The 288,358-nt window shown below is 41.1% G+C and overlaps 3 protein-coding genes and 2 pseudogenes across 6 annotated transcripts; 3 read left to right on the forward strand and 2 right to left on the reverse strand.

Annotated features, from left to right (window-relative positions):
- The first annotated feature begins 2,184 nt into the window (after positions 1–2,184).
- CCDC6 (coiled-coil domain containing 6) lies at positions 2,185–107,689 on the forward strand. Its single transcript, XM_045841984.1, has 9 exons — positions 2,185–3,045; positions 52,602–52,751; positions 71,263–71,391; positions 86,538–86,641; positions 88,368–88,528; positions 93,576–93,732; positions 97,129–97,229; positions 105,133–105,257; positions 106,341–107,689. The coding sequence occupies exons 1-9, from the start codon at positions 2,731–2,733 to the stop codon at positions 106,533–106,535; spliced, it is 1,437 nt and encodes a 478-aa protein (XP_045697940.1). The 5' UTR covers positions 2,185–2,730; the 3' UTR covers positions 106,536–107,689.
- A 12,113-nt stretch (positions 107,690–119,802) lies between these two features.
- Positions 119,803–126,661, reverse strand: LOC123821185 (annotated as a pseudogene).
- MRLN (myoregulin) lies at positions 123,219–135,380 on the forward strand. The gene is made up of 3 exons (XM_045842356.1): positions 123,219–123,325; positions 133,626–133,735; positions 135,118–135,380. The coding sequence occupies exon 3, from the start codon at positions 135,138–135,140 to the stop codon at positions 135,276–135,278; it is 141 nt and encodes a 46-aa protein (XP_045698312.1). The 5' UTR covers positions 123,219–123,325; positions 133,626–133,735; positions 135,118–135,137; the 3' UTR covers positions 135,279–135,380.
- Positions 135,381–139,392: 4,012 nt separating this feature from the next.
- SLC16A9 (solute carrier family 16 member 9) lies at positions 139,393–217,330 on the forward strand. 4 transcript variants are annotated; one of them, XM_045842407.1, is made up of 7 exons: positions 149,719–150,040; positions 174,651–174,691; positions 179,815–180,041; positions 190,613–190,756; positions 208,971–209,066; positions 213,943–214,863; positions 215,251–217,330. In XM_045842407.1, the coding sequence occupies exons 3-7, from the start codon at positions 179,846–179,848 to the stop codon at positions 215,424–215,426; spliced, it is 1,533 nt and encodes a 510-aa protein (XP_045698363.1). In that variant the 5' UTR covers positions 149,719–150,040; positions 174,651–174,691; positions 179,815–179,845; the 3' UTR covers positions 215,427–217,330. The 4 variants fall into 4 exon arrangements, with proteins under 4 accessions (XP_045698364.1, XP_045698363.1, XP_045698362.1 ...); XM_045842408.1 differs by lacking the exons at positions 149,719–150,040; positions 174,651–174,691 and adding an exon at positions 139,393–139,524; XM_045842406.1 differs by lacking the exon at positions 174,651–174,691.
- A 33,711-nt stretch (positions 217,331–251,041) lies between these two features.
- LOC123821206 lies at positions 251,042–251,159 on the reverse strand (annotated as a pseudogene).
- Positions 251,160–288,358: the final 37,199 nt, after the last annotated feature.

The following is a 288,358-nucleotide window of genomic DNA, read 5'->3' on the forward strand; positions in this document are numbered from 1 at the left end:
TCCTCCAGACAGCACAAAGTACCATTTATTCTTCTGATTCATTTCCCCCAGAAAGCTAAGAAGGAGTTTTATAATGGTATTATTGGTTTTGTAACTAGTGTTTCCATTGTAATGCTATTACTGAACCAGTGTTGTGATAAATGGTCTGTTTATAAGAGGAATCACTTTTACAAGAAGTAGAAAATTAGACACGCTTCTGCTTTGCAATAACAATAAAAACCACAGTGAAAAAAATATTCTCCAGTTTATTCCCATCTATATCAGCAGGGAAGTTTTAGAACATAGCTTTCCCCCTAAAGTCTACTAAACAGGATTACTGCCTAAAAGCAACATGTCAAAATGTACTTTTTCTCCAAGTGCTGTTTAAGACCAATATATTCTTAAATTTACTGTAACGTGGGCCCTTTAAGAAAGCCAGGCCCTTTAAACCCCACCCCTCGGCTGACTTGAAGCAGTAGTCTGCCTTTCTGAGGGACTTGGTGATAAAGCTAAGACAGAGCCAAGTTTCCCCCCTCTGTGCTTGGAAGGAATGTTTCTGTTGCAATAAACTCTAAGAGTGGAAGCTTTAACATACTGTGGGTTAGGGGACAATAGAAACTTGTGAAGTATGGAAGCCAGACCTGCCTTTAAGATTCTATCGCGGTGCTGAATAAAGTGGAAAGAATGCTGTTAAATCTGTTTCCCCCTGTGGTGCTACTCCCCGCTGGCTTTACTCTTCCATTTCACCCAGCAAGTGAGTTTTCCAGAAGCCATTTCTAATGTAATGAGCTGCTTGTCTCATGTACCAGATCCCCAAAAGGAAAAGTTGGGGAGAGGAATAAGTTTCAGTGAACATAACACTGGATCACTTCTAACAGAACGATTACCTTGGCTATGCGAATCCGAGTACAGCCACACCCACGCCCCCCACCCCCACCCCGCTTCACACACACCAACGGTGACCGAGTTCAGAGGTTCTCTGGCACTAAAATAAAAAACAGGAGAAATTTGAGGGTTAATTGCGGTTGGCAGTTCTGAGCTGTCTGCTAGAAGCAGCCATCTTGGTAAAAGATGATGTCATTTGGAATGCTTGGAGTTTTAGTTTTTCCCGAGGTAGCAGTTTCCAATAGCCATTGAATAACAGTTTAATCATTAGATCAAATTTAGGTTTAAAGGTAATGAAGTAGTAGAAACAAAAATAATTCTTTTTCCCACCCCTTTATAATTTTTAACACATTATAAACTTTTCCAAAAGTTCAAAGGAATAGAAAAATTTTACTTTTTTTTTGTTGTATTTTTTGTTTCCATATGTTTGTTCTTCCCTTGACTAAACTTGGATAATAAAACTAGTCTGGTCAGTTCATTTTCCAATTTTTATACATAAGTGGAAGCTGTTCTGTGTCTACAGTGTGTTTAGAATCTTCTAACCTGCCAATTTCCTACAAGTCCTTCTTTGGGAGGGGAGAGAATAAAAGTTTTCATTTTAAATTTCTTATGCTTCAAAACTAGAACTCTGAATTAGGCTACATTAGCGTAATTGGTTTAATTTTTCATTTATTAAAGTTTTCTAGGAGTGGACAGGACTATAGTAAGGAAGGGTGATGGTTATGTTGTAGTCCTACCTAATCACCACTACTTGTAGATCATAATTCTATGTCTCCAGTTACTTCGGAAAACTGGCACTTAAAGAGATGTCTTTCAATCCACAAAAAGTGTCACCCTGTTTTTTTGTTTTTTGAATTAGATGTTAGCGTCTTAATCCTATTAGGACGTGTCCTGGTACTGTTTGCAAGATGTAAATAGAAAAAGAAAAAAAAAGTTGCACCTTGTTTAACAGTTGGGCCGAGTGGGGTTTATTAAATTATTAAGGGGAGTAAAGAAGGTGGCGTGTTCTTCTGCAAATCTTTGTTAACGAGGTTAACCTGTGGCTGGTGTTGTTTCGTCCCACCCCACTCCGCTCCTTGCAGGGGAACTTACTGTTCTCTTCTGGCTCTTCAACGCCTCCCTGTCAGGCTCACTAACAAAAAACTGAAAGGGCTGCGTGGATGTTTGAAACAGACAGAGGGAGACACGAGCACATACAGTCGGCGGAAGATGGGGCCAAGACTTGTCCAGGGCGGGCTGCCGGAACCCGGCTGACCTCTCCACGTGTCCCCAGCACCTGCAAGGCTAGTGGGGCATTGGTTTTCCTTTTCCCAGGGGCGGGCGCGAGCCCGGAAGAGGCTGGGCGGCCTTGGGTTTAAATTAGGGGACTCAGAGGCCCTCCCTCAGAACACGTGCGGCCAGCGAACAGCAGAAGTGGAGGTTAGCCTGGCTTTCTCGCAGCGGCCGCGAGTCCGTAGCCTGCTGGCGGAGGCCAGTAGGCGGGCCCGTGGCGGCGGCGAGCCGGTCCCGGAGCTTTCGGATAGCTTAGCTGGGCGGCCTACCAAGCGCGCCAGGCCAGCCGGAGCAAGCCTCAGTGCAATACTGCCCGAGCCCGGGCGGGGTCTCTGTTCTCTGGCAGAGGAGGTCCCTTGGCAGCGGGAAGCTCCCTCTCTTTCTCGCGCCGCGCTCCGAGTCTGCGCCCTGGTGCCAGGCGCCCAGCTCGGCGCTCCCCTGTGCTCGCCCCGCGCCCACTCATTCGCAGCCCAGCCTTCACCACCACCGCCGCGGCCGCCGCCACCACCACCGCCTCCGCCGCTGCCGCCACCGCCTCCGCCTCCGCCGTCGCCGTCTCCCTGCTCCTCCTCCTTACCCCAGCCCGCCGCGGCCATGGCGGACAGCGCCAGCGAGAGCGACACGGACGGGGCGGGGGGCAACAGCAGCAGCTCGGCCGCCATGCAGTCGTCCTGCTCGTCGACCTCGGGCGGTGGTGGCGGGAGCGGCGGTGGCGGTGGCGGCGGAGGTAGCGGTGGGAAATCGGGGGGCATTGTCATCTCGCCGTTCCGTCTGGAGGAGCTCACCAACCGCCTGGCCTCGCTGCAGCAGGAGAACAAGGTGCTGAAGATAGAGCTGGAAACCTACAAACTCAAGTGCAAGGCGCTGCAGGAGGAAAACCGCGACCTGCGCAAAGCCAGCGTGACCATCGTGAGTGTCCCCCCGGGGTTGCGCCGCAGCGCCGACCTCCGCCCGTCCCGGGAGAGGCTGTATCCAGACCCAGGCAGCCCCCGATCTCCCCGAGGTTCCCCGGGTCCCGCAGCGAGCTCACTCTCTCGCGACCTGACGGCCTCCACAGGGCCAGGGAGAGGGAGGTGCCCCTTGGGCCACTCGAGTCTGCCTTCTCTGGGGGTTCAGGCCCCTTGCGGAGTGTGGGAGAAGGCTGCTGGGGCAACCTACACACGCTTTCTTTTCACCTCTGGAGGGAAGGCCCCTCCCGGGCAAAGCTAGAGGCTGGCGTTGTGGCTGGGGGGGCGGGGTGGGACTTTTTCAGTACTAGCATGACTGAGGGGTGCGTCCAGGTTCTCGGTGCACTACCCTAGGGGAGAGGAAGGAAACTGGGGCCTGTTTCGGGGACCTGGCTTGGGGGGAAGGGGTGCGCAGCTAGGCTGGGCACTTCGATGGCTCTAGGACGGAGCTAACTGGATTGCCCAGGGAGGGGGCGGGAGTGAGTGGTCGGGAATCCGGGAAGTGGAGTTTTCTGGCCTGGATCGAGAGGGAGGGCGGGTACCGGAGTTGATGCTCCTACCTCTTTGGAAGTCCTTTCCTTGGTGGGGAGGGTAGGGGTGGGGGATGTAGGAGGCGTTGTACAGCTGGGAGAATGCAGCATCTTACCCTGGTCTGGGCAGAGTGAAGGCAGAAACCAGGGTGAAAGGTTAGCGACTTTAGCGACTCCTTTGCTGAGCAAGACGTACATACATGTGTTCGTTTCATTGGTGATGAAGTATCCGGGGGTATTCTGCCTTTGAGTCTAGGTACTTGACGGGAGGACAGGCTGTCTGTTCTGTTTCCACCTGGCTCCCGGAGGCTGCTCCGAAGAGCGTAATGTTCGTCGTGGCAGGCATCTAGAAAGATCACTATAGCTGTGATGAGGCGAAACATAACTGGAAAAAGTACACCGAGTGCTTTCACCTAACATCCCTGCCAGCTAGTCACATCATTAATATGCAGAATCCCCATGCAGACAACTCCATTCAGATCAAAACAGTTTCCCAGCCAGGAGCAGAGAAGAAAACGTTAAGAAATCGAAGGAATGAATTTCCATAGCTGCTGCACAATAGCTGATTAGATTGAACCTTCAGAATGGAGAAAGATATGAGTTTGGGGATGGGTCAAATATCACACTCTGGAAGTGAAGTGGGGCAAGTTTATGATGCCCCTGTGTCGTGAAAGTCTTCAGTGGTGGAGTGAGTGTGTATGTGTGAATGGGTGTGTTTGCTCCCCTAACGCTAGCTCACACATGGGAATTGGGTTGTCTGAATTTGCTAGGAAGCAGGTTTCCCCTAAAGTTTCAGTGTGATTGGCAGCCTAAATAGAAATTGATTGTAGAAAGACATTTTGTATGCTCAAATCCAGCCCTGGTGATTGGAATTAGAACTGTAAAGTCTTTGAAGTATGCCCCTTTGGTAGGATGGGGGATAAATTTCTAAAGGCAGCCACTTCCAAGCCTCCTTTGTAGCTTTCTTGGCCAAGAGAGATGTCTCTGCTGTTTGAGATGAGGGGGGAGCTGGCAGAAGCAGTTTACTTAAGGTTTGAGTTAGTAAATGAGAGGGTGAGTCGCTTGGAGAATGTGAACCACGGAAGGTAGTAAAACTTACATGAAACAGAATCTCTAGCCTCTCACATACAGTGAGCAATTCAGGCTGTTTTTATTTGTTTGGGAAGGAGAATGTAGAGTGGAGATACTATGAAAGGGTTATCTGTTTGACATTTGACCATGTTATAAGTAGGTCTGTAAGCTGTCCACAAACACATTGGTTTTGCAAGGACAAACATGTAAACATGTTCATTCCTGGTATATAAGATCAGAGGCCTTCTGAACACTTAGAGTGTGTGAGGTGGTGGCTTTATGTCTTAGCACTTACCCTTGGCTAAAACTGACACCCAACCAAATGTACTTTGTGAAATGTCCTTATGAGTAAAGTTTAAAAATTGTTTTAGATGACAGCTTACAAGTACCAGAAGCCTCTCAATTCTTCCTTAATCTCTGATGAATTCAGGGAGACAAATAAAAGTGCTTGTGGTTTACCTGTTCCCTAGTACTTGGCAGGTGTTAATAAGGCAAGTGCAGAGAAGAAGTTCCTTTAAGCTTTTGAAAATTTTGTTAACTGAACTATGACCAGAATGTGTGATTACGTGAAATGGGTCTGTGGATGTAAGGAGTCCCTTGAACAACACTGCGTTGTCATTTCTGTCAAGGTTAAGCTGTACAACCCCTGATGACACTAACTTAAACATAGCCCTTGCTAGTAGCTGCCTGGAAAATTTGTGACAAGGCCTAGATACTCAGTTCAGTGAAGGCCTTGTTAGATTTTTCACTATTGTTTTTCATTTGAAGCAAACATGGAGCCATAATATTATTACTTGCCTTCCTGGCTCTTATTAGTTCTTCTAGTTAATAATACTAATTGTCAAGTTCATGAGCACAAAAAGATGATTACGGGTGTCTTTTCCCTGAGCATGATCAGGAAGGTACATAGCTAATTAGCCATACCCTGGAGAAGAGAGAGGTGCCCTCTTTTTTTTTTTTTAATAGACTTGATGTTTTACAGCACTTTGGTGTTTCCAGCAAAATTGAATGGAAGGTACAGAGATTTCCCATGTACTCCCTGCCCTAACTCCCTTCCCCTATTATCAGTATCCCCCATTGGAGTAGTACATTTGTCATAACCAGTGAACCAACTCTGACATCGTAATCCCCTGAAGTCCATAGTTTACATTAGGGTTCAATCTTGCTGTTGCACATTCTATGAGTTTGAACAAAAGTGTAATGACATGTATCCACTAGAATCATACGGAGGAGACACAGTGCCCTAAAAATCCTCTGTGCTCTGCCTTTCCGTCCTTCCCTAACCCCTGGCAACTACTGACCTTTTTACGCTCTCCATAGTTTTGCCCTTTTAGAATGTCATAGAGTTAGAATCATACAGTATTATAGCCTTTTCAGAAGGGCTTCTTTCACTTAGTAATGGACATATAAGTTTCCATCATGTTTTTTATGGCTTAATAGCCTATTTTGTTTTAGCATGGAATAATATTCTGTTATCTGGATATTCTACAGTTTATCCATGTACTCACTGAAGGATGTGGCTGCTTTCAAGTATTGGCAATTATGAATAAAGCTGTAATAAACATCTGTGTTGATTTTTGTGTGGACAGGAGATTTCACCTCATTTGGGTAAACAGCAAGGAGCACAATTACTGGATTGTATGTAAGAGTATTTTGTTAAGAAACTGCCAAACTGTCTTTCTAAAGTGGCTGTAATAACAATATTTTACATTCCCACCAGCAACAAAACAGGTCCTGATGCTTCACATTTTTGCCAGTATTTGATATACTCAATGTTGTGAATTTTGACCACTGTAGCAGGTGTGTAGTGGTATCTCATTGTTGTGCCCTCTTTTTTTGAGCCAAGTTCAACGGCCAATAGAAGGTCATAACTAATGGTCATTTCTCTCTCTCGTACATAAGTGCTTATTCTGATCAGTCTACCTGCCCATTTAATACAGGACTGGTTTCTTGGGTCTGCGTTCTCAGCATTTAGAGGTAAACACCATCTGTGGGGAAGAGTCAGATGTATGAGACCTTTTGTCCCTCTCTGCAAGTGTATCTGGGAGTTAGAGCTTGCCCCTAGTGTTTTTTTTTTTTTTAAGAATTAGAGATGGAGTGGAGTGTTTCAAGTGCTTCTTCAATTTCTTCTAGCAAATCAGCAGTGGAACCAAGCTGCTGATTATAGATCACAAGTTCTTCTTTGCAGCAAAAAAATAAACAAAAAAGCATGCTCAGTCACCCTATTGAGTAGCTTGTAGATGTTGGGTTATATCTATCTGGTTTGTACTGTGGGTGAAAGTCGGAGGTAATCTAATTCAGCAGTCCCCAACCTTTTTGACAGCAGGGACTGGTTTCATGGAAGACAATTTCTTCACACATCATGGTTGGGGGGATGGTTTCAGGATGATTCAGCTGCATTACATTCAAGCCTCCTGCTCCTCAGCCCAGTTCCTAACAGGTCTGGACTGGTACCAGTTCGAGGCCCGGAGGCTGGAAACCCCTGGTCTAATTCATTGTTAGTGAGAGGTATTCAGGAGTGGTGGTCTCTGAGAAGGTGAGGAAATGTGATTGTGGGCAGTAAGTGGATGGCTTCAACGTTCTGGACTAGTTGCTGGTGTTCTCAGAGTACAGCCTTGGCCTCACATCTATCTAGCAGCCAATTCTCTAGGTGTGTGCTTTTCTAGTTAAGACCTTTAGCGTGTGTTTGGTTTGAAAATAAAAGCTATTATAAATCACTATTGAGTGTATATATACATTCGATTTTTATTTATTTTTAGAGAGGGGAAGGGAGAAAGAGAGGGAGAGAAACATTAGTGTGTGGTTTCCTCTCGCGTGCCCCCCACTGGGGGCCTGGCCTAAAACCCAGGCATGTGCTCTGACTGGGAATTGAACCAGCGACCCTTTGGCTCTCAGGCCGGCACTCAGTCCACTGAGCCACACCAGCAAGGGCACTGTTAAGTATCTTTCTAACTATAAAATTAGTCCTTCATCATAGAAGTTTATGGAAATACAGAAATACAAAGGCATTTGAAAGCTATAGTAGAAAAGCGTGTTGGTATGGCATGATTAGAAAAACCTGGCTATTTTGAACATTAACAGTGTAATGGTTTCATTAACCAATAAAAGCCACCATATGGTTAATGTTGTGGATTTTGTATTATTTATCCTGGAAGCCTAATATACCATTTTCCATTTTAAAGACTTCATTTTGGCAGACCCTCTGAAGATAGCAGATCAACATTGCCCTTGTAAAGAAGTATATTGTGTCTTTCTTTTTTCTTGTTTAAAAAAATCCTTAGATTTTCATGGAAACACTCAGCTTTAGACACAACGTTGAGAAAAGTACTACCTCGCCGTTAGCTCACCGTTAGGTCTAATTGTACACAAGTTCAGTCTTCCTAAAGAGGTTATTCTTAGATTTCTTTTGCAGTTCAAGTTCTTTACATTCCTAGGTTCCTTTTGTGTGTTTCATGTAATCTGTTTGTATATGATTGCGAAAAACACAAAACCTGAGTGGAGGTTGTAACAATCTTTCACAGTGTTCTCCTTATTTATTTTGCTGGGTCAGGGACTAGTTCAGAGAATCTCCAGTGTCTCGTTTGTGATGACTCTTGTTTAAAACCAGAGGACTGGTGTAAAGCAAAACTCCGAAGTGGTCACTGCCTGCTTTACGACTTCCAGGGGCTCCCCACTGCCCTCTGGATCAAGTAAACATCCTTGTGGTATACATTCCGGTATGATCTGGCCCCTGCTGGCTTCACAGACACACCCGTCAGATCGAAGTTCTCACTGGGCTGAGCTGCTAGTTGTGGGAATTAATTTTAGCAGGTTTCTCTGGCTCATCCAGGATATACCTCGTGTCCTTAACTGTTCTTCCCGGCTTCTCCCCTGGCACCCTTGCCTTTACCTTGGAAATCCAAGTAGACTGTGATTCTCCCCTTCCCGAGTGGATACTGGCACTGCCTCTTTGCCAGTCATCCGCTTGGTTTTGCACTCATTCATGTCCCACACGAGCAATCTATCACCCTGCCACTCCCATCACATAGGTCTGCCCCAGTGGATGTGTAAATTTTTCAGGGGAGAATGTAGAATTTGCCCAGTTCACTCCCATTCCTCAGTTCCTGGGTGCAGTAGAGTGTTTGGGTTGACTCCAGAGGCGTGGGATTTTTTTTTTTTTTTAAATTGGGATGAGCAATGCTGTCTCCTGACCTTGTGCTCCTAGAGTCACTCTCTTGCATGTGTCCTCAACAACAGCAAGCAAACACCATGTTCTTCATAGTTCGTTGAACAGACTGGATGGATGAATGGATACACTGTATACTTTGGGGGACAACTACAATCAGTGTGTGCCCCAAGCTCCTGCCTTCCAGCTGTCTGGGATGTTGTAGGCTACCTTGTAGCGTACACCTATATGTTCGTGATACATTTCACCTTTGAAAGGGGACAGTTTTCTTCAGGGTCACTTTACCAAGGGTCTTTGAGCAAGGCTTAGGGAAAGAAGTGGCTCTGTTAGAAGTGTTCAGATTTGCCACTTCAGTTTTGCTCACATTGACAAATCACTCTGGGCATTGCTTTTGACTTTCTTTAATGTTGAAATGCCCCACAGCTGCCTCTGGGGAACAACTGTGGACCATGGCAGGGAGGGTGTATCAATGCAAGGACCTGGAGCTTCTGCTGGGGAAGTGTCAGCAAGTAAGATTGGGACACCTGCTGAATCCTTGCATAGTAGATGGCCATGTGTGGCCTGCAGAGTGAAGTTTGGGAGTTTGCTATAGCATTGCACACAGTGTATATGGATTTTTTCTTTCTTTTTTCTTCTTCCTTAAGTCGTGTCTTGTGGAGATAATTGCATTTACATCTAGAAATACTAACCTGAGCTTTTTATACTACAGCTGGGAGGAGCAAAGAAGTAGCAATCATTTTCCTTGTTCCTTCCCTGGGTGCGGTGTTACTTTTTGTTTTCAATCACAATGCAGTTGCTTTTAGGTAGATTGCATTCTTGTTAAAGCTGGGGAAGTAAATGTTCCCAGGTTAGGTGTGTTCCTGCTTGGTGGTGATTGAAATTTTTTTTGACAGGGAAACGGATGCTTTGCAAAACATTTCTAGTCGTCAGAATTTGGTGTGGTGTTAACTTGCAGACTCTTCTCCCCCAGGGCTGTCAAGCCCCACAGGTGTGAACTTTATCCCAGTGTTCGCACCAGTAGATTGCAAACTCACTTTGTATAGGTGTTCTCTTCTAGGGGGAAGAATGCTTAAAAAAAGGGGGGGTGGTTAATAGTTTGATGGATGGTTATTTAGGTTTAATTTCACTGCATTCCTTATTATTGGCCCCTAGAACTGATGTGTGGGGTGTAGTTTAATGATTTCAATTTATTATAATACATGGTTAGTGCTGGGAAATTTTCTATGATTTCCCCCCTCCCTTTGCCTCCTCAGGAAGGCACAAAATGGTATGTGACAAATACAGCCTGAAATAGGCAGGGTTCAACCTACAAGTACTTGTGAAGGGCTGACTGTGTGCCAGATTCTCCGAAATATTCAGAAGGAATGTAAGGGCTTCTCCAGCAGCCTGCCAAGGATTGCACTTGACTTTCATTCAGCTTGGCCCTGGCTGGGTGCTATAGGGAATTCAGAGTAGAGGGAACGGGCCTGCCTTCTCCAGCATTTTCCAGCCCAGGGAGTCGTTAAGTACAGAGATAACCAACAGATAAGTGGAAGCGAGAAAGGGAGTTCAGGCATGCTCCTGTAGAGGTGCCCAGGGAGGGCCACTGTTACCTTCCACCTTTGAGAAGAATGATGTTCATCTGTTTTGCGAATACCTTTAAGGAAAACAATGTGTCCTATTCACTCAGTTTAATTAGCTGGTAGTTTATTTTGTAAGGCATAGATGGGGAGAGCTGTCACTCAGTTTGTGTCAAGGTGGCATGGGAGGCTTTGTTTTTTAATTTTTTGTTTGTTTTTAATTTTCCTTTTTATGTGATGATGATTGAAAAGAAATGCCATTGATATTTTAATGTTATGATTTACATATGCCTGTAGATCGAAATTATCTAGGTGGTTTTTCCTCTATTTCTGTTACATTCTGGGGCCCACCCACATTCCTTTGATAGAATATTATTGGATGCACTGAAATTTCCTTGTCTTCAGCCTGAACTCTGTGAAAGCAAAGACTTCTTATCTTAAAATTAGAGACATTAGTTTATGGGCAATTTAAAATGCCAGTTTTGTTTTCTTTTTTTTAAGCAGTGTTGATTGACAGGATAATCTTCCACGCATCTGTTCAGATCAAGTCATCCTTGGGTGCCAGGTGTGTGTCCAGAGTGATCTGGCTAATGCCCTCCAGGGCATCTTAGGGCACTTGGGATCAAATGAGGCCACTGGGTACTGAGGCGCAGGGTTGGGATATTCAGCCAGACAGAGGTCATAATTCAAAAAAGTTTTCCTTAGAAGGAAAGAGGAAAGTGAAAGAATGAAAGCAGCGTGGAGTTCCGGTGAGCTGTCGCTGGTTCCTAGAAACCTTGTGCCTGCTTCAAACACTGCGTGTGTTGCTTCCGTAAGTGAGCACAGTCTTTTGTGTTACCAGCTTTTTGAAACGGACTTAAAAGGCTAAAATAATCTTGGGACAAATTTATTTTCTATTTATTATAGAAAGAGCTTCTCAGTTCATGAAATTGTTTGCATGTAAGTGGTGATTTTTTTTTTCAATTGTCCTAATACACCAACTCAGATAATAACTTTTATTGGATTGAGGGTTTTTTTGTTGTTGCTTTTGGTTCTTCATTGGACAGGCCTTAATTTAGTTAAACAAAGACATTTGCTGAGAGTCAAAACATTGTGTCTCTGCTTCACTTTGTAGCTTCTGGTTATAGAAGCTACTAAAATTTGAGAGGGGAAGATCGGCTAGATGTTTTAATGCTTTTGCTAACCAAAGAGTACACTTTTAAGTATATATGCCATGAAGTTAGACGTTTGCACTCATTTAGGTTCAAATCACTACCTGATAAAGTGCCATGTCTTTTTGGAAAGTATATTAACTATTTCAAATCATTTTTGAAACTTGAATGCCTCTAGCTTCTTACCGAGAAGTACCTTAGATCCCAGAGAATAGGGCCAGTGACTTTTTTTTAGTGATTAAAAATTTGTGGTAAAATATGTACAAATAAAAGTTACCATTTTAACACGATGCAGCAGCACTGAGTGCATTCACAGTGCAGGGCAGCCGTGTCCATCTCCCCTTTTCCAGAACTTTTCCCTCATCCCAGACAGAACCTCTGTCTCGATTCAACATTAACTCATTTCCCCCCTCTTCCCAGCCCCTCATAACCCCTGTTCCTAGTAGGTTAATTTTTGTTTTTGTTTTTCAGAGGAAAAACTTACTCTGATCTACAGAAACAGCTGGCTGCTTTTCAATGCCCTGGTGTTGAAGTTACAAATTTGTACCTAAACACTTTTAATTAAAGTGCTGTTGATATGTTGCTCCCACCTAAATATTTTTTCTTTTCTTTTCGGCTGTCATACATCTGGTGTTTTCAACAAATGTGTACGGCACATCAGCCCTGAGTTTGGTGCCTTTCCTTTCCTTTTTTCCCCCCTCTAATTTGCATTTAGGGTAAACACCTAGAGGTGCAGAACCTTGGGAAGGAGTAATCCACAGTGGCAGCTGGTGCTCCAGGAAGGAGAAGGGCCTTTGCCCTGACACCAAATACTTGATGGGCGCTTCTTAAAAAAAAATGTGTTGTGAGCGTTTGATTCCCTTGATAGCATTTTGAATATTCCGTAATTTATGAACGTTTGAAGAAAAGCTTGAAGGAATGAATAACAATTCTTATTTACCAGCATCGCTCTACTTCCAAATTATTCCGGGTTGCTGTGTTCACAGCCAGTGTTTATCCAATGCCTACTGTGGGACGGGTACTATTGGGGGGGGTTTGCATATATCTTCTCACGTAACCCTCACCATCATTCTGTGTGATCAGTCTGATGTTAGCCATTAGCACAGACTTGCAAATTTAGGCCCAGAGAGGTTATATAACTTGTGGCTGGAATTTGGACCCAGGTCTGGCTTCAGAGCTTAAGCACAAGACTCCACAGCCTATGGGAGGGTGGGATAGAAATTAATTTATAGGCGGTTTTCCTTTTAGTTGTTTCTACACTGTTCAATTCCTTCAGTTACCGTAGTCAGGGCTGCCCCATTACCACAGCAAATTCTCAGGATGCCAGGCCCTGAGGAGCGTCGCCAAGGCCACAAACTCCCAGCCTCAGAAAAGAAACAGTGATGGACACGGTGCCTTCATTGCCTGGCGGGGGCAGCCTGTGCGCCCCTTGCTGGTGCTGCCCCGCTCCCTTGTGGGGCCTCGGTCTTTCTCTTCCATCTCCATACCCTGTCCGATGTACCCCAGGAGATTGCCACCTCTGCTTATAGCACTGCTGTCTGGGCTCCCATCCCAGTCTGGAGTCAGTCTCTTTGTAGTACTTACGTTAAAACCCCTATTTAAAAATAGTTCGACCAGCACAGTAATAGTGGATTTTTTCCAGCACACGAATCGATCACCTGCTGTATGCCAGGCAGAGTGCCATACTTAAGAACTGGGATGAGACTACATCTGGGGCGCTGGGACCATGATCAAGGAGGGCTCTTTCTCTCTCATGAGGTGAAGGATAATTTGAAGGTCGTGGCATTAGGAGGCATGCCTCCCTTACTCAGGAAGAACCTGAATTCGGGGAAAGAAATGAAACTGGGGAGGAGTTCGGGGCCATTATTAGTAACCAACCCTTTCTATTGTTCTTCAAAATGTATTTTACAATCAAAAACTATTCTTGATTATCCTGTCAGATGATGGCAGCAAAATACATTCTGGAAAGCCAAGAGGGGGCGATGGAGGCCACAAGCACCAAGCTCCGGAGACCTCAGGCTGGGGAGCTCTGCAGCCTGGCTTCTCAGGGCCTGCGTTTCTCTGGCACTTGCGGATGCCAGAGAAACACAAACCTGGGAACTCAGCCCATTTCCTAGGGCTTGGTGAGTCAGGGACAAACCGGCCTGTGTGGCCCTGTAAAAGTAATAGGACAGCAGGAGACAAACACATTCCCTAAAAGATCCATTTTTTTCCCTTGTAGGTTGGTTGCAGGGTTCTTTCCATTATTTCTTGAAAAAAGAGCCAATGTGTGCCTCTTCCCAGTTTTCTGGTTTTAGCACTGTGGGCAGCAGCCAATCAAAGCCTCCTTCTCTCTCCTGTGACTTTTGACCCTGTTTCGCAGGGGTGTGCTTTCTGGAGGGCAGACTTTGACGCCTGAGACACTGCTTAACTGCCGGTCTAAAGAAGAGAAACCAAAATGTGAATAGCTTTGACATTGGCTGACTTTGCAGGAGTGCCCTTACAGTCCCCAAATGACAGGACAGTCCCAGCTTGTTGGGGCAGGGGTGGGGGTGGGGAGGCAGGTTTGTTTGCAGGGACTCAAGTGACCTCTCTCTCTTGCCTCTGGATCTCTTTAGCAATAGAAATGGTAGCCTGGGGACTTTTTGAAGGTTGAAGGAACATGCTTTTCCATTAGGGGTATGTCGAGATTTTTGTTGTCCTGGTGTGAAGCCTTTTGGTATGATGAAAGGGGGCAGGAGAGACAGTTTGTGGAATTCAGGGACTCCGCTGGCATTGTCAGTACACAAGTTACACTGAGCGATCTTGAGCCAGGAATGCCCTTAGCTCTCCCACTCTCATCCTGCCCACCAGGGGTGGGGGTGGGTGCTAGCCAAGACTGCCAGGAAGGACTCCTTGGTTTCTCCCTGCCCCCCCTCCAAGGCTACTGTGAACGCCTTCCCTTTGAACTCTTTTTCAGGTAAGACAGGTTCGCACTAATGACTTTAATCCTTATTTGGTTGGTTCTGACTTGGCCCAGAGCCTTGCAGCTCTGGGTTATTGGTACCTGATGGGAGACGCAATCAGGTGATTGGAATTCACTTGTTAGTCCTCAAATGAAAACGAGTAGACTTTGATGCTTTTCATAAATCCAGTGCATTCTTTCTGTATTTCCCCAATTCCTGCGGAGTCCACTGCTCACCTCTTTTGTTTTTTGGGCTTTCAATTTTGTGTTGCGGATTAGCAGCCTCCTTTAGGCTGTGTGAATTATTCTTCCTTTCAATTTTACTCAACTACTTTCTGTTATTCCACCCTGGGGTCCTTTGAGAGAACTTGGTATAATGGAGAGATACTTGAAATCAGGTAGGGTTGCCAGATTTAGCAAATAAAAACAGGATGAGGAGCCATATTTAGATTTCAGATACAGTGAATAATTTTTTTAGTGTATGTATGTCCCAAATGTTGTATATGAAACACATGTACGATAAAATTACCCATTGTTTATCTGAGGTGCAAATTTAACTGGACATCCTGTATTTTATAAACACAAACCCATAGGATTAGAAAGTTCTCAGTTCTGCTCCTTCCTAGCTCCGTAATCATGGCAACTTACCTGACCCCTGAGCCACCACACCTCCTTTTCTATGAGGGGATCTTGATCCTACCTCCCAGGTTTTGAGGATAAATGATGTGACTTAGGAAAGCCCCCAGGACGCATTCAGCGTATCTTTCTTTTCCTGCTTTAGCCAATGATTCTGGATTTGCATCTTGATCATCTTCTTTCTCTTCCCTTCTCCTCCTTCGTGAAACCAGCCAAGTGCCCTCTCCTTAGTGTGGCTTTTTGGGGTATTCTCAGGATGTCACCTTCTCCTTATCCTCAAAGTGAGGGCAAAAAGCAACTCTCACTTTGCTTTCACTTTTTCTGTCCTTCCACCACCTACTTCCTTATTTCTTCTTCCCTGAAGGCCATCTTTGCCTGCATGTCTCAGGTGTCTCCCTTTATCGGGCCACGTGCTGCCAGCCCTCTTGTTTCATTTCTCTTTTCCTCTTGAGACTAAAATGGCTCAGGGAGAACAGGCCTTCTTGGTCGCTCGCTGTCTCTGGGGCCAGGCAACAAACATGCATCCTTTTGGGGTCTTGGTTTTCCCATTCCACCAAGAACACTTGTTCAGAATGCAGGGATTGCAAACTGGCAGCCGGCATTTGGCCCCAGGTGAGTGGTTTGGCTCCAGAGTTTGGGATGACCTTGGTTGGACAGAGAGTGTCTTAGGAAAGGCACAGACGCTCTGGTTTGTCTTGGGCATCACCTGTCCCTGTTGCCTTTCACCTCTGTGGCTGTCACATGCTTGCTTACTTCCTGCCCTGAGGGTGGTCAAGTTTGAGACCCCTGGAGCTGTGCTGCAGATAATGACTGATGAAGCCAATGTGCACAGTTTGATTTAGCTCTTGAAACAAAGCCACAGGGTACAATTATTGCAACTCTGCAGGCTGAGAGAACCAAGGTACAGAGATACTAACCTGCCAGGGTCATTTGGCTGGTAGGTGCTAGGTCCAGGATTTGGCCCCCAGGCTCCGGTGCCCCCTGCTTGACCCATTCATTGTGTTGTATATCTGTGACCACTTGTAGCTGTGAGGTCCTGTGAAATTCTTTGTAGGAATTCAGAGTATAGCACAGTTTGGTTGGTTGGTTGGTTTTTAGAATTTCTGGTCAAAGTCCTTGCCCTGTCATTTGGGCAATGGCTCTGAGTCTTGACTGGTGAACCTTTATAATCAATTTCCTCTCAAAAGACTTGTTCTGCTGCCCATAAACATGTCTCCAAGAGTTTTCTTTTCCTGTGACTTTTCTCTAACCTTTATACAGGTGATGAGGTTCCCTTGGTGTTCATTTAACTCAGCAGTTTTTGGACACCTCTCAGCACCCACTATGTGCTTGAGTTGCCTTTGTATGAGCAAGGCTGGGATGAATAATAAGGGATTGCCCCACCCTGGGCTAAGGGCACCCAGAGGCCAAAGAATACCTAGGCCTACTGGGAAGGAGCTCTGAGGCTGGTAGGAGAAACAGGTGAGATAGCAGTGACCACACCGTGGTTAGGGGAAGATGGTAAGTTGACCAGTCAGGGTTCACACAGGAAAATAGAAACCATGTGGAATGAGAGGGAGAGAACTTACTCCAGGGAACTGGTTATCCCAGTGGTGGAGTTGCTGAGAAAACAGCCCACTGGGAGGTGCTGTGAGGCAGCCAGGTGGTTTGAAACAGCAGGACACCACTCCCCCATGCCCTCTGGAGGCGAAGGGGCGAGGTGGTGTTGTCAGAGCCCAGGCGCAGGGGCCCCCCAGAGAAAGCTGGAACAATGGTGGGCCCCAAGACAGAAATGCTGCCCAAGGTGGAGCAGAGAGGGGAGAAACACCCTCCTTCTTCCCATGCTACAGACTCTTGCCAGTGCCTCTCATTGGCCAAATTTAGGTGGAACTTAGCTGACTTTTGGGACCTGGGAAGCGCAGCCTGCAGAGGTCACCTTATGTTGCAGAGCAAGGGAAGGTCTGTGGAGCGATCTTGGGCCAGGCAGACCCAGGACTGGCTCAGGAAGAAATGAAAAGGAAATGACTATGTTTGGCTTGGCGGTCATTGAACACTTCACAGATGACAGAACGTTGGAAGACTTGTAGGTTTTTATTCCCCCAAGAGGATGTGAGTGAAGGGCACGCCAGGAAGGAGCCGCCTGGACAAAGCTTGGAACAGCAGGCTCCACTTTCAGCATCGCATGCAGCTCTGAGCAACTGAACTGATAATGTGGGGTCTTCCCCGCCCCTCTTCGGCCTTAGAAGCCCCTTCTGCAGAGTATGTTCTCATGTGTCCATGTTGTCACTTACAGCTGACCTGAATTTTCTCATAGGAGAAAGCCAGGTGGGGAGCTCTGCACCCTGATCGCCTCTGTGTCGTACAACAGTGGTAAACAGCTCGGGGGCTTCGCCAGCCCCAGAAGGGAGTTTGCAGCCAGTGACAGTTACCTTTGGTGCCTGGGTCCCACTGCACCAGGACTCTGATGAGGATGCTCATGCACTGGGAGGAGGAAGAGCTGCTCACACTAGTGACTTAATGGCCTTGTCTCTGAGCCCCAAACGTCTAGCACTCGATCATGCTGTTAGAACATGTTTCTCACATTCCCCTGCTGTGAAATTGGGTTTTATAATGATAAAGGGTTTTGCAAACTTTTTATTATAGAAATTTTCATACATACACAAAAGTAAAGTAAATGTACAAACCACCAAGCTTCTCCAATTATCAACACATGCTTTGTCTTAAAGCCGTTTCATTCATAGCTTATTTTGCATCTCTGAGAAGGATTTTACAAGGCCCATACTATTATTACATCTAAAAAATAATATTTTCCCTGGTAAATTTGTGTTTGAAAGGTAAACAGCAAAGGCTTTTCTGGAATCAAATAGGTTGTCCTTGCTTCCCTCTGCTTTAAGCCTTTACCCCAGGCCCTGAGACTGCTGGCTCCTGATCTTAATCTCTCCTCTCCCCCCAGTGTGTCGCCAGCATGCTTTGGGACCTTTCACCTGCTGTCCTGCTTCTTGGTATCAGTCCCCCAGGCATCCCAGTCATGCTGGTCCTGCCCCCAGTACGGTATGCAGAGCGGCCTCCCACCCACATGATGCATAGCAACGTGAATCTCAGGTCGTCACTGCCTGCATGTGGGGCAAGAATCTTGGCTTTTGCAACTCAGCCTCAAAGAAATCTGAAGTGAGGAATCCTTTGATTTTAGCTGGGAAATATCTGATGAGCGCGATGCAGGAATTATGCCGTAAGAACATGGGCTGTTGTGTGAAACCACACAGGTCTGGAGAGCGCCAGACAAAAAGCTGTGGGTAGTATGTGCAAACAGATGTTCTCTGGACAGCCCCCCGCCCCACGCAAAAAAGCATGTTTGCCTAGAATCTCCAGCCCTGAAATTGTAGCTTGTGTAGCATCAGTACAGGATGGTTTCAGCATTTCACTTGAGTGTCACAGCAAGTGTCTGTCTGGGGTGGGTGGTGGGAGCCTTGCCTTACGGACAGGATCTGGGGCTCAGGTGAAATGCCGTGGAATTATTGGCCAGGGAACAGTGTGGGTAAATGGGGTAGGTGGGCTTGCAAGGTAGATGGCCTGACTCCCAGGCCTGGGCTACTTCCACTCTGTCAGCTCCTGGGCAAGGAAGCAGAAAAGGGGTCTCGTAGTTCAGCTCTTAGGAACAAAAGGGGACTGAGTTTGCTTTTGACCATAATTCATGAAGGAGATTGAGGTGAAAGGCAGCAAGTTTCCTTTTACCAGAAGTTCTTCAAATACTTGCTGGACTTGTAGGAGGTGGGTCAGTATAGGCGGGGAATGAAGCCTCAGTCGGGACGGGAGGGACGAGCCCTTCACTTAGATGAGTCAAGGAAGATAAAGGGGGACAGTCCTAGCTGCGGAAATTACCTCCAAGGACAGTCCAGCTGATTTTGCTCTCACTTGCCTGTGTCAGCTAGTGTTTAAGGTGGGCCACTGATTTGGGCGCTAGCGACAGTGGTTGTTTTTGAAGCCGTTGCTCTTTGTGGGTATCATTTGACCTCTGTCAGTGTCCTTTCACCTTTCAGTCTGTGGCTTTGAGGCTTTGCTGCCCATCAGAATCACCTGGAGAACTTCCAAAGTCTTGATACCTGGGGTCACACCTTCAGGATCTGAGGATAGGAGCCAGGCATTAGTATTTTTTTTTCTTTAGATTCTGAGGTAATTTTTAAATTGCTTTTGACTGAGCAACAAAGTTTGGGAGTTAGTGATCAACACATTTGTGAGTGCATAATATTTTTACCCGAGGCTTGAGAAAGTGCTGTGCTTTTTAAAAATGTTCTTTTTTCCCCCATTAGTAATTCTTCTGTAGCTTCACTGAGATATAATTGACATAAAAATAAGAAAACAAAGTAATACATAATGTTGCATAAGTTTAAGGTGTTCAGCCTGTTGATTTGATAGCCTTGTGTTTATGGCAGAATGAGTAGAGTGTTAGCAATGCCACCGTAACATGACCCAACACCTGCATCATGACACATAATTACCTATAGTGTTCTTTTATTTTTTTAATTGAATTTTTTGAGTAGGAAAAGTGTCTCATGCTATGGTTGCCTGTTCCCTTTTATGCAAAAGGTGTAGATAATTCTTTGTTCTGTGGGGATTGTTTTTTCTCTCTTGCTTAATTATATTTTGGAGATTTTTTCCTAATAGTACATTGATTACTTCTTCATTCTTTTTTCCAGTTGCAATGGTAAAGCATTGTGTGGCTGTCTCCAACCATTGGGCATCTGATTTGTTTTCAGCCTTTGGCTCACAGTGTTACAGTAACTTTGACCACTTCATATGTGGCTGAGTATGTATCTAAGGAGGTACACTGCATTGGCTAATACTCTCTTAAACCATTTCCTTATATTGACCCAGTCTCCATGTCAGTCTTGTGAGGTAGGCAGTATTGTGATCTTCGTTTTACAGATGAGGAAACTGAGGCTTGAAGAGGATTGGGTGATGTCCCCCAAATCATACCCCAGAGAGTGGCACAGCCAGAATTCACACCTGGGCAAGTTGACTCCAGAGGAGTTCTTTCACTTTGAAATACATATACCATATTTCTGGATAAATTCCTAAAAGAGATGCTGCTGGGTCAGATGTCCTATACACGTGTAATTTGAATAGATGTTCCTGAGTTGCCCTCCATAAAGCTTGTATGCATTTATGCTCCCACTAGCAGCATATGAACGAGAGAATGTGTGACCCCATATCAGGCTTTTGTCCACTTGGATTTTGCCAATCTGGTACTTGAAAAGTGGCATCTTGGTGTAGTCTTTGCATTTCTCTGGGGTGGGTGGGTAAGCATGTTTTTATATGTTTGTAAGAGCATTTGCATTTCCCTTCCTATAAATGCCTAGTTCATAGTCTTCCTCATTTGTCTGTTGGGATGTTGGTGTTTCTCTTATCCTTTCTCTCTTGTCCTTTTTTCTAATTTTGATTTGCAAAAAACTTTCCCACTTGTCACTTACCTTTTGACTTGGCTTTAGGTGTTTTTTAAGCCACAATTAAGTTTTTTAATGTTTTCTTAATGTCACTTATTATCTATAAGAAATATTGTTGTGATGTTATGGTAGTAAACTTTACACTGTATTTGCTCTTTTTTTAAAAAAAGATTTTATTTATTTTTAGAGAAGGAAGGGAGGGAGAAAGAGAGAGAGAGAGAGAAACATCAATGTGCGGTTGCTGGGGGTCATGGCCTGCAACCCAGGCATGTACCCTGAATGGGAATTGAACCTGCAACACTTTGGTTCATAGCCCGCGCTCAATCCACTGAGCTGTGCCAGCCAGGGCTTGTATTTGCTCTTTTTTCTTAAAAAAAAAATGTAGAACAGACTATTTGTGTTTTTGTTTAAATGATGTACAGAGCCTTTAAGAGAAATCAGAAGAAATCATAGAAGTAGTGATGTTTTTCTAAACTGAATAAACTACTTGATTTCATAGCTGAATATTAGACACACATCTCCTGGTATCTTTCTCCTCCCTCATCTTTCTCTACAGTTTTACTTTGTATTTTATATAAGATCTTGAATCAGGATAAATCTCCTGTGATGAATTCATCAATTACTGAATTGTTTGCATTTTGCTTACTATTATTGTAGCCTTTTCCTCTCTCCAGAACCTTCTTAAGTAAAGTTTAATTGGCATTATTTCTCTCTCCTGGTCAGTTTCCAACTCTGTTTATCTGGTGGTTTTATTTCACTCTACAGTATTTTCCATTTCCCCTGCTTAAAGATAGACTTAAAGCTCTGGACCTTAAATTTAATCTGCTTCTGTACTGACCCATTAGCCAGGCATCTTTGTTGACCTCACAGACATGTGAGGGTAGTCTGGGAGGTACTGTGCTAGGCTCTAGGGCACAGTTGTGCCTCTTGAAGCTTGTGTTTTAGCAGGATGGGGGTGGGGGGTGGATACCAAACAACTAATTTCAAGTTACAGAATTAAAGTTGTGAAAGGTACATCAAAAGATATGCAGATGGTTCTCAGAGGATATGATCGGGGGAACTGAACTAGTTTGGGACAGCCCGGGAGAGCTTCCCTGAGGTAACATGTGGGCTGAATAATGAATACAAGTTAACCATGCAGAAGTTTGGTAAGATCATGATCTGGGCTGAAGGAACAGACCATGCAAAAATCTTGAAAGCAACAGAAGCATGGTAAACTTGAGGAACTGAAAGACGAGTGTGGTCAGAGTATGATCTGGATGTGGCCTGAGGAAGGATCCAGAAGTAGGTGGGCCCGTTTAGACAGGGTTTATAGTCTGTGTTCTGATGCTAATTAGTTTGTGAATAAAACTTGAACCATTAGTAAAATATGTAATGTGTGCACTTGAAGGGAAGAGACCTTTTCTTTGGCTTTATCTCTTGCTGTCTTCAAATTTCTGAGCTGAGAATACCCTAAATGTCACTTATTGCTAGTCTTATGCTCTTTTTTTTTTTTTTTCTCCAAATGATAGACCAGGGAAATCAAATGACTTCAGTCTGGTAGCCTGTAGTAGGGGAAGAACTTGAAATTAGGTCTCCTGATTTGTAGACTGTTCTTCGTACTCTGCACCTCCTCTACCCTGAAAAAAATGTGCTCTGGCTAAAAAATTGAAAATTTTCCTCCCCCTGACTTATATGAGAGGTATACAGATTAAATCATTTAAGAATTTTGTTGAGTAACATTTATTAAAAATGCCACAAAAAAAGGAGTATCCATACTACAAGAGTATCTTGTAGAATGTGGGATGTGCTGAGGCCAGGACCGTGCTTCCAACCCTGTAGCTTCTGTACATACAGCCTTTAGTGTTTAGAACGTCTGATTCCGGGAGCCGTGCTGGCACACATACCTTTGAGGTTGGGACTAGGTTTTTGTTCCAGTGATCATGCTAGTCCACAACTTTCTTCAGATGAGTACATTTGGCCTGCCCAAATGACATCTTAATCCATTTCTTTTTAGGTTTTCATTGGGATGTATTTTTGCCAATAGTTTTCACGTTTTAAAATTCAAATGTGGCAAAAAGATACACTGTTCATTAAGCAAACCTCCTGACTTGGCTGGGGGATTGCAGAAGGAATGAAGATGGAGGGACTGTAGATATACAGTAAATTTACCCAAAATAGCCATCTCCCTTCCTGGCCTTAGTGGGATTTCTTGGCATTTTACTAATGCATTGAGGAGTCCTTCACCTGCCCCTGGAGTGAGTCAGAGCCCGAATACCTTCCCGTGGCAGAGCCTGCACACCTTTGTGTTTCATGTGAAATGTTTCCCATGTACGTTTCAGGTCTTGGCTGCTTAGGTCAGGGATGGAAAGGGAACCTGGAGGAAAGAGTGGGTTTGCTGGTGTTACCAGTGAGGTAGTAACAGTGAGGTGGGCCAGAGGAGAGGTCCAGGTGAGTAGGGAGGAACAATTGATATTAGAGGCTTGGATAGGCAGAGGTTGGATGTAGGAAAGTTCCCTCCTGGTGGATCGGCTGCTGAGGGTGGTGAGTGGAGGAGAAGCCGGTTATCCACGTGTGATGTGGTCTGCAGAGGGCACCAGGAGCCAGGCAGGCTTTGCCGACTTGTAAGGTAGAGAGCTCCTTCAGCGTGACCTGCCCGAGGCTGTCGCATCTCTTTGCGTGTTGGTGGGTTTAATCTGTAGATGAAGACAAGCAGGAATATCCCACTGGCATTTTCCCAGTATGTACTGTGTGTGCTTCCCCCCATTCCATTATTAAATATTACTAACTGCTCATCTCTTGTCCCCAGCACCGAGCCCTCTGTCTTTCACTTTGTGGAGATCCTCTGAGACTTGTATTTCACTAATGTGAAATGCTTAGGTTCTGTGTTAATACTGAAAACATAAGTGGTTTTGTATTTTTAGGAAAGGTAGGTTTAAACACTAAATAACTGGTGCATTTGGAATTGAAGCCATATAAAAGTGAAAGTTAAGTAAGTCTTATCCTTGACCCCAGTTTATCTTCATGGACATAACCGTTATTACTAGTTTCTTAGGCATTTTTAAAGTATTTTTCTGGGCGTATTTTATGCAGGTATGGTATGTCGATATTGTCCCTTTTAAAAAATGCACAGAATGGGAACACATTGTGCATGCTGTTCTGTGTCTTGGATTCTTCACTTAGTGTATCTCATGGGTTCGTCCCTATCGGTGGGTGTAGAGCTGCCTCATTCTTTCGAAGTGCCCCTGAAGTATCCCATGAAATGGGGTACTGTTTTTAACTCTTTCTCTGTTGGTCGTTTCTAGTCTTTTGCTTACTACAGCTAAAGTCTTTAAGAATTTTTAAAAACATAAATCTTAGCAATAGTTTGTGTTATCTATAGGATAAGTATCTAGGAGTACAATTATCAATTCGAGGAGTACGTGTTTTTAAATATTTTTGTTTATATTCACTTGGGCAGTATTGAGTTATTTTTTTTATTGTTTTCCTTCTCTTCATTTGTAATTTTTGTATTTTTGTTTTACAAAACCTGTTCTTTGTTTTGGCCATTTTTTTGTTCTTTGAATAGAAACATCTTTTATTCTTTGAATTTTGAAGGGAATGATTTTCCTTAGAAGTAACCCCCATGTTGCTTACATTTTTTTGCATTGTCCGCTCTGAAACTTAGCTTTCTTAGCATTGAAAACGCTGCTTTTGCTTGAATAACTTAGAAGTCAGTGAGAGGACAGAGATATATGACTTTTACTACCAAACTCTCATTTTAGTAAGACTCTGCAGATCTGGGGATATTGGGAGTGCTTTTGGAGTACCATTAAAGATCTCTTTCACTAGCATAGGTATCTTCAAGACACATAAATAAGTGGTAGTCTTTGTAAAATGCTAGAAAATGTTTGGAAACTTCTTCAATTTGGGGCTCTCTTTTGAGGTTTTTGAGTTCTGACAACATATTAAACTCTCTGGTGTAAGTCATGCGCAAAGTACAGATCCATTTTCTGAAAACAGGCTCTACCCTGATCACCCTCAGTTCATACGATCGGAATCTTGGCTCATGTTCTCAAACATATTCAGGGAGTTTAGAGGAAAAGTGTATTTCCTTACTCAGTACATAACCAGTCGTGTTCGTTCTAATTTATGTAAGTTGAGGTAATCAAAGGAACACAAGCTTTTAATATTATGGTTCAATTGGACAGGATCTATAATTTGAGTAACCTTACAATAAAACTTTCTAATCAGTTAGCTTTTTTTCTTATTGTTAACCTGTGCTTACTTGGGTTTAGTTAATAGAACAGGAAAGAGCAAAGAAAACGAAAGGTAAAGCCTGGATTTCTAAACACGCAGCCTTCAAGGGAGGAGATGGCCCCACGAAAGGCAGTAGCACTGCTTCTGTATCACTCCTGAGAGCTGGGCCATCTGCTATACCCGAGTGCATCTCAGTGTTTGACCCTTTCGTCTTTTACAAGGTATTGATGCCATCAGCTCACTTGGGAGTCACAAAAGGAGACTATTTCCCTTCCTAGTTTCCTGCTCCCCCGCCCACCCTGTTCCCAGTACCACATTTCATTCAGTGCTGTACTTCAGCCTCTTGCAGAACTGGTATGTTGTATGGTTTCTGCAGAGACACATACTGTTTAACTCACAACTAGGATTCCGAGGGCTGTTGCTAGTACAGAAAAATGGAGACGAGCGATCACGGTGGGCAGTGAACCCAGCTGATTAATTACCTTGAGATGACTCTTCAGAATCCCTATTACTCACTACTCTGGGGGTAACAACATATTCCTTTTCTTCCCTTTTTCCTACCAAGTTAAGTCTTTTTCATTTAAAATGTAGACCAGGGCTGTCCAACCTTTTGGTGTCTCTGGGCCACACTGGAAGAAAAAACGTTGTCTTGGGCCCCACGTTAAATACACAAACACTAACAAAAACTAATGAGCAAAAAAAAAAAAAGGCCTGTGCATAATTTTTGTGATATCCCCACCGCAGATTAGCAAAAAGTCCTCACATAATAACCCTAATTATGCAGCAGCCCTTTCGATAATCTTTTAAAATCGTTGAGTAGGTCCTAAATTTGTGATCACTAATGTAGAAAATGTACATATCTCAATGATAAAACAGTATACAACTTAGTAATAAAACTAAGTCATGTTTAAATAAATATATGCTTTGTGTTGGGCCGTGGGTTGGACACCCCTGACGTAGATGGGTCAGTGCAATGAACACCCTTCTGCTCTCACCTGAGTTCACCAGATTTTAGTGTCATACCTCTCCCTCCCTCCCTCCATCCCTCCCTCCTTCTTTCCTCTCTCTCCTGTCTATGTCTCTTCCTTTCTGCCCAGCCATCTGAAAGGAGGTTTCAGACATCAGGTCCCTTCATTCCTGAGTGGTCAGTGTGCATGCCCCAGGAACAGGGATGTGGGAACGAGAGTATTTGTGAGGCTGCCTTCCGCCCTATCACAGTGTCCCCTTTATGGGGCTCACAGAGGAAATTGTTTTCTTAGGTCTTAATACCAAGTAAAGCTCCTCAGTTTTAGGATAACAAAAGATGCTAGCCTGCTAGGACACTCAACTAAATTTTCAAAATGCATAGGACCTGTTGATGAGCATCTGTGTAACTCTTAGCTCCATTTGGTTCTTAGACTTTGCCCCCCTCTGACCGTTCATGCCTCCCCCCCTTTTAACATTTTATATATTTATGCAAAGAACAGTACCTTTTAGAATGAACCGGTATATAACAATTATCCCAAAGGGAATGTGAAATTGCAGTAGGCTTTCAGCTGGCCCCTTGGAGAGGAATGGGTCACAATTGTCTCATCTCACTCTGCCCCTTCTGGGACACCAAGAGAAAGCTGGTGGAATTTCCCCCACCTAAAGCCCCAGCACTTTGTTTTTTTTTTTTTTTTTTCTTTTGAATATGCTGCCTTGGCGTTCACCTTAAAAACGTTCTCATCTTGAGTCTTACAGGACATGCATGTCACACTCTGGTGCACACCCCTCTTTGGGAAGGGCCCACGCCTCACATTCTCTCAGGGAAAGCACTGCCCGCTGTGGCTTCCGCTACCAGAGCCCATGAATGACGTTGGTGGGACGTACATGGTCAGGTCTGTGAGAACAAAGTGAAGGCAGTGGAGAGGGCACTGACGGAATGGTACTGATGGTGCTGTGGGTGTTTCGAGGATGAAGACAAGTATTACGTGAAATGGCAGATGTTGTGGAGATGGCCAGAGCATGCGCAGCTGGAGGAATCTGGTGAGACTTGCAGGACGGGACTGCAGTATAGGCAGGTTGGCGAAGGAGGAGATACAGAGAGTGTGGGAGGGGAGGGGTCAGTCAGATGCTGATCTGCTGGGCACCGTCTGTTTGCATCCTGTCAGAGATGACCACCCTGCCCTGAGCTGGAGAGAGGAGACCCTGGGCACTCACGTCACCCTTAAACGACCCCTGTGAAGTATGTGGTCAGTCTCAGTTAAGATGGAAAATGAGGCTCAGAGAAATTACAACTGTTCTAAATGGTGGGCACGTCCTCTCCCCAGAGTCTCAGTTAAGTGGAGGCTGCTTGTTGAAACTGGAAAAGCTGGGGTTCGGGCTGCCTGTCACAGTCAGAACCACTAGGCAGAGACAGAGGGTTGAATCAGTACGGGTGCTTTGTTCAGATGGCTGGCAACCTGAAAAGATGGGGTTATGTACCCTAGCAGACCATCCTACATTCCATTTTAAACTCACCTTTTGTAAAGTAGAAGAGAAGAGTATAGGTAAGGGGTTTGGAATTCAAGGAAAATGTTAATCAGATAAAACCTGCAGCATTCTTTCCTCTGTTGCCCCATGATTCTGTACGTGTGTCCTGGGCCTTGGACATCTCACCCTGGAGCACAGTGGCTCAGATTCCATCTTGATTGCGTGCAGTCCTCCTGAGGCACAAAGGTGGGACTGTTTATGGTCTCCTGGAGTCAAGGTGGGTCATAGCTTCAGTTCCTGGAACAAGAGCTTTTTACGGGAATTCATTACTAAGCTTGTTAGCTATTACCTGCACTGAAATTTCCCAACTCTTGAATCCCCCATCACTGTGACAAGCTATTGGTTCATCCTCACCCCCCCCCCCCCCACTGTTGAAGACTTTTTTGAAGTGTACATGATATACACACAAGCTAAATATACAGCTGACAAATTTTCACAGAAAATTTTTCACAAGTACACAGAAGACACTTGTTTGACGTGTACCCAGTTCAAGAACCTGAACACTTTAATACCATGGACCCTGCTTTGCCCCCTCCAGTCATTGTCCTTCCACTGACCTGAGGTGGAGCCCTGTTTAACTGGAGTCATATAGTATGGACCCTTTAGTGTTTAACTTTTTCCCCCAACATTATCTCTGTGAGTCATTTATGTTGTTGATCTCCTCTCTCTCTCTTTTTTTTTTTTTTTTTTGACATTGGGTTTCAAGACCTTGAGTGTCTAGAAAAAACATTTGTACTATAGGGCTATAAAATCCCCTAATTGTATAGTTGGTATTTTCAAAACTTGTAAATTTGAAAAATGTAGTCTATAATACAGGTATCATGAACTATAGGAGAAAAAGCTATCTGTAGTTTCAGAGTCCTTGGGATAAAGGGTTCAATATATTACCAGGCAAATGCATTTTTTTTAAAGAACAGCGAAAGACAAAATACCATATGATTTCATTTATATGTGGAAGCCAGAGAACAAAATAAACTAACAAAGTGGAGAGAGACTCATGACTACAGACTGACTCACCCAGAGGGGCTGGGTGAGAAGGGTCAAGGGATTAAGCAAAGGAAGGAAAGATGGATGGACACAGACAACAGTGGGGTGATTGCTAGAGGAAAGGGGGCAAGGGGGATGTAGAAGGAGGTAAAGGATACATGGTGATGGAAGGGGGCTTGACTTGGGGTGGCGAACACACAATACAATATGCAGATGGTGTGTTGTAGAATTGCACACCTGAAACTTACATAATTTTATTAACCAATGTTACCCCAATACATTCAATAAAAATTAAATTAAAAAAAATAAAAGAATGGAGTGAAAATCTTGATGAATGCACAGTCTAGGCCAGACACATTTTGTTTTACAGACATAACTTGGCATTTATGCAGCATCTAGGAGCCTAAAAAGTTTGTTTGTAAATGAGGTTAAATTTGGTTTTTATCAAAGTGTAAATGTAGGTAAGTGGATTCTTAATGGGGAAAGAAAAGGAAATTTGCCCTATGAAATTTGTGCCCTTCAGCCAGGGACCACCAGGAACACACCTATCAGGGAACAATTTGAGTGTATTACTCACTGCAGGAGAGAGAGAAGATACTATGGGATTTGGGTTTTGGTTGGTAATTTGGGGAGGGGTTACAAAAGTAGTGGTACCCTCTAGATTGGGTGTTTTCAAAAAGTGAGGGCAGTTCTTTTGAGTATCTCAATAAATCTTACCTATGGAGAGGGCAGAACAGAGGCAGAGGAAAGCTATAATTGGTGAAGAAGCATCCGTCAGTCATTTTAGCCCGAAAGGGGGATGTTTGATGTTTTGTGGGTTTCCTCGGTGATCTTGTTTTGTCTCGTTTTGTCATGGTCCCAGAGTGACCTTGTTGGCTGTGGTTGTTCTATGAGATTGATTCTGTCCTAGAGGAGAACAGCCTGACCTGATGTGAGTGTCGCGTTGGTTTGTGATAATATTGAGGTTCAGCTGTGAGCCTTGGATCAGCTTGTGGATATCGGGCTGGTGCGATTTTTTTCTTAAGGAAAAGGCTTTTGTTTTTCATAAATCTACATTTTATAATAAAGGTGCTCTTAAAAGAGGATTGACCTTTAGTAGATATTTACTTATTTCTGAAGGTACTAGATAAGAGTTTGAACAGAAAGTATATTTAGGACATTACCCTTTAGATCTTGTTTTGAGGCTTCTTAGTGACTGGGGCTGCCCAGTGTGGACTGGTTTTTAGAGGTTTTAGGTAATCCTTGTGAAGTCACATGGGCCTTTGGCAATTGCTTAATCACACTTGACCCTTCTCTTCTTACCTGTTGAGTGAGGGTAATTAAAACAGTGACCCAAATTTCTTAATGGCCCCTTGTGACGTCATGGCTCGATCTCACAACCAGATGATGCCTGCTAATTTATACTGGACCCTCTTCCTGCAAGGATTCCAGGTGGCTGAGACCTGAGATGACGTGTCTTCCCCTGAGCACTCCAGGCATTTCTTTCCTTCCCCTTCCCTTCTTCCATGGCTTGGCCTAAATGGGCAGTCACCCTTGGAAAACAACTCCTAGCCCACAAAAAATTTTCTGAAAGGGAGCATCTTCAGTCTCAGAAAAATTCATCTAGGGATGCCCACGGAGCTACTGAAATACCTCATTGTGATTGCTTTTTAAAGCAGTGTTTGAGCAGAAGGCTTGCACTGTGGCGATTCAGTGTCCTCATTGGTTGTGAGGAAGTAGGGGCTTGTGGGCCACATCCAGGGGTACCTTAGGATCCTGACATGAGCTAGGAGCGGGCCTTGAGCAGCAAGCATACGCTCTTCTGATATTCTTGTCTAACAGAAGGTATTTAACCTTCTGATTTCTGGCACCTGTGCTTTGATACTGGCATGCTTGTAAATGTGGCCATATCTATGAGCTGCAGCTGTGTATGCATTCCCTTCTGGTTTCATGGAGCAGAATGTGGACCTGGCTGGTGAGAATGGGGAGTTTCACCTGGCAACATCCTGCCTGACAGTGTTCAAGAAAATAAGGCAAAAAAGATGGGGAGTGCTGGGGTCAATGGAAAAAGAGTGTCAAACCCATGCAAGTGGGTGGGGAAAAAAGAGAGGGGGGCAGCTGGAAAGTAGATAGTTTTGCTTTCAAGTAGTGTACTTTTTGTGTTTTGAGACCTTGTCTAATTTTATTTTTGTCTAAATATATGGCCATTTATCCCATTGAAATGCTTTGAAGTTTCATACCATCCAGATTTAGTTATGTATACTCTTCTGTGATCCCTTAATCTCTGTGTTCCTGTGTTAATAGCTATATTTTGGTTATTATGAGTTTATAGTAGGTTTTCACTGTGCCATATGCAAGTTCTGACATACTGTCTTCAAAATCATCATGACTGTTTAGACCGCCTCCCCCACACATGGCAAGTCTCTTAAACCCTATGGGGATTTTATGTTGGGGGAATTTCTCTCTTACAAATCTAGTTATTTAACTATTAGGGTTTATGTTTCCTCATTCTAATCCCGTAGTGAGGCTTCTAAAAATACTTTTCTTCATCTAGGAATTCAAGCTTGCCATCTTTTTTTCTTAGGTACCCTATTCTTGCCATTGTGAGTAGGATTTTTTTCATTTTACTTTCTCATATTTAGGAATGATTTTATTTCATGTTTTTAATGTTGCTTGGCTTCTGGTCACCTTGCTGAACTACAATTGTTGATTGATTCTCTGTATTTTTCAGGGGATGTCATCTGGAATGACAGATTTATGTCTCTCCTTTATAGCATCTTTCGATTACTATAGAATCAGATCATTTAACTTAACATGCTCAGCTACTTATACCTAGTAAACAGAGTACTAATGTAAACACTGTCAGCTCCTCTGCTCTCTTATTTCCTGGACGTTTGTAGGGTCCGGGGTCAGTGTCTCCTTTGCTCAGTTGGCTGCTGGTGTTTCCTTGTGCTCTTCTACTGGGGCATGTTTTTGTACTAGGGTTAGGGTCCCTAACCCTACCCCAACTGCATCACAAGCAAAGGAGAATTGGCTTTTTCCATTTCCCATTTACACGCTGACCTTGGGGGCTTATCCCAACATAAGAGGCGCCTCCACCATTTTCTGTGTTTGTTGCGTTAGCTAGGATGTTCTGTGCAGTGTTGAACAGGACTGATGATGGCCGGCATGCTTTCTCGCTCCCAGCTGTGACGGGAGTGCTTCTGGTGCTTCATTCTTAACCACGGGGTCCCATGGAAGCTTTTGGTAGAAGTTTGGACATAGAATGTTTGCTTTGTTTGTTTGTCATCGTGCATGAGCAGAGTTTGGCCACAAGCAGAGTTTGTTTTACATTTGTTGAGAAGATACTGAAAACATTTTAATGTAATGAAATATATGATAGATCATTTAATGTTGAACTGTCCACTTTTTCCTGCAATAAAGCCTACTAGATAATTTTTTAATATGTTCCTCTATTCATCTTCTCTAATATGAGTGATTTCTGTACATACATTAGATAAAAATACCTTTGGTTCTTTGGGGGGTTAGTTGCCTTGATTTGATTTATTTTAATTAACAAGTAGAGTTTACATAACATGACAGTTATCTTAAGCTTGGTGGGACTTGCCTGTGCAAAACATCTAGAGCTGCTATCCTTTCTATGTAGGAGATGCTTTTAAAAATGTCACAAGCTTTCACGATGGGAGAATAGTGATGGTAAGTAATATTTAGCTGGGCATGTCACACGTCAATGGTGATTTTTTTCCCCAGAAATACAGGTATGGCCCTGTGGCGTGCTGGCCTGTGAACCAAAAGGTCGCTAGTTTTGATTCCCAGTCAGGGCACATGCCTGGGTTGCGAGCCAGGTCCCCAGGTGGTGGCATGCAAGAGGCATCCAGTCGATATCTCTCTTGAACATTGATGTTTCTCTCCCTCTCTTTCTGCCTCTCTCCCCCTCTCTAAAAATAAATAAACAAAATCTAAAAAAAAAAGTGACAGGCATTTACACACATTCATGTCTGTCTGTCCATGTTGCTCACACACATACCTGGGAGTGAAATTGCTCCTTGAGGTTTTTTTTAGCAACCATTTTTTCAGGACTGCAGAATTTACTTTAGTATTTTTGTAGGAGTATATAGTACCAAATTATACCCAAATATCAATATTTGTGGCATAATATCAAACACATTCACTTAGGGTAGTAAACACACAATACAATATGCAGATAATATATTATTATAGAATTGTACAACTGAAACCTATATAATCTTATTAATGAGTAAATTCAATAAAAAGAAAAAACATTCATTATACCATGTGTCAGGCTTGGAATGATCAGAGCTTTTGGTTTGGTTAGTTTAACCCAGTCGAGTGCCTATGTAGTCCTTAAAACATCAAATTTGGGACAGGAGTTTCTGCCCTAACACAATATATATGTTCTTGAAAAACTTTGCATTCTGTAAAATCACACACCACACATATTAGGGCTTGAAGTTACCAGCCTTGTTGGGGCAGCCCATTCACTCACTCAAACTACGTGATGTTGTAACTGGAGAACTAACCTGACAGTTTTTGGCACCTGGGGAGATGCGGCTTGGACCTGTGTGTGGAGGAGTCTTCAGCAGATCAGCAACTTTCCAATATACTGGCAGTGCATGAGGGGCCTGCTGTGCACCCAACTCAGTCTAAAGGTCTGTGTCCTTGAAGTTCACCTGGACAAGGATCTTGGAACTTCTAGGCACTTTCGAACCTCCTTGTGTTCCTCTGCATGCTCTTCCTCACCCCTCAGAGTTTGCCTGTCCCAGGCCTTACCTGGTTCAGTCACTGAGGAGCCTGTCATAGTTGACCTAGATGAGAAATCTCTGCCAGATTTTAGACATTTTTTTCTGATGATAGATAACTTTTTATTGCAGAAACTTTGAAAAACATGTTTACTGTCCAGAGGCTGTGTCATCAGTGCTGTCCCTCAGAGTGACCTTTATTGCTCTGGCTTACGTGCTCCTAGTCATTTCTCATGCATCCAAAGGTTGGTGTGAATCTTTTCAACAAGCAAAATCTGGATCATATTGTGGCTCCCAGCGTGTTCTTTCCTATTGAAAATATATTACGACAGTTGTCACTTGTTCTTAATTAGGGCAGCATCATTATTCCATTGTCAGGGTCATTAACATTTATGCCAGTATTTCCTGTTTGTGCTGTAACAAATTACTATACGTCTAGTGGCTGAAAACACACATTTATTATCTTAGAGTTCTGTAGGTTAGAAGTCCAAGACAGGCCTCACTGGGCGAGAATCGAGGTGTTGGCAGGGCTGCCTTCTTTTCTGGAGGCTCCGGGGAGAATCTGTTTCCTCCCCTCATCCCTCTTCTAGAGGATGCCTGTATTCCTTGATCCGTGGTCCCTTATAATCCTTCCCAAGTGCATCACTCTGACCACCTCTCCGCCTCCTGTTTTCCATTGTAAAGGACCCCTGTGATGATAGCGGACCCACTCAGTTATCCCAGGATAATCTCCTTACTTCAGGGTCAGTTCATGAGCAACCTGAATTCCATTTCTTCCTTTAATATCCCTTTGCCATGTAAGTAATATATTTATAGGTTCTTCGATTTAGAACATGAATATCTTTTTTTGTGGGGAAGAGGGTGGCATTATTCTGCCTGCACTGGTCTCCTGTTGATGAATGGGTTGTTTGCATTTGTACAGATGGCAGCTCAGTGAGTGCCTTCATATGTCAGTCTCTGTCCATCTCTGACCAATTCAGGTACCACTTTCTGTGAATGGTATATTTCAAAGTGATCATTTTATATGTTTGACAAAAATTACTAAATTGCTGAAACTTCAGTCTCGGTTGTATGGGAGAATAGAAGGCAAGTTTAGTGCCAAAAAGAAATTTTCAGAGCTGGGAGGAGACTAATTTGTCCTTTTGTAGCGTTCCTGTTAGAGTGTAAGGTTTTGTCACTCATTATAGCTTTATTATATTCTCTGTGCCTTCTGGAATATGAAATACATGTTTACTGGTATATGTTTGCTAGATAAGTGAGTTCGGAAATGAGTAAATACACTTATTACCCACACACATGCATGTACACACATTTCACCATTAAACTCCTTTTACTCTGTTTCCTTTCCCTTATAAAATCTCAGTAGAAACTCTGTTTGAATTACTAAGCATGGTTAATTTTGCAGCGTTTTGACAGCTGTTTTGTGCATAAATGTAATCCTGCCTCAACATCATTGAAATGGGGGACACATTCTCATACAAAGCATTGCAGATGCTTTCCGTACTGTCTTCCTAACTTTAAAGGCTGTGTATGTGTCCTGTGTTCTCCCTCTCCTCCCCCCTTTTAAAATACAACAGTTTATTACAGAATCTTCACAAATTTATATACCAGTTGGTTGCCAGAAACAGTAGATGAAGCCCAGAGTTACTCTGAAATAGGCAAAATGAAATCCCACGTTAAAATGCAGGGCTGCAGCCTGTTGTCCCTGGGGCCAGATGTGTTTTGGAATTAAGGTGTTTTTTAGTGGTGGGGATGGCGGTGTAGTAGTTTCCTAGCCTGCCATAACAAAATACTATGCAAACTGGGTAACTTAAAACAACAGAATTTGTTCTCTCATGGTTTTGTGGGCTGGAAGTCTGAAATCAAGGGGTTGGCAGGGCCCTGTTCCCTCAGAAGCCTTTAGGGGGAGGCTCTTTCCTCCCATCTGCCAGCCCCGGGAGTTCAGGCGTCGTTCTCTGACGTGCAGCTGCAGCGATCGGCTCTGCCTCTGCAGTCACATGGCACCTCCTGTGCATCTGTTTTCCCTACTTACAAGGACAGTAGTGTTGGATGCAGTCCCACCCTAATGACCTTGTCTTAATTTGATTACATCTACAAAAACATTGTTTTCCAAATAAGGTCACAGTTGCAGGTACTTGGGGTTAGGGCATCAGCATACCTTTTTTTTTTTTTTCAAGCTGGGGCACAATTCAGTACATAATAGGATGGGGTATGGCAAGGTAATTTCTGAGCACATGCCTAGAACATGACATTTCTAATTGGCTGGAGCAGCAGTCCAGCAAAACATGCGGTCGCCCTGAGTGTGTTAATAACGCTGCAGACAGGCTTATTCATTTTAGATCAGGATTTGCCACCAAATACATGGTCTGGCCGGTGGGCTTTCTGCCAAATGGTTGCGGCTTTTGTTTTGCAGAGTCTTTTGGTTTTGGGAGCTGTGTTTAAAGGCTTGAGGGCCTGGGCTGTGGGCTCACCTTAACTCCTGACAGTGGATCAGTGAGCGTTCTTGGAAGTTCTGTCCGGGGAGGGTTACTACTCATGTACTGTCCAATGCTGTTATCCTCCTCTCTGCCCTCCCCCCCCCCCCTTTCTGGGAAGCTGTGCTCTTTGGATAACACAGACCCAGCTCTGGGCATCGAGGAGGTGTTTGACCACTATGTCCTTGTGTCCATCCAGAATAGAAACTATCCTGGAAGTTAAACCCTTGCTAGAAGTTAACCCTTGTCTTCCTCCTTCCTCACGGGAAAACAGAATCTCCCTGTATCAACAACCCCCAAATCACAAAGCCAGTCTTCTACTCGGACCAGAGCACTGTGGTTGGCTTCCACAGCAAGTCAGTGTGAGGCCAAACCCCTTGACGCCTTTGAATGAGCAAGCAGATGATGAGCGGGAAGTGCATTGGCTGCCACTTTCTCACTTACATCTGCACAGGAAACAGACACAGCTTGGTAGCTGTGAGTGTAGGTCGCGGTTTGCCTAAATCCCCATGTCTGAACTGCAAACGGAAACCCCAGGTTGAGGAACCTGCTGGAAGGGCCTCTGGCTGGTACAGTATCAGACGTAGTTTAAGCACGTTCGTTGTAACAGTTCTTACGGCAGAAAGGATTGGAAACGTCTGGAATGTCAGGGAGCCGGTTGGGGCACATCCGTGTTAGGATATTTGCGATATCAAAAAGGCTGGAGGAACATTTAATCACAGAGAAGACATTTAATAAGTAGGATGAAGGGATACAGTGTGCCTGTAATGTGAACAGTTTGATCACATGTGTTAGCATAGTCTAGCAGGAGTGGGTAACAGTGGTAGCAATGCTTTTCACAATGGACTTTTACAAATATACTTGGGAGTTTTCTACTCTTACGTAGCAATTTTTTTTAATTCACTTCCTCCCCTCTAAGTCCCTTGATCCAGAGGCCTATTACTTTTGGGGGAGAATTGTGTTCCCTTATACTTAATCATAGAACTATTCTCTTCTACTGCCAAGTGTCAACTGAGTTTGAGGAGTGATCCCTCCCCACCTCCCAGGGCAGGATGATGACTGGGAGGAGCAGGGAAGGGGGAGAGGTGGGTTCTGGTTCCCTCTTCCTTCCTAATCAGCCTCAGTGTCCTCAGGCCACAGTAGGTGTTCCAAGAATTCATCTTGAGGTTTGACTCCTTTTTTCTCCTGCTGTGTGTCATAAAGGACTTTAGATGATCTCATAGTTTTCAGAGGTCAACATTCAGGCTTAGGGAAGAAGGAAGCTCGCTGAGATGAATGAGAAGTTAAAATAACACCAGGGCCAGAGCGGAGGTCCCCTGATGACTAGTAGAGTGTCCTTTCATCTGCTTTGGGTGCTCCACCTGGACTGCCCGTGTGGACCTCGCCCCATGCCTTGGCCCGCCCAGTAGTTTATTTGTTTATTTATATACTTATTTTTTTAATGGGTATTAGGTGTGTCTGATGGAGTTTTGATACTGGGCTTTGGGAATCCCTTGCCAACAAGGCAGCCCCTCCCAGGTGCATGCATATGTACAATATGATAAGTGAATGCATGTTGTACATCCTTGTTAACTAAGTCCTTACTTACAGGAGCTGTGGTAGATTATGGGAAGGGACTGCTATTTCTGAATATGATGGATAGCCATTGGAGGACTTTCTTTGTCCTGCAGTTTCTTTGTATACTTGAATCCACATCCTCACTAGCCTGCTTACGGCAGACCTGCCCCATGGTCTCTTTGATATGTCTTTCTTTACCCTTGCCAGGCACAGAGGAGGGAGTGTTTGGAGAAAAGCTAAATGACCAGAGCTTGCTGTCGTCACACGGGAACAATACGCATGGCGTGTGGCCATCAGGAGCTCTGTAATCTCCTACTTGCAGCAGTGGCGGTAGAAGTAGCAAAAAGCGGCTCCTTGGCAGTTTGTAAAGATGGCCTGTCAGTCACCCAACACTACTCTGTTTGGGAAAGGAAATTACAGGGTATCTCCTCCCAAAGAAGAGCTGCTTTGTGATGCTTAGGCACTGCTCTGCGGGCACGAGTAATGCCGGCCCCAGTAAAAAGGGAGTGGGTTTTGGTTCTGGAGCACGGTGCTATATCCCCTGAGCCAGTGAAGGACATTGTTACTGGAGTGGTGGAGTAGGCCATAGGAAGACCGGCGGCTTTGGAGCCAGTCCAGGGTGGAGGCGTGACTTGTAGCCTTGGTACTTAGTAGCTTGGATCCTTGGGCAAGTTGCTTGACCTCTGTCTCACAGACCATTTCCCCATGCCTAATGTGGGGCTGAAATGTGTGCCATCAGTCTGTGGGTTAAATGAGATAATGTGTGGGAGAGCCTGCTACAGTTCTATAAATGCGATCAGTACTTAAGCATTGACCGCCATTGTCACTTACTGTAGGAGTGGAGTCCATAGAGTTAAATATCCATTTATAAATATGCAGACACCTATACATGTATACGTTTATATGTGCAGACACATGTAAGCGCATGCACATTTATAATAGAACATAAAATTTGTGTATTGGTGTGCCTTTATGCTCTGCATTATTCTGCAGGTTTCAGAGTGTGATGTACAAGCAATTTCTTCAGTGATTGTCATGGATAAAAAACTCAGCCTTTTTTCTTCTGTGTAGCGTAATCTCATTTTAAATCCCTTGACACTTCAGGCTATTTTCTGCAGCGAAGGCCAATTGCCAAATGTATGGATTAATGATGTTACTTTCCTTTAATTGTTAGGAGGATTACGTCCCCCTCCAGGGCAGGGATATTGTGTGTGGCATTCACTGCCATATCCAAACAGCGCTTGCCATAGAGGAGCTGCTCTGTTCCGTGTGTTGAATTAACTTTAAAAAACTTAATGACTGTAGTGGCCACTTCTGCTCGTCAGCTGTTCTGGCTGGGAACTTATTATTGGGGGAAAGCTGGTGGAGAATGCCTCCCAGGAGGAGTGTTGAAGCTCACCCCCGACGCTGTCAGCACTAGTGGGGACATGTATAGAAATACAGGACTCCTGGCAGAGGGAAGCTTCGAGTTAGGCACGTGGTGCATGGTGCCTGGCCAACATTTGATCTGGAATAATATTCATTTGTAATCAACATAACTTCCAGGGTAAAACTCACTGCCAGTGAGTTTAGTTTTTCCTCAAAATTTTTTTTGTCATTTTTTATTTCCTCAACAATTTCTCTGGCTTTTGAAATGTACCTTGTAGGAGGAAGAATGGGAGGAAGGGATTCCTATCTTTTTTTTTGTTTGTTTGTTTGTTTTTTTCTGTAGCTAGCCCTCCTTCCTTCCTGTTCCAGAGGTCATTTTTCCAGAGTGCCCCCTGTTGATTCTTCATAGAGTTCAACATCCTTACCTGACTCGCTCCTCCTTGTACTGGTGGCAACTGAGTAGTGGCCCTCATTTTTCCAAGCAGGTAGAGGGGTAGACATGTCATATGCCTATTCTCCAGGCCTCAGTCACTGCCCCATTGCTGGGTGTGGAAACTTCGGAGTGGCTGGGGATAGGTAGAGGCATACAGGGTGTGGCATTGGTGTTTTCTTCTGGAAAAAATGATAGAGACCTCAGTTTTAATAACACTTATTCCAGGAGCAGTGAGTAGCTTCCCCGTGGCTTCTGAACCAAGGTATGCCCAGGAGGTATAATTTCATCAGCGTGAAGACCATGGATTTAAGGTAATCAGTGATGTGGCTCACACAGAACACTGATGCAGTCACTTCTCCCTTAGCGTTTCTATCCACGGATCTCTGTCTAGTGTGTGGCACTTGTTCTTGCAAATGTCTGTGGCTTGAGACTATTATGCACAGATGTTTCTTTGTCTGATCTCTTTTTCTATATTGCTTATAAATCTGAGATTACCCTTCATGACCCTGCAGGAGCAGTGGCTGCGTTTGTGATTGGGAAAGTGGGTTGTGACTCTGCTGGGAGACACTCCGTGCTCTGGTGCTGTCAACAAGAGAGGAAATGAGTTTTAGCACTGTGAATTGTATTGTGTAAGATTAAAAAGAAAGAAAGCTTCTGACTGTACTTAGTTTGGTCAGTAACAAGGCAGATTGACCTCCTCCTGCTTACATCTGACCTGAAGTATGAACCATATTCTACCCTTGCTCCTCTCCCATGCTGATCAGTTACCGAGAAACCTTGAGAAGTTTTAGGAAATCTGTGCCTTCAAAAAAAAAAAAAAGAAAGAAAAAGGAAGAAGCTTTGAGAAAGGGAAGTATCGTGGTTGAGTGTGCTCCATTGAGAATTACAGGCACAGTATTTTACTACTCCTCCCATTCAGAGATAGATGGAGGCTGTTTGAATCTGTTTCCTGCCCTCTTGATCTTGCACAGTCTGGCTTAGCTGAACCTCGAGCTGATGTGGCCTCATTAGTGATCTCGGTAAAACAGGCAAGGAACTATACCCATCCATCCAAAGAATGATGACATTTTGGGATGGTTTGTTACATAGCGATAGATAACTGATAGAGTGGACTTCTTCTGGATGAAAACACTCAGGCAGGACTCTGACCGGTATGGCTCTGTTGGTTGGGTGTTGTCCCACAAAGTGAAGGGTCACTGGTTTGATTCCTGGTCAGTACTCATGCCCAGGATGTGGGTTTGATCCCTGGTTGGGGTGTGTGCAAAAGGCAACTGATTGATGTTTCTCTCATACCAGTGTTTCTTCCCTTCTCTTCCTCCCTTTCCCTCTCTCTAAAAAAAAAAATAATAATTAAAATCTTTAAAAAAATAATTAAATAAATAAAATATGGAGCTTTAAAAAAAAAGAACACAGTCAGGGGTCCTATTATGTCTTCCTAGTCTCAAAAACTCATCAGGATTAGGAAAAAAAGCCTTTCACATTTTAGTATAATTTAGATCAATCTGATTCCTTTCTTCTCAATGCCTGAATGACCACCCAGCTTCCTATCTGGAGAGGGAAAGAAGCCTGGAGGCTGATAATCAGAGACTGGAGACCAAAATCTGGGAAGACCTAGAGAAGAAGGGACCCCAGGTCAGAGACTGGGGGCATTATTTCAAGACCATTGAGGACCTGAGGACTCAGGTCTTTGCAAACTCTGTGGACAACACCCGCATCATTCCACAGATAGCCAATGCCCGTTTTGCTGCTGAAAACTTCAGAGCCCAGTGTGAGATGGAGCTGGCCGTGCGCCAGATTGTGGAGAATGACATCAGTGGGCTCTGAAAGGTCATTGATGACAACAATACCACTTGGCTGCAGCTGGAGACAGAGATCAAGGCTTTCAAGGAGGTAGTGCCCTTCATGAAGAAAAACCATAAGGAGGAAGTAAATGGCCTACGCAATCAGATTGCCAACTCTGGGTTGACTGTGGAGTTGGGTGCCCCTAACCTCAAGACCTCAACAAAATCATGGTAGACATCCGAGCCCAGTATGATGAGCTGGCTTGGAAGAACTGAGAGGAGCTAGACAAGTACTGGTCCCATCAGACTGAGGAGAGCACCCCAAGGTCACCTTTCAGAACACTGAGATAGGTGCTGCTGAGATGTCACTCATGGAGCTAGGATCTATGGTCCAGTCCTTGGAGACTGACCTGAACTCGATGAGGAACCTGAAGACCAGTTTGGAGAACAGCCTGAGGGAGGTAGAGACGTGTTGCACCATGCAGGTGGACAACTCAGTGGGCTGCTTCTGCACCTGGAGTCAGAGGTGGTCCAGACCTGGGAAGAGAGGTAGTGCTAGGCCCAGGAATATGAGTTCTGCTGAACATCAAGGTCAAGCTGGAAGCTGAGATTGCCACCTACTGCAGCCTACTGGAAGAAGGGGAGGTCTTCAGTCTTGTCGACGCCCTGGACAAGAGCCACTCCTTGCAAACCATCCAAAGGACCGTGACCCGCAGGATTGTGGACAGCAAAGTGGTATCTGAGGGCAACGACACCAAGGTTTTGAGGCATTAAAGGTGGCAGAAGTGGGGCCTCCCTTGGCAAGGCAGGAGGCCGATAAAAAGTTGGGAGTTCATCGAACATTAAAAAAAAGTATTTAATTTTTAAAAATACTATACCAGTTTACACATGTGTCTGCATTATATGAGACTTCTCACTGATCCATGTCAACATTTAGTATTATCAGACTTCTTAATTTTTACCAATCTTGGGTGTAGAAAATGGTAATTTTTTAAAAAAGATTTTATTCACTTTTAGAGAGAGGGGAAGGGAGGGAGAAAGAGAGGGAGAGAAACATCAATGTGTGTTTGCCTCTTATACCCATCCCCCACCCCCATTCCTGGCTGGGGACATGGCCTGCAACTCAAGCATGTGTCAAACTGGTGACCTTTGCTTTGCAGGTTGGTGCTCAATCCATTGAGCCACACTAGCCAGGGCGAAAATGGTGATCTTAATTTGCACCATTTTGATTACTTGTGAGATTGTTGATTATGAAATTTTTTAAGTTGCCATTTAAATCTTTGTTTTTCTAAAATTCCTGCTTATGTCATTTTTCTATTAGAGGTTATATTTTTTTATAGTAGTTGTTCATAAGGTCTGTCCCGAAGGTATCCAGCCATGTAATGTGAAAAATACAGATATTTATTGAAGAAGATACAAGATACAAGAAACATTGTATGTAGGACAGTGATACCTCAGTCCCCTTCAAAGTAGGCACCTTGGGACCTCACACAGTTCTCCCAGTTGCCATCATCTGCTTTGCCGTATTTTCCTGAATCTTGCTGATGGTCTGAAATCTCTTCCCTTTCAAAAATGATTTTACTCGTAGTTTTGGGAAAAGCCAGAAGTCACAGGGTGCCAAATCTGGGCTGTAGTGGGCTGAGTCACTCCAGGTGATTTGATGTTTCCCCAGAAAACTCTGCAAGAGATGCGTTGTATGAGTGGGTGCACGTTGTTGTGATGAAGCTGCCAATCACCAGTTTCCTGTAGCTGCGGCCTTCTGAATCATCTGAATAGTTTCCATGGAGGACTGTTCAAGCTTAATGCAAAATTTGATGCAGATTTATTGTTCTGCTCACTCAGTCATTTTGAATGCACAACCACACAGTGCACACGCTCACTCAACGGTGGCTACTGCCCCCAGTGAGTAGTACAGTGAAGTCGTCATTGTTCACACATATGCATTCCAGTCCAGTCTCCTTGGCTGCCAGGTTACATCGATATCATACAAACTGTTCTTGTTATATTAACAGTCGCTGGACTTTTTCAGGACTGACCTCATTATATTCTGACTACTAGCCATTGCTTTGTTACATGGTGTTTCCATCAGTTTACAATGGCCTTTTCACGAGGTTGGTCTTCTCTCTGGCTGCCTTCAAGGGTTTCTTTTTCTCTTTGATTTTTCAGCAGTTTGATTATGAGTATTTGGGGCATATATCTGTTTTCAGTTGGTATTCTGATTAAGGTTCTTTGAATTTTTGAATTTATTTTTATTAATTTTGGAAAATTCTTTTCCCTTTTCAAGTAATTCTATGTTGCTCTCTCTTCTAGGACTGCAGTTACACTATTAGATCTTTTGATACTGTTCTTTTAATGATCTGTCTCTTCCTGTCACTCTTTTTTAAATTTAAGTTTGGGTAATTTTTATTGGCTTATCTTTCCATTTAATGAGTCTTCACAAAGCTACACAAAGTCTACTGATTATCTCATTGAGGGAATTTTTCACATTTTTTTTTTTATTCCCAGAATTTCCCTTTAACTCATCCTCACTGAAGTTTCCATCTTCACTGAAATTCCCCATCTATTCATGCATGTTGTTCATCTTTTCTATGAAATCCTTTAACATTTTAATCATAGTTATTATAAAATAATGATCTAATAATCCTTACCATCTATATCATCTCTAAGTAAAATTTGTTGATTGCTGTCTCGAATGATAGGTTTTTCTGTTCACGCATTTTTATGATTGTTGTAATTTTCGACTGACTCCAGACACTATCTGTAGAAGACTGACAAATGAGCATGTTTCTCTTCTGTTAGGCCATTGCTGTGGGACTGAGCCAGTCTGATCAGTGCTAGAGCTGGGTTTGAATTTTGTCATTGGGATTATTTCTGACATTGTACCATAAGCTTTAAGTTCTTTGAGTGGTGGCTGCTTGCTGTTACTACCTTATACCTAGAGTGGAGCCAGGCTTTGCTTCACCTTTGCAGCTTTAAGCATTTCCTGAATGACTGGGCTACATCTTCATGTCCTTGCCCCTTCTTCACCATCAGAGCACTGTTGGTGGTTTCTCATTGCTAGGTTCCTCGTGGAGGGCGAGGGTGGTTCTCAGTTCTCTGGTCCCATCTTAGGAGGGTTTGTGAACCTGGACTATGGAGACACGGGGTGTTGTCGGCATTCTTCCTCTGTGGCCAGTCTCTGGCTTGAACCTGCCCTGGATCTTGGGCAGGAGAGCTTCCTTCCTGTTCCCTGGAGGCAATGGGTCTTTTTTTGCCCCAGTCCTGGAGAAGGGTTTCCTCTCTTGCTCCACACACAAACCTGTTTGGCTTCTACCCCGCCCGAAGCAGGGGCTCTGCCTGGCCCTGCAGGGGCTCTGCCTGGCCCTGCAGGGGCTCTGCCTGGCCCTGCAGCCTTGCTGTCTATCCCAGAGGCCCCTCCTCTTTTAAAACGCACAGTTCAGTAGTTTAAATAAAGTTAGGCAACCATCACTGCTCTTTAATTGCAGACCATTTGTATCACCCTGAAAAAGAAACCCCATGCCCTTGGATCGGTCAGTTCTCAGTTCCCTCTGTCTTCAGCCTTAATTAGCCACTAAACTCGTTTCTGTCCCATTGGATTTACCTATTTTCATATAAATGGAATCCTATAATAATGTGGCTGTTTTTGTCTAGTTCCTTATACTTAGTAAAAAGTTTTCAAGGGTTGTCCATGTTATACTAGCAGTACTTCATTCTTTTCTACAGTCATAAGAAATTTTGCTTATCTGTCCATCAATTGATGGTATTGGGTTGGTTCCTTTTCCTTTTTTGTGTGTGTGTGGCTGCTATAAATAATGCTACTGTGAATTCTTGTATACAAGTTTTGACAAGAAAGTAAGTTTTCAGTGTTCTTGGATATTGTATACTTAAGAGTGGATTCAGTCATTTGCTAACTCTAGGTTTAACTTGGAGAAGACTGCCAGGCTGTTTTGCAGAGTGGTTGCAGTGTTTTACATTCTTACCAGTGGTGTATGAGGCAGTAGCTATACTTTTATGATCAGTGTGGGAGGGCAAGTTTCTTCTTGATACTTTTTTTTCAGGAGTCTTGCCTCTTTTTGGCCTTTTTGTGCTTTAATGGGAATTTTAGAATCAGCTTAAGTTTGTCAAAACACTATTATTATTTTGATTAAACTGCGTTGAATTTATGGGCTGTCTGGGGAAGAATTGGCATTTTTACAGAAGTAAATTTTGTATATCTTCATGTATTTTTTTATTGTACGCCAGTAAAGACGTATGTTCTTCATGTAAATTTTTTATGTCTTTTTTTCTTTTTTTAAATCCACACCCTAGGACATGCCCATTGATTTTTAGAGAGAGGGGAGGGAAGGGGGAGAAACATCAGTGTGAGAGAGAAGCATTCATCGGCTGCCATTCTGCAGAGGCCCTCGCTGATGTCTCCTGGGAATTCACTCTCTGTTTGGGTTTATGTTGGAACTATGGGGTTTGCCTCTTTCTTGGAAGACAGTTTTCCTTGATATCCTAGTATAGTTTGCCAGTTGCATCCTTTTAGCATTTTGAGAATATTCTGCTCTCTCCTTCCCCTGGTGATATTGAGAAGTGATTATCAATCTGTTTGTTTCTTTGTGGATCATCTGTGTTTTTTCTTTTAGGGTGTTTTTAAGATTTTGTGTTAATGTACAGTTTGATTAAAATGTGTCTTTGAGCTTCTTATATCTATAGGTTGATGTCTTTCATTAATTTGGGGATATTTTCAGATTGTATATGTTTGTATAGATAAAGATCAGATATTCCCAGCTGTCATCTCTTCAAATATTCTCCCCCTCCTTTTCTTCTGCTATTCTGAGTCTTTAGTTCAATGTGTTAAATCTTTTCATTTCCTTTCCTATATCTATTGATATCTTTCACATTTTTCATCTTTTTGTTTCTTTGTCTACATTTTAGATTAGTTCTTAGGTCTTTCAATCAGTCCTTACTTTGTTACTCAGCTGCGCTGAATTTGCTGTTGAAATGCAAAATGAAAGATGGATTTAGGCATTTATTTCAAGAGGTTCTGTGTTCTTTTTCAAACCTGCCTGATCTATTTTAGTTCTGTGCTGCTCATTTACCACATTTTATTTCTTTGTACTGTTTTAGATAAAATTATTTTATAGTTTGTGAGACTTGGGATATCTGAAGCCTTTGCAGATTGTGAGGGTAGAGTAGTGATGGTGTGAGAGGAGTCCCAGATAGGTGGTTTCTGCTCACTTGGTCGTAGTGGTTTTGTGTCTGTGATGGAGGTTTTTTGTGCACAAGCTCAGCGTGGACCTGCCCCCTCTCCTGTGCTCGTCTTCTCCCCCCCGCCCCAAACAGACACACATTCAGCTTTGGCATTTCACTTGACCATTTGCTGCTGGACATCTTTTCACGACTACATACAAATCATATGTTTTCAGTGGTTCCACTATATTTTTTTCTATGGGTGTACCATACTTTTCTCCATTTCCTCTTTCAGTTAAAGGAATACTCCAGAAACGATTAGTGTTTTCCCATTAATCCTCCCATACATGCCCCCTCTCCAAGCCTTTCTGTATCTTCTGATACAGAAGATGCATACTCATGCAAGGCACTATAAGCTCTTTATGTGAATTATTTGAATTTATCTTCACAACTGATTCAGAGGGATGTGCCACTATTTTTCACTTTACAGAGGACAGAGCAATGGCCCAGAGAGAGCCTGTGGCTCCCCTGGGGTCACACAGCTGGAGGTGAGCATAGCCATCTGGTAGCAACATGACTCTAGAGCCTGGTGGTGTATAGAACCTCCCCCAACCCAGTGCTGTTCAAAGTGTCGCCCAGGAACTGGTACTCCCTTTGTCCTGGGCCACAAGGAGATAAATTCATAATCCAGTGTAAACATTTAGCAACTTCCCTAGCAATTCCTCATTGTTCTGTATCCAAGCATGTGACCAGTGGACTCATCTCGAATTGGGTGTGGACCAGTTTGGGTGGTGTTGAATTCAAGTGGTGAGGCGTGTATTCAGAGTTGTGTTCTAGTCGTGTGTAATGGGACATGCACAAGGTATTTTATGTGTTGGCCGATTGTACATCCGTGGTGAGGGCTGCTCTTTCACTGGTTTGAGAGGCACTGCAGCTCTATCAAACCTGGTAACTGTTATGGTCTGAGTTCTTGTCCTGGAAGTCACCCTTCGTTGCTGCTTTCTCTCTTTTCCTGCAGTCCTGTACAGATGGCTTAGGCATGTGTCTGGGGGCAGAATTGTACAGTTACAGGGCCTAATCAGGGTTCTCCTCTGATCCCTGTGTACTTGGTGACTTGCTGATAGTACTGGAATTTAATAAAAAATATATTCATTTGTTGACTACCAATTGCTTGAAATATAATAGTATGCAGTATGTGGAAGAAGCACAAAAGAATGCAGTGCTTTCTCTGAATAAATAAGAGAATCGTAATTCTCAGGCATATAATGGAAGTCATGTCCTAGTTCTTCCAACAGAAGAGTGAAAGCATCACCTGCCACCCTCCCCAGTCCCTGCAACACGGACACTGAAGTGTTAGTACAGGACAGTGGTCTGTGGTGTTAAACCCGTTGGGATGACCGATATTTGAGCTAATCCTGTAAGAGGTGCCAGCCATCAGTCATGAGTTCTGCTGAACTCCGAGCATCTCCCAGAAAAATCTGTAGTGCAGTGGTACTCAAATGACGGTGGAGAAAGAACAGGATTTTATTCAGTTGCCTGGCTTTGTGTTGGGTGGTTCCTGCCTTTTGTCATAATTTGGTGTTAGATACTATTTCAAACTGAGATGTTAAAATTATTAAAATGTGGACTGTAAATGACTAGTCAACAAAATGGTACATTTAAATAATCAGAATAATGCATTTAAATCTATTCCTAAATTCAATAACACATTTAAATATATCCCTAAATATATTTAAATATATCCCTAGATTAAATAATTTAAATAATAAATAGAGCCTGCCTGGATTCTTATGCATTAGAGCTTCAAGGTGTTGTATCTTAGTTTTATGATTTTTTGGGTATGAAAACAAGTTAGCAATCAACTTAAGAAATCTTTTAAAAAACAGATGCAATTTATCTTGGAAATCACTTGATTATCTGGTAGTCACTTGAACTTTCTTGATTATATTCTTTACCTATGGCTGCTATTGAATTGATTTTGCTTGTAATTCTTGCTTTGAAAAGTTACTTTTTTAAAGAAATTCTTGACAGATCATAAATTGCATCATCCTATGTAATTGTGGCCTTGGCCCTTGGATTTTTCTCCTCAGCAGTGAGTGCCATTGTTGAGAGTTTTTACATTCCCCTTTCTGCGCTGACCCTCTGTCTCCAAATGCCACTGATGAAAGACAGCAGCACCAAGCAGCCACCATGGGATCTGCTCTCCAGTTTGTGCCTTGGTCGTAATAGCAGTGGCTCAGAACAAACCGGGTTTCCTTATGGCAGGAAAGTATGCTCATTTGGGGGATGGTTGCCTAAGCAAGGGCTCACTCAGGGGAGCACAGTTTTCTTTAATCATTCTTTTGGTGTTTAGTTCTTCCAGTGGACTTGGTAAATTTCTCCTGTTTTCCCTCTGCTCCCCTCCCCAGTACTTTGTTGTTCCCCTTCCCCCTTTTTATATGGATTTTTGGTAGGATGGGGAAAAAATGATGGAGAGATGTTTTATACTCTAGTCCTTGCATTAGTAGATATGGAGAAATGACTGCTAGGTGAGGGGCAAAATGACAGATACCAAATAAGTGAATAAGATGATACCAAATTCACTGTATTTCTAAACATAACAACTAGAACCATGTTGTACGTGAATGTATAATCACAGATTTTTTTTATTTCCCCACAGAGTTTTCCAATCTTTCATCTACAGATATATGCATAACACTAGAAAAAGGTGTTTCCTCCTTCAAAAATTTCCTAATTTTTTAAATTTACATTTTCTTTTGGGTTATAGGTAAACCTTGAAATACAATTTTATTTAGTTTTTGAAATAAAGTTTTATTTTTAAATTGGGATATAGTTAGGTGTGCTGAGGTTTCTAAGCATTTCAGATAAAAAGGAGAATCCATTGCTACAGCTGATGAGAGTCCACGTGGTACATACAGCCTGTTTGGGGCACCTGCAGCAAGTGGCGTGTGGGGTTTGCTTCTTGCTCCTGGGGCACGGCGGGGGGTGGGGGTGACCTGGAAAGGTAATTTATTTTATGGCTTAAATAAAAAGGCCTGTTTTGCAGTTAGGGGAAGAAAAAGCCAGGACTAAGATTAAGATCAAAGTGGATACTTACTGCTTTTCTGTAAAGCACTGCTCATACTCTGATAATTAACTTTGTCAGTATGCCTTATGTAATCTTTTTTAAAACAATTTCCTCTGAGGCTGTAATTAGATACAGCCTCTTGTGTTTTGTCATCATTTATGTGTTAATTTCTAAAATGATCTGTGACCAATTGAGAAAAGGGTGAAGCAGGGCTTTTGTGTTTTGGGGACCTGGAATCCTGTCCTCCCCATGGACGGTTTTTCTCTGGATGTTTAGATGCTGTGGGAGGCAGAACAACAACCCCAGTGAGAACTACCAAGTAGCAAAAACTTAGCTAAGTCTTTTAGGCTCTGTTAACCCCCTTGTTGAGTTAGATTGGTTTATCCAGCTTGCATAGAACAATAGTTCCTCATGCTAGTCAGTGGGTCCTGAGAGTGACATTTTTTTAATTAATGAGCTTTGCCTAGGAATAAATGGCTGTCTGAAAGTGGTGGATGATTTTGTTTGCCAAGGCTTCCATCTCCCACGACTGTTGATTTGTCACTTACTCTGAGAGGAACTTCTAGAGCAGATGTAGCTCTCTTCCACATCTCCCTGCCCCCATCCTTTTAAATTTGCCACTTTGCCTGGTAATAAAGAACAAAAGTTCAAGTCAGCTTCAAGATCTAAATGGTTTATTGAATGACTCCTGAATTGGGCAGCAGCTGTCTAGTAAAGAAAAAGGTGCTGTGAGGAGTTGTGCAAAATGGAAGGTGTTTGTAGGCAGAAAGAGGGTGAAGCCAGGAAGTTGAACGAAAATGGATTATTTCAGGCAAGGTCAGCTCCCCTGAAGGCAGCGGGTTTTGTCAGGCAGAATACCTCACTAGCCCAGACCAGGAAAGTCCAGACTGATAATTTTAAAATTCCATTCCTGGGAGTGGTTGAAACTGCAGGTAGGTTAGGAAGTCAGTCTGGGTGGGGTTTACCTCGAGGGCTTTTTGGGTCTTTTTTTGTTTTTTAACACTGGGAAGAACTGCATAGGCAACCAGGTGTTGTGTGAAATATTGACCCAGTTAATTATCAGAACTCCTTTCTTTCTTGAGATATAATTCCTATACCCTTCTAAAATTCACCCCTTTAAAGTGTACAGTTCAGAGGGTTTTGGTGTACTCACAAAGTTGTGTAAACTCCAGCACTAATCCCCCCAATTTTCATCACCCTAAGAAGAAACTCTGTATCATTAGCAGTCATTCCCCATCCTCTCCTGCCCCCACCACTAATCTGCTTTCTATCAGATTATCTGTTTTATATAACACTGAAATCTGTTGTCCCTGTGACTTAATGGTTAGATGAAAGGGGAAGTGGGTGGAAGCTCCATGAACAAGCTCTTAGGGCCTAGCCTCTTATTTTCCACTCTTGCTTCTAGGGCCACCTAGGCCCCCGTGCATAGGGAAGGTGGTCAGGCAGCTGAGCCCGTGAGCCTGGTTCTCTCTTACTGCTTGTGATTAAATTTACCAGTCTAAAATATCGAATGTCTGGTAGTAACTTTCAAAAAGTTGAGTCTGACTTACTAATGAAATTGATTTATGGCAAATACTGTTTTGACTTCTAAATGAGGAATCACCGACAAAAGCATTACATGTCCTCTCTACCTTTTTGTTACGTAACTTTAGAATAGGCAGAATTTAAATCATATAGGACTTCGCCAGTCAAAATCAGAAAAACAGGTAGCTTGAACAGATTGTGGGCTTGGATATATGTGTCAGATATGCTTTGACTTCTTTGGATTGCTGCCCATCACACTGGTGTGAGATCTTGAAGTCTATGAGTTTTGAAGACAAATGGGGATTAATTTAAAGGGGGAGGGGAAGCACCAGTCCTCAGTAGTTTCCCGTGATTGTAGTGGACAGAACAGACATTGAGAAGCACTGACACAGTGATGTGTGTGAGAGAGCCACTAGGGACGTGGGGATTGCTCACTGGATGCTCTTGGCTGGTGATGCAGATTTATTACCTGTGATGTGTTCCTAATTGTTCAGCTCTCCTGGACTATCCCAAATAGTTTCTTAGAGAAATGGAGTGCGGGAGCTTCTCCCAAGATTTCCACTTTTTATGTAACTGTGTTTTTTGGTCTAAGTACTCGCTGTATGTGGCTCTTTTTTGTGGGATGGCATGGCAGGCAGTTCCAGGGACAGATGTGCCTCTTCTGGGCCTCTGTGATGGAGAGCAGGAACGATGGACCCCCAGAAACCGTGCCTGTTTAGGTGTGGGTGCCAGGGCATCTAGTGAATTTGTGCAGAAATCTAAAACACCGAAGTCACAAGTGGTTGTCAGACTTTTTACAATAAAAGGTGGTAATTGCTTAATGCAGGTGCCCTTTTGAGTCTTGCCCTCTGGCTCTCCTGTTATTCTAAGTGACAGGTGCTAGACCAGGCTTGGAATTGCTTTCCCTCCCTTGATTTGGCAGATAAAACAGGAATTCATTATTGGGGATTAATGCATCAAAATGTTGTGGTTTAAAAAGGGCTGTGAATACAGTTGGCTCCATTTGAAACAAGTACATTCTTTCTGAAAACATTAATTTGCTTCAAGGATGGTTGGTTTTTCTGTTTATTCTGTTCAAACATTCCATAGAAAAAGAGGATCTACAGAAGAATATTTTCAGATCCATTGAATTATGCCTGACCCTTGTTTAATCTCTTTTTAAAATCCAATAATGCCTGGCCCTGGGCAGGTGACTCAGTTGGTTAGAGCGTCCCAATATGCCAAGGTTGCTGGTTCTGTTTCTGGTCAGAGCATGTACAAGAAGCAATCGATGAATGTATAAATAAGTGGAACAACCAGTTGATGTTTCCCTTCCTCTCCCTCTTTCGTCCTTCTTTCCAGTCGTTAAAATCAATAAATAAAATTTTTTTAAAAAATCAGTAATGCCTGACCTTTCTCTCCCACACCTCTAAAAAATTCCCAGTAGGAAAATACGTAAAGTAAAAAAAAATGAAACTCCTTTTGTCCACCCTTAGTTTTTACCCCCTGGATTCCTACTACTTTGCAGAACTATTTTTCAGCTATTTGTTTATTTCCTTCCAGTAACTACTCAGTGAATATGTAAATAAAGCCATGTGTATTTGTAGTGCTTTTTAAGTGACATGTGCCAACCCTTTCAGTAGAGGTGACGTAATTTTACTTTTGGTGAGTTGAAATTTTTTGCCTAGATGTTTTAATTACAGTAAGTCCACAGTTAACGTTGTGGATAGGTTCTTGGAACTACCGCCTAACATCCTAATTGATAGAAACAAGAGTGAAATTCCTACGTATCTCATCAACATTATGATGAAATGATCTTGAAGAAAACGACATTATGTGAGGACCTGCTATATGAACTTTTGAGATAATAGTGACTTACAGAGGTGTGATTGATGCACATACCTCAGAGTGGGACTTATTTGCCATATGAGAAGGAATTTTCTCTATTCTGGCGATTGACTTGGGATTGCTTCTAAAACAAACTGCTAAAAACTGCTAAAACAATCTTTGTTAATTTCTTTGAAACACTGCTTTAAGAAGAGGGACCATACATAGTACAGGGCGGCCCTTGGGATAATAGGATTGCTGCCGAGTTCCTCTGTTTTGTGCTTCTTAGGTATGTTGGTTCACAGTTAAAAATAGAGCTCTAATTAAAATGGGTGTTCTCTCTGGAAATAAGAACTATATTTCAATTAGTAAATTTCCTGTTTCCTTAACATGTGGTCTTTTTTTGTTTGTTTGTTCCCTTTTAATTTTTTTTTTAAACAGCAAGCCAGGGCTGAGCAGGAAGAAGAATTCATCAGTAACACGTTATTCAAGAAAATTCAGGCATTGCAGAAGGAGAAAGAAACCCTTGCTGTAAATTATGAGAAGGAAGAAGAGTTCCTCACTAATGAGCTCTCCAGAAAATTGATGCAGGTAAACGGTCTTTTCTCCCCTCTCATCTTCTCTGCCTGTTGTCCTTTGTAGGGAAAAATGACTTTGACAGAGCATTTTGCTTGAAATATTTGCTGATGAGGTTGTAGCTCATGTTCTTTGGAGATTTGAAGGTATAGGGTGAAGATGGCAGCAGTGTGACACTCAAGGCTGCGACTCCACAGCTCGTCTGCTTAGGGAATGTAAGATGTTTTAGCCAGCGTTTCAGGGGATTCTGACAACCCGGAGGCCTTAGCCTGGGAGTGAATGCAGTGCGCAGTATTTTGGAAATAAAAGGATTAATGTGAGGTTTCTTTCTCCTTTTATATCGAATCTGTAATGAATGCATAAACAGTTTTGGCAGTCAGAAGTGGGTCTTTAGTACTAAAATAGGAGGATGTAAAGTAAGATATCCCTTTAGGGGGAAAAAAGAAAAGATATTCACAATCTGTGGTTAAAATTACACACAATCTGTTGTGTTCAAATGGCTGGCTAATATGTTGCTGAACAAATATCAGACATTTATTAAAACTTAACATTAATTTCCAATAGTATGTAAAAGACACCACACAATACATATAGGAAGGTTTGATTGTTTTAATTCAAAGGCTCGCTCCCCACCCCTCCCCCACCGAAAGCTTACTAGGGAAGTACAAAACTAAAATTTGTTTAGGGCGAACATTTTCTGGGTTACCTAGTATGGACTCAAGAATAAGTGGAATATTGAGATTTTACTATTTAACACAGCTTGTTCAAAACAGTGAGCAGAGGTAAAACTATTGCAGGAGGACCATTATGCGCACTTCGTCACAAGGCTGTGGAAGGTAGAAACACGCCCTTGTGTTTGCCATTCACTGGCGTCACGAACAATTTCCTTCCTTAATGTGGTTGACATATGTATCTTAGATTATAATAAGGATATTCGAGGCTTTAAAAAAAAAGCTTCCTAAATTATTTTTTTTCCCATGCAACATAGATTATCCTATAAGAAAAGACTGGAAACTTTGGTATAGAAACTTTAGTATTAAGACTATAGAGTGGCCTGGGCAACTTTTCCTCAACCTTTGTTTTATTCCCATTTTTCTACCTGGTTACTGAATAAAGATACCATTATAATCTTGCAGAAAAAATTGATTTGTATGGCAGCTGTCCAAATGTGAAGAATAGAGGTATCCAGGCATCTGTAGAGATTTAGGGCAGAATTTCTGCATGGACACTTTTTGTTTATTCATGTGCATTCTGATCTTAAGGAGAAAAATGAGGGAGAAGGTTAGTTTGGCCTTTGAGTATATCTCGCCTCGGCAGCATTAAATAACTTATTCTCCCTGTTGCTTCTAGAACTAAAGGGATACAATTATGGTTTTTTGTTCTGATTTGGTATGTAATCAGGTGCCCCAATTTTTAATATTGTAAGAAACTTTTTTTTCAACTTTAATGGTTGTTAATATTTGGACTATTTGACCAAAGTACATTATAAAGCTATCAAAACCTAGCCGGATCACAGTTCTTTTCTCTGTAAAGACTCATCCTCATTGTGAGTGCTTCTTTAGTGTATAGTTTATAATCAGCCTTTCGTTCACTTACCATGCCCCACCTGCTTTCCAAGGACATTAAAATAAGGTGCTAAGGAGGAGTGAAAACATTAAGAGTCATGTGTAACAGAATGAGGAGTTAGTTATAGTAATACACTTGACATAAAAAAGTTTGAACTTAAAGTTTAAGCTCTAGCATCCTATAAATCCATAACCTAGAGAAATATAGTGATTCTTTTTTTATAATTCATATGTCTAAAAAATAGTTTTACTTGGACAGAAGAAAAAGTTTTCATATATCAAAAACAAAATTTTTGGAGATGCATTGGATCTTTCTAAAGAAACTAATACATAAATTGAACAACACACTAAACTCTTTGCCAAAAGTAATACAAGGTTTGTCTGGTAAAAGTTCAGCCATTGTTACTATAACAAGAACAGTTTGTGTGATATCGATGTAACCTGGCAGCCAGGGAGAGTGGACTGGAATGTGCCTGTGTGAACAATGATGACTTCACTGTACTAGTCAGTGGGGCAGTAGACGCCATTGAGTGAGCATGTGTACTGTGTGGCAGTTGCATTCAAAACAACTGTGTGAATAGAGCAACTAATCTGCATCAAATTTTGCATTAAGCTTGAACATTCCTCTGCGGAAACTATTTGGATGATTCAGAAAGCTTTTGGGGACAATGCAGTGAGTGGAACGCAAATAAAAGTGTGTCACAAATGCTTCAAAGATGGCTGAGAATCTGTTGAAAGTGACCCATGTTCTGGAAGGCCTGCAACAGTCAGAACGCCTGAGAAAGTTGACCCTATATGGGCTCTAGTCAACAAAGATTGACAACTGATAGTGTGAGAACTAGAAGCTGATCTGGGGATTCCAAAAACTACTGCGTCCAGGATTTTGATGCAGAATCTTGGTATGAAATGTGTTGTGGCAAAATTCATTCTGTGGCTTCTGCTGCCATAGCAGAAGAAACACTGTGTTGCAGTTGCTAATGACTTGATTTGAACCACTACCGATGAACCAGATTTCTTCAAGTTCATAACCAGAGGTGAATGGTGGGTCTGTGGCTGTGATCTGAAAACGAAGACTCAGTCGTCCCAAGGGAAGTTGCCTGGTTCTCGACGCCCAAAGAAGGCATGACAAAGTCATAGCAAGATCAAGACCATGTTAACTGTATTTTTTGATTGAGAAGGTATTGTCCATCACGAGTCCATCCCTGCAGGGAAAACTCTGTGAGATCCCAAGGTGCCTGCTCTGAAGGGGAGTGAGGCATCCTTGTTCTGTGTACAATGTTTCTTGTATCTTGTGTCTTCAGTAAATGTCTATTTTTCATAGTATGCGGATGGATACTTTTTGGACAGTGTGCAGCTGCTCTTCTGTTTGCCCTCATTCAAAACAAAGGGTACAGTATGAAGGCGTGACTCTGTTGTTTAGGAAACTCTGGATGGGTCTATAGCTTGTTAGTGATCTAATTCATAGTACCTGGACAAATGAGTGGTCAGCATGTCTCTGAGAAAATATCTCATGAATCCTAGCTTGGTTCATAGGAGGTACATATATAGTAAAATAAACATAAAATGTTCCATTTCAATCATTTTTTGAAGTGTAATACAATGACATTAAATACATTCACACTGTTATGTAACCATCATACTATCCATCCCCAGAACTTTTTCAGACAAACTCGGTACACATTAATAACTCGTCATTTCCCACTGCTGGTTCTTAGACTTTCGAGTGGAGATGGTTGGCAGGGAGTGTGGTTTTGAGGTCTCTTTAGAGCTATGTCTGTTCTGTGGTATGATAGGTGATCTCTCACTTTAAACATCAGGTACCAATACCCAAGAAGCCCTCTTCTATTGTGGGCCAGTTGGAGAGATCTCAGATACTGCAGGGAAGAAAGGCTGAGGGCCTACGTAATCCGGACCCCAGGCTCCTCAGTGTGTATTTCCCTGATTCTGCCAGTCCTTCGTGGAAGACTCACATTTTCTGCCACCCGGTGTGGAAGGGCTGATCTCCATCTGGAAGACTTTTAGAGTAATTGGCACCAGTAGACTTTTTGAACTGTGTAATCACTTTAATCTGGCTCTCTAGGACGTTTGCTTCTGGAGAGGACTTTGTTGTGAAAAGCCTGCTAAGAGAAACCTACTGCAGGTGTCACTGATGGAAAAATGAGTGAATTGACCTGCTCACCGTGAAAGTGTTTAGCATTTTCCACCCAAAGTCCACTGAAGGAAGTTTATTGAACAGTTTTGGTTTTGTCATTATACTTTGGCTGTTGTCTCTCAGACTGATTGGACATTGCTTTTATGTGCATTTCAAAGGAATCCTTTGGGCCTGAGAACAAAATGAACTTATTGCTATGGAGGAGACACCGTCCTTCCCATTTGCTGAATGAGCTGCTATCTAACACCTTTATAAACTGAATCTAGTTTCTTCAAGTGAAATGAGAGGAGATCTCTTGGCCCTCCTGGAAGATCAAGTTTGGGAGACAGCTTATTAAACACCTCCAAATACATTAATGTGCACTGAAACACACACACACACACACACACACACACACACACACACACACACACAGATCATGCAGTGTTTTCTCCCTTGCTTTTGCAGCTATCTGATAAATAGGCACAAAGTTATATCTTCATTTTGTCAAAATCCTTATCTGAAAAATCTGTATCCTTCTGAGCTTCGACTGGGATTGATTATCTGACTAGTGAGAAATTGTCCGATGAAGAGCTTCCTTATAACTTTTTGGTAAACTCAGCATAAGCCTGATCAGAACTAAATTCCGCCCTGGAATGCCTTGAAGAGAGGTTGTAGTTTAATCATAATTTGTAATTAAAATTTATAAGAAATGCCGTGTGAGCAAACTCTCATCAGAATTTGATATATAACGTGCATGTTAAATAACAAAGTCTAATGAACAGTACAGTGAAGGTAGACAACCATGTTATGTTATAACCAAACTTGTGATGGGACTAGATCTTAGTGATTCCTCCCACAAAAAAAAGAAATGATAATTTTGTGATGTGATGGAGGTGCTAACTCTCACTACAATGGCAGTCATATTACAATATATAAATGTACCAAATCAATGTTGTACACTTTAAATTCATACAGTGCTATATGTCAAATATGTGTATTTTAAAAATCTGAATGGCTATTCTCCAATGTTAACTGTAATTATATTTGGCTACTGAACTTTTACAAGTTAGGTTAATTTTCTTGTGTCCTTTTCCTTCTAATTTTGTAAAAACAACATGAATTTCTTTCACAATTACAAAATGCACTAGTTTTCCCTTATCCACAAGAAATACATTCCAAGACCCCAGTGGGTGCCTGAAACTGCAGATAGTATTATGTATGTGGATATATACTATATATACTATGCTTTTTTTCTATACAGACATACCTTTTCACTTAAAGGAAGCATTTTACAGCTTCTCTTTGGCATGTCTGAATTGCCAGCATCACTACTCTTGTGCTCTGGGGCCATTATTAAGTAAAATAAGTGTTACTTGAACACGAGCACTGTGGTTTCGTGATAGTCAATTTGATAACCAAGATGGTACTAAGTGACTAATGGGTTGTGAGCCTATATAGTGTTGATACTCTGAACAAAGGGATGATTCATGTACCAGACAGGATGGAGCGGGATGGTGCAAGATTTCATCGCACTACTCAGAACGATATGCAGTTTAAAACTTAGAAATTGTTTATTTCTGGAATTTTCCTCTTAATATTTTTGGACTACAAATGACTTGTAGGTAACTAAAACTATGGAAAGCAAAATTGCAGAAAAAGGGGGACCACTTATCTTATTTTCTGAAGAGGATGTTTTAAATTCTGATGCTTGCTTTATACTTACCTTTTGAAACCTCCTTCTGTGTCCCTGCCTTTGAGAACTCAGAGTCCTGTATTACAGTTGCATCTGTTCATCATGAACAGCAATGCACTGAAGCTCCCTGCAGAGGCAGGCTCATCTGCAGGTGATAGAAGATTCTAGACTGCCCAAATTGTTCATAACTGGTGTACACAGAATGCTCTGATGATTAGCTTAACTGTCTTGTCATTCTTGATATGATTCACTCCACTGGCTTCAAACTTTAAAAAAAAAAATCATAATTCCCCTGGCTAACGGTTAACCACCATTTACCATTGCCAGCTGGAGGACCTGTCATTGCTGAGATGAATAATGGTTTTAGCAATTGTGAATTTTCTCACTTGCTTTTATGTAAGCCTGATACATCAGGTTCACTTCCTGCTCTTTGGGAAAAGAAACTGTTAATTGTTGCCTATAGTCTTCTGAACCATCCCACTGCCAAAAGTTAATGAATACTTTCCCCTTTTTTTTAATAACCCTGAAACAGGATTGAGATAAGAATAGTGAGTATTACATATATCTCTGATTCTTTTCAATCTAGCCTGACTTTGAAATTTCAAACCTTAAAATAATAAATAGGTTTGTAGTATTGTAATTTTGATTTGCATTTGAAATTAGATCTGGTCCTCAGAAAATGCCACTATAGCTGTAATAGAAATGATGATACTCATATCCTTTTTGGGGGAGGGCACATTCTTATCGATTATTGAAAGTACTTAAGAATAAAAGTTTTCTGGATCACTTGTTAAGTGGCATGGCTTATTCTTATTATTAGCTTGCTCCTTCAGGTTAGAATGACTCCTGGAATTAAAGTGGTTGAAGTTTCCTAGCATCTATGGAAAGATGATATACAGTGGAAAGGAAGGAAGTTGTGGGCAGAAACCACTGCTGAAGCTGCCTCTACTGAATGATCTATAGCTGAGCAGCAGTTCAGAGTGATATCATGCAATGCATTATTCTTTCATCTCTTAGCACAGGAATAAAACCTGGGAGGAAGAATTTTAGCAAACCTCCAAGTCTGCCCATTCACCTAAACAAAGGCTTACCAAATGTCATTTACCTTCTCCCTCTCCTCCCCTCAGTTCTGGAGTAGTTTCTCCTTCCAATACCATCTTAATGAATTCGGTCTTCTGGAGCAGGTGCTTCCCTAACCCCAGAAAGGCTGTGTCTCTGGGTAGCGGGCATGTGTCTGAATAAGAGGTGAGCAGAGACTGTTCTTCAAGCTGTTCTTCTCAAGCTTCTCAAGCATGTATACCTGCTTGAGGCCGGGTTTTTTCCCCTTCCAAGTTACCTAAGTCATTAAGATGGCAATGATGTGATTTTTGTTTGTGCAGGCAGTAAGCTCATGTCATAGAGATACAGATGTGTGTAATTTTGTTAATTTCAAGGGCACCTGGACTAAGGTTGCCATTGCATCCATTCAGATTAATTGGTTCTCCCAATGTCAGGGGAGGAGGGACTTGAAATATGTTCTTTATTAAGGTGTAGACCAGTGGACTGCTTGGCTTTTAGTTTTTCAGGGCTATTAGAGCTGGTCAGAAAAAAATGGTATCACCTAATAGCTTTATAGAACAGTTGGGGCAGAGATATATATATATATATGTGTGTGTGTGTGTGTGTGTGTGTGTTTCATTCCAAATTAGCTGACCCTTGGCTTTGTCTGTCCCTTGTTTCTTTTCATGGAACAGGAGCTTTTGCATTGCATTCATGATACATCTGCCATGAGCTCCTGGGATGTTTTTAATGCATTTTAAATTCTGCAGCCATTAAAGGGCAAACTAGAAACTGGAAATTTCCTGGTAGTTGCGTGCCAGAAATCTCTCAGTCCAGTGTAAGATGCATGATTAGAAAATACAGTAGCACTGATGCACTCCTTTAGTCTTAAGTCATCATTGAGTTTCTTTCAAAGTGTGTGTGTCTGTGTTGACGTTGCGGTTAGATTTGATGTACCATAAGGGCACAAGTAAGAGCTTAGAAGCTTCTTATGCTGACTTCCTGACAAAATGTGAGAAAATACAGGTAGAGAGAAATTAACAGTAAAAGTAAAATGGAAGTAAAAATAATTAGATGAAGGTGGATCTAAGAGGTTGATTTATTCACCAGAGTAGAGGTGGACATTTTATTTCTAGTTGAAAGGGTAAACCTTGGTTATCGAAGGATACTTTCGTATCAATCCCTGGAAACGCTTTTCAAATGCTTTTTAAAGCGTTGCAGTTATAAATGTTGCAGTGTTTTGCATTTTTGGTGTAGGGTCCTTTTTATTTTCAAACTATGAACTACAGCCAGCCCAGTAATTACCTTAAAATACAGTTATATCCTATGGTAATCTTAACCTTTCTTTTCCTTCTTTATTCATAAACTAGATAAGAAAGATAAGGCTTTTAACTTTAATTTCTAATAATGTCTCAGTTTAGAATGAATTGTGCTTTGGGCTAAGCACTCTCTACTAAAAGAAAGAAACAGCTAGTTTTTATGAAATAGATTTCTGGTGCAGCAGGCTGACTGCAGAGCCTGCAGGACTCTTTATCTTATTTGTGGAGTGTCCTTTTCTAACCTTCTTCCTAACCAGATTTCTTTAAAGGTACTGCTGCTTTAAGCAGCATCATAGTGGTGGAAATCCAGGAAACTCAGACTTAGCCCTTTTAGGTATTCTGAGTGGATGGGAAGTCGGATGTTCTCTCGGGGCTCAGAAGTGAGGGCTCAACTCCAGTCCTTGGTGTTGACAGTGCTGACAAGGAAATGACATTTAAAGGATAATTAATTTTCTGGAAGGACCTAGCTATTTCACTCCCTTGAAAAGTTATGTGTGTCTTCCTCTCTGGAAAATGACAGACTAGGTAATTCTGACAGACCTCATTAAAGATGAATAAAAGCTAAACAAAATGCTTTTAGATTTTTATTAAAAGCATCAAACAACAAGATAGGAAGAACCTATTGGGCTGAAATTCTGGAGCAGATGGGAAGTGAGAGAGAAGACCCCGTCATTAAGGGCAGCTTTTGTCCCAAGAGCACTTGCTGTTCATTAAGAAGCAGCTGAGAACTCGAGCTGTGCTTCTGGTAGTTGTGTGGGGCTGGTGTTACAGAAGTCAGATCTTGGGGCTGGCCAGAGGTGGAGACAGTGATGGATCACCTCCACTTCAAGCTGGATTTGTGAAGAGCCACACCTTCAGGATAAGAGCATACCAGTTTTGAATCATCTGGGCAAACTAGAGGACATGAAGCTTTGGTTTTGGATTAAGATAGATCCAAACTGGCAAAAGAGAATGGAACTTTCTGGAGGAAGATACCATCATCTTAGGCCATAAGTTTCTCCTTCAATTAAAATTTCAAATACATTGTCTAATACAATACAAAAGGAGAGCCAGGCAGGTGGAGATAGGAGATGTCATGAATGGCAAACCAACAGAAAGAACATAACAGAAGTGGACTCTACAGAGACTTTGGATACTGGATTTATCACACATTAACTACCATGCTCACTACATCCAAAGAAATAAGAGCCAAGCTTGAAATCTTTGTTAGGAAACTGGCAACATCACAGCTTTTCTTACAAACATTCAAAAGATAAAAGATAAGTGAATAACTTATTCATAAGTATATGGCAGTACATTTGAAGTTTTAGGTGAAATGGACAAAATTCTTAGAGAAACATAACTTTCTACAACTAAATGAGGAAGCATGAGTTTTCTAAACTATGAGAGAAACTGAGTCATTGATCAGCAGACTAAGAAAAAGACTTTCAGACTTAAATGGTTTCAATTAAGATTTGTACCAAGCATTCGAGAATGAAATAACTCCAATCTTCTGTAAACTCTAAAGTTTTAAAAAAGATGCTTTTCAACTTATTTTAAGGCTAACATAATCATAAGGTCAAACTTAAGTACAGTTCAAGAAAGGCAAGTTACAGGGAAATATCAGTCATGAGCAAAAATCTCAAATACAAAGAAAATAAATCCAATGGTATATTAAAAGGGTAACGCCGTAGAGCAGATTGCATTTATACAAGGACTGCAAGGTTGTTTTAACAATGGAAAATTAGTAAGTGTAATTTGCCACTTCAGAGTCAAAAGAAAAATGAGGTCACATTTATAGATGGAGAAAAGGGACTTTATAAAATAAAACAATTCATGATAGAATCATGGAGAACCAAGAACTGAACTGTATTAGTGTCTTCAAAAAGGCTACCAAACATTGTGTGTAATTGTGACAATTGAACAACTTTCTCTTTAAAATCAAGAACAAGACTACGATGCCTGCTGTATTTACTTCTGTTCATCATTGCTTTAGTATAGAATGGCAAGGAAAAAGGTATAAGGATTGAAAAGGGGTATTAAGACTGCCCCCCATTTATGATTGGGTAATAGGAAAATCTTAAAGAACCTCCAGGTAAATAATTGATTTTTTTCACATAAAAATGTATTTCTGTAGTTAACAATAACCAGTTGAATGTGAAAACTTAAAAGATAGCTTCAAACACCATGGGAATATATTAAGTGCTACAGAAAAAAAAATAGAACACTGTCAAGACAGGTAAGGGGCTGTTGAAATTTTAAGTTAGACAGTGAGGTAATAGCAGCAAAATCTTGGAGAAGAGGAAGCTAGTTGTGTGGACATCTGAGGGGAGAACAGTGAAGCCACAAAGAACGAGAAATTGCTAATGCTTTGAGGTAGCATTGTGCTCGCTGCATTGGAGGAGCAGCAGAGAGGCCAGTGTAGTTGAAGTGGAATCTTGTGGGTAGGGGAGTGGGAGATGAGATTGGGAGGTAATGGGTCTGGGGGTTCGATGGCCAGCGTGCAGATCACGTAGAGCCTTTCGAGTTCCGGTCAGGACTTTGGTTTTCAACTCTAAGATGGGGGCCATCAGGGGATTTTGAGCAAAGTAGAGAACTGATCTTGCTTTTTGACTGCTATGTTGAGAAGAGATTATAGAGTGGGGGTGGGGAGGGGGAAGCAAGGAGCTCTTTTAGATGATATTGTGTGATCCGCACCAAGAGATGGATAGATTGTTCTAGGATGGTGGTGGTGAAGATGGTGACCATCGACTTAGTGTGCATTTAAAGGAATATCCTATGGGATTTGAGGATGGATTAGAAATGGGTGTGAGCAAGACAGGATCAAGGAAAACTTAGAAATATTGGCTTCCATGACTGGAAGAATTACTTAAGATGGGAAAGACAGCAAGTGTAGAGCAGACTTGGAGTGAGAGGTCAGAAGTTTAGGTGAGCTATTTAGACATCCAAATGAAGATAAATAAGTAGCTGGACAGAGGTTCTCTCAACAGAGAAGCCCTGTCTAGAGAGATAAGTTTGGGAGTGTTGTCTAGGATGAGAACCACAAATGTATCATAAGAAGTCGTGTAAAGACAATGCAAGGACAAACCAGAGTGGGAGAAGATACTTCCAACATATATAACTACAAATCGGTAAGAAAAACAGACAACCCAGAAGAAAAATGGCAAGAGACTTCAACAAGTTGTTCACATAAATAGATAGCCAAATGGTCAGTAAACATGAAAAAGTATACAGCCCCATTAGTAATCAGGAAAGGGGGCACACAGCACAAGACTTGATGAGATAGATAATTCTCGTGCACCGCTCTCAGCATGGAAATGGCTACAGCCATTTTGAAAACACTTTGTTATTACCTAACGGGGTTGGAAATACTCACTGTCTATGAGCCAGCAGTTGCACTCCTGGATCTATTTTGTAATGTGTGTGTGTGTGCACCAGATGTGTAGAAGAATGTTTGCTGTGGCATTGTTCATAATAGTAAAAAACTAGAAACGACCCAAATGCCCATCATTCATAGAATAGAGAAATCATGATATATTCACCAACAGGATACTAATAAGGCAATAAAATACAAATCGCAATTAGACTCAATAACATGGGTGAATGAAATCACAAGTTCATTTAGCAGAAGGTAGAAAAAAAGTTACTGCTTAGAAATAAATAGTAAATATTTTAAGAAAAAAAGATGCAAGGAGTTAAATACCTTAGGAGTCAGTCGAGCGATTACTTCTGGTAGTCATGGGGCTGTAATCAGGAAAAGACAGTGAGGCTTTGGAGGAGCTGGCAGTGTCATATTCCGTGATATGGGTGTCAGTCACCTGAGGATACTGTACAAGTATGGTATTTATACTTGTCCAGTTTTTCTCCTTCTGAGGCTTAATCTAGGGGAAAACAGTCTATAGGAAATGGGGATATTATTTATCTAACCAGTAGATAAGGTGTTCTCTAGATCTCCGGAACAGAATTGAGTAAGTCCTGGTCACTGTCCTTCATAGAGCTTGCAGTCCTATGAAGGTGACTGAGGATGTGCTTTAGGGTGCACCTAGGTGCCCGAGGGTGGCAGCACACTTTTAGGTAAAAGGGCAAAGGCTTTGAAGCTAGAGACCTAGGTTCTAACCCCGCATCTACCCCTTAACAACCTTGTGACTTTGAGCAGTTTACCTTATCTCTCTAATCTGTGGTTTCATCCTTTGTAAAGTACAGACAGTGGTGTCTACCATAGAGTGTGGTGATTTAGTGTATTGATGTACACAAAGTGCTTGGCACAAAGGAACTGGTGCCTTGAAGTGTTAGCCACTTTCAGAAGTAACTAATAGAAAGAATGTAAACAACACAATGAACTAGGAATTAGAATGTGCACCCAGTACACTGTGTGCCTGTCAAGCTTAAGGAGGGGGAGTGTACCTTGTGTTAGGGTGTATGGGAAGGCACAGTGCCAGGTGTCTTTTGAGCTGTCTCCCCAGTTTCTGTAAGTTGGAGGGAGGAGAGATTCAGGGGCTCTAGGCAGAGGGTACAGTGTGTGTGGGGGGAGGGGGAAGGACGTGCACAGCAGCTTGAGTTAGAGGGGTTCAGTGTGACTAGGAAGCCCCTGGACCAGAGTAGTGCCCAGAGTGTTTGGCCAGCGTGGTGGGTTTCATTTTAAAATCTTGAAAGCTTTGCCTGTAACAGCAGTTGCCACCACTCCCTGTACTTAGAGTCATCTATTTTTTGTTTGCTAAATGCCTAGACCTTGAAGGCATTTGTTGTATTTACAAACCTTAGACTATCTCTTGGGCTGAGTGTGAAAATAGTGCAAGAAAAGCACAGGGAATTTGTAAAAGGACTAGATTTTGGAGGGACTTGAGCATCATGCTAATGAGTTCGGACTTGGTCTGCAAGTCATAGGGAGCTGTTGAAGAGTTTTGAACAGGGTGTTGGTGTTTGTCTGCTAGGATCACCTGAACTAGATCTGGGAAGATGTGTTAGGAGGCCATGACAGTGGCGCAGTGAAGAGGAATGAAAAGCTCCAACTAGCCTGGGGCATGAGCACAGAAAGAGAGGCTGTGTTTGACAGCTGTTATGGAGGCTGCCTTACTGCCGTTTGGTAACAATGAGAGGAGAGCTGTTGACTGAGGATACCAGCACCAGTAACAGCACGGGGAGGAGGTGGGAATTAGTGTGGGCCTGAGAGGCATTCAGTGGTGATGTTCTGGGTTTGAGGTGGGAGGCTGACTTTCTGCTTAGGCTGCTCAGTGGAGCTGTTGTGAAAGTTGGTTTTTGACTCAGTGTTGTGAGAGATAGTTTTAAAGATTCTTTTCAAAGCTCATGTTAATGATATGATGATTGTTGACAGTCCAATTGTTACCAGACAGAAAGTGGGGTTTGCTGCCAGCTGCCACCCATAGGTAAACTCTGGAGGCAGAGGTTTGGTGAAGAAGGAAAGAGGTCTTTTATTCAAAAGCTACACAATTTGGAAGAATGGCAGGCTTCTGCCTCAGAGCCTGTCCCCTCCAGAAAGCCCAGAGAAACAACCCCGCTACCCTCTGCCAGACCAGTCCAAGGCTGTGCCTGCAGTTCCTTCTCCCATTTAAAAATACCTTCCTTTGGGAACCACAGGTGGCTGCAGAATGACCATCTAGGTGGCTTAGCTTGTTCCTGGTTGCATTCAGCTTCAGGCTTCTCCCTAGAGACTACACATACAGCCTGCTCCACCATGCAGCCACTGCCACTTCCTACCTGTGCAGGGGCACAGGGCTGCCGCCAAAGGCTGTGGCTGGCTCTGCAGGTGCTCTGTCATGCCCAGTGCCCGCTGCCCAGTCACATGGCTTCCAGGGCCCACTGGCTCTACAAGTGTTCCAACCCCCCACATCCATACTGTGAATCCCAGAGGAAGAAGTTCAAGTCTCTGTCTTCCCTCTTTTTAAATTTCCCATTGGAGACTTCTGCACACTCCAAAAGGGTCTAGCTGCCCAGCCAATCCTGTCCTTTTCTCAGGCTAGATTGATAGGTCAGCACCTCCCCCTGCTGCCATGTTGACTTTTATGGTACAAGTGTCGCTGTGTCCTATGGTTTCCCCTGCAATCAGGAACCAGAAGGGGGTAGGAGGGCTATTCTCTTTGTTCATCACTCTCTAGCCTTGTGAAAACTGCACAGTGACTTTCTCCTGCCCTGTCTCTGCCAGAGGGCAGGGAATCTGTTGTTATGTGCTGTGCTAGCTCGATTACTGGGGCAACATGGTGCTGCTTTGCTGCCTCGGGCACTTTCTATGGCCCCTCCCTCACCCCCAGCATCCGGCCAGTCTGTCTGGCTAGGTCTGCCTGTATCATAATGACTTAATGCAGCTATTGTCTTATGGTGGCCTTTACTTGATCCAGTGCAGATGGTTGTGGGACTGTCCTTAGTACACAGAGAAATTAGTTGTTGACCAGTGAAAACAGAGGTAGTGGCATCTTGAGTTATTTTCTTTTTTCCTCTGTAATTTTTATTTTATTTTTAAATTCTTACCCAAACATACATTCATTGATTTGAGAGAGAGGGAAACATTGATGTGAGAGAGAAACATCAATCCTGTACATGCCCAGACAGGCATGTACCTAGGCCTGTAACCTAGGTATGTGCCCTGACTGTGAATTGACCCTGCAAACATTTTGATGCACGGGACAGTGCTCCAACCCACTGAGCTACCTGACCAGGGTTTGAGTTTATTTTCAAATTGCATTAAGAAAACTGGGTTCTGAGATGGGTGGCCAAGAAGGCTTGCCTTACTTGGCCTGGGCTGGATTGACAAGTCCAGACTTGAAAACACACCTTGCCCAGCCTGGGGTTTGGCGTACCTGCTGCATGCTGGCCTGCCTCAACAGCCAACCTGCTTGTGCACCTATGGTGCTTTTCTCAGGTGAACGATTTTCAGTGCTTCTACCTGCTAGAGAGAATTTTGCCCAGAATAAATGTAGTGAAGAGTTCTTGAATCTCCTATACAGGAGGACTGGATCACTGAAATGTCTCCAGAAAGCCTTTGTAAATTATAAGGTGACAATTATTGATAACTGAATAATGCTTATATCTAGCCTGTTTTAGATCAAATTATTGCTATGCTTGTATTTTTTAATGGGCTGGAAGTTTGCTTTGGGACTCCACATATAATCGAATACAGTGAGAAAATGTTCCAAGTTTTAGTACGTAAAACTTACAGATTCACAGTTATGTCTTTGCTTATGGCTTTTCAGTTATGTTAATATAGTTTTCATGCTGAAACCTAAGGAACAAATCTTTATATATATAATCCTAATTCCAGTGAAAATGTACTGTACTGCAGTGAATCATCTGTTATGTAATGTGATTTCAGTTTCATGGGGATTTCTTTTTTGTTAATGTTAACCTTATATTACACAAATAAGAGTATTCCATAATGTTTGAGATGTACTTTATAAAAAGGGTTTTATAGAAAATTCTGATTTTGGGGGGGGAAAAAAAACAGTCCACCTAAGTAAACATTTTGCTTTAAATACATTTAAGGCAAATACATAAGTTGTATTTCAAACACATTAATAGAATTTGCTTGGCTGTTCTTAGTTTGAATTAGTTTGTTCTAGTTCAGGATCTCTGACCTTCTTGGAATATTTAAAATTGCCCATAAAAGTATTAGACCTTTGATTAGAAATTTAAAATCATGCCTTGAATTTCATGCCCATATTGAAGATGCTACTCTGAGGTGAAACTGGACTGTATTTCTGATATAGTCTTGGGTCAGCCTGCACCAGCTTCCTTTTTGGGTTTTTGTTTGTACTCTGGACTGCAGCTTTAAAATAGTCAGGTGAATTCAGGGTAGTGTTTTAAGCCCCATGAGGCCAAATGGTTTGAATTTACATAGTATCTATTTAAAACTGTCAATTTCTGTTTTTTTCTCAGGCAAACTATAATGAAGCGAACTCTGTGGTTATTAATGTTACGAAGGCCCCTTCCCCTGCTCTTCTTCCTTCTCCTTGTTCAACTTAACTCTCATCTTAAGATTTTCTCTTTTTATTGCTGGATTCTTTGTTCTAAGGAAGAAGCGTATTTTCTGTCTCTAGTGTTCTGCTCAGAAACTTTATGCCCTGCTTCTACATTGCATGTCACCTGAGAGATGGCATAACACAGAAGATAGCAAAGCTGTTCGCTTCAGCTCTGTCTTTTGGGGAAGATGAAAACAATTTTTGGCAAACAGATCTCAGGATGGCTTGATATTTTCCAAATGGGTTAGTATAACCCAGGGACCTTACTTGAGTTCTGGTTATGACATCTTTACTGTCAAATTTTCCTTGGGGTATAGCTTCTGAGAGTTTTACTTCTTAAAATTGAGGGCTTTTATAGATTTTATTAATCAGATATTGATCGTACTGTACCATCTGTGTACATATGAATATTTTCTAGTAAGCCACCAAGAACCTTCTCTTTTCTCAGATTAATATTCTGTGACAAATGCTGCTTGGTGGGGAAGAGATTTTTCAATTTTAAATTGCATCCTTTATTGTGTTAATTTCCCTCAGGACGGAAGCCTAATGCTAAAAAAGGAGACGAAGTTCTTTCAAATAAAAATAGTACCAATTGAAAACATATTGGAAGAAAATATAGTTACTCCAAGAAAAGCTTTATGCAAATGACTTAAAGGTTATAAGACTAAAGTTCATTTTTCTAAAACCAGTAGCTACCATTTAAGCTTAGTGTTAATAAACTGCTTTAGGGTAAGGATAATGTCTGAACCATAGATTTTTATCTCCCATTGGCATAGCGTCTGCAGATAGACAACACATAAAAAATGTTTATAGAATAAAAATGTTAGTTGAAGATGTGCACATTTTGCTGTTTTTTCCCTCATTCAAGTCGTATTTTTTCCCATTTGGATCTTCTGTGTCTGAAATGCCAGGAATTCTTCTCTGTCCGTTCTTCTTAGTTCTTTTAATTACTGCTTGATCTTGCAGAACCCGAGTTTTAAAGAGCTAGCTAAAAATAGACTTGTCACTGTAAGCACCTCCTCACATCTGCTTTTTTTCTGGGTCCCTGCAAGGTTGACCAGCTTTTTTTTTTTTGGAGTTGCACATCAAAAACAGTTGGAGGAAAAACAGCATCTGTTTAGTCAACATTTCCAGTGTTAGAAGACAATGTTGGATTTTAAACTTTCTTTTTTTTAACCAAATGTGTGCTTTCAGAGCAGTGGAGATTGTCGAATGTGGGGAGGGGTAGGTATCGAGGTTGATTGGGTCCTGATGAGCTTCCTCTGTGGTCTTTTGCACCCTAGACAGTGTTCACAAAGAGGCACAGCATCCTCTGGGCCAGCCTGCATGGCTCATTATTTTATGTATTGAATTGTTGGGCTTTCCAATGCCGGAGGTACACGGGGCATTAGCGGGTGGAGAGTCCAGAGTCAACCCCTCTTAGGTTTGCCCAGATCCTAGTGGGAGAACGCAGGTTTGGGGTTCAGAGCAGGGTTTGGGTGCCAGTTTCTGCTGAGTTGCCCTCGTGCAGTAACCTGTTCTGTGACATAAAATGGGGCAGTCGTGCCTGCCTAATGCATGGTACACAGTGTCTGCCCGAAGAAATGGGCTGTGCTGCACTGGATGTGCTTTATTGTTTTTAATAGGCTTTATTTCATCTTTCCTTGGTTCTGAAAATACTAGACTCTGTGGGTATTGTTTCTTTCAGTCCCTACTGTGATCGGCAAAACTCCCCAGTTGAGACTATTGGAAACTGTGCATCCTTATTAATGAGAACCCCACCTGTTGTGTGCCCACTGGACTTTTGTTATTCCTTTTTGATTTCAAAGGTTGGAGTAAATTATTTTTTTTTGAATATTCTCTTCCAATGGCACCATAACCTTTTAAGTGCGTAAATAAGACGCTTTTCCCCTTGGTTTTTAGGGAAGACGGTAGGAGGTGTGATGTACAATCTCATTATAGAAAGATAATGAGTTGTACTTATTTTTGCCAAAGCATGCTTACTAGCACATTGGGAAATAGCATTCAGAATAATTAAGCATGTATGTTTTGTGATTGTAGCATCTCTTCCCACTCTACACACATTACCATGTTTTGCCGTTTATAATGCGCACTTTTTTGCCCATATATTTTAGGGAAAAATAAGAATGCATATTATAAATGGGAAGTGCTAATTCCATGTCTATATAAATTGTTTTATTTATGTTTATGTGTTAAAAGTGTAATAACTCTAGAAAGCAACAATGATCTCTGTGTGCAAAATAACCTGGAATATGATCATTGATTTTGTTTCTAAATATAAGTAAATAAAATAAATTAAATTAAAAAACTAAAATAATTTTTTCCTGAAAGTTTGGGCCAAAAACATGGGTGTGCATTATACACAGCAAAGTCACTATGTATAAACCTGAGAAAACTAATCCATTTAATAAAAACTGACAGTACAAAATTTCTTTTATAATTTACTTTTATTCCTATGGTTGTATGTTAAAAAATAAGTTTCCTTCCTTGCCTCATTTCCTAGCCTCCCAATTCCTCTCTACAGAGTTAATCACTTAATGTTCATAAGAACTGAAATCTGTTTTTAATCATGGTTTGATGCTCACACATATTTGCCCTGTCATTTCTTGGTCTTTGGCTGTGATCAAGTACCTGTGTGTGTGCGCAGTGTAACTGTTGGTTGTAAGTTAAGCGACCAGTGAGAAACAGGTTACTAGGAACACATATGAATGGATGTGCATAAACGAGTAACGTAACTTTTGCAATGATGTCTCTTACTCAGTGAAAGCAGCTTTTGAAGCCACTTTTAGTATCTTGATTTCCACAGCTGTGTCTTCTTTGCCTTCCAGTTGCAGCATGAGAAAGCTGAGTTAGAACAGCACCTCGAGCAGGAGCAGGAATTCCAGGTCAACAAACTGATGAAGAAAATTAAAAAACTGGAGAATGATACCATTTCTAAGCAGCTGACATTAGAGCAGGTAAGAATCTGAAGCTCTCTGCACATTTTTTTTCTCATTTAATCAACTGTTCTTTTAAGCTTTAAGATGCCCTGAGGAATATAAATGAAAAATACCTTTCAGCTCTTTGTTGCTGCAGCGGAGACTTCATTTCTGAAGTCAGCACTGAGGGTCTGTGTAGCACCTGCTCACTCTCTCACGCACTTTCTCTTTTTCTAACCGCAGTTAATAAACTTTCAGGAGATATGTTGTGTTGTACTGATTTATAGACAGGAAATGTTAGGTTCCTTTTTGCAAAGGGGGAAGAATGTGTTTTTAACCACAGGATAGTTTGTGTGAAAGTTCCTGAGACAGTGTGGCTGTGGAACTAAAACTTCTATTTCAAGAGTTCTTCAGAACAAACATTAGCATTTCTTATTTGTATTTATTAGCAACCTTTTATGAAACCTGTCTTCTCCTCACTAGATTTGTGGATTCAGATATGGAGTCAGAGACTTGGTTGCACCCCCAGTTCAACCACTAACTAGTTGTATAACCTTGAATTAACTTCTTTGGGCCCAAGTTTTCCGTTTATAGACAGAGAAAGACCAACTGAAATTAGGAGTGTAAGCTTAAACATGTACAAAGGGTAGCAAGTAACAGTGCATAATCCCTTTGTCTATTGCCCTCGGTAGACATTAGCATTTGGTCACAGTCCTTGCCTGTGGGCGTCTGGATAGGTCCTTGGACTCCGATGCACAGAAGTGTAGGCAGCTGTTATTGGTCCACCGAGGCTGGTGTGCCAGACAGAGTCACCTGTTATTTCCTGGCTTAGATCCGCTCTTACTGCTTTCCCCCCACTCTAGTGTCCTGAAATTTTACTTCCCCTGAGACACATAAGAGGCTGACCATGGTGTACTATTACCTGGTTTCCATGAAAGTTCAGTATGTTGATTAACATCTTCCAGCTCTTAACAATTTGGATCGCTATTGCCATTTTGATGATTTGGCTAACCCTTCCATGCTAAGTTGTCTGACTTATCCTGATGTTGGGATCTTTCTGTGTATCCATGCTGACAGGTTCTTAAATCACCCTCCCACTCCAGCCTCGTCATTATGCCTGAGAATGAGTGGTGATGGGAGTGCGAGGTTTGAGAAGAAGTCAGGATTTGTTTGAAACTTAGCTGATTTTTTGTGTTATTCTTGTACCTACTGGTATGGCAAAGGGAGGAATGTTAGTGGGTTTTCCAAGACTATGAATAATGGCCTTAAAATTTTTTTCTAGCCCTTTCAGATAAAAGAAAAAAAAGTTCCATTCCCAGGGGTTGACTATTTTATACATATTCAGAGTAATCTATTTTTACCATTTATCTTTAGAATTTGGGCACAATATCTAAATTTAGAAGGCTCCTCCTCCCTATAGAGTTTAAAAGCATTTTGTTCCGAAGTTCACCTGTTTAATTCCCAGGATAGGCAATAGCCAGTCAGTTCTGTTCAAGTTAAGACTTCGAGGAGTCCCGTTCAGGTATCTGATACACCAAGTACTTGTTAGTGGTACTTGTTAATAAAGACTTAACCAAGTGAAATTCTCCCAGTAGTTGGTATTGTGAGAACTTCACTTGGCCATGGCCTTCACAGTGATGGTGGTCAATAATGTAAACAGCTTCGCTCTTGTTCACAGGCTCCAAAGGAGATCTTGGGAATAGGGCTATAAGCCCCAGCATTTTGCTGTGACCACCAGGGGGAGGTAGAGGCCTAGTGTCAAAGAAACGCAGTCAGGCCCCTAAGAGGGTGGTTTGCCTGCAGCCCCTTAAGACTCTTTGGTGACCTCAGTAACTGAACCCCTTTAAAATGAGGTCCAAAGTGCACTTTCTTCCTGATTTAATAACTTAGTACATTTTTAGACTTATTTCAGATCTCAACAGTAAAGAAATGAATTTCCACAATGGAATATGTGCTTTGCTAAGCCCTGTAGAAGAAATAAACCTCAGATCCAGGATATCAAGTCCCTATTTTAATCAAGGTGGAGAAATTTAACATCTCTGTAAAACATTTTCCCCTGTGCTTTGGATAGGTTGAGGATGATTAAACAAATACTGGGAAATTTACTCCCTATTTTGTTTCGCTATAAGTAATTTTAGTCATTGTTTAAGGGAAATGTTTATTTTTTTCCTCCAGCAGAAATAAATCTCTTTTTGGTTTCCATGGAAGTTCTCTGACCTTCTCTGTGGTCATCACTTAGAATTATCACCTGTAATATATTATATACTCTATGTCATAGTCTATATTGTATTATGTATTCTATACTACAGATTATTATCTGAAGAGTAAAGGCATGCACTATACTATGCTTTATAATGTATGTGTAGGACATGCTTTGCTTTTCTGACAACATTATAAGCTATTTGAAGGCAATTTTTCCATGTGTCTCATGCCCTACCAACTGCCTTGTTGGAAGAAGTGTGGATTTGGACAGGTGACTGGAGAGTGGTCATTTGTCATTTGGAAGGCGGTTCAGTGCACCATTCAGGACCTGGGCACAGAACTTGGGCACAGAACTTGTAAGGAACCAGATGTGAACCTGTTTCCTCTGCTTAATATCTTGGTTCACTTTTTATTTCTTTTGATAACAGTTTTATTGAGCTATAATTCACATACCATACAAATCACCCATTTAAAATTGTATAATCCAGTGGTTTTAGCATATTCAGAGTTGTGTAACCATCACCACATGTCAATTTTACAACGTTTTCATCACCTCACAAAGGAACTGTGTGCCCTTCAGCCGTCAACCCCCACCTGCCTTAAGCAAGAACTACTCTACTTTCTGTCTCTACATATTTGCCCATTATGTCGATACTTTCCATAAATAGAATCATATAGTATGTGGTCCTTTGTGACTGGATTATTTCACTTAGCATAATGTTTTTATTCATGATGCAGCATGTGTATGTAGCATACTTCATTCTTTTCCTGGCCAAATAATGTTCCACTGAATGGATATACCACATTTTGTTTATCCATTCATCATTTGATGGAAATTTGGGTGGTTTCAATCATTTGGTTATGATGAATACTTGTGCTATGAACATTCATGTACAGTTTTTTGTGTGGACATCTGATTTCCATTTTTCTTGGGTGCATACCTAGGAGTGGAATTGCTGGGTTACATGGTAACTCTGTGTTTAACTCTTTTGCAGACATTGCCACACTTTCCCAGAGTGGCTGCACTACACTGATTATAGCCATCCTGGTGAATGTGAAGTTGTATCTCCTTGTGGTTTTATAGTTCTTGATGGCTGATGATGTTCAGCATCTTTTTAGGTGATGATTAGCCATTTGTATATCTTCTTTGGAAAAGTGTCTATTCAAGGTCTTTTTATTATTGAATTGTAGAAGTTCCTTATATATTCTAGATACGAGTGTCTTATCAAATATATCACTCATAAATATTTACTTAGATTTTTTTTTACTTTCTTGATAATGTGCTTTGAAGCAATTTTTAATTTTGGTGAAATCCAGTTTATCTCTTCTTTTTTTGCTTTTGCTGTCCTTAGACTTCATTGCCAAATTGAAGGTCATGAAGATTTATCCCTGTGTTTTCTCAGAGTTTTATACTTTTTACTTCTACATTTAGGTGTTTGATCCATTTTGAGTTAACTTTTGGGTATGGTGTGAGATAGAGGTCCAAATTCATTGTTTTCTCTGTGGCTCAGTCCCATTGTCCCAGTCAGTTCACTTTGCAGCCTCAGTTTCCTTTCTGATAAAATGGCTGTGTTAGCAAACTTATGTTGGATACAGTGAATGGGGGAGAGCGTAAGGTGACTCACATAAGGTCTGCTTTGTAAGCACTCAGCATGAGGTGATTGCCGCTATTAATTTTAAAATAATCCATCTTTTGAACCTAAGGGGTTGTACCTGCTGTAGAGATACTGAAAGGTCTTCTACCAGGGGTTTGAGTTGGCCATAATACGTTTTAAAGATACAGCTTGGATTACAATGGTTTTTAAGTGGGCCCCTGCCCATTATCTGTAAAGGAGAACTTAACAGTGTTTGAGACTTAATGATGTTTTTCTTGGCCTTTTTTTCAAAATAGGCCCCAGTCAGCTCACATGCCAGAAGGCCCCCATTGTAAGTTTCTCTCCCCAAAAGTCTGGCCTTTGCTTGCACAGTTAATCAGTCAGATAGCATTTATTGTCCCCTTGTATCTAGAATCTGGGATCTTTTCATTCTTCAAATAGGGAATGTTACAGCTTGTTCATCACCCAGGTCTCTGTGCTGTTAATGGTTCTGTCTGTCCTTGTTGGTGTTCTGCAGTATGTGAATTCACAGGATTTCGGATCTGGAAGGCTGTGTTGGGGGAAGACTGTCTTTGTCCCCAGACTATAGTGGAGACATGAGACAATGGGGAAATGATGAGGAAATCCAGAGGCAAGGCATGAGATCTCCTCCCAGGATTTGGGACAACAGCCTCCTGCTCACCTTTTCTCTCTGCCCAGAACTTGCTGCAGAGGAGGGCATGGTGTGGCTTGCTGCTTGGTGACCGGCCAAGGTGGCTTGTAAGTGGCGTAACCTACCTATATTGCTTTTTCAGAAATGGAAGCCCAGATGGAGAACAAGAGGCTTTCCTCAAGTTAACACAGCTAAGGAGTATTTTTTGTTTGTTTGTTTGTTTGTTTGTATTTTTAATTAGAAAAAGAGAGAAAGAGGGTGGGGAAGGGATAGAGAGCAAAAGAGCGAGAGATTTGTTGTTCCACTTATTTATTATTCATTGGTTGATTCTTGTATGTGCCCTGAGTGGGGTATTGAACCCGCAACCTCGGTGTATCGGGACAACGCTCTAACCAACTGAATCACCCAGCCAGGAGGAGTTCTTAATTATTTATTTTAGTTACCCTTTTGGCATTTATTTAGCATTCTGAATGGTTAACTCCAAAAGACAATTTATGGGATGATGTAAAAAATCACATTCAGAATAATGTGAGATTACAAGGTCTTTGCAGCACTAATAGTATTAGTCTAATAAACTGGATTAGTCTAGTCACCGTGACTTGAGTGTTGTTAGGGGCTCTTCAGCAAACACTGGTGGCCCTTATTGGAAGACTTTTGTTCAACAGGTCTTCAGCGTTAATCTCTAATTTGGTATTCACATCTTTTTAGGTAAGAACATTTAGAAATTGGAATATTCTCTGAGTCAAGAAATCTTGATCTGAGTGATTTCTGCCAACGAGGAAGGATTCTTTTCTTCTCTGGAGAAGGATAACTGGCATTAAAAGGCACACACTGGTTTATTTATTAAGTGAAGTTTGGCTTGGCAGATATGAGGGCCCTCTATGCACTTGGCTTACAGAATTGTCTTATGGGGAAGAAGAAAACAGCAGCCGTAAACAGGTGGACTGTGTACCTAACTGTGTATGTATTAGGTGATACAACAGAAAAATACTGGGATAAATTAGAGGAGCATTTGTCATGTCACGTAATTCAGCTGACACGTGATGGACAGGATTGCCTACCATGTACAAGACACCTTACCTTTCCCTGCAGTGGGTCCAGTGTCGTTTTCTCAGTCACTCCTGAAATTTGGGGTATGTTTTCCTGTTCAAGATGTCCTTTCCTCCTCAACCACAGAGGCCCACACACATCTAAAGGTTGGATTTAGAATTGGAATGGTAATTTCACTCATTACCATTCATTTGTACCAACAGTATTTTAGCCTGTTGTAGTTCAAGGACACTCTTCTCTAGGTTCAAATTTTCCGTCCATCTAGATAAGCTGAGTGGTGTCAGGAAAGCAGTTTGATTTCTGTTGGGAAACAGACACAATATCTAACCTGTAGGTTTGTTGGGGGCGTTAATCTTCCATTGTGCCTCCCTTACTCGCCATGCGTGCTGAAGTCTTTTCATCCCTCTGCTGCACTTGTTCCAGTGCGATGGCACAGCCAGAAATCAGTTGAAATGTAACCCAGTGCGCTGATGTTTTTGTTACTGTATATATGACTGGGACAAGTTTCATCAAACAACCTTACATGCTTTGCACTGATTTTCATTCAGCCCTATTTCGTTTTTAGCAAAATGTAGGTCACGACTGACTCAACTAATTTCACAATCCACTAATGGGTTGTGACCTGCAGTTTGAAAACATGCTCTGATGTGCCCAGTGCTTTCCTGCCCTAGATCTCCAGGGGTCTGTTTCCTTCACCTGGACCGCTTTCTCCCTCCCCGTCTCCATCCTTGTTCGTCTTACCTACGTGCCCACCCCCCACCCAGTCACTTAGGGTATCTGTGCTATGAAGTATTTCCAAGCCTTCAGTCCTTTTCTTGTAATGCTTGGCACATAAATAGTAATTAGCAAACAGTTAAATTGTTTCTTCCCTATAAATTCCCTGTAAGGTAAAGTCCCTGATGACTCACATCTAATCAGCTCTTCCAAAATTGTAGCTGCTGCTATTTATAATGAAAGTTTCTACCTAATGTCTATGGTAAATGACATTATATTGTTCTATATGGTAAGTGACATATTATATAAATGTCCAGGAAAATGTGCATGCATATTATCTGAGTCTTAAATAATATTGAGGCTCACCTTCCTTCACCTGGTTAGCTGTTTAATTTATGCATCTCCGTGTGCTCACATATCATCTGTGACCCTACTGCTTTGACATCCTTTACGTCCTTGCTGCAGTCAGTGCACTGAGATGGCACACACCCTATGTGAATTCAACACGCCTTTGCTATGTGCCTGGCATTTGCCACAAACTCTGCTAAGAAAGCCCGAACTCTGCTATGGAGCCTGAGTTCGGGAGGCCAGTGACCCTAGGGACACTGATAAGAGGTGGATGCTCTGTGCAGTCTTGTGTTGTGATGGAGAAGAGCAGCATTACTATTTTAGAAAAAAAGAACAAACTTTCATTTCACTTTCTAAAATGAAACAAGGAAACAGTATATTTTAGGTTGTATGAGGACAAAAGGGAAGTTTTAGGTTCCTGACTCTTAGAACAGTGGTTCTTAGTGAAGCATGTCTGCAGGACGTCTGGAAGTTAATCCATTCCAAGTACGGGCGAAACTGACAGCACCGCGGGTCTGTGTACAGTGCTGATGCTGTTTATTTTAGTAGCCAAAACAACTAACTCAGGTGAGGTACACAGGTAACTTCTGTGTCCTCGTGACTGAGACAGCTGAGAATTGAGTGGCTAGGGGTTCAGGTTCAGGTTTGCATCCTTGGTTGATTTCTTTTTTTGAGGTGGAACCAAATATTTCTTAAATTCACGGGCAGTGCGATCATACTGGGTTTCTGAGTATTTCATTCACGCTCACAGCTGCCCTTGAAGCCCCTGGCAGCGGGAGGACTCTGCCGCATCGCTCTGGGCAGCACCTGCTGGGTCTGTGTGCCTTTTTTCCCCCCAAGAACATCCATGTTCCTTGAGGGTTCACTTGCATGATGGAGCTAAAATTTAGTGACCACTGTGCTTACTTTGAAATTTGATTTCAAATACTGACCTCAACTATGGAAGTCTAGGAATCTGTATTACTAAGCATTTGCATTATAAAATTAATCCATTGCTTTTTAAAGAAAACTTGGAAAACATGTAAGTACAAAAATGATAAAACATAAGCTAGACTGCAGCTTCCCCAAACAACTATTTATAGTTTTTTCATTTCCCTTCTTTCTCCTCCTCCTCTTGTTTAACAATGATGTGTTATAATTTGCTGCCTTGCTTTTAATTTTTTTTTTGTAAAAAGTAATAACCTGTGTGTGCACATTCAGATGAGCTGCATGGGGGTACAGCCAGACATGATCATAGTAAACCCTGAAGTCCACTTTGTGGGAATTTGTAGCAAATTCTTGAGGATGTTTGGGCGATTTGAGAAGCTTGGGTGCAGGCATTCTACCTGCTGTTTGTTTGGAAAGGGGGAAGCCTTGGAGCACAGGTGAAAATTGAGTGGGATTTGGTGCCTTGGAAGTAGGCAAACTAAGGGCAATATGCAGTACTCTAAAGAAGCTTCAGCAGGCTTTCTTTCCAGTGGATTTACTTTGTGATCAGGGAGCTATCAGCATGTCTTGACGCCCACCAAGAGGTCCCGACTCCAGACCTATGAAAGTAGACACTGAGCTGTGCCAGAGACACAGATAAGTCTCCGTGGCAGAGATGTCACACTCATTTTCACCAGGGGCCACATCTACCTCGCCGTTGCCTTCAAAGGGCCAAATGTAATTTAATTTTAAGACTGTATAAATGTAACTACTCCTGAACAGCTAAGCAAGAGCTTGACGCTGCCGCTGGGTAGAAACAAGCTGCTTGGCCGGATAAAACAGGGCGGAGGGCCGGATTCATCCCTCAGGGCTTGTGTTTGCCGCCTGGGTTCTATAGGATGTGACCACAGCACCCCCTCCCAATCCCTGGGCTTCCTCCCCTAATCCCTGTTTCAATGATGGACAGAAACTCGCTGTGTTCCATCTTGTCCGACTCTATTTTGAAGTATCCGATACCACTTGCCACATGGATCAGTTTGTACAGACAGCGGTACATGATGGCAGGGAAAATATTCAAAATCTGTTTCCTGTGTAGAGAGGAAGCTCATCACCATCCAGCCGTGTACATGTCTGGTCTTGCACTGAGGATGGAGACCGCTGGCAAACTGAAGGGCCTTGGTGTGCTGCAGTTAGGGCAGCGAAGTCCAGAGACACTGTACAGAGACTTCCTATTTGCTTCCGAATTTTGAAATGTGTGAAGTCTGGTGCTTTATGACCAAAACAAGAATTCAGTTGGTGATTTAGAAGAGGCTGTCTCCCTTTGCTGAACCACAGCCAATAAGTGAATGGCTAAGTAAATCTAGCAAGTCTGTGTAAGGCAGTGGGTTGGATGTGGTAATGACTACAGAGAAGTGATTTCTTTTATCCAAGAATTTCCATTTTGGATAAAGCACATCAAGAAAAGTTTCCCTAATGTTACTTTCTTGAGGAAGTTTATTTTAGATCATGGACAGATGGTAGCCACTGACGTAATAGTGCATTGGCAACATACACTATGATAGGACTTCTTTCCCAAGGCCTCTTCCCCTGCACTCTTGAGGCAGCCGAAAGAATGTCCACCCAAGGACGTTGAAACCTGCTGTCCATCCACGTTAATTATTTGGTACTAGAGTCCCCTAGCAATGTAAACCTGGTATGCAAGTTTGTTTAGTATTGTGCTGATACCCACGTGATGAAAACGTAAGTCTATTAACTATAGAAGTCTGAGTAATTATGTGTATGTCTTTCATAAAGACCTTAGTTTCTCAGCATCACTGAACAGAAGCAAAATTCACTGAGCTTGTAAACTGTGACATGCATAGTGCCATTTTCCACACATTAAAGTTAATGGGATATTAATGCTGTCCTGAAGTTATGTCCATTTCAAAAAACTAATTTTTATAGGAACACAGTTTTTGAGAAGAAAAAGTTGCAAGCTTTGGTAAGAAGGTTAACTCTGGGCAATCTGGAAAATGCTCAGTCATCCAGATAGCTAAGCTTGTCACTACCATTTGTCCTTTGAGAGCTTATTCGCTCATTCTGTATTTTATGTATGTAAATTAACACCCTAAATTAAGGGATATATGAATTATATTAGGAAATAGTCATTTTTTAGAATTAGATTTTTTTATTTTGCTAAAAAATAAATTTCACTAAATCAGGTTGGGGCTGGAAAAGGTAGGAAGGTAAGTTATCACCAGTATTACTTTTATCCAAGGGACAACTCTGTTTATCCTGCTGTATGTGTAATGCTTTCTGATTTTTGCATGTTTACTTTTCTCTGTCAGTGTACTTCCGAGGTGCGCAGATGAATTTCTTTTCCACACGTGAACGTGGCCATCCTCCCGTTCCGTTTCCCTTCCTCTCCCCGGCAGGCTTCTGTCGGCCCTCTCTGTGATCAGCTTGATTAATCACATAGGTACTTCAGGGGCCCTGTGCTGTATGAACACCTGTCGTAACTCATCGGTAACACAAATTGGCCGCTTGATTTCTTCAGAAAATGTTTTTTTTCCAGAAGGTAAGGGGCAGATGTCTTCCCACCTAGGAGAATTGCCAGGGCTGAGTGAAATTCCACTGATTGCCTGAACAGGCGCCTACTGAGGCAGCGTTTAAGTTTGACTTGTCTCTGTTGCTTTAATTTGTGAAGGCTTTGCTGCAGAGCAAGGAGCAAGGACCATTGTACGTTGTTCTCAGCTCTTCATGTCAGTACACACGACACATTTCAATAGCTCCCTCATGAATCCTATTAGTCACTTCTCTATACGTATTGCAGGTCCTTGACTAACATCATTTCTCTATGACATTGATGAGATGCTGTAGGAACTTAACTCGTGTTCACATCTATTAGTCTAGGGTAAAATTGGTTTTGTCATACATTGTTCTGCATAAAGTCACACAACCAGTCGACAACATTAAGTGAGGACCACCTGTATATATAAAACCTTGATTAACTCAAATGTATTGGCAAAGTAGGACGGAATGGGGTAAGATCTTTTATTGTCTCTGCTACAAATAAAACTGTCGTAGCCCATTAGTGATGCTATAATGTACATCATAGACTGGTTTATAAAGAACAGAAACTTACTTCTCACAGTTTCGGAGTCCTGTAGTCTGAGATCAGGGTGCTAGCTTGATGAGGTTCTGGTGAGGGTCATCTTCAAGGCTGCAGCAAGCTGCAAAGTATCTCATGACTCTTAGAAAAGGTGCTGATCCCATGATGGGGCCCCACCCTCATGATATCAACAAAACCTAACTACCTTCCAAAAGCCCCAGCTCCAAACCATCAAACTAGGGATTAAGGCTCAGCATGTTAATTTTTGGGGGGTTGGGGCACAAACATTCAGTCCATTGAAAAAACTGTCTTTGTTTTTCTGACTTTGTTTAAATCATTTTCTGAATATTGTGCTTTTTATTTTCCCAGATGATTCTGTTATACCTCCACAGTCACCACTTTGACCATCTATGGTATTACATAATAAATTGATAGAAAATTGGGCTGAGCCACTAATGGCCTTCAGATACTACTGCCTGACCTGGGAGGTTTGGGGGAATTGTTGTGTTAATCCCCATTACCCGCTTGTTTTCTTGGGGTTTGCCTCTTTCTGTTAAAAAAAAAATCTACCCAACTCTAAGAATTTGGTTAATGTAGGACCTAGAGAGTACTCTGCAATTTCTTTTCTCAAACCTCAGTTACACCCTGTACCATCAGCATTCTAAGTGCTTTTTACTATACATCATAATAGACTTTGTGTCTGTGTTCAGTTTATCTGGTAGCCCCACCATGGGCTTTCCCCTCTCTCTATTGTCTTGGATTAGTTGTAATGAGCTGCCTTTTAGAAAACTTTTTTTTTCAGTTACAGTCAAAGTACAATATTATATTAGTTTCAGGTGTATGACATTGTGCTTATGAAGTGATCGCCCTGATGAGTGTGGTACCCATCTGACACTGTACACAGTTATTAAAGTATTATTGATTATATTCCTTGTGCTGTACTTTATATCCCCATGTTTTTTACAACTGGCACTTTGTACTTCTTAATCTCTTCCCCTTTTTCACTCATCCCTCCAAACCCAGAACTTGTTTTTTAAGTCAGATGTTTGGGGTTCAAAATATATTTTCTCATAGAAATGATGATTGTATGCTGGTTAAGACTAAAACTTTTCAAAGTAGATTGAAAAGATCCACTAAAACCTTTCAGAAGACTGTGGTTGAATGCAGTGGTTAGGCTAACGTTCTCATCAGTCCTTTTTGCCAGGTGTTCCTTTCCCTCACCTCTGCCTCCATCCCAGCGTCCTGGTTCCCTTCGAGTGGGAACGTGCTGCAGTGAGACAGAAGTCTGGTAGTGTCCGGGAGCCATTTCTCAGCTGCTTGCTATCTTCTGCTTTTTGGGTGGAGGTTGGTATCTGCCCATTGAGAAGACACAGGTAGGAAGGGCTGTTAATTCAAATGAGTCTATTATATTTGTATAACTAAGTTTATCTATTAAAGGAGTTCTCCATTTATTTTGGGAACAAAATGAGAACTCTTGGTCTGATATTAATTAACCTGTGATGAGAAGGAGAGCTACTGAAGAGAAGTAAAGAATTTGGCAGCCCGTTGAACTTAGTTACAAAGCAGCCTTTCACATGAATGTGTTCCACAAATTGGCTACATCCATTGGTGCTCGCAGAGTAAGTTGTCAGAAGGGGCTCAGGTTAGCCTGAGAATCAGATGTTTGGCGTTGGATGACAATGCCTGTTGCATGAACACTGAATTAAAAAGTGATCTGATATTATTAGGAAGGAAATAGGAGATAGTAATACAGATAGAGACCAACATAATGAAAGCAATGCATCATTGGGCTGATGTTCTGATTTAAGCATGCATTTCTGACTTACCCTGTAAATTTAACATATACTGCTAGATTTGAGGGTTGTTTGAGAGCAGGAAAGTGTAACAGGCACTGAAAAAGCTCCTTCTACCTGAATTGGCAGAACTGGTGTGGACGCTTTGGCTCCAAATGTGTAGGCTGTGGAATTAGTGAGCAGGGGGTGGATGGGCAACTGATAAAGAATTGAATGGGCAGTTAATCATAATCATAAATAATACCATGTTCTTTAATTCGCTGCCCCACAGTGTCTGTGAGGACTCCTCAGCAGTGCTGAAGAGTGGGAACTTTTGAAGTTGGAGAAACAAGATGGTAAACCCTGCTCTTCAGGAGCTAAACCGTGTGAGTTCCTCCAGCACTGCCAGCCTGTGTAATGAGACTCCCAAGTTGGAGTTGCTGAGCTGAGGCCTTCCATGTGGCCTGCTTCATGGAAATAAATTAGGAGAGCAAATTGGTACAGCAAACCCAGTGTCACCCCCAGGAAGCCTTGGTTTGCTGAAGTGGGAGGTGAATGGATAGCTGGCCCAAAAGAAGCTGAGATTCATGTACATTTCCAACTTGTTTGTCTGGCTCTCATCTGTTCCCTTATGCTCTCAGACTCATGAAGTTGCCCCCTACTCTGCTACTTCCAAGACTTGTCGGCAGATAGGCTCACAACCCATAGCATAATTCACCCCAAACCCTACGTTCCCTGAAGATGCCCTGTACTTGTTGGAAGGACGGGACCCAGCTCTTTTGGACACCATAGTGTCTGCGTTCCTCTCCTGGTGGTGTCACTTCGTTGCAGTCACGTCCACTCTCAGGCCAGTTGGTCATTTCTTCAGCTCTAAAAAGAGAGTGTGGGTTTAGATGATTGGTCTTGCTGCTTCTAGCTCTGAAAATTGGTGCCTGAGCTAGTTCAGACTGAAGACAGCTGCCATCTTGAGAACCATAGAGAATGATAGAAGGGGTAGTCTGGATAGCGGCCTCAGAAGTCAACTAGGCCAGCCACTCCTTTTACAGATGAGGATGTCGGGGCTCACCGAGGGTGAGGATCTGCCAGAACCACATGTCTAGTAGGTTATCCATAGGCAAAGACAGCTTGATCTTGCTTTTGATTTTCAGAGTTATTAGTTAGCATTATGCATGATTATACTCTAAAATGAAAAGTAATTGGGCATAAGTTTCTCTACTACAAGATGATGCCTTGCTTGAATTTTTTCTCGCTACAAAGTATGTGCTATAATGCTTTTAGTTAAACATAGGAACAGGGCCCTTAATGGGCAGATATGCCTTAGAATTTTGTTTGTTTAAAAAATGGCTGTGAATTATACTCAAAGCTTGGCCAAACATGTGGTCAGCACGGAGAATCACCAAGTTACGTAGGAGTTCTGCGAGGCTTTCTAGGTTTTTCCTCATGGCTTTAGGTAGGAGCCAGCATGCCTTAGCTGAGGAGCCAGCATGCCTTAGCCCACCCCCAACCTCACAGCACAGAATGCTTCTGACTTACTCTGAAATCGTGTTTCTTCCTCCCTCCTTCCCCAGGCCAAGAAAATATTTTAAAGCTGTATTCTTCGTTGACTCTGTGATCTGGGCTCATTTACTTGTTGAATGGCGTCTACTTTGGTTGCACTGAAAGGGTACATTTTGTACTCAGTGTTGGTCCCACTTCACTGCGTATACGGGGATCTGCGATCAGTGTGGAGCTGGCCTCTGCAACCTCCTAAGGGAACGGGAAATCTGCCACTTCGGCATTTTTGCAGCTGTGCGATCAAAAATAATTTGTTGACTCGATGACGGAAAAGGTGGATTGCTCCTGGTTGCAGGGACAGCATAAGGGCAGTAACATAGCCTTTCTCTCTTTTTAAAGAAAATCCCTGTTAAGATTATTTAACTTCTCAAATCTGTAGACACATACAAAAACTGGTATAACACATTCCCTCTTTATCATTGCACTGTCCCTCTTTATCCCTGTCACTGTGCAGTCTCTTTATCATTGCACTTCTGTCCCTCTCACTTGCCCTCTTTTTCTTCATATCCTTTCACTCTCTGCCAAGTATATAGTTTGTTTCATTTATTCTCTTGACACCATTAAAATGTAAGTTCCACAAAGGCAGAACTCTCTGACTTCTTGGTTTCCTGCTGCATCCTGTTAACCAGTGTCTGACATTGTTTTCCATATTTTCATATTTTTCGGTATTAATGGATGAAATTAATTTTTCCATTATTGCTTCTTTGTATGAACAGACTGCAGTTTGGGGTTCCCTCCACAACTGCATACCCTGCCCCAAATCAAATTTCCCTTCTTCCCTACCTCCGCAGAAGTAACCAGTATTGTGAATTCCGTGGTTATCATTTTGTGCCTACTTTTGTATTTTAGGACATATTGATATGCATCCATTGACCAATTTGTAGAATTGCCTTCAGGTGTTTAAGTTGTTTATATAAATGCTGATAAAGTCTTTTTGATTTAATGTTGAACTACATGCAGGACTTGGGGGCTCAGATAAACTCAGATAATTCCTGGTATGGCTGGGAAGCAGAGCTCCCCCACATCCTCTTTAAGGAAGACTTGCTGCGTGTCTTGAATCAGTGCTAACACAGGCAATGTACCGTACAGCAATTAAGATTTAGCATCCAAGAATGAACCTGTCTTGGTTTTCTCAATTAAAGTTTAAGAACTAGATGCACTTAATGTGTCTGTGCCAGAAAATTGGCTATTTCTTTGCAGTTTTCTCCATGTAAAGAGGTCTTAATGGTCCAATCAAGAAATCTAATTAACAAAGTTTAACTGGCCTACTATTCTCAGTAAAACTTTTTTTCTTCCTCTAGTTGAGACGAGAGAAGATTGACCTTGAAAATACTTTGGAACAAGAGCAAGAAGCACTAGTTAATCGTCTCTGGAAAAGAATGGATAAACTCGAAGCTGAAAAGCGGTTTGTTCAGTCTTGCTGTTCAGTGTGGGACGTGCGTGTGTGACTAGGGTACTATTCTGGGTGTGACCGAAGAATAGCAAAGAGACATTTAATTCTGTGGTTGATGCACCCCATTTAATTCTGTCAAATGAAAAAAATGCTAGAAGGCTTCTAACCTGTTTTCCTGTTGGTCACCTCTTCATACTTCCCTCACACAGTCCCAGTAGAATGTCTTTTCATTTGGTGTCAAAGGCTATGAAGAAACTGGTCAAGGTGCCATTGTTCACCTTGGCATTTCTCAAGGGATGGCTGTAGTTCTAATGTTTTTACCTTCTTCAACTGACTTCCCCGCTCCTTCTAAAGTGCACAACACATGTACTGTATACTGTTAACTATTACACATCACAAGCATGTACTTGGTTAGGAAGGCTGAGATTCTGATAGAATAATTATTATCTAATTGTTTTAAAACTTCTTATAAAGAAATACTTGTACCTATTTAAGGTTAGGGTTCTTTGCATTAAATGTATGCACATGGATCTGAAATGTCATTCAACAGCAAACATTTCTGGAACCCCTCTGTGCAAGATCCTGTTAGGTCCTTACTTCCAAGTGCTGCACACTTTGCGGGGGGCTGGAGCAGGGCTTGAAGAACGGCCAGGAGTTCTGTATGTGTGTGGGCACTGAAAAGGCATTTCCTGAAAATGCTTATTAATTTTTCACCAGGGTCTCTTGTGTGCTAAGCGAGCTCCTTTTGCCATAAGTATTGGATTTGGATGAACATTATAAATTATTTTGAGCTCATCTCAAGATCTGCAAAATAGAAACATACCACAGGCTGTAAGAAAAGTGAAGATTAGAGATATATCCACAGGGAAATACTCAAGCTATAGTTGAACCAACTGTGGTTTGCATTTTGCATCGGTACTAATAAATGGAATTAGGAAACATTTAACACTATTAATGTAGAGACCATTACAACTGTCTTCCTTCTATTGTGTCTTCCTTCGTAGAACACAATCAAGGTGTCATATATTGCAATTATTGGGTTGAGTAATGTGAAATTGACATCTGTAAGTCAAAAGTTGTTGAATATACATAAACATTTTGTGTGCTTCAAACTAATCATAATTGGTAGAGGGGGTGGCACTACCAATTATTGACCTGTAAATTTTTGTTTTGTTTTGTTTTGTTTTTAACTTTTTGCCTTAGCTATGACCAGCAGCAAAGGGCCTCTCATCTAGTTGGCCACGCCCTCAGGACTGGTTTTTCAGGAGGGAATTTTATAAGTTGAGTCTCCATGCTATGCCACCATCCACAGATTCATACTGTGCAGTAAATAAATTTCAACTGAAAGCATTGAGGGAAATTTCTCTAGTATCTCCATGTCCTCAACCAACATGTCAAATATCTCGTGAGCAGAAAACTGAATGCCTTCCATATGCCAGATACACTGTTTAGAAGCAAGTGCTAGTGATTTTTTCAGGAATGCATAATTACCAGTGGCTATTTAAAGGAAAAAAAGGAGGGTGGATCCTTCCGCTCTGTCCTGTGACCTGAATGCCAGGTAAGGGTGACCAGAAGTTGGTATAAAGTGGGCAGAGGAAATAAGCTACCCTGTGAATTCATACTGTAATTCATTCATTACAAGAGCTTTTAGAAAACAAATCCTACAGCTAGGATGTTGTTTTGTCTTTCAAAGGCAAACTGTTTCTCATTGTTGGATTTTTTTTTTTTTTTAATACAGAATTCTGCAGGAGAAATTAGACCAGCCAGTCTCGGCTCCCCCATCACCTAGAGACATCTCCATGGAGATCGACTCTCCAGAAAACATGATGCGCCACATCCGGTTTTTAAAGAATGAGGTAGAGCGGCTGAAGAAGCAGCTGAGAGCCGCACAGTTACAGCGTATGTAGTCTCTGGCTTCACTGGTCTTCCGTCTGCAGAATTAGTCCACTTACCAGAAGTATAGGGTTTTATTGACATTTGCTATTTAATTTGTACTAATCAAATTCAAACTGTACTTCATTATCAGTCCACATTTGTCTTGTCATCCTGGGATAGATTATTTTTAAAACTTACAGTATGGCCGGGCAACTAGTTTAAAATACTTCTAAGAAATAATTCAAAAAATTTCAGGAGGCTCTAAACTCACAGGAATTATTTTTAGTCTTCTTTCTTGCATTCATCTATGGGGTTGTGCTAACAAAATATTGCACGAGACCACAATGTATTTTGGGGGCATTAATGCAGAGATTTGAACCTTTATCGTCCTTACTGCTAAATTTTAGCTGTAGCTAACATTTGTTCATGGTACTTGAATAAATGCTTTTGGAATTTGTACTTATTATTTTGGAAAAGGTCAAGATGCTGAGTTGGAAGTGAAAGGAACTAGATTTCTGAGCACTCGCTGAGATCGTTGTGCATCTGCGTGGGTCTCGAACGTTATTTGCCTTTCGGCTGCTCAAACTAGTTTGTTTGAATAGATAATGTAGTGAACGGTATGCAGGGAAAAATAAGTCTCTGTCTCACCTCTGATCCCCAGCCACTCAATTCTCACAATTACACATTTTTTATATATTTTCCCTATATATGTGTGTATAAACTTTTTAAAATACAAATAATAGTACAATGAACATACTCTTTTTGCACTTTTCTGTTTTTTCTTACTGTATTTTACAGCTTTTTCCTTGCCAATATATAGAGTGGCCTTACTCCCTTTTTTAAAAGGCAGTGTCAGTATTTGATTATTTGGTCAGACCACACTTGGTTTAATGAGCCCCATTCCAACGGACCATTTTTGGTAGTGATTCTGTGACTACAATGCATGTCTGTGCACACATTTGATACCTGCTTAAGAACACTTTCAGGATAAATATTAGGAAGTGGATTTGCTGAGTCAAATGGGACATATATTTAAAGTTTCAGTAATTTTTATCTTTGCTTCCTTTTCTAAAATTCATTGTGATCTACTCTTGTCCAGTAATGCATCTGGGATGGTACATCAAGAGCCTTTACAGAATACAGTGTGCTGGTTTCCTATTGATGCTGTAACAAAAGACCACAAGCTTCATAGCTTAAAACAATACCAATGGATTATACAGTGATGGGCAAAAGTAGGTTTACAGTTGTGAGTACATGAAATAGAGTTTATTCCCGTTTTATTATTTAGTAAAATAATGAGTTGTTTCCACAAGAACAACTACAAGCCTACTTTTGCACATACCTGTATTGTACTTCTGGAGGTCTGAAGTTGAGAGGAGGTCTCTCCCTGGGCTAAAATCAAGGTGTCGCAGGAAAAGGCTCTAAGGGAGAATCTGTTCCTTTGCTGTTTCCAGCTTCCAGAGGACGCCTGTGTGCTTTGGCTCATGCCCCATCCTCACATTGGCATCACTTCCACCTCTGCTTTTGTGGTCACACCTCCTTTTCACTCAGACTCTTCTGCCTCCCCCTTGTAAGGCCCCTGTGGGTGCACTGGGCCCAGCCACATAATTCAGGCTAAGTTCCCATCTAAGATCTTTAATTTAATCACATCTGCAAAATTACCTTTTTTTTTTTAAGATTTTATTTATTTATTTTTAGAGAGGGAAGGGAGTGAGATAGAGAGAGAAACATCAATGTGCGGTTGCTGGGGGTTATGGCCTGTAACCCAGGCATGTACCCCGGCTGGGAATCGAACCTGGGACACCTTGGTTCCCAGCCCGCGCTCAATCCACTGAGCTACACCAGCCAGGGCTGCAAAATTACTTTCGTCACATGAGGTAACTTAGTCATAGGCTTTAGCAATTAGGATTTGGGAATCTTTGGGAGTCCTGTATTCTGTCTAACCCCATACAGGTTTCTAGCCTTACTCGAGGGGAAAAGCCTGGTCATCTATATGTCTGTTTGTTTTTTAACATAAGTAACTCTGATGTATACCTTGGGTTGAGAACCATGACATCTACCCCATGAAAACAAATGAAGGAGTTCTCGAATATCAGTTTTCTTAGGATTTTTTTTTTTCTTTTTTGGTTGAGATTTTGCTGTGCTGGGCAGACAGATGTCTTTTAACACCTTTCTTAATTCTTTCCAGTGCCATCAGTTTGCATTTTGTTTTGTTTTGTTTTGTTTGCTTTTTTCCCCTTTGGTCAACTTGCCTTATACTCCAGACAACATTTTTAGAAGAAATTTGGTGAGAATTTTTTATTCCCATTACTTCTTTCCTACCACTGTTTGGTCTTTGAAGAGACTACAGGTACCAACAGAGGCATCTCTCAGTGCTGTTTTGATTTTGTTAGGACAGAGAAAGCCGAACTAAACAGCAACAAGGGACACGTAGGTTCTCACAGTTGGTTCGGATTGGATTTAAAGAATGAGTTAATGACTTTTCCTCACCTACCTACCTCATCCTCATCCTCATCCTCCAAGTCCAACTGTAGCAGACCTGAAGCTCTCTCCCAATATTTCTCAACTCTGGTTGAACATTGGAATCCCTAGGGATTTTTTAATATACCAGTGGAGAGGCCTGATCCTCAGGTATTCTGGCTTAATTGATTTGGGTGGGGTGTGGTCACCGGTGTTTTCTAACCATAAACTTGAAAGGTAATGCAAAATGTATAGGCTACCATTGGATCATTTGGGCACCACCTCTTTGGACTCCGACGGGAAGTCACCCCTGGTTGATGCTGTCTTTGACTAAATACTGCAAGAGGGCTAAAGATAGGGGAAATGTGAGCTGTGGCCCCTCAGTCTTAGGAAGCTTCTGTATGAAAGAAGGTAAGTGTTGGCTCCTGGGAGTGAGTCTTGTCTCTGGAAATCAGGTGTGGGGATGCCAGCAGACGGTGGCCAGGGCGCGCCCTGGGTCAGTAGCGCAGAGCCTTCTCCATGCCTGCAGCTTCCCTGTTACTTGCTGAGGGGCTAGGGAGTCTTTACTCCCTAGCCCCTCACTCCCTTTACTCCCTACTCCCTCACTCCTGCTGACCAGCTTTCTTGTCTGTGGATGATTGCTTAAGGATTCCCCCTGTTGATTTCCACAGATGGGAAAGGACTGCCATTGTCTTTGAAAAACATTTCCTTTTAACTGGTTGTTCTTGGAGCCTCATGAATCCTCAGTTCTGCAAAACTTTCCTATTTATGGAAAAGAAGGCAACTTGCTCTGACACCCACTCTTCTGAGTCTAGAAACAATAAGTATTCTAAGGGGACAATCTGGTGCTTCCTGTAGAGCTAGTAAAAAATGCTGCACACTTGCATATTTGGGATCAAATAATGTAAATGTTTATATTAAAAGTGTGCTTTGTAAATATTTTCCCAGCATGCCTCCAATTAAAGAGATTTTTGCAACTGGATTAAACAGCAGGATTTTGGATATAGTGAAAATAACTGAGGAATTTAGTGTTTAGTGTACATACTAGAATTTAATAATGCTGGTATTTTTATTTGAATTTCTAGATAAGGATAATCAGGAGCTTTTATATATTCTGTAATGATGATATTTTGGAAATGATTAAATATTTATCATCAAAAGTCATTATTTGGCAAAACACCAGACTTTCATCAAGTTGTTTAAAACTGAAACTAATCGGGTGGGCATGGAGGAAACAGGGTCAGTTCGCGGGAGAGAAATGGCCGAGGTGGCATCCCGCTCCTTCTTTTCCATGGGCTGACAATATGGAGCAGTGACCCAGAGGACTCTCTCTTAGATGTGATCATGGCCGCTCTGAATGTGTAGCTGTTTTTCAGAATAGAGAAGTAGATATCACCTTTTTTTTTTTTTTTTTTTGAGATTTTACTTTTCCCAAATTCTTGGGCTAAGACAGGGAAAAGGAAGAAGCAGGAAGATGAGTAGATGCTGAGTTTTGCAAAAAGATTGTTTTGGTTACCTAGTAACAGATTCTGTCTGAGGTAAACCAGAAAAGGAGCCGGGAGGTCGTGTGATGCCGTTTAACAGCCTGGTTCTGGAGTGCGCCCGAGTCCTGCCCACAGTAACCTCGGGGAGCTCAGCAGAAGGCGTGCAGAGCCTGGTGAAGATGTCAGTTCTGCATGTCAGATTCCTGGATTCAGTCTGCACCGTGGGGCGAGAGAGCTCTGGCCTGGCAGACTGGTGCTGTAGTAGAGACCCTGACATACAGGGGTGGGCAAAAGTAGCTTCACAGTTGTAATGCAAATAAATAATGCAATACATAATAGTGCAAGGATAAACTGTCCTGCGTACTCCCAAATGTGAACCTGCCTTTGCCCACCCTGGTGTGGTGCAGCTCCTCAGAAGGGGTGTCTGTCATAATCAAGACACCATCCCGAGAGCCCGGGTGCGTGCAGGTCTTTACCTGCTCTCTGACTCAGAACGGCTGAATGTGAGTCACACACACACTAAACATTAGACTCACTTGAAGTATGAAAGTTGTTTACTCTGTCGATTTCTATTTTTAAAAATAAGAATTGTAACTGTTACCAAGCCTGTCCTAGTACATTGGTTCTCCGTGTGCCTCCATCATAGTGCACTAGCGTGCTAACCGGTGTGACAGGCTCCCATAGGTGACTTGCCACACTCTCTCTGGAGGTGAGCAGCAGCAGACATGTTGCCCAGAGGGGAGCCCATGAGCTGGATCTGTTTCCCTGACTGTGCCCCTTCCCCTTGAGCTCCAGCCACGCAGAGAGCTCTGGTAGCTGCTCAACCCAGACTTAGCTACAACTCCACCGTTTCTTCCTCCACACCAGGCACTTTCAAAGGCAAGTAAATAAGTGGCAGCGAAGATGCCTAAATTCCTAGTGCTGCTTTTTGTATGTTTTTCTGAATGCAGATTGTTGGTAAGCTTTGGTACTTTGGTGTAAACTTGAAACCCAGTGTGGGAGAGTGAGAACTCTGGTCTGGGCACAGCCCTTGTCTTCTATAGCACAGGAGCTGGACTGCCGTCTTCTTTGTTAAGGTCTGTGCATGGTTGCATGACACGGTTTCACCGACAACTCTGGCTTTTCAGACTCGGAGAAAATGGCGCAGTACCTGGAGGAGGAGCGTCACATGCGAGAGGAGAACCTGCGGCTGCAGAGGAAGCTGCAGAGGGAGATGGAGAGGAGGGAAGCCCTCTGCCGACAGCTCTCTGAGAGCGAGTCCAGCTTGGAGATGGATGACGAGAGGTGTGCATGTGTCTTATGATCCTTGTTTTTTGTGGGGTTTTTTTGTTTTCTTTTTAAAGGCTCTAAGAGGTCCCTCATGTCTTGTTAGATGGGGAGGAAATGGCTTCCTCACTTGTTTGTTGGATGCAGTGGTGTTCATCATCCCTGGTAGATGCTGAGAATGGGGTAAATGAAGAAGATGGACCATTTTCCTTAAACCCAAAAAGATGAAAAGAAGTTGCCTTTCCAAAATTATTCGGTGAGAGGAGAAGTGGAGGCAGGGTTATGTGTCAAGAAGCAGAGTTTGCATTTGTTGATGAATTTGTCTAATCCTGTGTTTAAAGTATGGGAGCACCTTAAGTCATAAGTACAGTTAAGCAAGCCATAATACAACCCAAGGGAATGGATATATACACACGGTTGAAAGAATCAACAGGAGACAGGAGGTTGTTGAAAGCCAGAGGCCTTGCCTTAATATACTTAGTAACTCTTGAGCCTTTCTGTAGCTACTTAAAAAATAATGCAATGCCTTTATCTGCTGAAGCCAAACATCAAACCCCCTGATTGTCTCATTGAGAAATGGGCTGAAATAAGAGCCGCCGTTGGGTTAATGAGAAGAAATGGTAGCAGCATCTCTCTCTCATCCAGACTGTCCTCTCCCTCCCCTCTTCCTCTCTCTCCCTGTTCCACCCTCAACAGTGTACTTGAGAGTAAGGTGATCGTTAGGATAAGCCACAGATTCGCAGTGGAGAAATTGTTTAGCTAGCAGAGAAACCTGGCTGTTGGGAAATTAGCCTGTGTCTGAACCACATCATTTCTGCAGGGGATTTCTCTGGTCTGGGTCAGGGGTGCCCTGGCCTTACATGGTGGGCATCTCTGTGTGGGAGGTGAGACTGAGCCTCCTCCAGAGCCCCTCCAACAGGACTGAGTAGCCAGTATCTGAGACCAGGGCTTGCTAATGGTGTGATGAGTTTTACAAGCTGTAGATGTCAAAAGCATGTTGCTGGAAAACATGTGGCCAATGTTACCACATCAGCACTCTTCTTATTTGTGTTACTGAGTAGATCCAGAGAGCTAACAAGACTTTTGATTAGTTTGTTGTGAACAGTGATACTATTTCAAGAAAAGTCTGAGATTTTTCTCTAACAAATGTCTGTAACTTTATAATTTAAAAAATTATGAAAACAATAATGGGTCATCCTATTTATAATATCTGTGTGCATACTTCTTTATTTGAAAAGAATGAAGAGTATTCTTAAAAGTTTATGCCATGAAACTATCACTCTTAACTCTGAAGTTCATTGATTCCTTTCTGACAGTGTCCCATTCTCTCTGAAATCCTTATCCTCTGAAAACCATTTGACAAAATACACCAGCTCGAGTACTGAATTTATTAACTATTTTATTAATGACCTTAAGACACAGAGCAGACCATCTGTTAACACACACCATACCCTGTACTTGATTTTGAGTCAGATGCACTCTGGAGTTTCTTCCAACTTTGGTGACAATACTAAAGCTACTTCAGGCTTCCAGATAAGTATTATTTCCTAGAACTGGTATTCACTGCAGAAGGTTTGCTTTATCTTTTGTAGGTCAGATTATCTCAGGTAGAGCACAGCTACTCAATAAAGACGCCTCCTCTCCCTGCCGGGGATGATGATGTCACATTTGGGAGAAAGAAAATAGTTGGATGTTTGAGACATTTACAAGTGAGTTTATTTCTTAAAAACCAAGAGGCGGTCCTAGCTGCTAGCAGGATGGTAGAATATAAGGAGTCCAGCCTGGCGCCACCATGGTGGCCACTCTAAATGGTACAGGTGAACCTAGTGGTGGGTGGCTAATTGAGGGATACATGTCAAATTCAGGAGCTTGGTTTTCTTTGCATCAAGTAAGCCAGCATAGAAATGACAGTGTTCCAGTCTCCCTCGTGAGCTGATTTGAGTATCAGGCCTGAGATCCTCCCCAGGCTCGGCCTGTGTCTTCCTTTGGCTGTCAGGCCTGTGGGGGATAGTGTGTTAGGGAGTCTTTCAAGCAGAAATTTCTTCTCATCAGTGTTTTTTTAAGTGTCTTTTTTTTATATATTCTTACATGTGACTCCTTGTTAAGGAAGGCTTGCCTTGTTAATGAGTGATATCCACTTCACGGGAATACATACCTTTAAGCTTTAAGTTGATTACATGAATCTCAGAGGGCTTCTTTGTATTGGGAACCGCCCTGCCTGGTTTCAGAAGCTGTAACCCCCGCCAAGGCTAAGGCTGAGAGAGCGACCTTGGACTGTTAGCCACTAAGGAGACAAAAGCTTATCTCCCTGGCAGGAGCACCGCTTCTGCTCCTTTTACTTCATCCATAACTGGCCCCCAATGCTTGGTCGGTTAGCCAATGATGGGTAAGATTCCCCAATCTTAGGGGAACGACCTAAGACAGGCACAATCACATGGGAGGCCCCCAAGGAAGGACTTTGTGGGGTACAGCAAAAGGAGGTGTTGGACCTTCGTCCCTTGGCTTTGACAAAGCCTGAGTCCTCATTCTGTCTGCAAGAAGCCTCCTAATCTCTTGGCAGCTTTACTTTCCCTGCTTGACTTAAGCCTGAAACAATGACAGAGGGTAGTGCAGCCCTGTACTGGAAAGGGCGGGTTCCCTAGGGCGATCAGGCCTAAGAAAGAATATGTAAAATCCTATGAAACCTGCTTTGTTTAGAATGCTCTCAATTAAATGATAAGGATCCAAGCAAGAAGTGAGTTTGTTCCTCAAAGTTTTATAGTTCTTTAGCTATCTGACCCTGACTCAGAATAGGCCTTCAGCAGTTCTTTGTTATCTGTTGTTTGATCCTTACTGCCTGGTAATGATTAATGAGCTTTACAGTATTCTTGTGCAAACAAGCCCAGTAAAAGCCAATTGAGGAAAAGGCTCTTGGCCCTTCTCCTTTGAGAGATCGGCCACCTTTCCTCCCCAAGCAGATCATGTCTTGGTAGACTGATTCTTATCAGTGGTAGCTGGGGGTTGGGGCCCTGTGGGCGGAGCCCCCCCACATCTTTGGGTTCCAGTTTCAAGTAACAAGTTAAATTTAGCCATTAAAATGTACATGTCTGTAATTCTTGGGACGTTGGAAGTGAACGTCTACATAGTGGTTGTGTGACGGAGTGGAGCCCGGTCCTGACTGCTGTGTGGTGCAGCTCTGTCACCAGGCCCCCCTCTGAGCTAGAACACCCGGATCCCCCAACCTGTAGCCCTGGGGAGAGAGGTTTGCTGAGCAGTGAGCAGCGAGAGTCCATTGTATACGTCTCCTAGCTACAGCATCACGCTGTACACGTTCAGGAGCCAGACCTCCAGATGTGAACCCCAAACATTTTCTCCTGGGAGGACCCTTAAGAACTATTGAAATGCAGGTGGTTCTGATCATCCTTCTCCTCTTAGGTGTTTTAACGAGATGTCTGCACAAGGATTAAGACCTCGCACTGTGTCCAGCCCGATCCCTTACACTCCTTCTCCAAGCTCAAGCAGGCCTATATCTCCTGGTGAGTACATGTTTTCGCTACTTCTGGGATTGATTTCTGCTACATTATTAGGCATCCCTTCTGGCATATAAAAATCTTGTAAGCAGAGAGGATGGTTATATGTTTTTGAGAAACATCAACAACAAATCACTATGTAAACTGAGTCTTAGTGTGTAATTTTTAAGCCTAAATGTTACAGTGCCAGCTGGTGTTTTTCTTCATTTTTTTAACCTAAATGGAATTTAACTACAAAAACCTTTTTTAAAAGACTGTCTTTGTGATTTTAAGTGGTGCTATATTGACAAAACCTTGGGGAGATTTTTAAGGTGGATCATAGCACATCCTTTTTGGGTTCTTTCCGTGTGTACCGCATGCAGTATCTCATTTTCATTCATGCAGAATTAATGCAGGCATTGTTCTTCCCATGTTAAAATTGAGGGAGCAGTGATTGGGAAGCTGCTGGTCACGTGGCCAGGAAGTGGCGAGTAGGGGCATGTTTTGTTGCAAAGTCTGTGTTCCTTCAAGCAAGAGCTACGTCCTGCTCTTTCCTGTGAGTTGTGAGTGGGACTCGGCCCTGGTAGCGGGGCCATGCAGGAAGGAGCTGGCTTTGCTTCTGCTTCTGGCTTTGCTCCTCAGAAGCCTCTCCCTCAAAGGCGTGCTTGTCTTCATCTGACCCTGAAAACTTTCTCCCTGGGTCTCTGGCTCCAGTACCAGCACAGCATGGAGCTCTCAGGCCAGGAGGGCAAGTAAATGATCCAGCAAGGAAGAAAGAGGAAGCAGTGGGGGGCGGGAGGTTGGCGAGTAGAGTGGAGGGAAGAAAGAAAAGGTAGCAGGCCAAAGATTGAGTCTTGTGACTGAAGGGAAGAGACTGATTTTCTTGTGCTTGGTGGTAAACAGATTTTAAACAGTTGTGGGGGGAAGCGTGTGTGGGGAGAGGAGAGTGGAGGAGTTTCCCAGCAGAATGAAGTGAAGTGACTTCTTGGAAGGGCAGCAGCAGTAGAGGTTTTGTGGTTTGGAAAGTAAAAGAACCTCATAGTGAGGTGACAGCTCATATTATCTGTTATAATAATTAGAAAATTAAAAATGGGAGATGCCTTTCAGGTTGGTAAAGGGGAAGCGCTGCAGGAAGGCAGGTGGCCAGGGATAAGGCGTCAGGTAGAAATGGCTTAGTTTTGTGAGTTTCGAATCCAGCCCAGCTCTGTGGTGCTGTGATTTTCTTTTCTTTTTTTAAAGAGGTGAAATCAAAAGAAAATTCTGCACAAAGCATGGGAGCGTTTTCCACTCAGGGCCAACACTCTGTCTCTGGCATCCAGCAGCACAGAGAGGAACAGTTTGCAAACCAACACGACTTTCTGTCTTGGATCTATGTCTTGGTCATCACCCCCTTGTTCTTGCCCAAAGGATGTTCCTGGAACTCTTTCCTCTACTTTCCAGTGGCCTTTGGTCTCTCTGAAAGCTTCGCTTCTTCGCCGCCTCTCACTTTTCCCCAAATAACACCTGGGTTTCATTACCATAGTAAAGGTCTTTTCTGCTTTCTGATTTATTGTCCTAAAAGGAAGACACGCATTAGGAAGAAACAAGGTGCAGGGAAGCCTTTAGAGTTGATGGGTGACTCTAATTCTTATTACATAGAGTTTAATGCTCTGTTTATTTAAGCCTAAGGAAATCTTTAGAAGCTTGTAATTTCCAGTTCATTAAATATAATGTTGTAGTCATTGGGGAAAAAAGGGCAGACGTTTGCTGGCAATATTAACTTTTATTGTAACCAATATTCTGTAGGAAGATCTTATTCCATTTTCATAATGTTGACTTTTGTCACACTCTGTCCCTGTAGTGTGGGGCCTGCGTGTGTGAGTAAGCTACTGGTATTTAGTTTTCCCTTAAACTACATAGTAACACCTAGATTTTTTTGCTTTCAGCCAGGCTAAGTGAGAACATTTGTATCCCATTTTAAGTCCTATAATATCATCAAAGTAAGTTTTGTCTCCTATTTGGCAGCAGAATTACTCCTATTCTAGTCCACTGTAGTCCTGTACACAGTGCATCAACAATACCTGAATTTTCAAGTGTGCTTTTTCCCTTTCATTTCTACTGGAAGAATTTTTGGAATAGTGCTGTTCCTATAGTTTTCATTTCCATTTTAAGCACTTGGGCTCTTCTCCCTTACCATTTGTCACTGGCAGTCTTGCACCTTCACCAACTTATGTTGAATCTTGTTTCACTATTTGAAAGGTAAATTTCCTAGGACTAAAGAAGGGTCTTCTTCTTGATTATATGTGGACTTGTTTATGTGGATAACCTATGGAGAGAGTATTACTTTTCAATAATTATTTTTCAGCTTGCTCATTACTTTATACAGCTTGAGGAGGCATTCCCAGTGAGCATATTTCGATGTGCCTACATCAGGGATGAGGAGTGATGATGTTTCCTAAAGGGTCTGCATCCCGCTCACACCACACACTCCTGCCACCCAAATCATGGTTGCGAATTCCACTCTCCAGTGAAAAGACCGAGGGCTTCCTGGAGAAAGGAGTGTTTCTAGGCCTGAGGCAGGGAATGTACAAGGTGAACCTGGAAAACCTGGTAATGCCAGAAAGTAAGGAGGTGCTCAGAAACAAAAAAAGGGGAGATCTCAGAGCAGCACAGGGACTCACCGCAAGAGCCCCCCAAGGTCCCAACAGGAACAAAGGGAACGGTAACATAGGCAGTGTAGTGCTAGATTATAAACCAAACATGAAACAAATGTCCATGAGTCCACGCCAATTAAAATAAATGACTGAATAAATGAGGAAGAAGAGATAAATCTCTCATGCAGAAGAATTTCAAATTATGTACACAGATTCTCTGCCATTGAGGAAATGGAAATAACTCCCCACTCTTCAAGTGTAGGCTGCATGTGGGGACCTCCTCCCAAAAATATGGCACACAAAGGGAGAATAAAAGAGTACCTTTACAATGGGCAAACTTGACAAAACCCTGAATCAGCCCAGATGATCAAGGTCTGCGTCGGCAGTGTGAAGTCATGTCATTGGTGTGTGCTTTTGATGTGATGTCATGAGAATGGCACTTGCTTCTGTGGTCTTGCTCCCCAGAACCCATGACCTCAGTCTAACCACGTGGTAAACTCAGACAGATCCCATTTAAGGGATAGTCTGCGTACAAAAGCCTGACCGTTACATGTTAGAATTCACAAGGTCATCAAAAACAAAGAAAACTGAGGGACTATCTCAGCCAAGAAGTGCCCATGGAGACGTGACAACTAAATTTAACATGGTTTTCTAACAGGGATCCTGGAACAGGTAAGGACAGGAGGTAAAAACCTCAGGAAATACAAGCTAAGTATGGACCTGAGTTGAGAATAATAGGTCAGTATTGGTTTATTCATTGAGACAAATATACCATATATTCACATATAAGATGTTAATAAGAGGGGAATCTGAATATAGTATATATAGGAACTCTCTCTACTACTGTTGCCACTTTCTTGTAAAACTAAAACTATTCTTAAACATTTTTTTTAAAGTCTACTGACGTTAGATGAGAGCAGCTAGTCATAGAAGATAGAACAAAGAAAAAACCTCCTGTCTAATCCTGAAACGACTATAATATTTAGAGGTCATGTATGGGAAGAAAACGTGGCAAAGAAGATTGAAAAGTGGAAGGAAAATTGGTATATGAGTCACTGAAGTTACAACAAAGCATTTCAGTGAGAAGGGAATGGTCCCCTCTGTCAGATATTGCTTCAAGGTCAAGTAAAATGATGAGTATTGGCAATTGCAGCTGGCAACACGGAGAGGCTGCTGACCTTAAAGAGAGCAGTCTTGATGAAGTGGTGGCGAGGGAGCCAGGTCAGGGAGAGTCCAGGAGGAAATCATGTCTAGATTGTATGAGTTTTTACGAAGTGTTTCCACATATGACTGGTGTAACTGAAAAAAACATTTCTGCCTTTTAGGTTGCTTATATATATTTTTTTCTTTAGCAGAAATATATCAGAAAATTGAGGTGGCCGTCAGAAGGGTATAAAGAAGCAGAAATAAAATCATCCAGAATCTTTTTATCTGAAGGCTGTGTTAATATTTTACTGTTTTCAAGTGGTTCCTATCCCTACCCATACTTCTTGTAATTTTCCTATAAGTTGGTTGATTGATTTTATATGGATTATACATTTTTGTATCTTGCTTCATTTTGCTTAGTGGGGTTTTTTTGGTCATAAATTGCTTTTAATTAATATCTTGAGCTTGTGGACAATGAAGTCCTAATCTTTTACTTTAGTTAATGTATTTCTTTTTTTTTTTTAATTCTAATAATCATTTAATTCTATTAGGCAAGAAGGAGTTTACAGGAAAAGGAATGGTTTCCAGATGAGGGATACTAAGTGTAATTCTCAACATTGAATTGAGAATGTCTGTAGAAGTTCTGGTAGGCATTTGGAAATAATATTGCAGTGCTCAAGAGTTACGTAGTTAATGCATTTCTGTATCAGAGCAAAGGAATTTACGCCAGCAATAGCTTCATAAAGCCATAGTATTTTATTTAAGTAGATTGGTTTTGGGGATTTGGCATTTTCAGGCCAGGTTGTTTTTTATTCTTAATTCTTTATTATATTCCTGGGCCAGAGGGTCAGATGCATGATGATTAGAACTTAAAGGAAAACAAAAATTAGTGAGACATTGTCTCTGGCCTCTATCAGCTTATAATCAAGGCCTGAGAAGTGGGGAAAAAATACAATAAAAAAGAAACTCTTAATTCAAGAGCAATTGTAATGAATTTTACATGTTTTATATTCCTTAAAAAGCTTAGTAGTTAAACTGTAGTACAACTAGTCCAGCAATACTACTGGAATACTACTCAGCAATAAAAAAAAAATTAACTTGATACATGCAATTAAAATTGACTTGATACATGGATTACAAAGACGTTAATGATGAATGAAAAAAGCTAATCTCCTATAGTTACATACCATATGATTTTATTTCTATAATAATCTCAATTTGACAGAATCATAGTGAAGGAGTGCAGATTAGTCCTTGCCAGGGTTCAGGGTTAGAGAGAAGGCGTGACTATTAAAGCAATTAACACGACAGAGTTTCTCGAATCTGTACATGTGATGAAACTGCATTGAGCTGTACACAAAAACAGATGACATCCAAATAGGCTGTACTGGAGTCCCTAGTATTAGAGCGATGCTGATCTCCTGGTTTCGCTAATGTGCTGTGGTTGTGGAAGATAACATTGGGGAATGCTGGGGGGAGGGTACACGGGAGTCCTGTAGTATTTCTGCAGCTTATTGTGAATTATAGACTACTTTAAAATAAGTTGTAATAAAAAATATACTAATTTTTAAAAAGGTTCAAACAACAGAAAGCAACCAGCTTAGAGAGCTTTTGGATGAGCCTCAAAGGAGACCTTAACAAGCTGGAACTTACTGAGCCTTTCTTTACTTGGTGCCAGGCCCTCTCTGAGCACTTTGTGGTATTAACTCATTTCATCCTCACAAAAACCTGTGAGGTCACTGAGATAATCTCATTTTACAACTGAAGGGTTAAAAGTCCACAGTCACTCAATGCCCAGTGGCAGAACTAGAGTCGGGGATAATATGGCGGTTGGCTATAGAGTGTGGACTCTCTGCCTCTTGAGAAAGGCCAAGTGAGGGCCTGATTGACAGGAGGGGGTGGGTAAGGAAGGAGTAAGTTCAGTTCTGTGGTGAGGGAAAGATATCCCAGGCTAGGGCGTAGTATGAACTCAGATGTGGACGTCAGAATCAAGATTGATAAGGTCTCTGTGGTTCTTAACACCTGCTGCCCTGGGACCCTGTTCCCCGTAGATTCTGACTCATTTGATTTGGCTTGGTCGAGGCTTTGAGATACACCGGGAGCCAAATGCATAGGCCTTTATAACATCCAGAAAAGAGAATTTTTCTTATAAATTTAGGGAGTCTTTCTTTGAAGATTCTTTTTAAACCTGAAGATTTTTGATTAGCAGTTTAACATAATAGTAATTAACCTTGTAATACTAGAAAGTAGGTAGATCTTACTTTCGTTATTATGAATTGAACCCTCTGAGCTTCTCTATCTGGGGATAAGGATCCACTTTCATAGCCTTTCTCTTAAATTTCATCACTTTCCTAAGAAATGGAATTAAGATTGTACTTGTGTTCCCCAAAGCTGTTCAGAGAAAACCTGTTCGGACCTCCACCCAGACCTGTCGAACAGTGTGGGGAGTCTGGGCATGTGTACTTCTAAAACACTTTGGAGACAGTTCTCACGTCTTAGATAAAGACTGTACAACACTGTAGCGCGCTGGTACTTGTTGCTTCCTTACATATAACTTTCTTTTGGGGAACTTGGGCATATGTAGAGCTTTTGTTTTCTTCATTGAATATCCTGGAGTGGCGAAGGCGCATGGTGATCTTTGCTTGCCGGAGGGCTGCAGACGCGTTCGTGCTCACCTTGGGCACGGTGGTTTTGTCTCGTCATCTCTTCCAGCAGGGCTGGCCTTGGTTTTTTCAGTTGGGATAAGAACATTGAACATGAGATCTACCCTTTGAACAATTTCTGACTGTAATACACAGCGCTGTACAGCACTTTTTCTGTAACTGAAACTTTGGCCCGTTGAACAATTCCCTGTCTCTTTCCACCCCCACCCCCTGGCACCCGGCCTCCTCCTGTCTGCTTCTGAGTTTGTTGTAGATAACTCGTATAAGTACTTGCTCTCTTGTGACTGGCTTCTGTAAGCACAATGTCTTCAAGGTCCATTATGTACTCTTTAAAAGGAATTTTCTTTTGAAAGACTGGATAATAGTTCACTGTATGTATATACCATGTTTTCTTCACGCACCTGTCGGTGGACATTTAGGTGGATTCTACCGTGTGGATGTTGCGGTGAGTATGGGGCTGCAGATTCCTTTTCAGTATGCTGATTTCACTTCTTTGCATAAATAACCGGAAGGAGGATTGCTGCATCATATGATAGTTCTATTTTTAATTTTTGAGGCACCTCCACACTGTTTTCCATAGTGGCTGCACCCGTTTACATTCCTGACGGCAGTGCACAGTGGTTCCGATTTCTCCACATTCCTTGCCAGCACTGACCTTTTTTTTCCTTTTTCTTTTTCTTTTTCTTTTTTTTAAATAATAGCCATCCTAACTGGTATGGGGTGCTGTCTCATTGTGGTTTTGATTTGCATTTTTCTCATGATTAGTGATGTTGAACATCTTTTGTATGTCATCTTTAAAGAAATGTCTTGAGTTCTTTGCCCATTTTTTAGTTGGGTTATTTATTTATTTGCTATTGAGTTGTAGGAGTTCCTTATGTAGTTTGGATAGTAATCCCATATCTGATATGTGGTTTGAAACTATTTTCCATCCCATAGGTTACCTTCTGTTGATTGTGCCCTTTGCTGAGCAGAATGTTTTTAGTTTGATGTCTGTTTCTGCTTTTGTGGCTGTCGTATCTGAGAAATCATTGCCAAGGAAATATCAGGAAGCTTTTCCCTGTGTTCTTCTTAGGAGTTTCAGTTTCATGTGTTACATTCAAGTGTTTAAGCCATTGAGTTCATTTCTGTGTTTGGTGTAAAGGAAGGTAGGTGTATATATAGCTTCATTCTTTTGCATGTGGATGTTCAGTTTTTCAAATACCAGGTGTTGAAGGGTCTGCCCTTTCCCCGTTGTGAATTCTCAGCAATTTTGCTGAAGATCATTTGACCATGCCTGCTCAGAATTACTTCTGGGTTCTCCTGTTCCAGGGCAGGAATTTTATATCCCTTGCCATCCAGGAAGCTATTCAGTGAGTTTACTGTGCTTTTCATCTCCTTTTATTTTTGTGGGTGACTGAGAACTTCTGAATTTTACAGCCTCCTAGGTGGTTGACCACATGAGATAATTTGAGTTTGAAATTATACTGACAAGTTGTTGTTGTATTTCAGGTCTATCATATGCAAGTCACACAGTTGGTTTCACCCCGCCGACCTCACTGACTAGAGCCGGAATGTCGTATTACAATTCCCCGGGTCTTCACGTGCAGCATATGGGAGCCTCTCACGGTATCACAGTAAGTATCTGTGAGGTGGAAGCAGCACTTTACTCCAGATGGTGGGAGCAACTGGTCCTCCTCAGGAGACCAGGACTGATGCACCTAGACACTCACCTTTCTCCCTCCCTCCCTCCCTCTCTCCCTCCCTCCCTCTCTCCCTCCCTCTCACCTTAAAAACTAGAGAGACTTCCTAACAGTTATATATCAAATTTTGGTGCTGACACTAAAATCCATCCCTGAAGCAAAATTTCAACTTCGCTGTCTTTGAAACATCGCCCTTGTGAAATGTAATTTGAACTTTGGCCAGTGCCTTGATTGAACTCTGGCCAGCTCCTTGCCATAACGAATTATTGTTAGTTGCCATAATGTCTAAAATATTTGTCTGCACCTTCACAGTTCACTGACCTTCAGTATTCTTCCTGAAATTAGCCTTATTCTAGTTTCACCCAGAACTTTTCACCCAGAACTTTTCTCCTGAAGTTAGAAGGAAATTTATGTGCATCTGATTCAAACCTTACTCAGGGAACTTTCTTTTTCTCTTCAGTACTGGTTATTTAGTCCATTGATAGAACAATTACAAGTGTAGTTAATAGGGGTTTTGAGAATAGGACAGCACTGAAGGATCCCAATAAGGGAATCTTTCAAAGAAGAAACTATTCTATAAAAGCATGTAAGATCCTTCTGCAGCTGTTCTGCTGGTTTGATGGGCTTTGTGTAAAAGCAAAAAATTGTTTGGTTGATCTTCAGCCTTCAGGATATTGAAAACTTTTTTTTAATGATAGAAAGAACTTGGGACAGATTTAAGGGGAGGTCGTGATGACTATGTTTTAATGTTAGGGCTGTCTCATTGAAGGGGCACAAGTCCAGTAGTTTGGTCAATGCAAGTTCCACAGTAATTTTGCTTTTTCATAGGTGTCGGTATAAACTTGACCTTGTTTAAGTTTTCATTACTAGTTTAGAAACCAGTAGGAATGGACAAGGAAACCGCTGCTTTCTCTTCATTGGTCAGTTTTTCACTGGCCTCAGCTCCAAGTCAGGGAGTGTTAGAAATGAGCCGTCTGTACCAAAACTGACCACCTGATATTCCTGTCCTTTCCGCAGAGGCCTTCACCACGGAGAAGCAACAGTCCTGACAAATTCAAACGCCCCACGCCGCCTCCGTCTCCCAACACACAGACACCAGTCCAGCCTCCTCCGCCTCCGCCTCCACCGCCCATGCAGCCCACAGTCCCCTCCGCAGCCACCACGCCGTCCGCCCCTCCACCACATTCGGTGCACCCCTCCTCCCAGCCTTAATGCATGTGCTTAGTCCGAATCTCATGTTGGGACTCATCCAGTGGAGCCGTCTACTCAATGCCAAAGGCTTCCTTCCCTGGCCTGTTTGGATCTGACTTATTTGCACTGAGGTTATCTAGGCTTCACTATGAATTGTGTTGTAAATGTTTGTCAGAAACGCAGCCAGTGTTGTGGGTTACAACACTAAACAGACGACTTTTTCCATCAGTGTTTTACTTGAATCGACCTGTATGTCCATTCCCTGGCTGGAACATTTGCTATTCAATATCTGGTAATTCAGCAGCAGTGTGCAGTTCTTTGCTTGGCCCCAGAGCTTCATTTTCCTGGCTTTTAGGTTTGTAAAATATAAAAGGATATCTTTTTTATATTTTTTCCATGAATTTGCAGAAAATCACTGAGCTGTTATTACCACCACCACCACCCCCATTATAATGGTGTTTACCAAACATCCCAATAATTTAGCACTACAATTCAGACTTTTGGAAAATCTAGCTTTCAGTGTAGAATGGAAAGTTAGATAGATCAGTGCCCAAGACAATATACTGTTTAATAGAGCTTTCTACAGATACACTTTTTATAGGTTATTTTCGGTATATATTAGCATCCATGCCTCTTGTAAAACAGATGGCCAAAAAGTGACAGATCACATGGCTGTACCTTTTCCACCTACATGGGATGGATAAGTATTGTATATTAAAGTGTGATTCTTCCTTTACCCTTCATGTTAATCTGCCCGAACTGGCCCCCGCTGACATGAATCCGTGAATGTCCTCCCACAGTGGTTGCGATGGCTGATTAGAATGTGTGATTTGATTTATGCTACAGAAGGCAATGCGACTATAACAAAAAACAGCTATTTCCCCTTTCCGTTCTTTGTGTTCCCCTGCAGTAGAGTTTGACAAATATTTTAAAGGTGCAAAATTATTAGAAGATATTATTTGAAATGAACATTATAGGACTATCTTGGCATAATGGCCACACAATGCTTTATTGCTTGGCAGAGGAGAGGCGTAGAGGAGAGTAGCACATTAGTATTGATGACTGCTTATTTTGTCCAGTGCAGTGTGTACAAAGAAGTATATTCTGAATACATTATTTCCATTCATTTAGCACAAATAAATTCTTTGGTTTCACTTTGAAGTGGAACACAGTGAGTCACTCTTTTCTTAATACTTGCAACATCTTTATTTTTGCTTTTCGGCAGTTACTGTTTTGTATTTTGGTAGTAAAGTGATTTTTACCACCTGTGTTTGCATATTTATATATGCTGTGGACGAAAATAACTTACTAGAGAATGTATATTTTATGATGAGAATGTGTATCTGTTGGATATAATCAGAGGACTGAAAGTTAATTTATCAGTAATTTTTAAGAGTCCATGTTTTGTGACAACCATCTCTAATAGCTAGCTCTTTATTGAACACACTCCTAAAAATAAGGAACCATGAATGACATTGTAGATATTTAATATTGTACAGTATAGAAACCTCCATTTTTGCCTTTGAATGCATATTTAAGAGTTACAGAAAGAAAAAAGTCTTGTTGGCTGATAGTGTTTGACTAGCATTTTAAGAACTCAAGAGTAAAAGCAACAATAGGATTTTTCACCTCTTCCTGCTTCCACCCCCCAAGCTGAGAACGTCACTCCTCAGTTGTTTGGAAGAAATCCTACGTCTCTATAAATTTTATTTATAATGTGTGTGTAATATACATAATCATAGTACAGTTCTCAAATAGGGGGAGAAGTTTGGCATATTACTGAGGCTTTAGATTTTTTACATGGTCAGACTGGGTCAGATCAAACCCAGGATTTCCCCAACAGCTCCCTGCCCGCCCACGCCCCCCCTCCTTCTCCACCCCCGGTACATTGCCATTCCGAGGCATCCTGAAAGCAGGCAAACAAAATTTGCCTTCATGGTACAGTTCTTGGTTTTTCTTCTCGGAGAAGTATGGTATATGTTTACAAGAGTCTTATACAAGTTCATAGATTTCAGTGCTGTTGGGTAGTGTCTTGCACTCAAACAAGAAAGTGCATAATGTAATGATCTTTCCTCTGCCTCCTCTCAATGTAGTTACCTCCTGAAAGCACAAATGTCAAAACATTGCCATATGGTGAATGACGAAGCACTTGGAGTGAGCAAACAGTTCCTGACAAATGCCTTTTAGAGACAAGGTTCTTGACATTCAGACTTCTGCCGAAACGTAGTGCTGGGTCCCCTGGGCGAGTCATTTCATTTTGAAGTAAAACACAGCCCCTTCAAGCAGCACCCTTCCTGCATAAATCTAGCTTCCTCTCCCTGCAGACGTCCAGAATTGATGGAACAAACACTACTGTTTTGAATTTATGCTGTTTCATGTCCTTTTAAAGTGTTTTATGACCCCATGTGGAACCTGTCACACTTGGGTAGTACCTGCAAAGGCAATTTTTTGGCAGCTGTTTAGCCATTGGGGACCCATCAGGTTCAGACCCCAAGCCCACAAGGGCAGGAGCTCCCTTCCTCATTGGGAAGCTGACTGACTTCAGCTGTTTCTCATGGGGGCTGGAAATGGTTACTGCCATTCCTCTTGCCCACTCGCCCAGAGTTACCTGGACAGACTCCCAGAGGCCTTTGTAAAATCAGTAGCTATCCCAAAGGCAGGCGGGAGCCAGTAGTAGCTTCAGCAGCTTCAGTTTGCTGTCTTGCTGACAGAGACCCTTGGCTACCACTGTGCTGCTAATAGGATAAGTACTTTGTTGCCAGATTACCATGCCTTTTACACAAAACCAAATTACCTAATACCTGACAGCTCTCTGGGCTCTGAACTGCTTTCTCTCAAAAGCGTGCTGGCATTGTAGACAGAATTCTAGAAATTTGGCAGGTGGTGCAAGTATTTAAGATTTCATTTACCTTGCCCCTTTGTTGATTGAAAGGAGTTTGAAATTCTGAGCTCCTGAGATACCACTACCGTGGAATGAATGTGTGACCAGAATGTGGCTTTGACCACCAGGTGCTGTTGTCCCTTTGCAATTGGCTTCTGATTTGACCAGAAATAATTGATAATGTGAATTTTTGTTAACTGTTCAGTTGTAGGGAAACAGAACACGTATCACCCTTTGTTAGGTAGAACACGGACTTGTCCCGCCCAAAGCCTTGCTCGTAGAGGGTGCCTGGTGAGATAGGAAAAAGCATAGTAAGTTGTGCTTCAAGAGCTTGATATGTTTATCTTAATCAGTACAGAAGAAATATATCTGTGTAACTTGGTCTTCTGTCTAGTACTTGTCTTGTAAGTAACCAACACTGAGAACTTTGTAGTGATGACTACCAAAGAAATCTAGTAAAACAACCTTTTATTTCCAAATTATTCAAGAGCCAGCCGTTGGCGCTGCTACGTGAGTTCCATGCTCAAGAGCCATTGTAAGAGATTAAGGGGTTTTTAGGTTTTTGTTTTGTTTCTAGTTTTTTTTTTCTCTTTATTTTATTTTTTTTTTTTGATAAAACATACACACACAGCTGTTAGCATGAAATGATGGGGAGCATTTTTGAGGATGCTCAGCCATTGTGGTTAGCTGCCAAGGCCTGGTTGCCTCTCATTAGGCGACTGGAGGAAGCCTGTGTTGGTGACAGCGTGGGTGCTGTGTGTGTGTGTGTGTGTGCGCGCGCATTCATGCCTTAACTCGGGTTACTGCTCAACTTCAGTTCCTGACTTAGTCTGCACCGTCATCTAGATTGTATTGTACATCTTGATCTGAACTTCACCTTGGCAAAAACAGAGTTGCAGGCACAACAGTTAAAGAATGCATTCCTCTGGAAGAGTATTTGGTCAGGTTCACCCTGAGGATTCTTTGGACTTTATTTGGAACTGAGCATGGAGAGCAAAAGTGAACTGTCAAACTGAAAGAGGTCAACAAGGAAGAGAGGAGAGCCCAGCGCTAGCATGTCCTTGCCTCTGCATATCCATGCGCACTGTGTGTTCATGATAGCTTGTCTACAGCTCGACTAGGCTGGAGTTCTGGTAATAGTGGCAATCTTGACATTCTTGGTCAGAGTTTAGAGAGATGTAAGATTTCCAATTAATGTCTTATATACTTTATGTTGATTAGTCTTTGATACATGTGCTGAATCAGAAACCTAAATAAAGATAATTTTTTAAAATGTAACTCTTGGCCCTTAAACCTTATTTCTTTCTGGTCTTTGAGTCGGAAAATGAACATGGTTTCCCAGTGGCTTCTCATAGATACCAATACTAAATACTAAAGGCTACCTTAGAGAAAGTGAACAAGAGGACACAAAGAGGGGCTGGTTACCTGGATATAATTAGTTTTTGAAGATTCATTGAGCTACATGCTTATGATTTGTCCATTGTTTTTTATCTGTGTTATATATCAATTTAAAACCCTAAACCCTAGGAGATTCGGATAAAGAAAATAAAGCCACTCTCAATTCCCAAAATGTTACTGTAAACAAGTATATATTTTTTTTTTCAGGCTTTAGGCATTATATTTGGTGTATCAACTTTTCTTAAAATTTTAAAGAAAGCCATCTGTATGGTTTCCTACAAAGTAGGAAGCATGGATTTCAAGTCAGTTCTAGGTTTGAGTACTAGTTTTTTCACTAGGCGAGTTACTTAACCTCTCTGGAACTCAAGCTCCTTACCTATGAAACAAGGACTTCCTGTAACGAGATAAAGGAGAAAATTCAGATGAAAGTCTTTAGTACAGTTCCTCCCACACAGTAAGACACAAGACAAGTCCCTTCCACACCCATTCACTTAGGAAGAAACTTAGAATGAGTATTTGGTGCGACTTTCACGCGTGTTTGGTGGGGCGGGGGTCGGCAGCTCATCAGTTGCATTTACTGAGGCCCCAGCAGTGAGTCCACATTCTGAGGGGGAGGGCACAGTACCTAGAGGATCCTGTCTGGGGAGCATGGTCTTCCAGAACCCAGTTGTGATGCCATTTTAGGAGCTCAAACTGTTTAAACCTGGGCCCCTTTTTATTTAAAAGCATTAAATAAATCTTGAGTCTTGACTCACTCTGGCTTGAACAAGATTCTGTGTTAACTGTTGGTTAATAGAATGAGTTTTTAATGGGGTTAGTCATGTAAATTGAAATGGCCAAAATTGTCAAAATGCCTCTCTACTCTTGGCAGCTAGATTTTAATTGTAACTTGATGAAAATGTTGACCAGGAAATTACCTAGGAAGTCTGAATTCAAATCTTGGTTTCCTCTGCCAGCCTCGGTTTTCTGATCTGTGTAATGGGATAGCCATTCTGATTTCAGGTAGCATTTGAAGAAAACAGGATTTATACAAAATGCAATAATAACAGGAAGGTAAAGTTTAAGCCACATGTGCCCTTTTTTCCTTTTAATACATTTTAGAGGCTGGGTGTTCACATGTTTCTTCTAAAATTGAAACAGTTGGCTTAGCTAGTTTTCATGTTTATGAGAGAGTCTAACTAAATCTGGGTTCTTGTTTTAACATAGGCTATTTAATTTTTTTTTTAATTGGACATGCAGTTATATTCAGTCACTAATGTCTAATTCATTCCCCAAACTTTGAAACATTCTCTTGAGAAATAGAGGAAGAAATACCATATGATCTCACCTTTAAGTGGAACATAATCAACAAAATGAACAAGCAAAATATAACCAGAGACATTGAAATTAAGAACAAACTGACAGTAACCAGAGGGGAGGTGGGAGGGGGTAATGGTGGGGTGGAGGGGGTAATGGTGGGGTGGAGGGGGAGAAGTGTTTTCAGGAACAACTATAAAGGACACATGGCCAAAACCAAGGTGGGGTGGGGTGGAATCAGGGGAGGGAGGTGGGGATGGCTGGGGTCAGGGGGAGAGGTGGGAAGACAAGGCAGACAACTGTACTTGAACAACAACAAAACAAAATAAATGAAAAGGGAGAGGAAATAATCACTGCATGGTCAGTTATGGTTTGTGTCTGATGTTTATGTAGACATGAGAAGTTTAATTTTTGTCCATTAAATCTTTCTGTTCTCTTACATATCACCCTATGCCCTACTAACAACAGTGCAACTTTCAAGATTACTAATTACTTGAAAAAGAGATCTTAGTAATTGATTTTTAAATTTCTCATTTTAAAAATAGAAAGACCCAGCCCAGAAGTGAAACAGGTGAAAGAATTAACAGTCGAGGTGATGAAAAGCTATTGTAAACATTGTCCATGTGTTCAAGAAGGCAGAGGGAAACGCAAGCATATAAAAGAAATGGAAAATACAAAAAAGACCAACTTCTAAAGGTGAAAAACACAATATCTCAAATTTAAAGCAACAAAAAACTTGCTTTAAGTCTTGTGGATTTAGCTGTGTGCTCTTTAAATGTTCCTGAAGGACTATAAACAGGCAACTCCTGAAATTCGAGCTAAGTCTGGTTGAGTAACTTTGTCCACATCTCCCCTGCTCCTGTGCCCTGGGGATAATAGTTCTGCCTGGATGGAACTCCTATTGGGAAATTATTAACCTCGGGAACGGAATCACTCCACCTATTAGTCACTTTAATGTCAGACACAAAGCCTCAAGGTGTAACGTAGTCAGGTAGAAAGTGTCCAGTGAGTTCAAGCCTGGTCTGAATCAGTTTTCTGAGCTTGTTCCTCACCTACAACATAGGAATGAGAATGGGGCCATTAGGACCCAATGAATGAACGAATTGTCATTAGGGTCCAATGAATATATTGTAAACTAAGTTACAGAGATTATTGGGTTCTTCTATTGCAACTTCTTAACTGTTTACAATATTCCATTCATTCTCCAAATACTTTTAAAACACAAATTATGCCAGCCATTGTGTACAATACTGGGAATGTATGTGGTGGAAGACAAGAAGACTACAGTTCCCTCTCCTTTGGCACTTATAAACTACAAGCATGGTCAGCATCGTCCCTGTGGAGACAGTGCAGCAGGACCCCTCAGCATTATAAGAGGGAAGGTCAGAGAAGACTCCAGAGAAACTGACCTTCAAGCAGATTGTTGTAGAGCAGGTGGGAATTAGGAGAAGAGTATTAGGGACAGAGGGAGCAGCATGTTCGAAACCTGGAGTAAGAGCATCCATCCAAGTGAGGACTGGGCTTCCTGCAAACAGACTGAGACAAGGACTTGGTGCAGGAAGCTTACTGAGAGACGTGATTCCGGAAAGAAGAATGAGAATGTGGAGAAAGTGAAACCAGTGAAAATTGGGTTAAACCAGTGAATCCAGTGAAAATGAGCTTGTTTGCATTGTGGGCAACTAAAGCGCAGTTCCGTGGGGTCTCCCCAGGGAGTAATTTAGAAGGGCACTCAGAATTGTCCCCACAGAGAACAGGGATGCTGGGCTTGGATCCACACCAGCTCTTTTATCTATTGGTGGAAGGTGCCCATGGGGAGAATGACCCCCACATTTAGATTTTCTGCATTGCACATGAGGCTTCCTTGATAGCCTTGTTGCGCGTGGGTCACCGGCCAGCAGTGACCACGGAACGCTGTGGATGGCTCGACAATAAACACGCGAGAAATAACAACATGCACAGAGACAAACTAGTTTCTGGGGGGAAGTAGGGACGAAATGGCCACCCCCCCTAGTGGGGAGCGCGCTGATTTACCGTCCATACCTGCTTTTATTAGGCTCATTTTGCATAATAATTCAGGTAAAGTACAGTACTCATTAGGGGGAAGTAAGGAACTATAGAAAACAAAGAACTCTGCCAGTCTATTGAGTTGGGGGGTCAAAGAGCTGTAAGACTGAGGAACAAACTAACTTCCTCCTAAGACCCTTCTCATTCAACTGAGAGCATTCTAAACAAAGAAGGTTTCACAGTAATTTACATGTTCTTTCTTAGGCCTGATCACCCCGGGAATCCGCACTTCTCAGTACCGAGCTGCACCACCCTGTCATTGTTTCAGGCTTAGGTGGAGCAAGGGAACTAAGGCAACCGAGAGATAAGGAGATTTTCTTCCAGACGCTGAGAACTCACGCTATGTCAAAGCCGAGGAGCGAGGGTCCATCACCTCCTTTTGCTGCAGCCCCCCAAGTCCTTCTTTTGGGGGGCCTCCCAAAGTGATCGTGCCTGGCTTAGGTCGTTCCCCCCTGGGGAATCCTACCCGTCTTTGGCTAACCGACCAAGCTTTTTGGGGGTTCAGTCATGAATAAAGCAGCAGAAGCAGCATTCCTGCCAGGGAGATAAGCTTTTGTCTCCTTGCTGGCTTACAGTTCCAAGAGCGTTCCCTTAGCTTTAGCTAGGCGGGGGTTTCAGCCTCTGATACCAGTCAGGGCAGTTCCCAACATAGCCTGAAGCAGCAAAGCCAAGAGCAGCCACCCCAAGTTCGATGAGGAATGCTGGCAGGGTACCTGAGCGTCTGGTGAAATCGGGTGTGCCACATCGCACCAGGTCTGCTACCAGTGGGTGGCCTGGGCGTTAAGTACTTCTCACCATTGTTGTTGTTTGGTAGGCCTGAAGTATTCATGAAAAAAAATTTTCCCCCCAAAGGTGGAAACAGATGTAGCATGTTTTCTTTTCTTTTTTTCCCTCCTCCAGCTTTATTGAGAACTAATTGACACATAACATTGTGTAGTTTAACCTGCACAAAGTAATGATCTGATACAAGTGTGTAGACGTACAATGATTACCACAATGAGCTTACTTAACACATCCGTCACCTCGCAGAATTGCAGTTGATGAACATTTGAAATAGTTTTTGATTAAAAATGGAGGCTTTTACTTTTTTAAAATTAATATTCTTAATTTCTCTGGAAAAATCAGATTGCAACAGGGCCTCACCCCTGCAAGCACGGTGGTCACCCTGCCCACCACATGAGTCATCAGAGTATAGTCCCTGTAGCCTCAGGAGTCTGCGAATCCCTAGCACAAGGTGTTTGCGGGATGAGGGAAGGGTGACACGGCTAGAGGTTGTGCATGTGCATGAGAAAGAGACGAGGGGAGGGCGAAAGCACTGAGAGGTGAGAATCTAATCCCCCTTTGGAGCCAGGCCTGCGTGGGAAGGTCCTAGCACAGGTCTAGCTCATAAGAAAGCACTACATTGATTCCCTGCATTAGATGAGAGATACCTGGAGGTTTGTTATACTAGTCTCTACTTCTGTGTGTTTATCATTTTCATAATAAATTTTCAGAAATGGAGAGGAGGGGATCAAGAAATTTTAAGAATGGAGAGGAAGGAGGGAGTCGTGGGAAAGAGTGATAGCGACACCTCTGCGGAAAGTCTGATCTGTGCAGGAAGGCGGCAGTGTTCTACGCACCATGCTCCAAAGGGGAAACACGGTGGAAAGCGGTTCTGATCTGAGCCTCAGATTATGGGTGTATGAGTTGTTGACTCAGGACAACTGGATCGGAGTGAACGATATCCTGGTGAATGAAATGGGAGGGTGTTCTCTATTCTGTGTGTCCCCATTTACACATTTCCGCAGATAATAGGACTGGCATGCTCGGAGCCTCCCTTTTGCTCGGAAAAGGCCACTGACTACAAGTGTCCCTTAGGGTTCCAATTTTTTAGTTGAGATGTAATATTGCTGTCATTACATTTTCGGTTGACCTTATGGAACTTTGGGACCAAAAGAGGTTTAGGGCGACCTCATGAGACCTAAAGAAGGTATATCAGTCATGAGGCTTCTAAAGAAATAACCTATACTTGAAAAAGTACAGAGTGAGACAATCCCCCACCATTAGTACACCTGAGTTTAAGAATGTGATTAGGACCCTGGCTAGTGTGGCTTAGTGGCTGGGGTACTGGCCTGAGAACCAAAGAGTTGCCAGTTCAATTCCCATTCAGGGCACATATGTGGGTTACGGGCCAAGCCCCTTCTTGGGAGCACACAAGAGGCAACCACACATTGATGTTTCTCTGCCTCTTTCTCCCTTCCCCTCTCCCTAAAAAGGAATGAATGAAATCTTAGAAAGAGAGAGAGAGAGAGAGAGAGAGAGGGAGAGAAAGAAAGAAAAAGAAAGAAAGAAAAAAGAAAGAAAGAAAGAAAGAAAGAAAAAGAAAGAAAGAAAAAAAGAAAGGAAGAAAGAAAGAAAGAAAGAAAGAGAAAGAAAGAGAAAGAAAGAAAGAGACTAGGGAGAGGAAATCATTGGGCTTTATTTTACTGACTTTTCATTCTCTCTGTGGAAATATGAGCTCCGCTTTTGGGTGCTTTTAAGTTGCTGGCCTTTTCTCGGTGGTGGTCATTCATGACTCACTGTACGTGCCTTCAGATTACACGACGCGCTCCCAGGCTGAGTAGCACGACTGTATGAAAGTTGAGGTGAGATGCAGCCTAAGGGGTCAGTCCTCGAAGGTCTGGCTGGCTCCAAGGTGTGATTAATGTCCCATTTGACTAATGTCAGACCTTTAAGTAGCTTCTAACTTGTGTGTCTCACTAGCAAGAATAATAATTTTATTATTTTTTTAAGAATAGTAATTAAAAAAATTTTTTAAATGGCCATAGGGGTGTCAGAGCCCATTTATGATACTCTGAACTCCATCTCTAAAAGGACCATCACGTATTTAATTTTGTCTATTAAACCAAATGGTTCAATAAAACTTTTTAAAAAATGTAGCATACAGGGAACCACTACCATTTTCTACTCTCTTCCTAACCTCTTACAATGATAAAATTTGTCAATTCGATATGGTAGAGTCTAGGACAATGACAGCTGAGCCATGGAACCACCAAAAGTTTGATTAGATTCTCCTGGCACCCAGATTTCCAACCATTTTCCCTTCCTAATCTGAGGAACCCCATCTTCAAATTCCATACTCCCATCTGAAAAGATGTCCCTGATTTCCTTGGTCATAAAGAAAATACGTCAGACGGGTTTGATTTACTGAGATGGGAATTGTAGTCACTTGGAGGGGAAAAGGAATGATTTCATTTGTAAAGCAATTAAAAACCAAGTGACTATTTTTTTATGACCTGCTCTCTGTGTGCCATAAATTGACGTTCAGCTCTTCACTCGTTAATCAAGTTTATTACCTGTCAGATAAAGTGCAGGTTATTCATATTATTGGCCCATTTTATGCATTGAGAGTTCCTCTAAAAGTAAGAGGAAAAAAAAACCCACATTTCAAATGCAGAGCCAGGTTTGACTTGAAATATCTATGAGTTTGCACCATGAGTTGCATTTTTATTTGTTTTTGCATGATAAATGGAATTATCTCTAAGCTTGTTTGATCAAGCCCATTTCTGTGTCTGAAGGAAAGGTTAGCCTGTATGTAGAGAGGATGCCACTACTCACTCATCTTGATCTCTCCAGGTTAACCAGCTTCTACCAGTTATACTTCTCCAATATGCACCCTCTTGTCGAATCTGGTTACAGGGAGACCAGGGTAAGCAGTTCATTTGATATTTAAAAGTCTGATTTAAAAAATATATTAAATGGCCACAAGGGTCAAAGCACATGTATGATACTCTGAACTCCATCCCTAAAAGGACCATCATGTATTTAATCTTGTCTATTAAACCAAAGGGTTCAATAGAAAAAATGTCCTTCATCAAAACATGCTTTTGTGTTAGTTCCTTATGTCTGTTTTCAGAGGGCAGGCGCAAGGATGAGCGCCGGGACCTACAGGCCTGACATCAGACACTGGTCTGACCCTGAGGTCCTTTGGAAAATCGCATAACCATTCAGAGTCTGTTCTCGCATCTTCCTCACGGAGTCGTGTGGAATACATGTGCTCCTACTTACAAAGTTCTTACAGCAGGGACTTTGAACGCAGGACAGGTTTGGGCCCTCAGTGTATGAGAGCTGTTATTTTAAATTCTTCTGTCCCGCGGCTTTACAGTTCCAAGACTGTTCTGATGATAGATACCAAGTTAGCTTGTCATATCTCTAAGATTTTCTTTCTCGTATTCACTTTCTGAAAATGCAGTTTTACAAAAAGACAATGGCATTCTTCAAAACTGACACTTATTTTTCTTGGCAGCAGTGATGTGTGAATGCTGTGTGTAAAAGATGTCAGATCACCTTTCAGAACTGTTCTGAGTTTTATTTAATTTCATTGGGAGTGCTGTACTTCTGTGCTTGTTCTTACCAAATCTCCACCTCGAAAACGTAAAACCCAGGCAGAACGCCCCGCCACCCGCCCGCACTCGGTCCCACAGCCCTCCCTGGACGGCCCCGGCATTGAAACCGGGCCAAAACGGAGCCGGATGGGACGGAGACACTGCGCAACGGCTTGATAACTGCTCTTTGTGACTTCTTCCATACTGTCCCCCACCGTGCCGGAGCCAGTCTCATCTCTTTAAAAATACTGGGTTGATTAAGAACAGGAAGTTCATTTCCGGATAACTAGTACCCCTAGTACCCGGGACTGCGGGGCAGTGCTTTGGGTGCCTGTTGTCGGTTACCTTCATTTGTTAGAGCCTTCCCGCAAGAAGCAAGTCCCCCTTCCTCAAACCACACCGCCTGGGACCCTGGGTATTCCGCTCAGTGACATCAGGAACAGCTCTCTCCCACTTGGGCAGTGTCTTTGAGGGATGTTTGGAGCCTGGAGTTCAAGGGCCACTTCCTTCCGCTGCCCTGAGGGCACTTGGAGGGGTGGAGAGCTTGTGAGAAGTGAATGTGTTGAGTCTTGAATTTTATTGTTTGAGGATTTGCTCGGTTTTTTTTTCTAGCTTCATGGACTCTTTCATGCAACACACATTTGTCAGGCCAGGTTCTACTTAAAACAAAACAAACAAAACAAACAAGAAACCCCAAAACAAAAAGCCTCAAACCAGTTTCTTGAAATCAAACTCGGGGAAAGATACATTTGAACAATGATTAAAATAAAAAAAAAGATAGCAAAAAAAACAGCTTGAATACATAATTTCATAGGGTATTTTTCATTTCATTTTTCCTTTAACATGTTGAAGCCAATGGCCTTTTTATTCATGCTCCCCACCAAGTATAGCCAAAGCAGAAACCCCAGGGGCCTGGACTCTGGGTTATACCCTCCAAGTTCCCTGCCCCAGGTGTGCGTCCTCAAGCCAGAAGCGCTTGATACTGTCAAGTGCTGCTGCTGTGTGATGATCCTCTGGGGAAGGCCAAAGAGATCAAGGACCCTGGCCCTGGACCCAAGCAGCAGCAGCAGAACTTCCCTCCTGCTGGGAGGGAGGAGGGGCCTGCCACCACCACCACGGAGGCCAGGAGCTTGGGAAACTCCATGCAATCTTGGGGCTGGAGAGAATTGAAAAAGGAGGGTGCAGCTGGGGGAAGGGGGTGTTTCTGAACACCTGTGAAGGCAGATGCAGTGGGAAAGAGGGGAAGTCTTGGGGATCTCAGAGAATGAGGCAGGCCCTTGGGCTCTTACCCTTGTGCACCTGGAGGCCAGCTTGCAAGTGGCCATCTGAACACCTGCCGCACCCTGTCCTTGGTCTTGGCTGAACACTCCAAGTAGCCAAAGGCACTGATCTGGCTCATCATGTCCTGGCCTTCCTTAGATGGAACGGGCTCTGGATTCATCTTGGCCAGCTCTCTTGTGTGCCGGTCTTGCCTCAGGTCCTTCCTTTGCCCATAAGGATGATGGGTAGGTTGGGGCCAAATTACTTCACCTTGTGAGTCCACTTCTCAGGAATGTTTCCCAGGCTGTCCATTACATCATTGTTGGGGTTGGAGAGAGGCTGGAGGTGATAGCAGTCCTCCTGTCCTGCTGTGTCCCCAGGGCCAGCTGCAACTGCTTACCGTCTGCTTCTGTGTCTGCGATGTAGTTCCCAGAGACAGTGGGGATGTAGTAGAGCTCTGGAGCTGGTCCTTGCTGAAGACAATGAGGAGGCAGGTCTTCCCACAGCCCCTTCCCCCTCCATCACCAGCTTCTTTAGGATCTCAGCTGTGGCCAGGGCTTCCTCTCAGCCTCCTCTAGTCGTGAGGATGGAGTGGGAGGCAGAGATTCTGTTTTTTATTTCATATACTCCGTGGCAGTGTGAGACTGCAACACTTTCGGAAAGTTAAACGTGAGAGATCTGCCTCTAGCAATAAAAATGGGAAGGAGAGGCAAAGTATTCAAGTTTGCATAAAACGCATAACATCAAAATGACTGGAATAAAAGGAATTTGCTAATGTGAATGGCTTGAGGTAAGAAACTTTCATTATTTTTGGTGTGGAAGGTCCTGGATGTTCAAAAGTCCCCCTCCCACCTCCTTCAGTGCCTGAATTTTCCTTGTTGGTCCTCTTTATGGGTTAGGAGCTGTCATGTGAAAGGCAGAAATTTTATCCCTGGGAAGGACCCGTTTCCCAGATTGCAGCGGGGTGTGTTAGAAAGTGCACAGACTGGGCACCTGGAGACAGTTTCAAGTCCCCCTTGCCCACTTGCTCACTCACTGTGGCCGTGCACTGGTACCTCAGCATCTCTTGGCATCAAGACTCTAGCTCTGTGCCCGATACATAGAAAGTGCTCACTGACTCTTTGTCCAGGCAGTCTCTTCCCACCCAATTCTAGATGAACACCAAATCTTGCCGATTGCACCTGCTAAATGCTGCTTACTCCTGCTCGTCCTCTCCACTCCTGCTTCAAGTCAGTGCAGTCCTTGTCACTCGTGGGCTGTTGTAGGAAATAGTTTCAGCTGCTTTTCTGGCCTCAGGATCTGCTCAGTAACCCCAAATCCACAAGCCTTTCTAAAGGAAAAGCTGGCCGCATTGCACCCCTGCTTAGAATAGAAACATGAGCCCCCATCTTGCCTATAGATGAAGCGTGCAACATAATAAAAATAGCAAGAACTTTTGTAGTTCTTACTTTTGTGCATTTACACATTCCCCACATGTTAACGTAATCATTGCAACAACTTAATGTGAGGGAGACTGTTATGATCTTCTGTTTCCAGGCGACAGAAGGAATGGCATTTGCAAGCTCAGAGCCAAGACGTGGTTGGTAGGTTTGGGGAAATTGTTGAGCATGTTCCTCTACCTATCTCTCCCACTTGGCTGAGTTCCTTAACGATGTCAAATCTACTCTGCCTGGCTCGAAGAGGTTTTAGTAGTCAGACTGGAACGCACACACTGGAATCTCTGGGCCCCATCTCTCCATCTGTGAAGGGCTGTGCTAGGAGAATGATTAAGTCCTTTGGACTTTCTGAGATTCTGTGCATCCCACAAGAAGTCAAGCAGAGACCCTCAGTCTGAGAATTGCCCGAGAGTCTTGGGAGGCTTGGCTGGGAGACACATCACTTGAGTGTCTGTTTCCTTTGTCGCATAGTATTCCCAAATAAGGCCCCATTCACAGGTTAAGGCAGGGTCAAGACTTGGACATATCTTTTTGGGAGACAAAATTCAACCCACAATAGCTGATAAGTGGTGAAGCCTCGGTTCTGCTCCACTCCCCAGCCATCTGCAGACCGGGGTGTCCATGCCCCAGGGCCCCAGTAGTGCTGAAAGGATGCTCATTTATTCTTAAATTTCATCTTTAAAAAGTTCTTTTTGTGTTATATGATGAACATAATATATTTACAATAGTTTGTGAATATGTTTTATAAAGATATGTGTATTCAGTGGATACTCAAAAATTTAAAACTGATCAGAGTAATAAAAGAATTGGGTTCTTTTCCTACTTTATACACTCTTATCCTTCTATTAAACAGGCGTATTATTTTTGGGGGGCCAAGGCAATTGCCTCAGCAGAACACCACTCCTCTGGGTGAGGTCTGGAAGGTGTTCCAGCCTCCCCACTCTCAGCAGTGAGTTGAAAAAGGGTTTAGTTTGAAAAAGGGCTAGTTTCCAGGCCTGAGGCAGAGACAGGCACCTAGAACCTTCAGAATGAGGACATTTCACAAGAATTTTTCCCTTCAAGTAATACCTTTACATATTTCAATAACTTTTGTCTTATCATCTGTTTTCCTTTAACACTTTACAGAGCCAGTGTTTAATATAGTTTAGGTCTAAAGACACACTCTTAATGGTCTGGACAATTTGACGGCAGTTGCCGGGGGCAGTTGTTCTACAGCTTCCCAAGATCTACCTCCCTGCCCCTCAAACACACACACACACACACACTCTTCCAGGGATTGCTTCGGGATCCCTGAGGGAGAGAGGTTGATGTGTTCACAGGTAAACAAATCTCAGAATATTGATAATGTACACTTGAAAATCCATTTTTTCAAAAAAAGCCTCACCCAAGGATGTTTATTGATCTTAGAGAAGAAGCAAGAGAGAGGGATGTGAGAGAGACACCCATGTGAGAGAGTAGCATTGACTGGTTTTTCCCCATATGCGTGCCAACCAGGGATCGAACCCTCAACCTATGTTCCTATGTGTGTGCCCTAACCAGGAATCAAACCTGCAACCTTTTGGTGTATGGGAGGATGCTCCAACCAACCGAGCCACCCAGCCAGGGTTTGAACATCCATTTGTTCATATATTGTAAAAACAGGGGAAGTCAATGTAAACAAGGGAAAAATGGATAAATTTGAGAAGATAGTCAGGTATCTACAAGAAAGCATTTCTCAGAAGAACAAAGGATGGTATAACATTAAATAAGTCATGTCGTGTTTCAAGGGAGTTAAACATAAGGATATTTTTGTTAGCTGATTGTTGAACTCTTAGAGTGTTTGATGTGGGACCTATTGATCGTGAAAGGGCTGAGGCCCTCCTGTGGGGTATTTGAGCTCCTGTGCGGGCCTAAGTATATTTTGGTCGTAATTTATCCCACCTGTGTCTGTCAGTTCCTTTCCATGGGCCTCCTCCTGTAATGGTCTGGCTCATGTTTCTTCATAAAGCTCTAGGCCAGTTATTAATAACAGCCCAGTGACTCCCCTGATCCATCTAGGAGCATATGGTGTTTTTCACAAAAGAGAGAGATCATCTCCTTGGCTTCGGACTTCGCTTACTGAACCGCTAAACAGTAAGTTTTGGGTTTTAAAAAATGTGGCATTTAGAATGTTGATGTAGGAGGAAAGTTTAGTATGACTGTTGTTTGTTTCTAATAGAGAGAGAATATAGTAAGTTAAAACTTAGATTCATAAAGCCTATTTCCCTTCCCTGCATTTCAGCATCTGTTCAATTTGTATAAGGCTGCTAATTTGATACATTAATGAATTAGCATTCTATTCTTCCCATTTCCTTCTGGCTTAATAAAGGCAGGAGGAGCAGCAAGGGATTAATGATGTCTAAATTACTTGAGCAAGCCTTGCGGCAGTGCCTGATGTTCTCATCTCCCCTGTTTCCTCTCCAAACAGAGGATTTCTGTGATTTCAAAGAGAAATTTCACTTATGGAAAGTATCGCAGGGGAGTGTTGGATAGGAGGTTTGGGTCCTGTCACTTTTCCATGCTCGAGATTTGGGGTAGAGAGGGTACCTGTCTTATTCCACAGATTCATTGCCTTCTTGTTATTTTAGGCAAAGGCTTTGTGTATGAAGCCTTTCTGTAAATGTTGCTTCTGAAAGTCCTGCAAACTAGGTCACTGTGTTTTCCGTCTGGAAAGGAGGACCCTGACGCCCAGAAAGGCTGGTGCCCAGCTCGGTCCCCGTGAACAGGGATGAAACCTAACACTCCAGCCCCTCTTCAGGACTTAAACTGATAAAGCTTTCTGCTTTGGTTACATATGTTCAGTGCCCTTGAGCAGGCACATTGGGCTTCTAGATAAAATGTATAAGGGAGGCATTATAGTGAACTGGAAGGAGGCAGATGCCCGCTTGGTACTGAGCCCTGACTTGGACCCCTCACAAATTGTGTGACCTTACACAAGTACTCAGTCTCTCTGAGCCTCAGGTTCCTTGTTTGTGAAATGAGAGTCGTCACCTGTTTTACAGGGCGGTGGGCTTTACCTATAACGTATGTAAGTGGCCAAGTATGGTAACATTGTTTAAGAAACCCCTCATTTGAATTTTTCCTGAATCTTCCTTTCTAAAACATTTTATTTTAGAGTTATAGTCGATGTACAATATTACATTCGTTTCAGAGGTACCACCCCATGATTAGACAATTATATAACTTATGAAGTGAGCACCCCAATAACTCCAGTACCTGAATCTTCTTAGTCATCTCTCATTTGTTTTCAACTTGAAACCTACAGGGTCCGGCAGAAGTCACGCCTGCTTGAGTGTGGTTGGTAGGGAAATAATATGGATGTGATAATTTACAGTTTTAATTTGAACATTTCACTGAAAATGTCATGTGGTGTGCTTGAGTGTGACATTGTTATGTTGCAGAATTACATGCTTATGATTTTGTAATAAAAAAGGGGCGTTATCTGTGCCAGACCCTGCCTAGAGCCTTCAATGTGGTACTTGATGGGAAACATTAATCTAAGCTGTTGAGACAATAATTGGCTTCTGCTGCTTTTAGTAACTGCATCCCCAGGATGTGTAGGTGTTATGAATGCTCAGGATGCGGGCTTGGAAGGGTGGTGTATGGTTAGTAGTTCAGAACGCAAGGCCACAGCTAAGATCAGTGATGGCGGGGAACCTCGCAAAACAATTTCAACGCATAAGCTGTTGTTTACCAAACTTACCTGCTCTGCCATAATCAGCATTCTAAATGTTTTCTTGTGGTTATGGTTACAAAGGACTGGCTTGCTGCCTTGCTAGATTTCGATTCTGTGTCTGCATGAGACAGAAAGGACGACTGTCTCAGACAACACCTGCTTCCCAAAGTGCCAATCACCCTGTCACTCAGCAGATAGGGTGAGATTTTTGTTTTCCTCTATAAGCTTTCATTTTGCAAACTTTTATGTAATTCTAAGTGTGTGCAAGACACAGTACTAAATTAGCAAGGGGTCCGTAAGCTCTAACGTAGAAGACATTTCACGATATGGGTCAGAGTGAACTTGTTCCGTGACACATGAGAAGCATAGACAAGAAACTGTGTTATGATACAGTAGCAGTCCACAGGACTATCATACTCCAAACTGAGCAAAAACAAGCAGTCTTTCCCTCGGAAGGCTGTGCATTCTTGGAAAAACGACTCTTTGGTTTACAGGGCTCCTTCTTGGGCTCACCTCCTAAGTGATGAGTCTGTGAGGCACAGGAGAACAGCACCAAAGGTCATAGCTCATCTTCCTGCAGCCCACATTTTTTTAAATTGAGCACCTATTTTGTTCCAGTCCCTGTGCTACATGCTGGAAATAATAATTCTTCCTAAAAGGAGGTCACAGACATTTATTTAACTGGAAGTTGTGTTCTCCAACCTAGCCACGTATCTTCTCAGTTAAATTTGACTCCAAATAACATTTAGCTGGTTTCTGATATCACACCGGTACCTCAGTGGAGAGCAAGCTGCCACCAATGAGTTTATGCAGAGGAGTGTATGTTGCAGTCCAAGAAGATATTTAAAAGGTTTTGGCAAATGCTTTTTAGAACTGAAACAGGTCTGGACATTTTCTGCTGTCCTCCACTCACCAACCCCAGACCTGCGATGCCACTTGTTTGGATGTATGAGTTCTGCAGATAAGAAACAAACACCCTTGGTCCCACTCCTCGTCGCACAGAAGGAGGAGGTTTGGGTGGCACTGCTGTGCTGGGGCTCCCTGTGGAAGCCTGGTAGGCCTGCGGCCCAGCCCGTGCTCTGGAAAACTTGTCGGGCCTTGTGAGAGTGCACTACAGCTGTCGTTCATAGAGAGGGGCAGGGAGCTTGGCAGGGAGAAGGCTGAAAACATTTTGATTATTTTGGTTCTGGAATATTTCTTCATGTTAAAGTGCCCCTAATTGAGTAATTTAGGTCTTCTTAGGGACAATGCCCAATCTCCTATTTGGGGCAGGAATGTGATAGTGGGGAATCTCAGCCTTCAGGAAACTTGGGAGTGAATGATTAAGAGGAGATGTTTGTTCATGTGTAGAAAAATAGTTCATTTTAGGGTCAAAATATTTACTTAAGACTTTTGAGGCATGGTCGTAGATGGCTTGGGAAAGCTAAGCCCAGACAGGTGTTGGCACAGAAGGAAAGGCCGGGAAGCAGAGCTGAGGACAAAGCAGCGGAGGGGTTCCACACAGGTCTGGGGCGCACGGCCCCTCTTGGGGAGCAGGTGTGCCTCTCGTCCTTCCCATCACTCACGTCTCTTAACTGTGCTTGGGCTGCAGGGAAGCAGCCATCTTTCTGCTTCTGCTGCCTCATCGTGCCAATCACTATTTTATCCAGTGTGGGCAGCTTGCTGGGCTCCTGTGTTACCTTTGTCCAGTCCTGAGACAGTGCAGTGGCGAAGGCTTTGGAGCCGAACAGACCTCTCTTCAAGTTTCTGGTCATCCCTGGTGTGTGTCGTGTTACTTAACCTCTCAGGAAATAGGAGTGTTAATAACTTACCTCATAAGGTTTTATGAGATTAAAATCAAAGCATGTATAGGCCCATCATCCAACTAAGGAAACAGAAGTGTAATAACTCACCTCATAAGGTTTTATGAGATTAAAATCAAACCACACTTAGGCCTTTCTTAACTGTAGTAATGAATACAACCCTTTCCACGCCCTTGAAGGCAGGTATTATTGTGGTTCCCCAGGTGAGGTAGCAGGTTGTGGTAAGTGCCTGGGCCAAGGCTACAGAGCTAATGCCAGCCAGGACCAGGATCTAAAACCAGCTCCATCTGGCCCCCAAATGTACATTCTCGCCCCACTCCACTGACCCTGTGTGACAGAGCATAAGTGTTTGTCTTCAGTCAAAGTCCACTTTGCCAAGTGCTGCACCCTGCGTGTCTGCCTGGCCACGTTCTGTGGCTTTCGCTTGCCACTTCCTTTATTCCAGACTTTCTGGTCCTACCTTAGCTTGAATCAAAGAAGCTGGGAGGTGATGAAGGTAGAATATCTCCAATAGCCGAGTCTTATGAAAGGCAGACTCTAATTTATCAGAGATTTTGAAAAATTGCCAAGGCGTTTATGATAGAAGAGCAACTGTGTGACCTCAGACAAGTTGCTGTACTTCTCTGGGCCTCACTGACCAAGTGAGAACTTGACAAAATCTCAAATGTCTCTTCCAGTGCCAGCATTTCTGTAACCTTCCACTGCCATTGTTTTTTCTTACCTGGAAACAGAAAAAATTCCTTGAAATCCCATTTTAATCAGTGAACAAGGCCCAACAATCATGTCTGGCAGTCATTTAAGTATAAAGCCATGTGCTGTTTATTATGGTTCTCATTCAAGCTTTCTCTCTTACAAAGCCCATATTGTTGATGAATTAATTTCTCAGATGTGCGTTAAATTTCCTTTCTCATATAACCGAGCTTTGGAAAAATCAAATGGAGCCTTAATTAGTTCAGAAAATGCAACTTGAACTCAAATTTCAGAAATTTACAGAACATACAAAATACATTTACTATTAAATATGCCCAGCTCTTCTTTAGCTTCCAAATAACTCAGATTTCAGGAGTTTCCATCTCCTGCCCTGCTAGACCAGCATCTGTTTCTGGAGCCTTAAGGGGACAAATCTCCATTATGTCATAGAAATGGTGACCCTCCCCACAGGACACTCCTATCCTGAAACCCGTAGGGCTGGTGCCAAATTTTTGTTGCTGCTTTCAACCAACTTGACTTGGTTTCCTAATTACAAGGGGAAAAAAAACTGGAAGTGAAAACACCAAGACATAATTACCATATAATTTCTCAAGTTTCTAAAAGATAATTTCATTGAACATAACATTAATGGGCAAGAGACATTTTTCCATGTGTAGACAAATTAAAAGTTCCCAACTCTGGGATTTGAGTTTTAAAATATTTGCTGGGAGAAGAAGACTTAATATACAGGGGTGAGCAGAAGTAGGTTAAATTACCAACTATCATTACCTAAAGGATAAATCATAAGTAAGGATACAAAATTATAACAATAAGAAGATAAATAATATAAATCAATAATACAAAAATAAATGAATAATACAAGAATAAATTCTTTTGCGTACTCACAACTGTAATCCTTTTGCCCACTGCTGTATCTGCTCTTCTTATTGTGATTGTCATTCTAAAAAAAAGAACTTTCAGTCTTCCAAGAAAGCTTCTGCTGTGCATGCCGTTATTGTGAGGCACTAGGATCCAGGATGGGTAAGGCCATCCCACTTTCTGGGAAGACAGCGACTCCCTAGGGGCTGGTACATGCAAACCACCATAACACAGTGCAGTGAGCTGCAGTACATTACAGACAAGTGAGCACTGAACTCTACCAGAGGAAGTCAGGATGGATCACAGAGGAGGTAACATTGGGTTTCAAAGGATAAGTAGAAATGTGACAGCTTTGCCTATTTAAGTGCTTAAAAAGAACCTGAAAAGAATGATTCATTCAAAGGGTGTCATCTAGGATGTAATAGGCTAAGTGATAATTCATAATAGTCATCCTCTCTGATTAGATGTTTACTTGCTAGGCGCAAGTATTAGCTCATTAAATTCTCATACTACCCTAGAAGTAGGTGCTATTGTCATCACCCCATTTAACAGACACGCTGAGGCACAGAGAGTTAATGTAACTTGTCCAAGTTCTTGTGGCAAGTGGCAGATCTGAGTCAAACCCCATCAGTCTAAATCCAGACCCATCTCTCAACCACTGTGTCCTGAAAGCACTCTTGCTATTTCTCCAGCCAGCTAATGCTGAGATCCAGGGGAGAAACTTGTCAGTCATAAGGTGATCAGTGGATAGATAATGAACTAATAATAAGCAAGAATAAAACTGCTGGTAGTAAAAGCTAATAAAAAATAGATTTAAAAACCACTTTCAGCTAATCTGGTTGCTAGAGAATGACCTCCTAGTGGTGGTTTGTGAAGGTTCCACTTACAAAGAGCAGATTGTTTTGATGTGAATAATTTAATGACTGCTGTTGTAAAGATATTCTGCTAACCTTGGGGTCCTCGGGCGCAGAGGGGAAGTGTGAGACTGTCCATCCCGCTGTTCATCCAGCAGTTCACTTTTGCAGAAAGGAGCCGGGACCAAAGAAAAAGAGTGGCCACTGATCATTACATGTGGGTATTTTCATTTCAGCACAGTCAGTTTCCATTGTAATACAGATCTTTTCACACATGACTTTCTAGGAGAACCTTTTATAAATCCATGCAGTTGAGGGTGTGGGGACTGGAGTCCCAGGTTAGTAGAACCTAGGCTCCAACATAAAGTGCTGAGTAGCCTGGGCAGCTGCTCCCTTTCCTGATCATACACAACATGGCCTGGCACATACTTGACCCTCAATAAAGCGTCATTTAAGTGACCTATTAAGCAAAAATGGACAGATTTCAATTATATCTCATTTTGGTAACATGTGTCTCAAGGCAACACTGTCAATATTATCCTGACCATTAGATATTGATGGAAACAAGAAGTAGGATTAGCACATTTTTGTCAAAAAAGAAAATATTTTTTGAAACGTGACTCATGTTTAAGAATATAAATTTGAATCCAATGAAAAGCGTTTTTCTTTTGATTGAAAAAGAGACTTTACAATTTTGTCTTGACCAAGAATCCATGCCTAATACATAAAACAAGAGAGTAGAAATTGAAAGAAAGAGAGAAAGGTGTGATGTCTTAGTAGAAATAATTAGTAGGAATGATTTTATATAATAGAGGGGTGTGGTTTTTTGGTGTGTTTGTTTGCATTGTTTTGTTTTTGCCTGGGCACCAAACCATTTCGTCAATGCACTAGTCTCAGCGGTCAGAGTTGATTGGAGATACCCTGTTTTTCATAAAAATATGTTTGTAAAGGTTTTAATCAAGAGCCTATAAGCTTCCTTGACTGGTGTGGCTCAGTTGGTTGAGTGTTGTCCCACAAAGCAAAGGTCGCTGGTTCGATTCCAGGTCAGGGCACATGCCTGCGTTGTGGGCTGGGTCCCTGGTTGGGGCATGTGTGAGAAGCAACTGACTGATGTCTCTCTCACACATCAATGTCAGTGATGTTTCTCTCCCTCTATTTCTTCCTCCTTTTCCTTCTATCTAAAAATAACTAAATAAAATCTTTTTAAAAAGATAAGAGCCTACAGGCTGATATTAGGCTGAAGAACAGACAATTCAATGAAGTTCAACTCCAGAGACCAAGGGTTACGCATGCTCTCCATTTGTCTGACTCACTTTGTGGGATCCCACTGTTCAACCATTCCATAAACAGTGAACAGGTCAGTTTGAGTTAGATCATTTGGAATCTTGATGGAAACAAAAGAAAAAATAAAGAGAAGTTTTAAAAACTTGGTAAGAGAATATTCATTCTGTTTCTAGTACAACATTCTATAAAATAATAAATTGATTCCCAGTGTCTTCTGGAAATAGGAGTGGGTAGAAGGTAGGTTGAGGCATACTAATGGGAGAGGGAAGTATTTTCAGTCATCTGAAATTTCAACAAGAAATATGTTTGGGCTGAAACAACTTATGATATGGTATTACAGAAATTGGAGGTGACATTATTTGAGCTATGGTTTTTGAATACTGCAATAAATGTTCTTGAGATAGTCACATTATGTATGTCTACTATACTTTCAAAAATGTCCTAACCCATTGAAATTTATTTGCCCGTATTTTTTGGATTGTAAGACACACATTCCCCCCTCCTCAAATTTGGGAGGAATAGTGGTTGTTCATGCTGCTGTTGAGTTCTGTTTATATTTACATTGGTGAAATATTATGTTATTTATGTTATTAAATATTTTACCACATTTTTTGCTTCAAAATTTTTTTCCTATTTTCCTCCTCTAAAACCTAGGTGTATCTTATGGTCCAAAAATACAGTATATTTTTGGTGCATGTTTTATCCAATAACAGTTTTTCCCTAAAAAATTGCTGTTGTTAAATAGTTTTCCCCTAAAAGAATATCCCAGCAATTCCAAATAAAAAACACTTGATTACTGAGCTTCTAGTTAATGTAAATCAAAGTACTGTGATACTCATAATTGTAACACACAGCAGAATTTGAATGTTTGTAATCTTGTGATGACACCAATTTGTGTCCCTCCGATGATTTAGATCTGCCAACACCTAATACCAAGGGGAAGAACCAAACAAGAATCACGCACATTCCTAGTTCTCATGAGCACTGAGATAAGAACGTGTTCTTTCACAAAAGCATGAATTTATTACAAAACACCAGGCTATAATCAGTTATTAAATGGTTATTTTGAAATAAAATCAGTATACATTACTTCTAAATTTATGGGGAGGAAGAGGACTAGTAGTTACAGGACCATTGTCTTTCATTTTCTAAAGTTATATAAGCAACATTCTTTTAAATGAAAATGTGAATAATGGAAAAAGCAAAAGAAAAAAATATCGCTCAAACTCGACCGTTATGACCACCTTTTACATTTGTAGGTATTTCTGTTTTCTTTTTTTAAAATATTTCAATTGTGAAGTCTAACATACAGAAAAGCACATGGAACTTAGTTTACAGTTCAACAAGAACTTAACTGTTTACAGTTAAGAAGTGATTGTCAGTGTAACCACATCTAGGATGAGACAGGAAACCTTGCCAGAAGCTCCTCATCTCCACCCCCCTTCCTCCTACTCTCACTTAAGTCACCACTCTCCCGAATTCATGGTAGCTGGTGCCTCGCTTTTCTTGATATATTTACCACTACACTGTTGCCACCTGGACATCCGCCACTAAACCGTGCACTTTTTAAATTAAACTTTTAATCATCACTCACATACAACAGTGTGTTTCAGGCCTGATTCAACCTTCACGTGCCTTATGAAGTGATCATCACAATAAATCTAGTAACTGTTCAGTTACCGCGCATAGTTATTACAATGATATGACTATATGCCTTATGCATTATGTCCCTATGACATATTTTATAACTGGAGTTTGTACTTTTTTCTTATTAATTTTCACTTGAGGATATGTTTATTGACTTGAGAGAGAAAGAGAGAGAGAGCAACTGCTTTCTATACATGCCCCAACTGGGGATCAGCCCACAACCTCCTTTTTGTGCGTGCTCCAACCAACTGAGCAACGTGGCCAGGGCGGAAGTTTGTGCTTTTTAATCCCCTTCCCCTTTTCTGCCCATCTCCCCACACTCCTCATCAGTTTGTTCTATGTATCTATTAGCTTGTTTCTTAAACTATGGGCTTTTAGATTTTGTTTCTCTACTTTACATGAATATACTTATACTGTGTGTTTTACATGTTGCTTTTAAAAAATTTAATATTGTGCTTGTAAAAATCAGCTCTGTTGTTTTTTTTGTAGAGCTGTAGCTTAATTTTCATTATTGTAAAAAATCCATCATATGAATATATCTTCTATCTATCTATCTATCATTTCTCTACTAATGAGCATTTGGGTTGAAGATAATACAGATAGCATTTGGATGTGTGTCCTGGGTGTGGATATGCATGCATTGCCTCAGGGTGTATACCTAAGATTGTAAAGGGTGCTCAGAGGTATTGATTTTATTCATCTTTAAATGTTTTCACAATTTTCTAAATAGTGCTTCTATTATTTTACAGTTATAATGATCATCATTTATTGGACAAAAAAATCTTTGTTTTGTAACTGAACTTTATAGCCTGGTCTCTTGTAATAAATTCACTCTTCTGTTTTCTAATTTGTTCATGAAAGTGATAAAAATCTTAAAACTTTTGAATTTATAAGAAACAATTTCATGAGTTGTAGTCTCTTCTGTAGACAGAAGTTTTATTTGTTGTCATGGTGGATATTGAAGCAAATACATTTAAAATAATTTTTAGGAAATTTTTATTGAGTTATATTTAACATGCAACATGTTAAGGTAAGTTTAAGGTGTATGACATTGATTTGATACATTTATATTACATGACTACCACATAAACATTCCCTAACACCTCTATCTGATCACATAATTATCATTTCTTCTAGAGTTGGGAACAACTAAAATCTAGTTTCTTAGCATGTTTAATGTTTATAATATTTTTTTCTATAATTGCTGTACTATATATTAGATCTCCAGAACTTATTTATTTACTAGTTATAAGTATTTACATTAAACATTTCTCCCATCCCCTCACCCCCAACAATAGTTGTTTTAAAAAGTGTCATAAACGTTTGCCCTGCTAGGAAAATCCTAGAATTCAGTTTAATTCTTCTGTTAAAGGTACAGTTTTTAGCCATATGGATTTGTGATGAAATGAAATTCGTGTCATATTTTCCAAAGTCCTCTTCAATATCTCCTTCCTGAGTTCTCTGAGAAGTAATTTTAGAGTTTCTCTATGTAGACTCCCTGTCCTTCGACTGTATACACTACCTCACTATCCAATAAAACCTTTTAATGTGCTTTGACCCAGGAACAAAAGTTGCTAAGAGACCACCTGTGCTGCATGTACTTTGTTCTAGCCAGGGCAGACAGAGAGAAAACCACAGAGCAGTCATCTGCCACAGCCTGGGATTAAGTTAGGTAAGAAATGGGTTTCTATTCTTCAATCCTTACCAATTGTCCAGTCTTTCCCTCACTTCCTATTTGAGCCTCTCTCTTACTGTCGCTGAAGAAAATTGAAGGTACCCCTCATAGCACAAAGGAAACACAATTTGGAGGCTGAGGTTCCAGGAGAGAGAGAAAGTCATTTTGTAAACCCATGTATTTATTCCCACCCCTTTTTCTGTAACATAGGCAAAAGGAGTTGTTGAATGTAAGGGATATTCTAGGTGTTTTCTTGCTGGCGATTGCTGTGTAATTTGGGGCACAAGTCCTTCCTTTAGGAATGGGGAAGGTTATTACAAAAATTAATTAAGATTGCTCCAAGTGGGATAAAATTATACTTGCATAGATCATATCTCTCTCTCTCCCTGTCTCCTCTCTTACAACTCAGCCTGCCTTTTTGGGTTTTGAGTGAAAATAGCACTACCCTAGTCTTGCCACTTTTTAAAAGTACTGATGTCCTTTATAAGTTGAATGTACATAAGGGGCTTGGATGTAAGTAAGAACTTGAAAACTGCTTAGTTGACCTTGCATTCCTGAAAAAGGAGTTCAGAATGGTTCTAAACTTTCTACCTGACTGACATTTAGTAAAATGTTCTGACAGTATGCTAAACCAACCACAGCTTAGTACTTTTATAAATTTCATTATACTTTTTAAAATTCCAGCTATTTTAATGCTGTTTAATTAACACTGCAATGTGGAAGAAATTGATTGATACCTTATTAAAGGACCAGAATATGAGAGAGAATCTTGAGGAAAAATCAAGAAAATTTAAAAAAACCTTTTGTTGTTTAATTTTTTAAGACTTAAAAATTTCTGCTTTTTTCCATGTTTTCAAATTTTCATTTCCTGATAATACTGTATGGTTTGGAAGAATGATAATTTCACTCATTCCATTATAAAATAATGTAAATTACTTAATATCTAAGACTTCATAAATACTGATAATACAAAAAGAGAAGAGTTATTCTGACAGTTCCTTGAGCTGTTTCTTTTCTTTAAAAAATTATTTTTCAATTATAGCTGACATACAATATTATATTAGTTTCGGTGTACAGCAGTGATTAGACATTTGCATACCTTACAAAGTGGTTGAACTGTTTCTTTTAGAAAGAAGGCAAGTTTGGCATATAAAAAAACCTATGACTATGACATAAAGTGGTCAAAATGAGTAGATAAAAATATTTTAATTCATTAGGAAATAAAACATTTTAGTTTATTGATTGGTAACACATATGTCGAGTGTTGCCTTAAAGATGTTTCTTCATCACTATTTCTTCACAGTGCAAATATTAGATTGAGTTAAACAATCAAAACTGTGTGTTCATTTGAGGATACTTCTCTCTTTTTTCCCTCCTAGGAAGCAGGAGCATTCTGGATATGACGTGTAAAAACTGGATATTAATTTCTACTACTACACCCACAAGTCTGGAAGATGAAATTGTGGGAAGACTTCTAAAAATTTTATTTGTTATCTTTGTTGACTTATTGTCAATTATATACGTTGTTGTAACTTCTTAGGAAGCTGACTTCCCTTATTTTGCAAGTACCTTTCATATTAAATGCCTGTGGATAAAAATTTGTTGTTTAATGTATTGAATGATTTTAATTTGGTGACATCTCCTATTATTCTAGAAACCAACAGAACATTACAATAAAAACAATATTGTGTATTATTTAGTACTTTATGGTTCAAAAAACATTTCCATAAGTTGAGGTATAATCCCCCCCCCCAATCTACACTATTGAGTCATAAAATTTTCTGATTTTTTAAAAAGATTTTATTTATTCATTTTAGAGAGATGGGAAGGGAGGGAGGAAAAAAGAGAGAGAAATATCAGTATGTGAGAGATAACACCAATTCATTGCCTTTCATATGCCCCAGAACGGGAACTGGGCCTGCAACCCAGGCATGTGCCAGACCAGGAATTAATCCTCTTATGTTTTGGTTCACTGGCCAGCACTTAATCCACTGAACCACACCAGCCAGAGCAAGTTTTCCGATTTTTAACATGATTGTTATTTGGTAAATTGACTAAAATTTGTAGGTGTAGTGTGAATGAAGTTGATTTTTTTTAAGGATCCATACCTAAGTGAAATTTTATATGGTTCTGTTTTTAACCCACACGGGTTAACATACAAGCATAATCTTTTCATACAATATACCAGTAATTTATACTTATTTTCTTATAAACACATTTACCTGTGTGTAGGTAGCAGTATGTCATTAGTGTAAGGCTCACAGTGATCCTAGGAGATAGGTGTTTGCTGCCCTTATTGTATAGATAAAGGAACTGAATTCTGGAAGAACTAGGCTAGCTTGAGGCCAAAACTAGGAAGTAGCATAACCAGATCTTGGGCCTTCTCAATCCACAATATCCTGTTGTCTCCAAAGGTAAATAATAAGACAAGTGTGTTTAAAAACCAATCTGCAGAGCTCAACTTTTTTCCCCTGTAATGTTTTATTCAAGGCCCTGTGGCTCTATCTTAGTACATCAGCCCCCCTTTTCCTGTGGGAGGGACGTCCCAAGACCCTGAGTGTGTGCCTGAAACCGCAGATGGTGCCGAACTCCACATATACTGTAGTTTGTAATACATACAAACATACTGTGATAAAGCATAACTTAGAAATTAGGCACAGTGAGTGATGAACACAATAACTAATAATAAAATAGAAATATTATAATAATATACTGTAATAAAAATTATGTGACTGTGGTCTCTCTCTCTCAAAATAGCTTATTGTAGTGCACCCACCTTTTCACTTAAAGAAAGCATTTTAGGTGAAAGCTTCTGTTTGGCATATTTGTATTGCCAACATTGTTGCCCTTGTTTATTTTGGAGCCATTATTAGGTAAAATGAGGGTCACTTGAACACAAGCACGGTGATGCCCCCCCGCAGTCAATCTGAGAACTGAGGCGGCTGCTAGTGACTAATGGGCAGGGAGCGCAGCCAGCGTGGATGTGCTGGGCAAGGGGTGATTCACGTCCCAGGCAGGGCCACCAGAGAGTTCCTCATGCTCTCTGGAGCAGCCTGCAATCTAAACCTGATGAATTCTTCTTCATTTTTAGGACTGTCAATTTGGTATTTTTGGACGATGGTAAGTAGACCCCTTGTAATTAAAACAGTAGAAAGGGAAACCATGGATAAGGGGAGACTGCAGTATTGCTCCTATTTATTTTCTTATTTCACATTTTAAAATATTTTATAATAAGATTGTTTACCCTTTTCTCATATCCATTTTTTTAAAAATTATTTATTTATTTATTCTTAGAGAAAGGGGAAGGAAGGGAGAAAGAGAGGGAGAGAAACATTGATTTTTGAGAGAAACATCAGTTGGTTGCTTCTTTCTCATGCCCAGCTGGGGACGGAACCCACAACCCAGGCACGTGCCCTGACAGGGAATTGAACCTGTGACCTTTCGTTTTGCAGAACAACACCCAACCAACTGAGCCACACTGGTCAGGGCCTCACATCCAGTTTGACAATGCATTCTTTTCCCCTGTTTTCTTGATTCCTCATTTTCTGACAGTGTTAAAATATAACAATTGAACTTCTGCTTTTTAAGCTCTTAAATAAACATTCTCTCTGTCCTTTAGACTTTTTGACTTTCTACATTGGATACACATGCTTCACAAAACTCTGGTCTCTTGCATGTGATGACCATCTCTGATTTTACCCAATCATTAAAACAAGTTTCATAAAAGACCCAACGGAGTGTGAAAAGAACTTGGGACCTTTGAGACTTACTACTTAACTATTACTTAACCTTTCAGTGGTTTTGCATATTTAACCTAAGCCAAGTAGAATCAAACTATTTGAGCATTTGCTGCAACAGAAAATCCAATTTTTTCTGCACTATGTTTTCAGACTTTTTTTTTTTCAATATACGGGCCATCTGCTCATGTGATGTATTTCTCCCCTATTCCCTCTATTTGGGATTTGTCAGAGCCTGTTATCAGGTTACTGAAAAGGGAGTGAAGTCACTCTGATCTTAAGGCAATTGCTTCTTTTTCCTGGGTGCTTCCAGGCAGCAGGCAAATGTGGTTAAAGTATCAACTCTGAAGACACACTGCCTGGGTCGAAATCTGGCTTCACCTCTTACAGTTTAATAATGCTATGTTTTTCCTTCCTTATCTACAAATAAGTGCTTATGTTATAGGTGTAGAGAGAGGATAAAATGAGACGATTTGTGTAAAGTGTTTAGCAGAGTTCTCGGCATTTGGAAAACCCGCACCCCATGCTGGATTGGTGTTATTGGCATCACCAGGTGGAGGCAGAGGTGATGTGGCTGTCTTCCAGCAGGGTGTTGGGGTGCCTCAGTCACCCTGCTTGTTCCACACTTCCCCGTTCCCTTAGAGTGACCTCACATTACCCCATCCAACTGGCCCCAGACGTGGCTCTATTGCACTGGACCCTGGCATCGTTCTGTGAGAAGTGCCTAAACTAGATGACCACGCAAAACTTCTTTGGTTTTGCTATTTTGAAACATGTTGATGACAACTAGATATCATCATCTGACTTGGGACAACAAAGGTTACTTGATAAACACCTTTTTTCAATAAATAACAAGAGTCTTAACATTCAAGTATTGTGGCTTTGTCATTGAAAATGGGTCACTTTTCTATAGTACATTTTACAGTGGACTACTAATCAGCTGTAAAAAAAGAAAGAAATCTTATACTCTGTGACAGCATGGATGGACCTAGGGAGCATTATGCTAAGTGAAATAAGCCAGTCAGAAAAAGGCTAGTCCCATATGATTTCTCTCATATATGGAACCTAATGAACAAAATAAACAGAATGGAAACAGACTGACAGCTGTCAGAAGGAGGGAGGTTGTGGGGCTGGGTAAAAAAGGTGAAGGGATTAAGAAAAAACAAAAGCCCTGGCTCAGTTGGTTGGAGCATCTTCCCATAAACCAGAGGGTCACGGGTTTGATTCCTGGTCAGAGCACATGCCAAGGTTGTGGGTTTGGTTTTTGGTTGGAGCATGTGTGAGAGGCAGCTGTTCAATCTTTCTCTCTCTCTCTCTCTCAGCTTCCCCTCTCTATAGAATCAATAAACATGTCCTTGGGTGAGGTTAAAAAAATAAAAATAAAGCAAGAAAGAAAATAGGTGGCTTTTCTTTCATTCTTCTAAAATATATGTTCCTTTCCTTTTTGTCAGGCTTGGTGCTGGGCACCCAGGTCAAAGTTGTGAACAAAACATAGCTCCCGTTCTTGTGGAGTTCATAGTCCAGTAGGGGGAAATGAATGAATACCCAAATGATTCAACTGCATTTGAGGAAGTTGTTGCAGGGGCATTCCTGGGGTGTTATGAGGGTATGGAGAAGAATATCCTATGAGTAGCAGCAATTCCTGTGAACCTGTTAGGCATGCAGAATCCTAGTTCTCCTGGACATACTGAATTCAGAAACTGCACTGCAATCAGATCCCCAGTGATTCCTATGCGGGCTGCAGTCTGGGCAGCACTTGTGGACGGGAGCCCACTGGACTAAGTGTTCCTACAGTCTGGCTACTGAACAGCTATGTGACCTCAGGGCAAGTTGCTTATTTAACTGCTCTGGGTCTCATACTCCTTCTGTGTTAAAACAAAATAGAACCAAGAAAAAAAATACACTGGCATCAATACTACTTGCTTTGGGTATCACCTTGAATACTAAATGAACTGGACTGAAACTTACATGAAGATGTGTAACAGGAAGGAATTGCATAAATCTAAGCCAACGTTATAAATATGAAGAAGACAGAAGCAGCTCTGTGAGGTAAGGGACCTGTGACTACCTTCAGTAGAGTTGGAAAAGGATTGTTTTCACAAACGGCGACAACATTCATGGCATGTCTGTATTACATGCAGCCTGGATTAGGTGACAATGTTTTTCGTTGGGTGGTTTTCTGTGGAGTTGTGTAGAACATAATGACCACATGCACTGTTACCCTCCATGATGAAACTGAACTAATGGTGTTTCTTAACTTTCCACTAGTAGATATGTATTATCTAGCCATGTCTGAATTCAGGTATCTACATGCTGTTAATTTCATAGTTTCTTGGTATCACCTTATGTGGCCTTGCAGCCTTCCTAGTTCTGTGGTTCCTTGAAGGGATTATTCTGAATTTGAGAAGAGCAGTCGGAAAATGCCTGCTAGAACATTTGTTATTTATAGATGGCAATATCTCATTGGAGTGCACCATGGTAAGTGCTTTGCATACATTACGTAATTTAATCTATACTAATAAATCTATGAGTTATTTCCATTTTACAAATGAGGTGGTGCAGGGTCAGAGGAATTAAGTAAAATGCTCAAGTTTACACAGGACATCCCAACTGTAGTGACCCAGTTAGGAAGTGAGAGAACCAAGACCCTCAACTCAAAACCGTCTGCCACTAGAGCCCTTCTACCCATTCGTTATTCTGCCTGACCGTATTGTATCAAGCCTGAGAAGTTCATTACCACTGGCTCCTCATTTGCAAGGCAAGAAATTTATACCACAATGAAACATCTTAATCCTACACTCAGGCATTTGATTAATAAAATAAAACCTAACTCTGGGGCATGATTGAGAAAAACTGCTTTGGCAGAAACTGGGGTCAAGGTTTGAGAGAAGGTCTTAAATGTGTGGTGTTATTGTGATCTGCAGGCCAAGTTGTTGTTCTGGGTTGCTCTCTACAACTGTTATTTGCTGACCTTACTGGGAGCAGTCCTACTAACTGAGCAAGCTGAGGGCAAGTTGCCATGTAGGCCATTCTGGGATCAGCAATGAGCCCAGACTTATTTATAAACCCACAGGAGAGGCCCCTGAGCTCATGCTGCCATCTGACTTGGGATCATGGTGAGGAAAGATCAGTGCAAGAGCACAGGAAGTCCTTGGTGGCCAACTGGGTGTCTAGTCTGAGCCATGTGCCCTTTCTGCCAGGAGCTAGCTACAGACTATTCTTTAGAGGGTCAGTATCCCTGGACTCCTATACAAGGTGTGATCTCCAGGTACAGAGTCTGACCTTTTAGATGTTATTTATGAACTTGATTATGACTTGTACTGTGGAGATCATTTGCTCAATAAATATTTATCATGCACTGACTGCCTATCTGGGAACGTGGTAGGCGCAGGGAAATACTGCAGTCCCTTGCCCTCATGGAGCTTGCTTTCTGATGGGTAAAGCAGACAAAAAACGAATAAACACGTAAGTCTTTCAGAAAGTGCTAGTGCCTTGGCATAAGTAAAACACAGAGATAAGGAGGGTGTCTATGGGGAAGAATCTTTTAGCTAGGAGGATCCAAGGAAAGTTTCCCGAGAAGATAAGATTGACACAGAAGCTTGACTGATGCGGATCCAGTGAGGTGGCGACCTGAGAGAAGAGTGAGGACTTCAGATGCAGGAAACAGCAGGTACCAAGGCCCTGAGGTAGGTAGAGCTCAGCAAAATATTAGGAAGTTCAGTGTGACTGCAACTTAGTAAACACGAGAGTTAACTTTTCAGGATTGATAAAAGTCAGCTTCTGTGTAACTTCTCTGACATTTGTCCCACAACCTGGGTGGTTGGGGAGACTTGGCCATGGCAGCACATGGAAAGGACATGAGGACTTCTGGTGCTCTGTGTCCTTTGTGCCAGCACACATCACAGCGTACATTAAACAGTGAACCCTCTCCACGGTTCTTCCAGGCTGAGCATGTTGGGCTCCTTTGTCACAACGTCAGGCAGTTCCATTACTCTACAAGTTAAATTAAAAATCTGTATTTTTAGGACAGCTTTTAAAAAAACCATAAGCAAAGCAAAAATGTTATTGCCTATAGCTTCTATAACCGCTTTATCGAGATATTTGTATACCATACAATTCATCTTTTTAGTGTGTGAAATTCAATTATTTTTAGTCTGTTGCTCAGACAATCAATTTTAGAACACTTCATCTTCCCAAAAAGAAACCCCATGTTCATGAGGGCTCATGAGCAGTTACTCCGCACTCTCCCCCAGCCTACCCTCCTTTAAAACCCTCACCTCTGCCATGCCTAGGCCACTCCTAATCTACTTTCTGTCTCTATAGATTTGCCTATTCTGGGCATTTCATATAAATAGAATTGTACAATATATAGTCAAACTTCAGTTCTCACATGCCTTAGTTCTCAAACAAATTGGTTCTCGACCAAGTTGTTCACAGAAAAAATGTCTTGGTTGTCTAACAAAACTTCGGTTCTCCACTCTCTACCCAGCAGCCCTTTGACACCTGTATGATCAGCCACGCGTCTCTCAGGTGACAAACAAAGGAGATTTAGTTTTTGAACAAACTGCTTCTCGAATAGTTTTCCACAGTGAATTAAGTGCGAGAACCGAGGCTCCACTGTAGAGCCTTTTGTCTTTGGCTTGTTTATGGCCCAATAATATTGTATTGTACAGATATACCACATTTTATTATCCATTCACCAGTTGGCAGACATTTGGATTGTTTCCACTTTCAACAATTCTGAATAATGCTGATATGAACACTCAGGTACATGTTTTTTTGTGTGTGACAACACATATTTTTAGTTATCCTGTGTATTTACCTGTGAATGGAATTATTGGGTCACATGGTAACTCGACTTTTAACCTTTTCAGGAACTGTAAATTATGTTACAAACTGGCTGTCCCATATCTACAGTTTTTGAAAGGTTCTCTCTTGATCTCTAGAGAAAAAGAACATTTTTGTGACCAGGATAATCCTCAGAATTTCAAATGTCAGTAGGTAGGTTAATAAATGAAGGTCTAAAGATAAAATTATTAATTTTGATTTGAATTTTAAAATCTTCATCTATTTTCTTTACATCTCCATGATATCTAGCAATCAAAGTCAATTATTTGGGTTCCTTATGACCCCATTTTATGTAAAAAAGTTAATTACATAAGAAATTCCTCACATTTCCTTCAAGTACCTTCAGGCAGATAAAAAAACACCCATGTTATCATGGGATACTTTTTCACTGATGGAGATTAGATTTATTCAATTAGTATTCACTCATTGGATACCTACTCTAAGCCATGCATATTTGAGGCACGGGGTATTTTCTTTGTTTTCCACTGTACGAGGTCACTTTGTCAGTTGTGTGGATAGAGGAGCACTGAAGAGTAAAAACGATTCTCATAGCTCCTTTCCATAAGCAGACCCTTTTTGCAGACTGAGTTTTTGGCCCTTGTTATTCATTAGCTGCATACTTCTCCTTATAAAATATACTATTTGGGCCACACTTAGTGAGTAAAATTTATTGCAAATTATAGTTTTCAGCATGACAGAACTTCCATTGGGTGTTTCTTTTTCCAGCCCACAGCAAAGTTTATTTCTTGATTTATTTCGTGGTATATTGTATCACTATTGGCTAAAGAACCCGTTGAAAAATAATCTTGACCAGCCAAAGAAAAGTTGAACTAATAGCCTGTCCAAGAATTACATTTAAGTCAGAATCCAACCATTCAGTTCACTAAGACTGTTGTTGACAAAAGATGGTCCCAAGTTGACACCGAGGAATTAAACTCAAGTCTTCTTGGTTGAAAGGCAAATTTTCAGGCTTGGTTGGTTGCTGGACTTTGTTGACTTCCTAGACTGGTTATCATACCTGCCTGCCACTACAGAAACTCTTCTTGAATGAATTTCAAAAACTCAGATGCAGGTCTTGACGAGACATCCTGAAAGGAAGTTATGTATGACAACCATTCACAACCATTGTAAATTTGTCAATAGATACAATTTTTCTCTTCTAACTATGTATAGGAGAGGGAGGATGGGAGTCCTAAGTAGGGTTCTTTGGTCTACTCGTGAAAACAAGTGCACATAGAGCACTGCGTGTTAGGCTGTCTTATCTGGTTTAATTCACTGAATCTGCACAACCACCATATGAGATTGGTATTATTGTCTCCCATTTTTACACATGAGGAACTAGACACAGAGATGATGAGGAACCTCATCAAGTTTACAAAGCTAATTGGTAAATTTGGCTTCAGGGCTGTGTGCTCTAATCCCCCTTTTCCTTTGCCTCAGTTTTTAAAAAATCCTCATCTGAGGATGTTTATTGATTTTAGAGAGAGAGGAAGGGAGATAGATAGAGAATAGACAGATGGATAGACAGATAGATAAACATGTGAGAGAGAAACATGGATCAGTTTGCCTCTCATATGTGCCCTGACCAGGAATCAAACCCAAAACCTTTTGCTATATGGGATGACACTCCAACTAGCTGAGTCACCTGGCCAGGACTCCCTTTGCCTGTTATCATTCAACATTTGGAATTTCTGTTTCTTCATCTGAAAATTAGAAGTTAAATGCTACGTTGAGGGTGAGGTTGTTCAACACCTGCTAATCTCCAATGCCTGTTCTGGTTCAAAAACAGATTCAAATTCAGCAATCTCAAAAGAAGCATTTATGACGATGTGAGGCTAAAGGAAATTATCGAGGCACAAACTATCCTGGGAATGTTCAAACACCCAGAAGCAGCCTGTTTGAACTTCCAGGTATTTCTGGATGACCAGGTTCAATGGAAGAAAATGACCATAATTATCATTGTACATGCTGTTGAGAATTAAGTGAGCTTTCATTTGGTGGCTACCACAGTTCAAGTATTTGTACTGTGGGTCATACAACTCTAGATTTAGAAATATAATGATTTTTCTCTAAGCGCAGAGTGATGGATCTAGTTGCAGATAATAGAGCTGTTGGCATGGCTCTCTCTGAGCCAGCGGTACAACTGGTGTTTGATTGATATTTGCTTGTTGCTGCAAGAGGACGTGGCCTCTTCCTTCTAAGATTTACTTAACAACAATCAACCAAGGTTCCTCATGCTTAGGTCAGGCCTATTTCCAGTGAAGCTTCAGCATTTACTTTACAGGCACCACTACTCACGATACTGGTAATGAATAGGTTTCCCACTTTTTCTTCCTGTTGTGTATGTTCACCCATGTATGATCGTATTCAAATCACAGATGAGAAAACTTGAGGCTGACAAAATAATTTGGTACCATTTCTACCTGCAGAACTATCTTGGAGACAATATTTTAGGTTTAGGGTGTTTTAAATATTTTTATGTTTTCTCAGAATGATCAGATATACTATTTGAAATTAAGTCTATCCTAGAGGATCCTGCAGTGTGAGGCAACCTTCCCTAATTTCCAGCAATTCTTTATAAGCTCTTATGGGAGAGCTGGAAGTCATACTAAAACTTGCTTTTTACTAACCCCATACCCATCGATTTTGTGGCACTTCTTAAGCTCTCAAATCGGTCCTTTACCTTTTAATAGTTTATAGGTTTTACAGTTTTACAATTTTTTGCTCCAACTATTAAGTCAACCTTCTGACTCCTATCCCTCCCAGTCCATTCTCCAGTGTGGATTGTAAAAGTGAGCATTTTGAAACACAAATCCAACTGTGTCACTCCACTGTCAGAATCCTTCAGTGATTCCTCTTGGCTTCCTGGCTAAAGCCTTCACGTGGAGGCAAGAACTCTCATGGTCTAACCCATTGTGAAGGACATTTACTGTGTTCTGACAATCTGCATCCCAGTTTGCTTTCAGAGAATAACCTCTCCCCAGTGAGTGCTCTCCAAGTGTCTCCTGTCTGTCTCCAACTGAGAGATGGTTATATTGCCCAAGTCAGGCCAGTCACACTCTTCCTTTTGGGACTTTGAATCTTGAATAAAATTCATTTATCCTGTTATTTGATTCTACCTACACCAATTTCAGTCTGTGTTCAAATTCCTACGGAACATGCTTGACTTTACATTTTCCCCTCAAGGGTGCATTTTTTTCTTTATAACTTTTAATTTCATGAGTTAGCAACCATTTTTCTGAATCATACCCAACAAAACATGGCTGCAGCATGTTCAGTACATCTAATTTGATTAGTGATCATAGACAAAAAACATTTACTTGCTCAACCATGGGACCAAGTATTTGGACTGTCCACAGATTCTGGACTCTACAGACTCTGCGCATAAAATACAGATCACGCGGTTTCTCCTTCATCATGTAAGGCAAGTGAAGAATTCAATGATATGGTGCAGCAAAAATAAACCACTGCCAGTTTGAACATGCACTCATTCATTTGCTCATTTGGTCACTCACTGTGCTCTAGGGAACAGTGACGGACAGGACGGACCTGGCACCTTCTCTCAGGAGTTTATAGTTTCTTTGGGAAAACATGCATGAACACATTACAGGTGTTGTGAGTCCTGCACAAGGAAACATACTGGGTACATACTGGAAACTGGTATACATGAAGGTGTAGGTTGGTTTCGGCTGTGGCCTTGAAACTGTAATGCAAATTAGAAAGATGTGAACTGGAATGTTTATGTATGTGTATGCAAACATACAGGACATGCATATTCTATCAATTCTACATTTCTGATTTCACTTTCATGAGAAGAAAGAGTGGTGATTCAGAGCATGGTTCTCTGTAGTCTGGATGCCTGAATTTGAACTTCAGCCTACTCCTCATTAACGGTGTGATTGGGGGTAAATTATTTAATTTCTCTCTAGTTTATTTTCATCATCAGCAAAACACCAATAAAAACAGCACCTAATTCTTAGGTTTATTGTGAGCCTTACATGAGTTAGTATGTGTGAAATGTCTGTCCTCAGTGTTAGCTCTTACCAGTCTGGAATCATTTTTCTAAGGTAAAGTGGGAAGGGCACAGCTGGACCCAGGCCTGAATCCTACTCTGTCACTTAATGATTGACTCAGCAAGTAGTTCAATGTCTCTGCACTCCCATTTCCTCATGTATAAAATGGAGCAACACTAAACCACATGAAGTTGCTTCGAGGGGTAAGTGAAATAGCATAGTTCTTGGTGATTACTGGGTGCTCAAAAAATAGTGTTTATCCCTCTCCCCCCTTCTCTTAAAATTAAAATCATTTGAGCCAAATATTACAATGAAAATAAAAGTAAGAAAAGATGGAACAATATTCTGGAGAACTTCAAGTAAAAATATGATATGGCATGTAATAACAACAAAGGTTATTTTTAATATTTGAAAAATTGTCTTTTCAACAAAAGCTCTACAAAAAAGCTCTACTTCTATTATTTTCTGATCTCTTATCTGTTAGAGTGTGAATGAATGAAATGGAATTAACAGAATGATTTTAGATTGCTAATCTAACTACTATAAAAACTCTAAATTCTATTTCCCTTGCTTATTTTTATTTCAAAGTGCAGTGCATATACAGCTATGCTGTCATTCATAAACAGGGGAAAGAAAATGTGTACAAAGAAAAGAAACATCCTGGTATAGTAAGTCAGGGAGGAAAGCCTGGTCAGCCAGGCAGGTGCTGGACCATCAACTCAGGTGCTGTGCAAAATGTCCCGCCCTCTTCTGACCAACTCATGCCTTCCTCTGCCCTCTGTTTCTGCTGAGACGAGGACAACAGAACAATTTCAGGCTTATCTTTCTACCCCATTCACTAAAAGATTGAGGCAACAAGTTGTCCAAGAAGGGGAGAACTTTGACTACTTCACAAATCACAAACTTCTTAATAAATGCTTCATAATAACATAAGGTAAAGAAGGAACTCCTTTGTTTTCTCTTTAAATATTTTCCCTCAGGTTAATTTCTTCCCAAGGGAGGTTCGTGTAAATCAGGGTCATTTAAATGACCTGCCTTTCCCTCTCATTTCATCCTGTTGAAAGTACATCGAGTTCTGGGCTCAAGAGAGACACAAAGGGCAGGGGCTACACAGAGCTGAAAAACCCTCACCTTGCAAGCAGACTTGCATCTTCATGTCACTGGGGGTGGGGCAAAAACTCTGGGGGGTAGGGAGATGGTTTCAATCCTGTCTCTGCCAGCCTGCTCTGCCCCCACTCCACCCTGGAGGGTAATCAGGAGCAGATCCCTAGCGTGTCTGGTTCAAATTCCATTCATAGGTAAAGCATCGGGGATTAGATTTCTGAGTTCTCTTGCATGTCTAAATGCTCTGCTGAGGTATGACTGAACAATGAACCTTCACAAGGGGTTGGGGGCAATATTCACATTCCAGCCTGGCAGGAATTCCCTAAACCAATGGCCCCAGAGCCAGCTTCCATGCACCATAAGTTCTCTAGGCTTCTCCCTGCCCACTTCATGCATTACATTGAATCTGGACTCCCAGACAATTGAGTTTTTGACCCCTGAGATCCAGTCTTACACTCAAGTTGGTCCATACTATGTACAGATAAAACCCTTTTCAGTTTTTAGTTAATAGGCATGGACTGGCCTGGGCAGATGTGGAGGGCTGATCATATATTCTCTTTAAAAGAAATCTGGGGACATTTGGTGGGGATGAGCACAGGCACGTGGCAACTGCAGAAGCCAATTGGTGAACACAAATATTTTCAAGCAGGGTTTCCTCATTCGCCCCACCCCTCAATATAACTTCATACATGTTGATTGCTCTGGTGGTTAGGGTGTATTTGGATCAAGAAAAAACTTTCTAAAATATCTTTTATTGGAACACATAGAGAAAAGGAAAAAATGGCCAATGCACAGGTCAATGCATTATTACAGTGGACACACTTGATCGCGTAACCACGCTCCTTGAGTAACCATTATGGTAAAAACGGAACATCATGAGAGGAGGCCCTTATGGTGCGCCTTCTCCTAAATAAAGTTTTTGTGTTGAAAGCGTCCCTTTTCCATTTTTCTTTCCAGAAACTATTCTTGGAACCACCTCCCTCTTATTATTACTGTTACTTAATCTTTTCCCCTAATCTTTCTTCTTCTTAGGGCAAAACAAAGTATCAGCTAACATTGGCCATTCTCTTCCTCATAATCTGAAAGTCAGCAAATTGGGTAGAAAGGAATGGTGTGGGACAAAGTGACAGACTGACAGACTGCTGTTTTCATATCCGCAGGAAAATTTGACATGTGTGGCTGGGGGCCACAGGTTTTTTGTTTGTTTGCCTGTGTTTTGAACTCTTGTCTCACAGGCAAGAAGAGAAAACGGAGGCTCAGGAAGGTCAGACAGCCTAATCTGGACTTCAGAAACCAACCCTTTGCAAGCTGTAGGATTTTTGTCCAAATCAAAACCAGAGCGTTCAGTGTATAAAGGAATTCTCTTCCCGGTGATGGATGGCCCCAGCCCCCTTTGAAAAGCTAGTAGAAGGTATGGTGCCCCTTCCCAGAAATCCCTACACACACAGGAAACAAAATGTGCATATTCCGTTGGAGGTTTCCCACACCAGGTGAGCCCCTGTCCTCAGTCGGCTTCAGGGACTCTCTGTGGGGATACAGCACACATCCACCACAGCGCCCATGCCCTGTACCTTTCAGCCGAAGATATGAGTGCATTGTCAGTGCCGTCCACCTGCAGGGCAGACAGAACGTCCTCAGATGCAACCTTTCTCTCCCAGCACGCTGCGTGCACTACGGGGGCGCCCTCCTTTCCTCGGAGCTGTCACAAAGGACAGCACTTGGCATCCTCATTCCTCACTGCCCAGGGGCACCAACTCCAAAGAGTTCTGGTGCCCGTTTCTCTGGGATCACTGCCAGTGGGGGTATACAGCTCTGGCCAGAAAGACACCCAGCGGCCCCAGGAGCCTGGGAGACCAGGGGCGACTCTCATTCATCTATAGACCTTGCCTCCCCGCAAATGGGCACCGGTCCTTGGAGGGACGGCGCGAGCACACGGTGTGCAGCAGGGGCTCAGCGACGCCAGGGCACGCTCGTGTACGCACGGAGAGGGCGCCTGGTCGGTGGTGCCAAGCTCTGCCGCCTTGGTGGCTCCCGGCCCGGGCCAGGGCCCTGGCGGTGCCCTTCCTCCGCCTGGCCGGCTTGGCCCTGCAAGGCTCCGGGCAGCGGGAGCAGGAGCAGCGCCCCTACTGCCCGCTTTTCCGCCTCCATCTCCTCCACCTCCTCCTCCTTTCGCTCAGCAACCCGCGCATTCATAACCGGTTCAGACTGGCCAGGGTGCCCCGCAAAGAAGAGAGGAGTGTGTGGAGGTGGGGTGGGGTGGGGAGGGGGGAACATAGGGAATAACTTTCCGGGGAGGAGGAGAAAGAGAAGGTGGAGCCCGGAGGAGGGGGCTGGCTCCCTCCCTGCAAGTGGCCGCCGCCACAGCGGAGGAGCTCGGCGCGGGCAGAGGGTGGTGGGTACTGCGACAGCGCGTAGCGGGACCGATTGCTCAATACTCCCTCAGGGGCCGGGGCCGGGGCTGGGGCCGGGCCCCCGGATAAATAGCCGCCCGGCAGGCCCGGAGCTACAGGGAACAGAGGCGGCCAAGGTCTCCACTGCACTACCTGTCCGGCCCACCCGGGCAACGTGTCCTGTGCTGCGCCCCGGAGTCCGGTACACAGGTAAGGAGCTGGAGCGCGCGGGGAGGGTCCCGAGGGTCGGCAGCCGCCCGTGCTGTCTAGCCTCCCCGAGACTAGAAGTAATTCCTCCGACTCTGAGTAGGAGGGGGAGGCGTCAGCGACGCTGTCACCGGCAGCCGAAAAGCTTGGAACCGGTTTCTTGTTTGGGGTGTGTGCTGGGGCCTGAGAGTGTACTCGGTGCGCTCGCGCCTACCCCTTGACAGCCCTCTTTTTTTGGTGGGGTGCGTTACCGCAGTGGGCAAGTTTCCCCAGCAATCTGAGGACGGCATTTTAAACGGAATCGGAAGAGAGACCGAGAGAGAAATGGGGTCCTGGAGGAGGACGGTGTCCTCGGATTGGGTTCACAGTGGAGATCTGTCCCGGGACTCCAGATGTAGTATCTGGGGCTGCTGGTGGTGCTGCAGAGGGTGTGGGGGCGGGTATGACTCAGGTGGGCCCCTATTTCCCCGAGGGCATGGAGGCCTCCAAGCGCCTTGGTTGGGGGTTGGTGCTCACAGGTGCCCCAAGGAGGGTCGGCGTTGGGACGCCAGGGATTCTCAGGGGCTGTGAGGAAAGCGGTGCTGGGGGCGGGCGCATATTGCACCACCGCGCCAAGTTCAGCACCACCAGGTCGGCCCTGGCGAGAGCAGAAGCCCAGCCTCCGTGATGCCAGGGAAGACATTGGCACCTGGGCCTGTCGGACAGAGTGGGAACCTGGGAGGACTTGGTGCTGATCCGGTCCATCTGTGGCTCGCCCTTGGTAACAACCTGCTCTGGCTTCAGCAGCGCTCAGAGCTTTGGAAACAACTGAGAATCATTTAAAAGTTGGTCATCAAAAAACAAATCAACACTTTTTAGGATGCCAGGTCTAACCCAGCACAGGTCGATCCATCTCAGAAACTTAGGCAAGATTCACACTAAATATATTATTTACATAGTAAGTTACTTAATATAACATTTTTTGACCACTTTCTTTTGTCACAGTTAGTTTGGGTGTGTTTTATTTTTTAAATCTTGAATTAACCTGGACAGTAGTTCCAACTGTAGGTAGATATACACCTCCCACCCCAGAGTAGTCAGATGTTCCACCAAATTCTGTTAATTTGGTGTATGTCTTAACAGTTTCTTAGAGTTGGGTTGGCTTCAGCCGTGGGAAATTGTTCTGGATGGTTCGGTTCAGGCAGAGGACCGAGGAAGCTAGACAAGATTCTAAAGTGAAACCACCGATTATTCATTATAGGGTTACATCTCCTTTTAAATAGCACGTGAATGCAAGTAACAGGGTTAAGTGCCCATGTCACTGCCAAAATGTCTGTTGTTTTTTTTTTAAGGCCCCAAGAGGTGGAAATTACGTAACAAAATAGTTTAACCTACAATTTTGTGACAACTCAGACTTTTAGCACCACTGACTGCCTAAAAACATCTTTCTCTGTTTCTTATGTGAGTAGGCAAGTGGTGTGACAAGGACCCTTCATATCAATAAGATGAACATAGGGAAGGACAAAAAATCAGGACCCTAGGAAATCTCTTCTGACTTCTGACTCCTGACTACGACTTTGGAAAGAGGGTGCTGATGGTGTGCATTGTTCGGTGTCTGGAACTGCAGACACACAGTGTCACACAGCAGATCATGGCGCGTTGGGGTTAGATCTGACCATGAACCCCAAGCTACAGGATGACAATTAGATAGATGTGGTCAGATTTGCAAGCATTATTTCCTAACTACTCAGTCTTTTAAACCCCCCAGCTTTTGTAGTCTTTTTTTTAAGTGAGGTGTTTCTTGAACTTAATTCACAGAATGCAGTTGAGTATAGAACGACAGTGGGAAAGTGCAAAAGAAAGGGTCTTGCTTATACAACTATAGCTTTACAAGAATCTCCTGGTGACTTTAATTAAACATTAGAAGAATGTATACCTTTTGATCTAGTTGGCCTTCTCTTTGGGAGGTTCTTTGTAAACATCAAAGTATTCCTTGTAGATTATGAGACTGAACTATAACTTAAAACTGAATTCCTGGGAAAAGTATGTGGTCCCTGCCTTCAAGAAGTTTAGCCGGCGGGGAAACAGAGGCCTGTTTACAGATACCTTCAATACCCGACAATGTGATTGGCGTCATATGGCGGAGATATCAACCGTATGATCTTAAATGGCAGAGAAAAGGAGTTCACTTAAGGTTAAGAACTGAGAAAAGTTTTGTGCTGGGTGTCACATTTGAGCTGGGACTTGAGGAAGGAAAGGATTTTCTCAACGGAATGTCCTGCTGGAACAAGGGTGCAGAGGTATGGCAATCTGGTGTGTTCACAGGTAGAAGAGCAGTTAGAATGGCTGGAGCCTGGAATTTAAGGTGATAGGCTGAGAAGTAGGATGAGACTAGATTATGGAGAACATGACAAGCCATGCTAAGAAATTAAAATGTCATTGAACATTATTATTATATTTGAACCAATAATGTTAGCCTTCTTAACTGTAGTTTATACCTTGGAGTTTAATTTTGTGAGCTTCCCTCTAAAAGAAGTAAATGAATAAAATGTCAGTGATATTTGGTTCCTATACATGTTACTGAAGCATGTTCCAAATACCCTTCAGTTTTTTTGAAGTGCTCAGGCCAAATCTGACTTGTAGAACCAATAGTGTGGTGAAATCAGTTTTCCAGAAAAAATAACTTATTATTTAAATCTAATTTTTATTTAAGTCTAGTTGCCCCCCCCCAAAAAAAAGATCTGCAATTTTACGGTATAATAACTCTTAGTTTGATTAAAACTTTGGATAGGCAAATACCTCTACTTTCCCAGACCAATATGCAGAGTAAAGCCACCTTCTATTTTTTGTTTCAATTGCTGGTAATAATAATAATAATAATTAACATGTTTATTAAACATGATATGTCAAGTGAGCCAACACATCTTATTTTATCTATGGAGGCATAACTTTTATCTTAGACTGAGAATTTTAATAAGGTTACTCAGGTAAGTAAATGATGGGACCAGGATTTGAATGCAAGAAATCAGTCTTGAGAGCCTGTCCTTTGGATAACTGGGCTACCACATAACAAGGGTTAGGACAACTATCGTTAACAGAAGTTAGAAATTGGGCCTGCTACCTATAAGAGGAGTGTTTCTCTATGTTTTTCGTTGTATCCTCATTCCTGTCATCCTGACTATTTTATTTATTTTAAAAAATTGAGATATAATTGACATATAACATTGTATTACTTTCAGTTATACAACACGATGATATATGTATACATTGTGAAATGCCTACAAAAATAAGTTCAGTTAATATCCACCACTGCATGCAGTTACAATCTTTTTTTATGAGAACTTTTAAGATCTGTTCTCTTAGCAACTTTCACGTATATAATACAGTATGTTAACTATAGTCATCATGCTGTACCTTACACAATATTCTGATTATTTTTACTTTCCATAATTTCATATCGAAATGTGCTAACACATCTTCGAACTACTATATATGGTCTTGTACGTTTATGATCCACTGAAAAGATACTCTTAAGTGCTCAGCAAAGATGGGATATGGGATAAGAAAAATACTAACAAATGTGGCAGCATTGAATCCAAAACTGGACCTGCCAGATTCTCTGGAAGAGTATGAATTTTACATATTCTTCTCATTATTCAGTAAACCCCCAAATTGCACTAGATCTTTTTGTATTTTGCATCCCATATATGTTGCCATGTGTTCTGATTTTTATTCTGAAAGTGGTATCACAAATACACTAGTTTATACATGACATACTAAAGTGTGTGTTCTCACACTGATTGGATTCCACATTATCATGTACAAACTATGAAGATCATACTACGCAAAAGATCACACCAGTTCAGAGAGCATTATCATAGATTTCTTCACCAGAACACTACTGCAGTTTGGGCCTGGCTCTGCGGGGTGTGGGTTGTGCAGAGCAGAGACAAGGTGCAGCAGAGCCTGGCAGTATAGGGAGCATTAATAAGAGTTTGGGGTATAGGGAGGTTTTTGTTACACCAGTCAACCAGTAGTAACTAAATGTCTGGCCCTCGTTTTGCCTATCCTACACTCTGTTAAATCTCTAGATGTTTTCATCTATTTTCAGGCTCTGAGGGATTTACAAATTCTGCCATTTTCTCTTCTGAACCGAAGAGCAGGACATGGGAAGAGGTGACTATTTGCTGGATTGGTTAGGAAGAGATCTTGTTACGGTCTCCCCGGGCATGACGGACATGACGTCTGTAAACCTCAGTTTCCTCACGCAGATAAGGAAATTGAGGGGTTGGTAAGATCCGGGGCAGCAAGTTCTCAAGTTTACCCATTGGGGACAGGCATCATAAGCCAGCGTAGCAGACTGGGGTGGGAGGATGTCAGAAGAGCACAGGGGAGACTCTAAATGCAGGTCGATCTTGGTCCCGCGTGAGGGAGCCTTTGGGGAGCGGATGGAGCTGGAGAGAACAGGCCCATTCAGTGAGGACCAGGGTTACTCAGTTCTAGATGATTTTTCCTAAGACTGAGGGCCCCATATATCGCCAGATCTTCTCATTTTTCAAGAGAATCTGGAAATTTATATTTTTGTATAAAATCTCCCAGTTTTAAAACATTGGAAATTCATTCAAAGTTGCGAACAATTAAATTAAAGTAAATTAAATTAAAATTAAAACTGGGTGACAAAACACCTCTAGAGGTCTAGAAGTCAAATTTGGCCTGAGTACTGCCAATTTTCTAGATGCTTTCCAAGTTTCCTTTTGGTTCAGACTTTCATGATCTTACCCTTGATCCATTTTATCTCTAACCCATTTCTTCCCCTTTACTAAGACATATTTCAGTGCTCACCAGATTTACCTTGTCATAACTTTAGAGGAGCTCTTTGCCACGTGCTGGGCAATGCACGATGAATCTGTAAAGCCTTTAAGCTCAAAGGATGCCTTTGATGGCCATGCTGTTGACATAATTCAGAGCCCCCTGCAGTTAATTGCTTGTGTTAATTATCCCTTTTAGGGACAATTAGTATGATTTGATTCCAAGACCCAGAGTTATTTCTCTAAACATTTTCCTTCCTGCTCTTCCTTTTCACCCCAATGTGAGACAATAACTGCGTTGGGGAATTGATCCTGGTTTCCACTTGGACAAGGTGTATTTATAGGCTTGACTCATGGTGCTAAGACAAAGTAATCTTCATCATCTTAACCCTGGCAAGATTTCACTACCTAGTCTGTCTCTCTTCTTAAACATAGAGCTATGGCAGGATGTCCTTGAATTGCAACTAGGTGAATAAGATAAGGATTGGTTTTTATGAGTCATGTTAGTACAGCAGTTTAGTTTTTTAAAGCATATTTATATGGTTCCAAAAATAATAATGAAAACAAAAGTAATAAATTTCCATATGATTCCAATCTCAAATTATTTTTAATAATTCTAGCTCCTAAGAGAACTGTGCAGTCAAATTCTTTAATACCTTTTTTTAAACTGGAAGTTTTGGATTTGACTGGCTAAGATATGTTCTTTTCTTTACATCAATGAGCTATTTTACAGACATGTGGGCCTGACTCTATCTGAAAAGCTCAGGGCAGACATTTACAATTGGAAAGAAGCACTGAGTTAATAAAACAAGAGCGATGTTCAGAGAAACCACACACCTAACTGGGACTGATGGACTGTGCGAGGACAAACAGAAGCTTCTGAATGACCGTTCTGAGCCACAGTTTGTTTGTGTCCTGGCTCCAGTGATGAATCAACCCCCTCTTGCACTTCAGAGAGTGTGTTAACTATCACTGGATATTTAACATTTAAAACCACTTCAAAAAGAATCAGGTCATTATTTGACCAAATTATCTGACATACTATCTAATGTTATATTGGTAAAAAAGTGAGATTCAAAACATCACCCATGTATTTTGCTAGCCCTTCAGATTCAATGACGAATTCAGGCTGTAAGTTCCAAGGAGTCAGGGATGTCGATCAATTTAACCAAAAACTGCAAAGCAAACAAAAGCTTTATTTGGGGGCCTTTCTTGGAGTTGCAATTCTGTAAACACAGATTTAAGTAGAAACCCAGCTGTGTTCTGAGGTGGAAAGAAAGGGACAGAGTTTCTAAAGGCAAAAAAAGGGGGGCTTTCCCAAAGGATTACACAAGTGGCTTCGAAAGAGCTGTGATTGGTGCTGGCAAGCTGACTTACAGTATGGTATATATGATTAATTCCTTGTGTCTATGGCTAGGTGAAAAAAAAAATATATATTTAGATAGAGAGTTCAGTAGTACAGAGCCAGTTCCAGGAACTGTATTGGGATGTAGCCATTTGGTTTTTCCCAGTTCAAAAGTTCAGTTTCACATGGAAGGAGTGCATTAGCTCATCTTCCTGAAGGCTTCCCAGATCCATTTTATTTTTTATTTTTTTAATTGTATTTTAATAAATTACCATTTATCCCCCTTATACCTCTCTCCCACCTGCAATTACCACAGTGTTGTCCATGTCCATGAGTCCTTTTTCTTTTTTGCTCAATCGCTACACCCCCTAACACTGCCCACCACCGACTTGTCCGCCTACACTCTGAGTTTATCTCTATTTTGCTTGTTAGTTCAGTTTGTTCATTAGATTCCACATGTGAGTGAGATTATGTGGTATTTGTCTTTCTCTGACTGGCTTGTTTCATCAGCATAATGTTCTCTAGGTCTATCCATACTGTTGCAAATGGTAAAATTTTCTCCTTTTTTACTGCTAAGTAGTATTCCATTGTGTAAATGTCCCATAGTTGTTTTATCCACTCATCTACTAATGGATATTTGTGCTGCTTCCAAATCTTGGTGATTGCAAATAACACTACAGTTAACACAGGGGTGCTTATAGTCTTTTGAATTGGTGTTTCAAGTTTCTTCAGATGAATTTCCAGAAGTGACATTGCTGGGTCATAAGGCAGTTCCATTTTAAATTTTTTGAGTTATCTCCATTCTGCTTTCCACAGTGGCTCCACCAGCCTGCATTCCCACCAACTCTGCAAATCATCACCACTTGACTTATTGATGATGACCATTCTGACCAGTGTGAGGTGATATCTCATTGTGGTTTTAATTTGCATTTCTCTGATGATTAGTGACACTGAACATATCTTCACATGTCTGTTGGCCATCTGTATGTCCTCTTTGGAGAACTGTCGATTCAGTGTGTATTTTGATGCTGACTTTTATAAGTTCTTTATAAATTTTGGATATCAACCCCTTATCAGATGTATCAGCGAATATGTTCTCCCATTTTGTGGATTGTCTTTTTATTTTGTTAATGGTTGCCTTTTCTGTGCAAAAAAAAATTTTAGTTTGATGTAGTCCATTTGTTTATGTTTTGTTTTGTTTCCCTGGCCTGAGGAGGTATATCAGAAAAAATACTGCCATGAACAACGTGCGAGATTTTACTGCCTATGTTTTCTTCCAGGATTTTTATGGTCTTGGATCTAACATTTAAGTCTTTAATTCATTTTGAACTTATTCTTGTGTGTGGCTTAAGAAGGTAGTCCAGTTTCATTTTTCTGCATGTATCTGTCCAATTTTCCTAACACCATTTATTGAATAAACTGTCTTTAGCCTATTGTATGTGCTTGCTTCCTCTATCAAATATTGACTGTAAGGGTGTGGGTTTATTTCTCCACTCTCTATTCTGTTCCATTGATTTATGTGTCTGTTTTTATGCCAGCACCATTTCGTTCTGATGACCGTGGCCTTATAGTATAATTTGATATTAGGTAGCGTGATGGCTCCAACTTTGTTCTTCTTTCTCAAGATCACTGTTGCTATTCTAGGGCGTTTGTGGTTCCATAAACATTTTTGATATATTTGTTCTAGTTCTATGAAATATGTCATTAGTACCTTGATAGGAATTGCACTAACTCTATCGATTGCTTTGGGTAGTATGGACTTTTTAATGGTATTAATTCTTTCTGTCCATGAATACGGTATATGCTTCCACTTATTTGTATCTTCTTCAGTTTCTTTCTTCAGTGTCTTATAGTTTTCCAAGTATAGTTCTTTTATATCCTTTGTTAGGTTTAGTCCTAGGTTTTATGTTTTTTTTTTTTTAATTTTAATCATTGTTCAAGTACAGTTTTCTCCCTTTTACTTCCATTCCAGCTCACCCACCCAACCCTCTCCACCACCCGGTATTTTTTTTTGTTGTTGTTGAAGCAATTATGAATGGGATTGTTTTCTTAATTTTTCTTTCTGGTAGTTTGTTATTGGCATATAAAAATGCAACTGATTTCTGGATACTAATTTTGTATCCTGCTATTTTACCGAATTCATTTGTCAGTTCTAGTAGTTACTTGGTGCAATATTTAGGGTTCTGTATGTACAGTATCATGTCATAAACAAATAAAGAGAGTTTACTTCTTCATTTCCAATTTGGATGCTTTTTGTTTCTTCTTTTTGTCTGATTGCTGTGGCTAGGACTTCCAGTACTATGTTGAATAAAAGGGATGAAAGCAGACATCCCTTTCTTTTTCCCAGTCTTAAGGGGAACACTTGCAGTTTTTGCCTGTTGACTATGATACTGGCAGGGGGTTTATCATATATAGCCTTTATAATGTTTAGGTGTGTTCCCTCTGTTCCCACTTTCCTGAGATTTTTTATAAATGAGTGCTGGATTTTATAAAACGCATCTGTTGATATGATCATGGGGTTTTATCCTTCATTTTTTCATGTGGTGAATCACATTTATTGATTTGTGAATGTTTGTACCAACCTTGCATTCCCAGAATAAATCCCATTTTATCATGCTGTATGGGCTTTTTGATGTATGGCTTTATTTGGTTTGCTAATATTTTCTTGAAGATTTTAGTATCTATGTTCATCAGGGAGATTGGCCTATAATTTTCTTTTTTTGTGGTGTCTTTATGTAGTCTTGGAAATAGGGTGATGCTGGCCTTATAAAATGAGCCTGGGAGCCTTCCCTCTTCTGGAATTTTTTGAAACAATTTGAGAAGGAGAGGTGTTAGTTCTTCTCAGAATCTTGGATAAAATTCACCTGTGAAGCCATCAGGTCCAGGGCTTTTGTTTGTTGGGAGTTTTTTAAATTCTTGTTTCAATTTCACTAGGTATAATTTGTCTATTCAGATTCTATGATTCTTCCTGATTTAGTTTTGGAACATTATGTATTTCTAGGAATTTATCCATTTCATCCAGGCTGTCCAGTTTGTTGGCATATAGTTGTTTGTAATATTTTCTTATAATCCTTTGTATTTCTTTGGTGTCAGCGTTCCTCTTTCATTTCTGATTTTATTTATTTGAGCCCTCTCCATTTTTTTCTTGAAGAGTCTGGTTAAGGGTTTGTCAATCTCCTTTATCTTTTCAAACAACCAGCTCTTGGATTCATTGATCTTATATATCATTTTTTTTTAAGATTCTGTTTTATTTATTTCTGCTCTGATCTTTATTATTTCCTTTCTTTTACTCACTTTGGGCTTTGTTTGTTGTTATTTTTCAAGTTCCCTTAAGTTTAAAGTCAGATTGTTTATTTGAACTTTTTCTTGTTTCTTGAGATTGACCTGTAATGCTATAAATTTCCCCCTTAGGACTGCTATTCCACCCCACAGATTTTGGGTTTTTGCATCCTCATTTTCATTTGTTTCAAGTTATTTTTTTATTTCTTCCTACATCTCATTATTGACCCATTCATTGCTTAATAACATGTTATTTAGCTTCTATGTCTTTGTGTGTTTTTTTTAGTTTACTTATTATGATTGATTTCTAGTTTCATAGCATTGTGGTCAGAGAAGATGCTTGATATGATTTCAATCTTCTTAAATTTATTGAGACTTATTTTGTGTCTTAACCTGTGCTCTGTCCAAGGAAGTTTTCCATGTGCACTTGAAAAGTATGTATGTTCTGGCCCCCACTGGTGTAGCTCAGTGTGTTGGATATTGTCCACAGACCAAAAGATCACCAGTTTGATTTCTGGTCAGGGCACATACCTGGGTTGTAACCCCAGGAGGGTTGGGGGCATTCAAGAGGCAATTAATCCATGTTTCTCTAGCACGTCAATGTTTCTCTCCCTCTTCAAAAATACTGAACCTAAAAAACAAAAACAAACAAACAAAAAAACCTAAGCAAACAAGTAGAACAGGAACAGAATCACAGAAATGGAGATCACATGGAGGATTATCAGTCGGGAGGGAGAGGAGGGAGAATGCGGGAAAATGGTAAAGGGAATAAGAAGCATAGTTGGTAGGCACAAAATAGACAGGGGAAGGTTAAGAATAGTATAGGAAATGGAGATGCCAAAGAACTTATATGTATGACTCGTGGACATGAACTAAGGTGGGGGGTGCTGGAGGGAGATGGTGCAGGGCAGAGGGGGATAAAGTGGAGAAAAAAATGGGACAACTGTAATAGCATAATCAATAAAAAATATACTTAAAAATAGATAAAATTCATTACTAAAAAGAATGTATATTCTTCTGCTTTGTGGGAAAATGCTCTGAAGATATCAATTAAATCCATTTGATGTAGTGTGTCATTTAACACTGCTGTTTCCTTGTCAATTTTCTGTCTGGAAGATCTATCCATTGAAGTCAGTGGGGTGTTAAAATACCCTATTATGACTGTATTTTTGTCGATCTCTCCTTTTATGTCCACCACTATTTGCTTTACATATGTAGGTGCTCCTCTGTTGGGTGTATAAATGTCCTTTTGTTGATCACTTTATCATTATGTGATATAATTCTTTGTCTCTTTGTCTCTTACTATAGCCTTGGTTTTAAAGTCTATTTTGTCAGATGTAAGTATTGCTACCCCAGCTTATTTTTCCTTTCCATTTGCATGAAATATCTTTTTCCATCCCTTTAGTTTTAGTCTGTGTTTATCTTTTGTTCTGAGGTGGGTCTCTTGGAAGCAGCATATATATTGGTCTTATTTTCTTATTCATTCAGCTACCCTATGTTTTTTGATTGGAGCATTTAAGCCATTTACACTTAATGTGATTATTGGTAGATACATATTTATTGCCATTTTATTTTTTAACTATTTTCCTCTGCTTTTTCTTCTCTGCCTCTTCCCCCTTCTTCTTCCTCTTCTTCCTCTCCTTCTCTCTACCTCTCCCTTTCCTCCTCCTCTTCCTTCCTTCCTTCTTTCCTTCCTTCCTTTTCTTTTTCTCCTCCTCCTTCTCCTCCTCCTCCTTCTTCTCTTTCTTCTCATTCTTCTTCAAGCAAGCACTTTAGTTTTTGTTGCAATGCTGGTTTGGTGGTAACAAAATCCTTTAGCATGTTCTTATCTGGGAAGCTCTTTATTTCTCCTTCAATTTTAAATGATAGCCTTTCTGGGTAGAGTAGCCTTGGTGGTAGGTTACCACCTTATTTTTCATCGCCTTGGATATTCATGCCAATCCCTTCTGGCCTGAAATATTTCTGTTGAGAAACCTAATGACAGTCTAATGGGAGCTCCCTTGTAGGCAACTAACTGCTTTTCTCTTGTGGCTTTTAAGATTCTTTCCTTGTCTTTTAGCGTTGGCATTTTAATTATGATGTATCTTGGTGTGGGCCTCCTTGGGTCTATCTTGTTTGGAACTCTCTGTCCTTCTGAATTTGAGTTTTTCTTTTCCTTCACCATGTTAGGGAAGTTTGTGGTCATTATTTTTTCAAATAGGTTCTCTATCCCTTGCTCCCTTTCTTCTCTTACTTGTATTCCTATGATATGGATGTTGTTACACTTTATGTTGTCCCAAAGTTTTCTTAAACTCTCCTTAGTTTTTAAAATTCTTTTTTATTTTTGCAGCTCTGCTCAGGTGTTTTTTTTCTATCTTGTCCTCCAAATCACTGATTTGATCCTCTGCTTCATTTAACTTACTGTTTATTCCTTCCAGTGTATTATTTATTTCAGATATTGCATTCCTTATTTCTAACTGATCATTTTTTTATGGTTTCTATGTGTTTTTTAATGCTGTTGAGTATTCTTATAATGATTACTCTAAATTTTCTATCAGATAAACTGCTTGTCTCTATTTCCTTTAGTTCTTCTTCTGGACAATTCTCTTGTTCCTTCATTTGGGGCCTGTTTCTTTGTCTTCCCATTTTGGCTGCCTCTTTGTGTCTGTTTCTATGTATTGGACTCTGGTACAGGCCTATGTAAGACTCTCCTGTGACTGGTCCTGGGCAACATGTTTGGCATTATTAGTGACCCACAGCTTGTGGTTTCCTCTGCTTGGCCTGTTTGTGTGCAGAAAGAACCAAGGTGTGCACATAGGCTGGCTTTTACCAGCACTGGGCCTAGAGGAGGGTCAGCCAAAGTGTGAGAGCTCACAGAGATCTGCCTTTGCCTGCGGGCTTGGTGTTAGGCTTAATCACTGAATAACCTCCAGCTGTGATCCTCAGCAGCCAGGCTTAAGCTCCACAGGGTGGGGTGAGAGAGATTCCTGTGGGTGCGGCTATTGCTTCTTCCCAGTCTAATGCTTCCTAGAGAGGAGTGCTGTGCTCAAGATATACTTTTGCAGTATAGGGAATGACTCAGCACAGGCATCCAGGTGGCTGATCTTTCAGCTCTCTCCCCAGAGCCACCAACCCCGGACTCTTCTCACGTGTCTCTAGTCTGCTCTGCTCTTTCTCTACTGGAGCCCAGGGTAAGTTTCTATAAATGAAATTTTGTGCATTGGCCTTTTAAGAGGCTCTCAGCATCTCTAGATGTCTGTCACTGGTGGACAGAAACCCTACTGCTTTTCACTGCTGTATGTTACTTGAGTTCTTTTCCTGGTTCTGGTGCTCTAGGCTGGAGAGCCCAGCTTGGGGTGTAGACCCCACACTTCTCATGGGGAACCCTCCAAACCACTGGAATATCTCACCAGAACTTCAGCTGTGTCCCATGGGAGCATAGCTGACTCTCTCGCATCTCTGTACTTCCTAACAGTCTCATTGTGGTGGTGTGGTTTCTTCGGTAAGTCCTTGGTTATAAGGATTTTCGCCAGCTTGTGTTCAGTTGGTTATTCAGGGTGATTTTTCTATAATTTAGTTATAATTCCAGTTTGGTCCTGGGAGGAGGTTAGTGTAACTTCCAACTACTCCACCTCCATCTTGGATTTCTCTTCACATCCACATAGATTGCTCTCTCGACAATATAAATACTCATTTTGCTGTTTTTCCTTCACATTTTCCTCTTTTGATCTAGATTTTTTTTCTTAAAAAGCATTGATGATCAACCATGAGGAAATATTATTGGACCATCATTGAAAAGCAGCATTGATCTCTCATCAAGGAAGGTTCATTCCTGGTGTGTCACGCCCCACACAGGAGGGAGAGCAGTTCCCGGAGTGTACAGGGGTCTCGTTTGGGCAGCATGGAGGCTTATTATAGCACAGCTAAGTCTCATGTTCCTCAGATAAAAGTTCTTTGTAGAGGTGGCCTCAGTTGGATTTATTTGTTGTAACATCTCTGGGCATTCGTTTACCTTATTCTGGTAGTGGCTGTTGTTGTTTGATGCACCTGGTAAGACACCTAAATAGTGTAATCACAAAAACCAATATGAAATCACAAAATAGTGTAATCACAAAAACCAATAGTCTGTAAAATAGAGAAGGCCAAGTCCCTATTTTTGTGGGCAGCCATCTAAATAAGTCTGACCAATCCCAATTTATAGCATAATGTTTTTTCTGTTCAAGGATTTTAACATTTTATTTTAGAATTTCAAGCTATTGTTTCACTTTACCTGATTTGTTGACATAGAAACAAGATTTATCTCCCATTAGGGCACAAGTACCACATTGTTGGGTGGCTAAAACAACTAGAGCCCCATAGTTCTGCTGTACCACTTCACCCAGATTGTCAGGTGCTCTTTATTGTTCTTCAGAATCATCTGGAGTAGTGTTCAATGCTGTGCCACACAAATAAAAAGATTTCTGATAGACTTTTTAAATTCAGCTACTCCATACCAAGGGAAGAAAGCTCTAGCAAGGGCATAAAGCCTCAGTCTATTATGGGGTCTTGGGTGGAGAGAGGACCAAAAAGACCATACCCAAACTCCTAATTCTATTTGGTTCATGTTGACTGAAGTTTATAGACAAAAGAGCATAGATTAGGGATAATGGTAGAGGATGGCAGAGGCTTTCTGGTGACCGCATCAGGTATTAGCATAAAAATACCACACCTGCCTCGCCATCCAGTTGGTAAGGCAACTGTATTTGGGTCCCACATAAGAGGAAACGACTAGTGCTTTCAAGTGAGGGTGTGTAATTAGGTCCTTCAACCCAAACTTGAGGGAAGTATTAAGTCCTATTTCTGAGGCAGAGACTTCACCTCCGCCATGTGTTGGATGACCAAACCCATGCAGAAGACATTGAAGTCATCATGTGATTTATCATAAGAGTGATTAAAAGAGCACCTGAGGACTCTATATACTTGAGTCAGGATTGAAAGATTAGCATTTGATTGTTTCTAGTCTTCAGGCTGAGATTCCCTAAGTGATAGATTTCATTTGTTTTCCACTAAGCACCAGACTTTTGATCTAGTCCCCAAGTAGTATTCCAGAGTAGAAGGATGTCTACTTTCCAGGATTGAGTGGTATTTCTTCTGGAATTTCCCCACATCAGGGAGATGTTGTAAGAGGTAACATTGTAGTCACTTACAGCCCATTGAGGTGTGAATTAATGGTTATTTGGATAATAGAGAAGAGTATAGTTACACAGACTTAAAGGGACAAAATCCAAGATTCTGCCTGAGCCATTTATATCTTCAAAGCAGATAGACAAGTTATCTGAGTCCAGGTTATATTTATGAGTAATCCCTTGTGGCTTGGGGGGCCATATGGATAAAAGGTCATGTATTTCATCAACACTTTTTTTTGAGATTTGAGAAGAAAAAATGACTTTAAATCTAGTGTTACATCAAGATAGGTTGTGTAAGCTTTCAAGACTTAAGAACCAGCCACTAACTCTAATTCATCATAAGTATGATTAGCTCATGTATGTATATCCAAGAGTCAGTTAAGTTGGCCCTGTTGGATAACTGTTGAAGAGCAAATAGGTAGTCATGTAGTAAGCAGACATAAGAATCTGAGTATGATCATCTTGAAAATAGACTAAAGATCTAGGAAAATGAAGAATGTTTTCTTAAGTGTTTTGTTCATACAAAAATTAAATTATAATAGCAATATAATCAGTAAGTAAAACAAATTTGGTCAAAAGGAAGATCAAATATAGGGGTTGCTGGTTGGCATCATGTATGACTAACCTGGTCCAGGGTTTTGGGAGAACTGTTTGCATCAGGTGCTGTCTGCCTCAATCCTAGAATGAAAATTCTAGTGGTGGTCTTGTGTTGTTTAGAGATTTCAGATTTTTCTCCAGTAGGCTTGTTACAGAACACAACAAGGGGGGCCTGGGACAATATACTATTATTGAAAGAAGGCCCCGGGTCCGTTATGTCCACCGCCAGAGGAAAGATATCTCTCAATGCTAGAGATTCGTGAAAAGGAAAGGAAATGTTTATTTAATGCTATACTAACTTAAAGTAGTGACCTAATGTCTTTATCAAAAATCCTAAATTCCCTTAAAACACCCACAAACAGACACAGTCCTTCCTTCCTTCCCCCTTTGCCCAGTCCAGAGTACCGTATCTCAGGAAAGGAAATAGAAGTCCATGGCTCCGGCAGTCTTCTGGTTCTTCCCAGTTAATACTCCATCTCGACTGGGAGACCTCCCTGGGTTCCCGGCACCCTCCACTGAGTCGCCGGGATCTCTGCTAAAACCAGGTGGTGGTTCCCCTTCTAAAGCTGTGGGGGTCCCCACTCTGTTCAGGCCACATGGTTCTCCCTCTCAATGGCCGAGGTCCTCCCCATTCTGCTAAAGCCGCATGGTTCTCCCCCTCTCAGGGCTGCACATGGCTCTCCTTCCCAAGGCTGCGCATGGCTCTCCTTCTCAGGGCTGCACATGGTTCTCCTCTCTCAGGGCTGCGCCATGGTTCACCTCCTCAGGGCTGAGCATGGCTCTCCTTCCTAAAGCAGCATGGTTCTCCCTCAATGGCTGAAGTCCTCCCTATTCTGCTAAAGCCACATGGTTCTCTCCTCCTGAGGGCTGTGCATGGCTCTCCTTCTCAAGGCAGCATGGTTCTCCTTCCTAAAGCACCACGGTTCTCTCTCTCAATGGCTGCCAAGTCTGGGTTTTAAATCCCTGCGGCCAATCTTCCTCTGCAGTCTCATTTCCGACTCCTCCCACACTCGGCTTCACATGCCAGAATTCATATCCTTCCAGCTTTACTGGCTGCCATCATGAGTCTGGGCAGGTGTGGCCCCGTGTCCTGGAGCCAATCTTCTCCGAGCTCCCACGCAGGCGCTGTAGCTTGGGGGATCTGCCCCCAGTCACATCTTGGTGGGGAAGTTACTTCCATTCCCCTGGCTCAGAAATGATCACAGCTATTTAACATATCTAAGCGACCAGCCAAGGCTATAGATATGTTAAATGACCACACCAGAGGGTAGCTGCAAGGCTGTTGCTATGCAAAACAGCTCTCAATGGCCCTGCTCCATTTGTCCTTTCCCCCAACCCACACCCTGGGTGGGGGGATGGAGACATCTTAAAATCTCCTGGACACCTTAAGTTCCGGACCCCATTTCAAATGCCCATTTGGTGTCCCCCCTATTGGCTGCACCCTGTAACAGGCTGAGATGACCACTCAAGTGTAGGTGTCCTTTTTAAATGACAAACATTAATCCATAAGTCAATACCCTTCAGTTTAGCAGCACTAAGGTTAGCAAGACATAATATGGCCCTTTCCTTCATGAAGAGAAAAGTGTTTTCAATAGACACAGTCTCCTGACTGGGGATCATGATGTTGTGGATCTTTGTCTCCAAGGAGCACACTACGGAAAGATTGCCTTACAAGCTATGAGTTAGTTTTAAGGGCCCCTGTGAGTTCTTCATAGTAAATCGAGAGTGCTCTTTTCAGCAGTTCAAATTCTTGATCAAATCTCATGGGTCTGCCAGTAATAATTTATAGAGGAGGCAGTCTGTGTTTGCCAGCGGGGCTAGATCTTAGGTTGAACAATACCAAAGGAAGAGCCTTAGGCCAAGGCAGACTGAAAAACTGTAAGTTTTGTCAGTAGAGTCTGATTGCCCTGTTAGTCCATTCTGTAAGACCAGAGGATAGGGGATGATAGCACAATTTATCAAATCAGTCAGGTTTTACAGATTGTATAATTTGTCCTGTGAAATGAGTTCCCTGGTCACTATGGAGCTCTGAGGTGATTCCCCAAGTAGGGAAGTTCTTCTCTTGGGGTATTTTACCCACTGCTGGTGCTTTGGCTCTGTGGAATGGGAATACTTCCACCCATTGGGAAAAAAACCCCAACAAATCACTACTCACACAGATGTGTGTGCTTGAGGAGATAAGTAAGTAAAGTCCATTTGCAGGACCTCAAAGGGCCCTAAAAGCAGGGGAAATGCCTCATTGAGGTATGGGTTTTTCCAGGTTGTACAGATTTGGCAATTTTACTATACTTGGGAAGCTACCTTTGGAGATGGCTCCCAGTAGTACAGTTTTTGCCATAAAACTGTTTTTGTTAGTGTTTTAGTGAGCTAAACCATGCTCCCTGAGCCCAGAAGATTTTCAGTGTAGTGAAGAAAAAAGAAGAAAGACAAATAAGTGACTAATTAGAATGTATGCCAAAATGAAATAAAAAGAGAAGGTATAAGTAGCACATAGAGGAAGCAGTGATTAATGCTGATTCTAAATATATGTTGACTAGGATTGTTTAGTGTTTTTTGTGCTGCAAGAACATTAAAAGACTTTTATGAAATCAATAGAAATGTCTTTGGAAAAGACTTCAAAGAATAGAGGTTAAAGGAGATTTAAAGACCATAATACTCTATGTGTTATTTTCAAAGGAATATCAGAGTAATATTATTATTATTTCAATATCATTTTGTTCAGCTATAAGCCCCTGAATGATGTGAGCAAGTTCAGTCATACTAAAGAATACCCATTTAAGAAGTTTTAAGGTTAATCAAGGAGTATTCATTATAAGAAATTTACTGGAAAGTCAATTTTCCAGAGTAAAAGAATGTGAGCATAGGGACACTTATGGACCTGCATTAAATGGTAACTCCTAGGATTAAATGGAGAGAGCCTTAAATAGAACCTAGCAAAGAGCCTGTAGACACTGGGGTAGAATGAGGCATTAATGTTTATCTGATAAAGTTTGATGTATTTTAGAAAGATACCATTTGAAAGGTACTATTCTTAATCTCTGTTTAGGGAATTCCTCGGAAAGGATGGTACTATTAATGGGATTTAAGGACATTTGAAATATTTGGCATAGCCATGATTGAAGTGGGTGAAAAGATCAATTTAAATAAGTAAAAGCAGTCAAGTCTTTCATTTTATGCTTCTACACTTGGATGTGCAATGATTTAAGATCGTCTGTAGTGCTGTACCTCAGTCCTTTTGCTCAATCACCACGCAGTGAAGTCACCTTGAGCCCTTAAACCACTCGGCCTCAACCCCGGAGATCCTGTTTTCAGTGTCAAGGGTGGGCCCAGGTGGAGATCATTTTAACCTCCAAAGGAGATTGTACAGTGCAGCCAGGTGAGAAATCCCCTGCAGGTCTTAGTGTATGCTTTGATGATTAGAAACACATCATCATCTTGAGTGACTATGGCTCCTGTGGAGACATAGCCCTAAAGTGTTCGGAAAGGAAGAGCTTAGGAGTCTTCTGAATAAGGAAGAGGTCTCCTTGAACTGGAGACAGAGTAGAAAACTGGGGTGTGAAGACTGTAAAGACAAACTTGACTTCATGCAGTGTGTATGAGACAAAGTAGCTGATTTTAAAAAGTCGCTTGTAGCCCTTGTCAGCTGTGATAATTAATTCTTACCTCCAGTCTACCAACAAATACCTGAATAACTGCAGAGTGGTGTGTGGGGAAAGGGTGCTAGTAAGCCAGATGGCTTCCGGAGTTGACCCGAAAGGAAGGAAGGAAATAAAAGGAAGAAAGAAATTGAAAGAAAGGAAATGAAGGCCAACCTTGTTTGGACCTCAGTGCCTCTTTGTTTTGTCTTCTGTTGGTTCTTGGTGACCTGTGGCCCCAGGTGACCCAAAAGCAGTCTGTCTTTGTCACTGTGGTTGTTGCTCACTGAGACTTCCCTCTTTCCATTCACTGGCTTTGTCTTACTGTCAGGAAATTATCCAGGATGCTGATAAATGCCATTTCCATATCCCTCTTTCTTTCGGAGGGAGGAATTGGGTAAAAATGGTGTGTATGCATGCGCGTGTACACTCTTGTGGCAGGAAGCAGGGGAGGCATGGATGTTCTGGTTAGATGTATTTATAGGGATAGTACTTTCTACATAAAGATTAAAAGGAAATTTTCATAACGATCAATTATATTTAAAAGGATAAAAATGATGATTTATCTTGAGATTACTGTATGCCAGGCACTGTGCTAAGTGCTTTACATAAACTAACCTACTTACTCATCACAATAGCCTGGTGAGGTAAGTACTGTCATTCCCCCAGTTCATAGATGAAGAAAGTGAGGCACAGTGATATTTGAGTGACTTGGTGAAGGTCACATTCTTGGCTACTGTTAGAGCTGGGACATGTACTTGGGTTATTTAGAACCCAAGCCCATGCTCCTATTATGCTAAATTTTCTAGAATATATGTCTTAACATATTTATGGAAATAAATGTCTGTGTATGTACTTGATGAAACTGAAGCTATTGACACAACAAAAAAAATGTGGAAATTGTTCTAACTCTTCTTTGGAACTACATGATGCTATTTCCAAAAGATCCCAGCTTCTGCCCCACTAATTTCCTACAAACCAAGAGCTTGTTTTGCTAATTTGAACAAATTAATAGGTGAGTCCATCATCATATTGAAAGCTTTATTATAATTATCACCATCATCATCAACATCCTCATCATCATTAGAATCTTCTCAGAGTTTTATCTGCCTCCTCCATGCCACTCTCCTGGGGACCACAGCGATTGGCTGGGCATGTGGCTGGGACCCCGGGGGACTAGTTTGGCATTGGCTGCCTGGAGATTCTGGGAGCTGCTTCTCCCATCTTCACCTGCACTGCTGTACAGCAGAGGGTGGCACTGTGGTTGGTTGAGTGGCTCTTTATAGACAGTGTGCCCAGGCTTGGCCATTGGGAAAATGGGAAAGAGACAGGAAAGACTTTTCTCTCTTCTGGCTGGCAATGGTGTGTCCTTGTTCTGGGGCCACAAGGAAGGAACTGAGCTCATTCTCTAGCCACATCAGCTAGAAATTTTGGGGATTTGCCACATCAAAGTACGTGTGGAGTTAATAGCATTGCCACCACTGCTGGGAACAGACCCAAACATCACAAGCGAAGAGGGAGCAGACAACTACTCATTCCTTTGTCCTCCCTCTGCACTCCTTGTGCTTGGGAAAATAATCCATGCCCTCCTGAGAAGGTCCAATTATTCTGCTCCCTTGTTTTGTAAAAGCTTAATTTTTTGGAGAGAGATGCTTACTTTTTTATCACCTTCCAATTCACTTAGGTGCGTTAGCATGTTAGAAGTTTTTTCTTTTTGAGCCGTTTGATACTTTCTTATGCCACTTTCTTCTATTTTTATTTAAAAAACCTTAAAAATCCACAAATAAGTGGATGCAATCATTTTAAAATTTTTATCATAGACAGTGATCCCTTTCTGTGTTTTCCCAGACATTTTATAGAAAGTCAGGAAAATAACTTTTGCCATGGTCATCACTCCTATAAGAATTTTTGCTTTTGTTTCTATTTGCAACCTGGATTTTTGGGGTCAGATAAGCTTTGTCCTTGACAATGTAGATGACAGAGTAGGGCTAAACAAATCAGCCAGGTGCTGGCTGATGCATTGGGGGTGGGTGGGCTGAAAGCAGACCCCCACCCCTTGCCCCCACTTTACTCCCAGCTGTCTCTTATCCTCTTCCTTCCCTCACTATGTCCTTCCCCCACTGGGATGGGAGATTTGATGTTTGGTCAGGAGTTGTTCTATCCTGTAGGGCAGTGAGTCTCAGCCCTGGCTGCACGTTAGAATGACAGGAAGAGTGAGCCTCCAGCCCAGAGATGTTTGGGCATGGGACCTGGCAGCAGGGATGTTTAAAAACTCCCAGATGATTCCGTGTGATCAGGGTTGAGAACCACCATGGCTGGGCAGTGTTTTTTCACAGCACATCTGTAGACAGTGTGGGTCAGAATCACAGGATGACTTTCTAGAGATGCAAGTCCTGAGAATCCTAACACAGTCCAGAGGTATCCAACCTGTGGCCCAGGGTGGCTGTGAATGTGGCCCAACACAAAATTGTAAGTTTAATTAAACCTTTATGAGATTTTTTGTGATTACATGTCACAGTGTATTTAATGTGTGGCCCAAGACAACTCTTCTTCCATTATGGCCACAGATACTAAAAGGTTGGACCACCTGGTAGGCCTCGAGTCCGAAACTTGAAAACAAATCTTACTAATAAACATCTCTTTTGAATTCAGATCTTGGTTTAAATGTTCTAAGTATTAAGAAATAACTAAAGATTAAAAAGATTTATAAATGTTTCAGTAACTGGTTACTGTAGATCTCTGGTGTGACTAGCTAGTAACTACTCCTTAGAAAGTGGCTTTCAAGTTACCAGAAATCCCATATGGTTGTTAAAGTAATTGTTAACCTTTACTGACATTTTTACTGTTGTGGTAGTCACTGATCTTTACAATTTAAATTCACCATTTCCCATTTTATAGATGAGACTTCTGGAGCTCAGGGTCATTAAGTAATTGTCTCAAAACCACATGGTGAGTAGCACAGGCTGGATCGGAACTCAGATATGCATCTAGTAACAAAGCTCATGATCTTAACCATTACTTGGTGCCTACCATTTGAGAACCAGATATAAAAAAAGTCCCCTCTTCCTCTCTACTCCATCTTTATGGTCAAACTAAGAGGAATAAAGGAACGCTATTAAGCTTGTTCTCTATCATTTTCCTTACATCCTTCTGTATGTACATAAGGCAGCCTAAGGTCACTGATGTTTGCATTAGAAACCCTGAAATTATGTTCTGTTTTCATTTCCTAGATTCTCCTCTTATTATGTGCCCCTTAACATATTAACTACCTCCCTTTTGCTTGTCTCCCATTAAATGAAATACATAATAATTAGTTTATATATGAAGTCTGAGCTTCAGTATATATTAAGTATATTTGTTTACCTATATTTTATTAGAATTCCCAAAGAATTACTTATCTTTGTTTTTATGAGATGTTTGTGAGATTCCCAGAGAATTTTTCCTCAATTCCCAGAATCCCTTCACCCAAACCGCAGTGGCGGGAAACCAGTGCTGGATGTTTGAAGGGGCAAAGGTCACATCAGGGAAAGATCGGTACGGATAGAGATGAAACTGCTTCCGGCAGAACAGGTGTGGTGTTTAGTTTATGAAGCTTGTTACCTGTATTGGAGTCAGAACCAAAACATGATTTTCTGTAGCTTTCGAGTGTATTTTATTTTAACAGCTTCATTGGAACAATAAAAATTCACATGATAAAGTTCACCCATTTAATGTATTACACTTAAGTGGGTTTTATTCAATAGTTGTGTAAACTGCACTGCAGTCTACTTTAAAGCATTTAAAATAATTTAAAAACATGTTCATTACCCCCAAAAGAAACTCGGTCCCCTTTAGCAGTCATTCCCCATCCCAGCTATTCAGGCAGCCTGTTCCCTCCCACAGCTGCGCACGAGGGTTTTCGCCGTCCTGGCCCAGGGAGTAGAGCCTTCCGCACAGTAAGGGGGGCATTAATGTAACGGAGGGCAGGTCAGGACCCCCAGGGATGTAGACCTGTGACACACCTCACAGATGACCAGATGAAGGCAAAATCAACCTGGTATCAACCATTTTTTTTCTCCTAACATGTAGTCACAGGATCCTGGGCTCCTTATTAAAATAAAGAGCTTCAGCACCGGGTAATTTGGTAGTGATTCAAATTCAAATACAGATTTGCTGTTTTTAACTCCTTCCATAATTCCAGTGAAAGATGTAACTTTTATGAGATGTTTGTAGATACCATTCAAAAGAATGCTTATTGTTGGTGGAACAAAGGCAAGACAATTGTCAACTACAAATAGGATCAAACAATTGTAAACCATCTGAATGTGCCCAAACAGTATCATGCATATGAATGCCTTTCAGCAACAGAAAGCTTCTGTGTCAACATTGAATGTTCATAAATGTCAAATATTCAATTCTGACATCCCGTATCTGGGGGAATAGAAATTATCAGCTAGCGTAGAGTTGAGGAAATAACAAAGGACTGGCATCATTTGAACAGAACTAAATGCAGTCTAAGGCTTTGGAGCTTAAAAGCTTTGCACCACAACAGGAAAGATTTCATCAGCAGTCCTTTTCATTTTCTGAAGGAAATGTCTTGGAAAATGCTTAATTCTCCTTGTCCTTTACCAACACATTGTAGCTTTAGGAGTTATGCAATCTTTTATAGTAATGATCATCAAATTTTGTTGAATAATACTATCTTATTATGGTTATTTTTATTTTATGCCCTCTTTTCTTTAAGGGAGGTTTATAATATGTGGAACATATTTATTTTTTAAGTTGAAGGTAATACACTTAGATCATAAGTTAACATTTTGTGATATCCCATCAGACCCTATAGTGTGTGCTATAAGATTGCCCCTAAATTACAATGGTCTCTTGAAATAGTTTCTGGTTTTGAGTTTTACAAGATAGCTTGTCATACAGAGTCCAGGTTTGTTGATTCTCTGGTTAAAAGATTCCAAATTCTCAAAGAGTGTACTAGAACATACTACAATGTATGTGTTTCCTAGAAGCAAATGAGTAAGAACCTCAACTTTTGAATAACTAATGGCCCACTAGTCCAAATAAAACAATACCTTTGGAACTTACATAACTTGTTGCTTTGGGTTTGTTTTTTTTTTTTTAAGGAAAAAAATCTGGCACTTAGATAATATAAATGGATTATTAATGCTTGATTTATTACATAACTGCAAATTCTATTTGGAGATTAAAAATAAAGGCTTCTTGAGACACTTTCTTGTCCTTAAGTTTCAACTGAGAGTGCCATCTTTCTCTTCCTGTTTTCCTGTCTGAGTCCTGTGGAACCAGCCCTCTCCATTTTCCACTAAATCTGTCAGCCCTGTCCTCACTCCACACCCTTGTTCATGTTGTCTGCCTGCCAGAGCTACCCTGCTGTGAGTCTCTCCATTGTTCTTTAGCACTAACCTGCTTCATGAGGCCTCCCACTCCTGCTCCTGACTTGATTACTTTCATTTCCTTCTGATTCTTAAACTTTTAATATTAATCCACCTCTTTGGTGCTCAACCACATACCCTCTTATGCACATATTGTACCTTCCTAACTGGGTTATTACCCTATTTCCCTCTAGGGCAAATTCTTCTGATGTCCCTTGATATCTAGTGCAATATAATGTAAATTGTAAGTGATCAAAACCTTTTTTAAAATTTGCTTTTAGATTTGATTTATTTATTTTTGAGAGGGGAATTGAGGGAGAAAGAGAGGGAGAGAAACATCACTGTGTGGTTGCCTTTCATGTCCCCCCCCGCCACACTGGGGACCCGGCCCATAACCCAGGCATGTGCCCTAGGCTGGGAGTCAAACCAGCAACCCTTTGGTTCACAGGTCGGCACTCAATCCACAGAGCCACACCAGCCAGGAAAATTGTAAGTGATCGAAAAACTTTTTGAATGAACTTTACTTTCATAATGTTATATTTCTATAAACACTAGGATACAGTGTTATATTTCTATAAACACTAGGATAAACTAGTGGGTTAGTAGAAATTTTAGTTAACTTAGAGTTCTTATTTAAAAGAATACCAGCAAAGATATTTTGTACTGGGTCATAAGATGAAGAAGGGAGGCTTATAAGATGAAATTTTTAGGAAAAAAAGATATGACATATCTACATTTCCCATATTTTGAGGTCATAGACTGTACTCAGGAACTTAATTTTTGGCCCAAGTTAACTTTTTGGGACCAAGTGGGGTATGGCTAGGTAAAATTACCAACTTGAAATTACTGCATACTCACCATTTGTTTATTCTATTGCACATAAAAACAATGAATGCCAGCTAAATTAACAAAATAATTTACTGAGTTAGTTGATAGAATGAAATGTAATGTTGGAGAAACCAGGTTTGGGTGTCCCTTGGGGACTCAAGGTAGAAGGACTGACAGAAGGTCTCTTCAATGCAAGACTGTTGAGATCAATAAACTCCAGATAGTTTTCTTTCATTATATACAGCATTTCATTCAAGATTCAGGGTCCTGGGAGAGAGTTCCTACTGGCCTTGCTTGGGTCAGGTACCACTCTGCAGGTCAAGATCAGTGAACTTGATTAATAGTCCCACTGGCTGTTTACCCATAAAGAAGACCCCAATCCCCCAAAGGAAACTGGGTGCCACTACAAAAGGGGGGAAATGAAAACTAGTCTGTTTGTGAAGTCACCTTACAGAATATAGAATATCAGAGAAATAGCAAATGAGAGATACCTAAGGAAGAGATAAAACTACAGGAGAAAGGTCTTACCCTGACAGAAAACAATAAATCACAAAATGGTATTTTCCATCATGTTCTGTGGATGCTATACGTGTCTCAAACTGTGAAACAAGTAAATGTCAGAAGCTGTTAGCCAACACTTTATAAAAACTTGTCTTTCTAGTCAGAGTTGATACACGTGAGAGCTTTGTATTTCAAAGGTTTGTTCTCCCAACTATTTACTGTGAGAAGAATTTCTCTGGCTCCTGTCCTATGTGTTAAAATGTCATCTAAGGCAAGGCAAGGAAGGGCTCTTTGGTGCATAAAGGCATTTCTGTCTATTTAAGTCTGAAAACTGGGAAGGAAGATACCCCTCTTCACCCTTTCACTCTACCCCCTCCAGAAAATACTGGCATTTTCATGATTCTGGTGTTTTGGCCAATCTAAATGAATACAGTTGCTAATGTGCTATAACTTGAAGATTTAAATAAAGGAGAATCTTATATGCATTTTAAAAAATCCTCACCTGAGGATATGTTTATTGATTTTAGAGAGAGGGGAAGAGGGGGAGGAGAGAGAAGCATCCATGTGAGAGAGAAACATCAATCAGTTGCCTCCCATATGTGCCTGGACTGGGGATCGAACCTGCAACCTTTTGGTGTACGGGACGATGCTCCAACCAACCGAACCACCCAGCCAGGGCTCATATGCATACACACACACACATATTTAACACAACCTTTTAGTCTCATTAGATGTTTGGCTATTGCTATCACATATTATCTAGTTTAAGGAATTAAGGCTCTTATTTTCTTTAAAAAAGATTCTGAACAAAAATTGCAAAGTATTAAATTATCATGAGAGGGACCAGAATTCTATTGTTTGTTTTATGGTACAGTGAGTACTCAAGGGGGTAAACTGGAGAAGGGGCATATGTGATGACTCCCAAGGATTTTAGTATTTGGAAGTTTGGAGCATCCTGTCTGCTGACACCATTGTGTGGTCTGAGAGACTGCATTACACTCCTGAAGTGTTGTGCACAAATTGTAACATCTTTCAGTTTTCAGTTATTTGATATTAAAATATTAACTATTAAAATATCAAATATCCAGTTACTAAATATTCAAGTTATTTTGACAAAGGCCTGTGGCAAGCGGAGACATGATTTTTGCCCAGGGCTCTGAAAGTCAAAGTGAGGGTATTTACTGCCGCTTAGGTAAATTGATGGGTGTAACGAGGACTCTTTTCGGGTAGCCAAATGTCTTACCATCTAATTAAGGATGTGCATGAATGACATTCCTAATGTCTTTACCTATTATCTGATGAGACCACAGCCAAGGCAGTAGCTTGGCAAAATCTTTAGTGAGGATGACTCTGCTGGATGTACTTATAAACCAGGTTAGTGTGAAGAGACAGCAGAATGTAGATTAAGTAGGGGACCCTGTTGGGAGCAGGGAGGTCAGGCCTTAGGCCTCCAAATACATTGCCACATATACTGTTGCAGAACTTAGGGGAAAAATAAACATTTTCAAATTTAAAAAAAATATTATTTTGATACCAAAACCTAGTAAAAATTAAAAATAAAAGTAAACATGTCACTTATGAATTTAAAAATCCCCCCAAGTAGACTGATATAATCAAAATAGTGCATTAGCCAAGAAAGATTTACTCCAGTAATTCAAGGATAGTTTAATAGTAGAAAATACATATTTTATTAGGTTAAAAGTTATAAGGAGAAAATCATAATCATCTCTCTGAGTACTGGAAATGCATTTGATAAAATGTCATAAGCATTCTTTGTATCAATCAAAAAATAGAAAAATATGAATGGTCTCTTAACTTTGTGAAATAAATTTATCTAAGCCTCAGAGGCAGCATGAAGACATCTGAGGGCATTCCCACTGAAGTTAGGAAATAAACAAAGATGTACATTTATTATTTGACTTTATTCTGAGTGTCCTATTCAATTCAAGGACAAAAGGACACTAGGAGTATAAAAGTTCAAAATAAGGGTAAAACTATCAGTTTATAGATGAATTATATAACTATATTTTATTGTATGTTGTATATACCTAAGAGAATTATCCAAAGATCTATTGCAAATAAGAGAATTTGTAAGTTAATGGGATACAAAATTGACATACAGACATCAACAGACAAATCAAAGAAATAATCTCAGTTATAATGTTAGCCAAAAGGATAAAATATCTAGAGATAAAGTAAAAAGATCTGTTGGGGAAAACTTTAAAAACTGAGAACACAAAAATAGACTTGAACAAATGGAAAAGAGCACCATGTTCTTGGATAGACTCAACATCATAAAAGGGTTCATTTTCCTTAAATTAACACATAATTTAATTGTCATTATGAAAACACCATCAGATTTTTTTAGAGCCAAACTGATTTTGAAATTTGTATAAGAAAGTAAATAAATAAGAAGAGCTCAGAAAATACCAAAAAGCATTGCAGTGATGGAGAGGAGAGAAGGAAACTTATCCCACTAGAACACAATATATTTAAAAGACTTTTTAAAAAGACTTTATAATTAAACTAATATGGTAATGGTGAGTGAATAGATAAATAAATGGAACAGAATAGAAAATCCAGAAATGCACCCACATGTACCCAAAAACTAGATAGGAATTACAAATGGCATTTCAGAGAATGCTAAAAAATGCACATTAAGACTATAATGAAATACACTTTTAAAGCCAACAAATTGACAAAAATCCAAAATTTTCACAACACACCCAAACTTGCTGGGGATAATATAAATTGATTCAATCACTTGAAGCCAATTTGCTAATGCTAATTACAGTTACAAATGTACACACCCTTTGACTCAGAGGTTCCTTTTTGGGGGTTTTACCTAACAGATATGCATACATGCAAAGAGTGGCAGGAATATATAAGGTTATTTACTGCAGCATTGTTTTTCATTGTTAGCCACAGGGAACTGGTTAAAGAATTCAGAGAAAGCCTGTACTGGAACACAATGCAGGGGAAAGAAAAAAAATAAGGAAGGTCACTATGCATTGATGTGAAGGGTCTTTAAGGTATTTGTCAAATCAAAAACTTAAAAAAAAAGATATTTGTGAAGTAAAAATAAGCAAGGCATACAGGTATGTATAACATGCTACTTTGTGTAAAATAATAGAAGTCCATATTTGAGTTACTTGTGGGTAAATAATCTCTAGAAGGATGTAAAAGGAACAAGGGGCGTGGAAAAGATGGGAATTAGGCAGGAAATAGATGAAAACTCTATACCTTTGTTGTTTTTTTACTTTTGAACCACGTTATTTTTTTCCCTATTAAGTCAATAAACAAGGGTATAGTCATATGTGATATACTCTGTGTGTGTAGTATATATATATAGAGAGAGAGAGAGGGAGAGAGAGTATATGCTATACGCACACACAAAGAATAAGGATGCTCTCTAGTTTTGATGGAGAAAAATCTCTAAGGGTTTTAAGTGACTAAAACAAGGTATGGAATACAATGTACAATGTTCTGCTTTTTGTCAAAAAAGAGGGAAATCTAAGGTGATTTGCTTGATTTTGCTTGTATATGCACAAAGAAGCTCAGGAAGGATACTCAAGTTGGTGAACATCGTGATGTGCCCCCAGTTCCCCTCCAGACACCCTTCAAAAAATGAAAGATTCCTTGCCTTAGCTGCTGAGAGGGCTGCTGGCAGATGGCCTTCAGCTGACAACCCCTACGGAGACTGATGGACTCCTTTGAGGAGAGCCACCTCATCGAAGGCCACGCTGGCCCCTTTCCTGGGTGGTCCCTACCGAGGGAATGATCAACACGGGCCAACCCCCAAGTTGGGCAACTTTGAATGGTCATCCTCGTTTTAGAGAGTCCCTTCCTTCATGTCGCATGGCAGCTTACCTTCTTCTGCTGTCCATTCCCTTTCATAGGAAGAGAACACTCCCAATAAACTTTCCTGCTAAGAGTTTGCTTCCTGCGGAACCCGAAGTGTAACAAGAAACCAAAATCAGTGATTTGAGTGGCTGGATAAGGTTGGAATGTGATGAATGGGAACAAACTTGGAAAGGAGACTTTTCACTCCATGCCTTTTTCTAATTAAAAAAATTTTTTTGAGCCATGTAGCTATATTCTGTATTTAATTCATAAATAAAAAATTAAAACTAACTTAATATGCCAATGATATTGTATGCCTTTCCACATGTATTTTTCAAAAATGTCTTTTATGTTTTAATTTAGAAGATTTTTTTAATCTAAAATACTGTGCCCTGCCACACTCTAAACATGCTTTTCTTTTCTGTTTGTTTTTGTTTAAGACCCTCAGAGAAGCACCTTGATCTCCTCACAATGGAAATTAGGAAGTCACCTGACGGCGGATGGGGCTGGGTGATTGTGGTTGTCTCCTTCTTCACTCAGTTTCTGTGTTATGGATCCCCAGTAGCAGTTGGGGTCTTGTACATAGAATGGCTGGATGCCTTTGGTGAAGGAAAAGGAAAAACAGCCTGGGTTGGATCCCTCGCAAGCGGAGTTGGCTTGCTTGCAAGTAAGTGGATAAATTTATTCTTCTCCTCACTCATTAGTCATTTGGTTATATTTGTTGTATCCTCAGACTGTGCAAAGCATAGTAGGCTATTTGTCTTTAAAGCATAACACATATTCTTTTGCCTTCGTTGAGATTATAGAGCCACTCTCTCACGGTCATAAATTGAAAATACAGAAATTGCATAAGATATTCATTCATTCATTTTTTTATCTATTTATTTGCTATTATGTGCAGGGCGGTGTGCTAGATGCTGAATATGAAAAGATGGACAGCAAACACATCATTCCTGGCCTTAAGAGGCTCACAGTCTAGTGAGAGACATACTTTCATGAGTGAGAACGATACAGGGAAAAGAGAATAGTGACTCAACTATGTCCAATGAATGCTGTGACCCAAGGACCAAATGATAAGCAGCAGTCCTGTAAGAAATTCTTACATGGTTCATAATTACGTCTCTCCACTTCAGATCAAATCATATGTCCTACATTTGTGTTACCTTTACAAGAAAATTTTACATGGCAAAGGGTAATCCCTTCTCACAATGATGATGCTATTAAGGACTTTAATATAGTGTTATTTATAAGATATATGTGATGTGTTTTGTGTGACCTTCATATAATGTCTCTAAAAGTAATACATTTGACAAATGTTTCCATCATATACAATGGTAATTCCTATCATCTTTACAGAGAACAGCAGTGAGGTTTTCATTTTCATTTTAAGACTTAAAATCATATGACACTTCAATTTCTGGTGTAATAGTTTCAACTCTGCGGTAATATTTAGTGGTTATCACTGTAACTTTGTTGGCACAATTTACAGGTGTGCTTCAGTGGTGATCTAGGTTCGGTCATTGGCCTAGGGGGTCTCTCTCTTCCTCTGTGCTTTGAACTTAATGTGATTTGTTGTGCAAATCACAATCTCTATTCTTAGGGAGAAAGTAAGGACATTGAATGTGGAGATTTGTAAGGTGCTTTTCAGCTCTAAAATAATTTCATGAAAAAAATGAATTAGCCATTCCTTTTTAAAAATGTTGTCTTTCCTGAATCCTTAAGGGGACTTCTTAAAACAAACAAAACAAAACAAAACAAAACAAAACAAAACAAGTTACTTCCAGTTGATGCTTTACCACTGTGAATGTGCATGATCTCACCTGAAAGGGTTTTTCAAAATGTGAATTGTTTGTAAACTGCAAGGTACAAGTGGATGATCATTGATATGCTAATAAAGGAGGTTGAAAGTATTGATTTTGAGAAAATGATCTAATGTGAAGGGGAGATAATTTTTTTAATGTTCTCCAGTTGGTCATCATTTCTATTAGCAAATAAGTTAAACAGAAATGTAACTACGCTGATGGTCAGAGCAGAGGCTGAGACTCCGAAAACTGAATTGCAGTTCTATACTTTAAGTTCACTCTGTCCCAAAGACCAAGAGTCCCCTTTCTTGTAGGTAAAATCAGCTGCATAAGATTGGCCACAGTGCAAAAAAGGAAAAGAAAAGCAGGACCCCTTGTTAAAAAAAATTTCAAAATTCAAGACAGCAACAGAACAGGTAGTTCATCGAGTGTGTGGCCCTGTTAAGGGCTCAGCCCTGCGCAGTTGCCTAGATCACAGCCTTGTGAAGCCAGCCCTGCCTGAGGTTAGATGGAGAGAGCATCCTGCTGAAGTTCAGGGGAGACAACAAGTACTGGGAGGTGTGGGGAGAACTGGTCTTAAGTCAAAGATGAAGTCAGGTCCTGGCTGTACCACTATTTAGCTCAGAGAACTTGTGCAAATCATTTAACTTTCATGTCATCAGCTAGATGACGATGCACTTGGACCAGCTAATGTCTAAGAAGATGAGCATAGAATAGGGAGACCAAAGGGTTCAAGAACAAGGAAATGGTGAGAAATGGAGAGCTACCACTTATATATGTGTGTGCCCTTGGTTGGTGTCCACCCAGCAGATGTGGTGTTGGCTTCCCTTGGTTCTTCATAGCATAAATTAAAGGAAAAACCCTGAAAACCATGGTCATGTAGTATTAGTAAGAGGTGTCTACAAGAGTGTGAATCACATTAACCCTTTACTTTGTTGAAAGCTTTGTTCTACAGAGAAACAAACAGATCAATGCCTTGGAAATGGGAAAAGTCTATCTTGTGTTGGTGACTTAGTTGTCAGTGGTTGTTAACCAGAGGGATAGTTAGAGTCATCTGTAGAAAAATTTTAGCATATAGCCACTTGGATTTGACCCTCGGGCATTGTGTGTCAGTCAGTCTATGATGGGGCCCAGATATGGGAATTTTTTAAAATCCCCAGAAATGATTTCAGTTGGTTTCAGCTCCCTCTATTTAGATTTTAATATTTGCTTTTTGATAATTCCTTGTTGCATGATTTCCTTAGACTTCTTTATAAAGGGAATTACTGTATGTTTCCGCTTGTGTGTGGCACTGTTTATACCATGTAAATCATAGAAAATAAATGGTGCCCAACAGTCCTTTTTCTGGTGGCGCTCTGCTGAAAAATGCATGTAAATGGACATCTTTGCATCTTTTTTTGATAAAATATAATGTATACATGTGTGTATACATATATGTCCATATGTATACATCTTTTTGATAAAAGATGAGCCTTACATATATGTGTAAATATATACAGTTGCTCTTAAACTCAGATGTATGTGTGCATTATTTGAGCTTGTCTGAAAAACCAATTTGCTACCCATCCATGAGTGGTGTGGCAATGAGGATGGGCCCAGGAGTCTTCTTTTAACTAGTTCCCCAGGTGATTCTAATGCAAGCAGGTCAAATCATGTCTGAGAAAAATGAGTTATTTTCTTAACTCAGCTTTGTCCCGGGAAGGCATGATAGCTGCCATCTTTGACTGGTTCTGTGATGTGACTTATGGAACTTTGTAATTGAGCAAGGCACAGCAGAATAATTACAACTGACAAGCAACATCCAAATTCTGTTTTTCCTGTACTTGCCCCTTATACTCACTAAGTGCCCCTTGTGTGCCTGGCTCCATCCAGCCAATTTCACTTTCTCGATCTTCATTGGTCCTGAAAACAGTGCACTGAGATGGGGATTATTATCCTCGAGGGTTAGTGACCTGCCCAATGGGAAGCCCATTCTCTAAGAGGAAGTGGCACCTGAGTTCTACTTTTTCTAACCTGTTAAGCCTGTTTCTTCATCTTTAAATTGGAGATCATTAAAGTACTTACCTTACATGATTATTACATAGAACAGTTGAGATGCTACTTGGCACCTGGTAAGTGCTCAGCCAACATTGGTTATTAGAGGATTGGAATCACTCACAAATAAAAGTACTTTCCTAAGCAGTGCTAAAGAATCTACAAATGAAAGGGTCCCTTCAGGATGAAAGACAAAGGCATTTCTAGGGGAGTGGGCAGGAGGGAGAGCTGGAACTTTGTCCAGATTGTGTCTAAATATATGGAATTTAAAGGCCCAACACTTGTCTCTGACAAACCTAGATTTGGACTGTAGCTCAAAGTAGGCATATTAAAACTCTGAAAGGACATGTAGTTCTTAACTTTATGTTCTTCATAATCTTAATTCCTTCTCTTTGAAACTTGAGTAATTAAGGAGAATATACTTCTTCCTCTGGCCTAAATTGTTGGTGCAGATGATCTTTGGGATGCATAAAGCTGGGTATCAAGCAGCCTACCTTTCTGGGGTTTACATCGAGAACAAGCTCACTGTCATTATATCCACCCATATACAGTCTCCTCTCCCCTGTGCTAGGGATGCTACAATAAAAGGCATCATCTGCTTTTTAAGGGATTTGTAGTCTCAGGGTAGAGACAGAAAAAATAGTCACTGATGATTTGAGACATCCCAAATACCAAGGAGAATTCCAAGGACAAGACAATTTTGGGGGTTTTGTAGAGATAGGTGGGACACGTGGGAGGATGGGCTGTGTGAGGTGGATAGTCGTGGAGAAGGCAGGCCATGCAGATTCCTTGTCTGCAAAGGCTTGGACTCTGCACTGCAGATGGCACATTCTGGTGGAGGCAATTTGTTTGGAGAAGCAGAGATTGTGATTGTTGGGAGGTGTGATGGTCAGCGTCAATGTGGCTAGGCAAAGTTCCCAGTTATTCGAACACTAATGTAGGTGTTGCTGTGAAGGTATTTTGTAGGTGTGGTCAAACTCCATAATCAGCTGACTTTAAGAAATGCCAGTTATCCTACATAATCTGGGTGGACCCAATTTAATCTGTAGAAAGGACATAAAAGAAGAGATGAGCTTTTCCAGAAGAAGAAATTCTGCCTGTGGGCTGTAACTTCAGCCTGTACCAATGAGTTCTGATCTGCCTTTGCTCATATCTTGCACTGTGGATATTGTACTTGCCTAGCTGGATCCCACAATTGCATAAACCAGTTCCTTGTAATAAACCTCTTAATAGATATATGTCTTCTTCTGGTTCTGTTTCTCTTTCTCTGGCTGAAACCTGAATGATACAGAAGGAATGAAAGGTAACTGAACTAGTTCAAGAAGGGTGGGACCGTTTTTCAGACAGCAGAGTTGATGAAACTTCAGGGAGCTCTTTTGTTTCTCCAAAGGCCCTCAAACTACTGAGTCAGTAAATCTATCCCTAGGTTAATCTCGTGAGTCAGTATGGCCAGCAGGCTTGCTGAATGAGCTGTGAGTGCTTGCAGAGCTGGGTATGATCATATCTTTATGATTTTACACACAAGCACTGTTACCTCTTCCAAGCAGGACTGAAATTCTGCCCCCTACAAGGGTTCTGTTCCAGTGGCCAGTTCACTGTGTGTTAGGAAGTTCCAGGATTGGTGAGAAGTATGGCAGGTTTCAGTTAAGCTTTTGTCCATCTCTATAGAATGTTGCCAAATCAACCAACAAGCAAGGCAGACAATACTACACATGGAATCAAGGATTTGAGTGGACGAGGCTCATTAGTGCCTTTCTCTTCCTCAGGGAGATGATGGATTTAAAATTTCTGGTCTCAGGGAGGAAGGATTGAGGAACCTGCTCTCTTGTTTGGCTCCCTGCACTATAGGTGAAGGGGTAGGACTCTCGTGGGCCCACTCTACCCTGCTGGGAAATCCTTGTTCCGTTGGAGTCACACAACCTGGTTACTGCTGTGTTTTATTTTTCACCCTACCATCAGCCTACTTACGGCTTCAGTGCAGCAGGCCTGGCCATACTACCACTTTTGGGACTCTGAAGCTTTTTGGAAGACAGAAGGGCATAGAAATTAATTTACTCCACAAAGGGAATCATTACTTCCCAAAGCTGTCTAATGATCATCACAGATTGGAAAACCACATTAGGTTTATATTCCCTCCATTAGACTATATTTTCACCCCTTTTGTGGACATAATCCTATTTCATGGCCCAGTTCAAGGCTCAGTTCCTTCGTGCATGGGGATCTCCCTTTTCTGAAATCCAAAAACACACACTCTGGACCTTTCTTTTGGTGTTTATTGCCCATGTCATTAGGTTTTGATATTTGTTTGTTTTGCTTTCTGGTTTAAATCCTGGATTAGACAAAGGATCTCAGGCTTTCCTGTGGTGTTCCAGCATATTAATAACAAACAATCAGAAGAATAAATGAAGAAAACAATCCCATTTACAACTGTGTCAAAGAGAATAAATTACCTAGAAATAAATTTAACCAAGGGTAGAAAAGACCTCTACTCTGAAAACTATAAGACATTGAAGAAAGAAATTGAAGATGAAACAGATAAATGAAAGAATATACCATGCTCATGGATAGAAAGAGTTAATATTGTTGAAAAGACCATACGACCCAAAGCAATTTAAAGACTTAATGCACTTCCTATCAAACTATCAATGTCATTCTTTTCAGAACTAGAACAAATAATCTTAAAATTTATATGGAACCACACAAGATGTGGAATAGCCAAAGCCATCTTGAGAAAGAAGAACAAAGTTGGTGCTATCATGCTCCCTGATCTTAAACTATACTGCAAAGTTATAACAGTCAAAATAGTATGGTACTGGCATAAAAACGGGCACATTGATCAATGGAAGAGAATAGAGAGCCCAGAAATAAACCTTTGCTTATATAGTCAACTAACCTATGACAAAGGTGGTAAAAATATAAACTGGAGTAATGACAGTCTCTTCAACAAGTGGTGTTGGGAAACCTGGACAGGTACATGCAAAACAATAACAACAACAACACTAAAAACAAAAAACAGCACCATTTTCTTATGTCATATACAAAAATAAACTCAAAATGGGTTAAAGACTTAAATGTAAGGCTTGAAAGGATAAAACTCTTAGAAGAAAATAGGAAGCAAACTACCTAACTGATCTCTTTGGAAATGTCCCCTGGAGCAAGGGAAACAAAAGAAGAAAATAAACAAATGGGACTACATCAAACTAAAAAGCCTATATACAGTAAAGGAAACCTTCCTGATTGGGAGGATATATTCATTAGTAATACATATCTGATAAGTCATTGGTATGCAAAATATATAATAAACTCATACAACTCAATAACAAAAAAGTAAACAATCTGACAAAAAATGGGCAGAGAACATGAAAAGAAATTTCTCCAAAGAGAACATACAGATGGCCAACAGACATATGAAAAGATGCTCAAAATTACTAATCATCAGAGACATGCTAATCAAAACCACAATGGAATACCACCTCACACCAGTCAGAAAGACTATTATCAAGAAGTCAACAAATAACGTGTGTTAGAGAGGATATAGAGAAAAGGGAACACTTGTGCACTGCTGCTCAGACTGAAAACTGGTGCAGACCCTGTGGAAAACAGTACGGAGATTCCTCAAAAACTAAAAGGCGATATGTCATGCTACCTAGAAATTCCACATTAGGGTATTTATCCAAGGAAAATGGGAACAGTAATTCAAAAAGATATATGCACCCCTCTGTTGATTACAACATTATTTATAATAGCCAAGATATGGAAGCAACCCGGAAGTCCATTTATAGATGAATAGATAAAGAAGATGTGATAGATACATGTAATGGAATATTATGCAGCGATGAAGAAGGAAAAAATTTTGCCATTTGTGACAACATGGATGGACCTAGAGCATATATGAGAAGAGAAATAAGTCAAAGACAAATACCATATAGTTTCACTTACATGTGGAATCTAAAAACAAAACAAAACAAAATAAATAAACAAAACAAGAAGAGCCTTGTAGGAACAAAGCCCAAAGGGATGGTTACCAGAAGGGAGTGGGTGGGAGAATGGGTGAAAAGGGGAAGGGGAATATAGTCAAGAATATTGTGATAAGTTTACACAGTAGCAGATGATTACTAGGCTTAGTGAGGCAATCATATTTTAAGGTTTCAAAATGTTGAATTACTGTACTGTACACTTGAAGCTAATATAACCAATATAAAATTATATACCAACTACACCTAAATAATAATAAATTTAAAAAACGATGTTAGCTTTTCTCTAAGTAAGCAGCAGGTGGCAGTGTGAAAATAGAGAATTTTTTAAAAAGCAGTTTCAATTTGCTGTTTTCATCTGTCAGAGAATTTCTACTCACTTTTTCCTGAAGCTTAACTTTTTTCAAAGATTCATGTAACAGCCAAAAATGCTTTAAGAATTTATTTGATAATTGATAGTAAATTATGTATTTTATAAAACAGTGGGTTTGGTTGTACATGCTATAGAAATTATTACCCTTCATCCCCACCGCCAACTTCCCAAACTCTAGATTTCCTTGTGGAGTTAATACGCATGAAGGAGCATAGATTTGAAGTCTTACTTTTGGGATGAGGCTGGAAACTTTTCAAGTGTGCCAGTGATAATCTCTGTGTTCTAATTCCATTGTGCTGGTTAAACACTGACTCTTGATGCCAATGCAATTTGGTAAACAACAGAGAAGGGTCTTGCCTTTATGGTGTCAGACAACCAGTTAGGGTATTTGAATCTTAAAATCATTTCTATCTTTGAAGTATCTAATTATTTCTCACTGGGTATACAGACAGCTAAACTATTGGAAAAGTTTGGTATTTCAAATATATTTTTCCTTTAAAACACTGGCATGGAATATTCCCATTTGCCATATAAATATATCAGTGTACTCTTCTGTACCAACTCACACTAGAGAGGACCTGAAATGCAGGGGCCAGTTCATGACCATCCAGGAATGTAAGAGCCACAGGCACTGAGAGCGATCTCCGTGATCATAACCTGCTCTTAAATGTGCTCTTACGTGATTCTCTGGTACAATAGGTGCCCCCTATCCACGGTGGACATGTTCCAAGACTCCCACTGGATGCCTGAAACAGCAGACAGCATCAAACCCTATTTATATTATCTTTTTCTATGCATGCATAACTATAATAAAGTTTAGTTTACAAATTAGGCACATTAAAAGATAACAACAACTAATAAAATAGAGCAATTATAACAGTATACTGTAAGAATAGTTACATGGACAGCTTTGGGGTCATTATTACAAAAGCAGGGTCACTTGAACACAAGAACTACGACACTGAGTAAGCCGTTTGATAATGGAGATGGCTCCTAAGTGCCTAATGTGTGTGCTCACGGAGAGAATGCACCACGGAAGCCCTGGACAAAGGGTTGGTCCAGATCCTCAGCGGGACAGAGCAGGGTGGCAAGAGATTTCATTACGTTACTCAGAATGGCATACAATTTAAAATACATAAATTGTTTATTTCTGGAATTTTCCATTTAATGTTTTCAGGCCACAGTCTGAGGGTGACCGAAACTGTGGGAAGGGAAACTGTGGAGGAGGGTGACTGCTGTAATGGGCAAGAACGCTGGGCTCGGGGTCATTGCGTGCTGGCTCTGCCACTTACAGTGAGACTGTGGGCACATTGCATCATTTCTGCATTTGAGGTTTCTTAAAACATTTTTCAAATTGAAGTAAAAAGAAAAAATATACATAGAAGAGTATATATTATCATGAGAGTATATAGCCCAATGAAATGTTCACAAACTGAATACGCCCATGAAATGAGCACATCTGAGCAGGGTCCTGGAAGTTGGGCCGTCTTCCTTTCTGGTTATAACTCCTCACCTCCTACCAAACATAACCACATTCCTGACCTCCAGCCGTAGATTGATATTGTCTTTTGGGGAGTACTTTTTATAATGATAATTACATGATGTGTACTTTTTTGTGCTTCGAGTTCTTCACTCCACAATGTTTGTGAGATACATCTGTATTGCTCTGTGTGGTTGTCATTGCTGTACAATAAGCCATACCAAATTTACTTATACATTCCACTGCTGAGGAACACCTAGGTTTCTCGGTTTTGGTTACTATGAATAGTTCTGCTATGAGCATTTTGTATGTAACTTTTGACATAGGTATTTCTATGGGATGCATCCATTGGTTTTTATTTGGTGTATACATAGAAGTGGGACTTCTGGGTTATACAGTGTGCCGTGTTCAGCTTTAGGAGATAAATGCCAGCAGTTTGTAAGAGTTCTCATTGCTCCACATCCTTGCTATCACTATTGTCTGTTGTTAGCCATCTGGTGAGTGTGGTGATTGTGCTTTTCAAAAATTAAAGATAATAATGTGTACCTTATTGTTGAAAGGTTTTTGTCAAATCAATTAAGTTTTACTTTTCTTTGGTTCCAAATCCTGAGCTCTTTCTTCTACACTAGACTTGGACAACTTCTCTGAGGTTTAGTTTCCTTCCATGTAAATGAGACTATTGGGCTGAATAACCCTTAATATTACTTCTAATATGCTAAGACATCTACCTGGACAAATAGGGAGCTTTTCCATTTAGCTCCACCTGCCAGAATATTCTTTAAGATGAGAATAACTACCTCACCTCCACCTCTTACCTCTATAGGGTTGCTATTGTTTATATTCAGTCAATCAACACATCTGCTTTCATCACCAACAGTGTAACTGGCGTTGTGCTGAAAAGGAGCTCTGGATAGGAAGCATGCATGGGACAGGCAGGAGACAAAAGTCCTCAGAATATGAGGGTTGAGACAATGGGCTCAAGAGTCAGACTAACTGGGATTTTACTCTGCGCTTGTTCTGGTGGCTGCTGCTGCTGCCACTCACATCACGGAAGAACGAGCGCTGATTGGGCAGTGACTTGTGCTTGGCCTTGCGACCAGCTTCACATCTGTGTTCTCACTGGTCTTCACAGTAACACTAGGGGGGCTGCTGTTATTCATTCAATTTTCAGATGAAGAGACTGAGGCACGGAGATCAAATCAGTTGCCTGAGACCAAAGAGCCAGAAAGGAGTAGAGCTCAAGTTTGAAGAGTCTGACTCCGGAACCCCCATTTCTTAACTATGTGATCTTACCATCCTGAAATCTTAATTTCCTTAACACACACACACAAAAATGAGGATAACAATAGTATCGACCTCTCAGGGTTGCAGTAAGGTTAAAACCAGACGAGGCTGTTTATGTGAAGTACTCACAGTGTCTAGCCCTTAGTAAATGCACAGGAGATGTTCGTTACTATTTTAGTGTTGTTACTTTCAGATGGAGGGAATCATTTTAAGCTTATGATGAGATGAGTAATACGATTGTGAAAAGGAGATTGCTGTTAAATAAGTGAAGACTTACTTTATTTTTTTTAGGTCCCATCTGCAGCCTCTGTGTCTCGTCTTTCGGAGCCAGACCTGTGACGATCTTCAGTGGCTTCATGGTGGCCGGAGGCCTCATGTTGAGCAGTTTTGCCCCTAATATCTACTTTCTGTTTTTTTCCTATGGCATCATTGTAGGTAAGAAACCTGATCGCCGTAACTTTTCTCAGCTTCAGGAGTTAATGCTAGTTTTAGCAATGTGAGCTTCATTACTTAGTTAGCAGAAGTCTAGTGAAGATGTTCAGTCACAATTTACTTCCAGCGGCCACTTCACCAAAAATTGTTGCCTTGGCAAACTGTCTGCCAGGGCATCAAAATATTTAAAAGGAGAAATGTGTTTTAACAGTGCACGCAATGTTTTCTTTCCAGGTGCAGGAGGTTTTTCATTTCAGTACCTGTCTGTAAAGTACACAAAAGGGCGAAAGGACAGGGAGAGTATTCCACTTGGGTGTGACTGACATCTGTCACTTCTCACTGACTTAGGAAGTAGTCCCTTTCATATGGGTCGGTTAGGCAGGGCCTGTTCAACTTCGTGTGTTCTAAACATCCTGCTGCTTTACGCCCTCTGTCGCCAGGACCCTGGTCACAAAGTCACAGCAGAAGTAAGAAGTAGATTGTAAAGCAGGTCATTTTTTTTTTTTTTAAAGTAAGGCAAGATTTAAGAAAACTGAGTGGTGGGATACGATGACTATCTTGGTTAAAGGAGAAGGAAAAGTGGAGTGCTTAGGGCTTGCGGGTTTTTTGTGGGGGAGGGGCAATGGGGATATGCTTTTGTGTTGCACTCTAGTAATCATATCCGCTGTTCCACGTCACCAGACTCAGTGTTTGCAGGAGCTGCTGGTGGGGGATTTGAAAAGGACTCCAGCTTTGAAGTTTTTTCTTGTCGTTTGAAAGAACCCAGTTTGTTGAATACTAATATTCCTCTCTTTCACTTGCGACTATTTCCCCAATAATAAATAATAGGAAAAATAGTAGCTAATGTTCACTGGGTACTTACTGTGTGCCAGAGTCTGTGCTAAGTGCTTTATCTGATCTCATTTAAACTTCACAAAACCTGTTTTACAGAGAGGGAGGGTGAAGCTCAGTGAAATGAAATGACCCACTAAAGCAACTCAGGGAAGACATGCGGGGTTGGATCCACTCAGTCTGACACCACATTCTGACTGTTTTAACTTTCTGTAATTGTTTTTAGTGCCTTTAGAACTCAAAGTTTATTTTAAATTTTACTACATGCCCCAATACTACTCAGATAATAATCTAAGTAAGTAGGTCACTTCTTAGTTCTTTGAGAGCATATAGTATATATTTAACATTTTATATTCCCTATAGAATTTAATGCAGTTTTGAACCTATAGCTATAAATATATTGAATAATCATTTTGTATTCTTATCTAAAATAATTAAAAATGTAGATATCTGTATTTATGCATGGATGGTATTATTCCTTTCCGAACATAGGACAAAAGGACAAATTATTTCTTTTAGGATAAAATTCCTTTTACGTTTATTCTTTTTATATGCAAAATCAAACCATTATGTCATTGGTGTGATTTGGGTATTTTCACCAAACTCTGGACCAACCATTTAAAATTTCACAGGGATTTACCCCTTCTCATGTTTTCTAGAGAAAGCCTTTGTGAGTACATATCCCAAGTTCTCATTGACCTAAAAACTAACAAAAAGTGAGTGATAGCATCACATTTGCATTACCTAGAGATAAAAATGAAAAGAAAATTTTAAAAAGAAAAATATTAACTGGTAGTGTCTAAGATTTATATACATTTGATTGTATTGGAAGAATATCTAAGGATATTTAGAAAGCAAAGTAAATACAAAATTAACTCACTCCCAAAATTAAATGTCAAAATTCCTGTACTAATGGAGAGAGCTTTACAAACTTATGAAATATGAAATAGATTTTGATTTGGCTCATGTTAGTGGAAACTTTCAATAGCTAACCCTGTTCTCCCTCTCCATGAATACATGGTCTTCAGTTAACTAGATACTGGTCTTGATTTACTCTTTTGGCTGCTGGTGGTAGTGATGATGGGTTTAAAGAGCTTCCACTTGGCTCTTCCCAACATAGTAACTCTTACTCTGCTGTCCAAGGAACAATATGTAGGGGGTTATGCTAACTAACATGTATGTGCACCCCAATTAAATACCAGCGACTGGGAGAAATAACTGTTGGGTGGGTCTGTAGACTCAGCAGACCCACTGTAAGGCAGACCTGGACCATGATCCCCCATTAATGACCTGGGCACCCCCTATATGACCCCACTATAAAGGAAGACAATGCAAATGCTTCAGGTTCCTAGTTAACAATGTCAGCTTGTATCTAGTGTCCAACAATGTTTAAAATACATACCGATTACCCCAGTGTACTATTACCTAAATACTGCTGTGGTTCCCTTTGGGTAAAAATTCAGGGTATAATTATTTACTTGTCATAGTGTTTGTTGCAATGTCCTTCCTCCTGGAATCCCAGCCTTCCCTACAGTCAGTGGATTCTGGGTCACTCTCCAGGTCTGGAGAATATATTATTACTCTGATTTGGCAATAATTTTGAATTCATGCAACTAGAAAGAAATTGTCAGCTCATGGAGAGACCAATGGGCTTTGGGTCAGGATGTGTAGGTTCTGTGAGCTTGAGCAAGCACCTTGATTTCCACAAATGACTGTCCCCTCATCTGTGAAGGCAGATTTAGCATCTATCCCATATAGGTCCTGTGGGGACTACATGAAGTCAAGCAAAATATAGATAAACATAAAATAGAAATTTGAACTGTATGTCAAGTAATAAAAAAACTCACTCTGGTAATTATTGGGGCCCAATGAGGTATTCCTTGCTGATTATTAATACTCATTCCATGGTTGACATCTTCATGGTTTTATTTCAACAGTTAGGCTTATAATCTAGGGCTCATAGATATTTGTGGGATAAATAAATGGAATAATGATGAATAATGACACTTCCATTCTGTCACCATTTGAAATACAGTACCCAATTGAAAAGGAAGTGACAGGAAATTATTACAGTCTAAACTCATTCTCCTTCCTATATTATGAGTTCTTTAGGAAAAAAAAAAACAAGAAAGATTCAGTCTAATGAGAACATTCATTGAGCACCACCTCTGTGCAGAATTGTATTCTAAGCATTTCCCTTTGTCAGGAATGAATTAAATGGGGCTTGTAAGATAGACAGAATGTCATAGGGAAGGAGCAAGCACTAGCAGGCAGACCATGTGGGTTAATGTTATTAGATCCACTTACCAGCTCTGTGATTCCAGACAAGTTACTTATCTTGTTTTCTCATTTTTAAAACTCAACAAATAATAGCATCTGACCTATAGGGTTTTATGGATTGATGAGATAATGCAATAAATGTCAGCTAACCTAGCCATTTTTATTAGTTGTGTGACTTTGGAAACGTATTTAATTTCTCTGGCTTCTATTTTTATTTTTTTAAAAATGGAGCTAATATAAGTTCAGAGATATTGTGACTATTCTCAAAATAATGGATATAGGGAAGCATGCAGAGGTATTGAATGCGTATTTGTTCTCTTCTCCCTACATTTTTTCTGACCTCTTAGTTTAAGACCAGAGCAGCAGTTTTTTCCTACTAAAGAAGCTCTATTGAATCAGAAATATTTATCTAACAAATTAAAGTATATAGAAAAATAAAGCTATATATTATATTTCATTATGATATAAAAGTCAAAAGAATACTGAAGTGTGTTAATTGGCATACTTTTGTTTTGCCATTTAATTGATATTTTAAGAAATAACATCTTGAACATATGATGTTATCTTGTTCAGTTTTTGTAGCTAAAATAAATGGCAGCTTGCCAGTCTTTTAAGTGACTATAAACCATGGTTCCAAACTTGGTAATTCAGGCTCCTGTTTTCTCAATAACATTTCTAATCAGAGAAAGAAAGTGTGGTGGAAACTGGGGTTGAGGTGGGAAGAGGAGGTACAGAAAATGTGCCCTTAATGAATTGCTTAAGCTCCTTCCCAATAATTTCTCTTTGCTTTTCTGAAAAGCACGATTCAAAAACAATTTCTTTCATTCTCTTCCTTCATAACATAGTACTGTTTCCTTAATACTGTCTTCTTGATTTTTGGAAAAATTTAATTTTCTTTTCCTTCCTTTTCTTGGTAACAGCTGCATAAGCCATTGAACTTGGGGAAGGTAAAGCCACACTTGTGATGATTGTCCTACTCTAGTAGAAGAATGAGATAAAGTTCTTTCCTATATATTTACTGTAGCAATTAAAGTTTTATAGGCCTTTTTTCTGTTTTTTAATGGTTATATCATTAAAGATAGTCTTTTTTCTCTCATGGATGCTCACTTAATAATAAGAAACTATGATTTTCTAATTAGTCTCAAGCTATATCTATATAATGCTATCATACTTGGGTAAAAGTGAAAAAATATACAATTATAATGGCTATATTTTAGCACTTTATTATATTCCAGATACAGATACTAGATCTTTTACATTTTTATCTCATGTTTTTTATAATTATCTTATTTTAAAGATAAGGAAACTAAGAATTAGAGAGTTTAAGTAAACTAAAATTCCAAAAGTCACACAATAAGTGAAAGATTTAGGACTTGAATCTATGCCTGTGCTCTTAACCAGTCAATGTCATGTTCAGGGTACTGAGGCTAAGTATATGAAGTTTAGAGCCATGTCTATCAAAAAAAAACAAAAAGCCAAAAAATAGCCTTGGAGTTTCTACCTTTCCATGCACATGTTTTAGGCCAGTTGACACAGCCACCAGCCTGCAGTGTCTGTGGCATTACAGATGAGATAAAATAAATTCACACGGACTACTGAGTCCTGTGGAGGAAAAGGGATGGCTTGTGACTTCTCTCAAGGGGAGAGTGCCCCACCCTCGCCTTGAGAGGCTTTTATTGGATTCAATTTGCATAGGAATGCAAGGTGTATACGTAGAGCTCATTAATCATCATCAGGCAGTAAGCATCAAACAATAGATAACATACAAAGAACTCTGAGGGCCTATTTTGAGTCAGGGTCAGATAGCTAAAGGCCATAAAATTTTGGGGAACAAATTTACTTCCTGCCTGGACCATAATTATTTAATTGAGAGCATTCTAAACAAAGCAGGTTTCACAGGATTTTATATATTCTTTCTTAGGCCTGATCACCCTAGGGAACCCGCCCTTTCCAGCACAGGGCTGTACCCACCACAGGCATTGTTTCAGGCTTAAGGTATTGTTTCAGGCTTAAGGTATTGTTTCAGGCTTAAGTCAGGCAGGGGAAGTAAGGCAGCCAAGAGATTAGGAGACTTCTCAAAGACAGAATGAGGACTCAGGCCATGTCAAAGCCAAGGGGTGAGGGTCCATCACCCCTTTTCTGTAGCCCCCATGTCCTTCCCTGTGGCCTCCCCATGATCATGCTTGTCTTAGGTTGTCCTTCCCTTAAGGACTCTTACGCATCATTGGCTAACTGATCAAGCATTGGGGACCAGGCAGGGTGAATAAAAGGAGCAGAGGTGGTGCCCCTGCCAGGGAGATAAGCTTTGTCTCCTTAGTGGCTTTTGGTCTGAAGGTCACTCACTCAGCCTTAGCCATGGGGGGCTTACAGCTCCTGAAACCAGGCAGAGCAATTCCCAACAGCCAGTAGTATCACAGTAACCACACTTAGCTACCCTACATTTGGTTACTGTAACCTTATTTATCTTTTTCAACATCCTAAGTTGCATTCTTACAATTTCATTTCCAGGATTAGATATTTCTAGAATATTATTTGCAATTGCTCATCCTAACCTTTGAACAGGAATATAAACCTGACTCAGATATTCAAAGAGGTTTTTGAAATGCTTGTTTCAGAATATACAGAAAATTCTTCCAAATGACCAAGAGACAGGTCCTCTTGCTATAGTGACCACCTGTCCCAGTTTTCCCAGGACTAAGGGCTTTTCCTGGATGTGAGGCCTCTAGTTGTCAAACTAGGAAATTCCTGGGCAAATCTGAATGAGTGGCTCCCCTCCCTGCCACATAGCATCTGTATGCTGTAGCTCCACCCTTATTGCTTCTTAAGATGGCCATATTACAATGATTTTTCCAACCAGTGTGCCGCAAGAATTTTTAAAACATGCAATACCTGACTATTGAGTCAGGGGTACTGACCTCTTTTCCCTTAGATTGTCAAAAAAAAATTATAACAACCAACACAATAATAGCTGTCTGATATAAATGAGTCAAAATGATACCTTTTTTTTGGTCAGATTGCCAAGAAATATAAATATATTTGGTGTGCTGCAGAATTTTAGTAATTAGTTTATGTGTGCCATGAGATGAAAAATACTGAAAATCACCACCATATTTGAATGCACTGTTATGAAAATATTTTATTTTCATAAAAATAATATTACAGGGAGAAATTTTTATACTATAAATGCAGGGGCTCAATAGATGTCTGTTCAGTTATACACAAAAATATATATAATGACAGGATACTTAAAAATAATTCATGACACTTCAAAATGTGTACATAATTTCAAGTGTTTTATTGCTCTTCCCTGAAAAAAATTTCATCTGCACGATTTTATTTATATGCTAGTCCTTAGAGGTGCTTGCTTTATATATTCTGATTAAGAAGCATTTTATAATATTACAGAATTTTATTTCTTCTTTTATGTCCTCTAATTGAGTTATGTCTTCGTATAACTCTCTTATTACTTGAATTGATTCAGATGTTTTTGAGTTTATAGATAAGGATTGAGAAAAATAAGCAAATGTGACTGTTTAGTGTGATTTGCCCAAAGCACCATTTTATAATGCATAGCAGTTTTAAATGAGTTATATATTATTTTAAACCATATAATTCTAATACTGTATTTCTAATGATGCTATCCTGCTATATGAATTACTGTGAAATAAAAATACATTTAATATTTTATTTTTATTTTTTTAATATATTTTATTGATTATGCTGTTACAGTTGTCCCATTTCCCCCTTCACTCCCCTCCACCCTGTACCCCCTCTCCCACCCACATTCCCCCCCCCTTTAGTTCATGTCCATGTGTCATACTTATGAGTTCTTTAGCTTCTACATTTCCCGTACTATTCTTGCCCTCCCCCTATCTATTTTCAACCTACATTCTATGCTACTTATTCTCTGTACCTTTCCCCCTCTCTCCTCCTCCCACGCCCCTGTTGCTAACCCTCCATGTGACCTCCATTTCTGTGGTTCTGTTCCTGTTCTAGTTGTTTGCTTAGTTTCTTTTGGTTTTGCTTTAGGTGTGGTTGTTAATAATTGTGAGTTTGCTGTCCTTCTACTATACATGTTTTTTCTTTATCTTCTTTTCTTAGATAAGTCCCTTTAGCATTTCATAAAATAAGGGCTTGGTGATGATGAACTCCTTTAACTTGACCTTATCTGAGAAGCACTTTATCTGCCCTTCCATTCTAAATGAGAGCTTTGCTGGACAGAGCAATCTGGGATGTAGGTCCTTGTCTTTCATGACTTGGAATATTTCTTTCCAGCCCCTTCTTGCCTGTAAGGTCTCTTTGGAGAAATCAGCTGACAGTCTGATGGGAACTCCTTTGTAGGTTACTGTCCCCTTATCTCTTGCTGCTTCTAGGATTCTCTCCTTCATTTTTACCTTGGCTAATGTAATTATGATGTGCCTTGGTGTGTTTCTTCTTGGGTCCAACTTCTTTGGGGCTCTCTGAGTTTCCTGGATTTTTTGGAAGACTATTTCCTTTGCCAGATTAGGAAAGTTCTCCTTTATTATTTGTTCAAATATGTGCTCAATCTGTTGCTTCACCCCTTCCCCTTCTGGTACCCCTATAATTCGGATGTTGGAATGTTTAAAGGTGTCCTGGATGCTCTTAAGCTTCTCCTCACTTTTTTTGAATTCTTATTTCTTCATGCTTTCCTGCTTGGTTGATTCTATCTTCCTTCTGGTCCACTGTATTGTTTTGAGACCCAGTTTCCTTCCCTTCACTATTGGCTCTCCTCTGTGTATCTTCCTTCATCTCTTTTATGGTAACCTGCATCTTTTCATCTAATTTGTGCCCAAAATCAACCAATTCCATGAGCTTTCTGATCACCAGTGTTTTGAACTGTGCAGCTGATAGATTGGCTATCTCTTAGTCACTCAACAGGATGAGTCCTGGGGGACTGATCTGTTCTTCTGTTGGAAACATGTCTCTCCCTGTCTCTCCTTTTTTTTTCCCCCGGTCTGGTCGCTCTTGCAACGGTGGGGGGCAGAGCCTTAGGTGTTCACCAGGGCTGGGCACCCCAGTCGCTAGATTGTGACATTATATGTGGGGGCAGGGGCAGGGGCAGGGGCGGGAGGGAACAATGGTAGTAGTTCTGTTCTCCTGGGATCTCAGTCCCTTCTCTGGGATCCTGGGCTGCGAGCTCTGCCCTGGTCCACAATCGCCGCCTCACTGGGTCTGCCAGCCGCAGCTTGCGTACTCAGGGACCACCGTTGCATTCTTGCATGCCCCAGATGGCCAAGTTCGTGCCAAGTTTTCCCCGACCTCCACACACTGCCAACCCACGCCCACCGGGTTCATCCTCACGGCCCCTTCTACCAGTCTGGATGAACAGGTCTACTTCAACTTCTTGGCTGACCGACTTCCATTCAGATAAATTCTCTATCAGTTCTGGGTGTTATTCTAGCTGTAAATTGTTGTTGTTCTAATCTTGGTTGTGCGTGGAGGTATGGTGCATCCATCTATTCCTCTATCTTGCTGGAATGACATTTAATATTTTTAAGCTAACATTTAATTTTTGGTCTAAGTAAAAAAACACCCAGCATACTTTAATTGGAAAACAGACAAAATATTATAAAATATATATACACATACATGAATATATATAGTGTGTGCATTTGTTATATGTTAGAAAAAATGTGACATGTAGAAATGAGGAAGAAAATGTAAGAAAGGGTGACAGTGTAAAAATAGATAGAAATGATTGAAATTAACCAGTGTGGCTTAATATGGGGGACCCAAATGAGATTTATGAGGAAAGGTAGTATAGTAATTTTTGTCAGGAGGTTCATTGAATAGACATTTTAAAACATAATTTTCAATTACAGTTGACATACAATATTATATTAGTTTCAGGTACACAGCATAGTGATTAGATATTCAAATAACTTGTGGAGAGATCACCCCAATAAATCCATTACCCCAATAAATCCACTACCCATCCACACATAGTTATTACAATATTGTTAAGTATATTCCCTATGCTGTACTTTACATCCTCACAACTGTTTTGTAATCACCAATTTGTACTTCCTAATTGCTTCCCCTTTTCAACCATCCCCCCAACTCTCCTGACATCTGGCAGCCATCAAAATGTTCTCTGTATCTATGTTTACTCTGTATTGTTTGTTCATTTATTTTGTGTTTTTTAGATTTCACATATACATGAAGTCATATGGCATTTGCCTTTCTCTATCTGATTTATTTCACTCAATATAATATCCTTTAGGTCCACCTATGTTGTTGCGAATGGCAAGATTTCATCCTTTTTTATGGCCGAGTAATAGTCCATTGAATATGTGTACCATCCCTTTTGTATCCATTAATTTATCAGTGGATACTTACTTGGGTTCCATATCTTGGCTGTTGTAAATAATGCTACAATGAACACAGGAATGGAGATATCTTTCTGAATTAGTGTTTTCGGTCTCTTCAGATAAATCTCTAGAAGTTGAATTGCTGAGTCCTTTGTTTTCTTGTTACAGCCTTTGTTTGAAAGTCCATTTTATTGGATATCAGTATTGCTATCCCATCTTCTTGTTTTTGTTTTCGTTTGCATGACATATCTTTTTTCATTCCTTCACTTCCAGTTCGTGTGTATCTTTTGTTCTGAGGTTAGTCTCTTGTATAGAGCATATATTGGGTCTTGTTTTCTTATCCATTCATCTGTCCTATGTCTTTTGATTAGAGCATTTAATCCATTTACAATTAAAGTAATTATTTCTAGGTACATACTGCTTGCTATTTCATTCTTTATAATTATGTTCCTCTTCTTTTTTTCTTTCTTCTTAAAAAGTCCCTGTAACATTTCTTATAATACTGCTTTGGTAATGAACTCTTTGAGCTTTTTCTTGTCTGGGAAACTCTTTATTTCTCCTTCAATTTTAGCCTTGCTGGATAGAGTACTCTTGTTGTATTTCCTTGCTTTTCATCACTTTGAATGCAGTGGTACCTTGGTACTCATTGTTAATTCTTTCCGGAACTTGTGACGAGAGCCAGACTGAAGAGTACCAAACAATGAAGCATTATTTCTTGTGGGGTGGTGTCAGACTCACCAGTTCTAGCAAATGCAACAAGTCCCAAGCAAGTGCCAAGGGCTGAAACTTTTTTTTCTCATCAAAATGCGATGACTGTAGGGTTTGATGAGTTCCAAGGCCAATGAGTACTGAGGTATGACTGTATTTTGTGCCAGCCCCTTCTGACCTGTAAAGTTTCTGTTGAGAACTCCACTGACAGTATTATGAGAGCTCGCTTGCTGGTAACTAACTGCTTTTCTCTTGTAGCTTTTAAGATTTTCTCTTTGTCTTTAATCTTTGGCATTTTAATTATGATGTGTCTTTGTGTGGGCCTCTTTGGGTTCATTTTGTTTGGGACTTTCTGGGCTTCCCGGACTTGTATATGTTATTTCCTTTATCAGGTTAAGGAGCTTTTCCATCATTTTATTTTCAAATAGGTTTTTGGTTTCTTGGTCTTTCTCTTTTCCTTCTGGTACCCCTATGATGTGAGTGTTGGTGTTGGCTTAATGTTGTCCCAGAGGCCCCTTAAGCTATCCTTATTTTTTTGGATTCTATTTCCCTTTTTTTTTCTTCTGATTAGGTGTTTTCTGCTTCCTTATCTAAATCACTGATTTGATTCTACTGTTGATTCCTTCTAATATATTCTTCATTTCAATTATTGTACTTTTCATTTTTGAATGGTTCTTTTTATGTTTTCCATCTTATTATTTCTATACTAATGTTTCCTATCTCTTTGTTGGTGTTCTCACTAAGATCATTGAGCATTCTTGTCACCAGTGTTTTGAACTCTGCATCTGGTATATTGCTTGTCTCCATTTTGTTTAGTTCTTTTTCTGATGATCTGACCTCTTCCTTCATTTGGGCCATGTTTCTTTGTCTCCTCATTTTGGCTGCCTCCCTATGTTTGTTTCTATGAATTAGGTAGAGCTGCTATCTCCGGCCTTGCTAGAGTTGCCTTGTATAATAGGAGGCCTGTGTGGCCTGATGGTGCAGTCTCCCTGGTCACCTGAGCCAGGTACTCCAGGAATGTCCCTTGTATGGGTCATGTGGGTCCTCCTGTTGTAGTTGAGCCTTCATTACTGTTGGCATGTCGATGGGATGGATTGACCCTCAAACTGATTGACTGTGAGGACTGACTGTGACTACAGTGGAGGAGCAGTTGTCTAGGGGCTGACCCTATGGAGCAGGATTTGTTTTAGTGGGGCTCTGGTGCCTAATGAGTCTGCCCTTTAAGTGTGTCATTTGTGGAGGGGGTTGAGTGGTACTCTGGTGTGGTCTGAAGTCAGCCACTAGATGTGTTGGTTGTAGAACCTCATGGGAGGTGCGGGTCAAGTTCAGCCTGTGCCCTGCCTGGGGTCACTTGGTTTGAGCTATAGAGTGATTTGCAAATGGTTGCCACTTGTGCTGGGCTTGGAAGTGCCTGGGAGAAGCCAAGCTACAACCTGAGGCCAGCTGCTGGTAGACCTGGGCTTGGGGCAACTTAATAAGAGATATACAGCACACAGAGGCCAGATGCTGCTTGCTCAGGGTTTGTGAATCTGTGAGAGATTTTAGAATAGTCCACAGCATGCACTGAGACTGGCCATTTGTATAGAAAAGCCATTGGAAATGGCTTATGTGCCCCAAAGTAGAGTGGGTCATGGTCTTATGGAATATCAGGGCAGAGCAAACAGTGTTAGCCATGTTGATGGAGACTCAGATATGGCGCCTGCACTTGGAAGGCTCAGCCAAAGGACAGTGTCTTCTGCTAGCACTCCTGTCTGGGAGAAAAATTCCTCTCCAGCCCTTGCCTTGAAGACAGACAATTCAATTCCTCCTTATATTTCCCTGGCTCCTTTCTAGATGTTGTTCCAGCAGTGGAGCTCTGATCAAGTGAGTCCATTAGCAGGTAAATCCCTGTGTGAGCCCTTTAAGAGAAACACCTGGGACTCTAGAAGCCCTTTGTCTCACTCGGCCAAAATCCCTGCTGGTTTTCACAGCTGGATGTTGTGGGGGCACCTCTTCTTGGCACTGGAACCCTGGGCTGGAGAGCCAGGTAGGGGGCTGGGACTCATCACTCCTCAGGGGGGACCTCTGTATCCAAGATATTTCTCCTGATTTTTAACCACCACACACGAGTGTGGGACAGCCTGCTCCTCATCTCCACTCCCTATACCAGTCTTCACATGGCTCCTTCTCTGTGCTCTTAGTTATAGGACTTAAGTTTAGCTAGGCTTCGGCAGTTCTCGCTGATGGTTGTCTTGTAGCTGTAATTTTGATGTTGTCTTGGGAGGAGGTGAGTACAGTGTTTACCTACTTCGCCATATTCAACAGACTTTGTTTTTCAGTTTTTAAGAAATATATGTATATTTTTCTGTATATAACCATATAAATACAGAATATGCAAAAATCAGCCTCCTTATAAATTTTAAAAACTTGTCATGGACACTTTTCTATTTAGTGAATATACTTCTACAACATAATTTTTTGACAACTGCAATAGACATTTTTTAAAAACCTTCCCTCCAAGCCAGGCTCAGCCTTGGAGCCAGGATACTCAGGTGAGTAAGACACAGCCTGTCCTCCAGTAGCTCTTTGTCTAGTTAGGAGGATAGACTTGTAAATACATAACTTGTGACACAGTAAAAAAAATGCAATAATAAAATGAAACCCAGGTTCAGTGCTGGTGTAGTATGTATGTGTAGGGGAGAGGGGACACTGAAGAGGTTTTGTGCAAGAATTTATGCTTGAGTTGAGTCTTGGAAGGGTGGTAGGATGTGGTCAGGTGAACACGGGTTGGAAGGGGAGTGAGAGTGGTGGGACAAGGATATCCCAAGGGTTGAAAGGCTCACAGCCATGAACTAGAATGCCGTCTTTTCATGGATGTTTATTTACGGGATGCACAAGTGATATGGGAAGCTGCATACATGTCACAGCATGGTTGTAACAGAGGCTGGTGATAAAGTGTTTTGCGTGGACTCTACTGTGGGAGTGAGACGTGAGAATTGTCTGACAGTAGTTTAGAAGGGAGAGTAGTAGGAGAGGTGCCAGAGGCTGCGACAGAGACCGAGGGGCTACAGTTCAGATCAGAAAAGATGAGGAGGTGAACTGAGGCAGGGGCATGCAGAAAGGCAGGGGTGTGGTGATAACATAAGCAGTGGGTGTCATAAACAGCTTGCTGTCTGGGTGGATGTGACGAGATAAGGGACAAAAGGGCCTTTGAAGTTGTGGTTTCACCCCGAGGTGTGTGAAATGGAACATGAGGTGTGGAAAGGAAATGTTAAAAGATGTAAATATATTTAGTTTTTACCTATTTAAGTAAAGGCAGACAATTATATTTTACTAATGATTGGGCTTTGAAACGTTAGCAGTTCAGATATTTAGTTTTAAAACTAGTATGCTTGTATTGGAGGTTGGTGCTCAGAACTTTTTTTTTCCTGGTAGGAGTCTAATAAAAATGACTGGGGACCAGGGAATGCTTTAAGAAAGTGGTTTTCAAATTTTTTAGTTTTGGGTCCCTTTATACTCTTTTATTTAGGACCCCAAGGAACTTTTGATTATGTAGATTGTACTTATTGGCACTTATCCTGTTAAAATTTACTGTCTTAAAAGTTGAGGAGAGTAAAAATATTTGTTTAATAATTAATTTAAAGATAATAACAAACCCAGTACATGTTAACATAACTAACATACTTATTATGAGAAAAACTATTTTCCATAACAAAACAAAATTAAGTGAGAAGAGCAACAATAAAGACATTTTTGCAAATATCTTTAATGTCTGGTTTCATAGAAAACTCCTACATTCTCTTCTCTGTTCTACACTCAATCTGTTGCAATATGTTTTTCTGACTGGAGCGTATGAAGAAAATTTGGTCTCATACAAAGATATAGTTGGAAAATGGAGGAGTTTTTAACAGCCTTTTTAGGTAATTGTAGATATTCTTCTTTGTCACTCAGTAAAGACCAGTTTTCCAAAGGCTTATTGCAGTTTTGACCCTGATACTGCATCAGTGAACTTTTGTGTTCTGCTATATTAAATCCATTTGTTTATTCTGTACTTTGAATAGCTCTGCATTCAAACCTGATTTTGTCACCTCATGAATTGGTTATTTGAAAAATATTAGTTCACTGAGTTATGCAAGAATTTTAAAATTTTGACACATTTTCATTATACAATATCAAAAAAAATTTTTTTGTTAGCATCATTGATGGGCTCATCAAAATATTTTTGTGTGTTGGAAAGCTGTCACACTCATGGCGATGGATACAAATGTCCCAAATTCTTATTTTTGCTGGAAAACTGTCAGTTGATTCCCTTGGTAATTTGTTTTCAAGGAACATCTGCCCAATACTCCAGTCTGAGTAACCGCGGTTTGTCACATATTCTTTCAAATACAAACGGGGTTACGTGAACAAAAGGGGCTGTTTTAGCTGACGACTAAAACAATTGCATACGTGCTTTTCCTTGCAACAGTTGTGTGTGGTAATTCAGATGATGCATTTTTGAAAGTTTTGCTTGTTTATACTGTGAGCGTGTGGGGGGTTAAGCATATAGGGTATAAAGTTTGGTACAGATCCCATGATTTGTGCTAAGGCCCTTCTGATTTTACTCACTGCCTCTTATGCACCATCAACATGAGTGTGAACACAATGGGGAAAAAACAACAACAGAGAGCATCTTCGTGTTATTATGAGAACAGTTTTGACTTTAAAGGCCGCCGGACAGATCCTGGGGCCTCTGGAGACTTCTCATGAGTGGGTACTGATTTAAGGTCCTTCTCATTCCACCCTCTGCTTGTTGAAAAGTTTCAAGAAAAGGCATTTCAAATTTATGCTACATTAAAAAAAAGTGAAACAATCTTATCTGAAACCCATGGACTTAAAATAATTTTTTACATTTACTCTCCTTTTAGTCTAAAATTAAACATTGCTGTTTCAACTTTTCTATACTGGCATTTAGTAAGTGGATATGTCTTTTTTTTTCTGTGTCTCAAAATGCCTAAAATTTGTAAGAGCCCTGACAACCAAATCACAGGAAAGTAAATTCATTCCTCCTCCAAAGGATTTCTGATGTAAAGTCTTAGTTGTTGCTACCACCGACCGGCAGTGACCGAGAAACGCTGTGGATGGCTCGTCAATACACAAGAAAAACATACACAGAGACAAGCAGGTCCTGTGGGGAAGTAGGAGCGAATGGCCACTGTTTCTAGTGGGGAGCTCGCCGTTCCTTCCCGAGAGGCTTTTTATTGGTTTCGTTTGCATAAGAATTCAGGTAAAGCTCATTACTCATTGCCAGGAAGTAAGGATCAAACAATAGATAACAAGGAAGTCTGAGGGCCTATTTTGAGTCAGGGTCAAAGAGTTGTAAAAAACTTTAAGGAACAAACTTACTTCTTCCCTGGACCCTTATCATTCAACTGAGAGCATTCTAAACAAAGCAGGTTTCACAGGATTTTAAATATTCTTTCTTGGGCCTGATCACCTGGGGAACCCGCCTTTTCCAGCACAGGGCTGCACCACCCTCTGTCATTGTTTCAGGCTTAGGTGGAGCAAGGGAACTAAGGCAACCAAGAGATAAGGAGATTTTCTCGCAGACAATGAGGACTCAGGCTTTGTCAAAGCCTTGGGGTGAGGATCCATCACCCCCTTTTGCTGTAGCCCCCAAAGTCCTTTCTTGGGGGCCTCCCATGTGATCATGCCTGTCTTAGATCATTCCCCCCTTGGGGAATCTTACCCATCATTGGCTAATCGACCAAGTATTGGGGGCCAGTTATGGATGAAGTACCAGAAGCAGTGCTTCTGCCAGGGAGATAAGCTTTTGTCTCCTTGCTGGCTTATGGTCCAAGGTCATCCCTCAGCCTTAGCCTTGGCAGGGGTTACAGCTTCTGATACCAGGCAGGGTGGTTCCCAACACTTAGTAAAAACAGTGACTCTTTTCTGACTTCACAAAATTGATTTTTCAGAAACAAGTCTTATTTCACATCTGAAAGTGTTCTATGTGTAGTAATGATAACTGTATAAATCAATCCAACTCCTGTTTTAGTTAATGGCATAGTATTTCTTCCTTTAGCTCATACAAATGGGTGCTTTATTTTAAAAGATTTATTTAAGTGTAATTGTTTTAATCCATCTCATTTCTTTAAGAATTTTTATGCAATCAAAGATGATCATCTGCATCCTGGGTTACTTTAAGATCTAATTTCCTAGAACGTTTATGCAGTATATTTGGTAAGCCCATGTATTCTGTCTAATTATAGTCCAGGTAGCGATTAAAGGTAATAAAAGTGATCTTAATAACTCATCTAATAGGCCATGGTTAAAATTCAGTTTTTTAAATGTAGCTTGTGTTGTTTATAGAGTGATTCTGAAGAACAGGTGATGCTACAGAAGAAAAGCAAAAAATTGTGAGTTAGAAGCCAGAGGAAAATGTTATGGCAAACAAACTAGGGTTATCAGGTGCTGAATAAGGATGAAAAACTTAGGCTAACAAGTCAAGAGCCTTGGAGCCCCAGCCCTTGAGGCTCAGTTGGCTGGCGTGTCATCCTGTGTAACAAAAGATTGCGGGTTCAATTCCTGGTCAGGACATATGCTGGTTGTGGGTTTGGTTGCAGTCAGGGCACATAGAGAGGCAACCAATGGATGTTCCTCTCCCTTTCTCTTTCCCTCCTTTCTTCTCTCTCTAAAGTCCATAAGCATGTCCTCAGGTGAGGCCCTTGGGGTTCAAGAAGGGGAACTTTAAATTCACAGAAAAGTAGAGAATAATATAGCAAACAACTCTATGCTTTCCATTTAAACAGTTGTTAATATTTTATTGTATTTGTTTCCCCTTTTTTGTGAAGATATTTTAAATTAAAAACATCATGACATTTTATCATACTTAGCAATAAGGTAATATCGTCATAAGAATGGCCAGTCTGTTAGAAGCACTTACATGAGCCACACTGAGGACGTGCCTAGAAGTAGGGTCACAATAGATTGAAAAAATGCTCCTGAGAATGGGCAGTTTCAGGGTTTTTTCTGTTTGTTTTTAAATGCATTTAGAATCAAAGGAGGGGACATAAGGAACATTACATAAAGTCCATTTCTGGTAGATTAAGGAAGTGGGAGAAATAAGTCAGGGAAATTTCCAAGACTGTAAAAAAAATGGAGAGAAGAATACTTCTTTTACATTGGAGGGTACAGGATAGTTAACGTTTAACAGTTACAGTAGATAGGGATAGTACACAAGAAATAATCATGCGCTCCCTTGAGGGGGTTATGCACCGGTTGAGGGGTCTGAAAAAGAGGATTACACTTGCATTTCAAAGGTGTGTTAATGTATATGCACAACAACAATGGACTAGGCTTCCTTAAGGAAAAGATAAACCTTTTACTAAAGGAGTTATAGGTCTGGGGTGTGACTACTTACCATGACCTGCCCAAAGAGAAATTTATGATCAGATCACCATGTGAGGTCACTTTCGGTCACCGAGCATGTCAGATTTATTACATAGCGCCCCTTTTTTGTTCACAGTGGTTTGCAGCACTACAAGATAAAGCTTTACAAGTACACATTTCGCTGTGGTGTGTTAATCTGAGGACAACTGAGGACCTGCCTTAGGGTCTTTGTTTTGCCAACTGAGGTGTGCAAGCTAAGAGCTCTAGCAAAGTAGGTTGGGATGATGAAAGGGATTTTAAACATTGTTTAGAGGCCTTGGAGAAGGAAAAACAGAGCTAAGGATGAGAACTGGGAAGAGAGACATATCAAATAGGTACTTTTGATTAAAGTTTGCTATTTGGTGTGTGGTTTAACTGTTTTCTCTCTCCATAAAGTCTTAATTTAAATTTGCATTCTTCACTTATACTTTATAAATTGGATTATTTTTTCCAACTTGACTCTGACCTTTGGGTATGTGTAGAAAGAAAAATGAGCCTGCATAAGTGTTTCTCTTGGAGCTGAGCACTACTGTTGAAGGGAGCTAGGAACCCATGTTCTGAAGAGTGTTAGTCAGTCAGTAACAGAATGTTCTATTGGAATCATTCCTCTTTTCCTTTTTTTTTGCATTGAAATAATATAGTCTATCTTAATTCATGTAATGTCTCCTTATGTTTAGGTCTCGGATGTGGTTTATTGTACACTGCAACAGTGACCATCACATGCCAGTATTTTGACAGCCGCCGAGGCCTTGCACTTGGCCTGATTTCAACAGGTACACTTTCAAAATAAGTACAGCATTGTTACTATACAGCCTTCTAATCAAAGTTAAAAGTTACCAAACACAAATATGTTTAAACAACCACTCCCCAGCTACCAGTCAGGTGGCAAAATGTTTTTACTCTCGCCCTATAAGGAAATTTCAGTTTCCACTGTAAATATGGTGTAGCTTTCAGAAAAGCCTAAGATACACATATGAAAAATCTGGGGCATTAGATTTCCCGTATGTTGAAGTAAGAAACATCCAAACCTGTAGAGAATTTTTATATGACTTTATTTAAGCCAAACTGATAACATATGCTGGGAAGTTCCTTTTTTTGCAGCTTCTTTTATGCATTTGAAGTTTTTAAGCTTCTTTTATGCATTTAAATTAAGGAAGATTACAAGAGGTGAGGGAAAAAGCAGTGTAGAGATTGGATCACAGGATAGTTAATCAAGATTATGTGCCTTTTGGAGAGTGATTATTTCAAAGAGTGATTATTTCAAAGTGATTATTTCTTAGATGCACAAAAGCAATGGACAGGGCTTGCTTGAAGCAAAAATAAGCTTTTTACTTGAAAGAAATATTCCTGGGTGGACTGCCCACCATAACCTGTCCAGTTAGGAATTTATGATCAGATCACCCTGTGAGGTTACTCTCCATAGAACCCTTTTTCATCGTCCATAAATATAATATAGGAAAAGAAAGCTTATGGGCCCAGTAAATTGAGAGTCACATGCTGGCGAAAATCGTGCCGAAAGAAGTGGAGAGCACATATGTAAAGGCCTTTATCCCTGAGGAAGAGGGAGACATGGAAGGGAAGTGGAGACCCCTGAGGCCCCTGTCACAAAGACTGATGCTGATAGCTCTCAGCCTCCATTTATTGTGAAATTTACAATTTCCACAAAAAAGTGGAGAGGACCGATTTATGAATACATATCACTGACCTGTGTGCACATCCAAAAGACGGGTTGTTTACTCTTGCTATTCTTTAATCATCAAGAGGTGATCACTGGTTGGGGGGAATGTAAATATAAAATTTCTGGACCCTCTCTGATATTTTAAAGTGGTATTTTACTTTTCAGATGGATTTTTTTTTTCTAAGCAGTTTAGCAAACTTATCAAAAATTTTGTAGCCAGTATTTTATGAATTTGCTTGGGAGATAAAGCTGCCAAATTTACTCAAAGGTGTATGTTTACCTGTTTATGGGTGAGTGTGCCTGGGAAGCCAGGCTTTCAGATAAGCCAAATAACGTTAGTAGTACGTCTGACAACAGGATCCAAATCAATGCTTTGCTCCTGACGCTAACCAGTGGCTACACAGCAATTCCAGATCTATTTGCCTCTAGCTGGGTATTTACCCAATGTGATTCGAAGAAGCATTGTCAGTTAAGAAGTGTAGGTCATGGTCTAGGAAGAGATGGGGTCAGCCTCTGAAGACATGGCTAAGGCAGAAATGGGAGAAGAAGTGGAAAAAACAAGACAGAGAACCCAGAGCAGTTGGAATGTAGTTTCGAGAACTTGGAGTAGGAGGGTAGGTATGGCAGCTTAAAGAACAGCAGGTCTTACCTATACTATCCATTTCCTGCACAGGCACTGTGATGTAGTAATAAGCACAGACCCTGGAGCCAGACCTGCTTTGAATCCTGCCTGTGTCATCCACTGGCTGTCTGGTGATAGTGAATTAGTTAACTTTTTTGTTAATTGTTAAGCCTCAGTTTTCTGAACTGTAAAATGGGAATAAGATAGTCCTTATTACATTGGGTTACTGGGAATATTGAAGGAGTTATTGTGTAAGGCACATGTCAAGGGCTCTAAAAGTGTTAGCCATTGTAGTTATGACCTAGATTTCCCTGCATGTCCAGGTTTATTTGTGCTGAAGACTTTGAAAGTTGTATGCTGTTCCTGCTTTTCACTCTGTCTGGGGAAGAAAGCCTGTGGGCTTGGGACATGGCACGCTGAATCTAAACTGGAGCTACTATAGACAGTCAAGATTTGGCAGAATTAAGGAGTTTTCAGTTTCAACTCACAGGGAATTAGGTGAAGCAAAGTTAGGGAGAAGCAGGAATCCACTGTCTTAGTCCGTTCAGGTTGCTATGACAAAGCACCAAGACTGGGTGGGTGACTTATAAACAATAGAAATGTATTTCATAGTTCTGCAGGCTGGCAAGTCCAAGAACAAAGCACCCACAAGTTCGGTGAGGGCCCACTTTCTGACACCTAGATGGCTGTCATTTCACTGTGTCCTCACAAGGCTTCAGAAGGGGAGAGGAAGCTCTCTGGGGTCCATTTTATAAGGCATTAATCCCATTCACGAGGGCTCTGCCATCGTGACCTCATCACCTCTGAAAGGCCACACCTCCTAACACCATCTCCTTGGGGGCTCAGTTTCAGCATATAAATAAGGGGAACACAAGCATCCAGTCTATAGCATCCAACCTCAGTGAAAAGAGATAACAAGCAAAATAAAATTACAGTGGAATTTTTTTAATTGAAAAGAAACCAATAGTGCAAATACTTGAAATATTGTGACCTTGTTAAAAGAAAGGAACATGGGCATGAAATGAAGGATCTGGGGACTGGGTCTTGCTCTGTGGTGAACAGGGGTCCGTAGACAAATGTCTATGGGCCCCGTCTGCTCTGCTGCCTGTTTTTGGACAGCTCACAAGCTAAGAATGATTTTTTGCTTTTCTGTATAGTTTTAAAAAAATCAAAAGAAGACTATTTTATGGCATGGGAAAATTATATGAAATTCAGATTTCAGTGCTCATAAATAAAGTTGCATTGGAACATAACCATGCTCACTCCTTTACAAACCTTCACTGGCTGCCTTATGCTTCAAGGGCAGAGTTGAGCATTTGCAACAGAGGTTGTATGACCCGCTATGGCTTAAATATTCACTCTCTGGGCCTTATAGACAGAGATTATTGACCCCTGGTATGAACAGTTAATCAAAGCATGAGCATGTCTTTTACTATCTCAGCTTCTCTGAGCATCTATTAACATTTTCCCACTTTGATAATATATAACTTAGATGTGCATGAAAGCATAATCCATCCTTTACTTCACTTTACCCTTTACAATGATGATTTTTAAATTAGAGTTTCCTTTTTGAAAATTAAAAAGTACAGTTTTCAGTTTACACTGTTCCACAAGAAAGCTCTGAGCTACTCTTTATTGCCCTGAAAGAATTCCTGCATCTTTCTAAGCTCCGGCTGTGTTTTTGTGGGAGGCTGAGGAAACTAGTGTTTCCTATGTAATTTGATTGTGTACTTAGTACATCATAGATATTCAATAAATTTCAGTTGGTTGATTTAATATGTCTTTCTTATATTTTATGATGTTGAGAGCTACACTTAGTGGGTGGATAATGGAGAAGTTGCTTATTTTTCTCAATTTGAGGTCAAACTATAGAACTTGCAAAATGACAGTAGTATTCCTAAGTATCTAATGGTATGGCACTTTTTTAGACTCTGTACAAAGGAATTGTGTTAGACAAAAATGTCAATTAACAGTGAGCAGATGTTAATGCAGTGCAGAAGCACATGACGTAGTGCTATTTTCCATTCTTTTAGTTTATTTTCTGAAGTGCTTTGAACTTCTGAAGTATGTGCCACTTTTAAAAAGATAAGGGGAGGATTAAATTTATCTACTTACTATTTTTCAGTGTTAGCCAAGAAGATACTTACTATCTTACTAGCCACAAAAAGGTATTATTTTAGCCACCATTACATTAACACGTGCTATTAGTGAACATTTCATGCAAATAATTTGGGAGGGATTATTAAAAAGTTAATTTTTAAAATGTTAAAATGTGGTCCACAAAGAAAAATGTGTTCTTCCAAGTCTAAGGCAAAGTCACTCGGTTCTTTGTGGGAATTTTTGATCAGATAGGTTTTTGCTGCAAACATGGCGTCTTCTTGGGGTTCTGAAGTAATTTGGCACAGATCATTTTAAAAGTGTGATCAACCTATTTATCTATTTTTAACCAATGTAATTATTTCTCTCCTGCTTTTTCGTGTGACATTTTCAATGATATTAAAATTTAAAATACTCAGTTTTCAAAAAGTTGAAATTAGAATTACATGAAAATACTTCAGATTGATTGGACTGATGTAACATGCCATTCCTGTGTGTTTAGGGTGATCTATGCAAAATGAAAAAAAAAAAACCCAAAACCCTGAAGAATTTATAGCATTTCGAGGATGTGCAAACCAGGCATATTCTGTGATTTAAATACCCCATCAAATTCCACTTTACTCTTATTCTGTTCATAGTTTAGTAATGTGAATTATTTGTTCTGGCGATTCAGCAATGGATTTGAACTATCATACCATTGCAAATATCCCCTAAAAATTAAAATATATTTTTTATTTCAAAACTAAAATATATTTGCCTTTCCAAAGGGAATAAACATATTATGTGCATGGGACCTGCACATAATAAGTGCAAAAAAGTTAGTTGTGTAAGGTGTTTGTTGAGGACATGTGCTCCAGGATTGAATGTGAGTCCTCCTTAACACCATTTACAGCTTTGTGTCCTCTGGAAAAATTTTCAGCCTTTCTAGCCCCAGGTCACTTCATGTGTAGGTTGGGAATAATTATAGGACCTACACAGTATGATAATTCTAGGGATTAAACAAGATCATGCAATACAAAGTGCTTAACACTGTCTGAACTACGAGTGCTAATTCTTAAAATAAATATTCTATCAGTATTACTGTGATTGTTGCTATTGTCATCACCTTTAACATCCTCGCTGTGACTTTCATGTGAAGGCATGTGTGAGTGCCAGTGTCAAAAAGAAACTGAGCTGTGATACTGGAAATCCTTGTCTTGAGAGTCCCAGATTATGAGAGATGAAGACTGAACAGTTTCCATTTCCTTTTTAGGTTCAAGCGTTGGACTTTTTATATATGCTGCTCTGCAGAGGCTGCTGATTGAGTCCTATGGACTGGATGGGTGCCTGCTGATTGTGGGTGCTTTAGCTTTAAATATATTAGCCTGTGGCAGTCTGATGAGACCCCTCCAGTCCTCTGATTGCCCTTTGCCTGAAAAAACAGCTCTAGAAAATGTACCAGATAGATGCTCCACTTACAGCGAAAAAGAAAAGAACCTAGAAGAGAACATCAGCATTCTTGAAAAGAGCTCCAGTAGTGAGGAGACACGCAAGAGCCCTTTAGCCATTGATGACTGGAAACAGGAAAGCCTGCTTCACAAACACCCGACAACGATGGCACACCACACGAGAGAGACTGAGACGTACAAAAAGAAAGTTGCAGAACAGACATATTTTTGCAAACAGCTTGCCAAGAGGAAGTGGCAATTATATAAAAACTACTGTGGAGAAACTGTGGCTCTTTTTAAAAACAAAGTATTTTCAGCCCTCTTCATCGCTATCTTTCTTTTTGACATCGGAGGGTTTCCACCTTCATTACTCATGGAAGATGTAGCAAGAAGTTCAAATGTGAAAGAAGAGGAGTTTATCGTGCCTCTCATTTCCATTATTGGCATTATGACAGCCGTCGGTAAACTCCTTTTGGGGATACTGGCTGACTTCAAGTGGATTAACACCTTGTATCTTTACGTAGCCACCCTGATAGTCATGGGCCTGGCCTTGTGTGCTATTCCATTTGCCAAAACTTATGTTACCTTAGCATTACTTTCTGGGATCCTAGGGTTTCTTACTGGTAATTGGTCCATTTTCCCCTATGTGACCACGAAGACTGTGGGAATTGAAAAATTAGCCCACGCCTATGGGATACTAATGTTCTTTGCTGGACTTGGAAATAGCCTTGGACCACCAATCGTTGGTAAGATATTTATCCTAGTCAACCGTCTCACTGCTCTTCTTTGTCACTTCTCCAGATATAGAAATTCAGGTTATAATAATAGCACAGATTTGCACAAAATAAATCTGCATGGTAATGGTTTATTCAGAATCATTTTGCTATAGTTTAAAAGCCAATATTCTTGCCCAGGGATTTGTGTCTATTCTTTACTTGAGAGAAACCCCAAATTCCTGCTTCTTGTGCAAATTTTTGAGAAATTCTCCTTTTCCAATTCCCCATAGGCCACCATGCAAGTGGATGGAATATATATTCTAATACTAAGTGCATATAAAATTGATGAGATTAGAGCAAGGGCTTCATATCCATATGATTTTTATAAAACTCACTGTTTTCTTACTCTCTTTCCAGGTTGGTTTTATGACTGGACACACACCTATGACATTGCATTTTATTTTAGTGGCTTCTGCGTCCTGCTGGGAGGTTTTATTCTGCTGCTGGCATCCTTGCCCCCCTGGGAAACATGCAACAGGCAACTCCCCAAGCCAGCTCCAACCTTTCTGTACAAAGTCGCCTCGCATGTTTAGAGGAACATTGGAAGGCAGTGCAAGACTGGTTTTCATAGCGAAATTTCACCATGGCTGGTTCTGAATGAATTTAAAACAAAAACATATCCTATTCTCTATGTATCCTCTTTCTCCTGCATTTTTTTCTTTTTTTCTTTTCCCAACAAGTGGGACTATTTTGTTATGCTATTATTCATGAGCTCTTGACATGGTAAAAATTTTGGCCAGCCTCAGAGAACCTCCTCTGTGTAAAGAAATAATTTCTCTGAAGGCTTCATTAGTTCCATTGCAAGGCACCCCAAGGGGACTCCTCTGTTTCAAAACTGCAGGTGGCATGGTGAGTTGTGTGTGATGGCCATTAGGGATGAGCACTCTCTTGTCTAAGTTAGACCAGCTAGGAAATAGAAGACATTGAGCCAGGCAAGAAATGAAAGTACTGACTAAAACAGCCTTAAGAATTGCATTGGAGCAAACTGATCATTTTAAAAAAAAAGCTATTTTAAATTATAGTCACCAGTTCCATCATTCTATTGACCTTGGTGAAGCAACCACAGGTTTGGTGCCCGTGGAGCATCATGTGTTTGCTGAGATGCAGGCGATCTCCAAACAGAAGGGGAGTCGCTGTAGCCTTTCTTCACAGTTGGCCGCTATAACCTCGCTCACTTTTGTCTGTCAGCATCTATTCAAGCTGATGTTTCCCAGGAAGTGCTGATTTTACCTGTTTCCAAATTGGAAATGCATATTTAAACCATTCCGTTCTGGCAAATGGGAAACATCCATTTGCTTCGGGCACAGTGGGGATGAATTGCAAGTCCTGCCTCTCTTCTCCACCTATCTGCTACCATCACATTTTACCACTATCGCATTTTAATTCAAGGGCAGAACTACAAAGTGCGTGTGTGTGTGTGTGTGTGTGTGTGTGTGTGTGTGTGTGTGAGTGAGAGAGAGAGAGAGAGAGAGAGATGTTCAGAGCCTGTGTGGGACATAGGAAGGGGAAAGGACAATAAGAAGTTGATACCTTGATCCAACTTCATTCTTTCTTAAGAAAAATTTGGAAGAAAATCAATGTTTAATAAATTAACATTTTTCTAAAGAAATGTTTAAAAAACTTTTGTATGCATCAGAATCCTCTATAGATCCTTTTAAAAACATGCCACTCTTAGAAACTTTAATTTTGTAGTTCTAGGCTGTCGGCCAAAGATCTGTATTTTTCACGGACTCTTAAAGAGATTGTGATAACACAGCCTGGGCTGAGACTGTTATAAAACTGGCACAACATTTATTCTCTTAATTAAAAAACAAACAAGAAGCCATTGAGGTGATGGGTTTTTATAAATAGGCAGGTTTGGTTTTTAAAATAAGAGGCACTCTTCCCATTGTGCCAAAATTATTTTTTCATTTTTGAAATATGTAAGATTATTTCATACTTCTATGTTGCCTTTCTTCTAAGGCACCTGAAGCACTTTATAAAACCGAATCCCCACAACTCCTCATGGAGGTGGGTAAACAGTGCTTTTCTATGCAGTAAACCTGGAGTAAGGGCAGTTTCAGGACTGAGTCCGTCCTACTGGATAAGGAAATAGCAGGGCTCCGAAGTGCCTTGGACTGCTGCCCTCCACTCAGACTTCGGGAAACTTTTCTGTACCTCATTTTTTAGTCACTGTCAAAGGTGGTGGATAAAATTAGTGACATTAAACAAATAAAACTAAATGTTTCTTGTGTTGAGAGTTCCTTTTGCCAATATTATGCTCAGAAAATCCAATAACCTGATAAAGTTTAACTTTTATGAATTCCCCTTGTTCATCAATGTTGATAATTGTCCAAATGTGTCTGTGTGTATTAAGGTCATCCGATGTGTGCATTATTCATTGTCTGGGGAATGAATTTTAAGGAACAATAAAATATTTTTTGTTTGTTTTTCATCAGTTTGGTTGCTTTTTCTCTTCTTAGCCAGTCTCCCCCCCACCCCCAAATTACATAAAGTAACACTTTGCTCAAACGTAAAACATAATTTACCTGCTGTCTACTTTAGTCTCCAGAATTTGATGATTGGACAATAGTATTGACTTAGCAAAGTCAATTTTCTAAATTATTTTAACTGTTGTCTTCCGAAAAGCTATTGTATCAGCCCTGCAGAATTCTTTTGAAGAAGAGAGGACAGATTTCAAGATCCTTCATGGTCTTGTCAGTCAGTAATACAACATTGTTTAGCCGTACTCAGCCCTGTGAGATGGGGAGTATGGTGGTCATTTTATGTTTCAAAATGTAATTGTCATGGTTTAGACAACATATTTAAGTCAATTCCAAAAGCAGAATGAAAAGGGTTTGCTTTCTACCATGGCTAGGATATGGGTCCTTGCTGGGAGGGTTGTATAGAGATGTCATGTTTACATAAATATTTATAACTTGCCCATTTCTTAAGATTCAGTCTTTTAAAAACACACTTAATAATGAAATTACATTGATTAGAATACAATCTTTGTTTTGTGACTCAAAAAGTGTTTCTGGACATTGCAAATGCGTTGGGCTGAGCTGGGGAAAGGTGTAAACTGAGACAGTTTACTAGAGACCCTCTTCCCTGACTTGAATGCTGCCTCACTTCTCTTCTCAGCCTCTCTCTCTCTCTTCTCCCAGGAGTCAGTTGTTGATCTAATTTCTGTAGGGTGACCGTGCCATCAGAGGATAAGGTTCAGACACCAACTTTTAAAGGTCTCAGGAGGAACAATACCCAAAACCCAGCAGTTCCAGCCCTGGGAGGTCATGACCAAATGGTATGTCAGTCCTTTTCCTGGCTGGAAAGTCCCGTGACCTCAGAGAGCCTTCAGCTCTGAATATCTTAAGTCAGGACATCCCAGGAAATAAAGGAGAACTCTAATTTTAAGAAAGAGTGTCTCATTTTTTCTTTTACTTAGAACAAGTATTATATTGAACATGTAAAATACACAGTATACATTAGCAGTGCCAGATGATTTCTCCTTCATAGATAGCAATCTTGGGGTATTTTGCTCTACAGTCAGTTGTGTCTGAAGGATGCCAGTTAATAAGATGCCTCTTTAAATAATGAGTTGAACCACCAGTGGGTAAAATGATCAGAAATCTATGAATGCAAAGCTACTATTCGGAGATGCAGTATGTGTACTTGTTCAGGGTGTGATTCCTGGGTTCAGCCTTAACCCACTTGGGTGATCGTGAGCAAATTATTTAGTCTGTCAAAGCCTCAGTGTCTTCACTTGCCAAGCATGTTACAGGGCCATTGTGGGAATTATATAAGCTAATCAATATAAATGCCTGCCACATGCTCAGTAAGTATTGGCTATTATAATCTTTGCTATTCTTCTTTAGTGTATGTCTCCCCAGTACCCAAGGGAGGTGTCAAGTGTTCCCCGGCACGGGTGGGGGCAAATGTTTACCCTGAAGGGCTTCATTCAGAAGAGGAGTGAGGAGCTTTCTATTATCCCTACCCGGTATAACTGCCACAGCTCTAGCCCTCTCCCAGTCAGGTTCATGTCAAAATCTTTTATACCTAAGGATTCACGACTCAGCACTTTTTTTTTCTGGAATTGCCATTCAGAAGCTGTGACACAAAACAACACTCACAAGCTGTTCTTCCACAAATCAAATAGAATCTCCTTTGTAAAGTGAATTGCTATGGGAATTTGAACTTCTGTTTTTTCCCCCCCGAGCTTCGAGGGAGGCAGACCTGAAGTTGGGCAGAAAACAAAATGCTCCCATGTGTTTACTGAGCACTAATTAGTATCAGCTCGGGGCCCTTACCTCACTGCCTTCCCAGCAGGCCTTTGAGGTTTGCTCTTGAGGGAGTGTAATTCCTCGCCAGGTCTTTTGGGATTCTATTCCTAGCAGGTCGTGACATAAGTTCCTTTTTCCTACATGCATTCCTTGTCCTAAAGAGTCATTTACTTTTATTCTCTCTCCTTGCAAAGATTTAAAAATATGTATGTGTATATATTTTGAAGTTTAATCAGTTTTTTCCGAGTGATAGACTAAAACCCTTGGTTAACAATGGTCAAGGTGCCGTCCTGCTGTAGGTCACCTAGAAACTATGTAGCCACGGAGATACTGCTGTTTTCTTCCAGGCAAAGTTCCTAATGTGATAAGGCAAGTTGTAATTTCTCCAGCGTGGATCTGAAGCTCTTGAATATCCACAGTTCTAATAGGGAGTTTCTAAAGGTAGCCCAAAAGCCACTGGGACCTTAGCAACAAAGCAGACCAAATAAAACTGGTAAAGTCAACCTCTAAAAGATGATGGGTCAGTATCAGCACTCATTTGCATACAGTCTCTAAGGCTGCTGAGAGGGTCCCTTTTTGAGAACTGCTGGGCAGGGTACCCTCCTGAAGGAAAGGCATCTGCCTGAACGTCAAGTGTGAACGAGGGCTCAGTGGAAGAATCATTTGAGGCTAATGAGAGTGCCACACTACACAATGGAGAGAACCGTAAAGTGTTGGTTTGTCTGATTAAAATAGGTAATATATGGGACCTTCCTCTGCCCAAGACTGAAAACAACTGTATCTTCAAGGACATTTTAGCAGTCACCAGCTGAGGGGCATAAGCAGAGATGAGAGCTGTGTCTGTGCCTTGTTCTCAAAGCCGTGAGAATTAGGATACAGCAAGGAAAGGGGGCAAAAGAAGCATCAAGGAACCCTAGAAGCCAGTTCTGGTGGAACTGGGAATAGATGTCCCAAAGAAACCTGAGAGAGAGAGGGGGAGAGAGATCTTCATGGCAACAGCTATGAAATATCTCAGGAAGACCTTGTTTCAGGACCTGAAACATCCCAGTCTTTCCAGAAAGACCTGAAAATTGTAACTCTCAGGCATGTTTTAGGCAAGAGGAAGCCTCCATTCAGCTGGGCTTCTTTAGGAAGTTCAAGGTAGACTCTCTCTGAGGGTTACTGGCTTTGCCTTAGGGGACGTTGCCTATCCCATCGTCCTCTGGGGATCTTTGAGAAGGGTATGGACTTTGTAATAGGGAAGACAGTAGTTTAGTGTCTAGTTAGCTAGGAACAGAGGAAAGATCCCTCCTCTCCAGGAATATACAGTCTAGTGCGGGGTAGATGGAGATAGGAATGCAATAGGGACAGTGCTGTAAATGGAGGTGGACTGCAAGCTATAGGGACTAGAGAAGAAAGAAAGTGGGCCTAAAACTCTCTTAACAAGCCTTTAGCTTATAGGAGAGAGCCAAACTGAGGCTGAAATAATGAGTAGGAGTTTCATCTCACTTGACCAGTAGGACTCATTATGGGTAAAGGGAGGATAATGGATAAGTAGTGGCAAGAGATGGAAGGACTTCATATGCTGTGATCAGGAGTTTAAGTATAGTATTGAGAATCCATGCAAGAAAGTTTTTGTGTTACTACTGAAGTAAAATTAAGTGTGAAGTTGAGGACTTTTGGTAAATGTATATAACATGTAATTACCATCCCAACCAACATTTCTATCACCCTAGAAATTTTCCTTAGATTTCCCTCCACTCAATCCACATCCCCCAAGGGTAAATAACTTTTAATTTCTGTCACCAAGTATTAATTTTTCCTGCTCATGAACTTCATATAAATGGAATCATTTAGGATCTACTCTTTTGTGTCTGACTTCATTGGCTTAACATGTTTTTGAGACTAAGCCATGTTAAATTTGCCAGATAAAATATACGATGCCCATTTAAATTTGAACTTCAGATAAACAAATACTAATTACTAGTAAAAGTATGTTCCATGAAATATTTGTATTTTTACTTGATAAATCTGGCAAGCCATTTAATCTATATTGTTGCATTTTTAGTAGTCCATTTAAAAAATGCTAAATAGTACTTTACTGTATGAATGTACCACAATTTGACATTTTTTCTCCCAGTAATGAATATTTAGGTTGTTTCTGGTTATGAATGAAGCTGCTGTGAAAATTTTATACAAGTCTTTTTGTGATTATATATTTTTATTTCTTTTGGGACAAATACCTAGAAGCAGAACCGCTGGGTTGAAAAGTAGAAATGAATTTTTTTATTAAGACAAACTCTAAGTCTTTCATTTTACACTCCATGGAAGAATTCTGAGCTGAGGAGCAATGTGGTCAAATTTGCATTTTCAAAATATCCCTCTGGCAGTAACATCATGGAAACGGAGGGGGCAGGGTGAGGACAGAGGCAGAGAGGCTGTAAAAGGCCATTTTAAAGTCCAGTGAAGATATCAGATACTTGAATTGTGGCAGAGGAGACAATGATAGAGAAATTTGGGAGGCTGACTCAATAGGCTTCTTAATGCATTATCAGTGAGAGGTAAAGGAAAAGGGGAAGTCTGCACATATGGCTCTCCCGACAGGTCCTTGCTGAGAAGTGGTAGGGATGGTGTCTGCTTTGTGACTAAGCTATGTTTAGTACGGTGTCGGAGCACGCTAGGCTGCAAATCAATTTTTTTTCCTGACTCTTAGGGCCCATGCCTCTGAGAAAAACCTCTTTCCTAGTAGAAGCACCTGGGAGTCTGGGAAATCTCAAGTTCTTTGCATTCAGATGGGCAAGCCATTCCCTCCACACTCTGTGTGCTCCACTGTTTTCTCTTCAGTCACTTGAGATCATGGATCTGTGCCTTCCCTTCTTCTCCTCACAGCAGGTGACACCTGCAGATTTGGGAAGCATTTTTCGGGCTTTAGCACCACCTTGTGGTTTAGGGGGGAAGTCCGGAAGCAGGCTGCATCCATCTTGGAATCACGGAGCATAATTAAGGGCCTTGAAAGGCCATCTGGCTTTTGCTATCTCCTTCAGTCTGAGAGGAAATGAGATTTGTTACTGAATATGAAACCTCTCCTACAGGCTCAACTGCCTACAGAGAGATCAGGCGGCGTAGTGGGTCCAATTTGAACTAAGCAGAGAGTCATGCAGAAACACAGACCCAGGCGGCTGCAGTTCTATTGTTTAAATTGAATTGTGTCCACATTTCACAGATGACTTGGCTCAGCCAGTGAGCCTGGCGTGTACATCTGCTATTACTGTAAAATGTTGAGCTAATGTTTTCAGTTGCTCCAAGCTACGAATTAGCTCCCAGCCATCAATGACATACCCTGGAAACTGTTCACTGCATGGGTCTGCCACCCAATCTGCAGCTGAATTTCACCGACAGCCATGCTGGTCTGGCCAGCGTAGGTCGCCAATAAATGGCATCAGAAAAATGAGTAGGTAGGACAGAGCCTGTACTGGTATCCACCACCTCATGTGCTTCCTGTCACCCATACTCCTTAATCCTGTTGTCATTTACCTCTGCTGGGACAGTGTGTAAGTTCACACTTTCCTTACTGGTCCAGAGAGGCTGATTGATTGGCTCGTGGTCACAGTGTTAGTCACTGGTAGAACCTTATTGGCTAACTTGTCATTCATAGCGATTGCTTCATCGCACAGATGTACTATTCACAATGAGTCAGAATTTGGCAGAGATTTGCTTGTGCTGAGAGTGATGAGTGGCGTCGACATCCTGAGTGTCCCAGTCGCTCGATGTCAGCACATTAAGTTGATTGTGCTAATCACGTGACAATGCGTAAACATATCAAATCATCACCTTTTAGATCTTCTATATACACAATTTCTATTTGTCAGCTCTATTTCAATAAAGCTGGGGAGAAAGGACCCAAGGGGACTTGTTTAACTATTGTCACCAGTTTCAATCCAAGTTCTACCCTTCATTAGATGTGTAGCTTGGACATAACGTCTGTTGGTGATATTTCTGTGCCTCAGTTTCCTGTTTTGATTCAATGAATTAATACATATAAAGGCCTTAAACAGGGGCTAGGACCTGTTCAGGACTCACTGATGATGACAATCAGGGCTGGGACTAAGTGAGGGTGCACAGTGACCCTGAACAGGAGTGCCTCACTGGCCTCATGCTAACCCTGGCCCTGATGACAATGACGATGATGAAAGTAACACTTACATGGCATTTGTCTTAGTTAGTTTGGGCTGTGAAGACAAAGTACCATAGACTGGATGGATTATAAACAGAAATTCTTTTCTCATGCTGCTGGAGGCTGGAAGTCTGAGATCAGGATGCTGAAATGGTTGGTTCCAGTGAGGACCATCTGGTTTGCGAATGGCTGTCTTCTCATTGTATGCTGTCACATCAGAGAGCAGAGAGGGAGGTTTACCTGAGAGGAAGTTTTAACAGGGACTCCGGGGGAGAGAAACAGTGCAAGAGACTTATGTAGGTAGACAGGCTTGGAATGGAGAGGAGAGAGAGGGAGCAAGAAAGGGGTAGACTGCAGGGCCCTGGACAGGGCCTCCCTGACTCATGGCTTTTGGCAAAGCACAGCTTTGCTGACCCTTTATGTCCGACACAAGTGAACTGGGGGCCACGTGACAATGAGCGGAGCTCCTTCCTTGTCAGGAAATGTACATCTGCTGAGAGGATTCTAACTATTTATTCCAACAAGGGCCAGGGACAATGATTAACTAGCTGGGTAAAGCAGTTTAAGCCCTCTCCACTCCACCCCCCAAATTAATCATGGCCTGTGTTGTTGTTTCTTCCCCCTTTGTTAGGGTCATAAGGCACATGCAATTCCAAATTCTAAGTGAGAACAGGCACAGCAACTGACTTGGAAGGCTCCTGGATTAGAGACCATGCTGTGGGGTCCTGCCAGCTCCCGGCCTCACTGTTCAAATGTTTGCTAAGGCTCTTGGGCTACTCTACCAGTCACATCTGTGTCTGTGAAAGGGGCTTAAGTGGCACAAGAGAAACCTCAGAAATAAACATTGCTTCCTGCCAGGTGACCTCTGCACACATACTTCCTGTGCGAATCTCTCCTTTGGGTCAAGGCATTGGAAATCCTTAAAAGTACAGTTCTACTAAGGGAGTGATTCAAGTTCTTATCTGCCTCTTTGACCTTAGCATAGAAGTACACATTATATGAATTTTGTGGAAGGTGAGTTTTGATGCAGGTAAGTAGTATATTCCAGGAAGGGAAATGTCAAAATGTAACATTGCAGAGGGAAGGAACATTCCTTCTCATGCTTACACCATCCCCCGTGTGTGTGTGTGTGACATATAACACACACACACACACACACACACACACACACACAACACAGGCATAGAAAAGATGAAGAGTCTACAAGTGGGAAGCACAACCACACAGGCTGCATACCCTGAAGACTGAGTGAATTTGCCTAGCATCTATCTGGCTTGGGCGACCAGGCAGCCACCAGGCTCTTCTGTTGGCCCTTGCAGGCACGAGGGAATGTTTAGTGCTGAAATGCTATTCCCAGAGCTGGATCCTAAGGGCACTATCAAATCTCGATGGGGGGGAAGACTTGGAGCCAACATGGGCCAATAAGTTACAGGCCCCACCATTGGAATGCAAGACCCAAGGCATGCCCAGAGCTGAGCATCGCAGAGCTGCCTGTCCTCAGGGAGCTGGGCAGGACTTGGGGGTGGGGGGAGCAGTCTCTGAGTCTCTTTGAATTCCAGGGTCTAGAAACAAACCAGAAGAACTAAGGGATTGAAACTCTTGTCCTCATAGGAGACACAAAGAATGGGGTTCAAACTCCTGTTCTTTGCTTTCCTAAGTGTATGACTTAGGATGCTTAGATAATATTTACTCCCTCATGTAACAGGAGGTTGAGATCCTGGGCAGTTCCAAGGCTGGTGAAGTATTTCCATTAATTCCATCAGGTATTTTGTTCTCTTTATCCTTTGCTCCGCCATCATCAGTATGTTGGCTTGGGTCCTCAGAAATATTGTCATATTATCTTATGATAGAAGTTGGATGTCATAATTTCAGGCATCCCACTCCCACACAATTACAACTAAAGACAAAAAAAAGTTGGGGAGAGGTGGTTTCTTCTAATGTACACCTTTTTGTAAGGAAGGGAACTCTCAGAAGCCCCTCGAGACTTCTCTCTGAGAACCGCTGGCCGGGGTGAGTCACATGCCCGTGCCCTAGCTGCCACATTTTCAGCCTCTAGAGTGAGATGTGAGCTCTGCCGGCAGAGGACAATGCAGTCAGACAGGCAGTCAAGCATCTGAAACTCAGGGTGAGAACATCAATTTCTCTGTCCTCAGTGTCTTCATTCGTAAATGGGTGTTTCAGAATTATGGTCTGCTGTAGACCGAATGTTTGTGCTTCTCCCGCTCCCCCAATTCATTCGTTGAAACTTAATATCCAGTGTGATGGGATGAGAAGGTGGAGCCTTTGGGCCACTGCTCCGCCCTCATGAATGGGATTAGTTATCCTATGAAGGGGCTCTGGAGAGCTCCTTTACCCCTTCTGCCACGTGAGGACACAATGAAATGATGGCCACCCATGAACCACAAAGTGAACCTCACTAGACACCTTGCTCTTGAACTTTTCCACCTCCAGAACTGTGAGAAATACACTCTCTGATACTCACTCTGTGGTATTCTCTTACAGCAGCCTGAGCTAAGACATGGTCCTAGCAGAATGCCCGATACGCTAGATGAGCTCAGTGAGGCTGTTGCTCCACCTTCAGTATCCATAGCTCAAGAATTTCAGGAGCCTATTGTCCCAATAGTCATGTGGGTTTGGGTCGTGAGGACAAATGATGGAGGTAAGTGAATTTGACTTAGGTAGAGGTGACCTCTTCTGAATAGGCTTTAGAGAAGAGCATGATAGGGTAGTAATAAGGAAGAAGGAGCAGGAGGGGGTAAATTCCACAAGAAAGAAAGATGGCTGAGAATTTTTCCTACTGATATGAGCAAAGCACTTCAGAATGTGCCTATTCCTAAAACCTATTTCACGATCCCTCTTAAAAAGCTGAGGACCCTATCCTAGCCGCATTTCCATCAGTGCCAGTTCAAACAGTATTGTGGTAAAACAGAGGCAGCAGACACCAGTCCTGGCCAATGTGACCTGGTTGACAGCCCCCTTGCTGAGCAGAGGAGGCGTATGTGGATTGCCTGGACATTCATACGCAGCCATCCTGGCAAGAAGGTTACAGAGACCATGGACAAGGCACCCTGAGAATCCACAGAAGGCCAGGACAGTTGTGATGCTCAAAGGGGGATGGGCAATTCATATTCAAACAAAGGAAAAATAGGAAAATACTGTTTGGGAAACCACAATGGAAGCACTACTTTAGGCAGGCATGACTAAGTTGTGTTAAAACCGCTAGATGGGTGGTTGAAGGACAATGGGACATTCCCATAGCACCAACGTGATACCACATGGACAAAGATGCAAGTGCAAGGTGAACACTTTGCAGCACAGTGTGCCAGCATATTGCCAGTGCTGCACTGATCCAGGGCTCAGGGGTCACATGTCAGTGGTGCTACGATGGTGCTTCCGATGAGATGCAGCTTGAAGCCACCACACCTTTAGATTGAACTGCTGTTGTACAAGAACAGCAGATCGACACTGCAAGAAAGCAACAAAGACAAACCCAGAAGGTGGGGAGTTCTCCTGGACATTTGCAGCCACATAGTTCACAAGTCAGGGGGCACTGAATTAGGGTAAAAGAAGCTGAAGGGAAAGAATTAAAAGATGCAATGCCATCATTGTCCTGGACTGGATATTGGTTTCAGCAAACCAGCTGAAGATATTTTGAAGTCAATTGGGAAAATATGGATATTGTCTGAATATTAGTTGAAATATAATGTAGTAGATATCATTGATTCAAAAAACTAAATGTTAAGCACACACATATATGTACACACGTTTACAGAAAATGACTGAGAATGACACGCACTAAGGTGTTAACAGTGGTGATCTATGCACGGTAAGAGTTTCACTTGTTTGTATTTTATTTTACTTTTACAATGCATATGCCCCATTTCTATAATAATAGCTTATTTTTAAAAGGTTGTTTTGAAAGTTATTAAACCAATCATGCAAACAAGGGAGAGGATGGAAAACACAAGTGTTTAATTCTCAATTTTGCTGAAATCTGGCTTGATCTAGAAAAAATACCCATGATGAATAGCTGTATTGTTTGTTCTCACTCTCCATTTCATCTCGGGAGCAATTGTTAAAGCAGCTGGAAGCGGCTTTCTCCAATATTTCCTGTCTGCCACGCAACTGTAATCCATCCGGCCACTTCCACCCCGCAAAGGCATTTTCTCAGCAGGGCCCCTGGAACATATTTGAAAGCCTAAGAACTTCCAGTATGAGTATAATAAATGCTTTGGCTTTTTAATTGTTGGAATGCACAGCCTCTCCCCACCCCTGGCCCTGAAAAGCTGAGACTCTGAGTCAGGAAGTGACTGCTCAGGGACAGAGCTAGCCAGAGGACAGGAACACAGGTTTTCTGAATTTCTTTCTTCTGATAAATTAATTCACTCATCAGATTTTTATTGATCCTCTATTCTAGCTGGGTACTGAGGGGAGTGAAGTGATGCAGGCACTTGTTCCTGCCCGTAATCCTGACCCTCTCTCAGAGGGGTGCGTCGTTTCTCAGGAATGCCTTCCCCTGGGCTCAAAAGACCCTTGTCTTTTTGGTAATGAACTAAACATCCAACTGTGCTTATATGAATTTTCACATGATAGATGAGAGATTCTTAGTTCAACATTAAAGTTCAATTACAGGAGCAAAGTGTACCTCCTTACTGGGAAAGTCAGTAATCCAATGGTTATATGTGGGGAAATAAAAGAGAAACTTCTATGCATAATAAGGGCTTCTGTCTAAAACACACTGTATCCTGGCGAAAGTGTTCTTTACCACATTCTCTGACATGCAAATAGCCCTCTTAAGGGATTTAGGGACTCACTCTCTCATGGATTAATCATTTTGCTAGTATTTCTTACATGAGTATTGAGGGAGAAGCCACAATTCAGGTGCCACTGAAATAAGAAAGGCTGGGCTCAGCATTTACCTTTTAATCCTTCCTATTTTCTGTGGCAGGAGACTCGCATCCCTCCCACCCCCCTCCCTGAGGGACAGTGCAGGACACAGAAAGAAATTGTTCCAATAAACAGTATTGATTGTTTCAGCAGCACAGGCAGGGCCTGAATCCTTGTTCCTGCTTTCCTCTGGAACTCCGTATTGTAAAGCACTGTAAAAGTACATTCCATATTGCCCAAAATATAAGACAAATATCCACGAGTCCATATTAATAAGAGTAAATGACTGGATAAATTAACAAATGGGAGAAGAGGCAAATTCCTTGTGCAGAAGGATTCCAAGTAATTTATGTAGATATTCCACCCTCGATGAAGCTTAAAACCCTATTTCTTAACTGTGGGCTACACAGAGTGACTTCCTCCCTACGAGTACAGTGTGCAAAGGGGGAGGGCAGAAAGAGGACTGTACAATGGAGAATTTGGCAAATGCTACTGTTTTAGCCAGTTGATCAAGGTCAACATCAATAGCTATATAGCATGTTAGTAATATACACCCTTGCTGCAATGTGACGAAAATGTTACTCTACCTCTATGATCTTCCTCACCCCCAAAACCTATATATAGCCCTAGTCAAATCATAAGGAAAACATCAGACAAACCCCAACTGTGAGACCTCCTACAATACACCTGATCAATACTCCAAAACTGTCACGGCATTCGACAACAAAGAAACTCAGAAACTGTCGGAGCCAAGAGGGGCCTAAAGAGATACAAATACTAAATGTAATGGGGTATTCTGCATGAGACTATGGAACAGAAAAAGGACATCGAGTAAAAACTAAGTCTAAATGCATTAGTGACTTAAGTTAATGGTAATAAAGTATCAGGATTGGTTTATTAATTGCCACAAATATAATTGTCCTAATGTTAGGTGTTAATAAAGGAACCTGTGTGTGGGGTGGGTATATGAGAACTCTGTATTATCATTTCAATTTTTAAAAGACATTTAAAACTATTCTAAAAAACAAACTGTATTTTAAAACATGCATTCTTTGCCAAGGAGTTGGGGGGGGATCTTGCATTGAACCTTAGGGGTGAGCCCTGAGGGCAGCTGTTCTGTCAGAGACACTAAACACTGAGGTGGCCGTGAAACGTGGTATATGACAATTCTGTCACTTCGGGGGCTATTTCTTTAGAAGATTAGCTTTGTCAGATTACATAATCTAAATAGTGCATATGAAAACAGCATAACTTATTTTTAAATAGCATTTTTTTCTGATTACAAAGGTAATATACATTGTCTTAGAAAATTTTTAAAAATCTAAAACAGCTCAAAGAAGAAACACTCAAAGCCATGTCAAACACAGAAGTCTCTGTGCACATGACATTGAAGATGCCTGACAGGGAGCTGCGTCTCTTCCACGGGCGTTTCCAGCTGAAGGAGCTGGTACCCGCGCCTTTCCTCACAGGTCAGGGCCCACAGGGTGGCCTGCAGCCTCCACTGTGTGAGATGGTCACCATGTCCTCTGTCCTCCTGCTGTCCCTGACACATCCCTAGAGTCAGCGGGAGAATTGCCAGTGAGATTATCTGTAGTTAATTTTACTCCAGATCTGAGAAGCTCTGGTATTAATAGCATGATTGGTATTTTCCCTTTCAAGCAAGTAGAATATGTGAAAATTACAGTACATAGATTATTATCACATATTGTACTAAAGCCTTGCACTATATATATATACATATACATATGCACACACATATATATATACACACATATATATACACACACACATACTACTTCTTCATTCAAGGTTACTGTGGGGATAGTGTTATACATGTGAAAGGAGGTTTTAAGAGTTCAGTACAAAGTATGCATGTCTTTTTCTATTTTTTACGATCTATACCAGGTGCCAGCAAAATTTTTCTATAAAGACAAGATAGTAAATATTTTTGGCTTTGTGAGTCGTGGTCTTTTTTACAACTACTCAACTTTGTAGCGTGAAATTAGTCATAGACAATACAAACAGATGTGGCAGTATTCCAATAAAGTTTATTGATTAAAAACAGGTGGTGGGGCCCTGGCCGGGGGCTCAGTCGGCTGGGGCCTTGTCCTGTGCACCAAAATGTTGCCGTTTCAATCCCTAGTCAAAGCATGCACAAGAGTGGCGGGTCAGTGCTTACTTCTCACACTGATATTTCTCTCTCTCTCCCTACTTGAATGAGGACAAACAAACAGGTGGTGGGCCAGAGAGATTTGGCCATAGGGCCATAATTTGCCTCGGCCTGATGGATATATTTAAGGCCTGTTCTAGCCGATCATACTATTCTGGACAAATTGGCGTCGGCAGCTTTGATGTATGGAGTGAGGCCGGAGGCCGTGCACAGGCTCAGAAGTGGTATCAGAAGTGGGGGAGGGTGGGAAACCTCGTCACCAAGGTACCTCTGCAGGTGCACAGTGCAGAGCCTCCAAGACTGCCCTCTCAGAGGATGTGCTGGTAGTGGGGCGAGGCGGCAGGGGCACAGCCCTTTCTAATCCCCCCCACTGTCTCCATGCTCTCAATTTTCTTTCTGGAGCTCCAGCCCACTGTGGACCCTTGAACATCCCCCTTTTCTCACAGTACCTGTGAGGCACACCTGGGAGTCAGAAGAAGGCTTTGCCGAAGGCCAGTGGATGACAACGGGAAACAGACCCCAAGGTGCCGTGAATCTGGTCCCTGCAGCATGTGTGATGGGTGGTTTGCTGCTTGTATTTCTGCACAGTTTAAACTGGGAGGTGGGGGTGGGGCTCCAGAAAAAAAGAGAGAAATCCAAGAAACTATTTTCTTTGCATTGTCACCTAGTTCCTCACCTGCTTTTATATGTTTCCATGATCTTGGTTATGTTAATCGCTTTAATGTTACTTATCTTGGTTAATGTTTAATCACTTGGTTATGTTAATCACATAAGTTAACTGAAAAAAACCTTGACCCGTATTTCCACATGTGATTCTCTACTGAAACATAATGAAAAACTTCTGTTTTTCCTAAAACTTTTTAATTGTATTTTTTCATTATCATTTAATCCTCTTATACCCCCCACCGCCTGCAACCCTGTTCTGGTTTTTAGAACACGTGATGGGTGATGAAAGTCAATTCTTTACCATACTGTGGAACAGGAGAGAACGTGGGGCAAGCGAAATGAACCACCATGACCACACCAAAGTCAGTCTTCCTCCAAAGAAGCTGATGTTATGTGTATGGTGGGATTGGAAGGGAGTCCTCTATTATGACCTCCTTCAGGAAAGCCAAACAATTAATTTGAACAAGTACTGCTCCCAGTTAGACCACCTGAGAGCAGCACTTGATGAAGCGTGTCCAGAAGTAGCCAACAGAAACATATAATCTCCCATCAGGGTAAAGCAAGACCACACAGTTCTTTGATGACCAGGCAAAAACTGCCAGCTGGGAAGTTCTGCTCCATCTGCCATGTTCACCAGACATTACACCTTTGGATTTCTGTTTATTTTGGTCTTTACAAAGCTCTCTTAATGGAAAAAATTTCAATTCCCTGAAAGACTACAAAAAGCACCTGGAACAGTTCTTTGCTCAAAAAGATAAAAAGTTTGGGAAGATGGAATTATGAAGTTGCCTGAAAGATGGCAGAAGGTAGTGTAACAAAATGGTGAATACTTTAATAAAGTTATTGGTCAAAATAAAAAGTGTCTTTTTACTTTAAAACCAAATGAACTTTTTGGCCAACCCAATATTTATTTATTTTTTATTTACTTGTACTTTTACAGGCAAAAAATAGTGTTAACTATTTGTTACTTACTGTTTGACAAGAATCCACTAGTCTCTGAAGTAAGTTCTTTTTCTTTGTCCTGGCAGCTTCATAGTTTTAGACCTGTTCCCAGAGAATGCACACACACACAAAAGAAAAAAAAGAAAAAACATGTATACCCTCTAGACCCTACATGGTGACTTACAGGTCTGATTCACTTTATGATGGTAGCTTTAAGTGTTGCCTACTTATACAGCCTTGTACAATCTTACTTTGCTCTGTTTTGATATTTAAAATTCATTTCAAATAACACTTTGTATCTACCACCTCTTATAAGTTTCAAGTACTATTTGCCCAAATTTAAAGCTTTTCTTACCTTAAAAAATATTTGCTGCAAACTATTTTAATCAAAACCTTCTCTTGGAACAATAATCCAAAAAGATTTCTACCAGATTCTGTTTTATTGCAGATATTTTCTTGGAATGGCCATATCTTTTTCCAAAGTTTCTTTAAAGCCTCTCTGATTTAAAAGCATAAATAAAATGTATTGGGAGAGTAAATCCCCCCAACCACCACATACTAATATTGTAACTCAACATTCGAGAGAGAAAAAATATAGTTTCATTCGGATATGTATTAGAATGGGAACACAGCAACATATCTGTAAGATAAAGTCACAGTTTGGCATTTTTAAAGTTCATAACCTTTCTGTCCAAGTACAAACCAAAGGTAGGGAAAAGCTCTGACATAATGTCAACAGGCAGCTCCTCGGCTATTTTAACCATGACTGCCCTCTTGTGGACAGGTAGGGTTAGATCACTGCACACAGCTAGCTAACGCTCCTCTAACGACGTAGTCCTTTGGAATAACTGAGTTTTATTTTGGCCGAAGAGCGAGCGAGTTATTGGGAAAAGTCTGCTCTACTGGAATATCAACCATTTCGCTTTGCGCTACAACGTGTACGTTCGTAAGGGAGGTAGTCTGCTGGGAGATTTGAAAGGTTTGGGCTTAAGGACATTTTGCTATTTGAACAGATGTCTAAAGATTTTTTAAAATATATTTGAGGTGTTGCATCTATTTTTTTAATAAATGTTGGATTGTGGTATATGAGTTCAGGAAAAGAAATATGAGAAAAATTGCTCTTTCCTATTTTAAGTTAAATAAGATACATTAAGAGCACTCAGTAAGCAGGGACATTCCAAATACTGATGTTTTAAAGAAAATTCTATTTGTATTGTATTATTATTAATTACTAAAGATAAAACTTGGGCTAGGCTAGAAAGAGGCAAAACTGGACTTACATTGTGGGGCTCCTAAGTACCACGACGAGATCATTCTACTGTTGACATGTGAGGCATGAAAACCAGAGTTGTGGTTGGAGATCACGTATGCTTTACTTTTATTGCTGGATCTCATTGTTCTATTTATTTTAAAATAGTACCCAACCTTGGTATAAAACTGTAAATAACCTCCTCATTTATTATTTTGTGAAGATAAAACTGCATTTCAATCAACATAAGTAAACATAAACATTGCTATATATTTCATGGTTCAATTCTACCATATGTAAAAACATTTTAAAATCTGTTTTGATATAGCCTGGCCAGTGTGGCTCAGTTGGTTGGAGCATTATCTTGTAGACAAAGGGTTGTGGGTTCAATTCCTGGTCTAGGCACATGCCTAGGTTGTTTGGTCCCCTGTCTGGGTGCATATGGGAAGCAACCAATCTATCTTTTGCATCTGTTTCTCTCTCTCCCTTCCTCTCTTTCAAAAGTCAACGAAAAAATGTCCTTGGATGAGGGGAAAAATATGACGTAACTGTAGATTGACTTCTGCTTGTAACAACGATTACAGAAAGATTTATATACTTTTCACCCAGCTTCTCCCAGTGGTAACACTCATATCATTACAGTACAATGCCACAAACCAGGAAATTAACATTGATACAATCCATTGACCTTATTTAGACCTCAACAGTTTTACCTGCGCTTGTGTGTGTACTGTGTGTGGATTTAGTTCAATGCATTTTTCCATGTGTGGAATAGTGGGACTACGACTGCAGTTAAGGTACAGAACAGTTCCATCACAAGGAACCCCTGTGCTACCTTTAAATAATCACTGCCACTTCCCACTCAGCCCTACTTCCCAACTCAAGGCAACCACGAATCTGTTCCTCATCTCTATAATTCACTCACTTCAAGCATGCTGTCTAAATGGACTCCTACAGTGTACAAACTTTTGAGATTTTTTTTCACTCAGTATGATTCCCTTGAGATCCATTCAGATTGTTACATGTATCAATAGCTTCTTCCTTCTTCTTGCTGAGTATTATTCCACCATATGGATGTACCAGGGCTTGTTTAACCCGTTGGATTGCTTCCAGTTTTTGTATAAACACACATTTTCATTACTCTGGGATAAATGCTCAAGAGTAATTACTGGATCACATGGGAAGTGCATATTTATTTTTGTAAGAAACTGCCACACTCCTTCCCAGAGTGGCTGTACCACTTTACATTCCCACTAGTAATGTATGAGTGATCCAGTTTCTCCACATTCTTCCCAGGTTTTTCCTCTCATGAATCATGTTCTTGGTGTCTTGCTTTATTTTTTTTCCCCTATCTGTGTTTTGAGGAATGCGTATTTATAGCCGGAAGGGAAGTCTGAGTAGAGCTGTGTTGCAAGTGTCCTACGTCTTCAGGCTTTCAGACACCTACCTACTCTTGTTGGGTGAACTTGGAGCGTTTGCTGTACAGGTGGCTGAGCAGTGCAGGGGGTATCTGGAGTCCTGGTGAGTACAAACTGTGTTTATTACGACACTTTTCTCCTTGTTCTCAGAATTTATGTTCTTTCTCAGGCTCTTTAGTGGTCCTGGTTTTGGGAATTTCACATGTGCTTTAAGCTATGAGCTTAGAAGATATACAAAGTCTGTTTTATTTTATCTCAGTGAGTTTCTATAGCACAGAGGAAAGGGGCATGTATAAAATTACAAGGCAGCCATGCCCAAACTTGAATCTTTCAAGCCGTCTGAACTCAGCATGCTTCCATTTTCTCACCAGTAAAATGGGGATAGCAATCTTGACTACTTCATAAAGTGGCCAGGAGAATAGGAAATAATGCACGCAAAATTCTGTCCAGAGGGTCTGGGATACAGGTGTGCTAAACAAAGATCACTCGTTAAGGTCTTATCCTTTCCTTTCTGTATGTATTCACCCTCACATTACTTCCACCCAACGTGAGAATTTCAGAGTTCCATAGCTGCTCCCACTCTCTTATCCGGGTTTTTTAGAAGAACATGGTGGTCTGAAGGAGAAAGTACTGGAGGTTTTTGGCCCCCTGGAGGGCATGGAAGCATCAGGAGGGCTCTAATGAATTCTCTGAGTTCTGGACCTACTCCCCCTTCCCTATTATACAGCAACAACCCTATCTACTATAATTATCAGAGACAATGGTTTCTAGTAAGGTAGGACTCCTTTCTTTACCCGTCCACAATGAGAGATTTTGGTGGAACCCTTACTGTTTTCTCTAGTTGAAACGTTCCCCTCACTAGAGGCCCACCCACAGTCTTGTTCCCCAGCCAAAAGCAACGTGGCAGTTTTACCTGGGGTTAGGATATCATCTTCATTATGTATCTGAGAGCTGAGAAAATGACCCACCAAGAGACAGGCTTGGGCCAGTTCTCCATTCACCATCTCGGCTCTGCTTCACTCCCTCCACCCTAACAGGGGGTCCTGTAGCCATTTGCTCAGACTTCTACCAAACGGCCCTCAGGTGATCTGGCCATTCTTGTGTCCTCTGTGTGTAAGGATAGGGGTTGACGGCTCTAGGCGCTTTTGCAGTGGGATTTTGGGAACTCTTTTATACATACTTGCTCTGGTTTTGCAGGTAAAATGTTTTCAGTGGCTTCAGTGGATTGGCCTTGGATCGGAGAGCTGATTCTGGTCCAGAAATGAGGCCTGAGTTGGGGTATTCATCAGTTCCTGTCAGTTGTTGGTTGAAGGCTGTCCCGGGAGCGTTAATTCTCAGGCATTTCTGGTCTGTCCAGGGGGTCAGAGAAGGCCCCTAGGCAAAGAGCAGCAGCACCGGCTCTGGGGATTTGGGCAGACATGCCCGGAATGGTGAACACAGAGGGATCCTTGGGTGTAGTGCACCAACCACATTGTTGACAGACCCACTCATCTAGAAAAATTGGATATCACCCACTGGTATCAGTGAACCTTTGGATTTCTGTTGTCATTTTTTTAATTTGACAATCTAGGGGGAAATAGGTCAGTTCCCCTGACTAAACAGACGGGTACTGCATGTTTTAAAACTTCTTGTGGCACACCAGCATCAGAACATCCCCACAAGGTAGGTAATATTTGAGTATCATTATGATTTTATCAAAAAGAAGGATGAATAATAAAAAATTAACATGTTCAAGGTGACATCGTGGATTTTAGAAGCACAGCTGGGTCTCTCGATTCTGATTAGTATTAGTACTCTTATACTCACTAAAGCACTCTTTATCTCACTTCATTTGGCATCTCAGATTACATTGGTAAGCTCATCCTCCAGTCTGCTTTCTCTGGGGGACGGAGAATGACAGCCTATCTATCACCCACTTCGCTTTAGAATGAAATGTGACTTTTATGTAACCACGGTAATATATGCATGCTATAAAAATGCCTCGGCGTCTGAAAACGCTACACATAAATTGGGAAATGAAGACTGATGTGCTACTGAAAGGTTATAATTTTCAACTCTCAGCATGAGTCAGGCACCATGCTCCTTTGTAATGGGGCTGACGGTTCTCCAGGATTAAGCAGAAGCACAACAGAACTCATCTCACACATTATAAATGTTATAAATATCTCACCCCCTCACCAATGGGCATACAGCTTGGGAGTTTTTGTTGGAGGGGTGAACCCAAAAGCCATGTCGCTCGACAGAAACATCTTCCTGTTAATTTTGGTCATATACAATTTTTCTTACTGAAATTTTCCTTTCAGGAATATTTTACATTAAATAACCTGTAACATACTTCTAATTATACTCCCACATAGAATACTGGAAGATTTGTGTAATAGAAATGTCAAACTTTTATTTTCAGTATCCAGAGTAGTTTTAGCAAAAGGTACCAAATAGGTACACATATCAGGGAGAAATATATGTGTAAATAAAAAATTGATTTTTCAGGTGCTTTGTCTACTCTGTCCTTTACAGTAGTCCCCCTTTATCCATGGTTGCGCTCTTTGCTGTTTCAGTTACCTGGAATCTACCATGGTCCAAAAATACTAAAAGGTAAAGTCCAAAAATAATCCATACCGTTTAAATTTTTAGCCATTCTGAGCTGCACGACGAACTCTCTCCCGGTTCGGAAGAGGACACCCATTACCCCGTTGTCCGTCGTCTGTACGCTGGAGCCGCCCCCTGTCCATCCTTCTCCGCTAGCCCTCTTGGTTATCAGATCAACCGCGGCAGTGTCACAGCGCCCTCAGTGCCTGCAGCGCTTGTGTTCCAGTAAGTCCGATTTTTTTTTTAAAAACACGCGTCATTTATTTACTTATATTTAAAGAAGGGGGAGGGTGGGAGGACGAGAGGTACAAACATTTGAGGTAAGAAACATCCTCTTGCACGCACCCGCTGTGACTGGGGACCTGGCTGGCCACCCAGGTATGTGCCTGAACTGGGGATGGAACCTTTCGCTTTGCGGTACAACGCCCAGCCCACCGAGCCACGCTGCTCAGGGTCGGGTAAGCCTGATTTTATTTAATGTTGGCCCCAAAGCTCAAGAGTAGTGATACTGGCGATTCAAACATGCCAAAGAGAAACTGTCAAGTGCTTCCTTTTAGTGAAGGGGGAAGTTCGTTACTTAATAAGGAAAGAAAAAAAAATGTACACTGAGGTTGGTAACATCTACGGCCAGGACGGATCTTCTGTCTGTGAAATTGTGAAGAAGGAAAAGAAATTTTTCCTCGTTTTGCAGCTGCACCCCAAACTGTAAAAGTTACAGCTATGAGTACAGTATGAGGGCTTAGTTAAGATTAAAAAAAGGCATTCCATGCTTTTGGTGGAAGGCATGACATCATCACAGCGGGATGATCCTTCCTGACCTATTTTCAGAAGGTCAGCAGTGGCCTAACTCCACATCGGGAAGCCTGAGTCATTCACCTCACTCCATCTCACCGCACACGCACTGGATCCTCTCTCGACATCACCAGAAGAAGGGGCAGTGCAGACAATAACGCATTTTGAGTGAGAGAGACCATGTTTACATAACTTCTATTATAGTGTATTGTTATAGTTGTTCTATTTTATGATTGTTGTTAATCCTTACTGTGCCAAATTTATAAATAAAACTTTATCATAAGTATGGATGTGTAAGAAAAACATAGTGTATCTATATAGGGTTTGGTACTGTGTGAGGTTTCAGGCATGCCCTGGGGGTCTTGGAGTGTACCCCTGCTGGTAAGGGTGAACTACTGAACTTACAGATGATAGATTGGGACTAAATGCATATAGTCATTAAACTCCCAGAGAATTTCTTCAGGTGCTCAATCCAGACCATTTTATGTATCTTTGCTCCAAGTCTTTGCTTTTTGTTCAGACAGCGAGTGAAATGTCTTCTTCCCTCTTTATCCCCGGGACACACACAGCTGAAGTTACTCGAAGGAAGAGAAGTGTGTTCGACTTCTTTTGTCACCTCCCAGCCAGCCACATCCCTTAGCCCTAGTGGTAGAATGGATTCGGTTTTCTATTTTTCTTTGGATATTTAAATTACTTGGAGTTTGTAGAATCCACTTTCCTCTTTTATTTTATGAGAATGGAGATTATAATTATGCTTTCCTTCCCTCCGATTCCTCAAAGATTACCAAAAGCAGTTTCTCTGTGATCCCTGCCCTTGTTCTTTGTCTGGCTTGAAATTCACTTAGAACAACTGGGCCCCCCTTTACACCCTCCTTGTCCATCTGTGGCTTCAGTTCCCTCTCAACAATATTGGTTTCACCTTTCCCAGTGTGACAACAATGCTTTTAGGCAGAGCAGACAGAAGTAAAATAGGAGCCAAGTGAACACATTTGTTCTTGTGTTATATTAGTATTAAATCTTTGCCTCTAGAGATGTAATACAGTGCACATCAAAACCAAAAAGAAAGCAAGCAACAAAAAATTAAGAAAAAAAATAAAAACATCATGATGAACATTGTCTCCCCCGCCAAACCCAATACCTCGAAGAAAAAAATCATCATTAGCTAATTTAAATATTCACTTTATTTGGAGTCTCATCTTCTGATATAATAGATATAGCTCTTAATAAGCAACCCATAAATTGTACATTTTTAGACTTCCCATTTTACTGAAGAGTACTATACCATCTTTATTTTTAAATGTTTTCAAGCCCTGTCACTGACCCATTTCTTTTGAATAACGATTGGTGAATTGAAATTGTAAAGGATTAGAGCTTTATAATTTCAGCTGTGGGCTTTGGAATCCAAAAGACTGTATCTTACTCATCCAAACACTATATGACCTTCAGTAATCAGATCAATGCCTTTGAACTTCACCATCTTTTGCCGTGTGTAAGATGCACCCATGTTTTGTGCACATTATACACGGGATTATCATGCCCATTGTTACACCCCTGGTATGTAATCAATGGCCCATGTATAATGTGCATCCTTATTTTTCCCTCAAAAATTTGGGCAAAAGTGCACATTATACACAGCAAAATATGGGTAGTTTGTGCCTCTGTAAATGAGCTGTTGGGATTAAACGAAATAACATGTGAAAGCCTGAGGAGGGCGACAGACAGATGACAGGACATTTTTAAAGTTTCCTTTTCCCTCTCCTTTGAATGAATTGTGCCATCACAACTCATTCAAAGCAATAAATTTTGAAGCATTATAGAAAGCTAATTTTTACAGATCTTTATAAAATTAAGGCAAATTCACTAATCAGGCTTCTGAATACTTAAGTAAAAACATATCAGGGCTCCAAACTCTTAAGATGTATTTCACAATCATTTCCTAACAAGATTAATTTTCCAAAGTTTACAATTTACAATGACTGACAACAATGCTGTACAATTTGTCAGAGAGCATTTTAATCAATATGCACTCTTTCTTATAACCAATTCATGCATCAAAGACTCAGATAATTAAAGAGTAGTTCAATGGCCAGGTCGACACAAACTAACATGCTTTGTCCTGTGAAATGTTCTCAGATGGTGGTGAATACAGATTGGTTCTCAACTCCATTATTCTTTTAAGTCAGGCTGCAGGGAACATTTTTTTTTCAATTATTTACTGTTTTACTTTCATTATTGAATAAGAAGTGTCCATGTACTTAACACAAAATGAGGCTTCTTCAGAGAACTGAGTGGAAAACTAGATTAAAATGACTAAAATCTACATTTTAGTAATATAGGGAGGACGCTGGTACTGGTGGAAAAAGCAAGCCACTCGAATGATAGTGGTGCCACTGAGCCTCAGGCAGTAACAGCTGAGAGCAAGGACAAGAACACAGTCGAAATCCAGCCTCTGACTCTCATCTCAGATTTCTCTGAGTTCTCACACTTTTCTCTTACCATGAACCAGCGTTCTCCAAATGGCAAAATGTGAGCTGGTCGCTCCTTGATTTGTATCCTACTGCTTTATCCAGCAGGGAAGGAACAGGAGTACTTTAATCTCCTTGAGATCCAATACTCTTCGGGAAGGTGGTCGTGGGCCCTGCTCCGGTCAGGTGCCCACTCCCGGACCAATCAACGGTGGAGAGGGAATGGGGGCTGGTGAACGTATCGTTGTTCCTATGAAAGTGATTTGGGTAGAGAGGGAGGCAGGTGGGTAGTCACTGCATAGAAAAAGCAATAGGTGTCTTTATGACTGGGTTCTGCTGTTTTCCCCATGTTCTTCTTGCACTTTTACCACTGTGAATGCTGCACCAATATCCTTCATCCGTGGGCTTTTGCTTATACTGATTTTTCCTCCCGAAATACCATTCTCCCTCTCTTCTAGTTACTCCTACTTCCTCTGTCATTTCCAACTTGAATATCCTGTCCACAAGAAATCCTTCCCTGACTTTAAAGTCTAGGCTTCGATCTAATGAGTGCTAGGAGATCCAATTATAGCCTAAACTTCTCCCACCAAGAAAAATATAATATTATATTGTCTTATATTTATATCATAAATATATGCAAGCTATACAATAATAAGGGTAGAGAATTCATTTGTATTATCTGTGGCTGTGTCTTTAGCACGTGTACTGACATTTGGCAGGAGTTATTGGTTCAATAAACATGTTTCAATAAACAATTGTTGAATAAGTGAATTGAATAAGTGAAGGCATAAACAAAAGAACAGGGAAAGAGCACATTTTAAGAGCTGTGGCAGCCTGGAGAAGACAGTAGTAATGGTAAGCTACATAGAGAGTTTGAGAGTTTCTTGAATAATCCTTATAGCCAATTTAAAACTCTTGCTATTATATTTGGCACTGTGCCCAAAATGTGACATACATTTTTTCACTTGATCTCTATGGGTTTAATGTGCAATGGCTCTACTCTAAATACACAGACTAGCTGGATTTAAAACTCAATATCTGACTCCAATACCTGTGTTCTTAACCATTACCCTGTGTTGATTCCATCGTCAGCAGCTCCCAGATTGAAAAAAGAATAGCCTGCCTAGATCTTCCATCCCTTAAAGCCTGTTTACAACTTATTTCTCAGGAAGGAAGGAAATCTTCCTCATGCCGGTAATAGATTGGCCTTGTAGGCTTTTGGCAACTGAACAAATGGGTAAATTCTTATTCTTCCTGGTAATGAATGAAAGTGTGAAAAATAAAATTAGCAATTATAGTTTAACCAGGAGAGAAAGAAGAGTTGTTAACTAATTAATCATTTGCTGATGAGTGTTGTAACTCAGTAAGTTTAAACTATGTAGAATAAAAAAATCTAAATTTGATAATTATTTTCATTCTCTAGTTTTGTTACAAGCATTAAGTAAAATTTTCCAGAATCTAGTGAATTATTAGTATGGAATGTTTCTTAATTTAGAAACGATGCCATAATTGCCTAAGTTTTTTCATTTGTTCCATTCTCAGAGTTCGTGTTTGCATATAACACACTTGCAAGTGACAATTATCAGAAATTCTTCCAATTCTATTTTTGGTTTATTCTGATGGCAAATTTGTCTTTGGTAGCTTCTCTAGAAGGCAAGTTTTTAAAAAATATTTTCTCTTGTTCTTTATTTTCATTCTATATTATGGAATTCAAAACACTTGTGTGATTGCCCTGGCTGGTATAACTCAGTGAATTGAGCATGGGCCTGCGAACCAAAGGGTCACCAGTTCAATTCCCAGTCAGGGCGCATACCCGGGCTCTGGGCCGGGTCCCCAGTAAGGGACATGTAAGAGGCAACCACACATTGTTGTTTCTCTCCCTCTCTTTCTCCTTTCTTTCCCCTCTGTCTAAAAATAAATAAATAAAATCATTAAAAAACCCCAAAACACATGTGTGACAAATGAAAATTTAGCCTGCCATTCCAAGGGCCTTTTCTTGTTTGGTAGTGGGTAAAGCCAGCTGTGGAATAAAGTAAACTGATGATCCTGTCATTCAGAGTGACATGCCATTGTGTGAAGACCAAGGCTAAAGATAGGCGTGTGACAGTGACTCCCATTTATGCATTAATATTTTTAACAGTGATCACATTTTAATCTTGTAATTATGAGTCAAGGATTTTTTAATTTACTAGAACTAATTTTTGATGAAATTGCAACAAGCACATTGGCCTCTTTGATTAATCAGAGTTTGTTCATGTCATTGCTAAGCATGTGAAAAAGTCATGTTTATCTTTGTTCTTGTCCTGTCTCACAAATAAATTCATAAACTTCAAGACAAAAAGACTCGTCCCTTCCACTGCTTTTACACCGTGTCTAACAGCGGTGCCCCAGCAGTGCTTCAGCACCCAAAGGGTGCTTGATGACTGTGTGTAATCGACACTTCTCCCTTTGGGTATGGCTCTCTTTGCAGAAATAATGTAGGGGTTTCCATGTCATGCTCTAAGTGTAACACTAATCCACATGTCTTCGGAAGCTGCCGGTGGCTTAGAATAGATTCCATATGACTTGGCAGTCATTTCTTTCATTTCTCTTTTTTCTTTACCTCCCACAACTGGTCCATTAGCAAGTATGGTTAGCTCTGTCTTTAACATGGGTCTCAACTCTTTCCACTTCCTTCCAACCTGTGGTATTAAACTAGATTAGGGATCTTTTTAGTTTTATGTGCAAGCCATTTTAATTGTATCCCATGATCTAGTTTTGCCTCCCTCCATCACGCCCCCCAAGCCTCTCCTTTCATTTCTCACACAGCAGAAAGAGAATGTAAGTCAGCTTGCATAAGCTCAGTGAGCATAAACCACTTTAAGCTTATTCCACCTTGGAGCCTTTGCACTTGTTACTTCTTCTGCTTAGAAATTCTTCCACCTTCTTTGGGTGGCTCATATTGTCATACAGTTCTAGCTCAAAATCGCTTTAAAAATTGTATTAATTATTTGCTAGCTTCTCTCTTTGTATGTATAGTCATATATATCATACACTATTCTTTCTATTTTGGGTGCCTGTTTTGTGATAATCTTCCCTGATAATCTAGGTGGTATTTATCTTAGTATATAGCATTAGGGATTTGTTTTAAACCCAGCCATTTTTGACTGTGTATTAATGTAAACTTTCTATCACAATCTAGACTTCTTCTTTCCCTTCTGTTCCCTGTATCACACACAGTCTCAGCCTGTGACTTTTGCTTAGCTTGGGACCATCCCTGCAAATCTTTACCCCCTTTTCCACCAACCTAACTCACTTTCATTTTCTATTAATTTATTTATACAAATATAAATTTTAAAGATTTTATTTATTTATTTTAGACAGAGAGGAAGGGAGGGAGAAAGAGAGGGAAAGAAACATCAATGTGTGGTTGCCTCTTGAGTGCCCCCTCCTGGGGACCTGGCCTGGCCAGTAACCCAGGCATGTGCCCTGATTGGGAATCAAACCAGCAACCCTTTGGTTCACAAGGTGGCGCTCAATCCACTGAGCCACATGCCATACCAGCCAGGGCTATTTATACAAATATTTATTGAGGACCTAATGTATTCCAGGCACTGTTTTTTGTGCTAGGGACACAGCAGAGAGTATAACAAAGTTCCTACTCTCATGGATTATAGTCTACGGATTGATACATGAGATGTTCAATGGTGAAAGCTGGGCGCATGGACAGGGAATCATGTCGGTGAGTGTGCTGTGACCGTTCAAGGCCGGGCAGGTTCATGGTTTTCATGTGGACAGAAAAATATTCACAGAGCCATTGGGATGTCTGGCATGCCTTTATTTACAGGTAGGCAAGCCATGCGTGCTGCAAGCTGTGTGTCTATCTGCATGTCTCTGGGTAGCACATGTCATGGCCCTTGGTCCCCAGCGTGGCACCCATCATGGCACCTGTCCCCTTTCATGTCTCCCATCATCTTCCCAGCAGGGAGTCTACCTGTTTAAGTACCAGAGGGGAACAAAGCTGGAAAACCGCCAGAACATTATATAACATAACATAACATAACATAACATAACATAACATAACATAACATAATTCTGTGCATTCGAGCCCATTTCATGTTATGGGAACAGTTGATCAGACCCAGTCTCAAGGCTATGAGAACCTTAGTTATCAGACCCCTGCAAGGCTATGGGAACACTGCTCCCCTTAACTACCCAGACTGGGTGAGGAAGCCAGACTTCCACTTACCTTACATTGAGTGAGTCATTGTTTTTAAATAGTGTGGTCAGGGAGATTTAAGCAAAGACCTGAAAGAGGTAAAAGAGTGACCTATGAGGATAGCTGGAGAAATTTCCCTGGCAGAGGGCATAGCAAGGTCCAAGAACCTGAGACTGGAGGGTGCTTGGAGGATCCAAGGAATAACAAACAAGGAGGCCAGTGTGGCTGGAGCTCAGCCAGGGATGGGGACTAGAGAGAAACAGGTCAGTGAGATCAGATGGTGTCATGTGAAGACTTAGGTTGATGAGACACCAGTGGGGACCTTTGAACAAAAGATTTCCATGATCCTATGGATATTTAATGAGTTCTCCTGGTTGCTGTGTGGAGAAAAGATTGGAGGGTGCCAGGAGTAGGAAGAGGTGGCTATCAGAAAGTTTTAGAAGAAATCCTGGCAGGAGATGGTTGTGTTGGTGAGAACTGATCAGATTATCAATATGTTATAAATATAGAGACAAGACTTCCTTTTGGACATGGGGACCGAGAGAAGGAGAGGAACCAAGGTTGACTCCAGGGTTCCGGCCTAAGCAATACTTGAAGAATGTATTTACCAAGATGGAGAAGACTGGGACAGGGCTGCAGGTTTGACGTGGCTGTCAGGTGCCAGAGGATAATAACAGTCAGTTCTGAATTGAGTCGCACCTGGATATCTGAGTCTAGATTTCTGGAGAAAACTGAGGCCTGGAGATACAAATTTGAGAACTGTTGTACCATGGATGGTATTTGAGGTCATAGGATTGGATGAACTCACCAAAGACTGGCTGTAGATAAAGGAGGGGAAAAGGGGAGCTAGAAGGAGAGGAGAAGGGAGAGAAGCTTTCCATGGGCATAAAGTCCTTAAAACAACAACAACAACAACAACAACAAAACTTAGGTTCAGTCTTACTTCCTTTTTAAAACTTTCCTCATTACTTAACCTATATTTATCTTTATATTCTTTGGTTTTTCTACCCCATTTGAAACTATGCAATGGAATTTAGCATTCAATCACATCCTGTAGTAATTTGTAGGAATAGTCTTGGGTGGCTACTGTTTATGGGCCAGCTGCCATGCTGGGCACTGGCAACACAGTGGTGAACTGCATAGATGTGGGGCCTCTCCAGAGGAACTTTTGTCTCAGTGGAGTAACAATAGTGTTATCACAGTAACCGGAGTGCCATAGTGTGAAGTCTATACGTAGAGTACTCATATAGTGATATACTACATGTGTGTAGCATATACTGGTAGAGAATCACTGATTGCTAAACAAGTCCATATCTCTCCTTCCTCTTTCTGGGTATTTCCTAAGTGGTGTTAAATCTGAAAAATGGGAAATAGGTAAACATATCATTACTTTGATTTTTGAAAAAGATTTTGTTTATTTATTTTTAGGGAGAGGGGAAGGGAAGGAGAAAGAGAGGGGGAGATGTATGGTTGCCTCTTGAGCGCCCCCCACTGGGGACCTGGCCCACAATCCAGGCATGTGCCCTGACTAGGAACTTGCTTCGCAGGCTGGTACTCAATTCACTGAGCCAAACCAGCCAGGGCAAAACATATAATTACTTTGATTACTCAAGAAAATATTATAAAAATATATAAATAAATGTTTTGAAATTTGATCGGAACACTGCATATTTAATTAGTGCATGGCATGAGTTTTGTTGTAATGTCAAGTGGCATCTGTTAAAAATGAATGATTCTCCACGATGCTGTAAAAAATATTGGTGAATAGAAACCTCATTTAAAATGAAGTAGGTAGGCCGGAAGGTAGTGCTCTCATGCCCTACATTGACCTGACAACAGAGAGAACTCTTCATCAGAGCCCTCCTAACTTCTGCTTCCCCTCTGTGAGGGTGTTCTCTCCTTTGTTTTAGCGGACTTAGGTGTGGTTTGCCATGACTGCATGTTCCTGATTGCAGTTCTTTGTGGTTCTGGAATAATCCCATTTTGCTGGAGAAATATCTGGCTGCCTTTTGTTTTAAGATCAACAATGCGACTGTAGCCTGACTAATTCTCTATGGCTTTCCCTCATATTTCTCCATACAAAGAGTGCTGCCCTTACCCCATGGGAAGAGCCTACCTGGTCATGCCACCCCAAAGCAGTGTGTTCTTGATTTCTTACCCCTCTTCTCTGCCTTTCTGCTCCACGGCAGAGCAGCTGTGCTCTCAGGCTGACCTCCCTGCCCATTCCCAGCCCCAGTCCTCTGGTGAGTAGGCACACGGAGTGAGTGGTCATTGCCAGCTGTGGAGGAGAGGGCAGCACAGACCCTCCCAGGCCTCCTGAGCCCCAGTTTCTTGGGGTTGGGCTTAGGACTGAGAAAAGAAGAGAGTGCTTACTTCATCACTAACTAAGAGAAAACAACAAACCTTTCTAAAATTCCTTACAGAGACAAACCATAACAGTAGTCACATTTATCCTACTGCAGCTTCAACACTAAAGATCAGTGATTATAGAAAACTGTGCCTGTTATTTCTGCAGCCTGATAAAAATCACCTCAAAGAATTTCAAAGTAAATTATTTCCAGCCCATATCCCCAGACTCCCTGACACCAGGGGGCACAATGACCCAACTTTATCTTCCCTGTGCATTCCTTTGATTTCATGCACAATGGTTCATCATTGAACAGTGTGCACCCCAACTGAAACTTGTAACACAGCAGGTGTACTTTCTGCTTATGCCTCTGCCTATATAAGTGCTCACTTTTCTGAAGTTGGGGAGCACTGTTTCAAGGGTTCTTGAAGCTTTGCTCTCAGGCTATAGTCCTCAGATAGGCCCAGGTAAAAATCTTGCTAATATTTTCAGAGATTCACATTCTTTCCATTGATGAAACACACAAAAAAATACACCAAGGGAGGAAAGCAAAGTCAAAGAAAATTTATTTGAGAATGTAAGATCAGAGAGAAAAAAATGAAGTCTTTCAACATAGTTTCTTTATTATTTTACTGTCATGGTAGAAAGATCAGTGGGAAGTTGCAGATAATTCTAGAAGCACATAGAGGGCCACTATGGGTTTCTTATTTCTTTTTTGGTGGCATCTATATCAGTCCTTTATTTTATATTCCCACCGGCCACCCCTAGAGTCTGTGTCTGCCTTACTTAATCGGGGACCATCTCATGCTGCACAAGCCCACTGGAAATCTTCCTGAATGCACTGTGTCTAAATCCTACACCCACTTCAGAAGTTTACCTTGAGGGCGTCCTCTCTGAATTCTGACCTCTGAGCCTATGCCCACTTTACCTCTTCTTTCTGGCATTCCTTTGCCGTCCCAGCCTATCTGCTGTTACACTGTAACCATCCTGGGCTGGGGTCTGGCTGCCTGGGTAGGTGTTGGCCAAAAGAATACTCCAAATTGATTTTGTTAGTAGGAACGTTATTGCAAGCCAGCAAGCAAGGAGTGCACTGGGGATTGTTCCTAAAACAGTGCCTCCCCGAGACAAAAGGCCACCTGGTATCATGGTGCTCGTCGCTCATGATAAAACACACTGAGATATGTTTGGGGTGAGCATGCAGAGTAAGGGGACAGCTATACGTACATTACGTGTACAGAAAGTGGTAAGTCCTGCCTTGGGTGCGGATTTTAGCATTACATGAGAGTATAGTGAGAAAAAATCACACCAAGGCCACTGAAGGATCCTTTGGTCAGTTCTAACGGGTTGAGGGCAGTTTCTAGCAGTTCCTCATCTTTACCTTCTGGTCTTGAAGGAAAACATCTCAGGCAAAAACTCTTAGAGTTCCATACATCAAAGAAGCATAGCAAATGTTTCACTAATTTCTAGGCTCTCTCCCAGTCCTTAACCCTTCTGTACTGACTAGGTAGGCTACAATACATTTAGTCTTAAGTGAATTCTACTCTGTGTTATTTTTCTCTCTATTGCAGTTCCTTCAGAGCAGGGGAGGACTCAGGCTTCCCTGTATTCCTGGCAGCTAGTGTCCTATATGCTCAACGCACTTTGTTGATGCTGATGGTAATGATGTTGGCTGAAAATTGGGTGATTCTCTAGGCTCTCCTTATAATTAGATTCTTAATTAATTTTAGGTCCATCACATCAATGAATAAAACCTAAATTTCTCCCTGCTTCAGAGAGCAGAGCTGTCATCAGGAAGAGTAACTCCCAAAGAAATTCTAGGTTTCTTCTCCTGTTCCCTCATGCTAGTCGGAACCATAGCCAGGATTTTGAGGAAAGGCATGAGCAGTACAAGGAACCTGCTGACAAGTTACTGTTTACTACCATATGCTGCCAGCAGCTGATTAAGGATTAGATATATATTTTTAAAGTTTCCTCAAGAATTCCAGATCCTTCCTTTCCCTCAGCTGCAGAAGGACACTAGGTTTAATTTGCCACTGTCCTCCATTGCTCCCTGATTCACAAGGATACATGCAAGACGGTAGGTGGCAGGGACTGATTTTTGCAAGTCATCAAAGGCATGTTATTAAAAGTTAATGTATTTCCCTAGCCAGGTTTGGGACTAATGTAGCAATAAATTGAATGAAGATGGCTCAGACTGCTTAAATAATGAGAAATAAGCTAATGTGGAACTAGAGAACCTTCTGGTTTTCCAAGGAGAAGGGCAGGAATTGAGCATAAGAATCCAAGAGATGAAGAAATGCTGCCTTTTTAGTTAGGCTCTTCCAAAGTGCATCTCTCCTGCATACAGTCCCACTGCTGTGTCTGGGCATGGGGCTCAGTGTGGTCATGCTAAAGCTGATATTGCTGGGCACCTATGGGAGTTCGTGATGGTGGAGAGAAAGTTCCTGCTTCCTGTTGCTTCAAGATGAAGAAGGCGGGCTTTAAGACAGCGTTTGAATCTCAGTCCTATCGCTTATTGATTTTGGTAAGTTGTCAAATCACTACGTCTCACGTTTCTCCTTTTGGGGCTGATAACAGCACCCCATTAGAGTTGTCAGAATTAAATGAAGTCATAGCTGGAGAATGCTTAAGAGTGCCTAAAGTATAGTATATTCACAATAAATAGTAGCTATTTTTACTATTACTGTTAAAAATTTTAATTAACTTTATTCTGAGTTGGTGAAAACATTCAAGATTCTATATTTCTTCCTTCTTTTCATCTCTCTGTTCTTCTCTCCCACTTCCTCTTCTCTTTAGGCCTTTATAATTCTACTGGTTTTCCTAGAGAAATAGGACATGTTGCAGGGTTTATGGTTTGTTTGTTTTTTTTTTTGTGATGGTTGAATGTAAGTAATAAATAAATGAATGGTAATAATGTTGCATGATATAATAGGATGATCTAAAATTTCATTTCAAAAGACCCAGGGCAACCATTACACGGATCTTCTGACCACAAGAAGAAAACAGACTTCCCTTGTCTGGACCTCAAACTGCCCCTCTGTGAGATGAAAGGTTCAGCCAGATAACATGTAACAGGGCTTCAAATGTGTCAGTATTTCCCCCTCACTAGGAATGGGTCAGATGCAGCAATACAATGTACTGAACTGGCTCTGTCTTAATGAGGCACTGCTTTATGAATGTCCTTGGATCTCAAAAGGGATGGGAAAGGGGAGGCCCTTCCCTAGGGAGTTTTCAGGTGAGGCTGGGTCTGGACCTGTGGAGGAGCAGGTGTAATTAATAGTTGGTGGTGAGCTGCTGGTAGTGAAGCCTTCTAGAGAGCACATGGCCAGTCAGCAAATCAGAAGACAGCTGATCTGAGGTCTGAAAGGCTTGGGGCCTCCTCACGGGGGTGGGCAGATGGAACGTACCAAGGCAGGTGAGTAGTGAGGCAAGAACAAGGAGTTTTTTGGAGTAGACTGGGGGGAGGTCACGGAACACCTACAGCTAGCTGGTTAATGTGTCCATAGAATAAGCAAATTGGGTCAAGCCAGTTGTTGTCTAAGCTGAATGATCCCTGCAGTCATCTGAGAGAAGCAACAAGGTGGAGAGGGTAAAGTATTATTATTTTTTTTTTTGTCATGTGGGGAGGGTCTGCATCCTGGTTGGACTGCTTACTAACTTTGCAAATGGGGAAGCGGTTTTTACTGCTCTGGCCTGTTTCCTGACTTGTACAGTGAGAATCTGAGTGTAGACTTTCAGGGCTGTTGTGGAGGCTAGAGGCAATGTGTGCATGGTAATGTGCTAAAAAAGTGGAAGCAATTATTAGTAACTTCCTCATTTTTTCAGGTAAGAAAACCAATATTAAGGAAGGTAGATGGCTGAGCTATTAGTTTGTGAACTACATCAGTATTTCTCCAAGTATAATGTGCACAGAAGTCGCCCGGATAGCTTGTTGTAAGTGCAGGTCTGGGTGAGGCCTAAAACTGTATCTCTAAGGAGCTCCCAGGTGAGTCTGTGCTGCTAGTTCATGGATCAAAGTTTGAGTAGCAAGAACCTCCTGACAATGTGGTGAGATTTAACAAAGTCGTGTAGATATTAAACTGATGAGAACAGATACTACACTTGATCTTAGCCAAAAGGCCGAGAAGCAATCACAACAAACTCATGTAGAAAAGTGCTTAGCAAATAGTCGGACACATGGTATATCTTCAATAAGTTGTAGCTACTAACATTATCGATGTATTCCAACTACACACTAGTGCTCTCTTCATTTAATCTCTAGAAGCACTCCTGAAAAAAAAAGGGGGGGCCTCTAACCAAGTTGTTGTAGAGCTGTGCCCTTGTGAATACGGTGGGGAGGGAATGAGGAGACTCACAAGCAGGGTCCCCAGGCTATTCCCAGATTTCACTTATCCAGGGAGTGGTTATTTAGTGGGTCTGTCCCTAGCACCTCCAGCTGCTAAGAGCAAGCCAAGGGTAGGCTCCCACTGCTGTTAGAGACTCCTTCCTGCAGGTGGCCTCTGAGACACCAAGGAAGAGCACTACCTGCTGAGGGAAAGCCAGCACTCCTATTGGCTCTCCAGGAAAGCAACTTGTTGTCCAGAAAAGTGCAGACACTTCTCTGTGGGCCCAACAAGCACAGATTTTTTAAAGTTTTATGATGACATTCCAGCGTTTACAAGGATATTACGTTTTTAAATTTTATTTTTCAATTACAGGTTATAGTCAGTATTTTTTTGGTATCAGATTCAGAGGCATGGCACAGTGGTTAAATAATCACGTATTTTACAAAGTGGTCTCCCTGACATTTGCAGTATGCCTCTGGACCCATGCCCAGTCATCACCATAGTGACTGTGTTCCCTCGGCTGCACTTCACATCCCCGTGACTGCTTTGTAACCACCACTTCATACTCTTCAATCCCTTCACCTTCCACCCAGACCTCAGCCTCCTTCCCCTCTGGCAACCATCAGTCTATACACCTTTTGTCAGTTTTGTTTGCTCATTTATTTTGTTCTTTAGATTCCACATATAATGAAATCAAATGATACTTGTCCTTTCTCTGACTGACTGACTTCACTGTGCATAATACCCTCTAGCTCCACCCATACTGTCACAAATGGTAAGATTTCATTCTTTTTTATAGCAAAGTAATATTCCGTTGTATATATGTATCACCACTTTTTTATCCACTTGTCTATTGATGGACACTTGGTTGCTTCCATATCTTGGCTGTTGTATTGGGTTGGCCAAAAAGTCCATTACACTTTTTTTTCCCCATAAAATAAAAGAGACATTTTTCATTTTCATCAATAACTTTATTGATTTGGGTATTTTGAATATGTTGGCTGTCTCCTGCTATTGCCTTCTAGTGGGTAGGGGTGCTACTAAGACACCCCCAATGCATAAGATAGCCCCAGAGCAAAGAATTATTTGGCCAAAATGTCAATAGTACCAAGAAACTTTGCAAACCATTTCTGACACATTCCATTAGTCCTGGCATCTTTTCCATACACTGCACAAATTTTTTTTTTTGTATTTCAGTTGTGTTTTTACCTATCTTGAAATAATAACATCTAATACACGGAAAATGTTATCTTCTTTAATGTTAAAGTGGCTACACAAAAATTCACCAATGTTGATTTTTTTTAAATGCATGCTGATATGACAGTTGTCACAATACAATCTAATAAAATTGTTTTGAGTAAAGTTAAAGACTACTAAGCACTACTAGAACCATCTTATGGAAAAAACATAATGGACTTTTTGGCCGATAAATAATACTGCATATAGGGGCGAGTGGTGTTTACCAGATTAATACAGATTCAAACCCAGTGCCAGTGCTGAGACTGAGGCCTCAGCAAAATTCTCAGCAAATCAAGGCCCACTGCTACCTGCCTGGTGCCTGTGGACCTTTGTGGTAGGATGTGATCTCAGGGAGTGATTTGAGTGAGGCCAACAGAGTTCATCAGACCAAGATTTAGCCATGTGAAGGGACAGCTCTACGTAGGAACAGTAGCACCATTTAGGCATAAATGGGGAAAATGTCCTCTGCTCCAGAGCCACACAACTCAATATCTCCCTCCTTGAGAGCCTTCCAAGAGAGCCTGCACTGAGACTCTCAAGCTGTACACAGCCAGCGAACTCCTCTGCAGGGCCCAAGCTCAGCAAATCAGGGACACCTGGAGTGGAGAAGGTGGGGCTAGTGGATCTCCATCAGGTAAGGTCAAGCTTGCATGGGGGTGTGGGGCAAGCCTCCTCCCCAGAGCCATACAACTTGGTCCTTGACATCTCCTGAGTTTACTCTTATAAGCCCTGGAAAAAAGTCTGCACCATGGATCCAGGCTGCTGACTCTTCTACAGGGTGTAAGGGAGTCAGGAGGGTGGGGCTAGTGCATTCCTCCAGGCTGATATTGTATGGAGGGGAGTGCTGCCCCAGAAAGATGGCATCTGTGTGTAGAGTGGGAGAGGGATCCAGGACAAGGACCCTGGCAGCTGTCCCTTCAGCTCCCTCCCCAGAGCCACACAACCTAGCCTGTTCTCATAGGACTCCATTCCACTCTAGTCTGCCCTCCCTCTGCTAGAGCTCAGGGTGGATGGCTATAAAGGGGATTCAGTACACTGGCCCTTGGAGAGGGTATCTGGGTTTCTAGCAGTCCCTCCCTGGCAGACAGAATCCCCGCTGATTTTCACAGCCAGATGTTATGTGGGCTCCTCTTCCTGGCTCTGGGTCTCCAAGCTGGGAGGAATCTGGAGTGGGGTTGGGATCCCTTGCTCCCCAGGGAAACCTTTGCAGCCGAGATATTCCTCCAGATTCTTAGCTGCTGCACGTGGGTGTGGAGCCAGTGCTTTTCATGTCTCTGTCCTTCCTACCAGCCTCAATGTGGCTTCCTCTGTAAATCCTTGGTTATAAGACATCTGTTCAGCTAGTTATTCTGGTTGATTGTTATATAATTTAGTTGTAATTCCAGTTTGGACCTGGGAGGAGGTAAGTTTAACTTCCACATACTCCACTGCCATCTTGGATCTCTCCACATGATATTAAAATTGAATGCTTGTGTTTTGCTCAGCTAAAAGTATTCTTTTGGAAATTGAACTAGAAACCAAGCCACACTTTTTGGACATCTGCTTGTCTGGCACTGAGCTGTCATGGACTGCTTGGGACATATACTGTGATATCTCTGTCATATGATTCAGTATGACCTTACTCACTGCAGTATGTCAGAGTGCTTGGAAGTTCCTTTTAAGGGACAGCTTATGAAGTAATTTCCTATCACTAATCTTCTATCTCAAAGTCTTAGTAGAATTTTTATTTGCTGTTCTAGTTTTCTGTTAGACTCACAGCAGGATTAAGGGAGGGTTTTTTTTTTTAAAATGCATTTCACATTAATAAGACCAGGTACCAAGGAAATCTATGACATAAATAGGAGAGAATTATTGCTTTTCAAAGCAACTGACAAGCTTTTAGTCAAAGACACTGACTATACAAAAATAGACTGATCTCTGTCCCAAATTCAAGGCCAAATTGTGAAGCCACTGAAACTCTGGTTCATGATGCCTCCTGTTTTGTGCTTCTATCTTCAATTAAATCAGCCTCAAGAATTAAATTATTTTACATTTATTGGAATATCTTATATATATGTTTCTCAAGTTGTGGTGTAAGGACCCCTGAGTCAGGATCACCTGTGTGGCTCGTAAACATTGCACGTCACATGGCACTGCCCTCAGCCATCTGAACCAGGGGTGTGGAAGTAAGGATCCCTGAATCTGCATTTTTGCCAGACCCACATGATTGGAAGACCACCGACTTACTCAAGGGCAGTAGCTGCGATGGTTAAGGAGAGACTGAGTTTCTAGCTTTAATTTATCACCTGGGGGATAAATAAAATTTTATTTGCAAAGTTGTTCCCAGGACTAAAAGAAGAATTACAAAATCTCTGGCGCAGTGGATAGAGAATGTGTTTTCTTGCATTCAGCTCCTGACTGGTAATTGTTTGCTGTGTGATCTTAGGACAGGGGTTGGCAAAAGACTGCAGCTTGTTTTTGTTAATGAAGTTTTATTGAAACACAGTCCTACCCATTAATTTGCTATCGTCTGTGGCTATTTTCAGTTATAATGGCAGTACTGAGTGGTTGTTACAGAGACTGTATTGCTGGCCAGGCCCAAACTATTTACTACCAGGCCCTTTAAGAAACATTTACCTACCACTGATTCCCTGCAGTTTTTCTCATTGGTAATATGGGATTAATAACATCTATCTTATATGGTTGTTGAAATAATTAAATGATTTAATTTATAAAAATTTCCTAGTACATCTTCCAATAATAATACTGGTGGATATGTATTGCTTGCTTGCTGTGTGTCAGGCACTGATTTAAACACCTTACATGGATTTTCTTATTTATTCTTTGTAACAGTCTGTGAAGTCCTATTATTATTGGGTTGGCCAAAAGGTCTGTATAGTTATTTTAAAATAAAAGACACATTTTTCATTTTCACCAATAACTTTATTGATTTGGATATTTTGAGTATGTAGGCTATCTCCTGTGTGGTATAACATTGATTGTTCTCAGCTGATGTCTTGATTTTAGTAGACCAGTCAACTCCAACTGGTCTGCTCAACCATGGAGCATCCTCCAGCGAGAAATCTCCAGCACAAAACTTCACAAAGTGCTTTTGACATGTTCAGTCAGTCACAGCACCTTCTCCATACACTGCACATGTCTTTTTTTTTTTTTGGCATTTCAGTTGCGTTTTTACCTTTCTTGAAATAATCAGCATAAATGTTGGAAATGTCACTTATTTTCTTCAATCTTCAATATTAAAATGGTCACACAAAAATTCAGTAATTTTGATGTTTTTGTAAAAATGCATGCTGATATGCCAGCTGTCACAATAAAATCTAACAACACTGTTTCAAATGAAGTTAAAGACATCTAAACACCGCTAGTGCTATCTTACAGAAAAAAACCAAACAGACTTTTTGGCCAACACAATATTTGCGTTTTACAGATGAAGCAGAGAGACTCTGAGTAACTGGTTCAAGTGGTATAAACTATAACAGGCTGAGGAATGATTTGACCCCGGAGTTGGTGTTCTGCGTCACTGTGCTGAGTTTCTCAAATAAGTGTATTTGCCTGCCTTTCCTCCCCCTCCCGAAGTTGGCACTATGCACAGATTTTAAAGTAAGACCCTGGAGGTGAGAAGATTCTGAAGTGGGGAAGGGAACTGCAGACTTTATTCAATATAAATTCACTGTTTTAGAGCTGAGGAAACTAAGACCCTTTGTCTAAGCCCCACAGTTAGATATTTGCAAAGCCAGGACTGCCCCAGGGGAGCCCGCACTCACACTCTGCTGCTGGCACTGAACAATAGATTGGCTCCTCTCTGTGTGGGCAAGCATGCACAGTTGAATGAGAACTAAACACTTAAGTCCTCACCTCCCTCAAGGTTATAATTCTTTCAAGTATATTCATAGGTATTGGGCAGGCTGAGCCTCAAATGCCTGTGTAACCCAGACTACCCTCTCAGGTGGCCATATTGTGGGGTGCCATGCCTGTCCCTCCCTAACCCCAGGGATTTAGGGTTTTCAGCTGTATGCATCAGTATGACCATAGTAGCTATTAAAATGGAAACATTTTTGTATCGTGGTTTCCCTGTGTCTGCCTACTGCTCTCCTCCTGACCTGGCTGTCTGAACTCCTCTCTGCCTTCATCTTCCCACAATCCAGGAATTGAAGAGTTAACCCCTGGAAGGCTAAGGGGCTTGGAGGACCCTGCTCCAGGCTTCGGATTGTTCAGTGCAAGTGCAGAGCTAATTGCTAAATCCAGTCATTTGAATGTCACCCCCAGCTTGGCATTCACTTTTTTTGGTACAATAGGATGAGCTGAACCAATCATATCCTCTTCCTCAAGAACTTGTACCCAGAAGACAAGATAGTGAGACCTTTACTTGGAAATTGGAACTTCAAGCAGACTGTGAAGGAAGTTATGACCAAGGTGGGCTCCATGCCAGACTGAGATGTGAGGAATCTGGAACCCAGTGAGCTGCAGAGGCTGGGGCACAGGGTGGAGTTAGAGCACATGAGAAGCAATGACACCATGAGTGAGAGCAGGTGGCTCAGCAGAGGGGCAGAGGGAGCAGGTGGGTCTAAGATCCACTTCCGTAGGTGAATGTTTTCTAGTTTTATCAGACTCCCTACAGATGCCTAAACTGAACCCTTTATTCCTGAATGAATCTGTTCTAGAAATAAAAGAGCAAGACAAATCAGTATGGTTTCAGCCAATAGTCATTCATTCCATTTAAATTAATCTACAATAAGAGACCCACTTAAATCATAAAATCTATTGTAAGCAGCATCACACCACAGATAACTTCAATAGCATCTGCTCGACTGGCCTGGGCTCTATGAAAAACGAGACCCTCACTGTGGTGAGGTTGGATGAGGCCAGCACCTGAGGCCTAGAAGCCTGAGCAGTGAATGCTCTGCTCGCTCATTATTGCCCTTGATTCAGGGCTGCAGCCCATGCGCCTGAATTATTACTTTTAATAACCAAATGGACATTGAAATGGTAATGAGAATATTATGGTTTTCAAAATGAAAAGCCTCAGTCTAATATATTTTCCTTTGAGAACACTAATTTGAAAATAAAATCATAGCTAATTTAAGCTGAGTGAAATACATACAGGGAACAATAGAAAATAACCAGCAAATGCCATTCATACCGCAGCTTTTACACGCATACACATACATCTGTACAAGCCTGTCTATAGTTTCTTACTTCTTGGGAAACCGAGGCCAGTTGGTGAGAGATCTGTCACAACTGAATCTTTTCAGGTGATTCTAAAATGTATTGGAAGTCCCAAAGACTGAAAGGTAGGAGAAGACTTTAAATAAAAATATTGATAAAAGGCAAAACTATTCCAAGGGCTAGACCAGAAATGGAGTTTCAAGGTGATGCCACACTCAGGAGATAAAAAGATCCTCAAGCCCGATGATATCCAAAGCCCAATATGCTTCTTCCCCCTCTCCGCCCTCTCCTTGACTTCCTCCCTGCTGCCATCTCATGGAGGTGCTGGAGGGTCACCTGTGTGTCTGTCTCTGCTTGCCCTTCCCCTTCTGCTCAGAAAGCCTGAACCTCTGATGGGAATTCTTGGAGTCCTTCAACTCTCACACCTCCATGCTTTCCCAAACCCTGTTTGGACTGAATTTTTATTGCATTTTGGATGGCCACTTGCTCCATGAGAAAACATATTTCCTTGGTTTTCAATGTTTAAGAGTATGCATTTGGCTTTTACTATTACACTATAACCAGATTAGGACTTTTGTGCATTTTTTTCTGCATACCTGAAAATATATATGTCCTACCTTCCCCTCCCCACCTCCTGCCATTCCTAACTGAGCCTTATCTTTAGGTGACTGTTCAAAAGACACATCTGGGGAGCCTTCCTGGACTCCTCACACTAAGTCAGGTGCCCACATAACTCCTTGTTCTCTTTTTGTTGTGACACTAGATATTTATATAAGTTTCTACTAAATGTCTGTTTCCCACTCCAGACCAGCTGAGGCCATGCAAAACCTACAGATTCCCAGGCTCTGGAGATTCTGATTTGGTGGGTCTCAGATAGGTGCTGCAGGGAACAGTGGGCTGGGAATTTCTACATCTCACAAGCTCCCAGGTGATTCTTATCACCAAGAAAACCTGGCCTGAGACTCAGGCTCAGTTGGCTTGGAGCAAGGGCTTGGTAGGGTGTGAGAAGAAGCGGTATTTTCCATGTCCAACTTCTGGTTTTGCTCCATGTCTTTTGTACACAGACTTGCATTATAAAAAATATGTTGCTTTTTTGATGCAGACTAAGTGACACTATCTACCTTCTGGGTAAGAAGGAGAGCTGATGGCAGGAACCTTTTCTCCTTGAGAGCCTCGGTCACATCTGCTTTACCTAGCACCCCCGTCCCCGTCCATGCAAATGATGCTGGTGCATGTCCTCTTCATTTACAGAGCCTGTTATGTCTGAGATCAGCCCCTTCCTCTCCTCGCCCCATGTTGTGCACTCAAGGACCCTGGGGTAACAAATGAAGCAGGACTTTTAATAAAAAATATTTTGGGAGAGTTTATTGGCCATAGAATAGTCCCCAAGAAATGGACGGAAAGAAATAGGCTGGGCTAATTTTGATGCAGAAAGACAGCCCCTCAGAGTGATTTCAAAAGCTCATACAATCCCTTTCTAAGTTTCTCATGATTTGCATTCCCCTCTAAGGACACTCAGGTAGAGTGAACATGTCTGAGTGACAGGTGAAGGGGGGAGGAGCACGCCCAGGGGGCCAGGTGGCATCCAGGAGGTCCCAAGCTCACCTTCCCCTTCAGAGCGCTTGTATTTTCTCTCTTTGGCCTCTACTCCTAAACAATGAACCCAGAAATGAGTTTCAAATTTTTGAAAAACCACATGGCAAAACCATCTTTTAAATATTTAGGTAAAAATTTGTTTATTTCCATTTAGATCACATTATTGACAATTTCCCTCAGATTTCAGTTTTTCAGAAAAAAATCAGGTCATAACCTGACTTAGCGTTATTAACCTTATCTATATACAATGATAGTTGGAAATTTATGTGCATGATGGATGACCTTGGGGGACATTTGCCTGAAAGTAAATATTCTCTTATGAATCGCCACTATCTTTTGTATCAGAACTTATCACAGAGAAATAACTCAACACTCTCATTTCTTCCAATCCCCTTCACAGCTGAGCAGCTTTGTACTGAATGTTGTATTTCTTTTCCAGAGGAACCCGAGGCTCTCTTGCCTCTGCAGGAACATTCAAGTGCCATTTAGGTTTCATTCCACTTGGGGTCAGTATTGTGCTCCTGATTGCTGCTGTGTTCTTGTTCTTGTAACTTAAAACATGTTAATTTGGTACTCAGTAAAGCATCCATATAGTAACAAAAGTGGACTGCCCCCTTGACTGCCAGGTGCAAAGTCACTTTGTAGTAAACTTGGTGGCCAACCGATTTTAACTCCTTCGTGTTGGCATCCTCTTTTACTATTACCTCTGAATCTTTTTATCTTGATGCTTTAGAGACAGGGCATGCGGTGACAGCTCAGCATCACACAATGGTGACAAAGTCTTAGCATAAACAGGGCCTAGAAAGCAGTATTTTATCTCCAATTGTTACTCCTTGTTGCTATTAGCAAAGCCCATTGGGTTTTTCTTTAAAGCAGGTAGGTTGAAATTACATGTTTGAGGTAGAAGAAAACAACAAAACAAAACTGCACGTTGTCTTCCTTAGCTGCACTTTAAGATGGCCTAAGAAGATTACCTAGGCCATTACCTAGATCAGAGATGGAACTCCGGGAGGAGAAAATAAATCAGGAATAAGCATTTTTAAAAGCTCTTCAGGTAACTTCAGTGTGTAAGTAGATTGAGAGCCACTGATCTAAAGGAAAACGTGGAGAGATGGAGTAACTGTAAATTCTGAAGATTTCCAGGGTTAAAAACAGGCTACAGATGAGCCAGAACTCAGAAAAACTGGTTTGTACTTTCCTCCATTTTATTGATTATTGATACGACTTTGAACAGGTAATGAGCTTGGGATTTTCTTTTGTAAATAGTGTTAAGGACCAAAGGTCATGGGATGGGACAATCATTTGAAAGCAGACTGTGTGTCACAGATTTTTATTATTATGGTCATTTTCATAAACATATCACTCAGTTTTATTGTATTTATGGAGCTTTTAAAGAGTGTCCTCTTCTTTGTTTATGAATTTTGATGATTTCAGTGTTCTCAAGCTTCAAGCTGATGGGTGCTGGGCAGGAATCTGCGTTTTTAAAAATAAACCATAGGGCTTTGAACAAATGGAATACCGTATTTTACTGTGTATAATGTGCACTTGTTGCCCAAGTTTTTTGAGGGAAAAATACAGATGCACATTATACATGGGTATAATGATTACATACCATGAGTATAATAATCCCATGTGTAATATGCACAAAAATGTGGGTGTGCATTTTACATGGCAAATATGGTAAATTCATTTCTCCCTAGTCTTATCACTAATACAGCTGCAGTCATTACATGTAGAACAGACATAAAAAGTCTCTGAAAGTTGGGGAGACAAAGGTAGACTGGTAAAGGACTCCAGGATTCAAGGAATGACATGATGTGAGTACTCTGCATTTTCTTTTTGTTTCCTATACAACCTTGGAGAAGCCCGCAACCCAGAAACTTCAATGGAAGCAAACAAAGCCTCAAGAAAAGCTGGGAAAGGTACAACCTGGCAAGACGTGAAGTTTTTGACAATACATCCCCTCTCCCAGCAAAACAACAGAGAAGAAATCATGTCACACCCTTACATTGTCCAAAGCTCAGTAAGTCTAGGTAGAGGACCTACATTTCCTCCCTGGACTGGAGGTGATGATGAGATGCTGTCGTTACTCCATGATCAGGCAGTGCTCGAGGAAGCCAGTAGGGAGCCTGGTTTTTATCCCCATCCTGTGGTGGTGAGGCACCCCTCCCTGCACCTCACAGCCCTGGAGGCCACCAGGAGCTTGAACTTCTACCTCCATCTGGTGGTAACGAGTGTCTTCCCTCCTCCCTATCATGGTGGTGTCAGTGGAGGTTGAGTGGGGGAGTCTGGACTTCTATCCCTTCCCAGTGATGAAAAGGAAGAGAGTTAGGGTGTTCTTTCCACTATTGGCCCAGTTTTAGCATAGGCTAGCTAAAACAAAAATTTAAATGAGATCCAGAGTCTTAAAACACCCTTAAAACATGTCCAGAACACACACAAAATAATCCCTCATCGTGCTGAGAACCAGGAAAATCTCAACTTGAGCAAGAGAGGAGAATCAACAGATGCCAATATGGAGAGGACAAGGATGTTGGAAGCGTCTGGTATTTTAACTGAAACATCTTAAAAATGCTTCAGGAAGTATTTGTGAACATTTCTGAAATACATAAAAACAAACTATTCAGGTGATTTTTTGTGCACCTAGGTGTTTGAAGATCACTAGTTCAGGGAGTTAAATCTTCTTTGAAGAGATAAGGCAGCTGGCCAAGAAGGTCTGGTCCTTAAACTCTAAACATTTCTGTGAAGGCTTAAGTCTGTTTAGACTTAAGTATTTCTTGAATGATTCCAACTTATTTCTTGGCAGTATCACATAAACCCAAGTGGACTGAATTACCTGAATCAGATAATTTCTGCATGCATGTACTGATCAGTACTCAGTGGGTACTTGAGGGGAACATTCTTCAAGTTATTTAGTGTTTTCTCTCTCTATATCTCTGTTCTCTCTGGTGCTGTGGCTTGCAAGTCATAGCTGCCTTGGTCTTCCCAACTCATAGATATTGCTGGGCCCTACCAGAGTCTTTCCTTCCTGCTCTGTGGCCTGAGAATTTTTCTGAGGTAGTAAACTGAGAAAATTGCTATCACTGTATTTTGTTGCCTAATACTGAATGTCTTGAGAGCCATCATTTCTTATCTTTTGTACATTTTTTAAAGTTGTTTCATAAAGGAAGGTGAATTCTGTCCCTGTTGTATCCTAAGTCCTCAAAATGCTGATCCCTTAGAAGAGTTACAGCATGAGTCTATTGTAGTGGCTGTAATAAAATACCGCAGACTGGGTAGCTTATAAGTAACAGAAATTTATTTCTCACAGTTCTGGAGGCTGCAATTTGTAGAACAGAGTCCTGGCAGATTCAGTGTCTGGTTTGGGCACTCTTTCCCGTTCAGAGATGGCACCTTCTAGCTGTAACTTCACATGACAGAAGGAGTTAGGGAATCTCTGGGGTCTCTTTCATAAGGATGCTAATCTCACTCATGAGGGCTCCACCCAAGGGTCCCACCTCCAATATCATCACATGGGGGGACTGGGATTCAACATATGAATTTGCAGGGGAGTAGGGGGAATGCTCTTTGAGTATTTAGTATTTGAGTATTTAGAGGGATCTAAATTATTTAGACAAACATTCAGTGACTTTCAGCGTTTTTCATCCCATGGCACACGTAAACTAATTACTAAAATTCTGCAGCACACTAAAAAATGTATTCTTTGCCAATCTGACAAAAATAGATATAATTTTGAGTCATTCATACCAAACAGCATTGTTGTGTTGGCTGTTGCCATTTTTTCATTTGACAATCAAAGGGAAAAGAGGTCAGCGCCCCTAACTAAACAATCAGGTATTGCATGCTTTAAACATTCTTGCAGCACATTGGTTGAAAATTGCTAATTCAGACCATTGCAGTATGCAATTAAAATGGATTTTGCTCATATGTTTTAAAACCCTTCTTTATCAAAGGAGATTGATTTGTTACTAATACATAAATTGCTCAAAGGCAGGGTGTAGAGGCCCTGTTATTATGACCTAAAACAAAGCATAGCAAAACAAAACAAAGTGAACAAAAGGGTTTACTCTGTCCTGCTGTTCAATCAGGTGGCACCAAACACCACATTCTCCAAGTCTGATTCTTAGTTCGTGGCCCTCATACAGGCTGGGATGGCACCATCTACCCACACACCTGGTGTCTGAGACAGTCCAAACACATACTGATGGCCTCACGCTGGGGGGAAGCTGAGAAATGATGGGGGGAAGAAGTCTTTTCCCAACCCAGCATTTTCTAGAGTGTGTTCCTTGAAATCCCAGTATTTTACAAGATGTTAATAGGTATTCAGGGAAAATACCAACCAAAAATACAATTTCATGGTCAAATAAGATGGGGAAGTTTATAAATAATGTTCTCAGTAAGGATTCACAATGCACTTAAGCTCTGAAAAATTCTTCAGTTAGCTTTATGTTAGATAACCAAAGGTTTTTGATCATTTCTGCTTTTGCCTGAAGTAGTTAGTTTTTTTACTTGCAAACAAGATACTTGACTACTCTAATCAGAACCAAATCATATAGGTACTAAAGTTATGGAAATCAAATTGGTATATATCTGCACAGTCCTTGAATTGATACAGCTTTTGGTTCAAGTCCTTAAGGGGAAAATTATAAAATGAAACAAGAAGGAAATATTATTTACAAACTTACTGAATTCTCAAAAAACACTATATATAAAGATGCAAGATTTCAAATTTTCCAGGAGTCATAAATACAGTACCCATCATTATGCCTAGTGTAGACTGGGTACATACAAAGCATTTAATAAATACATGTTTATTAATCACTCACTCAACAAATATTCATCGACTATCCATCATGTCTCAGGATATGTGTTAAGCACTGGATATAAGAAATAAAATTAAAAAATCACCTCTGCATCACAAGGAGTTTGCATTTCATGGGGGACTGACAATAAATAAATAGTCATTGCTCATTAACCTAGAAGCAGCTTCTCATTGTCTCACTTAGAGATATTATTTGAGGAATGCCATAGGTCTGGAGATACAAGGACAAACACAAAAGATGGAGTCTCTCTCCTAAGGAGCTCATGGTTTGATGGCGAAGACAATTCAGAAAGTGATCGGACACTTTAATAAGCAGGAGAGAAAACCAAAACCTGAATAGTAAGTAGAGACTGGCTAAGTGCAAGTGCACGGATATGTGCCTGTGTAGAGAGAGTAGCTCAGGCACATCCTGCCGGCAGAAGGAACGTGGCTGCTCATGTACCAAAGGACAGCCAGTGTGGCTGCAACAAAGACCAAAGGGCAAGTGGCACAAGCTAAAGAAAGCAGCGGGCAAGGTCATGCCTATTGTGTGGGCCAGGTTCAGGATGTCAGTCTTTATCTTAGGAGCAGGAGGTAGAAAGAGATGACATGAACAGATTTGCCTTTTAAAATTATTACTCTGTGATTGTACTGTGGTTATGTGAGAGGAGGTCTGTGCCTTATAAAACGCATACCGGAGTTTAGAGGAAATGGGACATGATATACAATTTATTTTTAAATGATTTTGAAAAAAGTGTACGTGTGTGTGTTTGAGAGAGAGAGAGAGAGAGAGAGAGAGAGAGAGAGAATAAGACCGAACAAGAAAGGTAAAGTGCTAACAATTGGTATGTCTGATAAAGGATATATGTAAGCTCTTTGTATTATTCTTGCAATGTTGAGTTTGATGTTATATTGAAATTACAGGCAAAATTACTCTAGTTGTGGCTCAGAATAGATTGCTGGTGTCTAAGGAGTGCCTGTGGAGAGGTGATTTAGGAGGCTGCTTTGTCACTAACAGACAAGAGGAGCTGGTGGCCTAGGGTGATGGCAGCGCCAGAGGGATCATTGGAATGATTGGTGCAGGATCTGAGGGGAGGGTCTGTGGAGCTGAACGAGTTAGTCTGGCTCCAAGGAACAGGGCTAGGAGGTAGGGAGGCGGGTAAGTCAGTAACATCTAGGAGAAGTCTTTCATTGCCCTTAGAATGTGCTGTAGATCCTCAGTCCCTGGTGGCAGCATGGTCAGCACTGACCCACGGTCCAGGTCACTGTGGGAAGAGCAGTAGCTTTGTTTACTCCTCACATTTTAGACCATGTCAGTGCAAGTACTTCTTTTTCTGTATGTGGAAAAAATGATGCTAGTACTTTTTGATAACCAGCCTTGGTTTTTTATGTTGCTCTCTCAGCACTCCTCCCTCCCCTTAACATCTCCCCTCTCAGCTGCTGCAGCAAATGTGTGTTTCCTCTGAAAATCCTGAGAACTGTGCCCATGCATTGCGAGTGAGCCCTTTGCAATCATCACTCCTCAGTGGCCTTGATATTTCTGGAGCGATCTATATTCAACAACACATTGCAAGGAATAGTGACCGTTTGCAGTGAGTACCGGACCAGGGTGTTTTTCAGTGGTTGCAGGGAACTCCAGTCTGCACTTACAGCCGTGCTGAGTCACAGTTGCCTTATTTTTGCATAGGCCTTTTTGGGAATGATCTCCTTCCATTTTCACCATACTCTCTATTGAACTTAAAGAAAATGAGGTGTAAAAACACCATCTTAGTGCCATACGAATCATGTTCCTCTTTCTTGCCAATTTTCTTATTTTGAGCTGATGTGTAGTAGTCAGAAATCTTTTGTTTGCTAGTGACAGAAAGCAAATTCAAATTAATTTAAGCAAAAGAGGAAATATTTTTGGCTCACATAACTGACATAACTGGGAAGTGAGGGTACATTTTGCTTAAGGCATAGCAAGGTCCTGGGGTTTAACTGATGAAATTAAACCAATTTTTCTTTCCCTCCCCTGCTTCCTCCCTTTCTCTCCACTTCTTGCCATGATTCTCAGATATTGAGGTGGACTCTCTCCTACTGATAGCCAAAATAACTCATAAATATTTTAGTTTAAAAAAATTCCATATCATCCATTTATTTTGTTCATCTTTGAAACTGTAGCTCCACAATAAGGGGTCCCAGATTATGAGTTCCTCTTTCCTGATGACAGAGGACGTGCCGGTCTACCCAGGGGTCTGACCCATACCACGTGAGTGAAAATTGGAGGAGGGGCAGTTTCCCAAAGAATCCACGAGCAGTCCCACTTTCTCCCTCCCCCATAAAAATGTGCCCACTGCTCGATGTGATTAATAACCGATGGAAAGGAAGAGGCAAATTAATTATGTGGATTAAAATTGGAAACAGAATTGATTTGGTCTAATTTTTTACAGGAAAAAATGTCAAATGTTCAATGCAGGGTGTTTATGAACCCAGTGAGACTATCAGGAACTGCTAGAGTGGCTGTAGGAAAAGTAATGCCCATTCCACTGATCACAGAACATTGTGGCTAGTAGTTCTTACCTCCTTCTTCCGTGCAACAGAATTTCTGGAGCGGGCCTTAAGAATAGTAATGATGCTGTCTTTTTATGTCTTAGTTTTTTTGCAGTTTGTTTTAATCCAAAACATACAAAATATTTACAATCTAATTTGTAAAAATTACTACAGAGCTAGCTTATATCCCCCTTTTTTGTACTAAGTCTTTGTAATCTTTACAACACATCTCAGTTTGCACCAACAAGACTCAAGTTCTCGGTGAGCACATGTGACTCATGTCTGCCATATTAGACAGCTGAGTCATACAGATTGAATACAATTCTATTCAAAATCTCAGCAAATTATATTTTCTCATCCTAAAATTTATGGAGATATAAGGAATCCAGAATCCAGAGCAATATTGGAAAAGGTGAGTGAAGTCGGAGGTCAAGTTGGGGTACAGTGGAAGGGGCACCAGGCTGACACTTACATGGGCCAGTGCTTCTTCCCTATGATGCTGTTTTGAGCGGTGACACAAAGCATTATGGCCGGCGATTCCTACATAACCCTCCTTTCCACTAGACTGAGGGAAACTGGAGGGCAGGGGTCATGCCCTGTTTCTGCTTTTTGTTCTCTCATAGGTTTTTTCCCTAATATCCTGCCTTAGAAGTTTCTTAGTAAATATTTATTAAATTGAACAATGATGATTCTTATGTACTATATGATCCTAACGTCCTTTCTGAATCCCATGATGATAGATTTATAGAGCTAGAAGAAACTTCAGAGATGTTTATCATTTCCCATGATTTGGAAAATGACAAAATTGAGACCCAGAGCAATTAAGTACCTTGCCCCTGGTCGCACAGCTAGTTGGTTCCCAAAGCCGGCACCGGGAGCCTATCCCCATGCCCTTGGTTTGGTGCTCCTCACAAAGACTGAACATTTTAGTTCACTGAGGCTTTGCGTTCCATCAAGTATCAACTTCCACAGAAACAAACTGCAAAGAGGCATACCCAGCACAAATTTACCAAATGCAACGTGATCAGCCAAAATACTTTTTAATATTTGCATGCTTTTGCACAGTTATCGCATAACTTTGCAGAGTCACCTGAAGTCATGCAGAAGACTTGAAAAATATCACTGAATGATATTAAGGACTCATTGAAGGGATTTGCCTTGGAAATCTTATAGTTTATCTGTCTTATTGGCATCATGGTGCTGTTATAACTCGGAGTTTAGAAAATTATTCTCAAAATCTTTTTGTAGTGAAGCTTGGAACAATTAAAAATGTTAAATACTTAACAGTATGAATCACACAGTGTCATCTGGGAAGTATCCTGAAATACTCAAAACTTTTTTAGGGACCCAAGTGCTGGAAAACGTGTGATTACAGAGCAAAGTGAGAGTAAGCGTCTCTCTGTAGGTTGTGGGAGTGAGGCAGAGAAAGCAGGAAAATGGAAGCAGCTGTGGGAGAGAGACACCATCCTGTGAGCAAGGAAAGGAGAGAGAAAATAAAGAAGCCAGGAACTATCAGTGTATCAGCAGAGACTGAGAGGGACATTCAAGTCAGAAAATCAAAAAGTTCATGGTCATTATCTTCTTTTCTCTCAAACTAAAAATAAGATATAACAGAAGCTGCTAGAGAAGTGAAAACACTGGAAAATAAATTACTGAATTTGTTCCTTATCCTCTATGTGAATATAAACATAAGCCAGCCCCTGCGGGTAACCCTGGATGGTGTCCCTGGCAGTGAAAGGTCAGGCTGGGGAACGTGGTGTTATAGAGGCTCTGGGAGTCTTGATAAGTCTCTAAAGCAGCATGCTTCCACTTTTGAAATACCACCGAGACACTCCCAGTTACTTCTGCCATCCTTATTTCTAAAACGTTGGTCTTTGGGATCTGGATAAAACTTTGTCAATGGCCAAATGAGATAGCAAAAGGAAGCTGGGTTTTGAGAAGGGCTGTTGGTGTGGTGGGGAGGCGCTCAGCCAGGGAAGCAGATAGATGGACCTGAGTTCTGCTCATAAGTCTTTTCCTTACAACAGTGTGTCTTAGACAAGCCATGGGACCTGCTGGCTGTGCCTGGTTTCTGACCATGGCTGGGGGTAGAGTAGATGACTGCAGAGGTCTCTTTTGGTTCGAACATTCTACAGTGCCTCCTTCTGTGTCTTTTTTTGTGAATTGTAGGATTAGCTGACCCACAAAGAAAAAATAAGCTCCTGCTGTATTAGGACCTTTATTTGGTTGTCTGGCCATTCATCTGCTCTTGAAACTTCCTTTAACCTCTCTGAACCACTCCTCCATCCCTAAGTTACTTCATTACTATTCTGTGTACTCTTTGTTTAAACAGATAGGGAAAGGTCTGATCATATAAGCAAATCCCTTCTAATGGATTAGGCAATCAGTGTGTTAACTTCTCAAATGGGGAAAAATGCCCTGTCCAGCATAAGACATATTAATACTGAAAACTCCAGGCAATAGTATAGGGTGTGTGTGTGTGTGTGTGTGTGTGTTGCTTGTAAGGAAGAGCAAACTCACACAAGTATTGGCAGTCAAATCAAATGTTACTGCAACACTTGAGTAATCTTTTTTTCTAGGTCCAGGCTGAAGGCTAACCAGCAAGCACTCCCAAGACTTTTTGGTTGCAGAGACCCACTCAAGTTAACTCATGTAAAGCAGGTTTAAGACTTTATGTTGAGGAACATTCTGAACTACTTCTAGTTTGGCCCTGCCTGATTTGAATCAATTTTTGCTCAAAGAAACTCTTAGAAATGTTGATATGCCTCAGGTTATCTTTTAACAGTTGTGATGTCAGAAGAGGAAACTGAAGGAGGCCCCTGATGGCCAGTAGCCATGATTAATCAGACGTACGTTGCTGCTGGGTCCTTTGACCTCACTGCTTTCTCACTGCCTCTGGAGGCTGTGGGCAAGTCCTTCTGAATCCGGGATCCTGGCTCAGCTGCTTTTGCATTATGAGCTTTCAGACTAGTTGAACATATCTTTTTCTGGACTGGGAGAGCAAACTGGCTAGAGTTGGACTGGTTCTGACTTAGAAACCAGACTGGGTCCAGGGTCAGACTGGGTCTAATGTGAGGCCTTGGGTGAATAAAACTATGTTTTGAAGCTGAAGATGTATGTTAACCTCACCAAAGATAATTTTGAATTACAGTGGCCTCAGTGGAGAGTTTGAAACCATCGTAGATAAGCTCATCCATTTATGAGGTACACTAGAGGAATGGGGATTTCAGCTAGGCACTCTCTACAAAGGGTAGAGGGGAAATCATTTTTCCTCCCTTACAGTTTCTGGTGACTAGAATGAGACAACCCAGGGACACCTCATCTCTCCAGAGCCTGCAGGTGGCATCCTGGGAAAACTGGCAGAAGCTGGCAGGTGGTAAAAATTCTTACCAAAGTTAACTCTCCAAGATCTTTCTACCTGTGGTGCCTGGTTGAGAGAGGAAGGCAAATTTGACATTGACCCTTCCTTTCCATACTCAGATTATCAGGAAAAAACATTGGTTGTCTATCTTTTCTCTCCCAGAGATAACTACTGCCTTCTTGTGTGCCTCATTTTGTGTCCCGAGAACTTGCCTTGGCAACCATCAAGTTGGCGGCCCCCAAAATATGGCCAGACAGAAATATTGATTGTACCTTATTTGCAGCGAGGTATGGCTGGCCAGAAATGTGGGATGCAATCTGGACACAGCTCGGGTCCTACTGACTGTTGCCAGCTCTCAGGAAAATTGTCTGCGTCTTTCTTGCTTCCTGTTGTCTTTGGGAGTAGTTCTCGACTTTGGGAGGGTGGTACATTTTGTGCCCTCTTTGTGGATGCCTCTTAACCCCGTGCGGCTGTTCAATACTGCCAAGAATGCTTACTGTTTGTCACGGAAACCTGACAAGATATTTGTAAGGATTTTTTTTTTTTTTGTAAAGTAGCCTAATGGATAGATGTTGGCCAATTGGAAGCTGATATTCAGAGCTTGATAGGAACTTCTTTTTAGGCCTTTAACCCTAAGCCAAAATGAAACTATGTACCCAGAGGAAAGGAAGATTGTTCTGAAGCCATTGTGGAAGGATTTACCAAAGCATTCCAAAAAACAGCTCTAAATCTAGGGCATAGGGATCTTTTGGTTTCCATCTTAGTTGAAGATTTTCTCCCTGATATCAAGAAGCAAGTTCGAGATAATGAAGTTGGTTATGTGGAACAGCCTCTTGATGAATTCAGGTTGCAAGCCCATTCTTTGAGGAATTATAAACAAAAGTACTATCTTACAAATTTAGTCTTTACAGAAACAGAAAGGTAGGTGGCTTTATATACAGTTCAGAGCCCACCTAACACTTTTACCACCTAACCTGTTTTCAGGGCAGTATAGTTATTTGCATAGGTTCAATAAGAATCTGTTTTCCTTATAAAAGGACACAGTTGGAAACATTGGTTATATTGCCAAAGCTTTGACTGATATGTCATATTTGAGAATATGCATACAAGCAGATATGGTGAGACAGTTTAAAGGAAATAAGACTGATTTTATGGAACTAACAAAAGCCCGCTGGGAAAAAAAAACTGGTATCTCATGTACTGGCTTCAGGCAGCTTTACCAGGTGAGCAAAGAAGGTCACTTCCTGGCAGACCCAGGAACCCCAGGATATCTTGGGGACCTCAAGAAGAAAGGAATTCATTGAAATCTATAGATGTTCTGGGCGAAATCTGATGGCAAGTTCTTGGCTTAGTTTCCTAGCCTACAGAGACTTTTCAAAGTCCAATCTATATTTCCTTACAAAAAGTTCCAACAAAGCAGATTTTTAAAAAACCTATATGGTCAATCACTATTCTTGCTGTACATATGTAAACAATCAGGCCAGGTTTAATAGACTAGATTTATTTTGCAAACAAATTAGTCTTACTCTGATTGTCTTTGATAGAAATCAGGGTGATTTTAGAAGAAAAAATTGTTTCAGTGGAAAATTATAACACAACTCTGTGGATATTGGATTCTTACCCTGTTCAATGTCTTTGATGTTTTGTCACAGATTTGTAAACTGAACTTGATCCTGGATTCTTCTAGTTTCTTCAAATATTTTGCTACCACTCTCTAAATGAACATTTCCAATTTCCCCCCCTCTTCTGATTTGGAATCGTTAAGACAAAGACTACCCTTGAACCTTCTTGGAAGGGTCCATACCAGGTCCTCTTCACTACCCAGACAGCAGCCAAACTTCAGGCACTTGAACCTTGGGTCTGCATCCTCCACTTAAAAAGGTTTCACCCAGACACTTGGAACTGCCCACTGGCTGGAGATCTGAAGTTCAAATTGACCAGGGAGGTTTCTTTTCAGAAGCAGATGACTTCTTGTGGTGAACAGCTTTCCCATAATCATGGATTCAGCTCTTTCATCTCCAATTTGAAACCTATATTTCTTTTGCTTTTTTGCTACTTGCTTTTTCTCTCTGTAAAGAGGTAGGAAGACAATGCTCTTGAATTTTGGCAGCTATGGCTGAATCTACTGCTAAGGCCATGGCTGTGCTGGCATTTAGCTTCCTCAACTAAATTAGGGAGCTAAGTTCATTTCTCAAGGTGGGTATTTCTGGAGATAAAATTAAGGTTTTATTGACCAGGTGATCACTAAAATCTCATTTAATTCAATGATGTGAAATTTGTGACAGGAAAACCAAATCTGCTTGTGACCACATTTTCTCCCTTTGGTCCGATTGCAACTTCTGAGATCATAAATGAAACCTAATTAGCTGGTGGAGATAAGGTTATTCACAGGCTACTCTAATCATCCTGGACATCTTGTTCTGTTTTGGTAATCTCCTTTTCTATTTTTCCTGAAGAATTGGACACTCATACCTAACATACCTTTTAAATTACATATCTAGATAAGTGATACATTTTAAAAAAACCGGGACCACTTTTAAGCATTTTACAAAAATGTGTTTAGTTCTAGGAAGGGAAAATCCAATCTGATTTATACTTGCCTTTGTATATTAATTTAAATGCAGCAAGGATTGCTTCTTGGAGCTTAGAAGAAAAGGTAGACAAGAGCTATATTTATGTGCTTATCTTGCCTTTAAATTAAATCCCCTTCCCCCCACTGCTTGCCTGAGCCCTTTGGTTGCCATAGAAACTGGCATGGCCTCCAACTGAGATTCCTATGAGTCTTAATTGCATTCAGAATATCATAAACTCTCTATTAACCTTTGCCTGACAGATACATGTATGATGCAGAATGAATTAAAAGATTTTTAATAGTTTAAAGTGATGTATACATTGTTTTCATGAGCCCAATGCTCTCTTTCAGTCAATTAAATATACTCATTAATAATTGTGAGAGTGTTACTGTTGATGTGTTTCTTCCTTTTTAGAAAATGTCAGATTTAATATATGCATACCAAAGACATAGGATATTTCTAGGGGAAGATTCAGGATGAAAGGTGAATACTATGTATGTTTGGATATGTTTAGATATGCTATGTCTATCTACATACAAGGGGAGACCCAAAACACTGGACTTATCTTCTGGAGGGCTGACCCTTTAGTACGGGCTTTCCCCTCTGGGTGAATCTTTAGGAACCCATCTGTATCATTGTACCAGTTGGTGTTGCAGTGAGAGGCTACATTCGGCTTCAGTGAATATTTTTTGTAGACTCTTTTAATGCATTTGCCCGTTTCATGATGGGTGATTTTCAAGTGTACCTGCCCACACCACACTGAGTGTTCAGCAGTTTTTGACCCAAAACAGCATGACCTCTGTGCCCCACCCTCCCTTTTCACCCAATCTTGCTCCGAGCAACTTTTTTTTGTTTGTTTCTCTGGTGAAAAAAGTCCTCAAAGGGAAGCATTTTTGTCTATGTGGAAGAGTTGAAACAAAAAATGGCAGAAGCCACTAAAAGACATCAAAAATGATGAATTCAAAAACTGGTTTGAGCAGTGGCAAAAACATCTCTCTGGGTATATTACATCAAATGGAGAGTACTTTGAAAGTGACTGAAGTTTAAACATGTAAGAATAAACAATTTTTTATAAATAAATTCCAATTTTTGGGTCCCCTCATATAATATATGTTTGCATTGGGCACTACTTGGCATTTAACACCCATAACCTTACTTCATCCTCATAACAATCTGGTAGCAGGTACAGTGGTGTTCACCATTTCACAGTTAAGGGCTCTGATTTAGGGAGTGAAAGGTTCTGTTGCAAGCAAGTGGCAGAGCTCAGGCTAGAATCCAGATCTGTTCCCCAGAACTTTTAAAACTTCCCTAAGTATTCATTTGTATGACTCCAAACCCACCTGGGGACTTTGTGTAGGGGGTCAAGAAAAAATCCTATTCTGAGTGAATCATTCATTTATAGAAACAGAGGAAACACATATATAAGGTGCAGTTCTTGTTCTCAAGGAGACTTTGGAGGTGGGGTGAGAGGGGTGATTGACAGGAAAAAACAGACATGAAAATATAGTTACAAGTTGCTAAGACTTTCAAGACAGATATCATTAGCATTAAAGCCCCGGTCTCACTGCATGGTCATGTTCAAGAAACAATAATGTCAATGTAGAATGACTGAAGAGCAATTTAAACTCTCTGGAAGGTTCTTTAAGAATGCCAAAGGCAAGCCCTGGCTGGCGTAGCTCAGTGGATTGAGTGTGGGCTGCAAACCAAAGTGTCTCAGGTTCGATTCCCAGTCAGGGTACATGCCTGGGTTGCAGGCCATGACCCTCAGCAACCGCACATTGATGTTTCTCTCTCTCTCTCTCTCCCCTTCCCTTCCCTCTCTAAAAATAAATAAATAAAATCTTTAAAAAAATTTTTAAAAAAAGAATGCCAAAGGCAATCCCACTTACACACCATAATGAAACATCTGCTTCCTCCCCTCCCCATATAACTCGCACCTGCAGTAGCTTTAAAAACGGCACAGAGGTACCATTTTTGTATTATTGTAGCATCGTGTGTTCAAAGCTCTCTCCTCTCTCACTGCCAGCTCCCTTAAACTCTTTCATGAGCTTATCCCATGCAGTCTTCCTGTTGCTGTCCAGTCACTCGGGCTTATCTCTGTTTTAGACAGATTGGCTTAGCCTCTCTGATTATCTTTATTTCTCTTGTTCTTATATTACCCAAGTTTTATATGAAGAAGACTTAATTGGAGATTGGCCAGAAGGTGTGTTTTCTCTCTAAAGGAGAGATGGGTTAGGGAGAACACAGCAGACACAACTCAGTCTTTTCTAAATCTTTGCCATGGAGGAATAAACTGAGTGCAGTGCAAGTCACAGAAGACCAGGCAGCCCTTTCCATCTGGGGAGTGAGACACAGATATTCACAGAAGCTGATCTTAAAGGATGAGGAGGTATTTTCCGGGTGGAAAGTGAGAAAGACGCATTCTAGGTGAGGGAGTAACATACACAGTTCATAGTCACACACAGGCATGGGGTATTTGAGGAATAGATAAATCATTCTGTTTCAGATAAATCCCAAATATTTAGAAGCAAAAGGAAAATCTTAATTGGCCACTTTGGAAAAGCAAAAACAGTGGAGCTATGAGAATCAAAGAGTACTTAGTCCAATCTTTTTCACTCAGGCTAATATACAAAAGTTAATCATATTCCTATGTTAGCAATAAAAAAGTAAAAATTAAAACATTTATACTAATGTCAAAAGCAAAAAAAATTAGGAATTAATTTGATAAAAGATGTGCAAGACCTGCACAATAAAAAGTGTAAAACATTGCTGAGAGAAATTAAAGAAGACTTCATTAGCTGGGGGAAAGAAGAGTCATGTATTGAAAGACTCAATATTGTTAAGATGTCCGTTCTCTCCAAAATGACCTGTAGATTCAATACTCATACTGAAATCTCAGAGGGATTTTTGTAGATGCAGATAAACTGATTTTAAAATTTATGTAGAGATGCAAAAGGCCTCAAGTAGTCAAATTACAAATAAGAACAATATTGAATGGCTAACACTACCTAATTTCAAGATTTACTCTGTAGCTACCATAATCAAGACAGTGTGGTATTGTGTTAAGATAAACAAATTGATCAGTGGAACAAAACAGAGTATACAGGAATAATTGATACATAAAAACTGATTTTTTATAATGGTGCCATGACAATCAAATTGAGAAAAGAATGATACAAGAAATGGAACAGAAATAGATAGTCATATGCCAAAAAGAGAGCTTTGATGAATATATAATAATGAACTCAAAATTGATTATAGACTTGTATAGCAGTTAACAAGTTAAATATACACCTGATATGACTTAGCCATGCCACCCAAGAAAAAGGAAAGTATATGTCCAAAGACTTGTACTTGAATATTCATATTAGCTCTTATTACAACAGCCCCAAACTGAAAATCACCCAAATGTCCTTCAACAGGTGAATGGATGAGCAAAATGTCTTCCAGTCATATAATAGAAAACTGCTCAGCAATGACAAGGAATGAACTCTTGATACACATAGCAACATGAATAAATGTCAAAATACTTGAGCTAAGTGAAGAAATCAGACTAAAGAAATACATAGTTTATGTTTCCATTTATGTAAAATATTGGAAAATGCTGAGGAATCAATAGCAATAGAAAGAGATTGGTGGTTACCTCAGAAATGAGTGGAGAGGTGGGTAAAAGGAAAGGCATTGAGGGCCAGTAGGAAAGGACTATGAAGTGATACAAGGAAACTCTTTGGAGTGATGAATATCTTCATTGGATTGATTGTAGTTATGGTTTTACTGGTGTAAAAATATGTCAAAACTTATCAAGTAGTACACTGTAAATATGTAGTTTTTTATGTCATTTACATTTCAGTAAAGCTCAGGAAAGCTTTTAGAAGCAGAAAAAATATGTATTCTGTTATCTCATTTTCATAAATATAAGACTAAGCACATGCATTCATAAAAATATATTACAAAATAGTAGTAGTAATTTGATTTTCTGAATTTTCCAAATTCTCTATAATGACCACATGTTTCTTTGCAATAAAAAATCAGTTAAAGACTTATGGTCCAGATGGCAGCATAGGTAAACATGGCTTGCCTCCTCATACAACCACATCAAAATTACAACTAAAATATAGGAAACCATCACTCAGAACCATTACAAATTGAGTAGAATGGAAGTCTAACAACTGTGGAATTAAAGAAACCACATCCATCCAGACTGGTAGGAGGGGTGAGATGCAGGATGGGCTGGTCCCACATCCACATGTGGTGGATAAAAATTCAGGAGGGATAGCTTGGGAGCAAGGAGTCCCAGCCTCACACCAGGACTGCCAGCCTAGGGTTCCAGTGCCAGGATGATAAGTCCCCATAATTTCTGACTACAAAACCCAGTGGGGCTTGAGTCAGTGGAAGAAACTTCTGGAGTCCTATATAGTTCTCCTTAAAGAACCCACACATGGACTTACTCAGACTCACTCCCTCTGAACTCCAACACTGGGGTATCAGCTTGAAAGGTACCAGTGGCTTTTAGGGAGGAACTAATGTGTCTGGCATCAAAATGGGAGTGGGGGGGACAGTTTTCTCTCAGACAGAAAGGTGGGAAGAGGCCTTTTCCCTTTCCCGAGTCTTCCCCTCACAGAGCCACAGAGCTGACAGGCAGGCGCCATATCTGAGATTCCATCAACCTGGCTAACACTGTTTGCCTTGCCCTAGAGATCCCTTGAGACTCCATCCCACCCAACTTAGGGGCCTACCCAAACTGTTCACTGTGACTTTTCCAAATGAATGGCTGGTCTTGGCTCATGCTTCACAAATTCCTAAATCCTATCAAATAAGCAACAGCCAGCTTTAGTGAGTACCCAGCCCCCATACCTCTGGCTGAGAGATCCAGGCTTGGCACTAGCAGCAGCCAGCCTAGATTCACAGCTTGGCCTCTCCTGGGAATCTCCAAGCCCAGCACAAGTAGCAGCTATCTCAGATTGCTCTACAGCTCAGGCAGGTGGCCCTGGGCAGAACACAGGTGGGGACTGACCTTGGCCTACACCACTCAGGAAACGCCAGAGCATGTGCACCCAGTGGACAACTACAGACCATGTTGGAGCACCACTATCCTGCCCCTGCACAGCTGATCCTCCACGAAGGGTGGAGTTCAGTGGTCATTGGTCACAGCCAGCCCTTGCAAGCTGACTGACCTGGGTAAATCACTCCCATTGACCTGCCAACAGCAACCAAGCCTCAACTATAAGAGGAAGGTATACTCAGCCCACACAAAGGATACTCCTCGAGTATCCAGTTTGAGTGATAGGGGAAGCTGTGCCACTAGACCCTACAGGACACCTACTGCATTAGGCCACGCTCCCAAGACAGGGAGTCAGAGCAGCTCTAACAAATACATAGAAACAAACACAGGAAGGCTGCCAAAATGAGCAGACAAAAACACATGGCCCAAATGAAAGGACAGATCAAAACTCCAGAAAAAGAACTAAACAAAATGTAGATAAGCAATCTATGAGTTACAGAGTTCAAACCACTGGTTATAAAGATGCTCAAGGAACTTAGTGAGGACATCAGCAGCATAAAAATCCAGTCAGAAATAAAGGATACATTAATTGAAATAAAGAACAATTTGCAGGGAAACAACAGTAGAGTGGATGGAGCCAAGAGTTAAATCAATGATTTGGAACATAAGGAAGCAAAAACAACCAATGAGAACAACAAGAAGAAAAATGAATTAAAAAAATGAAGATAGTGTAAGCAGCCTCTGTGATAACTTCAGGAGTTCTAACATTTGCATCACAGGGGATGCCAGAAGGAGAAGAGAAAGAGCAAGAAATTGGAAAGCTATTTGAAATCATAATGAAAGAAAAATTCCCTACTTTGGTAAAGGAAATAGTTATGCAAGTCCAGGAAGCATAGAGAGTACTAAACAATATGGATGCAAAGAGACCCGCTCCAAGACATACCATAATTAAAATGGCAAAGGTTAAATATAAAGAGAGAATCTTAAAAGCAGCAAGAGAAAAGAAGTTAGTTACCTACAGGGAGTCCCATAAGACTGTCGGCTGATTTCTCAAAAGAAACTTTGCAGGCTAGAAGGGATTGGCAAGAAATATTCAAAGTCATGAAAAGCAGGGACCTACAGCCAAAAATGCTCTGCCCAGCAAAACTATCATTTACAATCAAAGGGTAGATAAAGAGCTTCCCAGACAAGAAATATCTAAAGGAGTTAATCATCACCAAATCATTATAAAGAAATGTTAAAGGGACTTATTTTAAAAAAAGAAGATCTAAACTATGAACAATGAAGTGGCAATAAATATGTATCAACAGTTGAATCTAAAAATCAAGCTAAGTAAACAAGAACAAAGACAGAATCATGGATACGAGCAGTGTTTGGATGATTGCCAGTGAGGGGATTAAGAAGTACATATAGGTAGTTAAAGAATAGCCATGGGGTGTAAAGTACAGTATAGGAAATGGAGTAGCTAAAGAACTTATATGCATGACCCATGGACATGAACAATGATGTGGGGTTGCCTGAGGGAATGGTGGGTGCTGGTTGGAGGGCAAAAAGGAAGAAAAATTGGGATCAACTGTAATAGCATAATCAATAAAATATAATTAAAAATAAACAAAATCATTTAAAGTTATTACCCAGTGGGTAGAGAGCACTGGCAACGATCTCATACCCTACAACAATGAACAAGACTCAGAATTGATTGTAGGATCTTAAAGATTAACTAGTCTCTTCTCTTCATTTTAAGAGAGGAAACCAAAACCTAGGGAAGGGCAATAACCTGTCAAAAGGCTCACAGCAAAATATTGATACTACTCAGACTTGAATGCAAGTCTGGGGACATCTTTTATAGAGTTTGTTCCACAATATTACACATTTCTTTTATTTTAAATTGTGTTTTGGCTTAAATTTGACATAATTTTAGACTTGTAGAAGATTTGAAAATATAGTACATCATTCTCATATCCTTTTCATGCAGCTTTTCTGAATGTTAACATCTTGTATAGCCCTATAACAACGATCAGAGCTAAGAAGTATACATTGATATAACACCATTGACAAAATTTTAGAATTTAGTTGTATCTAATCAGTTTTTTCACTGATGTCCTTTTTTTCCTGGTCTAGGATCTTACTCAGCATCCATACTGCTCTTAATTGTCTCTCCTTAAATCTGGGACTATTTCTCCATTTTTTTCTTGTCTTTCATGACCTTGACAGTTTTGAAGAATTCTGGTTAGATGTTTTGTAGGAAGTCTCTCAATTTGGGATATTGTGTGTTTTCTCTTGATTAGATTGAAGTTTTTGCCTTGGGAGGAATACTACACAGGTGATATGCTCTTCTCAGCACATCATCTCTGAAGAGGGCACATGATGTCAATACATTTTGTTCCCAGTGATGGTGACCTTGACTCTTGGCTTAGGTGGCACCTGCTAGATTTCTCCACTGTAGAGCTGCTATTTTCTTTTGTGACTAGTAAATGTTTATTTTGAAGGAGCTCCATTGAGACTATGCAAATAACCCTGCTTATTTTTAAACTTTTGCCTACTAATTACAGTATCTGTCAGTGGACTGAGCCTGCAGCAATTATGACTCTGCTATTCTAATTGCAATATCCCATTTTTTCATATTTTCATTGAATTTTTATAAGGAATAGTCATTCCTTCTTCCCTCACTTATTTATTTATTCAGTTTTTATTTATTAACAGTATGCAAATTGAATTTTTATTATTTGTGTTCTAATATTATCATTCATTCTTTTTAGATTATACAAGCTTTGCTAAATGGGGGCTCCTGTGCTCCTGTGCCTCTCATTATATTCTCATCCAGTTTTGTGAACACTTCCTTACTTTCTGGTATCACAAAGTGTTCCAGGTTCATTTTTGCATTGTCCTGATCCAGCCCTGGAGCCAACTGTTTTTGATTCTTTTAGGTAATAATATTTGGAAACCATGGTATAGGTACATTGCTCTTGGGATATTAATCTTGTAGGCACTCTCTGTGGGCAGAGCTAGGAAATAAATTTGCTATTTGTTGTATGTGTAAATATATATAACACATGCTGCATTAATTTTCTTGTGTGATCCTATGTTTTTTATTGGTTAAATATCGTTATTAAACATTTTCAGGACAAGGTAAAATTAAGCCGTGACTGAGTAGATATTCAATATTGTCTGTGTATTTTTCAAATTGTATGTCTTAGAGAGGTTGTTGTCACTTTACACACTGGTTACTTCCTCAAATATTTATAAAATAGCTGTCTTGTGTTTTTTTTTTTTATTTTGAAAGAGATTTGACCTAGTGCTTAAGTATGAGAAAAGAACTGACTTTATTTAGAAAATACACACTCAAATCTTGAATCCCACATAAGAAGTAACTGGCTTTTTCAAGTTACAAATGAAACAGAAAAATTGAAAATGGAAAGAAGTCCAAATAGCAGAACCTAAGTGTCTCCAGAAGTTCCCTTGAAAAATGGAAGTTTTAAGTTGAACCCTATAAAGATTATAAGCCTATAAAGATTATATTGGCAGTTTCAGTCACTGAAAATTGATAAAAGTGGATGTAAAAGTGCTCCTACCTCTAGGCTTTCACCATCTTAGAGGAACCTGTAGTTAAAAGATGTGACCTTCCTTTGTGGATACAAAGATGAACCCAGCCAACCAATGTGAGAAAGAGAGCTTGATGGGATGACATCAAAACTACTTCCTGAGTGGGAACTATATTGAGAGAACATGGACTAGCAGAGTGGTTTCACCTCTGTGTATTCACAGCACAGTATACGTACTGCCATCTGTGATGGAAGATTTGAGAAAATAGTCATTATTTTTTGATCCTCTCAAATCTTAATATTTTAGCATCTTTGAGATTTAGCACCATTGGGGATTTTTTTTAAATCATTCATCCTAAAAAGTTATTGAAGACCCTAAGAAGAAACCAGGCAGGCCTCATGATATCCTACCCGTGGACATCATAAGCAGCAACACTGAGCCTTTATTATTTAACATATCTAATTGTGATTCTGATGCCTGACAAACTCTATTCCCACGGACTTTAAGGCCATGAAAGAAAAATTACATAAACAACAGAGAAGATACAAGGGAAATTAAATAGATGTGGTCTCTATTTATATCTATCCTTCTGTAAACAAGGAATTTGAATTTAATGTTTTTTCCTTGTTAACTAAAGAACTGAGAAGGCAACGATTATGTGGTAAAGTGTTTGCATTTTTTAGCAGTTTCTGCCTCCTAGGAAAAATTTGCCAGTTCTAGTAGAATGTCATAGTACTGGCGTGTCTGAGAACAAATATTAAAGAGATGTGTTACTATAGCTGAAATATAACCTGAAAATCATTTTAAATATTTTTCTAACTGTTAATCAAATCTAGATGGAACAATGTGGACCTCTGGTTAGCTATATAAAAATACTAATTTCTTATGGGACTGTATTAGTTTCTGGAGGTCAAAGATTTCAAAAAGATACAGTGAAACCCACTGGAAGTGAGGCTAAAAATCTATCCTACATTCTGTTGTTGCATCTTTTTTTAAAAAACTTATCCTCTGAATACAGCCTAAATGCATTATTATGATCAGTTTTTGCTTTGTCAAACAGTTATTGACCACTGAGTGTAAGCAAGGGATACAGAGTTATATTGTGTAGGACACGAATCTTTAAATAAATGATTTTAAAATTAAGTTGGGGATATAATTGTAGCGGGTTGGATAGCATCCCCTCCCCAGATTCATGTTCCTCCTAGAACCTCAGAATATGACTTTAGTTGGAAATAGGGTGGCTGCAGATGTAATTAGTTAAGATGAGATCATACTGGAGCAGAGTGGGCCTTGCATCCCATATGACTGGTGTCCTTATAAGAAAAGGGAAGAAAGCCATGCGAAGATGGAGGCATAAACTAGAGTGATGTGTCTACAAGCCAAGGAATCCCAGGGTTTACCTGACACACCAGAAGCTGAGAGAAAGGTATGGAACAGATTCTGCTTCTAGAGCCTTCAGAGAGGTGATGGCCCTTTTGACACCTTGATTTCAAATTTGTAGCCTCTAGAACTGGAAGCCAATACATGTCTGTTTTAAGCCACCAAGTTTGTGGTACTTTGAGGCAGCAGCCTTTAAAACAAATACCTAGTTATAAAAATGCTCCTGTTATTAAGAACTGGCTGTGTTTCAGGTCCTGGTCTTAGAGCCATTTCCTTCTCTAGGGTATTATCACTATTACCCTTGCAGGAGCAAACGGAGAATCAGGGAAGCTGAGTGACTTGCCCACTGTCACTCAGCAAGTAGCTCTAACCCTTGTCAGTGTGACTCCAGTGACCATTCTCTTAGTCATGGGAAGAGGCCTATCTAGGCAGCCAGAGGGCAGTGGCAACAGCCTAGACGTCCACAAAGGGCAGCGTGGAGAAACAGGCCCTGGTGCAGCCGTATGTTGAAATGCCCCGCGGCAACACAAAGGAGCGCACTGCTGCGACATGCTGCGGTGTGTTCGGAACCCAAATGCATTGTACTGAATTAAAGAATCTGCACACCAGAGAGTATGTGCTACATGGTTCCATCGTATACAATTTCTAGAGTGGGAAAAACTAATTTGTGGTGGGAAAAAAAGCCAAAACAGTGGGTGCTCTGTTCAGAATTGGGTCCCGAGATCCCTGACCTTGGTGGTTCTGGGAGCTGGTCATGGTTGCAGGATCTGTGCCCCACGCACTGGGTAACCATCTAGGCCAGGGGTGTCAAACTCATTTTCACCAGGGGCCACATCAGCCTCGTGGTTGCCTTCAAAGGGCCAGATGTAATTTTAGGGCTGTATAAAAAGAAACTACTTAACTAGGGGCAAGGAGTTCGGTGTTGCTGCTGGGTAGAAACAAGGTGTCAGGCCGGATAACACAAGGTGGAGGGCTGGATTCGGCCTGTGGGCCTTGTGTTTGCCACCAGTGATCTAGGTATACACAGCTGGGAATGGAAGGACCTGGGGAAGCCACAAGGACAGGGATTGTGACAGTTTGACTCGCCATCATTTTTCCAGCGATTGCCACTGTACCTGGCCCATGAACACGTACTGTGGAATAAGAGAATCCACTGACAAACCGGGTATGTCTTCATGTTGATGTTCGTTATCTCTGAATTTCTGCAGTTTGTGTCACGTGATTTAGCACTTGATTATACACCATATGGTAATGTTCTGTGATGTGTGTCACTTTACCTGTGCTAACACAGACAGTGAGCAAGTGGGAGAGGGGAAGAGACAGGGGGTTCACAAATTCAGGGGTTCTGAGATTGTAGAGATTGTGTAGCGAAGTTATATGATGGCCCTGCAGACTCTGCCCCACTGCTTCTAGAACTGCTGGGAATTTGTGATGCAAGTTTAAGTGGAGTAACTTAAAGTATCTAGCACTGCACGGGGGGTTGTGGGGTGGTAATTCAGGAGAAGCAGAACACATGGTCTGGCCTGAAGGACCTCATAGTCCCACTGGAAAGGGAAGGTAAAACAAGAATGTAAGCAACATACTGCTGGGAAATGTGGTAGGAATATAACTCTCACTTCCCAGGCTCAGGGTGCACAGTGCACCACTCAGCCATGCCACTCTGTCCTACTAAGCCCAGCATTGGCTCAGGATGTTCTCCCACTTGGTCCGCCTAAGAGCCACACTAAATAGCTGGAATCTGTAGGTAAGATGTACACCCCAAGTCTAAGAAGTTGAAGGAAGGTGATCATGTTAAAATTAATGTATATTTCAAAGATCAGATGAAGCCTTCATGGAGAAGGCGAGTGGATCTGAACATAAGGCAAGGTTCACACATGGGGGCCTGTACTAGATGCTGCCTGATACTGAAAGCTCAGAGCATCCACAGAGACTTCAGCCTTGGAAGCTTGGAGGCAAGGCTGTGCTGTGGTTGGCTCCATCCATACTGGTCATCTCACACGCTGACCTCTCCTCCAAACCAAAGGTGCCCCTCAGTGAGGCACGATTGTTTCTGCAGGAGAGTGGGCAGCAGGTGACCGCCAACCTTGTGGAGCACAGGGCTGGGTAGCAGTGGCTGGTTACAGCACAGCTAAGGTTTCTGTCTGCCTATTGAATGGGCTCAAGCAATGACTTCCCCAAGAGAAGCATGTCTGAACGGGGAGAAAACCGTGGTTACTCCTCATCCCGCAGGATCCCCAGGGTAATGGGAGCTCCTCTGTGCCCAGAACAGGGCCTAAAGCTGTGTGGTGCTCACCTGGGGCCTACACTTGAAGGACTGAGCCTCCTGCTCTGACTGCTTAGGAAAGGTAGGGAAGAAATTCTCTTCAAAGTTCTGGCCTTTACAAGCTTTTGTAGCTACAGAGCCTTGTCAAACAAGGAAAAATGAAAGCTTTTCATTTCATCATCAAGAAAGAGTAGCCATGTTTGTGCTTCAGCCAGCACCAACCCTTAGTCCGTACTTCTGCTTTGTATGTTGCCTGCTTCCCAGAAGTATAGAAGATGGCCTGATATAGTAACAAATGTCAAGGTTGTTGAGAGAGAAATGAAACCCAAAGGTGAGCGGTTTGTTGCAGGAGTTATTTTCTTTCCTGCTCTTTGGTGACACTGGGGGAGTATCCCTGCTGCCGAGTGCCACAGCGTCACCGTTCCCTGCAAAGCCGTGCACTTCCACCTGCTCTTGCTTTCCTCTCTGACATCCTCACAGGAAATTTACATTGTCAAGTAAGATGCTTGATCTAAAGGAGATATTTCCTATTGTAGTCTGAGGTTACACGAGGGTCAGGTAGAAAGAGATTTTATTGGTAGACTCTTCACTAGACCAGTTCTCACGGCCCAGGGCCACAGCGTATTATGCTGATGGATAAGATGACTTTGATTTCTGAAACTGCTCATTCAAACTTTTCCAGTAGGGTCAATGTTTGTAGTGAAAAAGACTCATTCTCTGCAGTAAAACCTCCCAAAACCTTTTTTTACTGACTTTATGGCTTTTTCTAGAACAGGTGATGGCTGAAGCCAGAGGACACAGTCTAGCTATAAAAGACATTGGTTTGATCGGATTTGCTGGAACACACCGCAGGGTAAAATCTAAACAGTGACTTGAGAAATCAAGATCACACTGCGGCAGTCACTTGGCTAGGGATCTTTTTGGCTCCTTCTTGTTTTTAGATTCTTTCATTTTGCATTTCGGGAAATGATTCTCAAATTAAAGCCAAAATCCTGAATGCAAAAAGATAAATCAAATGCCTCTTTCTACAAATTCTGATGATTTTCCTTGAATGAGTAACCAAGAGCTAATTTCTCATATAATAATTTTGCCTCTTAATAAGAAACAGAATTAACTGAGTTCTATAGAGGCCAGTTTTAGTTGAATTAAAGGAAGAATGTTTTAGAGTCAGAAAGGACCTCAGAGAACATTTAGTGTAATCCCTTTATTCTGTGGCACCAGAGAGGTTGGAAACCTTGCCTGACAGGCGGTTGGGTACACAAGGAGGGTGATGATCTGCAGCTCGCTCAGGTGTGTCAGTTCTATTACCAGCAGTGCTGTCTGCCATTACTTACACAGGCATATCCCAAGAGTGAGATTTGATTCCTTGGAGCTAAGAGATGAAAATACAGAAATCATGCCACATGGGTAGTGTCAGCACCCAAAGGACCTCTTTAGTTAAGTGTGAAAGCCAGTGAACTCCTTGCACAAATTCACCTGATGGCCTACACAGCTTTGTTTTTAGAAGAGATTTTTGTGCTTTTTGCAATGGTGTGGAAGTCTGAACCAACAGACAGAACCCAGAGGAAGGCCCTGTCAGAATGAAACATGGAAATGCTGTTCATTATTAGCAACAACACTAAGAAGTAAACATTACAAAGGCTTGCTGCAATCAGGTAGCACGTGTGGTGATGGAACACAGTGGTCCACAGCAGGGCATGCCCCAGGGCATGACACAGATGACCCCTCAGAGCCAGCTGTAATGCCATAGCCTCACCAGGCCCTACACTGAGCTCCTTCCGCCCCTGTCATTAAGGAATTTTGTGTGGTCAGGGTATAAATCGTGGCCAGCCTTCTGGGCTGGTCTGAACTGCAGTATAATAATTCAGCTAATGGATTAATTTTAGAATGCTGCAAATAATTAAAGTCATGTATTCATTTGCATTTTTATAGTAGAGACCAATTTTCTCACTGCTCTGTAATACAATAATCTGATTGCAATATGCAAAGGTTTTTTTATTATTTTACTTTAAGGCTTATATTGAAAGAAGTCTATTATTGTTCTTCTCATCTATTATTTAATGAGTGTATTCCAGCTGGACAGAGAGACAGATCTATCTGTTTTCTGTCTGACTCATTGTTGCTAACAGTTGTCAGGGAAGCAGGAACCTTCTCAGTTGATTGATGTGTTCCAGCTGTGCAACTTTGAAAATCATATTTCCACTGAAGAAAGGGTTGGCAAGGGTTTTATAATGCCCCTTCCATTAAAAAAAAGATAGCTTGTTGTCATGGGATACCAATTTTCACTTTTTCAAAAAGATTTGAAAGTGATGATGAGTCATTCTCTTGCAAACACTACTGAGTTGTACTGAAAGCAGCTTCAGATCCTTGAAATAATTGCCAGCCTTCATGCAGAAGCGTTCGTGGTGGCTCCAAGTGCCTGCTCCCTCCTCCTCCTCCTTCGGCTCTCTTCTGATTGTTCTTCTCCATCCTTAAAAAAGCTTCATTAGTATGTACTTCAAGAACCATACAGTTTCCTCATTTAAATTGTACAATTTATTTTTTTGTATATTTACAAGAGCTGTGTAATCATAATCATAACCATAATTAATTTTAGAACGTTTTTACCACCCCAGAAGGAAATCCTGCTCCCCTTAGCTACCAGCTCTCTTCAGTCCCCCAGCTCACCCCTGACCTGTGCAATCACTAATCTACCTTCGGTCTCTATAGGTTCGCCTGTTCTAGTCATTTCACAGACATGCAGCCATACAATATGGGATCCCTTGTGACTAGCTTCTTTCACTTAACAATGTTTTCCAGTTTTCATCCATGCCATAGCTTGTATCAGTACTTAATTTGTTTTAATGGCCATATAATATTCCATTGTGAGGATGTGCTATAATTTATCTGTTCCTTTATTAATGAGTATTTAAGTAGTTTTCATTTTGGGTTATTATGACTAAAGCTACTGCAAATATTGATGTACAAGTCTTTGTGTAGACATGTTTTTATTTCTCTTGGGTATATACCTAGGAATGAAATTGCTGCATCATATGGTAATGCTATATTTGACCTTTGGAGAAATAGTAAAGCTATTTTCCCAAGTGGCTACACCATTTTGTGCTCTTACCAGCAGTGTTTGAGGGTTCCAACTTTTCTGTATTTTCTCCAACACACGTTATTATCTGTCTTTTTAAATTATAGCCGTCTTAGTGGGTGTGTAGTGGTGAAAGTACTTAAAGTTATTTAAAAAGCATTTTAGTGATGTCTTTAAGCCCAAATGGATTCTGTGTCAGTGAGAAAGGAAAGCAGGTAGCACCAACCCAATACATTTTTCCAAAGGTGAGCTGTAGGAAGAGAGGGACTTTGTTCATTGCTCTGTCTTTGTGCCTAGCACAAGGTCTAGCACACAGCAGGCCTATAAACATTTGTAGGAATAATGAGTACACAGAGAGCCTTCTGTGTGCTAGCATCGGCACTGGTGTAGAGGAACATGAGCCATTATCCTACTCCCAAGGAGGTTCCCTTTTTGAAGGAAAAAGATTGAAAAGCACCTAACAGGGAAAGGGAGAA

This window comes from Phyllostomus hastatus, unplaced genomic scaffold (assembly GCF_019186645.2).
Source record: "Phyllostomus hastatus isolate PE091 unplaced genomic scaffold, TTU_PhHast_1.1 phas_contig_38, whole genome shotgun sequence".
Classification (NCBI taxonomy): Eukaryota; Metazoa; Chordata; class Mammalia; order Chiroptera; family Phyllostomidae; genus Phyllostomus; species Phyllostomus hastatus.

Excerpts from the sequence above, each read along its gene's own strand:
- MRLN (XM_045842356.1), top strand. The coding sequence starts at position 135,138 with ATGACGTGTAAAAACTGGATATTAATTTCTACTACTACACCCACAAGT.
- SLC16A9 (XM_045842408.1), top strand. The coding sequence starts at position 179,846 with ATGGAAATTAGGAAGTCACCTGACGGCGGATGGGGCTGGGTGATTGTG. Across the intron at positions 209,067-213,942 it reads ACTTGGCCTGATTTCAACAG|GTTCAAGCGTTGGACTTTTT; the intron begins GTACACTTTCAA and ends TTTCCTTTTTAG. Across the intron at positions 214,864-215,250 it reads CCTTGGACCACCAATCGTTG|GTTGGTTTTATGACTGGACA; the intron begins GTAAGATATTTA and ends CTCTCTTTCCAG.
- CCDC6 (XM_045841984.1), top strand. The coding sequence starts at position 2,731 with ATGGCGGACAGCGCCAGCGAGAGCGACACGGACGGGGCGGGGGGCAAC. Across the intron at positions 71,392-86,537 it reads AGCAGCTGACATTAGAGCAG|TTGAGACGAGAGAAGATTGA; the intron begins GTAAGAATCTGA and ends TTCTTCCTCTAG. Across the intron at positions 88,529-93,575 it reads GAGAGCCGCACAGTTACAGC|ACTCGGAGAAAATGGCGCAG; the intron begins GTATGTAGTCTC and ends CTGGCTTTTCAG.